At 54.6% G+C, this 275,320-nt stretch overlaps 12 protein-coding genes, 1 long non-coding RNA gene and 1 pseudogene across 48 annotated transcripts; 5 read left to right on the top strand and 9 right to left on the bottom strand.

The window, feature by feature from the left end:
* Nucleotides 1–26,667: 26,667 nt before the first annotated feature.
* Nucleotides 26,668–40,823, bottom strand: SLC4A3 (solute carrier family 4 member 3). 3 transcript variants are annotated; one of them, XM_058703632.1, is made up of 23 exons: nt 40,495–40,823; nt 40,198–40,330; nt 39,678–39,843; nt 38,812–39,092; nt 38,534–38,649; nt 37,927–38,153; nt 36,215–36,363; nt 35,895–36,075; nt 35,290–35,425; nt 34,343–34,526; nt 33,810–33,909; nt 33,164–33,348; nt 32,269–32,494; nt 31,873–32,091; nt 31,436–31,584; nt 31,059–31,253; nt 30,399–30,617; nt 29,961–30,050; nt 29,285–29,451; nt 28,540–28,793; nt 28,043–28,212; nt 27,654–27,827; nt 26,668–26,989 (listed from the first exon to the last, which is right to left on the bottom strand). In XM_058703632.1, the coding sequence occupies exons 2-23, from the start codon at nt 40,246–40,248 to the stop codon at nt 26,912–26,914; spliced, it is 3,717 nt and encodes a 1,238-aa protein (XP_058559615.1). In that variant the 5' UTR covers nt 40,249–40,330; nt 40,495–40,823; the 3' UTR covers nt 26,668–26,911. The 3 variants fall into 3 exon arrangements, with proteins under 3 accessions (XP_058559615.1, XP_058559621.1, XP_058559626.1); XM_058703638.1 differs by having other exon boundaries at nt 37,927–38,126; nt 40,495–40,822; XM_058703643.1 differs by lacking the exons at nt 37,927–38,153; nt 38,534–38,649; nt 38,812–39,092; ... (1 more) ...; nt 40,198–40,330; nt 40,495–40,823 and adding an exon at nt 36,844–37,185.
* A 13,545-nt stretch (nt 40,824–54,368) lies between these two features.
* Nucleotides 54,369–71,218, bottom strand: STK11IP (serine/threonine kinase 11 interacting protein). 4 transcript variants are annotated; one of them, XM_058703655.1, is made up of 27 exons: nt 71,066–71,218; nt 70,594–70,939; nt 69,996–70,081; nt 69,723–69,799; nt 67,065–67,270; nt 66,792–66,866; nt 66,400–66,495; nt 65,910–66,017; nt 65,721–65,792; nt 64,513–64,639; nt 64,176–64,279; nt 63,946–64,041; nt 63,669–63,710; nt 63,353–63,493; nt 63,070–63,154; nt 62,159–62,497; nt 61,548–61,753; nt 60,756–60,872; nt 60,477–60,654; nt 58,469–58,699; nt 58,252–58,355; nt 57,194–57,291; nt 56,922–57,100; nt 56,619–56,700; nt 56,334–56,404; nt 55,543–55,790; nt 54,369–54,777 (listed from the first exon to the last, which is right to left on the bottom strand). In XM_058703655.1, exons 2-27 carry the CDS (start codon nt 70,717–70,719, stop codon nt 54,628–54,630), a joined length of 3,444 nt encoding a protein of 1,147 aa, XP_058559638.1. In that variant the 5' UTR covers nt 70,720–70,939; nt 71,066–71,218; the 3' UTR covers nt 54,369–54,627. The 4 variants fall into 4 exon arrangements, with proteins under 4 accessions (XP_058559638.1, XP_058559647.1, XP_058559662.1 ...); XM_058703664.1 differs by lacking the exon at nt 63,946–64,041; XM_058703679.1 differs by lacking the exons at nt 69,723–69,799; nt 71,066–71,218 and having other exon boundaries at nt 70,594–70,692.
* Nucleotides 71,219–77,125: 5,907 nt separating this feature from the next.
* On the top strand, nt 77,126–78,586 carry LOC131490241 (UBX domain-containing protein 2B-like; annotated as a pseudogene).
* Nucleotides 78,587–87,808: 9,222 nt separating this feature from the next.
* INHA (inhibin subunit alpha) lies at nt 87,809–91,630 on the bottom strand. The gene is made up of 2 exons (XM_058703745.1): nt 91,268–91,630; nt 87,809–88,817 (listed from the first exon to the last, which is right to left on the bottom strand). The coding sequence occupies exons 1-2, from the start codon at nt 91,539–91,541 to the stop codon at nt 87,985–87,987; spliced, it is 1,107 nt and encodes a 368-aa protein (XP_058559728.1). The 5' UTR covers nt 91,542–91,630; the 3' UTR covers nt 87,809–87,984.
* Nucleotides 91,631–92,334: 704 nt separating this feature from the next.
* On the top strand, nt 92,335–119,709 carry OBSL1 (obscurin like cytoskeletal adaptor 1). 5 transcript variants are annotated; one of them, XM_058703686.1, is made up of 21 exons: nt 92,335–93,679; nt 96,074–96,343; nt 96,428–96,679; nt 96,849–97,151; nt 97,329–97,625; nt 98,632–98,904; nt 100,082–100,354; nt 101,076–101,348; nt 104,235–104,507; nt 105,270–105,545; nt 105,619–105,906; nt 106,080–106,355; nt 106,952–107,221; nt 107,385–107,657; nt 108,656–108,922; nt 109,790–109,902; nt 110,452–110,608; nt 110,779–110,940; nt 111,255–111,359; nt 111,663–111,932; nt 119,586–119,709. In XM_058703686.1, exons 1-21 carry the CDS (start codon nt 92,668–92,670, stop codon nt 119,627–119,629), a joined length of 5,727 nt encoding a protein of 1,908 aa, XP_058559669.1. In that variant the 5' UTR covers nt 92,335–92,667; the 3' UTR covers nt 119,630–119,709. The 5 variants fall into 5 exon arrangements, with proteins under 5 accessions (XP_058559669.1, XP_058559677.1, XP_058559705.1 ...); XM_058703694.1 differs by lacking the exon at nt 119,586–119,709 and adding an exon at nt 112,611–112,743; XM_058703722.1 differs by lacking the exon at nt 119,586–119,709 and adding an exon at nt 112,615–112,743.
* On the bottom strand, nt 112,879–119,434 carry TMEM198 (transmembrane protein 198). Of its 2 annotated transcripts, none has more exons than XM_058703766.1 (5): nt 119,055–119,434; nt 118,544–118,713; nt 115,448–116,023; nt 114,170–114,372; nt 112,879–113,785 (listed from the first exon to the last, which is right to left on the bottom strand). In XM_058703766.1, the coding sequence occupies exons 2-5, from the start codon at nt 118,707–118,709 to the stop codon at nt 113,648–113,650; spliced, it is 1,083 nt and encodes a 360-aa protein (XP_058559749.1). In that variant the 5' UTR covers nt 118,710–118,713; nt 119,055–119,434; the 3' UTR covers nt 112,879–113,647. The 2 variants fall into 2 exon arrangements, with proteins under 2 accessions (XP_058559749.1, XP_058559740.1); XM_058703757.1 differs by having other exon boundaries at nt 118,544–118,748; nt 119,055–119,431.
* Nucleotides 119,710–119,873: 164 nt separating the features above from the next.
* On the top strand, nt 119,874–124,799 carry CHPF (chondroitin polymerizing factor). Its single transcript, XM_058703732.1, has 4 exons — nt 119,874–120,187; nt 121,481–122,054; nt 122,569–122,748; nt 123,067–124,799. Exons 1-4 carry the CDS (start codon nt 119,874–119,876, stop codon nt 124,324–124,326), a joined length of 2,328 nt encoding a protein of 775 aa, XP_058559715.1. The 3' UTR covers nt 124,327–124,799.
* A 168-nt stretch (nt 124,800–124,967) lies between these two features.
* Nucleotides 124,968–148,642, bottom strand: ASIC4 (acid sensing ion channel subunit family member 4). Its single transcript, XM_058703774.1, has 11 exons — nt 147,606–148,642; nt 147,356–147,574; nt 131,405–131,549; nt 131,182–131,309; nt 130,829–130,991; nt 130,240–130,296; nt 128,064–128,217; nt 126,607–126,698; nt 126,446–126,525; nt 126,015–126,119; nt 124,968–125,797 (listed from the first exon to the last, which is right to left on the bottom strand). The coding sequence occupies exons 1-11, from the start codon at nt 147,966–147,968 to the stop codon at nt 125,684–125,686; spliced, it is 1,620 nt and encodes a 539-aa protein (XP_058559757.1). The 5' UTR covers nt 147,969–148,642; the 3' UTR covers nt 124,968–125,683.
* A 7,129-nt stretch (nt 148,643–155,771) lies between these two features.
* GMPPA (GDP-mannose pyrophosphorylase A) lies at nt 155,772–163,149 on the bottom strand. Of its 7 annotated transcripts, none has more exons than XM_058703786.1 (13): nt 163,065–163,149; nt 162,131–162,191; nt 161,923–162,020; nt 160,897–161,000; nt 160,455–160,641; nt 160,044–160,103; nt 158,613–158,743; nt 157,401–157,535; nt 157,197–157,294; nt 156,983–157,029; nt 156,696–156,788; nt 156,406–156,574; nt 155,772–156,071 (listed from the first exon to the last, which is right to left on the bottom strand). In XM_058703786.1, the coding sequence occupies exons 2-13, from the start codon at nt 162,168–162,170 to the stop codon at nt 155,971–155,973; spliced, it is 1,263 nt and encodes a 420-aa protein (XP_058559769.1). In that variant the 5' UTR covers nt 162,171–162,191; nt 163,065–163,149; the 3' UTR covers nt 155,772–155,970. The 7 variants fall into 7 exon arrangements, with proteins under 7 accessions (XP_058559769.1, XP_058559802.1, XP_058559795.1 ...); XM_058703819.1 differs by having other exon boundaries at nt 162,131–162,185; nt 163,065–163,083; XM_058703812.1 differs by lacking the exon at nt 163,065–163,149 and adding an exon at nt 162,771–163,052.
* On the top strand, nt 158,743–160,787 carry LOC131497508 (uncharacterized). The gene is made up of 2 exons (XR_009254992.1): nt 158,743–158,817; nt 158,926–160,787. It is a non-coding gene; the product is annotated as an uncharacterized LOC131497508 (long non-coding RNA).
* Nucleotides 163,150–163,743: 594 nt separating the features above from the next.
* Nucleotides 163,744–165,626, bottom strand: SPEGNB (SPEG neighbor). Its single transcript, XM_058703853.1, has 4 exons — nt 165,491–165,626; nt 164,859–165,166; nt 164,148–164,289; nt 163,744–163,978 (listed from the first exon to the last, which is right to left on the bottom strand). Exons 1-4 carry the CDS (start codon nt 165,616–165,618, stop codon nt 163,840–163,842), a joined length of 717 nt encoding a protein of 238 aa, XP_058559836.1. The 5' UTR covers nt 165,619–165,626; the 3' UTR covers nt 163,744–163,839.
* A 2,450-nt stretch (nt 165,627–168,076) lies between these two features.
* On the bottom strand, nt 168,077–224,881 carry SPEG (striated muscle enriched protein kinase). Of its 16 annotated transcripts, none has more exons than XM_058703910.1 (43): nt 217,493–218,236; nt 216,403–216,445; nt 215,460–215,489; nt 214,784–214,873; nt 214,364–214,700; nt 210,212–211,515; nt 208,224–208,367; nt 207,734–207,916; nt 198,103–198,278; nt 197,780–197,868; nt 196,709–196,884; nt 193,928–194,188; nt 192,742–192,900; nt 192,446–192,635; nt 192,119–192,342; nt 189,507–189,626; nt 189,183–189,287; nt 188,372–188,578; nt 187,846–187,969; nt 187,553–187,728; nt 185,089–185,201; nt 184,476–184,644; nt 184,129–184,225; nt 183,803–184,003; nt 182,448–182,505; nt 181,787–181,864; nt 181,502–181,680; nt 180,964–180,990; nt 180,121–180,273; nt 179,893–179,935; nt 178,877–178,945; nt 176,635–178,609; nt 176,219–176,350; nt 173,540–173,656; nt 173,232–173,399; nt 172,997–173,119; nt 172,674–172,841; nt 171,971–172,586; nt 171,274–171,513; nt 170,968–171,191; nt 169,827–169,902; nt 169,475–169,624; nt 168,077–169,150 (listed from the first exon to the last, which is right to left on the bottom strand). In XM_058703910.1, exons 1-43 carry the CDS (start codon nt 217,523–217,525, stop codon nt 168,958–168,960), a joined length of 9,540 nt encoding a protein of 3,179 aa, XP_058559893.1. In that variant the 5' UTR covers nt 217,526–218,236; the 3' UTR covers nt 168,077–168,957. The 16 variants fall into 16 exon arrangements, with proteins under 16 accessions (XP_058559893.1, XP_058559917.1, XP_058559907.1 ...); XM_058703934.1 differs by having other exon boundaries at nt 215,460–215,494; nt 217,493–217,780; XM_058703924.1 differs by lacking the exon at nt 217,493–218,236 and adding an exon at nt 216,937–217,128 and having other exon boundaries at nt 215,460–215,494.
* Nucleotides 224,882–230,978: 6,097 nt separating this feature from the next.
* DES (desmin) lies at nt 230,979–238,352 on the bottom strand. Its single transcript, XM_058703980.1, has 9 exons — nt 237,669–238,352; nt 236,581–236,641; nt 236,366–236,461; nt 236,053–236,214; nt 235,749–235,874; nt 235,112–235,332; nt 233,521–233,564; nt 231,998–232,080; nt 230,979–231,782 (listed from the first exon to the last, which is right to left on the bottom strand). The coding sequence occupies exons 1-9, from the start codon at nt 238,250–238,252 to the stop codon at nt 231,741–231,743; spliced, it is 1,419 nt and encodes a 472-aa protein (XP_058559963.1). The 5' UTR covers nt 238,253–238,352; the 3' UTR covers nt 230,979–231,740.
* Nucleotides 238,353–254,609: 16,257 nt separating this feature from the next.
* Nucleotides 254,610–274,215, top strand: DNPEP (aspartyl aminopeptidase). Of its 5 annotated transcripts, none has more exons than XM_058703991.1 (16): nt 254,610–254,742; nt 263,121–263,168; nt 264,076–264,169; nt 264,256–264,344; nt 264,469–264,582; nt 264,809–264,934; nt 265,139–265,269; nt 265,531–265,606; nt 265,714–265,821; nt 266,557–266,634; nt 267,850–267,933; nt 268,951–269,111; nt 269,490–269,529; nt 269,634–269,735; nt 273,609–273,776; nt 274,083–274,215. In XM_058703991.1, the coding sequence occupies exons 1-16, from the start codon at nt 254,683–254,685 to the stop codon at nt 274,131–274,133; spliced, it is 1,530 nt and encodes a 509-aa protein (XP_058559974.1). In that variant the 5' UTR covers nt 254,610–254,682; the 3' UTR covers nt 274,134–274,215. The 5 variants fall into 5 exon arrangements, with proteins under 5 accessions (XP_058559974.1, XP_058560013.1, XP_058559982.1 ...); XM_058704030.1 differs by having other exon boundaries at nt 254,653–254,668; XM_058703999.1 differs by lacking the exons at nt 254,610–254,742; nt 263,121–263,168 and adding an exon at nt 263,338–263,458.
* The last annotated feature ends 1,105 nt before the right edge of the window (nt 274,216–275,320 follow it).

Consider the following 275,320-nt stretch of genomic DNA (forward strand, 5'->3'; position numbering starts at 1 on the left):
CTGTGTCTCCCTCTCTCTCTACCCCTCCTCCACTCATGCTCTGTCTCTCTCTATCTCTCAAAAATGAATATTTTTAAAAATTGGTAATAAAAAGTAAATAAAATCTTAATTTAAAAAATAATCAATTTTTAAAATAGTTTGTTATACTTACAGATCCCAAGAGAAGAGAGGCATGCCAATTCATGGAGGGCCACACGGGGAAGTCCTGAGGCCCAGCAGGAGGCAGAGTGAGTGAGGAGAAAACTGAGACAAGAGCCTTTCTTGTGGTTCATGCATGAAAAGACAGGTGAAGCAAGGTAAGCAGGCTAGTTTGAATAATTTCAGCAGTCTCTAAGACAGGGGCTGTCCCTAGTTGTCTGGAACATGGCTCTGGGGTGACTAGGACAGGAGAACAGTGGCCCAGGGCTAAGAGTTTGATAAAGGGGTTGGTTGAGGGTATGGGCGCTGGTTTGCAGGTAAGTTGTTTGCTATCTCTAGAAATTAGCTGACCCAGGCAGGGGCAGTGTCTCTAGGGTCAGTAAGGCCCCAAGATAGCAAAGGACTGAAAATACAGAATAAAAAGACATGATTAATACACCTTCTTATCACATCTTCCCAGTTCACAGCACATTTTCACTTTCATGAGCCTGTATCTTCTCTACGACTTCCCTGAGAGCAAAGAAACCCAGGGCAAATGCCCATGTGCAGTTTTCTAAAGCTCATAAACCAACTACTCAGGGTGACACATGGCTCTTCGATGGCAGATGGAAGACGAGAATTTGGATCTTCCAACTACCACCAAGGCAGTTAGTTTTTCCTCTACAACACTTAATGGACAACTTCATAAACACTTGTCTACTTGTTTGATATACAAGATGGGGGTGGGGGAGGGGTGACTCGGTTGCCTGAAAATCCCTGCTTCTGCAAGGAGCTAAGGGTTAAAAGTATTGAAAGTTCTCCTTGAAAATGCAAATATCCAGGTAAGTTGACACATAAGCCACCATCTTTCATTAAGCCTACAGGCCAGAGTGGTTTATCCGTCACTAACCATTCTCCATGCCACTCAGAGAGCACTAACTGGGGACATGTCTGGACTAGACACTGAATACGGTGGGGACCGGGTTTAGCAGGACACATTTGCTCTGGCCTCAGTGTTTTCATCTGTAAACCAAGGAGGGCTGGATTGGATTATCTATAAAATCCTGAAGTCAATACCCCCCTTCCATTGAGGGTAATCCTGGAATAGAGTCTTTCCTAGCCCCATCTCTGTTTGGCATTTGAATCCAAATCTCTTTGTTCTGGTAGGCAGCTGTTTAGGGCTTTTTACTCATTTAACAAGTGGATCTTTTTGAAGTTCTCATTTAAAATAATTTGATATTCAAGCAGTATGTGTGTGGTTCAAAGTCATAAAATTATTCATTTGAAAGACTTCTCCTTTTTTCTCAGATACCAATTGAAGTGTGTAACAGTTCCCCCGAGCAAAGCTCGCTGCCTGGAAAGTCCTCCTTCAGCAATGCTTTGCCACCGTCACTAAATTGAGTTATTCCAACAGCCTTTGATGCTCTGGTTTTTTTTTTTTTTCCTAAGTGTGCATATGAAAGCTGAACAGCAACATAATTTAATTCTTCAAGATTTACTTTTTAATCATCAAGGTGGCTCTTCTGGGGTACAGAGAGTTGACCCCATTTTCTCAAGTTGAAATTGATTTAGGTCAAATAATTCCTAGAATTTGAATTAGGTATTTTTCTCTTTATCAGGTTGAACTTCAGGCTTCATTTTCCAGCAGCTGGGAACATCTGTGCTACCTATGAATCAAAGATGATTTGAGGAAACCAAATGTGGGCAAAGAAGGTATTCACAACTCACTGAATTCTATCAGTAAAATTCTTCATGACAACCTGAACTGGTGTCAGGGTACAATTGTGTTAGGCGTCTGAATTCCTTTTACAAAAGGAAAATGAGACAATTACCAAGGACTAAGAATGTAATCAAAATAACACAACCGTTTTTCTGCTGAATAAGAAATCTTTCTGTACACACTGTGGCATATTATTCTGGAATAAAGAACATTTGCCACCAGGGAATTCTACTGAAAAAAAAAAAATGTGCAATGGAAAGTTAAGGGCTGTCTTTCTCTTAACTCCACTGTGCATCCCCTGCCTTAAAGTCTGATTATTTATTCAATGAGCAAGGGACAAATTTATCTATCTACAATAAAGCACCCTGCTTACATCAACAAGATGTTTCTCCACGCAGGGATTGAGTTTGAATATATAAATATTTCTGTATGGTTTGTCAGTTACTTTTTAGTAATAAAAATGCTAACTTAGGTTCCCTCAATGGAAAGTGTTCTCCGAAAATGATTAAAGAATGAAAACGGGGGGCGGGGGGGGGGGGTGTCAATGTAAAGATCAAGGACCTAAGGCAGTCTCTAGCGACATCCACCTGCAGCTTTACTCCCCTATCTGCCTGCAGATTCATACCTTCATTTATTTGACCATCTGGGCACCAGTGGAATTAAAGCTGTCCTTTCATACTCCCAGATTAGGATTTTTTTAGGAGGACAAAGAAGGGCTGGGGTGGATCCCCAGACCCGACTCCAAGAAGGGTGTAAGTTTCAGGGAAGTTCCTAGGGATTTAAACTGGACCAGGGTCTCATGAGAGCTTTTCTCTCCCCACCAAGCCACAGAAACTTCTCCAGCAGGAAAGAAAAGATTGAGAGACCCTCACATCAACTCAATAAATAACTCCTGAGTGACACCTGGGTGGTTCAGTTGGTTTAGGGTCCAACTTCAGCTCAGGTCATATCTTGAAGTTCATGCGTTCAAGCTCCACATCAGGCTCTGTTCTGACAGCTCAGAGCCTGGAGCCTGCTTCAGATTCTGTGTCTCCCTCCCTCTCTGCCCCTCCCCTGCTCTCTCTCTCTCTCTCTCTCTCTCTCAAAAATAAATAAACATTAAAAAAAAAGAAACAGAAATTCTCACAGTTGGGTTTCATAAAAGGCCTTTATGGGCACGTGGGTGGCTCAGTCAGTTGAGTGTCTCTGTCCTCAGCTCAGGTCATAATCTCTGAGCTCCACATCTCATGTGCAACTGTCAGCACAGAACCCGGCATTGGATCCTCTGTCACCCTCTCTCTCCACTCCCCTGCCCTCATATCTCTCTCTCTCTCTCTCTCTCTCTCTCAAAACTAAACACTTAAAAATATAATAATAAAAGGCCTTTATTTCAACCACCCCTATGATGTACTCATGTATTGTTTATGTTACCCAGATTTTCCTTAGATGGGCCCCAAATCTGCCTCTCTCTAATAACTCAGTTAAATCACAGAATGTCACATTTCCAACTTTTTTAATCTGTTTGTTCATGGTTATCTAAAAACATATATTCCTCATATCTTTCTCTATCCAGCTGTGCCCAGTCCTTCCTTTATGGACAAAGCTGATCTTAGTCTGTTTTGCTTCCCTAAGACTTGGAGCATCTGCTCTCTCTCATTTAGGAGGAGTGAGGAATCTGGTATCGGGAAAGGGAAGCTGTGGATTCAGGCTTAGCCAACCCCTATCAGTTATTCACAATTCATCAAAATTATCAGTTTTTCACAATCCCACTGTCTGGTGTAGCATGACCTCCCCCCTTCCCTGGCCCCCTGCACTGATGATCACAGTCTGCCTGATTTCTCTGGAAGCTTCCATCCCAGCTGTCAGAGCGGCAGGATCATGGAGAGGGTGTGGGCATAAGATGGGGCAGTTCCTCAACTGACCCAGTGACTCACTTCTCTGGCTGTTCACAAATGGAAAGGTGTCATGGACTCTAAGTCTATAGTTCTCTTTTGGCTAGCAAAAGAGCAGACACAGGATTAAAGTGAGAGATGGCTAATGTCCAGGATAAGACAAGAGCCCGAATAAGGGTCCTTGCCCCATATTTATTCAGATCAGAAGGCTTACAAACGTGATGGGTGTGCACAAAAGGACAAAGAAACTGTGAACATTAACTTGTGAGGGAAAGGGGGTCTTGAAGATTTGGGGGTTAGGGATTTGGGTTAATACAAAACAAAATCCGGGCACTGGGCAGTCGGGAAGAGGGTTGTTTACAGCGGACACGAGCCAGCACCTCTGTTTACCTTAGTTAGCCTGGGGGATGAGATAGATAGGGGGAATAACCTCAGGGTTGACAAGGCACCTTTTTCTTTTGTTAACCATCTCCACCCTGGGCTGCTTTGCCTGCAGTGCAGCAGTCCACAGTCCAATTCACTAGTTCACCTAACCTGGCCCTAATCTCCTATGAAAGCAGCTTTCTGCTATAGTACTAAATTGGGGGTGCTTCCACCCTGAATATTTAATCTTGTTTATTTCCTATTCCTATGTTTTGGGCACCTTTGCGCCATTCTTATTTTGGGCCTTTGCCCCTCCCTCTCTATTCTGGGAGCTCTGCACTCCCTATTTTGGGGGTGCCTTTGTGCCTCCCTATTCTCTAGGTGCCTTTGCACCCCCCTATTCTTGGGGTGCCAATCTGGTTTACCCAAACTCAGGTGTGAGCATTTTATGACTTTGTAATTCTTTATGCCTTGTTAACCCATTGCTGTAAGCCCAGGGGATTCCTAAGCTTACCCCCACAGAAAGGCATAAGGAAGCCAAGAGGAAGCCAGAGAAAGCTTTCTGCTGAAACACCTTCACATGAATATAAAAATGCCCAAAGTGGGGCACCTGGGTGGCTCAGTCAATTGAGTGGCCAACTTCAGCTCAGGTCATGATCTCACAGTCTGAGTTCGAGCCCCACGTCACACTCTGTGCTGACAGCTCAGAGAGTGGAGCCTGCTTCCAATTCTGTGTCTCCTTCTCTCTCTGCCCCTCTCCCACTCGCACTCTTTCTCTCTCTCAAGGATAAATAAACATTAAAAAAATTTTTTTTAATGCCCAAAGTGTCATCCTTCTTGAAACTTTTGTGCTGGAAGGTTTATTTATTTACTTATTTATTTATTTATTTGGAAGGTTCTTTTAGACAAAGATTGCCTGACCTACTATTCTGTCAGTCATGCCCCACCTTTATAATTTTGCCTGTTCATTTTCCACTTATATCTGCCATTTTCTTAATATTTTCTGTTTAAGTCAACTGACATTTTGTTCAAATAAAGTTAACTTTAAAATTTTTTATGTCATAGGGCGCCCTGACATCAATTCAATAAATAACTCCTGAGTGACGCCTGGGTGGTTCAGTCGATTAAGCGTCCAACTTCAGCTCAGGTCATGATCTCACAGTTGATGGGTTCGAACCCCACATCTGGCTCTGTGCTGACAGCTCAGAGCCTGGATCCTGCTTCAGATTCTGTGTCTCTCCCTCTTTCTGCCCCTCCTCCACTTGCTCTCTGTCTCTCAAAAATAAATAAAAATGTTTTAAAAAAAGAAAGATTTAAAACATTTTTATGTCAGTGTTAAAAAGAGAAAACCAGGGGCACCTTGGTGGCTCAGTCGGTTAAGCGGCCGACTTCAGCTCAGGTCATGATCTCATGGTCCGTGAGTTCGAGCCCCGCATCGGGCTCTGTGCTGACAACTCAGAGCCTGGAGCCTGTTTCAGATTCTGTGTCTCCCTCTCTCTCTGCCCCTCCCCTGTTCATGCTCTGTCTCTCCCTGTCTCAAAAATAAATAAAACGTTAAAAAAAATGTTTAAAAAAAAAGAGAAAACCAGTTTCACTTGCCATGTAAATACGAGGTAACCATAAAAATAAATATAATGGAAAACAGTATGATTACATTCTAGCTAGCTCTGTAACTAAGGCGTGCTCTCCCTTAAAGGGAGATTAGCAAGAACAGAGAGCTGGTTAGAGACAATCAGCACCAAATTGAGACCTTCTCTTTAATCAGAATTATCAAAAGCAAATTCATCATCATAACATTAAACATGTATATAGCCCTATGTGCCAGGCATAGTTCTCAAAACAACCCCAAAAAGGCAGGTATCAACTCTATGCCCTCAAGAAATGTGGAAACTGAGGCATGGAGAGATTAAGTAGCTTGCCCAAGGTCATTTATCCAGTAAGTGGTGAAGCCAGGATTCCAGCCCAGCTAGTGTGACTCTCAACAGAACCCAGTTCTCATGATGTTACTTAATGTTATGCATTCATCAGCTAAGATCCCCACCCCTTAGCGACCAGTGATCAAAAGCAGCCTGAATCAGAACAGAGACATGCCAGCCCCGGTTCACTCATTTAGAGTCAAGACTTGTATTCGCTGCACAGTGACCTTGATAAAAACAGATCCTGTTCTCAAGGTCAGTGTGCTGCCTTCAACGAGTGTTTCTTTTACAACTCACTGGTCATTTCAGTTTCTGGGCGGATTCTGCCTGTTGTTTGGTTTCCTGTTCAAGTAACATAATCCTTCTTAAAAGGAATAGGCACATACCAAGACATTTTAACATTTTGCACTTAATTTTAGCTTTACCATCTTCAGGCTTTGAACTTTATCACACGTTTTCTGGAGGGATGAGGGGGAAATAAAGAAAAAAAAAAAAGACCCTTCAGCAAGGCCCCTGCAATTCTTTCATGGAAAACATGGAGGAGGCAGAAAAATAGGAGGCTCTCAGCCTCCCCGAGCTTGAGACCTGATTAAAGAGGCAGTGGCAATTCCAACCATTTTAGAATTACAGAGGATGAGGTGTCTTGGTAATTGCTGGAGGCCAGGGTTGGTGACTTAATATACTAGTGTTTGGATTAGTTAATAGTTCAATTCCAAGAGGTTATGATTGTAAATCCCAGGACTGCTGGCTTGGCTCTAATGTGCAGCTCAGGACCATCTATGAAGTTGCCATTTACAGTCAATTTCCTCAGAGAGAGGGGGAGAGAGAGAGAAGAAAATGAAAAGAGGGAATATTTGAATATCAAGTGAGCGCTTTCGATAGCCTGCGTGAGTCCCGGGAGAACCACAGTGAAGTTGACAGCACACTCTGAGAGCACACGTCACCTGCTCTGGAGTGGCACATCAGTTCATTAGAATTAATGGGTTGTGATGGAGGAAAATGTATGAACTTGACCTCCATCCCCACTCAACTCCCCTGCTTCAGTGCTCACCCCTCCTGTCTCTCGCCCACCCCTGGCTCCTCTCTGCCTCTTTGGCCAGAATCCTGCCCACACCTCTCAGTTATGCCTCTAAAGCCACCCTTGATCATGTTCCTGTTTTAAGGACAGACCAGAACCAGTTTCTAACATAGCTGTCAGCCCAAATGGGTGCCAGGAAGAGACTTTTCTACAGAAGCTGCTTTTCTTGCTTTGCTACCTGCTAAATTACTTCTATATACAGCCAGACCATACCCTGGCCTGACCATATTTACAAAACGTGTGCAGAACCAGGCTGAAATAAACACAAAGCCAGCAAAGGGGAAGGTTTGGGGGTCATTTACTGCAATAGATGACAGGCTGTGCCTAGGAGCCCAGCCAAGAGAAAGCCAGCTCCTTTTTTGGAGGTGAGGAGTTTATGTGTCCCAGCTCACAGTGGGGTCCTCTGTGTACCGCCTTACCCTTTAATACACCTCTATCCTCCTAAATGAGGCAGGGTGGACTTTTCTTGCGCTCTCCCAAGCTAGAAGGATACCAGGGTCACCCCCAAGGATTTGCTGAGGTGAGAAAAAGAGATTCCAGAAGCATAATGCACTTACTCTAAGAGGAGATCACTATTAACTAGATGCTTGTCTTGTAGACCTTCCACTCTGGCATAGCTGAAGAAAACAAGCCCAGAGGCACCAGGCTGGCTCAGTTGGTAGAGCATGTGACTCTTGATCTCCGGGGTCGTGAGTCCAAGACCCATGCTGGGTATAGAGATTACTAAAAATTAATAAATTCAAAAAGAAAAGAAAATGGGCCCAAACCCAGAGGCAGTTTTTTTCTCAAAAGCTAATGGGGCCCCTTCCAAGCCCCAGATGTGGGGAGGGTATTTGCAGAACTCACAAGGTCAATGGTTCTATAAAATTTGCAAAAGCCAGAGGCGCCTGGGTGGTTCAGTCAGTTAGGTGTCTGACTTCGACTCAGGTCATGACCTCAAGGTTTGTGGGTTTGAGCCCCACATCAAGTTCTGTGCTAACAGCTCAGAACCTGGGACTGTTATGCCCAGAATTCGTGATCCCCAAAGACCACCAGGGAGCCAAGTCTGATGCAAAAGCAAAGAGCCTGTATTCGAGCTAGCTCGAGCTCAATCCCCTACCTGCACCGACGCAGGGGTGAGATAGAGAGGGTTTCAAAAGCACAAAGGTTTTATAGGGATCATGGTCTTAGCCGATTGGCTGGGGAAGGATAGAACAATGGCTGCCAAGGTGTGGTCCCAGATCAGCAATTATCAGCGTCACCTGGAACTTGTTAAAAATGCAAATGTTGGGCCTGGTGGTCACAGACCTACTGAATCAGAAACTCTGGGGGTGGGGCTCAGCAATCTGTGTTTGAACAAGTCTTCGAGGAGATTCTGATGCACCTGAAGTTTAAGAACTACTGTGTCCGAGGATCTCTAACATGTTTGGCCTCAGTGTATACAGAGCATTTCTCACTGGTCACCTATTAACCATTGGCTGTCAGCCTTGCTGTGCTATATAAATACCTAGCACCAAACACCATCCCCAGAGACTCTGATTAATTGGTTTGGGGAGAGGTAAAATGCTCCCAGGTCATTCTAAGCCTGGACAGGGTTGAGGGCTCCTGCCTCTGGCCCCTACCTGAGAGAAGCCCTCCCTCTTCTACTCACACTTTCCACACCTCTCATACTCCCCTTCCTCCCACCTTAGACTTTGGAAGAATGCATCAATCAGTAGCCTGCTTTCTTAGAAAACATAAATTACTCAAGGGGAGGAGGCGTGGTCTGAGGTTTGAGCGGGAACCTCTTTCTGTAGCCATGTCAGGGATATAGTCACTAGTCGGCCGGCCTAGGTCTGCTCTTTTAGGACCTGCTTCGGATTCTCTCTCTCTCTCTGTGCACCGCCCCCCCCCCCTCCAATCTCTGTCTCTCAAAAATAAACATTACAAAAAAATTTTTTTAACTTGCAAAAGCCAGGCATTTTTGTATTCCTTTTCTTAAAGAAGCTTCCCACCATAATGTAAACTTCCCACCCCATAAAATCCTATTCCCAGGGCACCTGGATGGCTCAGTCGATTAAGTGTCCAATTCTTGGTTTCGGCTCAGGTCATGATCTCACGGTTTGTGGGTTTGAGTCCTGCATCGGGCTCCGTGCTGACAATGCAGAGCCTGCTTGGTATTCTCTCTCTCCCTCTCTCTTTCTGCCCCTCCCCAGCTTATGCTCTCTCTCACTCTCTCTAAATAAATAAATAAACATTTTGTAAAAATCCCACTCCCCCCTATGCAGAAGGACAAGGTCCACAGCCCCCTCCTTCTACATGCACAGTCCCATCCACCCATGCAAATTGGCCGACACATTGACCACAAACACCAGAGGATAGAGGACAGAGTCAGAGGAGAGGAAGAAGGATCCAGAAAAGAGGGGAATTCTGAAGCACCCACTACCACCACACCCAAGAGGGCCTCCAAAGGGACTGGTGAGCAGAAGGGAGCAAAATACTTCCCAAGGTCCTTTGGGCACAGAGTGTAGTAGAGGCAGCAGAGTATAGTGGAACCAGACTGGGCTCAAAATGTCTCCACCACTTAGCAGCTGGGTGATTTTAGGCAAGTTCCTTGACCTTTCTGTGCCACAGTCCCTCATTGGTCCAACAAAAGAGTAGTTGCCTCATTGGATTGTGAGGATTGAATGACCATATGCATGTAAAACGCTTATAACGGTGTGTGGCATATAGAAAATGCTAGAAGGTGATGGTACCATACTGCTGTTTTAAATACTAAACTCATAGCTAAGGTATTCTGTAAGTAATGCCAAGACCACTGTACAATGTCACTCCGATCAGCTCGCAAAGGCAACATTACCTTCCTAAAATTGCCCGCAGACCAGCTCCCTGTACCTACTGCGGTCCAATTTCTACAGCAGCAATACAGACCTGTCCATTTTCCAGCACACTCCCCTCCTCACATACACAGTGCCCTTTCCAGCTGGTGGCCCCCTGCTCTCTCCCAGGACCAACGCATGCTCCCCTCAGCCTCAAGCCATTGATTTCTGCATCAGGAATGCCTTCCACCTTCCCCTCCAAATCCATACCCCTGAATCCTGTGATGCTTGGGTCTTCCCTTCTCTTTTATTCTTCCACTTAATGATTGCCATCTGACTCGATAAGCAAAGCAAACAACGCTTTGTATTCTGGGCCGCCTTATTTTCTGAGCTTTTGCCAAAGAATGAGAGCATAAAAAGGGAACAAGCACTGTTCACACAAGCACTGCACATATCCTCTCATTCACTCATTCTTTCATTCGAAGGTCATCAGGTGCCCGACTGTGCTTGGGTTCTCCAGGGGAGGCAGTGTTTTAGCACGGAGAGTGTCAGGATCACCTGGCACGCTTGTTAAAATACAGATTCCCAAGTCTGGGATAGGCCCTAGAAGTCTGCATTTCTTTTTTTTTTTTTTAAGTTTACTTATTTATTTTGAGAGAGAGCAAGAGAGAGAGAGAGAGATGGAGCACAAGCAGGGGAGAGCTAGAGAGAGAGAGAATCCCAAGCAGGCTCCACACCATCAGCACAGAGCCTGACGTGGGGCTCGATCCCACGAACTGCGAGATCATAATCTATGCCAAAATCAAGAGTCAGATGCTAAACCGACTGAGCCACCCAGAAGCATCAGAATTTGCTGTTCTAACAAGACCCCAGATAATGTGGATGTTTCTGGTTCAAGACCACACATTGAGTAGCACTACCAGGAAAGGCTGTCCCCCTTGGTGCCCAAATTCTGATGACTAATAGTCAACTCCCCTGCTATTGACCCGCCCTTCCGTGCATGCCTGTCTGCATCAGGGCCTCTTTCCTCTGGAATAGTCTTCAGCACCTCCCTACAAGCACTCCCTTCCACCCTTCTTTACAAAGCTGGCTTGTCTTCACCAAAAAGTCTCCCTACCCTGACACACACACACACACATGCACGCACGCACACACACACACACACACGTTATCTTCTATTTCTGCTATTTGTCTCTTTCATAGAACCATTCAGAATTTGTATCAAGTATTTGTTTACTTGTCTGTCCCACTAGAATAGAAACTATGACAGCAGGAACAGTGTCTATTTTATTCCTCTATGTATCCCCAGTGCCTACCACAGAGCCTGGAACACAGCAGGTGCTCAGTAAATATGTTGGTCCATTAACTAATTCCTTCAACAAATATTTAACGAGCATCTACTCTGTACTAGGCACCATTCTAGATGCTGGGGAGACAGCAGTAGCAAAAACCCCAATTCATTTTCATGGCGGGAGGCTGACAATAATCAATGAGAATAATAAATAACTGAGTTGTATAATATGCAATAAGGCATTAGGTGCTATAGAAAAAACAGAGTGAGGGGAGCAGGAATGGTTGGTGGGGGAACCGGGCTGTGGATTGAGATTTTAAGCTGGGTGGTCAGGCTGGGCCTCTTAGAGGTGACATTTGAGCAAAGGCTCAGGGGTTGAGGCAGTGTGCCACATGGACATCTTTGGAAAGAGCTTTCCGGCCGCTGTAAAGCCCCTAAAGCCGCACTGTCCAGCAGAATTTTCTGTGCCGATGGAAATGCTCTATCCGTGCACTGTCCAGTGTGGGACATGTGGCTAGTGGGAAGGGCCGTGTGCAGTGTGAAAACGTGCAGGACATCGAGTGCAGGTGCAGGGGAGGGACCGGGGGAAAGTGGGAACAGATGAGCTCAGAAAGGTAAGACAAGATCAGATACCTGGCTGGTCATCTCAAGGACTCCGCTTTCATTCCGAGTGAGGTGGGAGCCATTAGAGAGTTCTGAGAAGGGCAGCGATATGATTTATGTTTCAAAAGATTCCTCTGGCTGCTGTGTTGAGAATTAACTTTAGAGGCTGAGGGTAGACGCTGGGAGACGAGTGGGGAGGCTGGGCGAGGCGGGCAGGTCAAAGATGATGGCAGATCAGAGCGGGATTGTGGCCGTTAAGAATGTGCTAAGCGGCAGGATCTAGATATATTTTGAAGATTGAGCCCAAAGGATTTCCTGACAGGTGCTGATTAAAACATACATTAAGCTTTGAATATACGCCAGGCGCTAGCTATGAACTTCTTCTGAGCCAGATTTGCCAAAGAAATGTCACCCACGTTTTGACTGGGACCAGCTTTTCCTGAGACAGATTGCACTTCGGGGCATTCCTCACTTTCAGTGTCCTACAATTTGGTCTTCCAACATTGCCTCTTCATATCAGAGCCATAGAGCCTGCTGGCACCATGCAATTTGTTGTTATTATTCACCCAGCATCACTCCATGGTATGTACATTAAGGAAATAGATGACTCAAGTCCTGCATAAATCCTTCACTCTGCTGTTTTATTCCCCTGTCCATCACCTCCTCATTTATTCTTAATATTCAGGTTTGCATTCAAGGCCGGGTCAGTCCTCTAGAGGACGTCCATCTTCCTCCTCTCGCATCTGCTCGGTCCTCTCCTGGGACTCGCGCAGCCTGAGGACGGGCAATCGAGTCGTCAGTCTTCTGTAACCATATGGCTAAGATGTAGTCATTACCGTTGTCGGCATTGTTGTGCTCTGGAAGCTCATTAAGACAATTAGCTATTAAATACCAAAAACAATTAAGCTAATTGAAACAAACCATATGCGGTCTACACCCTTGCGTAGACAAAAACTGAACATGTGGCTAGATGGAGGCACTACAGACGTTCTCGTGCCAGAATAAATCAGGGAATACGGGGGCTGACGACGGAGGTGTCTCAGCACCCAATCAGTTTACCACCATGAAAGGCTTCTCAAAAACATTTGGCTTGATTTTTGGAGGTTTCTTCTATATTGGAAAAAAAAAAAAAAAAGTGGATTCCGGCCCAAATGTTTCTTGCAGGCGGCAGCATCGTGCTGTTACCCTGCCTCTGACCCGACTCCGCGGCTGGCTGCGGTATCCAGACACTCAGAGGAGCAAAGCAGCCTGCTAAGGGGATCTCTGGAGATTGTGAGTTCACAGACATCTGGGGGAAAGGGGTTTCCCATGGTTTCAGGTTCAGGCTGGCCCCTTTGGACAGCATATATAAATTCCAAACGGCGGGGGAGAGGAGAGATCCAGAACCAGAGGAAGGGAGAGAAGCCACGGAGACCGGGAGAGGCTCTAAAAGGAGCGTGTGTTTATCTGGAATTTTTCTGGCTCCACGTGCCAAAAAAAAAAACAAACCTCAACTAGAATTTGCTTCAGCCAAGAATGGACTTCAGCCAGGAAGAACAAGCTTCTGGGGACGGGGCCTCAGGAACTCGCAGGGACTCAGCCCAAATCGGACTCCATCTGTCTGTCTCTTATCTCTGCCTCGTTCTGTATTGGCCATTCTCTGGCTTCAGAGAGGCTGTCTCTGGGTGGCAAGGAGCATAGATTCTGTCAGTGCCAATTTAGCAACCCCAGTGGATGAAGAGAACTTCTTATACCCCGTGTCCATGTCACCCCTTGTCTGTGCATGCCCCCCTTTTGGACCGGTCACCACAGCCGTCCCACCACATGGGATAGGGTGGCTCATCAGATCCCTATCACAGGCCCATCGCCCCCCACTCCCGTCACCACCGGTGGCCAAACGGAGAAGCATGAAAAGGAAAATTTTACTGGCAGAGCAAAACAATAGCTACGCGGTCCGTAGGTCAGGGTGCTAAAGAAAGGACCAGAATTTGATGGAGAGAGAGAGGAAAGAGGACTGCCTGGAGAAAAGTACAAAGATATCTGAGCATTCATAAGGCTCCTTTTTTTTTTTTTTTTTGTAGTTCTACCATCCTGCCATTTCTCTGCTGAATATTCAAAAAACAAGATTATCAACACCCAGGATTCCATTCCCCCCCACCCCCCCCCCAGCATCTGCATCACCCTCAGTCCACAACTGCCTCATATAAAATGAGGTAGCAATAAAGTGGAGGGAAAATAACCTTAAGAAGCCCAGCTTCTTCCTCTCATAACTGATCTGAGTCATTATCCGTTGTTGGATGGACATACGTTATGGGATGGGGGGGGGGGGGGGTCGGAAATCCATGACCTTATAAGCAGTGGTGTCCGGGTATAAGTTTAACAACCTGTTATGAAGAGAGCAGAGACCTAATCCGCAGTGTCTGCTCACTGCCACTGTGAGATACTCCCACTGTGGCTGATGAAGCTATCAGGGTGATGACACTGAAGGCAGAATTGGGGAGAAAGATACAGCTGCACATTGTTACAAATCTTTCCTCCCATGCAGATACCGTAGGCATAAATAACTTCAAGAACACAGATAATAGTAAAAGTAATAAAATAATTAGAGAGTGACAAATTTCAAGTATTTGATACCTTTGCTCTTAATAATGTATTTAATTAGGCTTACATAATTTACTTTTTTCAAATTAAGCTTTTTATTCTGAGGTCATATCACAATTCAGATACTGACATTGACACAGCCAAGAATACAGGACATTGCCATCGCAGTAATGACCACTCAGGCTGTGCTTTTATAGCCACCCACTTCCTTCTTAGCCACATCCCCTCCTTAACCCCAAAAGGCACTAACCTGTTCACTATTTCTATGATGGTGTCGCTTTAAGAATATTATAGGGGCGCCTGGGTGGCTCAGTCGGTTAAGCGGCCGACTTCGGCTCAGGCCACGATCTCGCGGTCCGTGAGTTCGAGCCCCGCGACGGGCTCTGTGCTGACAGCTCAGAGCCCGGAGCCTGTTTCAGATTCTGTCTCCCTCTCTCTCTGCCCCTCCCCTGTTCATGCTCTGTCTCTCTCTGTCTCAAAAATAAATAAATGTTAAAAAAAATAATAAAGCACTTTAAAAAAAAAAAAAAGAATATTATATAAATAGAATCATTCCGTGTATAACCTTTGGGGATTGGCTTTTTTCACTCAACATTATTCTCCGGAGATATAGACAGTTTGTTGTGTGTACCAAAAGTTCATTTTTTTCATTGCTGACTAGTATTCCAGCTTGTTTTCACTCGCTGAAGTACATCTGGGTTGGCTATTACAAGTAAAGCTGCCATAAATATGTGTGTAAAAGTTTCGGTATGAACATAAGGTTTCATTTCCCTGAGACAAATGCCCAGGAGTGCACATGTTACGCTATGTGGTACTTGCATGTTTAGGTTTTTAAGAAACTGCCAAACTGTTTTTCCAGAGTGACTATATACATTTTCCCTTCCACCTGCAATGTGTGAATGATGCAGTTTCTCCACATCTTCATTGAAATTAGGTGTTGTCATTTTTTCTCTTTTTCAAATTTTTATTTAAATTCTAGTTAGTTAACATATAGTGCCACATTGGTTTCAGGAGTAGAATTCAGTGATTCATCCCTTACATACAATACCCAGGGTTCATCACAGCAAGTGCCCTCCTTAGTACCCATCACCCATCTAGCCCATCCCCCACCCACCTCCCTCCATCAATCTTCAGTTTGTTCTCTATATTTAAGAATTGTCACTATTTTGGGGCCCCTGGGTGGCTCAGTTGGTTGGGCATCCGACTTCAGCTCAGGTCATGATCTCGGTTCATGGGTTCGAGCCCCGCATCGGGCTCTGTGCTGACAGCTCAGGGCCTGGAGCCTGCTTCAGATTATATGTCTCCCTTTCTCTCTGCTCCTCCCCTGCTCACACTCTGTCTCTCTCTCTCTCTCTCTCTCTCTGTCTCTCTCTCTCAAAAATAAACATTAATTTAAAAAAAAAAAAGAATTGTCACTATTTTTTATTTTAGCCACTCTGATAAGTGTGTAGTGATATCTCATTGCAAGTTTAACTTGCATTTCCCTGATAAGGCTAATAAGTTTGAGCATCTTATTTTTTTTAATATTTTTTTAATGCTTATTTATTTCTGAGACAGAGAGAGACAGAGCATGAGGGGGGGGTGCGGGGCGGAGAGAGAGGGAGACACAGAATCTGAAGCAGGCTCCAGTCTCTGAGCTGTCAACACAAAGCCCCATGCAGGGCTCGAACCCACCAACCGTGAGATCATAACCTGAGCTGAAGTCGGACGCTTATCCACCTGAGCCACCCAGCAGCCCCAGATTGAGCATCTTTCATGTGCTTATTTGCCACCTATATATCCTCTTCGGTGAAGTGTTTCCTCATGTGCTTTGCCTATGTTTCAAATTTGCAGTTGTTTTAGAAATTCTTAATCTATTCTAGATGCTAGTCCTTTGTCAGACATGTGGTTTGTAAATATTCTATCCTACCCTGTAACTTATCTCTTCATCCTCTTGGGGTCTTTTGCAGAGTAAAATTGAAAGTTTTTGATGAAGTCCAGTTTATCAATTATTCCTATTATGGGTCATGCTTTTATTGCCAAGTCTAAGAACTCTGATTAGCCTTATATCCTAAAGATTTTCTCCTGGTTTTTTTTTTTTTTCCTAAAAATTTTATAGTTCTGACTTTTACATTTAAGTCTGTGGCTTATTTTGAGTTAAGTTTTATCAAAGGTGTGCAGTTAAGGTCAGAGTTCATATTTTCACCTCTGGATGTCCAAATCCTCCATCACCATTTATTAGAAGGGCTATTTTTCCTCTGTTGAATTGCTTTTGCATTTTTTGTCAAAAATCACTTGTACATATTTGTGTGGATCTAGAACTAACGTCTCCATTCTGCTCCATTAATCTGTGTGTCTATCCCTCCACCAATACCACACAGTCTTGATTACTGTAGCAATATAATAAGTCTTGAAATCAGAGAGACTGATTCATCCCATTTTATTCCACTTTTTCAACATTGTTTTAGCTATTAGTTCATACACTTTTCTATGCAAATTTTAGCATAATCTTGTATATATCTACAAAAAAACATATTGCTTCGATTTTAATAAAAATTTCATTAAAGGGGCACCTGGGCAGCTCATTCGGTTAGGCATCCAACTTTGGTTCAGGTCATGCATGATCTCACAGTTCATGGGTTCAAGCCTCATGCCAGGCTCTGTGCTGACAGCTCAGAGCCTGGAGCCTGCTTCTCCCTCTCTCTCTCTCTGTCCCTCCCTCACTCACACTCGGTCTCTCTCTCTCTCTCTCTCTCAAAATAAATAAACATTTAAAATTTTTAATAAATAGAAATTACATTAAAACTGTATATCAGTTTAAGGGCAGTTGACATCTTTGCAATGCTGAGTCTTCCAGTCCATGAACATAGTATGTCCCTCCATGTATTTGGGTTATTTTTTACTTCTTTCTTAAGTGTATTGTTTAGTTTCCAGGCATTTGTAAATTTTCCTGTTATCGATTTTCTAGTTCAATTCCACCATGGTCAGAGAACAAACACTGATGATTTCAATTTCAAATACAGGGGCACCTAGGTGGCTCAGTCCATTAAGCATCTGACTCAGGTCAGATTCCAGCTTAGGTCATGATCTCGCAGTTCATGGGTTCAAGCCCCACTTGAGATTCTCTCTCTCTGCCCCTCCCCCACGTGCCTGCTTTCTCTCTCAAAATTAACTTTTTAAAAAAAGAAAAGAGTATATATATTCTAATGTTGTTGGGTTACCATTCTATAAATGTCAGTCTGGTCCTGTTGGCCAATGGTGTTGTTGAATTCTATATCCTTGCTAGTTTTCTATCAATTGTTCTATCAACTGTTGAGAGGATTGTTAACATCTCCAGCTATAACTGTGATTTGTCTGTTTCTCCTTTCAGTTCAATAAGCTTTTACTTTGCATATGTCATAGCTTGGTTGTTGAAGTTTTCTTAATGGATCGACTTTTTATCATCATTACATAATAATCTCTGTCTCCTACTGCTGGGCAATGATTCTGACTCTCCACCGGGCCTTCCTCTGCCTCCACCTCAGAGGATGTGGGAGAATGTGCCTCCTTACTGGTAGATAGAGATGGAAGTATAGGTCCCCTAGTTGGCCTTCTATGACACTACCCCAGCAAGGTGTGGAGGTCTCTCAAGGTTGGAAATGTAGGCTCCCCACTTAACCCACTTAAGCTTTGTTGGCATGAGTGGGTATGGGGCTGCAGTTTTCTCTGGTGTTTGGCAGTTATTGTTTAGACGTTTTCTATCTCGCTGTGTTGCTCCTTTCCTGACCATTGGTTAGAGAGCAGACTTTTGTTAGAGCTTTTTTGTCTGTACCTGCGGGCAATTTCTGGGTTGCCGGCTCTTTTACAGCTCCATATTTGGGAAAGATGAGGCAAAAAGAAATCCCAAGGAAATCACTGATGTGTTTGGTCTCTAGGTCCCTAGCTGGTCTGCCTTCTGGTCTCCCTAGGGTGTTTCTTTCCTATACAATGACCAGGGGCTTTAGTTGTAATTTGCAGGAAAAATAGGGGAAACTACAGCTACTGTAATTTGTTTTTTAATAGTGGCTGTGTTTAACAACCAGCTCACAAGTCCCTGAAATTCTAACAATTGATTCCTGTAAACTGGCTTCCAGACACCACTGCCATGAATCTCAGAGGAAGTCAGAGCCCATCTTCCACCCCAGAAGCTAGAAATGTCACAGATTCTCATTCCCAGCCTTCCCTGCAGTATGGACACAAGCATATGATATACGCTTGGAGAACCAGATGCATCCACCTGAGACCTTGGGTCAGGCTCTGGCCATGCCAAGAGGCAGGACGGCAGGATATCATTCTAGGACCACCTGTGGCAGCAATACCAGGTAAGGCACCCACCACCAGGGGCTCAAGCTGTGTCATGGTAGGCTCAGTGGTGGCTGCAGCATTCTCATGCAACTGGATTTTTTTGTGTGTTGCTTTTTTTTTTTTTAAGTAGTCTCTACACTCACCTTGGGACTGGAACTCACAACCCTGAGATCAAGAATCACATGCTCTTCTGACTGAGCCAGCCAAGCGCCTCTCACCCAACTTTTTCTATGGCGTGTCTTTGACTGTGGTTCTGGCCAACATCACTTCTGAGTTGAATTCTCCTACCTTCCCAGTGGTTCTATATGTGGTTCTTTAAGCTCTGTTTCTGCTTAAATTAGCTACAGCTGGCTTCTATGAGGTCCAAATAAGCATTCTGACTGATGCACATTCCACTGGCCCTCAGCAGCAAACCCTTCTGGAAAACAAAATCTTGGTCTTTCCTGCAAACGTCCTTATTCTTGCTCAGGGGAAATGGTTTGAGGAATAACTGACAGGTAGAAGAGCAGGGCACCTGCATCTAGAAGGGCTTGCTGAGAGGGACAGCGGAGGAACCCAAAGCCACCAGGACTTCACTTAGTTGCCAAACACCCTCGTCAGCTATTCTGACCCCGCACACAGTGAGCATACACTTAATTACAGTCTCTCCCTGTGAGATGAGCAATTTGGCATTGGGTGGAATAAACCAACTAGACTGACCCTAGGAACGAGACAATCCCAACGACACTGAAATTTTATTTCCCTTTCTCCCCTTCCACTCACTGTGCTCCCTCCGGCATCACTGAACACCCATTCACTGCTTAGAGGAACATTTTTTTTTTTTTAATTCCTTGAGGGTGGCTTTGGGGCACAGAAGAGACCACGCATAGCTCTACTTGGGTCTGCTCAAATACTCAAATGAATATTTGATTTATTTAAAATAGAGATTCAGAAATGTATTGCTCTTCCTTCAGCTTTTAAAATTGGCTTACAAAGCTTATTGTCCTATTTATAAGTCTAGCAAATATTAACAATCACTTCAAGAGGGCTTTTGATTAATGTTTGGTCCCATTTATACACTTAGTTAATTAAACTTCTTTAACATTTTAAGCAGCATTTATAAATTTAATACATTCCATTCTTCTTTAAGTACTTCATCTGACTGACACACCTTCCCAAGTACTAAAGTGACTCTCAGAAAAGTTAATAAATTCGGCATGCAAAAAGCAGTCAAGCTTATGTTCTCATAAATTTCCAAACTATATGTAAATTTAGAGAGATTTCAACTTCAAATCTCAATCAATTATTCAAGTACAAACATAAAAGTGGAATGTTAGTGATCTATTATTGTCATAGCCAAATTCTCCTTAAAACCACACGTACATGAAATATCCTCACTATGGAATGAATGTTAGTGTCCCCCCCAAATTCCTATGTTGAAATCCTAACCCTCAGTGTGAAGGCATTTAGGAGGGGCCTTTGAGACATGGTCAGGTCATGATGATGGAGTCCTCATAAGTGAGATTAGTACCCTTATAAGTAACCCCAGAGAACTCTCTTGCCCTTTCTGCCATGTGAGGACACAGTGAGAAGACCGGCAGATATCTAGGAACCAGGAACTAGGCTCTCACACACCCCAACTCTGTAGCAACTTGATCTTGGACTTCCCCACCTCCAGAACTGTGAGTCATAAATTTCTGTTGTTTATAAGCCACCTACTCTATGGTATTCTGTTATAGCAGCCCAAACAGCTAAGACAATAATATACACACAAATTCCTTTAACTTGAAAATATTAAAACTTACAGTTTTGATTCCCTTAAACATTCGTGTGCTGAATTTCATGTTTTCCCTGGACTACTAAAATGTCTATCCATGATAGAGATGATTTCCTTCTTTTTAACTAAGGTTGTTCATCAATGAAAACTTTGGGGCAGATGCTGACTGGATCCTCATTGGTGGGAGACCACTCCCTTAAATACTGGTAATTGATTACTAGTGTTCAAACCAGAGTCCAGTCCACGGCCCCTATCCAGGGCCCACATTTGATTTTGCATTTATTTGGCCCTTAAGGTATGTAACTATATATATGTTTCCATCTAACTCTAAAGAATCCTACATTCTAGGGGTACCTGGCTGTCTCAGCTGGTGGAGCATGCAACTCTTGATCTCGGGGTCATGAGTTTGAGCCCCACATTCGGTGTAGGAATTACTTAAAAAAATAAATTTTTTTAATTTTTAAATTTTTTTTTAGTATTTATTTTTTGAGACAGAGAGAGACAGAGTGTAGGCAGAGGAGGGGCAGAGAGAGAGGGAGACACAAAATCCGAAGCAGGCTCCAGGCTCTGAGCTGTCAGCACAGAGCCCGATGCGGGGCTCAAGCCCACCAACCGTGAGATCATGACCTGAGCCTAAGTCAGACGCTCAACCCACTGAGCCACCCAGGCACCCCTTAAAAAAATAAAATCCTTAAAAAAAATAAAGAATCCCCCATTCTTTTCATGTGCTTCTCATGCCTTAGGACTACACAATTCTCATGGATATTAAACTTTCCTCTAATTGAATTCCAGTTATCTCTTAGAGCTTTGTCTGATTATTCAGTCATGACTCCCAAAGTCATCCTCCAAGATCAACGCTCAGCCCCACTCCTCACCCCACCTCACCCCCTGGAGATCCCTGAGTTTCTAATTCCCCTGGGAATAGAAAAGTGAGCTCTCCCAAGATCTATTTTCCTGGCAAGGCTAAGGAAAATGTTCTTAAGCTTAGCAACTTTGCCCATAGATTGTTTGGGGGTTACCATGGCATTGCAGCCTCTTGTTCCCCACCCTTCCTGGGGCAGGCACTGCAGCAGTCCAGGTCCGTTGGAAGAACAGGTCCACAGAAGAGGCACTGAAGCAAATCCCTAATACCCCGGAAAGATGAGGGGACATAACCAAAGTCATCACCTAATCCCCTGAGCCAAGCTAGAACCCAGGACTCCTGACTCCCAGCCTCATGCTCTGGCCACTGAAACACAACGCCCTCAACAACAGCAAAGCCAGCAGAGCCAGAAAGGACCTCACAGATCACAGCCCCCAACCAATCAGCCCAAACGTTAGAATATGCTACATACAGCCCTTCAGGTTGCATGGGAAACAGAAGAGAAATAGGCATGGTCCTGCCCTTTCTAAAGTAAATAAATGCACCATGTATTTGTATGTCCACACTAAGGAGAAGCAATGATAAGAAATGACTTTCAGCTATAGTGGGAATGGAGGTGAGGGCTGGGCCTCAGAGAGCAAACAGGGTATGAGGATGGCCTCCAGAGATCCTGGCATTAGGGAGAGCTCTTACAAAGAAGCACTATATTCGACGGGACCTCCAAAACCGGAACGAAGGAGAGGCTGTGGTCCCTCCATCATTAACATTTTGAAGAACCACCCATAAAGCAGGAATGGGACAGCTAAGATGGAACTTAAAGCTTTCTGCTGACTGGAGCCCCAGGGCCATCTCTCGGGCTTCCCATCCATCCCCCATCTTGGCTCCTACAGCTCCTGGGGCCCTTGATGGCACTTTCTCTTTCCCACCTGCCACCGTCTGCTCATCAGCCTAGTATGCAGCATCACAACATCTCTCCTTCCGGCCAATTCAGAAAGAAACCCACAATGCCTGTTTGGGTCTTCAGGGTAGTACCACTACCAGACACCAAGAAAGTGACAGCTGTGAATGAAACTAACAAACACAAGAACCAAAACATCTTTTGGAATTTTTTAACGGTTCTACTGGTGTCACCCTTGGCTTTCAGGGGATCCTAAATAGGGCAGCGTCCTTGACCTCTTGACCCTTCCTTCTCTGCCACCTGCTCACCTCTCTGCCCTCCATGCCCCCCTGTGACCAGGCCTTGTTTTGTTGTGGCTGCTGTTGTCGCTGCTGTTGTTGTTGTTAGGGGCACAAAAAAAGGCTCAGGCTGGGTCTCTGCCCATCTTATGGCCCAGAGCGGAGACAGATGAATATGAGCCATGGAGGTGCCATGGGAGTCATGCCGTGGCCAGCATGCTAAGGGAGCCTCAAACGAAGGTCTCATTGTGTACATTCCTCAGTGCCCCCTTCTCCTCTGTCATCCAGCAGCCCCCAGGCCTGCTCTCTCTCCAGTTGGACCCATCTCCTCTCTGTCTGTCACCTCCATGACCATGGCAGCCCTGACCCAAGAGCCCTCTGCTGCTCCTCCAGGCCCCCCAGATCTAAGTGGGGCTCACCCACCCCCACAGAACATCCCAACAGCTGCCTGCTTGGTCAGCACTTGACAAAGACTTGTTCAATAAAAAGAAACATTTCCAGGGTGCCTGGGTGGCTCAGTCGGTTGAGCGTCCGACTTCGGCTCAGGTCATGATCTCCCGGTTTGTGAGTTCGGGCCCGGCGTCGGGCTCTGTGCTGACAGATCAGAGCCTGGAGCCTGCTTGGGATCCTGTGTCTCCTTCTCTCTCTGCCCCTTCCCCACTTGTGCTCTGTCTCTCTCTGCCTATCAAAAATAAATACATGTAAAAAAAAAAAAAGCAAAAGAAACATTTTCAACTAGATTAAAAATAATCTCAGCAGAGGTCTCAAATAAATCTTCCTTCCAGAACATAAACCCTACAAATCCTGGAGTTTGCTCTTTGCACAAGTGGGCAGTCACACAACTAATCGAGTTGTCTCTCGGAGAGTTATATCATTTATTTATCTGGAAACCAAACCCCTCGCTCTGGGTTTCCTATTTGCCACACTAGATTCAATCCACAGTTGGATCCACAGAACCTGTTTTATTGCTATTTTCAGCAATGGCTTCATGACCAGCTATACGGGCGGTGTTGGCACAAGTGTCCTTGACTTCTGCTTCGCCTTTCCATCGCTACTCAGAATTCCCTTCGGAAGCTCTAAGTGTCAACAGGCATGATCATTATTTGAGTCACCTAACACAATAAGAGATGTCACACAGGCTGCCAAACGGGACACATTATTGCCAGGTTCTGTGCCCTGAAGGAGGGGTTCAGGGCAATCCAAGCAGATGGTCTATGAGCGCTGACAGCCAGAAGCTTTCACGAGGGCATCAGACATCTTGAGTGAGCTGAATCCTCAGCACGGAACAAGGCGCCAGCCGCCCACTTTGCTCAAAGTAAAAGAATGAGGTAGCACTTCCCTGGGCCTGAAGTGGGCTTGGACTTGTCTGAGAATGAAAGTGTTGGGCAGCCACCCAGGATGTGGCCATGACTCCACTCAGAAAGCTGCAAGGGGAGGGTAAAATGGCAGTGGGTCCACTATTCTCCTTATCAGAAGGGTCCTGTCCCACCTTGCTTGTGCCCACTTGCCAAGCTGCTTCTAGTCTCAAGCAGATAGCAGTGGGGCCTGTCATTCAAAAATACCAAAGGGGTACCTGGGTGGCTCAGTTGGTTAAGCATCCGACTTCAGGCCAGGTCGTGATCTCACAGTTCTTGAGTTCAAGCCTGCATCGGGGTCTGTGCTGACAGCTCGGAGCCTAGAACCTGCTTTGGATTCCGTGTCTCCCTTTCTCTCTGTCCACTGCTCCCCCGCCCCGCTCGTGCTTTGTCTCTGTCTCTCAAAAATAAATAAACATTAGCAAAAAAAAAATTTTTAAGTACCATGACCTCAGGGTACCTGGGTCGCTCAGTCGATTGAGCATCCAACTTTTGACCCTGGGTCATGATCTAACCCCCTTGTTGGGCTCTGCGCTGAGTGTGAAGTCTGGTTGGGATTATCTCTCTCTCCCTCTGCCCCTCTCCCCCATGTGCTCTCACTCTCTAAAATAAAAAAATTATAATAAAAAAATAAATACGTGGCCTCTAACCCCATCATAGTCCCCCAGAGCTGGGCCACCAGATGGTACCAGATGGGGCTCCTCTCTGTTGGTTCCCTCTCCTTCCCCCAGAAGAAGACATCCTCAATCAAGCTGCCCAATGCCCCAGGAGGATGAGGTGAGAGGGTCAGTGAAGAGAAAGTCAGAGAAAACCCAAATGAAATGAAATGAGCTCTAACTGTCCAGGCCCCAAACCAAGCCAGCTGCCATTCTATGGGTTTGCCACTGCTTCATCATCCCTTGTCTTTCTTCCATGCCTAACCTGGCCCCCACTGTGCCTCCTTCCTCTGCCACCCTCAAAATACCCATCCCTGGCAAACTTTCGGGGTGCTGCAACCTCCTCGGGCCTCTTGGAGCCTCTACAGGCCCCCACCCTGGGTGAGGAAGAATCCCTCTGACCAGGCAGTTCAGCGTATGGGTTGGCCAACTCTGCCCTCCAAAACCTGATTCAACTGCACCTGCCTTCCCTCGGTGGGGGCCGGGAAAAGGTGGGTGGCGCTTGTCTTCAGGGTCCCAGGCTCTTAGGTCTTATTCAAATCCTTCCACACTGAGCGACATGTTCACTAGCCAGAAGTTGTATCTGGTTCTACCTTTTCACCTACTGCTCTGAGGCCCTGGCTCCTAATTTTACTGAAGGCCACCAGCCAGGACCCAGACGCATTCCTTTTGAAGAGCCCCCGCCATCTTGTTTCTCATTTTCCGGTTGAGGAACACCCCCACCTCTCAGCTATTTGCCAAGTAGAGATGACTGACACAGCCCGTGTCCAATGAAGAGCCAAGCTTTCGTGGCTCAAGTTAGCACTTGCCCTCAGGGGCTTAGAAAGTAGTAGGTTCTTTCCTGTGGGGTCCCCGCATCCCCCAGACCAAATGGGGAAACCCACCCGCACCCTGACGGACCCCCCACCCCCACCCCTGCATACAACGCCTCTCAGCCACGCCCATCTGTTGCCTCTGCCATCTCGTTCGCAATCTGCTCTGCTCTCATCTACTTTCCGGGTTTTTGTGTTTGACCTTCATTCACTTTGCTCCTGGCACAGTTCCTCTGAAATTCCACCGGGACTTGGCCAATCTCAGGGAAAAGGGGTTTTGTCTTCATTAGGCCAAGCGAGCCAGTCAAAGGCCAAATGAACTTAGAGGCCATGGTGTCGCCGGGGACCAAAGGGGCCGGCTGGACTGAAATGCTTAAACCCAAATGACAATCTGGGACGTCTGGAAGGGCGCATCTCTTCCCGATGAACACGACAAACGGCCTCACAGCGGTCTGTCCCCTCTGTGCTGACCAGCTTCAGGGCTCTAGCTGTTGGCCTGAACACGAGGGACAAAACTAGGAAAAGGCTAAGGAAGAAGCAAGGCCAGCTAGGGTGGAGCTGAGGGAGCCTGGATCGGGATGCGCAGAGCCACCCAGGGGGCTGTGGAACTCCACGTAACATTCCCGGCCCCTCTCCGTGTCTCTCAAGGAGGCACAGAATGTGCTTCCCTGGGATCTCTGACCACGAGATCCAGCGGGTCCACCAGGTGGCAGCGCTACTCCTGCCCGGTGGGGACGGAGCCTGCAGTGTGAGAGAATGGCCACCAGGGGGCAACACAGGGCCAACCTGCTTCACAACGCTACCGGTTGCCTAGTAACTGTGACGCAATGGGCTCCCAGTTTGCACCCTCTTCAAGGCCTCACAGGTTATTTCTGGCATAACAGACTGTTGCACAAGGAGTGGCCTCAGGAATCCCCAACTGCCACTCTTTTAAGCCCTGAGAATCTAAAACGGTCCAGGGACCCAAATCCAGCACCACCCTGGCGTCTAGGGGATTGGGCTACTGTCCCTGCTCCTCGGAATGCCAGGGATCAGGAAAAGAAGATAAACATTTTCCATTTCCCTCTACAGTCCCAAAGCCACTGGGGACACTCTGATTTCTCTAGTGGCTAAAGCGGAGCAACCTCCTCCCCTTCCCCTTTCTCACCCTCCCCCTTCTAAGCAGGGGCCAGATTAGCAGTATGTGACCTTGAGCCAGACCTTGAGCCTCCTGCTCCTTCCTCAGCTATACTCGAGAGGGCCCAAGGGGGTGACGATAAGGTCCAGCTCTGACCTTCTGTGGCCTTGATTCTCTCCCGTTCCCCCAAGAATTCTGTCCTTGCCTCCAAACTCTCCCTGGCTTTGATGACCCTGAAAATAGAATTCTTCCAATTCCAGTTGGATAAGTATGACCTGAGAGACCAGAGATGGAACCAAGAAAGTGAGGCAGACACAAGACAAGGAGTGTGGTTATAATGAGCTCAAAGCCTGTGCCGGTCTGGTCCGTGAAAGGGCCTGGGTGAGCCAAGGTCAGTGCCCTGGACAGAGTCATCGGGCTGCTCTGGCCGTGGCGGTGGTGGTTCCAGGCACATCTCTGGGTTGTGAGGAACCCGCTGGCCCTGGGGCTGGGCTCCGACTGGGGCCCAGGTGTCGACCACTAAGGTATCGGGGTCTCTGAGGGGCACCACGTTGGAGGATCACACGGGCATGTGCAGCTCGTTGTATTCATCCTGGCCGTCCTCGTCAAAGTTTGGTTCAGCATCTTCAGAGTCCAGCTGCAGAAGGGAGAGGGTTGGGAGAGGCAGGGAGGCGGCTCTCGCCCTCCCAGTCCCCGGCAACGCCTCCGGCCAGCAGCCCACACCCTCCCGGGCCTCGCTGACTGCGGGGACCATGACCCCAGCCTGAAACACTTCCCTCTGGCCAAAACCCTCAGGTCGCCGGCCCAGTGACACCTCCCGATAACAGTAACGGTGACAGCCGCTACCGCCACTCAAGTACTTCCAAGGGGCCAATCCTCGCTCCTGTGTTACCCTGTACAGCGCGTTCGGGTGGGTGACTTCAAAACCACGTCCCTTCCTCCAGCTGACCAAACCAGAGCTCGGGGTGGGTTTCGGTGCCACTCCACCCCCGCTTGTCCCTGAGCTGTGTGCTTTTGTCCAGGACACGACCTGCACAGCTATCTGCAGTAGTCCTGTGCGGATTTCACACCAAACCGTCATACTTGGTGCTTTACCTGGATTAGCGCTTAACCCTCACGACACTCCTATAAGGAAGACTCCATTATCAGCCCTTTCCTACAGCTGGAAGTAAGATTCCAGGAGGTTAGGTAACTTGCCTCTGGCCACACAACTAGCAGGTGGCACAGCAGAGGCTGGGACCCAGGAGCCCCCGATTCCAGGGCCCATCTGCCCTCACACCGCCCCGCGCGGCATCCCTTACCGCCTGCAGCTCCCTTTCCTGGAAGAGCCGGGGCAGAAGGCAACGCCTCAGAGGCACCGTGAGCAGCAGCAGGAAGGGAAAGGCGAGTGAGGCCGCTGTGGACTTGACGACCCAGAGCAGCGCGATGCAGCCCAGCTGGATGCAGGTGAACAGGTGCATCCGCCACGTCTTCACCTGGGGAACCGGCCTCAAGTCTCACGGCGGCGCAGCCCTCGGCCTGCTCCCCCCACCCCCACCCCCCCCCCCACCCCCCCGCCAAGTCTCTGGGGACTCAGCTCCCCAGGCCCCAACTTACCCTCCACCGTCATCCTGTCCATCTCCAGCCCGGGAATCCCTCACGGCCCCTCCCCATCACCCCTCCTCCCCACCTCCATGCTTCCTGGCCCTACCTTGGTCACATAGGGTTGCTCAGGATGGTGTTTCGCCGGCATGAGGATAAGCAACAGACGCTGGGACAGCTGGATGCCGGACAGTGACGTGACCCCCATGTACAGGAAAATCCCAAAGAGCACAGCCAACGGGATCCGGCGCAGCACAGCCCCCATGACGATAGACAGGCCTGGAGGAGGTGACACAGACCTACCTGACCCCTCGGACGGCCCCCGTGAAGATGGACGGGCCCCGTGGAGAGGGGATCTGGGCCTCGTCGCTACAAACAAGAGAAGATGGAGCAGGACAGAGAACCAGGAAAAGGCTCGGGGTAAAAAGGTTCACAGAGTGTTAAGAGGCAGGTTGGGGTCACAGCGGGTGCTAGACGTGATGCCTTCGGAGACTCAGGAGTTGCCTGGGTCAAGTCCGGGATAGACAATGGATTTAAGGCCACAGGGTCCGAGAAGGCAAGTCTGTGGGGTGGGGGCAGGGGGCCTTGCAAGGTGGGTGCTCTCACCCACGAGGCTGGCGATGAGCACTCCAGTGACCCGCTGCTCCCGCACCTCCTGGATCTGGGGCTTGTCGCCAGGAGCGATGGCAGTGCGCATAACAGTCAGTGCATTCACATGAGTGACTGAGCGGACGGTGGCAGCCGTGAGCCAGGGCAACCCAAACAGCCCACAGAGCCCCCCCAGCGAGCCGATCAGGAGCAGGTCCAGGTGGAAGCCAGAGCCCTTGAGCAGCCTCCGTGCCTTCTGGCTGACGATGAGCCTGCAGGGACGGGACGGGAAGCGAGGGCTGAGGGGCTAGGAGGGCAGGCCAGCCGCGAGGCCAGGCACGCGCAGCAGGGACAGCGTCGTCGTGGGGGGAACGACATGCAGGGAAGAGCTCTCCCCAGGGCCTGCCAGTTTCCTCTTTCAAGTTCCCAAAGCGATGTTCTCACGGCTAAGCAAATCAGAGCTAAAATCTCATCCTGTGGGTATTTAAAGCACCACAAAAGCCAGATGCCAGATCTCACCACGTTGTGGTTTAAAACCAAAATGAGACACATGCGAGCATCACTGGGCGAGAGAACGTACTGCCAGAGTGTGGTGAGGACTGCCAAGTGCCACCTCGCAAATGGTGATGCAGACAGATGGGTATCGTGTCACAGCACCGCAGGGAAACTGTGCCCAGGCCCACGTGCCCCCCCCTTGCCACCACTCCCACCGCTTCCCGCTCCTCCCCAACCTCCTCCACCCAGGGTCCTCCAGCCCCCTCACGCAGTGATCTGTGTCTCCATGAAGATCAAGATGAGGACCAGGAGGGCAGGGACAGCCGCCGCCACCATCATCCAGGGCGGGAAGGGACGGGCACTGCCCAGGGGTGGGATGAACCACGTGCGCTTATGGGGGGATGTCACTGAGAGCCCTGTGGGCACCGTCAGCTTCTGCATGGCAGGAAGGAAGACAGGGTTCAGGCACACGGCCTCCCCATGCTAAGAACCCCACAGGGTGGCACTGCCCCCACCACCAAGTTCTGTGTTCCCTGTCCCAGGACTCCAGGAAACCTGGATGTGAACAGGTTTGGGGGAAATTAGTTTTCCATCTTCCAAAGTCACTGTCCCTGCAAGGGTCTGGTAAAAGAGAATGACATCTTTTCTCCCTGAGGCCCAGGGACACCTGTCGTTTGGCCCCCAGCCCATTACTTGCTCCAGGAGTCTAGGCACAGGGTCACACAGCCTCACACACACCCCCCCCCCCCCGCTGGCCTTCTCAGCGGCCCCCAGCCCACCCACCCACCCCAGCGCAGCCCCAGCAGGTCACCATGTCACTAGGAAAGCTGAGGCCCACCCTTGATCGTGGCCACTGCAGCAATGGGAACGAGTCGTGGCCTCCCTCTCAGGACTCTGGGGTGAGAATCCCCTGCCGGGGCTGGGGGGCGGGGGAGCTCGCTCACCTGCGTGTAGGTGTCTGTAATAGAGTAATCCACTAGGACCATCACCAGAATGGAAATGGGGATGCCAAAATCCCCAATGATGCGGCGAGCCTGGAAAGAGGAGCCAATGGGGTAAAGGAGCAGAAGGTGAACGTGAGGGTCAGGGGCACTGACATGAGGGCTCATTACTCCCGATTCCCTTGGGTCTGAGCTGGAGTCAGAAATCCCCTGACCCGTCCCTCTAAGTCCCATGGGTGCTGCGCAGCTCAAGAGGACATTCCTCCCCTGATTCAATTTCTCTGACGCTTCCGGTGGGGAAGGGACTGCACAGATTTGGTTTAGGTCCATGGGTTGACCGGGACAAGGGGGAAGCCCCTCTCTGGAGTGGAGACTGGCAGTGACGGCAGGAACTGGGGGTGGGGGGGACCCACGGGGGCCCCCCACTCCCCAGCCACGCACCTTGCCACCCAAGAAGCGGCTGTTCCTGAACTTTCGTAGGAAGAAGGCAATGAGGAAGGTCCCAAGCATGAGAATGAGGGACAGCAGAGCCGTGTTGGGCTGGTTCCTCGGGCCCGGCGGCCCCTCAGTGGGGGGCAGGGCGCTCCCATTCAGGTCTAGCCCAGCCTCCAATGCCCCCTCAGGAGGGTAGAATGGCAGCAGCGGGTGCTCCATGAATACCTGTGTGGGTTACAAGGTTGTGACACTCAACCTGGGCAGGTGACCCTAATTTCATCACCCTGATTTCATACAGCTGTGAGGGCGAAGCCTGGGTCCTCACATACCTGACCAGGCAACAGCGTCACAGGACACCCAGCTACACCACACACACACACACAGTCCTCTAGAAAAGGAGCCCCATAGCACCGACAGCGCCCCACTCCATCACATACTGGTTGGACCCCACTGGAGTTCTAACCTGTACCCTCTGGCTGTGGCTCCCTGCCCTTCAGCGCTGACCTAGCCCAGGGTGTCCCAACCCCCCACGCCCACACCCAACGGAGCCCTCCTCCCTGTCCCCTCTGCTCCCAGGGCTCCATGCGCCACCCCCATGCTCTCCTCCCCAGGGTGCTTCCCAGCCCCCACCTACGCCCACCCCCCAAGACCTCTCTGGACCTCCACCTTGTAGAGCTTGTGGAAGGTCTCATAGATGAAAATAAGCGAGATGAGAAAGGCGAAGATCTCCTGGGTGAAAGGTGAGATATAGCGGACCAGGAAGCTGCCTTCGGCGGCCACCAGGGCAAGGACAAAAACCACCAGCCAGAGGCCAACCCACACCCGGCCGGTGAGGTACTCCAGGTCCTGGGCTCGGCAGAACTGGAGGACAGGAGGGAGGTGTGGTTACCCACAGAGGTCAGAGACCCTGGGGGGGGGGGGGTGGGGAGAGGTCACGGGATCCAAAGGGGGAGGAGGGGAGACACTGCAGGGACCCATGGCCTGGGCCAAGGGACAGGGCGTGAGAAGCTAATCTCTGGGGAGGGGCAGGGTAGCGCCGTCACCTTGAAGAAGGCTTCTTCGAACACCAGCAATGGCCCGGAGAAGCCGACCACAAGAAGCGGCTGGGCCCCCAGCAGGGAGAAGAGGACGCCAAGCACAGCGGTGGACACAATCAGCTCGGACACGCCCATCAGGCCCTCCGTCTTCTCCCCTGGCGAGGGCGAGGGTCAGCAGGAGGGCCCTGGCCTGGCCCCTTGGACCCGGGCCCTCCTCTTCATCTAGCTTACCCTGACCTGGGAACCCAACTAGGACAGAGCAGCCCCCCAGAGCCCAGCCCCATCCCTCCCAGACCCCTCACCACCAGCACCCCTGGGGCGGCCACAGCCTCCCTCGCCCCTTGCACCCCTCCCACCCCCTGCAAGAGTGATCCCTGGGGTCCCCCGACCACAGACCTTGAGGGTGACGCTGGGCGCCTCGCCCTGCCTCCCCTCCCTCTCACCTAGCAGGCCCCCGAAGGTGATGGCAGGGCTGAGGGCAGCGAAGTAGATGAACAGCACGGCCGCCACGCACTGGGAGTGCAAGGCGTCTCGCAGATCACTGGGGTAGTGTGGGTACCGACGCTTCACATCCCGCACGAGCCCCCCAAACACTGAGCCAGTCCGCAGCAGGGGGTCATCTTCGGGGGTCACCTCAGAGCCCCCCAACTCCACAGCCAGCTCTGGGGGAACAAGGGGCTGTTGGAGCACAGACCACCCCTCCCGCGGCAGGGCCCTGGGCTCAGTCCTCCCCGACAGGGGCTGGGAGCGGGCATGCAGGAGCTAGGGAGTCAGGGCAGGCTGGGTCATGACCTTAGGAGCTCCAGGGCGGGTAGGGGATGGGCCCCAAAGGGGCTGACCTTTCCCAGGTGCCACATAGCTTCCCTGGGTAGTCATCTCCACTTTGGTCTGTTCACGCTCCCTCCGCTTCCTCAGCAGCTCGCGCTGGAAGGCGGCCACAGAGCGCAGCAGGTCACGGCCCTCTACCTCCGATGGGGGGATCACGATGCTGCCATCCAGGAACTCGCTGATGGCACTCAGGAGGTCCTGCCGGTCATCTGCCTGGTAGGCAGCCTCATGAAACAGCTGGGGGCAGGAGAGGCAAGGGCTGAGCCTCCCAGAGCGCCCCTGGGAGGGCTTCTGAGAGGAGGCGTTGGGCCCTCACAGAGCCAGAGGCAGGGTGGATGTCTGGCCACGTATACACGTCCAGTCCGATTGTCAAAATACGGAGTCATGTCCCTGCTGGCCAGGAATCGGCCGGCCACAACCCTGAACCTCCGAATGCTTTCTGTTCCCCTAGGAGCTTTGAGATTTTTCCACAACACCACAACTAAAGGGGCAACGCTTGGCATAGCAGGGGCCCCGAAATCATTCTGACTAGAGTACCCACACCCTACAGGTTGGTCAGTACGGATTTCCAACATCACCCCTGGCCAGAGGACCTTCCTATCCAAGCCGAGGAGAAGCCACAGCAAAGACCGACATACCCAGCCCTCCCCTTCAAGTCTCATGACTCATCCAGAACTCTTTCTCCCTCTTCAACCACCTCCCCTTCCAACGGCCCCAGCCTAGGGCTCCCTCTTCTCCCCTTGGCCAACAGCTCCTTCACAACCACTCCAGAGCACTGCCTCCACCCAGAAGGGCCCCCAGCACCCCTGCATCCACAGGTGCCAAGGTAGGCAGGGAGAGACTGGGGAAAAGTAGGGCTCAGGGGAACAGGCCTAGAGCACCCAGCCCGGGGCCTGCAGGACCCACCTTGTCAGACATGAGGGTGGCAATGGAGCGCCCAAGCTCGTGGTAGTCAGTGCTGGTGTGGCTGGGACCCAGCATCACAAAGAGAAAGCGAACGGGCACCGGGACCTCGAGCACAGACTCCAAGAGCACAGCCTCATTCAGTCGCACAAAAGCTGCCGCCGGCTGCTCCAAGAAAGGCACACAGCCTGTGGGGGAGAGTAAGGCACCGGGCACTGGGCAAAGAGGATCAGTCCAGGCTGGCCCTAAAGAAAACATCTGGGGCTGTCATGTACAGTTGAGCAGGTTGCGTGCTGCACGAAGAAACCCCAATCTAAAGAAACCCTATTCATTCATACGTTTACATATTTATTATGATTCATCAATAGATGAAACGTTCACAGTCTTCAAGAAAGAGTGCTTCTTTTTAACTCCCACAAAAGTGCCGTACAGACTAGCAGCAGTCCCAAACAGAAAACTGGACTGGAGGCAGGCAGAGGACTGAGAAAGAAAGAGCTGGGGGCAAGACAGGCTGTCAGGAAAAGCAGGTACAAGTTGGGGGGCTGGCCAGGGATGGAAGAGGTGGCCTGCAGGCCAGAGCATAAGACCAGCAGACCACAGTGGAAGGAAACCCACACACCCAGTAACCCCAGCCCCCCGCCCTCCTTACCCACAAGCACAACAGTAGCCTCGGCATCTTCAGGGATCTTCTCCAGTAGCTTCAGGCTTTTTCCCCGGTGACTGTCTCCCCCAGGCATGTGGAGGGGCTTCTAAGGACGCAGAACTGGAATAGGGCTGGGACCCTGACCGGAGGCCGTGGCAGGCCCTCCCCTCCCTTGCTTCAGCCCCCCTGGACTCTGCCCTCCAACCCCTGGACCTGGGCCCTGTTTTGTCCCTCCCCGGGGTGACGTGCCCCACATCGGGAGGAGACCACTTGGGCTGTGGACCCCTCCTCCGAGCAGCTCACGACCGCCTCAGCCTTATCTCGTTTAAACAGCTCCCATGGGTCTGCCGCATCATCTCATCTAAACCTCCTATTTCTGTAGGGCAGAGGCCCTCATGCATATCTGGATCCCCCATATGCCTTGTGTGGTACCAGGCATCCAAACTTCCTGACCCGTTCAACGAAGCCATCAGTGGCCTCCAGTGTGAAATCAGAAGCCCTCTCAGTCCCCCAGCCCAGGTCAGAGCAAGGCGACTGACCTCCTTGGCATCTGGGTCATGAGGCCAGAGAGGGGCTGGTTCCCCCACGTCCTCGGCCATGGTAGGCACTGCACCGTCAGGGCCATGGCTGGGGGTTGGGTGATGATTCCCCATGACCGAGTTCACGCTGGAGCTGGACGGGTTTCGGGGAAAGAAGCCAGTGTCCTTGTCATCATTGGGATGGCTGTGAAGAGGGCAGAGGGAGCAAGGCAGGTTAAGAGGAGATGCCCTTAGTGGGCTGAGGTCATGAAGAAATGAGAAATAAAGGGTCGGGGAGGGGGGGTGCGCCTGGGTGGCTCAGTCGGTTGAGCATCCGACTTTGGCTCAGGTCATGATCTCACAGTTCGTGAGTTTGAGCCCTGCGTTGGGCTCTGTGCTGACAGTTCAGAGCCTGATTCGGATTCTGTGTGTCCCTCTCTGCCCCTCCCCTGCTCATCCTCTTTCTCTCTCTTTCTCTCTCAAAAATAAATAAAAAAATTTAAAAAACATGAAAGAAAAAAGCAAAACAAAGGAAAAAAGAGAAAAGAGAAAAGAGAAAAGGAAAGGAAAAAGAAAAGAGAAAAGGAAAGGAAAAAGAAAAGAAAGAAAAGAGAAGAAAAAAGAGAAAAGGAAAGAAAAAAGAGAAAAGAAAAGAAAAAAAAGAGAAAAGGAAAGAGAAAAGAAAAGAGAAAAGAAAAGAAAGAAAAGAAAAGAAAAGAAAGAAAAGAGAAAAGGAAAGAAAAAAAAGAAAAGAAGACAAAAGAAAAAAAAGAAAAGGGTCTGCATCCCTTGTACCTCAGTGTAAGAAAGAACCTTCTAACGGCTGGTGCTGTCCAAAGATGAACGAGGAATAAACTCCTTGTCGCCTGGGTTATGCAAGCAGAGGCTAGAAAGCCACACAGGTGAGTCTGTGCTCCTGGAAGAGCAGCTGACCTAGAAGGCCCGTCCCAGGCACCCCACCCTGGCACCTGTGTTTCAGCAGGAGGGTGCGAAGGACACTGGCCCTGTCCTCCGGACGGATCTGGTCAGACACGATCATGGTCTCCACCACGAGATGTGCGATACCCGGCAGAGTGGTCTGCTCCAGGTCCAGGAGGGCAGCTCCTGGGGGCACAGTCGAGGAAGGGGTCAGGGCCCCGTCAGATAGGAACAACCACCCCGGCCGCCTCGCTCCCCTGGGGCAGGCAGACATGCGGCGCGAGCCAAGCGCCCGGGGCTCACCGTTCCACGTGGCCTCGCCGAGCCAGAGACGGGGGTGTGCAAAGGGAACGCAAGAGCAAGGGACGGCCCCTCCAAACCCGGGAAGGGGAGCCATGGGCGAGCTTCCCGCACGTGGACTGCGGCCTACTACGGCCCAGGTCCTGCGCCGGGCACCAGAGGCACAGCGCAGGCCCTCAGAGCTTACGGCTACGCAAGCAGTCAGACCCCACATCTCCAGAGTGGCAGCCGGACCTCGCCTGGGCCCAGGACTCCAGGGAGCAGTCCCCAAGAGCTGGACGGCCTGCTGCGGGCCAACCTCCGGGGTCTCTGAAGAGGGCACTGCACCCCAGGGCCAGGCCCGCGGGGCGCCTACCGTGGGCGATGGTCCTCCGGAGCTCCAGAAGGCTGCGGAAGGAGAGCGAGGCCACGTGGGGCTTGCCCCAGCGCTCTGTCTCTTCCTCCACATCCTCCTCAAACTTGATCCAGCGCGCCGTCTCCCGCCAGTGGGGCTCCTGGCTGCGGTCCAGCGTCAGCTCATTGAGCTCCACAAACACCTGAGGCGGACACCAAGGTGAGGGTCTGGGGGCCGCCAGGTGGGACCGGCGGTCTCGGAGACACAGCGCCCAGGCGAGGCAGGGAGGAGGGAAGAGGAGGCTCTGAGGAGGAGGGGAGAGGAAGCCGCAGGCCCGGTACCTCATGAGGCCTCCGATCCAACGTCTTCTTCTTCTTCTTCCTGCGCAGGATGGGGGCCAAGCCACCGGGGCTGCCCCTCCCACCCTGCGTGCGCGATGGCTTCTTCACTAGGTGACGCCGCATGCCAGGGTTGTCCTCCAGCCGGTGACCTGCAGACGAGGCAGGCTTCGTGGTCCCAGGGGTCCAACTCAGGGCCTCACGGCCACAGTTAACCCCTCCGGCCCCCTGCTCTGCCCAGCCAGTCTACCTGGCGGGTGCCACGGTCGCCCAGGGGCCATGTCCACACCTCCACACCACAGACAAGGACAGTGAAGCCCGGACAGGGAGATGAACTAGCCCAAAGTAACACAGGGGACCACCGGCCAAAGCACAGTAAAAAGGCAGACCCCAGCTCAGTCCACGGCCCCAGCTCCCTTCCCTCGCCCATGGCCGCTGCCTCTCATGCTGGAGCTCTATGACCTGTATCAATTCACCAGGCCCTCAACACTTTCCCTGTGCCCTCTCTCAGCACCCAGGTCTCCCCCATTGATACAAACATCTGGCAGACTCAAGGAGGGCTCTGTCCCTTCCTCCCCGCCTGCCCCTTCCAGGCCAGCAGCTGCGGAAAGGCCAGCTGCCCAGTTACTCACAAGCTGGTCCCCCTGCCATGGGGCTCAGCTGGCCCTGGGTGGGTTCCCATGGGTCACAGTCATCAAGGTCCAGCACCAACATCTCTAAGTCCTCTGAGGTCAGCGAGTCTCGAGTGCTGGGGGCTGGGGCCATTCCAGGGCCCCAGCTCTCAGCGTCCTCAGGCCTAGGGCTTGGTGCCCCGATGGGCTCTGTGACCTCCTCCAGCAGGCTCATCATTCCCCCGGGGGCAGAGCCCTCGGCCCCTGCTCCCTCCCAGAGCCCTGGCTTTCCTAAAAGGTGGGAGCCTGGGCCAGTGGTCTTCACCCAACCAGAGCCTCCTGACTCCTGGCAGCCCCAGGCCTGCTCCCTGCTGCTTCCAGCCCCCTCCCTGAGTCTGTAAACACGCCCTCCCCCTGACCCCCACCCCCACACCACTGCTGCCATCGGATTGTTCCTGTCCCTGTCCTCAGGCCCTGGCAACTTTCCATGACGTACTGAGCTCAAAGCCCTCCCTCCCACCCGCGCCCACACACTGTGGTTCCAAGGGGGAGGGAGGTGGGGTCAGTGATGCCCCTGGCCCGGGCGCAGAGCCCCGTGGGTGATGACAGGTGGCACAGAAACCAGGGCACTGATAAGACGGAAGGAATGTGCCGAGATCACGGCCAGGCCCTGCCAACGGTGGTGTGACAAGTATGGGGCCCCTGATGTAGGGAGAAGCAGGACCCAGAAGAGTGGCTCACACTCGGGGGGCCAGTGTGAAGGGGCCAAAAAGAAGATGAGAAGATGAGCCTTAGGGGAAGAGGAGATATAAAATCTCCAAATGCCATGGGGAAGAGAGGTTGCCTTATTCAGGGGGTGACTCAGAGGACAGAATCAAGACAGAAGGACAGAGGTGTCACAAAGGGAAATCTCAGCTCTGGCAACCAGAGAAGTGGCTTGGTGAGGTAGTGAGCTCCCCGCCCCTGGCCACATTCCAGCAGACAGGGATACTGCAGAGGGGACCCAGCGCTAGTCTGGGGAGAGCACAGAGCTTCCCCAAGGTTCCTCACAGGCGGGGCGCCCATGGGGGTGGGCCACGAGGGCTGCCACAGGGTGTCACTCACTCTTCATGTCGTCCAGGTCCGCGGAGCCCAGCATCTGGGCCTCCGCCTCGTCAGTGGGCACCTGCTGCTCCGGGCCACCTGGGCTACCCAGGGCACTGCCTGGGCACAGCCGTTCCCGAAGGTCATAGCTGGCCGACGGGCTCCAGGGCCGGCTCTTCTCCCCAGCGACTCGGGAGGCCCGGGCCCGGGGGCTCGGGGAGCTGAGGAGGCACCATGGCAGCCTTGGACTTGACAGGGAACCATGGTGGAGATGGGCCAGGTTAGGGGGTTCCTTTGCCCTCCTCCAGTTTGGGGTGGGGCCTGGAATAGCCCCCTGGGCACTAGACACAGACTCCTTCTGGGCAGAGAAGGAAGCTCACGTCCAGCTCCCTGCCCCCACCACACCAGTCCCCCCCCTTCCTCTCTGTCCTTCCCCCTCTAGCCCTGTCCTCTCTGGTGACACCTTCTCTCTCCTCTTTGTCAGTCATGTGGATAGAGAGGGAGGCGTGCCCCTCCCCGCTTCCTCCGCCCCCTCTCCTCTCCTCCCCTCTTCCCCGGGGTCAGAGCTGGGGACAATCCCCAGGGTCAGGAAGGAGCCTGGGACCTGCTCTGGGCTGGGTGCCAGTACCTGACTGACTGCTGGGGGCTCTTGTCAGAGCAAGGGCCCACCGAGGGCAGGGGCTTGGTGAAGGCAGCCTTCCCGGAGAGGCCAGGACTGTCATCCTCGTCACTTCCAATGGAGAACTGTGGACAAAGCAGAGTGCCTGGGTCCCTGCCCAGACTCAGCCCCCAACCCCCGACTCTGCTTCCCCCAGGCAGCCCCAGCCCCCTCTGCTTCGTCTTCCTTCCTCTCCTCTCTGCACCCCTCCCTGAGGAGTCGGTGCTCCTTCGGGGGCAGACCCATACCTTTGCTTTCTGTGGGGACCCTGAGGGCGGGGGCTCCACAGGTTCTGCCTCAGATTCCCCTTCCTCTTCCTCCTCCTCCTCCTCCTCCTCTTCCTCCACTCCGGCTGCCCCTTCCTCCTGGATGGGAGGGGTCCCCTCAGAGGGGGGAGCAGAGGTCTTCTCCTTCTTCCTCTTCCTCCTGGTCTGCCGGGCAGAGGTGGGGGGCAGTCGCCGCAGCTTGTGGGGTGGAGGCAGGCGCGCCGAGAGCGGGTGGTGGGTGTGGTGGGATGTGTGCCGGTGAACTGGGGGTGCAGGAGAGCCGGTTGGGGTTCCCACAGCAGAAGGGGGCCCCTCACCACCCTAGGGGCACACACCTTATTCTAGCTCAGGGCCTCAAACAAGGGCACCCTAGTCCTTCCTCGAGAGCCAGGCTCCCCCCGACACCTGTATCCACGTCCTGCCATTGGTAAGGCCTGGCAGAGCGGGGGAATGGGCCTAAGGGAGAAGGTCGTGAAAGGGGGGCTCGGGGAAATAGGACACGATACAGCAAGGGGGGAAGGCAGAGTCAGAGCTGAGGGAGGAGGCAGAGAGAAGAGAGCAGGGCCAGAGGTATGGCAGAGACTTGGGGAAGACGAAGGTCACGGAGGGAAGCCTCAGGCCCATCTCCCTGTGTCTCCCCTGCGTCTGGGGCCCGGTCCCCTGGAAGGTGGACAGGCGATGGGTGAGGCAGGATGACTTAACATGGCATGGTGGCCCAGCACAGCGTCCAGCACAGCGTCCAGCACAAGATGGCACTGGGTGACCAAGCCAGTGGTGAGCACGGTGATGGTGGCAATGAAGGTGATGGTGGTGAGGGCGGCCACACTAGGGGTCCCCAGGCTACCCACACTCAAAGTCCCGCTCGCTGTAGCTGCGGCTGGGCTTCTCAGGGTCCCAGGCCGGGGGCTTGCTGATGAGGTCCCCAAACCTGCTCACAGCCAAGGTCTTGCCCAAGTCATCGTCCTCCTCCTCCAGGTCTGGACTCAGAGGGGGCTCCTCCAAGGGCACCCGGACCTGCAGGCTCAGACAGCCTCTCCTAAGGACCCTTGACCCAAGAACGCCCCACATCCCCCCCCCACCCCCCGCAACTCCCAGCCCTGGCTGTGGGCGGGGGAGACCAGCGGGCTCCACCTTCAACAACCCCCTCTCCCTGTGCCCCAGGCTTGGGTCAGCATCCCAGGCTCCCCGGGCTTGGGAGGGGAGGAGGCAACAGAACTGAAAAATACCAAAGCGCCCCCCCCCCCCCGCCCCATACCCTCCAACCCAGCTCCATCCCTGGATCTGGGGGTCCCAAGGTCGGCCAGAGGACTCCCCTCTCCTCTTTGGGGGTCCCTCCCGTCTTCTTCCACCCCCGCGCGCGTCAGTCACCTGGGGTAGGGGGGAGGCGCCCCCGGGCGGCGGGATCACTCCGTTGGCCATGGCCGTGGAGGCGACTTGCTCACTGAGGGACCCGTGACCCGGTTGAGAAGAAGGGGGCGCTGCAGGGGCCTAGTGAGGAGCCCTGGGGGAGGAGGGCGGGGTCAGGAGCCTCGCGCGGCCGCCCTCTCCCCCTCGCCGAGCCCGATCCCCCCGCCCGCCCGCGCGCCCATCCGAGGCCCCGCCACGCCCGGGACACTCCGGGGCCCCGGCCCTGGTCCTGGCCCGCCGCGCCCCGCCCTGCGGTACCTCGGGGCTCCGGAGCGTGCGGGGCCAACGCCGGCCACCGCGCCCCATCTCCCGCGCGCGCTCCGGGGCCTGGCGCCGCGCAGGGCCGGACGGCCGGGGGACGCCCGCGGCGGCGGCGAGCCGGGCCGGCCGGGCGGACGCAGGCGACGGAGCCCGCAGCCCGGGGCTCCACCTCCTCGCGCTCGGCTCCGCAGCTCCGCCGCCGCCACCGCCGCCGCCGCCGGGCCGCACAATGGGAGCGGGCGGGCCGTGACTCACTCCGCCCCGGCCGGCCCGGCCCCCACGCGCGAGCCCCCGCAGGACCCACCCTGCCCGCCAGCCCCTACTCCCAGCGCCCCACGCATGGCCGGGGGCGGGTGCACGGCCCTACATTCCCACAATCCCCAGATCGCTCCCCCACTTTGCTTTTAGCCTCCCCTCCCTCCCCTCAGGAGCCCTGGAGGCGACCCCTGCACCGACACAAGCCCCTCCAACCTTGGGAACTGGGCTCACAGACACCGGAAGGCAGCCCCCACGTCCCCCTTTGGTCCCAATATAGCCTCAGATGCCTGGCTTCTGCCACCGGGCACCACCCAACATTTGACCTTGGCACATCACCTCCCCTCCCGGGTTTGCCCCTCTGTGGCCTGGAGTAGGAGTGTTCCAGGGTTCCATCCAGCTCTAAGATTCTGTAGCCCAGTTGCCACAGCCCCCCTCCCCACCTACACTCCCTGAGGTCACTTCTCCTTTTCCAAGGTCATATCTCCTTTTCCAAGGTCAAAGGTCTTTGGAAGGAACTGCTGGATCCCAATTTGATCCTCCGGTGTCTGGCTGAAATTGGGCACCCAGCCCCGGGCTACATCCATAACAGCCCCTCAATAAAATGTGTTGAAGACATAGTGCAGCCACTTCCCCAATCTTTGGGAAGACAGAAGACGATGTGGGGGCAGAACCGGGAGGGAGCTAAAGGGCAGGGGAAGGTGAGCCAGCCCAGGAGAGGGGAAAAAAACGCCTGCAGAGAAGGAGTATGGGGGACAGGGTGCTGGACAGGATGGTGCTCTGCGTGGGAAAGAGGTTTAACCTTGTGACCTTGGGCATGTTATATACGCTCTCCTACCCCTGCCCTCATCTGGCTCTCGGCTCAATTCAAGAGATTTTCGACACCGAGAGCCACACAAGGGGAGAGGGGAGGGCAGCGAGGGCCTGTGAACACCCACTTGGCTTTGCACTGCACCAGACCCTCTCCAAACTCGTTTCAGCCTTCCCATAACAGAGATGCAGGGAGGCTGATTACCCTGCCATGGTCACAGCTGGGAAAGCAGGCTGCCGAGCAGGTCTCGGGGGTGTGTACAGGGTGACTGTCCGAACCACAGCCATTTAACTGCCCCCAGCCTCTTACATCGAAAGAAATGTGCTCGGCCTCCCCATCTTGCAGGGTGGGCGGTCATCGCGAGGATGAAACAAGACGCCAGTGTGAGTCAGCTGTGTGCCAATGGAGCATGTGGAACTGTGCCCCAGAACTCCGGGAGTGACACCCATCTGTTATGGATTGAATTGTGTCCCCGCCAAATTTATAGGTCGAAGTTCTAACCCTGGGCACCTCTGAAGGTGGCCTTATATGGAAACAGCCTAGTCAGACTGGGGTAGGGTGGGCTCCTTTTCCAAAAGGACTGGTGTTGTCATAAAAGGGGGAGATTTGGACACAGACGCACACTCAGGGAGGACACCGTGTGAAGACAGAGTTGGATGCCACAAGCCAAGGAGCTACTAGAAGCTGGGAGAGAGGCCTGGAACAGATCCTTCTCTAGCACTTTCAAGAGGGAACATAGCTGTGCTGACATCTTGATCTCAGGCTTCCAGTCACCAGAACTCTGAGCTAAATCTCTGTTGTTTAAGCCTCTCAGTCTACGGCGCTTTCTTACGGCAGCCCTAACACACTGACATGCCATCCCAAACCTTTATACTCTGAGCCAGGTGACTCGGTCCCAAGACTCTATCTTGAGGGATGTTTGCACAGGGCCCTCACCTCCTTAGAGATACTCAAGAGCCTTGGTGCCTTTTCCAGTGGGGAACATTGCAAAGGGCTCTGTTCAGTCTACCTCCGACCCGTTGGTCGTCCTCATGGCCCCGTCCCTGGCTTCTAGGCTACAAACTTGGTATCCAAGTTTGGGGGAAATGCTGATGGCCATTGGCTGTTTCATGCCAACTCATCCCATTAGACATCAGGGAATGCTCCATTTCTCCCACTTCAGATGTCCTGGCCTCCTGGGGGCTTTTCCAGTTGTGTTCCCCTGCACCTGTAATTGTCAATCCCCAACACAACGTTCCCAGTGGAGTCTTCAATCCTGCGACAAGCGTGCTTCTTGCATACTCAAAGAATGGCCACTGTGTGTGCGAGACAAAGGAAACAGGAAAGGTGACCAACGCAGAAACTCAGATAGAAGGCACCCTTCTCCTCAGCCCAGACTGACTTGAATGCCCGTACCCTGCATGTTGAGGCCCAGAACACTTATCTGACACATGTACCACCACCAAGGCCTGTCCCGTATGTCCAAGAGCTCAGAAGCCACGCCACCACGCCGCCCGGATGCAGACACACGAGCACATCGTCCTCTAGGGTTCCTCACAAATGGACCAGGAGCCCTCGGGGTGGGTCCTCCCCTAGCCATTCCCTGCAATCACAGTCTTGTGACCAAGCACGTTGGGAACCAGCCTGACGTAGTGGATATTTGTCCTCTGCGGCCACCCAAACCTTTGCAGACCCTCTACAGTTTTGGTCGTTGCCCATGAGTACTGTCCCTCCAAGGTCAAAGCCGAGTGCCCCTCGCCGGACTCCCTTGCAGCTAGGGTACAGACGCAACCTGGGTTCCACCAAGCAGACTTGCCTGTGCAAGGCCTGAAATCAGAAGTGAGCACAGGGGTGGAGGCGGGTGGGTCCTCTGAGAGCAGCGGTGCTGCTTTTGCTGGAGAAGCTGTACTGATGGGGCCGGTTCCTCTCTATTCCTCCCCCAAATACCACCTAACGTTCATTATTTCCTTTAACAAATTCCAGCTTGAAGTAGCTCAGCATTCTGACTGATAGAATCAGGGAAATGGCTCTGAGTCCAGGGCATAGGCTAAGCAGGCACCAGGCGTTAGCAGTACCAATACCAGGGAGCTGGGGGCAGGCACATGAGAGAATGACAATCCTTTTTTTTTTTTTTTTTTTTTTTGAGAGAGGGAGAGTGTCTTTTTTTTAAGTTTGTTTGAGGTGGGGGATGGGCAGAGAGGGAGAGAGAGAATCCCAAGCACACTCCACACTGTCAGCACAGACCCAACGCGGGGCTTGAATTCATGAACCATGAGATCATGACCTGAACCGAAATCAAGAGTTGGACACTTAACCAGCTGAGCCACCCAGGCGCCCCGAGAGAGAGAATCTTAAGCAGGCTCCATGCCTAGCGCAGAGGTCAACATGGGGTTCAATCTCATGACTGTGAGATTGTGACCTGAGCAGAAATCAAGAGCCAGGCATTCAACTGACTGAGCCACCCAGGTGCCCCGAGATGACCATCTTATTAGCAGACCTGGGCAGTCTCTGTCCTCTTATTACTATGTCACTCCTCACCAACTCTACTCCTTAATCTGTTGTGTTGTGTTTTTTTTTTAAGTTTATTCATTTGGGGTGCCTGGCTGGCTCAGTTGGAAAAACATGAAATTCTTGATTTGGGGGATGATGAGTTTGAGCCCCACGTTAGAGGATTAAATAACCTCTAGAGGATTACTTAAATAAACTTTTTAAAAATAAAAAATAAAGACTGGTGCAGCTGCTCTGGAAAAGTGTGGAGGTGCCTCAAAAAATTAAAAATAGTTCTCCCCTATAACTCAGCAATAGCACTGCTAGGAATCTACCCAAGGGATACAGGAGTGCTGATGCATAGGGGCACTTGTACCCCAACGTTTATAGCAGCACTTTCAACAATAGCCAAATTATGGAAAGAGCTTAAATGTCCATCAACTGACGAATGGATACAGAACTTGTGGTTTATATACATAATGGAATACTACTTGGCAATGAGAGAGAATGAAATCATGCCATTTGCAGCAACGTGAATGGAACTGGAAGGTATCATGCTGAGTGAAATCAGTCAGAGGAAGACAGATATCATATGTTTTCACTCCTATGTGGATCTTGAGAAACTTAACAGAAGACCATGAGGGAAGGGAAGGGGAAAAAAATAGTTACAAACAGAAAGGAAGGGAGGCAAATCATAAGAGACTCTTAGAACAAAGAACAAACTGAGGGTTGATGGGGGGTGGGGGACAGGGGAAAATGGGTGATGGGCACTGAGGAGGGCACCTGTTGGGATGAGCACTGGGTGTTGTATGGAAACGATGAACCATGGGAATCTACCCCCAAAACCAAGGGCACACTTTATACACTGTATGTTAGCCGATTTGACAATTAATAAATAAATCAATAATAAAATGAGTTTTAAAAAAATAAATAAATAACAAATTTAAAATAAAATAAAGTTGATTTTTCTTTAGTAATCTCTACACCCAACGTGAGGTTCAAACTCATGACCCCCCAAATCAAGAGCCACACGCTCTTCTGACTGAGTCAGCCAGGCGGCACTCCATTCCCTAACCTTCATGATACACAATAATAACCTCATTACCTTAAATGTTGGTTGTGCTATCCTGGTTATAAACCACTTTAATATTCATAATCTCATTAGTCCACAACAACCTTCTGAGGTAGAGTGTCTTAATCCCATTTGACATGAGAGAGAGAGAAAGGGCTCAGAAAGTTGAAGTGATTTGCCCATGGTCCAGGGCTCTGGAGACAGCATGGCCAAGAATTGAACCCAGGGGTGGGGAGCCTGGCTGGTTCAGTCGGTAGTGCATACGACTCTTAATCTTGGGGTTGTTTGAGCCCCATGTTGGGTGTAGAAATTACTTTTTAAAAAATCTTTAAAAAAAAAAAAAGAATTCAACCCAAGGGCTTCTGGTTTCATGTGCAATATTCATCCCCATACATTACAGTGGCCCCAGCCCCACCCCCATGTCCTGACGTCCTCCTGCAACTGTTGAACTTTCCGCGTCACGAGCACAAACTGTGCCATCCATGAGAACGGAAATTCCAGATGAATTTTTTAAGGAGATTGCACCTTTGCTACCAGAGGCTGCAGAGGGGAGTGGTTAAGCATGAGATGGCTAGAGCCAAGCAGCCTGAGTTCACAGCCCAGCTCTGCCACCTGACAATCACATGACCTTGAGCAGGTTATTTACCCTCACCGGACCTCAGATTCCCCATCTGTAAAATGGCAATAATAATGGGGTTGTTGAAAGAATGAAATGAGTTCATCCATGTAAAGCACTTAAAACAGTGCCAGGCATATAGTAAATGCTCTGTAAATGTTAGCTAGCTTCAATCCCATTACAAATCTCAGAGACACGGTATTGAAAAGACCTCGGGTAACTTAAACTACGAAAAGTGACGAAATGTACACAAAGTAAGCGGGAATGGTCTTACACTTAAAAGGACCGTTAAGTCAGTCTTCCAGCCAAACTGGGTACTAGTCATGTGAATTCAAAGACAGAGAGCTCCAGAACAGCTTTCATCCCCACCAGGATAGATTCTGACACTCCTTGGCCAGTGGACCAAACTTTGCTCTGGTGATCGTCCGTCAGCAGACTGGAGAGCTTCTGGAAGATAGGAGGGTGTGGGTTCCTATGTGCTACCGACGGAGCCAGTTGCCGTCTCAACTGGCCTAGAATCCCCTCTGGCCAAGCAAGAGTCCCTCACCCCTGTTCCCCCGAGCTGAACACCCAGTGCCATTTGTGGTTGACTGGCCAGCCTCGTGATGAGTAAGACCTTATTTTTACAAGAGAGATACCATGGCTCGAGAAAGAGCCCCAACTCTGGAGTTGGGCTAAAACAAAAATAAAACAAAATACCAGTTCAATGCTCGGCACAGAACAGGTGCTCGACAAATGTCACTCTTATTTACTATTGTTATTTGCAGTGGTTCTGCCATAACCCGTGTCCCTCAGCAAACCTGGACTCAGATCTGAAACAAATCCAATCTGAGGGCACTGCCTCTCCCGGAAGGTTTTTCCACCCCTGCAGAGCCCACCTTTCAGCTTTGGATATACGGATTCTTTGTGGCTAGACTGACATTTTGACATAGAAGCTTAGGTCCTTTTGCTCTCCTCCCCCAACCCGCCTGAGCAGACAGCTTGCTTTGAATTTTGGCTTTTGAGAATGGGTAGGACAGAAGCCTACAAGCCTTTCCGTCTTCTGCACTCAGAGTCAAAGTCTCAGGAAACCGAGGGAGGTTTGCAGAGGGGGAAAAAGAAGGGGTTAGCGAGACATGCGGTGTCTTGACCAGAAAGGGGTGGAGGGTCCAGAGGTTGTCACAGACCCTTCACCTCCCCCAGTCAGCAAAGCAGGAGGAGGTTCCCCCAAGATGTGGGGAATGGGGAGGGTGAGGTCAGTGAGCCCCGCCAACCTGATGGGATGGGGAATTGAAATAAAAGTTTGAAAATGTTTTTGTGGGGACGTCTTCTTGGTGGCTCAGTCGGTTAAGCATCTGACGTCGGCTCAGGTCATGATCTCACAGTTCTTGAGTTCGAGCCCTGAGTCAGGCTCTGTGCTGACAGCTCAGAGCCTGGAGCCTGCTTCAGATTCTGTCTCTCCCTCTCTCTCTCTGCTCCTCCCCTGCTCATGCTCATGCTCTGTCTCTCTCTCAAAAATAAACATTTACAATTTTTTAATGGAAAAAAAAAAAAAAGAAAATGTTTTTGTAAAGCAGGGTTTCAGGCATACCCAAGTGTGTAAACCAAAACCCACACACTCACTCTATACATCAGGTGTTGGATGTACCTCTGTGAAAAAATCAGCCATGCTCCCTGCCTTTGGGCTGTTTATAGTCAACAGACAAGCAACACATAAGTGTATTACAAAACATGGCAAGTGCCAGTTACAGAGACCACTGAGGTGGCACAGCTAAGGATACGCTCTGGAGAGAGGGGACAATTGAGCAAAGGCCATGAAGGGTATGGGGGGAAGCAGGGCAAACGAGAGCATTCCAGGCAGAAGGAAGAGCTTGGGGAAGGCCGGGTGGCAGGAAAGAAAAGGCCTGGATATTTGGGTGTGGAGGGTCTGGATGGTGTTCTTCTGGCAGGACGTGGTATCCCTGGAGCCTGGAGCCACCAGGAGACGGATTTAAAATGACTGAGGGTGGGGGCACCTGGCTGGCTGAGTCGGTAAAGCATACAATTCTCGATCTCAGGGTTGTGGGTTCGAGCCTCACCTTGGATGCAGAGATTACTTTAAAAAAATAAGATCTGGGGCGCCTGGGTGGCTCAGTTGGTTGAGCATCTGACTTCAGCTCAGGTCATGATCTCACAGTCCGTGGGTTCGAGGCCCGCGTTGGGCTCTGTGCTGACAGCTCAGAGCCTGGAGCCTGTTTCAGATTCTGTGTCTCCCTCTTTCTCTGACCCTCCCCTGTTCATGCTCTCTCTCTCTCTGTCTCAAAAATAAATAAATGTTAAAAAAATTAAAAAAAAAGTAAGATCTTTTTCAAAAATAATAATACAGTGACTGAGGGTGAGCCAGGGTGGACAGTCTAGAAGTCTAGAAGACAGCCTAGTCTAGAAGTCTAGAAGGTCTAAGAGGCAAGAAATACCACTTAGGAAAAAGAGGGGTCCTGACTGGGATCTGGCATCCCCTTGGTGAGAATCTTAACCTTCCTTGCCCTGAGCCTCCGTTTCCTCACCTGTAAAACAGAGATCATGCTTTTCCCTCAGGGCTGTACTGAGAGCAACGGCGTCACTGAGACGATCAGTGCAAAGACCAGCGCAAAGCAGGTGCTCCAAAATGGAGGTTATACTTCCCCGTTGTAGTCTTACCCACCCTTCGTGTGCCGGCTCCGAGGCGCTGTGTCCCACTCGCTCGCCGGACTGGAAGCTCCTTGAGAGCAGGAGCACATCTGATTCGTCTTTATTCTCCACCCTCCCATCTTCTCTCCAGAGAGCCTGGCCCATTTTAAGAGCTCAATAAATGTCGTGGAATTGAAGACAAGCGCGCGAGTAATTATAGTAACTAATAAACTGAGGAATGTTTTTGCGGAGGACAGAGAAGTCCCCGCGTCCAAGACGATCAAATGACAGAGGACGGGCCAAGAAAAAAACATGCCATGGCCTGCTCGCATCCCCAGCAGTGTCCGAGCTCCCCTCCGAAGCACCCTGGGGAAACAGCCACTCGTGAACAAGCGGGCGGTCAAGATGTAGGTTTCTTCTGATTACAAAGGGCATTTCTAGGCAACAAAGCGGGCTGTGATAACTCGCAGGCAGTTTGTTTAAACCAGCATTTATTTACTGCTTTCTGGCTCACACAGCACTTCCACATGCATTACTGCACTCCACGATTTGGTGAACTGGCAAGTTATGGATGAGTCTCATCCTCGCTGTAGATCGAGGTGCCACGGATCGGTAAGGACAAGTGACCTGACCGTGATGGAATAGTCAGCCACAAAACTAAGGCATAAGCCTGGACCTTCTGGATCGAATCCACCGTGCCTTTCCCTGGATGACCATCACCCCACACGCACTCGTGAGTACACAGATGCAAAATACTGCACGCACCTGCAGACAGGCAACGCGCAGCCCAGCACTGTGGCTGAACTTCCAACCACACCTAAGCAATCCGGGGAGGGTCTTCTCAGAAGCCAACGTGGCATCCTGGCAAAGGGGGAGGGATGTGACTCTTCATTCCACGTGAAGTGACCCATCAGCAAGGGTGGACCCTGTCTCATTGAGAAAGAAAGAGTCTTCGAGGTGACCTACTCCCCACCTTCCAAAGTCTCAGGAGTCATCTATACCACTCAGTTTAGGGGGCACCTGGCTGGCTCAGTCAGTGGAACGTGAGACTCTTGATCTCAGGGTCGTGAGTTCAAGCCCCATGTTGGGAATGGAGTTTACTTAAAAAGTAAATAAAATTTTAAAAATAATAAAAAAATAAAAATAAATGAAAACTTTTAAGTTTTGGCCACTGACCGCCTAGGGCCTCATCTAAGTTTTTAAATATTACTTTTGAGGGCGCTTGGGAGGCTCAGTGGGTTGAGCATCCAATTTTGGCTCAAGTCATGATCTCGCAGTTTGTGGGTTCGAGCCCCATGTCGGGCTCTGTGCTGACAGCTCAGAGCCTGAAGTCTGCTTCAGACTCTGTGTCTCCCTCTCTCTCTGCCCCTTCCCCGCTCATGCTCTGTCTCTCTCTCTAAAAAATAAACATTTTTTAAAAATCAATAAATAAAATAAATATTACTTTTGAATCATACCTTTAGGGGAGTTAAAAATATTTTTAAAGTAAAAAGAGCCTCAATACCATCCCTGACCCCCTCTGCCTTGTTCTCATCTTCATCCCCGTCACAACTTGTCCCTCTGGAATTCACTTACACAAACAGAAGTAAATATGAATATATACATTTCATCTCATCCTACCTTATTTCTACAGAAAATGTGGCATAGTGCTGTTAGTGACATTTTTAGGGAGTGACTCCTTTCTCTCCACTGCTTCAGGCCTGCACTGCCAGCAAGCCCAAGGCCAGACAGATGATCAATGAGCACTTGTTAGAGGGGAAAGGCCAGACTGGATGGACAGGTCGATCCCTGGGGCCAGTCCAGGGCGTGAGAGGCCAGTGCTTGCTGACGGCCATCTGTGCACAAGCATCAGTAGCAAAGCAGGTCCCATCCGCTCAGAGGGCAGCAGAGTGTCAGAAGCAGGTGCATCCTGGCACCTGGTGAGGCGTGGCGCTAAAGGCCAGATGCTTCCGAGAGTGGTAATGGTAATGGCCTCACCATCGTCCACTTCTTCGGTGGCTGATACCAGCACCTGTCTTCTGGGTCACCAAAGAAAGAGCAACCACAGGACAAAGGGCGCAGAGGACTCCACGGACTTGTTAAAGAAGACAAAGAAGCCCGCAGAGATTTTAGGCACAAAGAAACGGAAGAAGTTCCTCGTGAACTACACCAGCCTCACACCGCTTTGCAAATCACACTACGATGACTAGACATTAGTCTGCCCCATAGGGACCATCTGACGGGACTTCTGGAGAAGTCCTTATAAACGGGCCCGACCTTTCTGAACCGTAGCTCTGGGCCAGCGGCTGGGGAAGGTCTCTCTTGGGGCCAATACCGGCTTGTTCACAGATGGTGCAAAAGTGCTGATGGGGAAGGGGGTGTGCACACCACCAAGAAAGTGGACTAATCTTTTTGGGAAGTTTTAATTTGCTTCAATTAAAAATTCAGGCCAGCTCTGAGCCAACAGAAGTAGGTGAACTTATTTTCTGAACCTCTGCACAGTCCTTTTCGCAGGCCTGTCACCGAGGGACCTCCACCCTAGCCAGCATTTCCCGACTGGTCAGTTCCAAGATTCACACCGCTTCCTCTCCACTCTCCAGCTAGACCAGACCAGGATCCGGCTGGGGAAGCAGGAGACAGAAGCCATCTGGCTCTGAGGTGCAGAAGAAACCCCCTCTCTGGGGCCTCGGCTCAGGTCTGGGTCATTTCTATTATACTGATGGCTCTTTTCTTAGGCGAATTGGCTCTACATCTCATGATCAAAGGGTGTAGGAAACACCTGGGAAAATGAGCTGCTTTAAACGACGTACGGACCGTAGTAAGGGCTCACTAAGCCATAGCTGTTAGGTTATTACCTCCCTCATTATTTTGAGGTGTGCCTCTATAAATCCTCAAGGGAGCGTTACATACTGGCACCACCAGCCCCTCTCAGCAGTCCTGACCCAGAGAAGGTAGGTGATTTCCTGGAGGTAGTTTATGGGCTGCTGGAGAAGCCCGCCTGCCCTGACGTGTGCTCTAATGGGCTCTGCGGTAGGACCTGTGTCCTATTAACCAATCAAGTGAAGGAATAAATAAACTCATCCTTTCAGTGTACTTAGGAAGAAATATGCTTCAGGACAGGAACAATGCTGACCCACATGAGGGTCAGAAAAGGCAGAATTAAGGAGGGGGTCTTAACCAGGATCAAAGGCTTCTCCCTCCCAGGGCCCCACAGTTCCTTCACCTCCTCAGAACTCAGGGGCTTCTCGGGGTGCCTGGGTGGCTCGGTTGAGCGTCCAACTCTTGATTTGAGCTCAGGTCATGGTCCCGGGGTCACAGGATAGAGCCCTGCGTCAGACTCCAGGGCTGACCATGGAGCCTGCTTGAGATTCTCGCCCTCAATCTCTCTCTCTCTTTCTCTCCCTGTGCCCTTTCCCCCCACTCATGCTCTTGCTGTCTTTAAAATAAATTAGACGGAAAAAAAATTAAAAAAAAAAAAAGAATCTAGGGGCTTCTCTCTTGTACTTTTGCTCTCTCATGAGCAGGGTTTGAGGCTGAGTGACAGGCCTCCAGTGGCATTGATTATTTCCCATACGACTCCACCCTCTGGAGCCCCAGGGTTCGCAGAGGCTGGCTGGGTCAAGGGTAGAACTGGGGCACAGTCTTCTCTAGCCTACAGCACACCCCAACCCCAGGCCCCACCTTGGACTCCCCCAAAGCAGCTTTACAGTGATGCCTGACCCAGTTTCCAGAGCACATCCCTCCCCCATGAACCCTAAGTCGAAGGCCTTCTAGTGGAGAGGAGTAACCCCCAGACCACTAACAAAGAAACCATACGCCCCTGCTCTCTAGGTCCACACCTTCCACACCCTTCTATGTTGACTTTTCCAATTATAACAGATGAAAATTCCAGAAAACATGGCAGTCTTCCAAATTCAGGTATGCAAAAATGTGGTTTTCTTGACAACTCAACCCTATCCTTGTAACGAGCCCCCATTTCCAACCAACAGAGAAGTTAATCTGTTAACATTCAAGTCAAGTCAGCCTCATCAGTGATTTAAATTCAAGCGACTCAAATTTAACTTGGTCATATCCCCATCTGGGGGCTGGACCTACACCACCCTCCGGCTGTGCTGCTGCCAAGGACCCGGCCAAGCTCTCTAGCACGCTTTCCGTGCACTTTCCCGCACTTCCGGGAATCCACAGGATCCTCTGGGCCCCTTCCCCTTTCCATTCGAGAGAAATCTGGGCAACTGTCGCCAGCCCTATCCTGCCATGTCCTTCCAAAAGGCCAGCTCTGTGTGTCCTCGTGGCACAGGGAACATCTGACTGGTCACTGTCTTCCCTAGTTCCAAACACGGAGCTAGGCACAGGGCCCCTCCACCCTGTGAGCCCCCAGCGGTACGGGGCATCGTTCCTTCACTGCTCCTAATGCCCTTCTGTAAACACTCTCCCCTCTCTCCCCTGCAGAGCTCTTCGTCCCTTTATGGTTGCTCTCAAATCTCTTCTTACTGTTTAGCCCTTTGACTTAAAACCTAAGGATCGTCATCTCTGTTCTCTACAGTTCTGCTAGAAGGGGTGAAAATCACCCATGAATTAATACTTCACCTAACATCTCGCTACACCCTGGAGGAAAGAGAAACTTCAGATACACTCCATCTGGCTCACCTGTCCTGCACGAATCTAGGATTATGCAGGGCAGGGTGGGCAGTGGTCCCTCTCTGTGAACTGTGAGTGGGACCGGGCACAGAGGCCCATCCATGGCAGGGAATGGGAGGCAGTGAGGCTCTGTGGTTTGCTGACTGCCCAGGCTTTGAAGTCCCACGAGTCCGGACCTCATCAGGTCTCCGCCCTTTACTGATAGGACGTTGAAGAAGTCATTTAGCTCCTGTAAGCCTATTTCCTTCAACAAGATGCCACCCACTTCAGGACTCCTGTGAGGAGGTACCATCCCTAAGCACTTGGCTCAGGGCCTGGCATATAAATGCTCCATAGATGAGAGCCACCCCAAAACCACACAACAGACTCAGCTGGAGCCCACCTTCCGGGTTTAAGGGAAGCTTGACTTAAGCCCTCAACACTCCTTCCCCAAGCTCTCCTCCCAGGGCTTCTGTGCACAAACATGTGGGTGCCACTCCTCCCGCTGTGCGCATTCCTGGGTGCAAAAATCAGGTCCCAAGTCAGGCTGGTTCAAGTCAGGGTGCGGATTTACACAATTAAGACCCTTTCTATGGCTTGCTACTTGCTTCAAACTAGCTTAAGCCAAAAGAGAGACAAAGAGAAGAAAAAAGGAGGGGATTTCCTTTAGTTCACATAACCCAAAGTTCCAGGGGCACCTGCTTCCAGGCATGACTGGACCCGGGAACTCCAAAGACACCACCAGGACTTGGTCCTGCCCACCCCGTCTCTCGGCCCTGTCCTGTCTCTGCGCAGTTCCACTCTCAGGAAAGCTCTCCCCTCACAGCGAGCAGCTCCAGGCTTCCTCTCAGCACCCCTCACGGGGGAAACGTACCTCTTTCCTGGGCGTTCCGGCAACCAGACCAAGTCACATGAGCATCCCTGAACTGATCGCTGTGGCTACAGAGACAGAGGTGAAGGAGCGGGGTCAACCCAGCCAGGCCACCAGGCTGAGCGAGGAAGTGCTCAGAGAAGAGGTAGGAGCGGCAACCCACAGAATGCCAACCACTCCCTCCGCAGCCCAACTCCACACACCCTCTCCCCAGACACCGTCTCATATCGGGCACCTCCTGCCAATGACCTGAGAGCTTCATTAGTTCCCAACGGTAATCCGAGACAGTGAGAATCGAACTGGCCCGACTGTTCGTTAGGCAGTGATTTCCACATCAGGCCCCGTAACAGGCACTACTGGCTGAGGACTGGGGCCCATGAGTCAGGGGTCCTACTTGCTCCCATCAGCCAGGGCAGAGTGGGGTTGGAGATGGGGTCTCACAGAAAAAGCAAGGCTGCTTGCGCTGTCCACTGAGGGAGAGCTATGGGTGGGGTAGTTTCTGTTAGAAGAGAGAAAGGAGCGACAGGCTGCATGAATGACACATGTCAATACCTCCACGGCCTCTGGAATGGAAACAATTTATTGATACCTGAGACACTGTGCAGGAGACACGTTCCTACTGACCACTTAGCTTGACCCCTTGGGCCAGACCAGGCCAGGCAACTTCTCTCACCCTTCCCTTGGGTGAGATGACCCTTTCCTGGGTCATTCTGGGGCCTCACTGAGCATCCAAAGGCTGGAGAAGTCCACAGCCAGAGTCTGGAGAGACAGTCTGCAGCCGTGGCTCCTAAGGCCAAAGCGGGGTCGGCAAGGAAGCCTCACCGGTCAAGATCTAGAGCCTCCTGGGTCACAGTCCGGAGTCCGATGGAAAACAACTCCTCCCAGGGCTCCCGGATCCAGGCCAACAGGGCCGTCAGCTGCTCAGGACACACAACCCGAAGTGCCCAAAAACTCTCCAGCCGGGACACCTGGCAGACAAAGTAGCGGTGAGGTGAGGCTCACAGAGGACCCACCGCCCCTCGACTCAAAGGCGTCTTTCCTTCCCCAAGCCTGTGTCACTCCCTGTAGGAGACCCTGACTTTGAGCTTTTTAAACAAAACACAATCAACACTTACTGGAGGCCCCCCAGAAGGCTTTCACATTTACTATCTTGTTCTTTTAATCCACCGTTTTTCAGAATATAAGTTCTGGAGTCAATTCCAAGGAATTGGCTGGAGTTCAATTTCTGCATCTACCACTTGTGACCCAGGCAAGTAAGTTAATGTCCCCAAGCCTCAGTTTCTCCATCTGTAATAGGCCTAATGAGAGTACTCCTCCCACAGAGGCTGTGAAAACCAGATGGCTGGCACTGGGGCCCAAATGAACACGAACTCCAAGCAGCAGCCGGTGCGTCATGAAAGGCTTCCCAGGCAACACAAAGCCAGGCTCCAGGTCCATGGGGTTCCCATGGCTGTCTCCCCCGCCTCTACCTGCTGCTAATCCAGACACCCAGCGAGCCTCCCAGTTCCTTGCACCCCACTTCTCCATGCTCCCTCCAGCATGACTGCCCATCACATCCACACTGCCTCCAATGCCCAGCCCTCCTAGACTCATTTCCCCTCCTAGACTCATTTCCCACACTGCCTACCACCCCTGTCCTCATCTCTCTCTCTCTCTCTCTCTCTCTCTCTCTCTCTCTCTCTCACACACACACACACACACACACACACACACACACACACACACACACACACCTCGTCATAGAAGACCAGTCGCAGGTCCCCCGGGGCCGTGCGATACAGCAGCACCGAGCTCAGGCTGCTGAGTGGCCACTGCTCCCTGACATGCACAGAAGGGCCCAGCCCCAAGGGCAGGGACTTCTCAGAAGGTTCACCAGATGGTGCTGGAAGAGGAGGCTCTGCCTGGGACCCTGCAACGTCCTCCTCTAACAGGTACAGGGTGGACAGAGTCATCAACAGGGACACAGGGCAGGTTGCAGGGCCTAGAGGGAAAGAGATAGGGCGAGACCCAGGGTGGAAAGCCGCAGAGGAGCCCAGATCCCTGGGGCAGCATCCCAGTGCGCTTGAGAGGAGTGAACCACACCCTGCTGAGGTGGTCAGAGGGCAGCCTGTGCCCCTGGAGGCCAGGGCCCTCCCTTCTCCAAACTCCAGGCATCTCTAGCTTCCAAAACCTGAGGCCCAAGACAAAGGGAACCTGCCCCACCACCCACCCCACTCAGAAAGAAAGATCCACTCGCCTCCTCTGACAGGATGAGGTGGAGCAGACCCAGCCAATCGGCTCCACTTCATAGAAAGCCCATACCCGGAAGCAAAGGTCTCTGAGCAACTGAGGACCCAGGAAACCTCCTGGCCCCCCTCAGAGAGGCCGGGAAGACTGAGGCTGTCATTTGGGTGTGCCTGTGAGTGAGAGGAAGTCCGGATTCCAGGAGCTGAAAATTGCTACCACGGCATGAGAGGCATGGGGGGGGGGAGGGGGGGTGGTGCGTAGCCAGCGGCCTGGACAAGATGAGGTACCGAAGCCTTACCTTCGACCAGGAACACCCGAAGGTAGAAGAACAGGGGAGGCTCCGAGGAAGAGCCCCTCTCCAGCAAAGGCCTGGGGAGAAGGTGTGGTCAGCGAGGGGGGCAGAAAATACTGAGACGGGCAGGGAGGAGGGACCAGAGCTGGGTCAGGGGGGTGCAGGCGTGAGGGCAGGTGTCAGGCCCAGGTGCTCAGGGCCTAACCGCAGCCGGAGCTGGTGGAGAGGGCCTGTGCTCCAAGAGCGGCCGCATGGGCCACCGAGCCCGGCCTCAGCCTCCTATCCACTCACCAGAGGCGGTGCTCCGGGGTTACCTCCTCCTCTGTGGTGCTGACACTGCTCCTCCAGGCAGGAGGCAGAGCCTGCAAGACATCTGGACCGAGCCGGCCAGGGACAGGGAACCTCAGCGACCCCACCTCTTCCACCCCACCCTCTCCGCCTCTCAACACCTTCCGTTCTCACGATCTCTAGATTTCAGAAACCTCTACAAGGGACGAGTCCCAGTACCCGTCTGTCTCCACTGCGGCTGCCAGACACGGGCAGCCCCCACCTGCCCTCCCTGCACCTCCCTTCTCCCTCTCCCCCCTCTCTCACCGGTGAGCTCGTCTAGGAAGGCCCGGCAATGTCTGGCATCTCGGGGCAGCAGGACACAGCTGCCTGTCCCAGCAGCCCACTCCAGCCGCAGACTCTGTCCTGCCAGCCCCAGTTCGAGGCCACTCAGGTCGTGCAGGGGGACGGCCAGGGTTGGCTGTAGCCAGCTAGCCGGAGGCCCGCTGAGGAGAGGCAGGGCCAAAGCGGTGGCGAAGAGTGAGTGGCGTGAGACCCAAGGGGGCCCCGCCCTGACCCTGGCGGCCCCGCTCGCTCACCTTATCTCCCCTGTCACTTTTAATACGTAAAGCCTGTGGTCAGACACCACCACAAGACACACAAACTCCCCAGGGTGGTCTGCCAACACGACGGGCACCTGAGGAGCAGGGAAAATTAATGAGAAGCAAGGGAGGACCAGGGAGGAGGCTGCCAGGCTGAGAACAGGTTCGCTGTGCTCAACCCTCCCCCCGGTGCTCACGCACCCTGGCCCCACCCCCCTGCACCCTGACCCTCAGCTGGGCTCAGCGGGTTTCCCTGCCTGGCACCGTGCCCGCTCTGGCCCACCTTCCACACTCCACCGGACTGTCCTAAAGCAAACTAGACTGCCACTCCCCTGCCTCAGGGCTCCTGCGGCCCTTGGGATCGGGTCCAATCCCCTTGGCGGGCACTTGAGGCTGCCCCTCAACTGACCCCTGCCTCCCTCTTCAGACTCTTCTCAAGACACCCGCCCCCTCCCGCCCCCTCCTCCTGCTGCCCCAACAGCAGTCTTCCCCACGCACTAGCTCCTCTCTCAGGCCCCCACCTACGTGCTGCTTCCTCCCCCCAGATCCTCACCTCCTACTCTGTAACTCCTTTTTCAAGACCCGGATTACACCTTAGATCGGCTCCCCAAAGAGAGGCTCCCTCACTCAGCCCGATCCCAGCCCTTTCCAGACCATCGGGTCTCTCACACAACGTAAGACGGCTGGCGACACCGATTTACCCTAGACCCTTAGTGTCCTGCACATGCTAGATGCTCACAGAACCAGTGACATCGTAGATCTACAACAGCAACAGGAGGTCCCCCTCAGGCGCCAGGTGCTGTGCTAGGCAGCTGTGACGCGGGCCCTCACTGACGCCACCACGCTCTGTAAGGCAGGCCCTGCTACCCCCGTTGCAGAGCGGTGACAACTGAGACTCCGATATCACAGCCACGCTGCACGTGACCGCTGGAGTTGAAACCGGGAACCGGACCCGGTGCTTCCAGAACCACTGCCCTGACACGATCTGCTGCGCTGGCAGCGAGTGGGCACTCTGGTCAGTGAGAGGCGCGGGGCAGTGCCGGGCTGGCGCAGACCTTGGTGCAGCACTGGAACTCCTCCTGGGCATCGGTGAACACCTCGACATCCAGGAAGAGCCGGAGTCGGTGGTCCACGGAGCGGAGGCCGTGGCGCTCAGGGGCTGGGGGCAGCAGTGGGCCGTCAGCCTTGGCTGCCACAGCGCCATCCCGCCTCCCCGGCAGGACCTCCTGCCTCCCGCAAACACCACCCCTGTCTCGTTTCACCTCTACTCACGGGGACTGAGGCTCCAACTGTGGTGATCTCGGGAGCCTGGTGCCTGAGACGGGACCGGGTCGGCCCTGTCGCTGTGGTCACTGTGGTCAGAAGGGTCACAGACAGTGCTGGTGGACTGCAAGGGAGCTGGCGATTGCTCTCCCTCCCTGTGCTCCCTGTTGGTGGTTCCCAGGGACAGAGCCAGGAGAACCACATGATCGCTACCACAGTTTGGACATACAGCAGGAGATTCTGGAAGGAAGGATGGGCACAGTCCCTGTGAACCCCCCCCCCCCCCCGCCCCACAGTGTCACAATCCCCTACCATGCTCATAATGTTCCCCACCCCCTCTTGGACTCCCCCTGGCCGACATCTCCAGCTTCATACACTCCTACCATTCCCAACGCCCCTCTCCCCACTCCCTCTGCAGGCCTGTTAACCACCCTCCATCCCGGTGAGGGAGCAGCAAACCCAGACCCATGGCCTGCAACCTCCTCAAAATGGACCCCACCTTCTGATTTGAGGCCTTCTCAGAGAGGACCAAACTCAGCCAGGCCCTGCTCTGGTCCCCTCCCCCAGCCTCAGGCTGGTCATGTGCTCTGATGCTCCACCAGCCACGTCTGAAAGCTCCAAATCAACAGATCAGGAAGGCAGGGTGCCAGGTATGGGTCCAATTCCAGACTCTGTCACTTAACGGCTGTCATCTAGGCAATTATGACAAGTCACCTAAGCTCCCTGAGCCCGGTTCCTCTTCAGTAACAGAGGGTGATGACAGTGCCTATCTCACAGAGTTGTCAGGATGGGTGAACGGACCAGGTAAAGAACCCAGGTCAGGTATCGGCAGCAAGAGAAAAAACATTCCTTGAGCAGCTATAGCATGCTAGGCATACGCTAGAACTTTTGACGACAGAATCAAAACTCTCCCGACCCCATTTTGCAAATGAGGAAAGCAACGATCTAATAGCTGAACGTACCTGGACTGAGACCATGGAGCTGAGGCTAGCGGTGGTAGCTACCATTTACGGGGACCTATGCTTTGTGCAAGACACTGTGCCTGGCGTCTTTCTGTCACATTTAAATCCCCTAACAGTACAGAGGACAAGTTCACTCCCTTCTTTGTTCAGATGAGGTAACCAAGGCTCAAATAAAAAGAAGACGTAACACACAGGAACGTTCAATAATAATGATCCACTGAAGGGACCCCAGGGGCCACGTGACCCTGTGGAGCACAGAAAGGTCTTAGAGGGGATGGGGCTCTTTCCACTGTATGTATACATTGTACTTCTGGGCCTCTGGGGAGGGAGGTTTAGAGAGGAGCGTGGAAAGGGGTCTATTTTCTCAATAAACTTTAAACCTCTGCTCTAGCCGCTGCCAAGAAGAAAAAAGTGGCTACTAAAAGTCATACGTTTCAACACAGACGTTATCAAGAATATTTCTTTCTTCTTTAATGTCTTCAAAGACATAGCTTTTTGACTGATCTACAGTGGAAAAAATCTCTCCCTTTAAAGAACACAGTGTGAAAAGATGCCATGAGGCACCACTCAATATGAAGTAGCTTCCAAGGTCAGTCCTTCCAAGGAAGGACAATCTCAGCCAACTCCCACAGCATCTTACTCAACAGCCAAACACACTCAGAGGACAGCACTACACCCAATACTGCAGTGAGAACTCAGGAGCTTTTATGCAGTTTCTAAATATTAGCCAGAAAAAGTGGAAAGAGCCTTCAAGTTATGAAAAAATAATGAGTACGTTTAAATAGTTTCAGAGATTGTATTTCCTGACTTTCAAAAAGAAAGAATATAATTTCTTTTTGCTCCTTTTCTTTCTTCCTTTTTCTTTTTTTTTTTTTTTTTTTTTTTTTTTTTGATAAATGTATCAGACAGATGAGTCTATTTTCCTCCAGGCAGAAAAGCTGGTCCCAATTCCTTCCCTTCCCTGGGGTTCCCCCTCCACACTCCCTCCCTCAAAGCCACTGTCTCTGAAATGGTGGGAGAGGTGTGGGCAGGAAGGCCAAGGGCAGGGCCCGTACCTGTCTCTTGGAACAGAGGCCTCCAGCCTTCCTCACTGTCTAATCCCAACCTGGGCTCCTCTGGCTTGAGCTCATGGCCACAACGTAGACACTGGAGTCTGCCCCTCAGCGGGTCTCTTGCTTCCCCAAGCTGACACTGAGCCGTGGTGGCTGCTTGGGTCAACACGGCAAGCAGCTCCTGATACAGGGTTGGCCAGAAACAGCTGTGAGCAATGGACCCTGGCCCTTGACCTCCCAATCCTTCCCCAGCCTCCTGGGCCTCGCTCCGGGCCCCATTACCTGGATAGCTGCATGGGCATCGGGCTCCAGCACCACATATCGACGCAGCTGCCGGTCAGGGCAAATATAGGAGAAACGCAGAACAAGGACAGGGGCCCTGGGGAGCGGATCTGAGCCCTGCACACAAAGAGGGGGACTGGGTAGAAAAGAGTAGAGAAGGGGCGCCTGGGTGGCTCAGTCGGTTAAGCGTCCGACTTTGGCTTAGGTCATGATTTCATGGTTTGTGGGTTCGAGCCCTACAGCAGGTTCTGTGCTGACAGCTCAGAGCCTGGAGCCTGCTTCAGGTTCCATGTCTCCCTCTCTCTGCCCCTCCCCCAGTCACACTCTGTCTCTGTCTCTTTCAAAAACAAATAATAAAAACGTTAAAAAAGAAAGAAAGAAAAGAAAGAAGAAAAGGAAAAGAAAAGAGAAAAGAAAAAGAAAAGAGAAAAGAGAAAAGAGAAAAGAAAAAAGAAAAGAGAAAAGAAAAGAAAAGAAAAAAGAAAAAGGAAGAGAGAGTAGAGAGTGGACCAGAGGGATTCCGGTTATACTGACAGCATGGCAGACAACAGTAGCTCTGGATGTCATGAAAATGCTCCTGCTGCCATCCACGCTCCAGCTCAGCAGCCCAGCCTCCCAGGCTGCCTGGGGCCATGCCTTTGCCCCCGCAGCTTCCCTCTTCTGCTCCAAGAGCCAACAAGAGACTGTGGGAAACTCACAGTCCGGTGCTTGGCACCCAACAGCCATGCTGTCCGAGTCGGCTCCTGCAAAAAGCCCAGCCCCTCTTCCAGGACCCCTAACACCACCGCTCACCTCGAGCACCGCTTCTCTCCTGGTCCGAGGCTCGGGCTCCACCTCAGCCGCCTCTAGACTCTGAAGCTCCAGCCGTGCCAGGGTCCGGGCCGCTTGGAGTTCCACCTCAAACAGGTGGCCAGAAGTGACCCGGAGAAAGCATTCCCTGCCCCGCACGCCCTCAGGCCCCTCCAGGGGACACACCAACATGGGGCGACACAGTTCCGCTGAGGAGAGATCAGGGGAGCAGCCCCATAAGAAGAGAGAGGTATCCCTGACTCTGCCCTCCCAAGGGGTGGCCTTCCATCCAAGAGGGGAAAGCCAGGGGCGCCTGGATGGCTCAGTCGGTTGAGCGTCCGACTTCGGCTCAGGTCATGGTCTCACAGTCCGTGGGTTCGAGCCCCACATTGGGCTCTGTGCTGACAGCTTGGAGCCTGGAGCCTGCTTCCGATTCTGGGTCTCCTTCTCTCTCTGCCCTGCTCCCATTCGCCCTCTGTTTCTCTCTCAAAAATAAACATGAAGAAAGACTGCAGGGGTGAGCTATCCCCAGTCTGGGTTTTCCTAACTCTCCCAGATACGCCACCAGCACCGGGCCCCGTCTCCCTGACGGGCACTGAGCGCCCACAACTCACCCTCCACTTCATTCTGCTCCTGCTCCTCCTCGTCTTCCTCCTTTCCTTCTTCCTCCTTCACCAGCTCCTCCACCACCTCTTCTTCCCGGGGCTCCGGCCGTAGCCTGACCTCCTCTGCCATTTCCTGCGGTGATTCCTTCTCTGGGCAGGGAGGCCCAGGCACGGACCCTGGGCTCAGGGTGTCTGGGCACAGAGTGCTGAGGGCAGGGGTCTGGGAGGCAGCCAGAACCGGGGTCCCAGAGGTCTCCAGGTGATTCCTATACTGTAGCCAGTCACAGCCAAACCGTTCCCGGAAGCTGTTCATGAGTTCAAGTTCCCGATGCTGCTGCACAAACTGCCCTGGGCCGGTGGGGAGAGCACCACTGAGCGAGCCCACGCCCCCACCACAACCTGCGCCGAGCCCGAACTCTTCTGCAACTCTTCCTCACAGTGAAGTAAACGGGTGTGTAATGTTAATAGGGGCTGGGCATCAGGGGGAAACTAAAGGCTTCCCCTCAGCAGCGTGTCCTGAAGCGTGTTCTGTAGAACACCTGTGGTCGTGTGCAATTCGGAACCACACAACATCCACTGTTTGGGAGATTCGAGATACAAGGGGGCACCCTGGAGGTCCTGAGACGTCCTAGAAGGAGGACGTCTATTTGACTTTGGTTAGCCCAGAAGTTCCCACGGAATCTAGTCATCAAGTGACCTTTCGACAGCCTACAAAATTCACATTCCTTGAAAAACACCTTGGAAAATGCTGCCCAGGAGTGTCTCTTCTCCTTTCCCTAAATTAGAAAGAAGGAGGAAAGCCTACGAGGCCCTCTATAATGCTGTGCTCCACCACAGACAGAATCCTTCTACAGAGAAGACTGGGACAGGACACTGAAGACAGGACTGGGCAAGGGCAGCTGGGAGCATGGCGGACTTACCAGCCGGGGAGGGGTCCAGAGTACGGGGCTCTGGGTCTGTATCACTGGGTTCTGAGATACTTGCTCGCCTCACACGGACTCGGCTCTGAAGGTGGACAGAGGGCCCATGCTCTATGAAAGCCAGGGCCTCCCACCCTGCCATCCATGGCCACCCACCCAACCTACCCAGAAAGCCCCACTCACAACCAAGGACGAGGCCTTACTATTTTCAGCCCATCGATAAACCAGAGCACCCATTAAAGGGACTCAACCCCAGCACAAGGCAGCCTAGGACACCGTTTACCTTAACCTTACGATGTGGGGGCTGGGCCACAACGCCCCCAGAGGAGATGCTGTCGCTCAAGTCAGGGCCACCTGAGGTTTCAACAGTACTCCCTGCTGGCCAGAGCACAGGTGGAGCCATGGAGCTGGAGGATGTGGAGAGCTGGGGTGTGACAACAGGAAGGACAGAAAGGTTGGAGCCAGAGGTACACCTCTGCCCTGCCAGGCTAGCCAGAGGACAGGCCCTACTTTGCAGCTTCCCAGAAAGACCCCTACCCTGGGACCCCTTTCATGTCCTCCCAAACCAATCCTATTCCCAGAGCTCCCAGCATACTAACCTGAAAGTCAGTCAGTGACAAGACTTTCCCATCGAGAAGGAACTGAGCAAAGACAAAAGAGGAGGGGGTCGTGTTGGTGGTAGAGTTCCTGCCTGCCCACGCAGGGAAACCCTTCAGCCCAGGGACCACTAGGCTCAGCGAGGGGCAACAGCGTAACAAGCAGGGAGTCCGGGGCTATGGCCCCTCACCCAGGGATGGGGTGGAAAGAGGCACAAGGGGGCGAGGGCAGGACCAGGCAAGAAAGGGACAGCAGAGAGGATGTGAGAAGATTACTCACGCCGGCTGCAGCATCCCTGACACGGGGTGACAAGTACTGGGCAGTGACCGCCCGATGCGCAGGGTGGAACCACAAAGGGTTCCCCTCCAGGTAGAGCTGAAGAGCAGGAAGGGGAGACTGAGATGGGCCTCAGGCCTCCCTGAGTGAGGAAGGGCACTCACCAAATCAGCCCAGGAGGGAGGGAGAGGCGCACAGCTGGCTCCCAAGTCCCGGAAACGCTCAAGACTCACCTTGCGGAGCTCAGCCAGTAGCCACAACGGGGACAGCTCCCTGTGTCCTTCTAGCAGGTTGTACGCCACATCCAGGTGCCGCAGGTTCCTCAGCCGCTCCAGGCCTGGGTAGAGATGAGAAGGGAGGAAGGACAGGTGGGTGAGTTCAGGGGGCAGGGTGCTGGGGGACATGCAGCGGAAAGACCAGCCTGGGCATCTCAGACCTACCCGTAGACCCACATGAGGCCCTGGAGGCATGCGGTTCCCGGACCACTCTCAGTCTCACATTGCCCCTAAAACCCTGTGTGCCCCCGCCTACTCTCTGGCCCCCCACTTCCCTCCCCAAACTCCCACTCACCCTGCAGGCTCCGGAGCTCATTGCCTCGCAGTATCAGGGTCCCCAGAGCGGCCCCTGAGGGTCCTATTCTTGGCACCATATGCAGGTGGTTATAGGAGATGTCCAGATGGCAGAGCTCAGACAAGTCCTGAGAGGGGTTGGTGACAAAGATTCTCTCCTTGACCAGACTCTAGCCGGGCTCCTCTGAGCCTTCAAGCAGGCCTCAACCTTGGCCTATAAAGACTGCGTACTCTCAGCACAAATGATTCATCCAGTCCTCCACCCTCCCTCCCCGCACCACGTTAACAGACTTGGACAAACACTGGCATAGTTCCTAATAGCTCAAGGTCACATCGTTGGGAAGACAACTCCAACCCCCTTCCATTCCGTCCTAGAGAAACTCCAGGCTGCCAGGAGAATTTAGTTTGTTGCAGCCAATGCCTGAAGATACAGCCCCTGTGTCCCAGCCTCTGTGGGAAGGTAGGAAGTTAACTCTGGCAAGCACTGGTTAGCAAACCCAGACCCAGATGGGTTTCATATGGACCAATGCCCCCTTCCTGCTTTCTGTACATTTCTACTTTCTTGATCTGAGTAAACTAACTGGAGACAATCTGCTCAAGCCCCTGTCTTCCCCGGCCCCATTCCCTCACTCTCCCTTTAAAGGTCCCAGTAATCTCTGCACAAACTGAATTGGAATTCAGTTCACGCTGAAGTTTACTACCAATTAAAATAGTTTTACTGCTGATTACATTCCACGATAGCTTATTACTACTCCAATGGTGCGTTACGGATTACAGTCTGTTCTCACCACATTAACTAGTGTCTGACTTTGGCTACCCCTGACTATGAGATGCGGGAGAAGGCTCTTCACCATCTTCCCGAAGCCATCTTTTCTGAACTAGGCATAGGCTGACCAACATCCCACAACCTTCGCACCCACGGTAATACTACACAAGCAGGTACTCCTATGACTTCTGCTTGATGGGTGAAGAAACTCAGAGGTTAGTTTGTCCCAAATCACACAAGGATTAGGAGCTGAGATTTGAGTGCTGGCCTGTCTTATGCTAGAGCCTGAGTTCTCAAACAGTACTGCCTCCAGGATGCAGCCCCACCTGGGGGAAGGCGGGGGACAAGACGAAGGTGGGAGCAAAAGCAGGTCCAGGAGAGAGGGTCAGAGCAGAATCAGAGACCCATGTGGTGCCAGCCCCAACCAGCCTGCCCATACTCACCATCAGGAAGCCCTCACAGTCCTGCACTTGATTGTGGCTCAGATTCAGGAAGCGCAGAGCTGACAAGAGACGCTGGGGGGCATGGGAAAAGCAGCAGAGAATCAGACACCTCCATGCAACCAGCTGGCCCTCCTCCCTAAGGGCCTGTCCCTGTCCTTCCCCGAATTCCCTTCCCTCTCAGGCACTCACCAGGGAGCTGTCTAAAGAAGTCAGTGCGTTGTAGCTGAAGTTGGCAGAGAGTAGAGCCAGCCAAGGCAGGGCAGAGCAGAGGTCACCACCGCAGGCTGAGAGGAGCTCCTGAGACAGGGTGCTCCATTACCACCACTGTCCCCTCCTCCCCAATGCAAGGCCACGCTGTCTCCCAGCCATTCATTCGTTCTTTATATACTAAAGTCGGTCTGCAGAGGCAGACTGAAAGAAAGCCCAGGGCCCTGCCCCCAGGAGTTCATTGTGGGGAGAATGGGGAGACAAACATGGGAATATTGAATACAAGAGGGTAGGTGTGGCCATAAACATATAAACAGATACATAGTGCTCTGGGAGCAGAGCAAAAGGGGCAAGGACACTGTCCAGAGGGAAGCAGGAGGCAGGGAAGGCTGCAAAAAAGAGGGAATGTCAGAGCTTGGTCCTCTATGTCCCTCAGAACAGGGCATCTGGGCCCAGCCTTCATTCTCCTTACCTCTAATGCCTGGATGCTCCTGCTGCAAATCAGGGTCTCTAGCTGGGAGTAGATGCCACAGAGGCCACGAAGGCAATGGATGGGGACACCTCGGAGCTGCGGTGGAGAAAAGGAGGGCGGGAAGGAGGGAGACAAAACTTCACAAAAGGCAGATGCTTCACCTCACTTTCCCTCCTTTTACAGGGAGGGAAAAGTCGACAAGGCCAACTATGACTCAGGGAACCGTTACACGAGACAGATGTCACACTGCCACAGAGCAATGGGCACACTCAGGCCTGCCCCCCTGTCCCCACCCCCCCCCCACCCCCGGCAAAAGAGGCCGTCTCTCTTTCTCCATTCCCAAAAGGTTGTCCCAAGCTGGGTTTTGTGTGCCAGCATCCAACACTCCATACCTCCAGATGCCGAAGGGACTTGAAGGGAAAAATCTTGATGGGCCCTGGGAGGCCAGAACCAGGGACATGTACCAGCTAAAACAAAACAAAACGAAAAAACCACTCATGTCACTGAGGCCAGCACATCTCCCTTTCCTTAACCTCTCCTCCTCAGCACAGCCACCCACAGCTCTCACATCTCCTCGATCTGGGCCCTGCAGACTTCTTGCACCCATGTACCCACCCCCAGCTCTTGGGCCCTGTGTACATCCTACCCAATTCCCACCCCAGGACCTTGAGTGAAAGAGTTTTCTGCAGCACATCGAAGAGGAACTGAAGCTGGAGGATGACAGGGGAGTCGGCGGGATGAGAGGGCAGAGCCACAAAGCCTGTCTGGCCAGGGCCCCATGGTCCCAGGTGCAGCTCAAATACGTGGCTCAGCTGCTGCAGGGTGCCAGTCAACAGGCTCAGAGTGCTACGGCCAGACAAGACCACATCACCTGCAGGGAAAGGGGCGGACAGGAAGGAGAACATAACAAAAGGGTCTTTCCCTTTATCCTAAGACTCTGCGACCCCAGGATACACCCAGTCCAATCCACACTGTAATCTTCCACTGCCAGGATCATACTATCTCCTCCCCCGCCCAAAAGTCTTCAATGGCTCCCCTCTATCTTCCCCAAAAGTCCTAACTCTTCAGCCTGAAATATGAAATCGTGTCACTACATCCAACCGACTTTTCCAAATTTTCTTTCACCATCTGCTCAAGAGAGTCTGGCCTACTCACGATGCTGGGAATACAGTCAGCGTGGTTCACAGCTTCCTCGTTTTCTGATATTCCCTTCCACTCTGCTCAGCTTGAGACCTACCTCCTCCAGGCAGGCTTCTTTCTCACTGTGTCACACTGCTGTACTTTTAGACCATAATCATTCATTTTACATAAAAGCTGGTAATGTGTCTCATCTTTTTTTTTTTTTTTAAGTAAACTCTACATCCAACATGGGGCTCAAGCCCATGACCCCAAGATCAAGAGTCACATGCTCCACCGCTGAACCAGCCGGGTGCCCCAGGTGTTGGTTTCATCTTTACTTCTTTTTCTGATTGAAAGATAGGCACACTTGCAGAAACTTTCAAACAATCCTAAAATGCACGTCATAAAAAGAATAACCGCTCATTATAGCATTGGTACTATTCTTGATCTCTATGCTAAAACTGCTCTAACGAGACTGTCATCCTTGAGGGCATCTTTTGATCACCTTGGTACCCGTCACTGCACCTAAAAAAGTATAGCTATGAGGTAGGCACAGAGAAATATTTTTTTTACTTTTTTTTTTTAAAACCAAGATATAGGGGTGCCTAGGTGGCTCAGTCGGTTAAGTGTCCAACTCTTAATTTCGCCTCAGGTCATGATCTCACAGTTCGTGAGTTCAAGCCCTGGGTCAGGCTCTGCCCTGGCAGCACGAAGCCTGCTTGGGATTCTGTCTCTCTCTCTCTCTCTCTCTCTCTCTCTCTGTTCCTCCCCTATTTGCACACAAATGCTCTCCCTCTTTCTCTCTCAAAAATAAACAAATATTTGGGGCGCCTGGGTGGCGCAGTCGGTTAAGTGTCCGACTTCAGCCAGGTCACGATCTCGCGGTCCGTGAGTTCGAGCCCCGCGTCAGGCTCTGGGCTGATGGCTCGGAGCCTGGAGCCTGTTTCCGATTCTGTGTCTCCCTCTGTCCCAAAAATAAATTAAAAAAAAACGTTGAAAAAAATAAAAAATAAAAATAAACAAATATTTTAAATAAAAACAAGGATAGAGTCAAAGGATGTTGCAAAAATCTTACAGACAGGTACTCTATACCCTTCACCCAGTTTCCACCAATGGTTACATTCTATGTAAATGTGGTAAGAGATCAAAGACAGGAAACTGACGATGTATATATGTACATCCTATAGTTCTATGCCACTGTCATTGGTGTGGATTCCTATAGCCAACATCACCATGAAAATACAAAACTATTCCATCACCATAAATATCTCTCTCTAGCTACCGCTTTATAGCAATACATACCTACATACACATACACACACACACACACACACACACACACACACACACACACACCATCATGCCTAACCCCTGGAGCACCAGGTCAGATTTGTCTGAACAAACCAATAAATCCTGTAACCTTACTTGAAATATGGTCTATGTACTTGACACTAAGGATAGATGCAGACAGGGTTCAAAGACTCTTCCCACCCTCAAAGAGCCCCCCAGTCTACAAGAGATAAAATACATACACAGTTAATAAAACAAGCCAGAAACTGAAACTGCTACAAACAGAGATTCCACAGATACCATCAATGGGAGTACAGAGTGCTAGAAGGCAGCTAACATGAATTGGGTAGTATGTAACAGACAACTTTGTTACCTCATTTAAACTTCTTTAAAATCTCCTAAAGAGAAGCACTACTGACCACCTCTTTCAGATATGAAAATGAGAGCTTAGAAAAGAATATCAACTGAGATATATAGGTGGTAGGAAGTTGGTACTTCTGTCTGATCTCAAAGCCAAGGCTTGTTGTACCACAACTAATGTCAACCACATACTGAACAACCAGTGTGGCTCCACCATGCCCAAGTCCTGAAAGAAGAAACTCTAGTAAAAACAGCTACCAGTTTTGAGCCCTTACATATTATGCAAACACTGTCCTAAGTGCTTTACATGAATTAAAATTAATCCCGTCGACAACTTTTTGAGTTAAGTACAATCATTATGCCATTTTGCTGGTGAGGAAAACTGAAGCTCAGAAAACTTAACTTCGCCACGTTTGAAAGAGGGTTGGGATTCCAACCCAAGTGAATCTGACTCCAACAAACCTCGTGCTTTTAACTATACTAAGGGTCTTGCCACACAGCAATGATTATACTAGTCCCTGGTCTCCAGAGCCTTACAGCCAAGTAATGATCACCTTCCTCTGAGAGTATCAGAGAACGCATGGAGGAAGTGGTACTGGAGTTGGACCTCGAAGGATGGCTAAGGTTTGAACTGTCAAACACAAAGGACATTGTAAGCAATGGCACCAGAGAAAAAACCCCAGAGAAGTAAAAAAAAATGAACTGACGCTCGAACCCTCGTGACCTTAAACAGCTGTAATTCTATGACTCCTAGGGGGAGTGTCTCTGTAAGGCAGGGTGCACCCCCACCCTGCCCCAGCCCCCAGATCAACCAAGTATCCACTCACCAGACTCCCGCAACAGCCCGGCGAGCTTCCACACCAGGGCGTCCCGCTGGGCGGTCGTCATGGCCACGGGACGCTGGGGGCGGAGCCTGAGAAAGAGGAAGCGGAAGAGCCTCAGGTGGGTGGTAGTACAAAAAGCCTAGGACGTCCGAGCAAGCCGAGACCTCGCAGGGAAAAAAAGTAAGAGAGAGAGCGAGGAAGAGCATCCTGCCGGGTACTCTTTCGAGGGGCATAAGACCTAGCCACCCAAACTGACCTCCTGTGTGCTCCTTCCACCAACTCTGCAGCCCGGCGCCTATCAATAATGGACGGGAAGTCCCGCCCCGGAAGGAAGGCGGGGAAGCGGGACAACCGGAAAGCTTGCCTGCGCTGCCGGAAACCACGCCCTAAGTCGTGCAGACGTGTCGGCTGGAGGCGGTGGGGTCTGGGTGCGGACGGGGCGGTCCCTCGGCCTCCGACTTGCTGGGCCCGGCACCCCCCCCCCCCCCCCCCCGCCCGAAGGGAAGCCGCCACCGCCACCGCCACCCCCGCCTCACTCGTGGGCTCCGCTCGGCAAGGGACTTCCACTCGGCTTGCCGCGGCCCCTGTGAGGAAAGCAAACCTGACTCGTTGTTTGCAGACTGGGCGAGGAATCAAAGTTTTGAGAAACAGAATTTTCTCTTAGTGAGGAAAGGACTCGGCCAAAGCGAACACTTGTTTTCCAATTAAAGGAGAGCGAGTCCGCCATAGGAGTTTTTTTGGTATCTGCCGAAAGCGGGAGCTGGCAAATTTGCCACTTCTGGAGTGCCCCTTGACGGTTTTTCCTTAACGTGCCTCCAAACTCTGTCCTTTTTTCCTTCAGCAATGTCAGACTCTTATACTGAGATTGGTAATGCTCCACGTGTATCAGGTCTCTTGTTTTTACCGCGTTCCGTCTCGTAACACGTGAATAAAAATTGTTAGGCCAGCTTTGAAGAAAAAAAAAAAAACAGGTTCACAGAGGCTCCGTTACCTGCAAAGGTCTTTCAATTAGTAACCAATTTTGTCAAGACTGCCGAATTTTCCTGGTTCCAAGTTTCCATTAGAGCTTTCACCTTGCTCCTGGTCAAAAGAGGACCTCCCGTTGCCTGGGCGACTCAGTTGGTTAAGCCGGGGACTGGATCTCTGCTCAAGTCACGATCTCAAGGTTCGTGAGATGGAGCCCTGCGTGGGGCTCTGCGCTGACGCCACGGAAGAGCCTGCTTGGGATTTTCTCCCTCTCTCTGGCCTCTCTCCCGCTTGTGTTTTCTCTCTTTCTCAAAATAAACATTAAAAAAAAAAAAAAAAAGACATCAACTACTGAGCTAGATTAAAGAAAAATGTAACGATTTGTTTTTCAGGGAGAGTTGTGCCTTAATTAAGTGCCTTTCTTAAGTTCCTTTTCTACAGAGGAAAATCAAATGAATCCTTTACCAGTTGAGGGTGAGACTATAGTTACCTTTATCTCAAGTTGCAAAATTTGAAGGATCTATTTTTCTAAAGACATAATATTTGAAATGGCAATTTTTGCCTCTAAACCAGACAATTTAGCGTTTATCACATACTTGTGTGATCTGAGCCAAAAGCCTAAAAGGCAGTCAAATGAAGTAAGTGGAAGCACGTAGTGAACGGTAAAGCAGTATACAAAGGAAGAGTAGGGTCTCAATATATTTTTGTCGAATTGTTAATCCCAGAGCCATGATGGTTGTCAGTCTCTGTTCATCCATCACCTGGAACTAGGAAGGGAGGGTTCTCCCATAGCTGTCACTGCCAACGGTAACCCTCTTAGGCAAGAAGAGAGATTGTTTTGGGGCGCCTGGGTGGCTCAGTCGGTTAAGCGGCCGACTTCAGCTCAGGTCATGATCTCTCGGTCCATGAGTTCAAGCCCCGCGTCCGGCTCTGTGCTGACAGCTCAGAGCCTGGAGCCTGTTTTAGATTCTGTGTCTCCCTCTCTCTGACCCTCCCTTGTTCATGCTCTGTCTCTCCCTGTCTCAAAAATAAATAAAACGTTAAAAAAAATTAAAAAAAAGAGATTGTTTTGAAATTCCTGACTTGACAGTGCTTTGAAATCTTTCAGGAGTGTCTTGCCAGCCCACAGATTCTGAGAATTGCTCTATTAATACGGAGAGACCCCTGTAGCCAGATTTGCTCTCCATCCCTTGGCCCCCCACAAATGTGAAAGTGGAACAGAGAGCAGCAAAGAAAACTGAACTATGGAGGGAAAGGAAAACATCCCCAGAGAGAAGCAACAAGGGAAGACTAAGCAGTTCTTGTTTCCAGGCCCCTTGTGAGGCCCACTCCCCTTTCTGCCCTCAGGCTGCTGGAGAGGCCTTGGCCACCTTCCAAAGAGTTCCTACCCAATTTTTTTTTTTTTTTTTTTTTTTTTTTTTTTTTTTTTTTTTGCCTAAATTAGTCTGAGTGTGTCTCTGTAAATTGCTACCATTAAGAACCTTGAGGAAGACAAAAGCTTTTTTATTTTATTCTTCAAGTTTATTTTAAGAGATAGACAGCGCGAGTGGGGGAGGGGCGGAGAGAGAAAGAATCCCTAGCAGGCTCTGCATTCAGTGCAGAGCCCCAGGCCGGCTTGAACTCCACAACTGTGAGATCCTGACCTGGACCGAAATCAAGGTTCAGATGCTTTAACTGACTAAGCCACCTAGATGCCCCAAGGCAAAACCTTTTTTAAAAAACTGAAGTCTGGGTGGCTCAGTAGATTAAGCATCCGACTTCGGCTCAGGTCACCGTCTCACAGTTCGTGGGTTCAAGCCTTGTGTCGGGCTCTGTGCTGACAGCTCAGACCCTGGAGCCTGCTTCAGATTCTGTGTCTCCCTCTCTGCCCTTCCCTTGCTCACCCTCTGTCTCTGTCTCTCTCTCAAATATAAACATTTAAAAAAATTTTTTTTTAAGAAAAGAAGAAAATGATGACAAAGTTAGTTACCAGAGAATATAGACGTCAGAGTCCTAGTCCAAAGCCTGACTGTATCTGGTACCTTGGAGCATGCAGGCCCCTAGACTATAGCCCACAGGGCAACAGAGTAATGATTCCTGGTTAGGACATGAACCATTGTCCTAGATATAGACCTCACTGCTGTGGTGCTACAACCTCCCACAGCAGATGAGATGACTGAGACCTAAGGTTTCCTCCAAAATGAAAATTTCACACTTGAAACTGGGTTGTGGGTAGGGAGAGTGAAATTGGATGATCTGTTTCTTTCACCAACCTCTTCATGGAGTGGGAAAGGGGGGCAAATGGAAGAGAATGAAGAGGTGTGAATATCACCTGCAAAAAAAGAGAGCTGTGGTAAAGGAGTTTGTGCTAGAGAGGCCCTGTGCCTGGCACCGATGGCCCCAGGATTGAGTGGTCAGAGGCAGCTCTTTCTACATAAGTTACCACACATTGTTTCTCTTGGCTCTGATACCAGACCTAGCCACAAAAGACTGCCCAGGAATTGGCCCGGTTACCAGAATCAGACATATGGGACAAATCAGCAGCATTACAGGAGGTCTGGCATGAGAACACTGCTTTAGACGGTGACCAAGCGAGCCCATCAGAGCCTGGTTCCAGGAGAGACAACACAAGGCTCATGAAGGGAAAGCCAGAGAAGCAGAAGCCAAGCACAGCGTGAGATTAGAGAAGCCAGGGCCTGAGAATGGCTGACTGAAAGGGAAGTAACAAAATAACAATATCGCAGTGACCCAACAGCAGCTAGAAGAGCCCCGCCTGAGCAGATTTTGCAGTGCTGCATAAAATAAACTGAGGGAGTCCCTGAGTGGCTTTATAAACCTGAGGTCCTTGAGAGTGCCTTAATTCTTTACATTGTCTCTGCCGGAAACCCCTAGAATCATATGGGGAGGGGTTAAGAAGCACTGGAAGAAAGATGGGAACCTTGAGGTTAATCCAGAAAACAGAAAGGAAGAGATGAAATGAAAGCTCTATTCCTCATCAGAAGCTGGATAGGAAACCTGATTGGAGGCAGCTACGGAGAAGACAGGAAAGCAAGCAGAGTCTTGGAAAAGAAGAAAACGTCGGTTTCAGGCATAAGCCTGATGGCAGAGTCAGGTGCGTATGTGACACGTGCCTTCCATCTCAATTCTTCCTGCACACAAAGCTGGAGAGAAGAGTCCACAACAAGGGAGGAATCTGGAAGTGGAGTAGTGCAACGGGAAACTTGTATCAATGGGGCAAGGAAACTAGAGAAAAGTGAGATCAAAGGGCTTAGGGTCTCCAAGGGCCTGGGGAAAGGGAAAGGCAGTGGCCGCTTTGGAATCTCAGAGCCCGAGTAGAACCTCAAAAAGTTAAAGCAGGTCTTCATTCTTTCACCGGTTCCACAAATATTTACTGAGTCCTGACTATATGCCAGATCCTGTGCTGGATTCCGTGTAAGTAAAGGAGACAACAGTATGGCTCTTGTCCTCAAGAGGCTGGCAGTGAGGGCCGCAGGGGTGGCTCAGCCAGTTGGGCGTCCAACTTCAGCTCAGGTTATGATCTTTCAGTCTGTGAGTTCAAGCCCCACGTCAAGCTCTGTGCTGACGGCTCAGAGCCTGGAGCCTGCTTCAGATTCTGTCTCCATCTCTCTCTGCCCCTCCCCGGCTCTCACTCTGTCTCTCTCTCTCAAAAATAAAATAAAAACATAATTTTTTTTTTTTTAAGAAGCTGGCAGTGAGGTGGAAGGACAGACACCAACAATCACATTTCAACATTGTGTTCACTTCCTATTGCTGTAACAAATTACACCAAACTTAGTTGCTTCAAACAGCACCCGTTTGTTACCTTACTGTTCTGAAGGTCAGAAGTCCAAAACGTATCTCACTGGGCTAAAATAAAGGTGGCAGTGGGGCTGCGTTTTTTTCTGGAGCCTCCAGGGGCGAATATGCGTTCTTGTCTTTTCCAGTTTACAGAGGCTGCCCACTTCCCTGGCCCCCTCCTGTCTTCACAGCCAGCAATGGCTAATTGGGCTTTTCTCACATCCATCCTTCTGGTGCTAACTCTTCTGGCTCCCTCTTCCACATTTAAGGACCCTGGTGATTACATTGAGCCCGCCCAGATAACCCAGGATACTCTCCATATTGTAAAGTTAGCTAATTGGCAACCTTAATTCCATCTGAAATCTTAATTCTCCCCTGTTATCTAGCGTGCTATTTGCACAGGTTCCAGGGATTAAGACACAGACATCTTGAGGGAAGGGAGGAGGCCATTATCCTGCCTACCATATTCATGATGTGTGTTATGGTAGAGATAGTGCTTTGGGGAGATGGTTCCAGTCCCAGACTGCAAGCTGAATACAGGCTGCAGCCTCTTGCTCTCATCCCTAATGGTTAAAAATAAAAATATACGAAGGATATAAAAATTAATGTAGGAGCGCCTGGCTAGCCCAGTCAGTAGAGTATACGACTCTTGATCTCAGGGTGTAAGTTCAAGCTTCACATTGGGTGTAGAGATTAGTTAAAAATAAAATATTAAAAAAAAAAAAAAGTGCCTGGTGGCTCAGTCAGTTAAGCGTCTGACTCTTGGTTTCAGTTCAGGTTATAATCTCACGGTTCGTGAGTTTGAGCCCCATGTCAGGCTCCATGCTCACGGCACAAAGCCTGCTTGGGATTCTCTCTCTCCCTCTCTGCTGCTTTCCTCCTCACACTGTCTCTGTCTCTCTCGAAATAAATAAATTAACTTTAAAAAAAAAAAAAGAGGATAGATCAGCACTAAGAAAAACATGAATTCAAGAGGAAGAAGTGAGGGAGCAAACAGCAATGGTAAGCAAAGACTTTAGTAAATTCATTCAAACTAAAATGTAGGACAAAATAGGCCCACATATACAAAGGAGGGAGGGAGGAAGAAAAAACAATAAAGGATAAGAGCAGGGGGGGCTGGCTGGAGAGGGCAAGGGCAGTGCCTAGCCCACAGGGTAGATAGGAGAGGAAGTCACAGGGCCAAGGCCCCCAAGCACACAGGATTTGCAAATTTTTTTTTTTTTAAGTAGGCTCCATACCCAATGTAGGGCTTGAACTCACAACCTTGAGATCCAGAGTCATATGCTCTACTGATGGAGCCAGCCAGGCACCCCAGGATTTGCAGAATTTAATAAGAATGTGAAGACCTTACAAAAAAGCCTGAAAACAGGGGTGCCTGGCTGGCTCAGTCAGTTGTGTGTTCAACTCGACTTCCGCTCAGGTCATTCATTATTCCAGGGTCATGAGATTGAGCCCTGTGTCACATTTTGTGCCAAGCATGGAGCCTGCGTAAGATTCTCTCTCCCTCCGCCCCTCTCCCCCCGCTCATGCTTTCTTTCTCTAAAATAAAAATAAATAAATAAAAAATTTTAAAATAAAATAAAGAAACCTGAAAACAACCTAAGTGATGATGTATCAAGATATAAATTGGACTCAGGACCCCCTGGGTGGCTCAGTCGGTTAAGTGACCACCAGCTCAGGTCATGATCTCATGGCTTTGTGATTGCATGGCTGTGCTGACAGCTCGGAGTCTGGAGTCAGCTTCTGATTCTGTGTCTCCCAATCTTTCTCTGCCCCTCTCCTGCTTGTACTCTCTCTTTCTCAAAACAAATAAATAAACATAAGAAAGAAAGAAAGAAAGAAAGAAAGAAAGAAAGAAAGAAAGAAAGAAAGAAAGAAAGAAAGAAAGAAAGAGAAAGGGAAAGGAAGAAAAGAGAGAGAGAGGGAAGGAGGGAGGGAGGAAGGAAGGAAGGAAGGAAAGAAGGAAGGAAGGAAGGAAGGAAGGAAGGAAGGAAGGAAGGAAGGAAGGAAGGAAGGAAGGAAGGAAGAAAGAAAGGAAGAAAGAAATTGGCCTGGGCAGAAATACAAATCTTCCAAATTTGATAGGCCTAAAGTTACAGTCTTTAAAAGACCATGAAGGGGCGCCTGGGTGGCTCAGTCGGTTAAGCGGCCGACTTCAGCTCAGGTCATGATCTCGCGGTCTGTGGGTTTGAGCCCTGCATCGGGCCCTGTGCTGACAGCTCAGAGCCTTGAGCCTGTTTCAGATTCTGTGTCTCCCTCTCTCTGACCCTCCTCCATTCATGTTCTGTCTCTCTCTGTCTCAAAAATAAATAAACATTAAAAAAAATTTTTTAAATAAATAAATAAAAGACCATGAAGACTACATCAAAGGTTTTCCTGCTATTGAAGATATGTTCCCTTGGTTAAGGTGCCGACCACATCACTTCTCTGTAAGGTGCTGTGCAAACGAACATGAGTACAGAAGATCACATGTAATTCAACTTTCAGCTGGAAAAGTTGTGAATGAACTTTTCAAAGAGGCGAGGGAACATTGGATGTCCCTCTGAAAGAAGCCACGTGAGCCTTGAGTGATGACAAACAAAAGTCATTTGCATGTAGAAGCAAATGGTTCTTCAGGTTGAGGCATTCCTTTTGTAAGGAATGAATACATCTATAGACCAAATCAGCCACAAGATGTTCAGATTTTGCTTAAAACAGTTTCAATAACAGTTTCAGTTTAGATGATGGTGAGTTGAAACCGTACAATGATCCAACAAGTGTTCAATTTCTGGAATCTGTTAAGGGTGACTCTGCATGTATGCTTGAAATTCAGCAACTTCTACTAGAAATCCTTTAAAGTGACATTACTGTTGGCAGAAGGTTTCAAAAGAGACTCCCCTGGAACTTCAGTGACTGGTTCATGGTGACCAAGTGAATTTGGATATGGAGAATGGTCAAGATCAAGAATACCTAAAGCCTAGAATAAGGTTCAAGGCTTTCCGTGGAGAAAGGCAAACCTTTGGAAGCCTTACACCTGAGATAGTCAGTACACCTTCTTCCCCAGAAGAGGAGGAGAAGTCAATACTTAACGCAGTTGTTCTTATTGATGATTCAGGGCCAACAAAACCCAATTCAAATCCAGGGGCGCCATGCTGGTTCCATCAGTAGACAATGTGACTCTTGATCTCAGGATCGTGAGTTTGAGACCCACATTGAGCATACAGATTATTTTTATTTTTTTATGAATTATTATAAAAAAATTATAAAGTTTATCTATTTATTTTGAGAGAGACAGGGAAAGAGAGTGGGGAAAGGGCAGAGAGACAGAGAGACAGAGAGAGACAGAGAATCCCAAGCAGACTCCAAGCTGCCGGCACCACTCGGGGCTCCATCTCACAAGCCATGAGATCATGACGTGAGCCAAGATCAAGTGTTGGACGCTTCACCCACTAGCCACCCAGGCACCCCTAGAGATTACTTCAAAAAAAAAAAAAATTCAGGGGCCCCTGGGTGGCTCAGTCGGTTAAGCGACCGGCTCCGGCTCAGGTCACGATCTCACGGTTTGTGAGTTCGAGCCCCGCATCGGGCTCTGTGCTGACAGCTCGGAGCCTGGAGCCTGCTTCGGATTCTATGTCTCCCCCCTCTCTACCCCTCCCCTGCTCACGCTCTGTGTCTTTCTGTCTCTCAATAATAAACATTAAAAAAAAAAAAAAAAAAGAATTCAATCTGGGTTAGCAGATGACAGTCATGTGATATGAAGATGCAACAATGTACCAGACACTTTCCTGGATGTTGGGGACTTTATTGCACAGTCTCATCCTGAATTTCCAAGTCTTCACTTTATTCTCGTGACTTCATTTCCAAATAGCTGATTAAAGGCTAGGAAAGAGTATGTGCCATATCAGTAAGGAAAATACTTTCAACATTAAAACAAATGATTTTTATTACTTTTATTTATTTTTTTAAAGTTTATTTTCAGAGAGAGAGAGAGAGAGAGAGAGCATGAGTGGGATAGGGGCAGAGAGAGAGGGAGAGAGAGAATCCCAGGCAGGCTCCTCACTGTCTGCGCAGAGCTGGACACAGGGCTCGAACTCACAAATCAAGAGATCATGACCCGAACCGAAATCAAGAGTTGGATGCTTCACCGACTGAACCACCCAGGTGCCTCTTTAGTGCTTTTATAAATACATTTTGGTTTTATTCTTATTATTAAGGTCTTCCAGCCTTGGTATAGATAATATTGGACTAAGGATGGATCTTGAGATTAATATGTTTGAGTTTTTAGTTGCAGGGCTGGCTTATGGGGATAGCTTTTTTGTTTTTTAAGTAAACTCTACACCCAGCAGAGGCTCAAACTCAGGACCCCCTCCCCCCCAGATCAAGTCGCATGTTCTACCTCTTGAGCCAGCCACACACCCCATGGTGATAGCTTTTAAACATCCAGGCAACCCCAATCTGTTACATGTTCACTGTTAATGTAAGGACATTTATTTGCAGAGAAATGAACAAACCCCCTTTGTGATAAATGTATTTGGTAGAATTTGCACTACAGTTTCTTAATGCTGCATTGACCAACAGCCATTAAGAAATTTTTTTAGGAAACTGGGGCGCCTGGGTGGCGCAGTCGGTTAAGCGTCCGACTTCAGCCAGGTCACGATCTCGCGGTCCGTGAGTTCGAGCCCCGCGTCAGGCTCTGGGCTGACGGCTCGGAGCCTGGAGCCTGTTTCCGATTCTGTGTCTCCCTCTCTCTCTGCCCCTCCCCCGTTCGTGCTCTGTCTCTCTCTGTCCCAAAAATAAAAATAAAAAACATTAAAAAAAAAAAATTTTTTTTTAAAAAAAAAGAAATTTTTTAGGAAATTAAGTTGAAAGTTTTTCTGTGATATATACCAAAAAGTATCTGTATTCTTATTTTGAAATAGTTTGATCAGATAATAATTACTTCTCCTGTTTAGATTTTATGCCTCTTTTTTTCAAAACTTTTTTATTGTTTTTTTATTTATTTTGTTGAGAGACGGAGAGCAAGCTGGGCAGGGGCAGAGAGACAGAGGGAGACACGGAATCTGAAGCAGGCTCCAGGCTCCAAGCTGTTAACACAGAGCCTGATGCGGGGCTGGAACTCACAACTTGAGATCATGACCTGAGCTGAAGTTGGATGCTTAACCGACTGAGCCACCCAGGTGTCCCAAGATTTTATGGTTCCTTTTTACTTATTGATTTAACTACATTAATAGTATCAAAAAATACAGTTTGGTTCTATTTTGTAGAGCTGTGACCATCATAAACCAGAAATAAAAGGAAATAAAGGTCAACAGTTCTTGAAAAGATGTGATAAATTTTAATTATTTTTTTTAAGGTTTTATTTTTTATTTATTTATTTTTTAATATTTTTTTTAGAGCACTGGCTGGCTCAGTCGGTTAAGCATCTGACTTGGGCTCAGGTCATGATCTCACGATTCATAAGTTCAAGCCCCACATCGGGCTCTGTGCTGACAGCTCTGTGTCTCCTTCCCTCTCTCTGCCCCTCCCCCTGCTCATGCTCTGTCTCTCTCTCAAAAATAAATAAACATCCAAAATAATTTTTAATTTTAATAATTTAATTTTAATTTAATAATTCAATGTTAATAATTTTATTAATAATTTTTAATGTTTATTTTTGAGAGAGAGACAGAGAAAGCACAAGCAGGGAAGGGGCAGAGAGAGAGAGAGAGAGAGAGAGAGAGAGAGAGAGAGAGAGAGAATCCCAAGCAAGCTCCGTGCCATCAGCACAGAGCCCAACATGGGGCTCCATCTCAAGAACATCAATAACATGACCTGAGCCGAAATCAAGAGTCAGACGCTTAACTGACTGAGCCACCCAGGCGCCCCAAGGTTTTATTTTTAAGTAATCTCTACACCCAACACGGGGCTTGAACTCACAACCCTGAGATCAAGAGTCACATGCTCCACTGACTGACCCAGCCAGGAGCCCCAAGAGCACTTGAAAATGGAGTCATTACAGTCCCTCCCAGAGACTGTCCTGATCACATTCACTCAACACAGTCTTCTAGGAGACCCACTGTATATCCTGAAAACTGTTCGAACTGCTCAACTCAAAATATATTCTACTCCAGGACAAAACCAGTCTAGAGACTCAGCAATGTGTCTTCTGTCAGACACACTGGATCTAAGGAATGACCTCCATAAGTGTTTGCATTTCTGCTGAACCCAAGCATTTCCTGAATGAGGTGGGCTACATCAGGAATGATAGAAAAGCTTTCTCTTCTTCCCAGATACCATGTCCTCTTTGGTCACTACTCCTGATTAGTTTCCTATTACTGCCACAACAGATTTCTACGAATTTAGTGGCTTAAAATAACACAGACTTTCCATCTTACAATTCCATAGGTTAGAAGTCCACCATGGGTCTCGCTGGGCTAAAATCCAGGTGAGAGCCGGCCTACATTTTTTTCAGGAGGCTCTAGAGGAGGATCATCTCCTTACTCTTCCACCTTCTAGAGCCTTCCCGCATCTCCTAGATTGTAGCCCCCTTTTTGTACCTTTCTGACCCTTCTTCCACAATCCCATCTCTCTGCAACAGCCAGGGAGTTTCCCTGTGTTTATGGACTCCTGTGATTAGATTGGCCCACTGGATAATCCAGGATTATCTCCCCATCTTAAAGTCTGTAGGAACCTCAATCACACCTGCAAAGTGGCCTTTGCCACGTTAATTAACACTTTACAGTTTCCTTCCGGTAGGAAGGAAAGTTTCTCTCCAGGGGAAAACCTGTCCTTTGCCTTTTCCAATTTATAGAAGCTGCTGGCATCCTTGGATCATGGCCATATCACTGCAATCTCTGTTTCTGGCCTTACAATTTTGATTCTCCTGCCTCCCCCTTACACAGATCCTTGAGATTACATTTAGGCTACCTAGATGACCCAGAATAATCTCCCCATCTCAAAACTCTTGACTTAATCACATTGGTAAATCCCTTTTATCATACACGGTAACCTATTCACAGATTTGGGGGTTAGGACGTGAACATTTTTGGAGGGCCGTTATTCTGCCTGCCACAGTCTACCTTTGCCCCCCAGATTCACATCCATCCCAAGTAAAATCACCCCATCCAAAGGTTCTCAAAAGTCTCAACCCATTACAGCATCAACTCAAAGCCCAAAATTTTATCTGAATCTCACCAACTTGAAAGTCCCAAATCTCATTATTTAAATTATCTAAAGTATGGGTGAGGATGTGGGTATGATTCCTGGGGCATAATTGCTCTCCATCTGTGCACCTGTGAACCAAGAAGACCAGTTCTTTGCTCCCAAATATAATGGTAAGACAGTCATAGAGTAATAGTAACAGATGTTCCCATTCATAAAACAGAAAATGGAATGAACGAAGGAGCTAGCAGTCCCAAGCAATGTAGCAATCCAGCCAGGAAGACTGCATTCATTAGGTTTGAAGGCCTGGGAGTAATCTGTGGCTTCCGGCTTCACCCTTTGAGCCTGTGACTCCTTATCAGAATCATTGCTTTTTCATGAGAGGTGGCACGTGTTTATAGCTGAGGAGTTTCATCAGCTTGTTTCCTGCCTGTAGACAAACAATACTTTCACATTGTGAAAGTGCACAGCATGCTGCTTCATTGAGTCATTTTCCTGAATTCCTTTTACTGAATCCCTGCAGTCATTGTAGCTTTTATTTATTTGTTTTTTAATTTCTTTAATGTTTATTTTTGAGAGAGAGCAATACGAGTGCAAACAGAGACGGGCAAAGAGAAACGCAACACAGAATCTGAAACAGGCCCCAGGCTCTGAGCTGTCAGCACAGAGCCCAACGTGGGGCTCGAACCCACAAACCGCGAGATCATGACCTGAGCCGAAGTGGGACGCCCAATTGACTGAGCCACCCAGGCGCCCCAAATCGTTGTAGCTTTTAAAAATGTATAATGGTCTCAAGAAAGATGGTGTCACAGTGAGCAGTTAGACAGCCCCGTGTGAGGTCAGTTGTTTTGCATGATATAGGTAACGAAAATGAAGGATGTTTTCAGTGGAAAAGAAAAAAAAAGGACAAGACATTTGTGAGATCAAAAGTGATTGTGGAGGAGGAGGAGGAGGAGGAAAGGAAAAGGAGGAAGAGGAAGAAGAAGAAGGAGAAGAGGAAGAAAGGAAAGGAAAGGAAAGGAAAGGAAAGGAAAGGAAAGGAAAGGAAAGGAAAGAAGAGAGGAAAAAAGGAAGAAAAGTAGGAAGGAAGGAAGAGAGGAAGAAAGAAAGGAAGGAAGGGAGGAAGAAAGAAATTGCCATCTTCACAAGTGTCCTGGCACTAGGATGTCTTCCTTACCAATGAGCACAGTTTCATATCCTCAGCAGGCACATTTGGACAACAGTGGAGAGGAGAGGCCATGTGGTAATGCAGCATAGTGGTGGGTGCACAGATTCTGGAACCAGACTTCTGGAGTCCAAATCCTGGCTCCACCACTTAGACATGTGACTCGGGATAAATTAATTAATCTCTCATACCTCCATTTTCTCATCTGTGCAATGGGTGTGATATCAGTGCACACCTCATAGGATGGTTATGAGGATTGGATGAGCTCTTACTTGTAACGTGCCTGGCACACAGTAAGCTCTATATAGCTCTTTGTTGTATAAATAGTAAAATTAATAAAACAAGATTATTTGGTGGATGGAGTGTGATTTCTAAGGAAAAAAAAGGTAATGGCAGGACTGGAAATAAAGTCAATGAAAGTCCTCAGAATATAACGTTTCAGAATGTAAAGTTTCTTTTTTTTTTTAAATTTTTTTTTTAACATTTATTTATTTTTGAGACAGACAGAGACAGAGCATGAACAGGGGAGGGGCAGAGAGAGAGGGAGACACAGAATCTGAAACAGGCTCCAGGCTCTGAGCTGTCAGCACAGAGCCCGACGCGGGGCTCGAACTCACGGACTGCGAGATCATGACCCGGGCCGAAGTCGGACGCTTAACCGACCGAGCCACCCAGGCGCCCCCAGAATGTAAAGTTTCAACATAAGGCATGATATCATTTGTGGAGGAAAAAGCTATTTCTACAAGGTATATGTCTGTATGTAAATTCATAGAAATGTGTCTGGCAGGATACTTACCTCTACGGAGGGGACGACCAAGGAGAACCTCAGCATTATTTTCCATATTTGCAACCTGACCGAGAGAACATATCTGTGTGTTCTTTGTGAAATAACAAGCAAGCAACTTTTACTGAAAATCAACGTGAAAGAACAAAGTGCCCAGGAAACAGCAAGGAAGAGTAGTGGCTCTGCCATCTGGGGGTCAAGGGAAGTCACAGAAGAGATGACATGAGAATTGGATCTTCAAGGAGGCGTTGCCTGAGGAAAAGAGATTGGCTGAAGACAGGGCTGCCTGAGAATGAAATGATGGATTCGAGGAAGATGGGAATTTATATTTCTGGCGTGTGTGGTTGGGTGGGGAGAGGAAGGGAGGGACGGGTCTGAGATCAGGCTGTGTGGACGGGTTATAAAGGCCTGCTGTACACACTGAGGAGGTTGAACTTTGTGGACACAACTTTTTAAGCCACCCAAGGGACATGATCACAAAAGAAGTATCCTTCGGCATCCAGGTGGAAAGTGGCTGGGGAGGTGGGGATGATTGCTTAGGAACTGGTTCAGGAGGCTGTTGCACTGCCCTTCGAGAATTCTCCCGGAAGTGACAGAATAGCGTCTATGCAGGGAGAGAAAAGGGGCTTGATTTTAGAGATAGTTAGGAGGAGGCAGCAACAGTACCTGCCTCTAGGCGTCGACTCCACATTTTTGTGTTAACTGTACCCTGCTTTGGGGAATCACCTTTTTTCACTTTTAGCCCTTGTGCTTTAGGCTTGGGACTCCGGGGATAGGACACAGGATATATAAGTTATTAACTCATTCTGTTCCCTTGGCCACCTTTCCCGGAGGAGCACATGACCCCAATCAGGACAGTCAGGCCACCGAGACACGTTCTGGGATGTCTGGAAGCAAACTCCCTCGTGACACCAGGTGTGAGATGCCAAGAACCTGGAACTGCTCAGGCTGCCGTGTGCCTGGGATGAAGTCGGCCCAAGGGAAGTCGAGCCTAGAGCTGGATCCTGGAGGCATCTTTGGAGCCCCAAAACAAGCCAAAACTTAGCCAGACATGGTCACAAAAGTCTCACGAACCAGTAATTTTTTTAATGCTTATTCATTTTTGAGAAAGAGGGAGAAAGACAGATAGACAGGCAGACAGAGTGTGAGCAGGGGAGGGACAGAGAAAGAGCAGGGCACAGAATCCCAAGCAGGCTCCAGGTTCTGAGCTGTCAGCACAGAGTCCGACATGGGGCTCGAACCCATGAACTGTGAGATCGTGATCTGAGCCAAAGTCAGACACTTAACCAACTGAGCCACCCAGGCACCCCATGAGCCAGTGGCTTTTAAACTAAATTAAACTAAATTTAGCTTGGTTTAAGTCAGTTTGAGTTGTGTTTTCTGTTCAAACTGACTCTGAATTAAAAGTCTTCAGAGTGTTTCTAATGATTAGCACTGGAAGGAGGAGCATCTCTGAAATCTACCGCTCTTAGTCTCTTGCAAGAAGTGAGGACAAAAATATGTTCTTAGCTACTGTCAGCCCCTCTTAGGGAGGATAGATGTGTCATTTCAATTTGCTAAGTTAGAAGAATCTAAGGCTTTAGAGATTCTGGAAGGGGTGGCCCAGACCAATGTGTGACTCCCTGACTTTGGGATTTTGCAGATCTCAGCTAGCAAAATTATAACGACAAATCTTAGGGTCCAAATTAGAATTGCTAAGTTTTAATTTGTTAAGTAACCATAAAAGAATATTATATCAGAAAAATAATACTTTTACACACACTTCTCTGTCTCTCTTCACACACACACACACACACACACACACACACACACAGAGTAACTTTCAAGCAAAGGATACCTCTTAATTTTTTTTTTAATTTTTTTTTAACGTTTATTTATTTTTGAGACAGAGAGAGACAGAGCATGAACGGGGGAGGGTCAGAGAGAGGGAGACACAGAATCTGAAACAGTCTCCAGGCTCTGAGCTGTCAGCACAGAGCCCGACGCAGGTCTCAAACTCACGGGCCGCGAGATCATGACCTGAGCCGAAGTCGGCCGCTTAACTGACTGAGCCACCCAGGCGCCCCAAAGGATATCTCTTTAAAACGAATACCTTGGGGGGCACCTGGCTGGCTCAATCCGTTGAGCATCCGACTCTTGATTTCGACTCAGGTAACGATCCCAGGGTCCTGGGATCAAGCCCACACTGGGCTCCATGCTGAGCACGGAGCCTGCTTGGGATTCTCTCTCTCCCTCTGCCCCTCTCCCCGGCTCATGCTGTCTCTCTCTCTCTCCCTCTCTTGCTCTCTCTCTCTCTCAAAAAAAATGTGAAATGAATATCTTTGGCTTTGTGAAAGACACTACACTGTACTCACTTTTCTCACTCTGTCTCAGGTATGTGAAAACCTTTTACCAGCAACCCGCTAACTGACCTAGTAGAGAACCCGTGCCCTTTGGTAGAGTTTCCACCCATCAGATGTCATCCACATCCCTGGGACAGGGAAAGTCTGAACAACACAGGGTCCCAGGCCTATAGGAGGATTGCAGATCCCAGGGAAGGCCTCACTCAAAGCAGGGAGGATCTGGCAAGGAAAGCCAGACAATGAGAGCGTGGAGCTCATAGAGACTTGAGGAACATCTCCCATTCCCAGCATTGACCTAGCCCAACCAGCCCTCTCCCCAAGTCCACCGCCTGAGTAGGGACCCCCAGGAGCCCTGAGCACAGACTAGTTGCAATGCTGGGTCTAGATGAAGGTGCTGGGAGAGACAGGAGACTGAATAGGCAGGTCCCCCCGCTCGGGAGCAGGAGCAAACCAGCTGGGGATTCAGCATCAACAGAGACAGGTTAGCTCAGGAGTGTGGATGTGGGCTATTCCCTTGTGTCATGAGGAACAGCAGCTCATTCAGCTGAGCTCAGAGTGGGGGAAGGTGTTAGCCCACGGGGGAAGGGATGGGAGTCTCGCCCCTCCACACTCCCTTCCTAGAGCAAGCAGTCACCACCCTGTGGAGCTGGGTTCGCAGGAACAAGTCTTTAATGAGTCACAATCCAAGCTGTGGTTGTGCGGTCAATATCAGAAAGTGCTCCAGCTTTCAGTCTAAGGGACCTGAACATCCCCCTTAAAGGGAGACTGGATGGAAGCTACTGGCTTCGAGCCAGGACCCCGGGGCAGGGCAGGAAGATAATAAGACAGAGAGAGAAAGGGGAGAGTGGACAAAGCAGGAAGGAAGGCCAGGGAAGCAGGGCCCAGTCAAGGCAGGCAGGAATGGACTGACAGGAGACACAACGGGAAGAGAAAAGGACTTTTTGCATCCTGCTCTGGGCTCTGATCACATACGCAAAGGGTGCACACGGAAGCACACAAGAGCGTGTTTCTCCGACGGTAGGCTCTGCCTTTCCACACCTCCAACGTTAAGGACTGAGTTAGGGGTTTATGTAAAGATATACCGGGCACATTAAGGGAAGGAAAGGCTTCTAGAACCTGAATCCCATGAGGCCAGGCCTCATGGAGTCTACATCAAGAGCCAGTGACAGATTCAAAGGAGTCCTGGGACCCTCAGCAAATTGAAATTCTTGGGTCTTCGTTCTTCCACATCTCTGCCCCTGTCTACTTTCAGACTCTGCCAATTCATCCGTCTTTCCCTGACTTTCCCACCCAAGTTCCTGAGGAACCCAAGATCTGAGCTGCTCTGAACATCTATCTATCTCAGTGGGGCCCTGAAAGCCGTGATCTCTGGCCAGTCTGCAAATCAGCTGATCTTGAACTAGGGGTCCATCAGCTAAGGTAGAGAATAGCAAGGGAGAGGCATGAGGGTCAGCTGTCTCCAGAGCGGCCGTCGAGGGCTCAGAACACTTTTATGTTTTCTCCACACCAGCTCCCCACCAGATGCATGTCCAATTACAGCTCTTGAACTCCAGATCTTTAGGTCAAGTGAGGCTGTGTGACCTGAGAGCCTACAATCCTATGCTCCTGGGGCCCAGACCTGCTCCCCACCATATCAGAGAAGCCAGAGAATGCATGACAAGTCATATGCACTATGTTGTTTATTGTCACATGTTGCCCATGGGACAGGGTCATATGGGGGAGGGGGGCCCTCAGGCAGAGAGAGATGGAAGGAGGCGGAAGTAAGAACCATCTATTTTCTGAACTCGGCTCTTCCTTCCAGCTGTTGATGGTGGGGGCTTGGCCACCAGCGGGACTCCCTCAGATGCAAGCACAGTGTTGCGTGAGAAGGTTGGGCACGGTCTCATACTTAAAAGAGTAACCACCATCTGAAGTGGTGCGGACACGTAGGGGCCTCATGGTCCCAGGGAGGGCAGCACAGCAGGGCCGGGCCCCTGGCACTAAAGAAAGGGGCTGGGCAGGGGTCGGAGGAGCCCCAGGGACCAGCAGGGGCAGGTCTGGTGGGGCAGTCAGCCCACAGCCACCGTGACAATAGTGGAAGATGAAGTTGGGAGGGTGCACGATCCACCGGTCCCAGCCCAGCTCCTGGAAGGAGATATTGAGGGCCGCTCGGTGACAGTCCGCATGGGCAGCGGGTTCCTCTGGAGACCTCTGGAGCAGGCGCAGCGCGGCGGGAGACCAAGGCCAGGGCAGTGGGGGAGTGGAGCGGCGGGCTCTCTCCCCTCCGCTGGGCGGCCTGGCCCGAGTGTGGGCCACCAGGAAGGGTGTGGCCTCGGGCCGGGCTGAGCAGGAGCAGAGAGGGCAACGCAGCTGTAGCACCAGGACGGGGTGGGTCAGCAGAGGGAGGGCAGAGGTGGCCAGGTGCAGCACGGCCCAGCGAGAGGGGGCCTGGCCCAACGACATGGGCACAGCCATGGGGACCCCTGATGACAGCGCCAGCAGGCTCAGCAGGGGTCCAGAGCTGTTGGAGGCTGCTCTGTCCTGCCTGTCCAGTCCCGTGTGGAACCACAGGTGGGCTGATGTCACCTGGCGGCTGCGTGTGTGCTTGGATGGCTGGAACACATACGTGAAGAGGCTCTCCTTGGCCTCCTGGGTCAGCTCTCTGGCAGCCGGCTCATCCCCACAGCTGGCACCTGCAGGAGATAGCGGGAAGGGAGAGGGCAGCCCGGACTGGCAGAGCCTGGGACCCCTCCTCCTCAGCCACTCTCCTGAGTGCTCTGTCAGACTTGGGGCCCCTCTCCGGTCTTGAGAGAACTGACAGAGGCTCTCCATTTGTTATTTCATCTCTATAGGACGCAGAAAATATAAGACGTTGCCAACTTCCCTCTGAAGTGGTTTTACCTATTAACATTCCTATCAGCAACGTATATACGAGGCCCTGCCCACCCTCTACTTTCACTTGGAGCTGTTAGGCCTGAATCTCTGCTCACTGATAGTGTGAAATGGATGATAGTACTTTAGATACACAGGCAATTGTTTTAGTACCTCATATATCTTTTTACAAATCAGAAATGTTGCACGATAAACTCTTTAAAACAATTCCGCTTGGGGCACCTGGGTGGCTCAGTGGGTTAAGCGTCCGACTTCAGCTCAGGTCATGATCTCACGGTCTGTGAGTTCAAGCCCCGCGTCGGGCTCTGTGCTGAGGCTCAGAGCCTGTGCACAGAGCCTGGAGCCTGCTTTGGATTCTGTGTCTTCCTCTCTCTCTGACCCTCCCCCGTTCATGCTCTGTCTCTCTCTGTCTCAAAAATAAATAAACATTAAAAAAAAAAACAAACAAACAATTCCGCTTAAGGGGCGGCTCAGTCATTTGAACTTCCCACTCTTGGTCATGATCTTAAGGTTCGTGGGATTGGACCCCGTGTCAGGGTCAGTGCTGACAGCAAGAAGTCTGCTTGGGATTCTCTCTCCCCCTCTCTCTCTGCCCCTCCCCACTCATGCACACGCTCTTTCTCTCTCTCTCTCTCTCTCTCAAAATATATAAATAAACGTTTAAAACACACACACACAATTCCACTTAAAAAAAAAAAAAAGGTTAATACCAGAGAGAAAAAGGAGGGACAGGAGGGGAAGGTAAACAGCCCAGGATAGAGGGCAGGGCTTTCTAAGAAAGGTGATTGGCCAGAGGGTTACTGGAGGGGTTGTGGGAGGGGGCATGGGCTAAATGGGTAAGGGGTATTAAGGAATCTACTCCTGAAATCATTGTTGCACTATATGCTAACTAATTTGGATGTAAATTTAAAAAACAAAATTAAGGGGCGCCTGGGTGGCTCAGTCGGTTAAGCGTCCGACTTCAGTTCAGGTCACGATCTCACGGTCTGTGAGTTCGAGCCCCGCGTCGGGCTCTGGGCTGATGGCTCAGAGCCTGGAGCCTGCTTCCGATTCTGTGTCTCCCTCTCTCTCTGCCCCTCCCCTGTTCATGCTCTGTCTCTCTCTGTCTCAAAAATAAATAAACGTTAAAAAAATTTTTTTTAATTAAAAAAAAAACAAAAAAAAAAAACAAAATTAAAGTTAAAAAAAGAGAGAGAGAGAGAGAAGGAAGGTGGTTGGCATCCTTCCCCAACAGGTATGCAGGCTATACTAAACAATCTGGACTAGTTGACAGACTGGGGTAGGACTATAGTGTGACACAGATTCTGTTATAAATCTCACAAGTGATCTATTTTGCAGATAAGGAGAAAGGGTTACAAAAATGAACTACTAAGTGGCCAGGCTGGGATTCTGCCCCATCCCAGAGCCACACCAACTCACAGTGCTGCACGAGGACTAAAGCACAGGGAGGCAGGGGGTCCCCTCTGAGGGAAAGATGGGCCAGATTACGAGAAAGTCCACCCGGAAGAGGACTTTATTGGTTCAGTCAGTGGAACATGGGAACGTGCATAAGGAGATGAGAAGTCAAGAGAAAGTAGACTAATTTCCTGGAAAAGTGTCTCAACTAATCTCACTCCTGCATCTCTGATACCTTCTCAAGCCTCAGCTAATTGGGGCTAAAGAAACAAGATTCCGAGCAGGGAGTGGAGGCAGAGAAAGAAGGAAACGTGGAAGGAAGGGGCCGATACCCAAATATCTCTGTTGCTAGAGACTCTAGGTCTCCCCAATGAGTATCTCCCAAATGCCTCCTCTCAGCCTTACATCATTTCACTTAATCCTAAGAGGTAGGCATTACTGCCCGTTTTAAATTTTTTTTTTCAACGTTTTTTATTTATTTTTGGGACAGAGAGAGACAGAGCATGAACGGGGGAGGGGCAGAGAGAGAGGGAGACACAGAATCGGAAACAGGCTCCAGGCTCCGAGCCATCAGCCCAGAGCCCAACGCGGGGCTCGAACTCACGGAGTGCGAGATCATGACCTGGCTGAAGTCGGACGCTTAACCGACTGCGCCACCCAGGCGCCCCTGCTGCCCGTTTTAAAGTGAGGAAACGGAAGCTCAGGAAGGTTTAGTAACTGGTCCCCTGTTGCAAAGCCAGTTAAGCGGCGTGTATGGGACTCAAACCCAGAACTGTCTGGCTCCCAAGCCCACACCTTATGTACCACACTGCTTCTCAAAGTCAAAGTCACCCTGCCAGTTCCCTGCCCTCATTACCTGTAGTTGGGAAAAGGATGGCCTGGGAGACATCCTCCTCCTCCCTGGGCTGAGAGCCCCTGTGCACGAAGCCCCCCTGGGCATGTCTTCGAGGCAGACGCCTGACTCCAGGATCCCCACTTTCCTCGGTCACTGCCGGAGGCCCCAAAGCATCCAAGAACAGGGCCCTCACCTTGGCCAGGACAAGTTCCCGGTCCAGCTCTGGCCCGGGGCAGCCATGCCCACTCTTCAGAGACAGCAGTAAGAGGAGCAGGAGTGGAGGCTGGGGCAACATGGCTCACCCAGCGGAGGGCCAGCGGTGTCCGGTGCCCTTTCTGTCAGGGTCTGCCCCCACCCCCCGCCTCCCCACTCTGCCCTCCCATCCCAGTACTGGCCCTCTTCTACCCCTCTCATCCCAGTCTCCCCAGTCCTTCCCACGCCCTGCAGTCCAAGTTGCCCCTGCCCATGGCATTGAGACCTCCTATCTCTGACGCAGATGTCTGTGGCCCTGAGCCTTATCTCCCACTCCTGCCAGGCATGAGGGGGAGGGGGCTGGTGAGAGTTCTCACCCAGAGTGACCTGACCTACACATACAACCCTTTCCCCCTATTCTCTCTCTCAAACACACACACACACACACACACACACACACACACACAGTCACATCCCAGCACCCAGCACAGAGGTGACATCAGGTACAACAGGAGCCTGGGAGCTGGGGTCAGCCAGCTCCTAACAGTGTTACTCGTAGTCGGGGAGACAGAATGCGCCAGCCCCTCAGACCTTGGGCGGAGTGGGGGGGGGGGGGTGGCTTTCAACCAAGCAGCTGCTGGGCGGGTCATGGGGGGGAAGGGCTGAGGTCGGGGCTAGAACTGGGGCTAGGGCCGGGGGCAGGTGGTCCCGCCTGCTCTAAACTTAGCCTGGAGGAGCCAGTCTGGGCTCTTGTCCTCCAGCTGTGTCATCAGAGAATATTTTTGGGATTGGCAGCTGCAGGCGCCTCTGCCACTCAGGCCCAAGCCTGGCGGGCGGTTGGGGACCTGGCGGCTGGAGGTGGGAGGGAGGAGGGGAAAGAGGCCCAGGCTGTGGGAGGGGGCTGGGAAGAGAGGCTCTCCGGAGCAGGAAGCCAGGCCGCGGGCAGGGGAGGCTGCGGGGCCCCTCGCTGCAAAGGCAAACAGGAAGGACTGCCCCTCGAGCTCTCGATTCGGGGCCCGGGAATCTCCGCCGCCGCAGAGCCGCAGCTCCGGGCCGAGGGTAAGGAGGCGAGCCGGGAGCGGGCGGCCGGGGGAGAGCCCCGCGGGTCCCCGCCGCCCCCGGCCCCAGACGCGCCGCGCCTCGCCTCGCGGGCTCCCGCCGCCGCCCCCGGCCTCCGCGCGCCCGCCGCCCGCCCTTCCCCCCCGCGCCGCTGCGGGCCGGCCGCCACGATGAAGGCGGGCTCGGGGGATCAGGGGAGCCCCCCGTGCTTCCTGCGCTTCCCGCGGCCCGTGCGGGTGGTAAGTGGCGCCGAGGCCGAGCTCAAGTGCGTGGTCCTGGGGGAGCCGCCGCCCATTGTCGTGTGGGAGAAGGGCGGCCAGCAGCTGGCGGCCTCCGAGCGCCTCAGCTTCCCTGTGGACGGCGCCGAGCACGGCCTGCTGCTGAGTGGCGCCCTGCCCACCGACGCGGGGGTCTACGTGTGCCGCGCCCGCAACGCGGCCGGAGAGGCCTACGCGGCGGCCGCCGTCACCGTGCTGGAGCCACTGGCCCCTGAGCCCGAGCCCCAGCCCGCCGAGCGCCCGCTGCCTCCTCCCGGGGCGGGGGAGGGCGCCCCGGTGTTCCTGGCGGGGCCCCGGTCCCAGTGGGTGCTGCGGGGGGAGCAGGTGGTGCTGACGTGCCAGGTGGGGGGCCTCCCCGCGCCCGCGCTCTACTGGGAGAAGGACGGGATGGCCCTGGACGAAGTGTGGGACAGCGGCCACTTCGTGCTCGAGCCCGGCCGTGCCGAGGGCGGCCCCGGCGTGAGCCTAGCGCTGCGCATCCTGGCGGCGCGGCTGCCGGACTCGGGCGTCTACGTGTGCCACGCCCGCAACGCGCACGGCCACGCGCAGGCCGGCGCGCTGCTGCAGGTGCATCAGCCCCCCGAGAGCCCCCCCGAGGACCCCGATGAGGCTCCCAAGCCCGTGGTGGAGCCGCTCAAGTGCGCGCCCAAGACCTTCTGGGTGAACGAAGGCAAGCACGCCAAGTTCCGCTGCTACGTGATGGGCAAGCCCGAGCCCGAGATCGAATGGCACTGGGAGGGCCGCCCGCTGCTCTCCGACCGCCGCCGCCTCATGTACCGCGACCGTGACGGCGGCTTCGTGCTCAAGGTGCTCTACTGCCAGGCCAAGGACCGCGGGCTCTACGTGTGCGCAGCGCGCAACTCGGCGGGCCAGACTCTCAGCGCGGTGCAGCTGCATGTCAAAGGTACTGCGGCACCCCTGGGGCTGCCCGGGCCCTGGGGAGGGGCCTCCAGCGCTGCCCGGGAGCCGGTAGGGGGAGGGGAGACGGACTAATAGCATACCGTTTCCTGCCCGCCTCCCACCCCCCAGGGATTCGTATTTAGTAGGTCTCCAGGGTACCCAGGAACTTCTTAGCAAACTTCGTGATTCTGAGGCCGAGGGTGGAAAACCAGCCTTTGATAAACCGCTTTAAGGAGTGATTGATGTACAAACCAAGAGGGAGCACTTCTAGTCCAGGGGATTTCAGCCTTTTTGTTTCACTCCCCTTCCCTCAATGGAAATCCCTTGTGGAGACTGATATAAGGAACATTTTATGGGTGTACATTTCCAGGTCCAGATTCATAACTATCCATGAGAACAAGGGTAAGAGGAGGCTGCATTCACAACTGGGTCTAGTCTGTGGGTCCTGGGGGGAAAGTCTGGCTGCAAGCGACACATTGAGAAACTCCTGATTCACACCAAAGGTAGACTAGAGGGCGGAAAAAAAAAATGCACTTTTATGAAACTGCTCTCCAGGTTTGAAAGAAGAAGAAGGTGAAGGAGAAGAGATTTCCATTTCAAAGTTGAGTCACCAGCAATATCTAATAACATTAGATACATTGCTCATAAACAGAAAACTCAGAAGAAGGGGCGCCTGGGTGGCGCAGTCGGTTAAGCGTCCGACTTCAGCCAGGTCACGATCTCGCGGTCCGTGAGTTCGAGCCCCGCGTCAGGCTCTGGGCTGATGGCTCAGAGCCTGGAGCCTGCTTCCGATTCTGTGTCTCCCTCTCTCTCTGCCCCTCCCCCGTTCATGCTCTGTCTCTCTCTGCCAAAAATAAATAAAAAACGTTGAAAAAAAAATTAAAAAAAAAAAAAAAAAAAAAAGAAAACTCAGAGGAAAAAAACATCCCAAACTCCCACTGGAAGGTGAAGCTCTCCAGAATAGGACTTCCCTGCAACTCCAGGGATTATACTTTCACTGGCTATTCCTCAACTTGTCCCCTCAGAGGAAGAAAAGTGGGCACATTTCCTGAGCCCTGCCTGGCGCGAGGGCAGCATGTGGCACCTGTGCTTCTGTGGTGAGGTCTGATGTGCACAAACTCGCAAAACTGCACTAACACCATCAGGAAAGAAAAGCCCAGTGCGAAGGCAGAACTTCCCAGAGGCACAGGACACACACGCTTCTCCAGCGGCCTGATAACCCGCTGGCCATTTCCATCCTCATGCTTTCTTTTCGTAAAATGCGGTTTTGACAACGACAATTTATTTTATTTTATTTTTTAGTGTTTATTTTTGAGAGAGACAGACAGAGTGGGGAGGGGCAGAGAGGAGGGAGACACAATCTGAAGCAGGCTCCAGGCTCTGAGCTGTCAGCACAGAGCCCGATGTGGACCTTGAACTCAAGAACCGCGAGGTCATGACCTGAGCCGAAGTCGGCTGCTTAACACACTGAGCCACCTGCCCCCCCCCGAAAATGACTACTTTAAAATTTTTTTTTAAGTTTTATTTATTTCTTTATTTTGAGAGAGAGCGCATGCACTCATGTGCCAGGAGGGGAGGAGGAAGAGAGACAATCCCAAGCAGGCTCCACACTGTCAGCACAGAGCCTGATCCAGGGCTCAAACTCACGAACCGTGAGACCATGACCCGAGCCAAAGTCAAGAATCAGACGCTCAACCTGCCGAGCCACCCAGCCGCCCCTGTTTCTTTAAATTTTAATTGCACTTTTTAAAAATCATTTTATTTTTTTCATCATGATTATTGTGCCCCTTCAATCCCCATCCCCTATTCCCGCCCCACCTCCCCTCTGCTAACCATCAGTTTGTTCCCTATAGTTAAGAGTCTGTTTCTTGATTTGTCTCCCTCTTTTTTTATTTTTTCTTTCACGCATTTGCTTTGTCTCTTAAATTTCACATATGAGTGAGGTCATATAGTATTTTTCTTTGACTGACTTATTTCAGTCAGCATTATATGCTCCAGCTCTAGCCGGGTGAAAACGACTAAAGTTCTTTAAAAATGAAATTCAGCTCAGCCCCTTGCAGAATTTGTGTAGTGCCTCTGAGGGACCCCGGGGAACAGCTGGAAAATCACCGTTGTGGTCCAAACCCTTCCATCCCTTTCCCTGCTTGACGGTCAGGAAACTGAGGCCCAGGATCACTGAAATGGCCTTGCTCAGGGTGATGTGGCCGGAGTGTCAGGGTCAGATGAGAATCCAGGCCACCTGACGTCTCTCCTGTTGGGTTTTCTGTGATCCCGGAATACCTGCTGGCCTGGGAGGAAAATGGCAGGAGCTAACGCGGGTATAGGCAGTTGGTAATGCACGGAGCCATTCCCCTGGTCTGGCCCTCTCCAGAGCCTTCTATCTCTCCCCTCCCCACAGAGCCCCGTCTGCGCTTCACCAGGCCCCTGCAGGATGTGGAGGGCCGGGAGCATGGCATTGCCGTGCTGGAGTGTAAAGTGCCCAACTCCCGCATTCCCACGGCCTGGTTCCGTGAGGACCAGCGGCTGCTGCCCTGCCGCAAGTACGAGCAGATCGAGGAGGGCGCCGTCCGTCGCCTCATCATCCACAGGCTGAAGGCAGACGACGACGGTGTCTACCTGTGCGAGATGCGGGGCCGGGTGCGCACGGTGGCCAATGTGACAGTCAAAGGTGGGCTGGCCAGTGGGAGGAGGCCAAGGCTGAGGCAGGCGGATGCCCAGGCCCCAGGCTGGGGGATTCCCGTCCTTTTCTCAGGGCCCATCCTGAAGCGGCTGCCCCGGAAGCTCGACGTCCTGGAGGGAGAGAATGCGGTGCTGCTGGTGGAGACACAGGAAGCTGGGGTCCAGGGGCGCTGGAGCCGCGATGGGGAGGACCTGCCGACCATCTGCCAGAGCAGCTCCGGCCACATGCATGCCCTGGTCCTTCCAGGGGTCACCCGAGAAGATGCCGGCGAGGTCACCTTTAGCCTGGGCAACTCCCGTACCACCACTCTGCTCAGAGTCAAATGTGAGGGCAGGAAAGCCCGTGGGCAGACTGACTCTTCGAGGGCCGGACAGGAGGGCCAGGGCAGGAGGGTGACCAGATGCCAGAGCCTGGGTTGGCAAAGCGGACTCAAGTTGGGAGGGCTGTGGGAGGCTGGAGCAGGGCTGGAATGCAAACCCTGCCTCTGTCTCAGGCGTCAAGCACAGCCCCCCGGGACCCCCGGTATTGGCAGAGATGTTCAAGGGCCATAAGAACACAGTCCTGCTGACCTGGAAGCCCCCCGAGCCGGCTCCTGAGACCCCCTTCATCTACCGGCTGGAGCGGCAGGAGGTGGGCTCGGAAGACTGGATCCAGTGCTTCAGCATCGAGAAAGCCGGAGCCGTGGAGGTCCCAGGGGACTGCGTGCCCTCCGAGGGCGACTACCGCTTCCGCGTCTGCACAGTCAGCGAGCACGGCCGCAGTCCCCACGTTGTGTTCCATGGGTCTGCTCACCTCGGTGAGTCGGTCCTTCCGGACCCAGCCTGTCCGCGGCCATACCCCAGTCACACCTCCCCATCCTCTCTCCTCCCTTCCCCAGCCTTCGGTCCCCGTCGTGTTATATGCCTTCTGCCTGCCAACTCTTGTCCTCTGCCAGCCCTCTGGTTCTGATGGCGGCACTCTGTCCCCATCTCAGTGCCCACAGCCCGCCTGGTGGCAGGTCTGGAGGACGTACAGGTATACGACGGGGAAGATGCGGTCTTCTCCCTGGATCTTTCCACCATCATCCAGGGCACCTGGTTCCTTAACGGGGAAGAGCTTGAGAGTAATGAGCCAGAGGGCCAGGTGGAGCCTGGGGCCTTGCGATACCGGATAGAGCAGAAAGGCCCACAGCACAGACTCCTCCTGCAGGCTGTCAGGCACCAGCACAGCGGGGCACTCGTTGGCTTCAGCTGCCCCGGTGTGCAGGACTCAGCCGCCCTCACCATCCAAGGTTGGTGCTGGTGGGGACCTGGGTGGACACAGAAGTCCTTGGTGGGTTCAGACGGAGGGCTCAGCGGTCCAGAAGGCCAATTTCCACCTACGTACGACGCACATTATCTTCAGCATCGTAGCCAAATTCTCTTTGTGGCTTATAGAATTCCATCACGTTTGCTATCTTAGAGGCATGGCCCCTGGGCCCTAGTCCCTGACTGCTTCCTGCCTTATCATGTAACCGATAACATTATCAGAGCAACTTCTTGTGGTGTTAGGCACAATCCTAATCATTTTACGTGCGTTAATTAACATGGTTCTCTCAACAGCCCTACAAGATAGATTCTTTGGTGAGTCCATTTTACACATGGAGACACTGAGTCACAGAGGGGTTAAGTGATTTGCCCAGAGTCACCGAGCTAATGAGTGGTAGTGCTGGGTTATGAAGCCAGGCAGTCTGGTGCCAGAATCCCACTGTGCCACCTGTGGAAACCAGGAAGGAAGGGGATGAGGGGTCCCTGAGGAGGACGGTTCTTGGTGGGCATCTGAAAGTGCAGGGGACATATGGCATTTGCCATCTCACCATTGCTGGAGTTTGTCCGGCCAGTCAAGGAATTCCTCAATGACCGAGCACAGGGCCAGGCAGGTGGTCAGCTGCTGGCATCCTAGGAGGAGGGCAGAGTAAGAACCAACAACCAGAGTGGCATTTTCAAAATGCAGCCTGGGACCCCTGACATCAGAACTGCCTGGAGGGCTGGTTGATAATGCAGATCCCCTGGCCCTTGCATGCCTGTGTGGGGCCTAAGAGGTTGCATTTTCAGTAGACTCCCTAGGAATTCTGTACGCTCAAACATTGCCCTTGAGAATTGGCGTGTGAGCCCAGCGATTTTCTTTTTAATTCCAACAAACGCGTTGAGCCAGCGGTTGTCTGGCCTGATGTACTCTGGCCTGCACCAGCGACGGGTGTTTATCCCAGGTGGAGCATGACAAGGGTGCTGCCTGTGCCCACGCTTCTCCCCACACAGAGAGCCCGGTGCACATCCTGAGCCCCCAGGACAAGGAGTCGTTGACCTTCACGACCTCGGAGCGGGTGGTGCTGACCTGTGAGCTCTCCCGGGTGGACTTCCCAGCGCGCTGGTACAAGGACGGGCAGGAGGTAGAGGAGGGCGAGTCGCTGGTGGTGAAGATAGATGGGCGCAAACACCGCCTGATCCTGCCAGCCGCCGAAGTCCGAGACAGCGGCGAGTTTGAGTGCAGAACAGAAGGCGTCTCAGCCTTCTTCAGTGTCACCGTCCGAGGTCAGCAACGATAGTGGTCTGGGCTCCTGCAGCTGAGGCTGATTCCCAGGGGCCATGCAGGCCCTGCCCCCTGGTCTGCCTGCTTGGGGGTCCCTTCCAGGGGGAGCCAAGGGGGCCAGCGGACACGTTTTCAAATTACTCTGTACTTGCTTCCTAATCCTCCCATGCACCAACACCCTCCAGCATACTTGCCCTCCACATACCCCTGGCTAGGTAATAAGGGTGGGGAAATGAAATTCAATTAAGGGAAGGAGAGGCACGTGCTAACATTTACTGGGTCCCTGCTGTGAACCCAACATAATACCAAATGTTTCAAATACATAGGGTTTCACGTAATCTTCACATCTGGATGAGAAGCAGTAGATCTCTACAACACAGATGAAGAAACAGGCTCAGAGAGGTTATGTGATTTGCCCATTATCACACAGCCAGCAAACACCATAGCTGGGTTCACACCCAGGTCTGTGCTTATCCTACTATCTCAGGTAGCCACGGTCAAAGGGAAGCTTTAAGTGCAGGGGTCCAGTGGTTCTCAAGCCATGTTCTGGCTGCTTCAGAACCACCTGGGAAGCTTGTTATAAATGCATACGCCCAGGCCCCCCAGCTCTCCAGCTCCAGACTATCCAGGGTAGAGCCTGGGGATCACTCCGGGAAGGCAGCTTGGGAACCACTGATTCACCTCATCTTCTCGCTTCGAGTGGACATCCTGTCTCAACCCCACTGCAAGGAGGCCCTCTAACTGCTGTACACGCACCCAGTGACAGGGAACTCACTACCTGTAGCGAGCAGCTGTCTCACTGTGGCACCTAAGTCATTCCCCCTTCCTGCCCATCCTAGGGCCGGTGCTCCAGGGGATCCCTTGTAAAAACAGCAGCAAGCGTGGCCCAGTGTGGCCCATGATAATGACCTCCTCTCAGCCTAGGCAAAGGCTGTCATCTGTGCCTCCCCCTCCCCCATGTCCCCGGCCAGCCACCCCCACGTCCCGTGGGGACGCCCAGAACACAAAGGTGCCACATGGTTTGCGTTGCCTCACCTGCCATGCCCTCAGTACCCCCACGTCATTGCTCCAGACCACCCTGCACAGCACGGCCTTAACCCTCCTAGTGTCCCCTGGGGAGGAAACTGTCTCCTGTGAGTCTCCTGTCTGCGTGACCTCGTTTTGTCTGCTTCCCACCAGACCCCCCGGTGCATATCCTGGACCCCCAGGAGCACGTGTTTGTGCATGCCATAACCTCTGAGTGTGTCATGCTGGCCTGTGAGGTGGACCGAGAGGATGCACCCGTGCGCTGGTACAAGGATGGGCAGGAGGTGGAGGAGAGTGACTTTGTGGTGCTGGAGAAGGAGGGGCCCCACCACCGGCTGGTGCTGCCTGCCGCCCAGCCCCCCGACGGGGGCGAGTTTCAGTGCGTCGCTGGAGATGAGCGTGCCTACTTCACCGTCACCATCACAGGTGGGGGGACAGGCAGGTCCGTGTGGCACCGCCTAGCAGCTGTCACACGATCCCCTCCGGGCCACTCTTCCCCAGGCCCTCTTCCCTCCCCGCAAGCTGATTGCGTGCCCCTCCTCGGTCTGCATCCTACGATTCAGTCACCCACCAAAACTACGTTGTCCTAAACGCTGGCCAGGGCTCCACAAGTCACAGGGCACCTCTGCCCCTTTCCGTTCTCTGGTGAAGGAGAACCTTCAGGAATGGCAGAGCTTTCCTGCGGGGCAGGGTGTAGGGCAGGTAAGCCCCCACCCTAGAGGGGTCAGAAGACCTCAAAAGTCTATGGGAGACCCTGGCTCCATCTGGGCACCTAACCCACCTCTCCCCAGCCCCATCTTACATACGGTCCCTGCCCCAACCCAGAGAGCATAGACCATTTCTACAGCAAAGGCTGACACCGTGGTCCCGATGGGGCCACTGTGCCTGTGACGTGCTTTGGTGACTATGGTTGTGTCTCCAGATGGGGGTGGCTGTCCCAGCAGCTAGGAGACCTAATCCAAAGGAAGATTCTCTTCTTTTTTTTCTTTTTTTTGTTGTGATGAGCACTGGGCATTCTGTGTAAGTGGGAAGGTGGGAAGGCTCTCTTCGTCAACACGTGGCCCACTTGCAGGAGGAGGGAACAGGCGTGGCTCAGGGAGGGCAGCCGGGCGCCTCGGTCCCAGCTATGACTGTCCCTGTCCCGCAGATGTCTCCTCGTGGATCGTGTACCCCAGTGGCAAGGTGTATGTAGCGGCCGTGCGCTTGGAGCGTGTGGTGCTGACCTGTGAGCTGTGCCGGCCATGGGCCGAGGTGCGCTGGACCAAGGACGGTGAAGAGGTGGTGGAGAGCCCCGCATTGCTCTTGCAGAAGGAGGACACCGTCCGCCGCCTCGTGTTGCCTGCCGTCCAGCTGGAGGACTCCGGCGAGTACTTGTGTGAAATCGATGACGAGTCGGCCTCCTTCACCGTCACTGTCACAGGTGTGGGTTCACCCCAGCCGCCCGGGGTCACCAGAGAACAGTCCTGAGCCCTCGGGGGAGCTGGCCACCTACTCCCTAGTCGGCACACTGGGGAGGAGGGAGGTGGGGCTGCGGGTGCATGTACCGAGGCTCCCTGCCCGGAAGACCCCAGGGCCCCTATTCAAGGAAGCAGGCTCCTCCCCAGCACCAGGGCCAGGAAGAGCTGTGCTCCCCTGGCTCATTTACTGGGTGCCTCCCACGTGCCACCAGACCCCGGGCCGGGTGCTGCAGGTAACTGGTGTGTGATATACATGCACCGTCTCTGCTCTCAGAGCTGCAGTCTAGCTGGGGAGGCAGCTGTTAACCAGGGGTCGCAAACGGGCAGTCCGTAGGGCCCCATGCAGCCCACAGATGTGTTTTGTTTGGCCTGCAGAGTCTTACCAAAGTCAGGACAGTTCAAATAACAATCCGGAGTTATGCGTCCTCTTGAAAAAGCCGAAGACCCGGCGGCTCTGGTCCCGATTCCCCCCATGGCGACGAACAGCTGGTGCTGAGTAGCAGCTGCCCCCATAATATGGGGCCCACATTCCTCTGCCCTTCCCCCTCTGCCATTCCTCTTTGCCTCTCCCCAGACCCCTTCCGCCACTCACCTGACCACCTACCTGGCCCCTGTGGGCATTTGAGTTTGCGACCCCTGTGTTAAACCAATAAATGCAAAAATAAATGCACAGTTGACACGTCGTGACAAGTGATGTGAAGGAGCAGAGGGCTGGAGAGCGAACAGGAGAGTCAGAGAGGGCTGCGGAGAAAGCCGCCACGCCCCTGGGCTGGACTCTGGACACCCGGTGGCAAGCAGACAGACCCGCTCACTTCCCTCCGGGAGCACGCAGCCTGGGAGGAAAGCCAGACACTTTAGAGGGTCTCAGAAGGTGGACTGTCCAGTGTTGTGACAGGGGTACAGAGGGAGCTCAAGGCTGGGGGGCTGCTAACCTTGTCGGCAGGCAGGAAGTGCCTTCAAGGCAGATACTTGGGGGCAGGGGCCGAGGTAGCTGAGTGGGGTCAGGTTTGGGCCGAAGGTAGATGGGAGAATGTTCAAAGCTGGAAAAGCACAAGACGACTGTGAAAGTCACGGTGGTTCGGTGCTGGAAAGCGTGGGGCCGCAGGCCTCAGCGCCAGACCTGGTGTGGATGTGCAGCTCGGGTGGTGGTGGGGGGTGGGGGGGCGCTCGCAGGGCCTGACAGCTCGGTGGCACAGAAGAAACGTGCTGGCTGCACTGGCACTGTCTTGTCGCCCTGCCCTCCGCTCTGCCCCAGCAGTGATGCCTCAATCCAGGCTGAGCTGCCTGGGTGCCCCCACCCCCAACCCGCGAGAGTGCAGCCTGGAACACCCAAGCCACAAAGCCAAAGGCCTCTCTGTGCATGTTTTGTCCTGTAGTGACCCCTTCAAGCTTTTCAGCCCCACGCCCTGGCCAGACACAATGGCAGACACACATTTCAGCTCACACCTGGCCTCCCCACAAAACACCAGATTGCTCACTGGGAAGTTCACACAAGCGGCCGGGAAGTTCACACAGAGCCAGCCCGGCTTTGGGCCAGGGATAAACAAGTCTGATGCCAAGCTGAGGTCCCGCAGCTGTGCGGACACTCCAACCCTGTCATGGCACCTTGTCCTCACCCCACTGCTCCCTTCACCTCCTTGGCTCCCCAGGCAGCCGCACCTTGCAATCTACCAGCCTTGCTGGACCCCCGAGAACCAGCCTGCGTCCTTTGGACTCTTAGAACAAGCCCTGTTAGGGAGGTGGGTTGTGGAGGCAGGGGACTTGTGTGCTGGTGAGCACGTCTGCCCATGCGCACCTCTGCAAAAAAGTGTTTCCGGGAAGCGAGCAGTTCCTGAGCTTAGCCACAAGGGGGCCGCATGGTAAAGGGGCTCTAAAATGTCTTGGAAACTAGAAGATTCTGGGAGATGTTCAGGGCGCATGGGAGCATGGGCAGGCTCGGACTCAGTGCCTGAGCACCAGTCACCTCCAGTGTTGACATAGGAGGTCCTTTCCTGTGGAGGAATGACCCCTTTGGAGCAGTTGGAGATGAACTCCCAGAATCAGCGTTTAGCATCCCTGGGGAACTCAGACAGGTGCTGGCAACTCGTAGACACAGATGCAAAAATCATTACTGAGTTCTGCAAGCTTTGGCTTTCGATCCCTACCACTGCTCACAGAGTCTGAGCCTCCCTTTAACACATGGTGGTTCTTCCTCCAGCCCTAGAGTACGTGGACCCAGCTGTGACCTTAAAGAGATTGGTTAATCACTCTTTGCCTCGATTTCTTCATCTGGAAAACAGGGATAAAATGATACCTACCTCTTAGGATTGCTGTGAGAGTTCAATGTGTAAAGTGCTTAGGACTGTTCCTGGAACCTTAGGAAATCATACAGAAGTATTCGCTGTTTTGGATCTACAATCTCTTGTTCACAATTCTGAAATCCAAAAAACCTCTCCAAACCAAAAGTCTTTTCTAAGTTTCGTCTTCAGAGTCATTTCAGTAAAACCTGTGAAACTATTTCTGCTCTTTAAGTATCTTGTTTAGAGTGAGTATATGTATATGTCACACTGCCGAAATGTTAGTGTGGTTGGTTGCGGCGGGGGATGGGGCGCGGGGGGGGGGGGTGCTCCAGTGGGGGCTAAGAGAGGCAGGTATGTGATATATAATAAATGCACCTTTTTTTCCTGGGATCTGAAGCATTCTGGATTCACATCTCTGGCCCCAGGGTTTTCGGAGGGTAGATCGTGGACCTGTTATTCCTTGTTATCATTATCCTTATCACTCTTGTTGTTGCGAGCGACAGGAACTCCGTGTTGCCAGGGCGGCTGGCGATTGAGTTTGTGACAGCCTGTGATTGCCCCACTCTGCAGAGCCCCCGGTGCGCATCATATACCCCCGAGATGAGGTGACCTTGATCGCCGTGAGCTTGGAGTGTGTGGTGCTGATGTGTGAGCTGTCTCGGGAGGACGCCCCTGTGCGCTGGTACAAGGATGGGCTGGAGGTGGAGGAGAGCGAGGCCCTGGTGCTGGAGAGCGACGGGCCACGCCGCCGCCTGGTTCTGCCTGCGGCCCAGCCCGAGCAGGGGGGCGAGTTCGTGTGTGACGCCGGAGATGACTCAGCCTTCTTCACTGTCACCATCACAGGTGGGCATTCTCTGGGCACCGTGGGGAGCTAGAGAGGCAGGAGGCCGAGGGACAGACACCCAACCTTCTCACTTCCTGCTTCTTAGGGGCCCCCCACCTGCCCCACACAGCCTGCTCCTCCCCCAGACTCCTCATTCTCAGCCATCAGAGAGCCCTGGCTTGCCCGGATCAGGCCATGACAGTGACTAGAGAGAGCCCAGCAGTTAGGAGCATTCATTCATTCATCCATTCGTTCATCAAATATTTATTGAGCAACTACTATGTGCTCGGCACTGTTCTGGATGCTGAGGGATAGAGTAGCAAGCCAATAAGAGAACACCTCCAGTCTTTGTGGAGCTCGAGTTCTAGTGAGGATACACAGACAACCAGTAGGCGATGATAAGTACATCAGAAGCAAAGTGGGGAAGGGGGATATGGAGTGGGGGCGTGGTAGGGTGGGGCGTGCATTGGGGTCACATCGGTCTGGGTCTACTTCTGTCTATCCGTGGGCCCTCAGACAAATCACTTTCCTCTAAAGAGGCTTCGAGTCCTCATCTGTAAAGTGAAACCAACATCGGTGCCGCCCTCGGGAGTGTCAGGAGCAGCTGTGAAAAGAGCTGCCGTGTGCTTAGCACAGCACCGGGCACACAGTAGGTGCCCCCAGATGGTAGCCACACAAGTCCCGAGAACTGCTCTGGAAAGAGAGAGTGCTGAGAAGCCAGTGTGAGTGGGTGGGAGCCTGCTGGCTGAGCCTGAGCACCTTTCCCTCTGTCTGTCCACCAGCCCCACCAGAGAGGATCGTGCACCCAGCAGCTCGCTCCCTGGACCTGCAGTTCAGGGCTCCAGGGCGTGTGGAGCTGCGCTGTGAGGTGGCCCCTGCCGGGTCCCAGGTGCGCTGGTACAAAGATGGGCTGGAGGTGGAAGCATCGGACACACTGCAGCTGGGAGCCGAGGGGCCTGCTCGCACCCTGACCCTGCCCCACGCCCAGCCCGAGGACGCCGGGGAGTATGTGTGCGAGACTCGGGATGAAGCTGTCACCTTCAACGTCAGCCTGGCCGGTGGGTGCTTCCTGCCAGCCCGGGTGCGGAGGGGGCAGTCAGCCGGAGCTGACATGTTCCTCTCTCTGTCCAGAGCCCCCAGTCCAGTTCCTTGCTCCAGAGGCAGCCCCTGCCCCACTCTGTGTGGCCCCTGGGGAGCCGGTAATGCTGAGCTGCGAACTGTCCCGGGCTAGTGCCCTGGTCTTCTGGACTCACAATGGGAGGCCGGTGCAGGAGGGCGAGGGCCTGGAGCTCCATGCTGAGGGCCCCCGCCGCATCCTCTGTATCCGGGCCACAGACCTGGCCCACGCAGGCCTCTACACCTGCCAGTCCGGGACAGCCCCGGGGGCCCCCAGCCTCAGCTTCACCGTCCAAGTGGCTGGTGAGTATGGCCTGGGCAGAAAGCCTGAGAGCGTTGCACCCCCAAGCCCATATGAGTTTCCCCGCCTCTCTAGCATGCTTTGTCCATCCCTCACCCACCTCTCTCAGTATCTTGCCCTCCCCAAAGCCCTCGGGCCTCTCCCCATCCAGTGACCCCCAGCTCTGACCCCACAGAGCCCCCCGTGCGGGTGGTGGCCCCCGAGGCAGCCCAGACAAGGGTTCGCAGCACCCCAGGCGGGGACCTAGAGCTGGTGGTGCGCCTCTCCGGGCCCGGGGGCCCTGTGCGCTGGTACAAGGACGGGGAGCGACTGTCGAGCCAGGGGCGGGTGCAGCTGGAGCAGGCCGGGGCAAGGCAGGTGCTGCGGGTGCGGGGGGCACGGAGCTGGGACGCTGGGGAGTACCTGTGCGACACGCCCCAGGACAGCCGCATCTTCCTCGTCCGCGTGGAAGGTAACAGTGCACCCCTCACTCCCTGTGGGCCCTGTCACCCCAAAGACCACACCCCTGCACCCTTCTGGGACTCCTTCATCCCCCGACCCCCTCCTTGCTGCCTCGGGCTCTAACCGGTGCATGCACAACCGGTACTTGGATGAGGCTTCAGGAACCCTCTGTATAGGAGGAGCCATAACCCAGTGGTTAAAAGCAGGGGCTTTGGGGTCAACCCACCCAGGTTCCAATCTGGGTTCCACTTGTCAGTAGTGTGAGACTCTGGCAAGTGGCTCCACCTCTCTGGGCCCCGGCTCTGAAGGGCGGGGCGGGGGGTGGTGCTTGTCTGGTAGGGCTGTTGTGACCCTTAAATGAGATAAATAGGGTCCATGGTAAATTACCTAATAGGGAGTCAGAGAAGTAGGGAGCCAGGCTGGGATTGAAAGGAGGTAGCTAGGAGCGGCAGGGAGCTGGCATCTTGTCCTCTGAGATACCCGCCATGGTCCTCAGCAAAGATCTTTCGGATAACTGAGAGACGAGGACCTGCACCCAGGAGAGGATGGAAAGGAGGGAGAGGGAAAGACACAGCCCCACCTCACTGCCTGACCCCATGCCCCCAGAACCACCACTGGCAAAGCTGGTCTCAGAGCTGACGCCACTCACCGTCCATGAGGGTGACGATGCCACATTCCGGTGTGAAGTCTCGCCGCCAGATGCCGATGTCACCTGGCTCCGCAACGGGGCCGTTGTCACTCCGGGGCCCCAGTTAGAGATGGCCCAGAATGGTTCCAGCCGCACGCTGACGGTGCGACGCTGTCAGCTGGAGGATGCGGGGACCGTGACTGCCCGAGCAGGGGGCACAGCCACAAGTGCCCGGCTCCACGTTCGAGGTTTGGTCCTGATGGGGATGCAGTGGTCTTGTCTCCTGTGCCTGTTCTCTCAGCCCTGGCCCTGGCAGCCTTGCGCCTCTGCCCAGGGACCGGCCGGTGAGCAGGGGGTCATCAGCCTCCAGGCCCCACCAGGCTCCATGACCCCCTCCCCCTTCCTCCCCAGAAACGGAGCTGCTGTTCCTGCGGCGGCTGCAGGATGTGCGGGCAGAGGAAGGCCAGGACGTGTGCCTCGAAGTAGAGACAGGTCGAGTGGGCGCAGCAGGTGCCGTGCGCTGGGTGCGAGGTGGGGAGCCCTTGCCCCGTGACTCGCGCGTGTCCACGGCCCAGGACGGCCACGTCTACCGCCTCTTCATCCACGGCGTCGTCCTGGCTGACCAGGGCACCTACGGCTGTGAGAGCCACCACGATCGCACCCTGGCCAGGCTCAGCGTGAGGCGTGAGTGCCCTGTCTTCTCCTAACCCATCACACTGACCCGTGGCGCAGCCTTTCCTGGCTGCCCCAGGGCCCCTCAGACCCCCCACCAAAGTGCCCCTCGCCACTGAGGCAAGTCAGCCCTGGCTGGCCTCCAGAAGTGTGACCTGAAGCAGCCTGCCCAAAGCAAAACTTTTCATTTTCTAGTGTTTTCTATTTACCCTAGAAGTCCGTGTGGATTTTGCATTCCATTTCACGTGTCCCAGTTGGCTTTGCTGTAAACGTAAATATTATACTCCAGAAACACGTGCCGTGTTTATCCCTCAGTCACCTGCCCCAGGGTCCACGGGCCCATTTGGCAAATAGCAACTCCCCCATCTGCCCCAAGCCAGAGCTTTCTATTAACTGCGAGACCTCATGCAAGTTACTTACTCTCTCTGAGCCAAGTCTTCTCAAGAATGGGGCTGATCCGTACTTCAAGGGTCTTCAGGAACAATAGCTGAGATGACATGAAAAATGCCCACACAGAGCTTGGTAAATGGTTGCTGTTGCTGATATGTAGTCTCTTCTAATTTATTTCATTCATTTAATCGCAATAAACCCATGTCTCAATGCTGTTCACCTTGTACGGTTGGAGAAACTAAAGCCCAGAGAGGTCGAGCAGTTTGCCAAAGGTCACACAGCACACAAACCATGTGGCAGAGCTAGGGCCTAATCCCAGCTTGTCTGACTCCGATTCCTGTGCTCCTCCCAGTGTCACAGTACCCCTCACCCAGACTCCTCGACCCTCTAGCCACAACTCATCTCCTTCACGTGTGCCCTCTCCTAAGCCCCTCCCCACCCCGCCCAGTTGGCCTCCTGTGCTCCTTTCTCCCTGACCCTGGTTCCGGGCTTCCTTCCACAGGGGCTCAGATTGGGTGTTAGGGGTGGTACAGGCGGGGCCAAGAGCTGTGTGAACCCTCAAAACCCCTGCCCAGAGCTGGAGCCCTCATCCTCCCTCTCTCCCCATCTCCCCCCACCAGCGAGGCAGCTAAGGGTGCTGCGGCCTCTGGAGGATGTGACCGTCACTGAGGGGGGCAGTGCCACCTTCCAGCTGGAGCTGTCCCAGGAGGGTGTGACCGGGGAGTGGGCCCGAGGTGGAGTCCGGCTGCAGCTGGGGCCCAAGTGCCACATGCATGCAGAGAGCCACAGTCACCGTCTGGTACTCAGCGGCCTGGGCCTGGCTGACTCGGGCTGCATCACCTTCACGGCGGATTCCCTGCGCTGCGCAGCCAGACTCACTGTGAGAGGTGTGGATTCTGGGCCCGCTGCTTGCCTGCTGACTGCCCTGAGTGTGATTCCACCGATCCCCCTCCCTGTGTGGCCCCCTGCACTGACCCTGCCTGTCGGAGTGTGCCTCCCCTGACTCTTTGGCCTTGGGTGGCCCCCGAGACCGCCCTGCTTGAGTGTGGCTCCTCTGACCGATCTGATCCAGCGTGACTCCACTGACCTTCTGGTCCCTGTGAACCACTGACCATGCCACTGTGAGTGTGCCTGTGCCGGTGTGGTCCCTCTTGTCTGCTGCCTGACCAGGGCCCCACTGACCACTCTGAGTGTGGCCCCACTGACCACACCTGCCTGCCGTGGCCCCTGCTGCCTGCCTGCGTGTGCCCTTCTGACCACTCAAGTCCCAGTGACCCACTAACTGCCTAAGGATGACTCTGCTAGCAACTCTGGTTCAGGGACGCCCATTTTTCTATGCCCCGTATTCCCCGCTGACAACACGTGCTCTGGAGTTCCCCCCATTGCTCCTCTGAACACATCATGTCTCCCACTGGCCAGTGTCACCTGTCCATTCCAGTAAAGTGTGGTCCCCACTGACCATGCCTGCCTATAGGTGACTCCACTGGTGTCCCTGCTTTGGTCCCCGCCCCCATGCCCCGCTAATTCCAGCATGTCCCCCACTGGCCAACTTAAAGTGTGATACCCCCAGCTGGCCACTCCTGTCCCATTGACCCCTGTGGCCCTGTTGTGTCCTCCACTGACTAGCATCCCACTTGGACCACTTGTGTCCCGGCACATCCCCCTCTGACGAGCAGCCTCCACCCACCACCTTCCCTAAATGTGTCCACCACTGACACCTGTGCCCAAGTGTGTCTTCCTTCTCCCCCTCCCAGAGGCCCCAGTGACCATTGTGAGGGGGCCGCAGGACCTAGAGGTGACCGAGGGAGACACAGCTACATTGGAGTGCGAGCTTTCCCAGGCCTTGGCTGATGTCACTTGGGAGAAGGTCAGAACCCATCCCACCTTGACGTCATAAGGACATAATGATAATGGCCCAAATGGAAACAACTAATACTCCCTGAACACATGTGTCTGGCACTGTGCTCAGATTTACTTTACATTAAACCTTCTAATCCTTACAACAGCCCTATAGAGTAGGTTTTGCTATCTCTGTGTTATCTCTAAGGAGCCTGAAGCTCAGTGGGGTGCTATCGCCCAGCGGCAGACAAAAGGGGTAGAGCCATATTTGAGTCCAGATTTGCCTTATTCTAGAATCCATGCTCATGTCCAGAGTGATCGGTACACGACTTTTGGCTTCCAGTGCCCACGGCGCCCCTTTTCAGTCCTAACATCCCCAAGGATGACACCTTCCCAGTGAGGCTCCTGGGGAGGCCCCAAAGGCTCAGGACAGCCAGATCCCAGCCTGGGGGGACAGAGAGGCATAAATGCTCCTCGAAACCTCTGGAGTTCAACAGACGGCGCCGCCCTCTCCCAAGGCCGAGGCTGCCTGTGTCCAACCGAATTCTCCCCGACCCTCTGCAAATCTCGCCCCTAGGACGGGCGCCCGCTCACCCCCAGCCCTCGGCTCAGGCTCCAGGCCCTCGGCACGCGACGCCTTCTCCAGCTGCGGCGCTGCGGCCCCTTGGACGCCGGGACCTACAGCTGTGCAGTGGGGACGGCTCGCGCCGGGCCCGTTCGCCTGGCAGTGCGCGGTGGGTACCGGGCGCTGCCCGGAGTGGGCAGTGCTGCGGGCGCGGGGGCTGCGGACCCGACTAGCCCCGGACAGACTCCGGTGCCTCCCGGGAGTAGGGCGGAGTGTGGGCGTGAGCGGGCACCGCCCCCTCAGCCCCGCCCCCGCCTCACGCCCCCGGCTCCGCCCCAGAGCGCACGGTGTCAGTGCTCTCCGAGCTCCGGGCGGTGCGCGCCCGCGAAGGCGACGGCGCCACGTTCGAGTGCACCGTGTCGGAGGTGGAGACCACCGGGAGCTGGGAGCTCGGAGGCCGGCCGCTGAGACCCGGAGGCCGCGTCCGCATCCGACAGGAAGGTCTGGCGGACTTTCTTCCTATTCTGGCCCCCTGCTGCCCCGCCCCCGGCTCAGGCAAACCCCGCCCTACTAGGATAAGCCCCGCCTCTGGCTCGAGTGAGCCCCGCCCCACAGCCCAAGGAACCTTCTCCCGGTATTTCCCCGGTCCCCAGCTCTGAGCCACCGGTCCTGGACCACTCCTCTTTCCCCTCAGTCCCGCCCCCGGCGCACATTGGCCGCGTCCAAACCGACCCGGGGACCTACTCCGGCCCACCTTCATCCCCGAACCCTCCCCTTGGCTGCTCCGGCCTCGCTAGCGCCTCTCCCACCCCCAGGGAGGAAACATGTTCTGGTGCTGAGCGAGCTGCGTCCGGAGGACGCCGGTGAGGTCCGCTTCCAGGCGGGACCCGCCCAGTCCGTGGCTCAGCTGGAGGTGGAGGGTAAGCAACTGGGGAGGGACGGTTGGGAGAGGGCATCATCTCCCCTCGGGACTGGCAGGCTGGCGGCTGGTCCTGGGAACACTGCCTCCCCACCTCCCTTCCTCGAGGGACTCTTCTGGGGCGGGTCACAGAGGGCAGTGCGTTTCCTGGGGAGGAGGAGACTTTGGGTTAAGGGTACAGAGGATCGGGCTGGTGCCTTAGATATCTAAGAGAAGTGGAGGCTGCGGGGAGGGGGAAGATGCGTCTCTCCTCCTGGGGGCCCTGCGTGTCCCTATTAACTTAAGCCCTCGTCCTCACCCCCAGCACTGCCTCTCCAGATGTGCCGCCGCCCGCCTCGAGAGAAGACGGTTCTGGTCGGCCGCAGGGCGGTGCTGGAGGTGACTGTGTCCCGCTCGGGGGGCCACGTGTGCTGGTTGCGGGAGGGGGTCGAGCTGTGCCCGGGAGACAAGTATGAGCTGCGCAGCCACGGCCCCACCCACAGCCTGGTCATCCATGACGTGAGACCTGAGGACCAGGGCACCTACTGCTGCCAGGCCGGCCAGGACAGCGCCCACACACGGTTGCTGGTAGAGGGTGAGTGGAGCTGACTGGGCAGAGGTCAGAGGGGCAGGCTGGCTGGCCAGACAGGAGGGGTCGCCTGGGAGCTGGTGGGCTGAGACACGCCTACCAGAGGTTTTCCGGGACTTGGGATGGCCAACTGGTTCTGGGGTGTGTGGAGGTGGGGAGTGGGGGAGGGGCTGAGGGCTGAGCAGAGGAGGGAGCCCTGTGTTCTCTACTGGAACCGTCTGGTTCAGGTCAGCCGTTTCCACCTTTCTATGCCCTTTCCTGTCCAGGCTTCTCACTTTCTCCTGCCTCTGGACTGTGTCTGTCTCTCTTGAATGCCCCATTTGGACCCTAATTCCTCTCCTTCCTACCTACTAGCCCCTGATCTGTGCCTACCTGTCCCTCACCCCCCTCCTGCTCTCTGCCCAGCTGGCTTCTGCCCATCTCAGCCAGCTCCACATCGGGCTGAGAAGAGGGCTCCTCTAGTCCCATTTCCTTCCTCTTCCACAGAGATGCCCCCTCCACTTGAATTCCCGCATTTCCTACCCCTAACTGGGGGCTGACTCCCATTTTCCTGCCCTCATAGACATCCCTGACAGAGGTCCAGAAAGGGTGGGGCAGAGGGTGAGGAGCCAGCTCTTCCTGCCAGGGGAGAGGACGGTGGTACCCACTCTCTCCCCAGCCCCACGCCGAGTCATTCCTCTGCAGGTAGCTAGGAGGACCGAACCAGGCCAGGCAGGTGCCCTCGGACAGCTTGGAAGGCGTGTGCCCGTACCCTGGGCAGGGGTGGGGAGGCAAGGGAACCACAGGTGTTGGGGACAATAAAGTGGTGCAGTCCTTTTCCCTGGCTCTCTGTGTGATGTAGGAGGGCAGAACTTGCCTGGAGCCTCTGTGTAGTAGGTGACACAGGACACCAAGGGCTGCGGGGCTTCCCATTTGGCCCGTGAAAGTGCCAGCCACTGAAGACCACCACCACTCCTGGCAGAAGCCACACAGTTTGGCACATTTATAAAATATGTAAAACAGGGTGGGGTGAGGGGAGACAGAAGCATGAGGTGTCCAGGGTGGCATGACAGACACCAGACATGCACCGTGCATTTAAGCCCCCTCCCCCAGCCCCTTTCCCTAACCCAGCCCAGAGCAGCACCCCCCACCCCCCTCCCCTGCCACTGCCCTCAGGCTGGTGGCTTTGTAGGAGACAGGGGACCAGGGCTAGGGGTGCTGCCATTTGCCCCAGGGACAAGGACAAGAAGCCTTAGATGAGTCTGGTTGGGAGGTGGAGCAGTGGGGGAGGAAGGCAGACATCCTCCACTTAGACATGCAGGAGAGTGGCCTGTGGGACCCCAGCAGTGGGGGTGGAGGCAGGGCCAACCTTGGAGAAGCCCCACCAATCAGAAATCTAAGGCAAGGGTCCCAGTGTCCCCTCAAGCCCACGCCTCCATACACACATACACACACACACACACACAGGCGGCACACTCACAACCCTGAGCACACCCCAATGGGGCTCACACCCCGCATCCCTCAAGAGCCCCTCTGGAGCTCGGGAGGAGGCTTTCCCCTTAGGCCAGGCCCAGCCTGAGACAGGTTCTCTCTTCCAGTAGCCGGGCCAGCCCTCTTCAGGGTGGGGAGGGGGACAGCCAGAGGCCACAGGGCCAGGCAGGCTGGGTAGCGGCCCAGCAGACCTCCCCAAGCTGGCAGAGCTGGTGACCGCAGAGTCTAGGTGGGCAGGAGCAGCAGTACTGCTATACCCGCACGGGGGGCCCTGAGCAGGCCGTCAGTGGCCCCCGAGACCCATACTCATAGTCCGCGTCTGTGGGCGAGGCCATGAAGGAGCTCAGTGAGCTCCCCGTCTGCCGGTCCCGGAAGCTCTGGATGTAGCTCTGTGGGAAAGTAAACACGGGTGTAAGCGTGGAAATCCTGCCCCGGAAGCCACCTCCAGGGACATCCTCTCTTTGCACGCCACAGCCTCAGACTCACCCCAGAGTGCCACAGGCCCAGGGCCTCACCACAGCCCACTCGGGCTATAGTCCATAGCCCGAGACCCTACCCATACTATACCTCATTAAAATTCCTGCTCAGGACACCTTTCCCCCAGTCCTAGAGCTGGAACCTGTCAGGCTCCTTGTGCAGGGGTTACAATAGGCAGACAAATGCTAGCCCTTCTAGATTGAGATCGGCCTCTGGGGAAGGCCCAGTTCCGTTGGACAGAGTCTACAGTACTCCCTTCTCCCCCCATTCAGGCTGGAGGGGCCCAGGTTGCTCACCGGGGAGAGGACATCTCCATTGAAGCGTTTGATGGGCACGGGCCTGCGCCGATAGGCGGGGTCAGGAGGCCCGGGCCTTGGAGGAGCCCGGGGGCCTCTGGGGGGCGCTCGAGGGGGTCTCTTCTTCCTCCGCTTCTCCTTGCGCTCTTCCTGCTGCCGAATCCGCATCAGCTGGACGCGTCGTCGCTGCCGGCTGATGACCACTGTGCAGGGGTGGGCAGAGAAGGGACTCACAGGCTCACACGCCTCATGTCCTCCAAGCCTCCCTGATCCTTCCTACCTCAGGGCTCCAGGCGTCCAGATTCCCTTTGTCCATAACCTCCTGCTCCCCCTTCCTTTCCCCATCTCCCATGCCCCAGATGGGACTTCCTGCAGTTGTTCTTTTCTTCCAAAGGTCATATGAAAGATTCCTGGACTTCTAAGTACTCCCTCTCCAGCTATTATCCCTTTCCCAATCCTGAGCCCCAGGTGACTCACCTAAACCAGCCGTCATCATCTCTCAATTGGACAACTACAGCCTCCTTCTCACTGGTTGGGCCTTCCATGCTTGCCCCCCATTTCCACAATGTTTCTTACACTCAGCAATCAGAACGAGCATCCCAAACGCTAAATGAGATTCTATCCACCCCCTGCTTTAAACCTGCAATAGCATCACATTGCCCTCCTGGTAAAATCCAGAGTCCTAATCACGGCCCACAGGGCCCTCACAGTCGGTATGCCTCACCTACCACACTGCAGCCCACTTCCTCAACAAGCCAAGATCTTTCTTTCTGGGGACCTGCCCTTGCTGTTCCCTCTTTTTCTAGCTCTTTGCACGTGGCCTCTTATCCTTGAGCACTCTACTCAAATGTCACCTCTTCCTAGCGGCCTTCCTTGACCCCTGTATCTGTAACAGCCTCTGTAGGTCACTTGTTTACATTGCCCTGCATATTTCTTTCGTATCACTCTGGAGCTGGAATTATCTAGTTTGTATGCATTCTGTTGTCTGTCTCCCTCCACCTGAATGCAACCCCATGAGCGCAGGGTCCTTTTCTGTTGGATCCCCTGTGCCTGAAACGGGCTTGCCACAGAGCCACTGCCCCATACCTTGTTGCAGAATGACTAGTGGGGCTGCGGTCCTGTCTTCCCAGACCCTGAGCCAGTCAGCTCTCTAACCCTATTGAGGCCTTTGGTTACTAGTATGTACTACTCCTTCCCCTGTGCCCCATTTGCTCAGTCCTCCCACCCGTCCTTGGCCACTCATTTCTCTCTCACCCACCCTGGCCTGGACCCTCTCACCTTCCGTGTGGGAGTCCCCCTCGGCCGTCACCCGCCACTGCACCAGAACGCCCATCAGGCTGAGCAGGGGCCAGAGTGCCAGCAGGGCCCAGCTCCGCCAGCAGAGGGGGGGTACTGGGGCAGCACGCAGTCGCTCCACCGCGTAGCGCCCCAGCAGCAGCAGCTCAGCAAAGTAGTCAGCGGCAGTGGCGATGAGCGCAGCACCTGTCACGGCGGTGGCCAGGGTGGTGAGTGGTCGCGGCCAACGCAGTGTGAGCAGGGCGCAGAGTAGGCCGCCCCCCAGCAGCAGCCCCAGTGGGCCCCACACAGAGCCTGGCTGGTAGTAGGGAGCGGAGCCCAGCAGGGCGGCAGCAGCGAGCAGCAGACCCAACAGCAGCCCCACCAGGAAGAGGCCCACACTGCGCACCAGCATGGCCACCAGCCCGCAGAGCAGCCCGATGCCCAGTGCGATGCCCGCACTTGCCCCGGCACTCAGCTGTGTCTCCAGCACCCGCTCTCGGTAGCACAGCAGGAAGATGACCACCGAGCCAAACAGCAACCCAGTGAGGAAGAGTACTGCCTTGAAGCAGCGGTAACCTGGAGGGGAACAAGGGCTAGTGAGGGGCCAAAATGAGGTCACCAGGCTCCAGAAAGGGGATCAGAGGGGTTTTGGACATGAGAATCACAGAGGAACCAGGAGCAGGACACTAAGGTCAGAATCTTGGGGGCCACTGGAGTTCTGAGGGCATCAGTGATGGGACCTTTGGGGTCCAAGGAGGTCAGAGAGATAGGTCATTGGGACTCACTGGGAAAGCAGAGAGATAAGAGTTACTGAGATGAGTGTTGGGTCTTTGAGGGTCAGATAAACCATTGGAGTCAAGAGTGAATCAGTGATAGGGTCATTAGGGTCTTTGGAATCATAGGGGTCAGAGAGAGAGGTCATTTGGGGTCACAGGCGATCAGCAATAGAATCACTGGGGCCTTAGGAGGGATTGTTCAGAGATACGAGGTATTTAGAAGTCAGAAAGAACTTGAGAGATGAGGGTCACACAGGTTCAGAAAGATAATGTCTTTAAGGGGTAACAGGGCTTCAGAGATACAACATTAGTAGAAAATTACAAAGAGAATGGAAAAGCAGGGTTATTGGGGAGGGGTTCCAGAAGATGAGGTCATTGCAAGCAGGGGAATTAACAGACATGGAATCGTTGAGAGTGTTAAAGGGTTTCTGAGAGGGTAATACTGAAGCCAGAGAAATGGGAGATCATGAGGGTAGGCAGACAATGGCATCATAGGGATCAAAGTGTCAGGAGTAACAGAGGGAGACAGAGGGATGGAAGGTAATGAGATAACTGGAGGCGGCTGGGGGTCACTAGGGTCATAGAGTGTTCAAGAGGATTATAAGGGGAACCGGTGGTCATGGAGTTTCAGAAAAATGGAAGTTATACCCATTAAGGGTAACTGGAAGAGTGAGGGACTTGTAGATACTGAACAGTTGGGAAGATGGAAGTCAGAGATGGAGGTCAAGGGGTCAGGGTACGCCAAAGAGAAAGTTCATAAAGAGATTCAGGAGGTGCCTGGGTGGCTCAGTCAGTTAAGCATCTGACTCTTGATTTTGGCTCAGGCTGTGATCTCGAGATTGTGAGATTGAGCCCCATGTTGGGCTCTGTGCTGAGCATGGAGCCTGCGTGGGATCCTCTCTCTCCCTTTGCACCTCTTCCCTGCTCTTGTGCATATTTTCTCTCTCTCTCTCTCTCTCTCTCTCTCTCTCTCTCTCTCTCTCTCTCAAAAATAAATTTAAAAAAGAGGAGATTCAGTTTTAGGAATGAGGGAAGCATCAGAGTCCAAGAGGTTCTGGGGTCAGATAGAGGAGTAGGGCATACACAGGGCTCAGAGTCCAAGAGCCTGGGAATGAGGGCATCCAAGGTGGGTAAAGTGGCAGAGAAGCCCAGGGGAGAGAATGTCAGGCTGCTTGAGCAACTGCAGAGAGAGTGGGTATGGGTAGTGGAGAGCATGAGGTGACAGACTCCTTAGAGACCCAGAATGTGTCCGAAACCCTTAGAAGGGCACTTCCTCTTGCTCGTTCTGCAGTTGTTCAGCTTGGAGTTTGGGGGTGGAAGAGGAGGGACCATCTGGCTCCCATCCTTACCTACTACACAGCCATTCTAGGGGGAGGTATAAATGCTGCAGAACACTAGTCTCATGGCACCTCTGCCCAGCCTGGAATCCAGATCTCCATGCTTCCTTTGTACTTCTTCCAACTGCCTATAATGATCCTCCTAGAGGCTTCCCTTGGGCCCCCAGCCCATGGAGCTCACTCCCCTCTCTGAAATTCTGTAACTCTTGCAGTAGTCACCAGGCACTTATTCCACTAGCCCATCTGGTACCTTTGTGCAAATTAGAAAAAGTCATGTCTTCCTCTAGGTAAAGCAGCCTTGTGCCAAGGCCTAGAGTTTGGCAAATGGACCATGGGCTGGATTTCAGCTCCCGGTTGCCTATTCAATTGAACTCCCTTGTGCAGTACCCATCCTAAACAACTGTTTATAGCAGGCCTGGTTACTATAGCTATCTCCATGTATGTGACTACCATCTAGCCCGCTCTAACATGTATTACAGGTGTGAATGTTCCAGAAGTCTCTCCCCTATCAGACAATATGCCATGTGGTAAGGGACCATGTTCAGCCACCCTGCTAAATGCTTTTCTGTGCCTACCTAGCACAGTGACCCAAACCCATCTTCACCATAATAGCTATTATTTATTGAGCATCTACTATTTTCCCAACAACCCTCTATGAGACAATTATCATCGTTCGCACAGTTTAGATGGGAAAACTGAGGCTCAGACAGGTTAATGTGCCGAGGTATCACAATTAGTAATGTGCAGAGCCAGTTTCAAATTCAAGCATGCTGAATTTAAAAGCCTGTGTTTTTTAGGACCTAGAGTCTAGATGATCCATGAACATGTGTGGGATGAAAGAAAGAGAAAAGAAAGATAGTTATTCATGGTGGTGGTGGTGATGGTGGTAGTGGTGATGATGTTCTAGAGAAGATTTGAGGCGCCTAAAAAATAATTTGGGAAACAGTGGGGAGCCCAGGTGAAGGATGAGGTAGGGGTCTCACCGAAGAAGCAGTAGACGACTCCGAACAGACAGCACATGATGCAGACGAGGGCCGGCAGTGCCTGGTACCTGCGCTCCAGGGGCTGCTCACAGGGTGCACCCCAGAAGGCATCATCTGGCTCGGGGGGCAGCAGCTGGAACCGCAGTGTCGCCACAGTGCCTGGCATAGTGCTGGGAATGGAAGGGAGTCAACCTCCCAGGTCAGCCTGACAAAGAGTAAGTTGGGGTCAAGGAGGAGTGCTGGGTCTCCACCAGGATGGGGGCAAGAATGGGAATGGGAGAACTAGGCAAGGACACCAGTGGACAAAGGAGTGATGCCCAGCTCTGGAAGCATCTCTGAAGTGGAGCAAAAGACAAAGGGAAACAAAAGTGCCTGGCTAAAGGAGGCTGAGATGTAGAAGTTAAAAGGGACCCTGGTTGGGGGAAGAGGAGGACAGTGTGCTGCCCATAAGAAAGAGGCAGCCAGGAGACTCCTCTGTGGGCGGCCAAATCTGGGATTGTCCAAGATCTACCTGGGCAGGAGGCGACCTGAGCTTCTGAGCGAAAGAGGCTGTGCAGGGGCCGGAGGGTCCGGAGTTGCAGAGCGCCAGAGGCCCCAGCTGACTGGGGTCCGGGAAAAGTCCGCCGAGCCGGGAAGGGGGCTGCTGGGCCGGAGGGACCGTTCTCTGTGCGGCGGCGTCGCTGCTCCGCCTCCAACACCGGCTGGCACTCCAGTGCCGCGGAGTCTGGGGACTCAGGCTGGGTCTGGGGAAGGGAAAGGAGCAGGAGCAGGGGCTTGGGCTGCCCCAGAGCCGCGGCCCCATGCCCTGAGCCCGCCCGCGGCCTTTGGTGCTGATGGACAGCTCCGGCCTCTGCTCCTGACGTCACTCAGGGCGCACCATCCAGGCAGGGGCGGGCTGCTTCTGACGTCACCAGGGACGCACCAACCACGCCGGGGGAGGCAGGGGACTCCGCCTCCGGCGTTTCCCTCACCGGCACTGAGGAGGGGGCACTTCCGGGGGTCCTTCCCCTTTAACCTCCCCCTTCTCCTCCGTCTCCGGTAGCTGGAGCCCGAGACCCCACCCCGGGGGCGGGGACCTCGCAGTGACACGTCGGACAGCGGCGGCCGTGGTCGAGGCTCCTGCGCGGAGCGCTGGGACCCTGCGCCGGACGGAGGAGGATCGGAGCGCCGCGCAGGGGATTCGACTAGGACCGCGTCGGCGGGGAGGGAGCGGGCCCGCCCGCTTGGCCCGGGCCCTTCGGATCCGCCCCCTCCCCGGTCCCGCCCCCTCGGAGCCTCTTCTGGCTGCTGTGGGGCTGCTCCGGGCCCCGGGGCCCGTGGTCCCGGCGCCATGCGGGCATCGCTGCTGCTGTCGGTGCTGCGGCCCGCAGGGCCTGTGGCCGTGGGCATCTCCCTGGGCTTCACTCTGAGCTTGCTCAGCGTCACCTGGGTGGAGGAACCGTGTGGCCCAGGGCCGCCCCAACCAGGAGAGTCTGAGCTGCCGCCGCGCGGCAACACGAACGCGGCGCGCCGGCCCAACTCGGTGCAGCCGGGAGCGGAGCGCGAGAGGCCTGGGGTCGGCGCAGGCGCCGGGGAGAATTGGGAGCCGCGTGTCTTGCCCTACCACCCTGCACAGCCTGGCCAGGCCGCCAAAAAGGCCGTCAGGTAGGGATCAGCCCCGCCAGCCCCACCCCCTGGGCACCGGTCGGGTCGGGCGCGCCGGGGAGGCCGCCGGAGGCTGGGTTAGGCTCCGGAAGGAAGGGGCTGGCCAGCCAGGAAGTCTTTGGCCCCAATAACTTCCGATTGCCCTGCTTCCCCGGGAGCTGTGGAACCCATCTGAGGCCCTTTCTGGGCCCCGTCCAGGCCTGGGCGGAACTTGCCCTCCTCTGTCCTAAACTGGCTCGACCCCATGGTCTCTCATAGATCCTATTAGCTCCCTGATGGGGCTGTTGGGTTTCGAGAAATGACTGGTACATAGAGTGGGTGCATAGAGAGAGGGAAAGAAAAAAGAGAAACCAGAATTTACCTGTATCTCTTGTTCCTGGGTGGGGCACCTCGGGATGAGGTTTGTGGGGGAGGGGTGAGGTACCCATCCCATTAATGCCTTTGCGCATGAGTTGAAATACTTTTCTTCTAAGCAACACTGAGTTCAAATTTCACCTTTGCGACTTACCTTCTGCATTATGGAAGCTAAGTTACCGGAACTGCTGAGCCCCGGTTTTCCCTTGTCCCAAACACACTCAGTACATCCCTCTGCCCTATATTCCTTTACATCATTTATGTGATGTATTTGTGCTATGATGGCATATTTATATAGAAATAAGTATATACATGGTGTGTGGAGTATCTATGTGCTGAGCAGTTGCCTAAGTGCTTTGAATAGATACTATCAGCTCCTTTATGCAGAGCAGACTACTGAATGAGGCTCAGGTAGGTTAAATAACTTGCTCAAGGACACAACTACTAAGTCGTGAAACAGAGAATCAAATCCACAATGTACCTCTCATATCTCCACACACATTGCCATCCCCCCCTCCTCAAGGCACTATATAGGTAAGGCAAATATTTCATGTAAATCCCCATGACCCCCGGGGAGTTGGTTATTCTTTTTTTTTTTTTTTTAATTTTTTTTTTTTAATGTTTTTTATTTTTTATTTTTGGGACAGACAGAGACAGAGCATGAACGGGGGAGGGGCAGAGAGAGAGGGAGACACAGAATCGGAAACAGGCTCCAGGCTCCGAGCCATCAGCCCAGAGCCCGACGCGGGGCTCGAACTCACGGACCGCGAGATCGTGACCTGGCTGAAGTCGGACGCTTAACCGACTGCGCCACCCAGGCGCCCCGGGGAGTTGGTTATTCTTATCCTATTCGTAGGTGAAGAAACAGGCCCAGAGAGGATGTGACCTGCCAGAGCCTATGTTGTCTTCTTGATAACCTTGTGCCCTCTTCTCCCCCAGAACCCGATACATCAGCACGGAGCTGGGCATCAGGCAGAGGCTGCTTGTGGCGGTGCTGACCTCACAAGCCACGTTGCCCACGCTGGGTGTGGCCGTGAACCGCACGCTGGGGCACCGGCTAGAGCGTGTGGTGTTCCTGACGGGCTCTCGCGGCCGCAGGGCACCACCAGGCATGGCAGTGGTGACACTGGGTGAGGAGCGGCCCATAGGGCACCTGCACCTGGCACTGCGCCACCTACTGGAGCAACACGGTGACGACTTTGACTGGTTCTTCATAGTGCCCGATGCCACCTACACCGAGGCACATGGACTGGCTCGCCTAGCCGGCCGTCTGAGCCTGGCGGCCGCTGCCCACCTGTACCTGGGCCGGCCACAGGACTTCATCGGTGGAGAGCCCGCCCCAGGCCGCTACTGCCATGGCGGCTTTGGGGTGCTGCTGTCCCGCACACTGCTGCAGCAGCTGCGCCCCCACCTGGAAGGCTGCCGCAACGACATCGTCAGTGCGCGACCGGATGAGTGGCTGGGACGCTGCATCCTCGATGCCACAGGGGTGGGCTGCACTGGCGACCACGAGGTGGGAAGATAAGCCTCCCCGTTGGCACCTCCTGCCTGAGCTTGTGCCCTTCGCCCTCGGAGGCAAAGGGGTAGTTGGAAATAATAGGCCTGGGTTTCCATGCCAGTTCTGTCACTTTCTATCCCTGTAACCTTGGGTAAATGACTGCATCTCCTGAACTTTGGTATCCTCATCCATACCAATGAAAATAACTATGGTTCGGGTGTGTTCTAAGGATTAGAAAAAATAAGGGAACCTTGCACATAGCAGGCGTTCAGTGTTGGCTACTATGATTTTTATTTGAGCCCCTGCACAGCTCTGAGATAGGATGCATATGCCCATTTCACACATGAGCTAGCAGAGGCTCGCCCAAAGTCACACAAGCTAACAACTGGTCAAGGTGTACTTAAACCCAGTAATTCCGACTCCAGGTCCACATAGGTCATGGGAGGGGAAGATGAAATCCACACTGGGAGGTGAATGGGGAGCTGTCCCATCTCTTCCCATCATAGACCCCTTCCCTTCCTCTCCCCAGGGGGTACACTATAGCTACCTGGAGCTGAGCCCTGGGGAGCATGTGCAGGAAGGAGACCCCCGTTTCCGCAGTGCCCTGACAGCCCACCCTGTGCATGACCCCGTACACATGTACCAGCTGCACAAAGCTTTTGCCCGAGCTGAGCTGGAACGAACATACCAGGAGATCCAGGAGTTGCAGGTATGGTCGGGGCCCTGGGGGACAGAGGGGACAGGTCCTAAGACATCTGAGATCCCAGGGAAGTCAAAACTAGAATCGGAACAAACTGGCTTCCCAGTCCCTGTTTGTTCCTGCCTTTTCTGAGAAGCTCTTCCAGAAGCCTCCCTTTTAATTCTTAGGTTGCCTCAATCTGGGGAAAGGATAGGTGGAGGCCCTGGGATAGTAGAAATTGGGGACTAGGGACCCATCCCAAGTAGCACCTGCTGTCTGCTTAGTCCTCCAGCTCTGCGCTGGCCCCCACGGTGTATACCTTGCTCCTGGTCTATTTTTCCCATCTAGTGGGAGATCCAGAACACCAGCCATCTGGCAGCCGATGGGGAGCGCGCAGCCGCCTGGCCTGTGGGCATTCCGGCACCATCCCGCCCGGCCTCCCGTTTTGAGGTGTTACGCTGGGACTATTTCACGGAGCAGCATGCTTTCTCCTGCGCTGATGGTTCGCCCCGCTGCCCGCTGCGAGGGGCTGACCGGGCCGATGTGGCTGACGTTCTGGGGGCGGCCCTGGAAGAGCTCAACCGTCGCTATCATCCAGCCCTGCGGCTCCAGAAGCAGCAGCTAGTTAATGGCTACCGACGCTTTGATCCTGCCCGGGGTATGGAGTACACACTGGACTTGCAGCTGGAGGCGCTCACCCCCCAGGGTGGCCGCCGGCCCCTCACCCGCCGGGTGCAGCTGCTGCGGCCACTGAGCCGTGTGGAGATCTTGCCTGTGCCCTACGTCACCGAAGCCTCGCGTCTCACCGTGTTACTGCCTCTGGCTGCGGCCGAGCGGGACCTGGCCCCTGGCTTCCTGGAAGCCTTCGCCACTGCGGCGCTGGAACCTGGCGATGCCGCAGCAGCCTTGACCCTGCTGCTCCTGTACGAGCCACGACAGGCCCAACGGGCGGCCCACGCGGATGTCTTTGCGCCCGTCAAGGCCCACGTGGCGGAACTGGAGCGGCGTTTCCCCGGGGCCCGGGTGCCCTGGCTCAGCGTGCAGACGGCCGCACCCTCCCCGCTGCGCCTCATGGATCTGCTCTCCAAGAAGCACCCGCTGGACACACTGTTCCTGCTGGCCGGGCCAGACACGGTGCTCACGCCTGACTTCCTGAACCGCTGCCGCATGCACGCCATCTCTGGCTGGCAGGCCTTCTTTCCCATGCACTTCCAGGCCTTCCACCCTGCCGTGGCCCCGCCCCAGGGCCCTGGGCCCCCAGAGCTGGGCCGAGACACGGGCCGCTTCGATCGCCAGGCAGCCAGCGAGGCCTGCTTCTACAACTCCGACTACGTGGCGGCCCGAGGGCGGCTGGCGGCGGCCTCAGAGCAGGAGGAGGAGCTGCTGGAGAGCATGGACGTGTACGAGCTGTTCCTGCGCTTCTCCGGCCTCCACGTTCTGCGGGCCGTGGAGCCGGCGCTGCTGCAGCGCTACCGGGCCCAGACGTGCAGTGCCCGGCTCAGCGAGGACCTGTACCACCGCTGCCGCCAGGGGGAGCTGGAGGGCCTGGGCTCCCGCACCCAGCTGGCCATGCTGCTCTTCGAGCAGGAGCAGGGCAACAGCACCTGAGCCCGCCCTGCGCCCCAGCGCCCTGGCACGGCAGCACCCCTCTCCTCCCCAACAACCCAGAGTCACCTGCCAGCCTCGCCGGACAGGGCCGGCCGTGGTCTCAGACCCCAGGGCAGAGCCCGCTGGCCCCCTCTCTCTAGCTTTGTGGGTCCTCGGGCTCAGGACAAGCCCTGGGAGGTGCCTTTGGAGCCACCCCTTCTTGCCCCAAACCTGGTCTCCCTGGCTCCCCTCCCCCCACCCCCCCCCCCCACCCCCCCCAGCCGCCCTTGACGCTGCTGATTCAGGCTGTGGCCTCTGAGTATTTATGCAGTGCAGTCTGCCTGACGCCAGCCCCATCTCCCTCCTGGGGGCTGGGCTGTAGATGAGTGGTTGGGGAAGCGGGGAGCTGAGAGAAGAAGGGGGGGTGTCCCCCGGCTTCTCCCTTCTGGACCTGGATGAAGCTCCCTGCCTTTAATAAACTGGCTGAGTGTGGACTAGTGATTCTGAGTTTTCACAAGGTGGCACAGGGACTGGGAGGGCTGGTGGTAAGGATGGAGGCTCCCTTGTCCTGGCTGGGGCCCCGGTCTCCTTTCCCAGGGACTAAGCCATGAGATGCCCAGCCCTGCCCCAGCTCACAGCTTGGTCATATGTGCACACAGAAAGTTCTTTAGGCCTCTTTATTCTCAGTTTCGTCAGCACTTATAAAACCAGACTGGAGGCAGAGAGGCCATTCAGGAAGGCTCCTTTCCCCACCCCCAAACTCAGCCAAGGTCTGATAGGTTGGCCTGCTCCCTGTGGAGGGGACTCTGAAGGTGGGGTGGGGGCAGGGGAAATTGGGAGCTAGGCCAGGCCTGCTGGGCCACCCAGTCCCCCTGCAAAAAGGGGAGCTGGGCCTGGAGAGGGACAGGAAGTAGGACCAGCCCAGCCCTCCTGAGTCCTGGGGGTTCTCCCTCTCCTGCTGACATTCTAGGGCTGGGACCCTGGCTGTCCCTGAATCACCCACCCCCATAGCCCCACCCTGCTTCTACTTCTGTATCCCCACCCCCACCCTGTCCTCCCTAAATATATACAAATGTACAGGGGGTTCCATCCCTGCTGGGTGGGCCCCTTCTTCCATCTCCCTCTCTCCTTTCCTTCCCTCCCCTCCAGCCCTCCCTGGGCACCAGCCTGGGGGTGGGAGGTGTGGACAAGAAGGACCCTTGTGCAAAGTAGCTGGCACCAGAGCTGGTGAACTGAGTCCCCACCCTCCCAGTGAGCACCGCCCTCTCCCCCTCCCCTTGGGTCACGCCCTGGCCTTGTGTCCCAGGATCAGGAGGAGACTGTTGGGGATCCTGGGAGGGGTCCCAGACTCCTGGGTCTTTTTAGACACAGCACCATCCTAGCAAGCAAAGTCTTCAAAGAGGCCTCCTCGGGGACCAGGAGGGTGGTGGTGGTTGGGGAGCAGGCCGCTGGCTCCCCCACCCTCAGCACAGCCCCGGCTTGGGCATGGACTCTGCAAGGTAAAGAGGGAGCGGGACGTGGAGAATGCAAGCCCTGCCCCCATGCCCCGCCGCCCCCCCCCCACCCCGCAGCAGCCAGCGTTTCCTTGCCCCCTAGGGTAGGGGCTTCCAGGGAACCCAGGAAGAGCTTGGCCGGGCTAGTTCAGAAGTTGCCGAGGCCTTCAGTCCCAGGAGAGGGCACCGGCTGCACTCCGCAGAGCTCGCCCTCACCTGCTCCTTCAGCTCCTGCAGCCCCAGGGTGGAGATGCCCCCAGTGGAGGTCCGCAGGGGGGTCTTGGGACGACGCCACACCCGCTTCAGTCGGTCCCAGGACACCTTGGGGTTCAGAGTGAGGGGACAGCAGCGGGCTCAGGAAACTTGGTAGAGGAGAAGGGCAGGCCTCACCAGGTCCACCTTGTAGGACTTGCTTCCCCAGCAAACCCCCATTAGGACTCCCCAATCCTCCCCACCCATCCCCTTCTCCTGACTCCTCAGCACCCCCTAGCCTTCCAGCCAGTCAGGAGACCCTGGCCAAGAACCCCAGCTTTGCAGCCAAGCCAGCTGCACCAGGAAGACTGTACTGCCCCCTGCTTTTCCCACAGCCCTTCCTCCCACCCTCCATGCCCCCTCTGGGTGGCCCCCACCAGGCCCCCATCCCTTGCCTCATAGATATAGTCCAGGATCTCCAGCAGGGTGAGGATGCTGGCCCCGATGAATAGGCCCATCTGTCCCCCGAGGTCTCCTGGGGCGCACAAGAGCAGGGTCAGAGGCACAGGCTGGGCTCATCTGCCCCCATGGAATCTGGGTCAGGGCCTCGTCTCACCCAGTAGGGCTGACAGGCCGTAGGCCGCTCGCTGCTCCATGGCCTCGGAGGTCAGGGCTTCAAAAAAGACATCAAGGACCAAGAAGTTCTCCCTGTGGAGACAGGAAGCAGGGTGTCCCTGTGGGGCCATCCTGATCTGAGTCCCCTGCACCAAGAAGCTGGTGACCACCCTCAGACTCCCAAAGGCTGTGAGGGAAGACAGTCCCAGATGCATGTCTGTTTCATATTTTGAGGGTTAGCCAAGGGCCTGGGAGAGCAAAACGAAACTCCTGGGCCTGGGGGCACCTGGGTGGCTCAGTCGGTTGAGTGTCTGGCTTCAGCTCAGGTCATGATCTCACAGTTCATGAGTTTGAGCCCCACATCGGGCTGTCTGCTATCAGTGTGGAGACCGCTTTGGATCTGCCGCCCCCACCCCCTCTCTGCACCTCCCCCTCTCGTGCACTCTCTCTCAAAAATAAACATTAAAACAACGAACACAAAAATAAAAACAAACAAACAGAAACCTCCTGGGCCTGAAGGAGCCCCTCCTGCCTTCTGTAAGGCAGCAAATGGCATTCACTCTGTATCATCCCAATACCTCTCTAGAACTTTCAGTGGCTCCCCTTTGCCTAACAGTACACCCCAAAATTCTTTTTCCAGACTTCCAAGACTGCCTGTGATCTGCACCTTCTTATCTAGACTTCTTTCTTATCTGCTTCTCTCCACACAGCCTCCCCACTGCTCAGGCTGGTCTGTATATGATCCCACAGTTCTCTAGTTGGGATGCCTCTCCCCCACCCTGTCTCCTCCTGTCACACACCCAGGGTCCTCAGAGGCCCCACACATGCCTTCCCTGCTTCACCTGCCCCGCCCATTAATCTCAGCGGAGGCCTGACGATCAGTACCTCACTATCAAACGTGGCCTCACCCACAAATTGTGGCAGGAGCTTTGTGGTGTAATCACCTCTGTCCCCACAGGACCCACACCCTGGTACCCTGGCGCCCACAGGATGTTCAGCCTTTGTAGATTGACTGCAGGGGACCAGACCCAAGACTCAATGAGGCCTCTCCTGAAGGCCACCTTGTCCCTCTCCCTTGGCACAGCATTCTCTCAATGTGCATTTAATGGCTCCCAGGTTGCTTGGGGGGTGGGGTGGGGGGTTGGGGAGACACAAGCAGAGGGCTGTAAAACAACCATTAAGTGCAATGACCGAGAGAGGTACAGAGTGCTGTGGGGGCTCAGAAGAAAGGCGTTTGGATCAAGAAGGGCATCCCTGGAGGTGGGGACACAGGATGTGATTTGGGGGATGGGTAGGGATTAATTAGAAGAAAGGGATCGTGAAAGGCATTCCTGGCAGAAGACTCATTAGTAAGAAAGATACGCCCAATCCCAGTCTCCATCATGGACCAGGCCTGTTGCAGGTGGCCTCTACTAAAGACACACACACACACACACACACACACACACACACACATACCGTATGTAGGTTTCGTTGCGGTTGTACTTCCTTGCCAGGTACCGGGCTGAGCCCCTGTTGGGGATCCTGACCATGGAGATTTCTTTCCCGTAGCGGGTCAGGTTGCAGGGAGTAGGGCAGAAACACGGGCCCTCGGTGCCCCCACCCAAGGAGTCTGCAACACAGAGGTACCAACTGCAGTGGCGGGGGGGGGGGGGGGGGGGCAGGTGGCCCAGTGGCCCACTGGCTGCAGGGAGAAGGCATAGGGGCTGTCCTGAGGCAGGCAGGTCCTCACTGAGGGCCTCTACTGGCCACCCTGGCACTGCCTAAGGGGGACTGGCTGGGAGTTCCTTCCTGGACCAGCTTCAGACCACCTAAGAAAGTGGGTGAGGGCAGAACCCCCCAGCACCCTCCTACAGGCTTATCTTTCTGTGTCCTAGCCCTTTGGGGCTGAGGAGTCCTCATGGTGCAGACGGAGGACACAGCCCATCTGTCAGAGCCATTCACACGAGATCTCAGACACACACGGGGCTTGGAGAGGATGCCGGATGAATGGGATTATATGCATGTTTTCACATATGCAGATGGATGAGTGGGTGGATGGGTGGACAGATGGGCAGAAGGACAGATGCTATGTTTCATATGCTGGATTTTCTTTGTTCCCCCCTTCAGATCCACTCTCCACTCTCCTCCACTTTTCTCTGTGTCCAGGAGGCAGGTCTCTCTGCCAAATGCATTACCTAGACTCCCTTGTCTTCTGGCTTTGGGTTGGGTTTGGCCAGCGGGAGACCCCAGCAGGGTCAGAGAGCAAGGAGGGGAGAGATGCCAGGATATTTCTTTCCCCAGCTTCCTCACCACCAGGCCATTGGTTGGCTGAGACTGCTTCCCCCTCTTGTGGCCGGAGTTCCCGTCCTCTGGGACAGCCACACGTCTCTGCCTGGGCCCCAGAGGCGCTCCCTTCCTTTACCCTGTAAAGCAGCAAATGGCATTCACTCCTTATCATCCCAGTACCTCTCTAGAACTTTCAGTGGCTCCCCATTGCCTAACAGTACACCCCAAAATTCTGGACAACTAAAGTCCCTGCTCACACATCTGCCCCTTCATTAAACACTCTCCCACTGCCCCTTTGGCCGACGCAGTTGGAATGCGGGACAGAGAAGGTCTCAGTTCCACTTCCTGTCATGTCTCTCCTTCCCTGGGGGCCCCATCATCTGGATTACTGCAGTGTTCACCTGACTGGTTGCTCTGCTTCTGGTCTTAACTTCCACCATCCCTTCTCCACAGCTAATCAGAGTCACCTTGATAACATCAGATGGCATTCTTGCCTTGCCTTAAGCCATTGTTGGCTTCCCAGAGCCTCTTCCAGTCTTGCCTCCCCCCTCCCCACCTCCTGTGTTCTCTGCCCTCGAGCCACACTGACCTTTCCGTGATTCCCCTCCCAACTCTCTTTCCGGCTACAGATGTTTAGCACTGAACTGTTCCCACTGCGTAGAACATGCCCCCCCCCTTTTCACCAGGCTGACTCTTCCACACCCTTCAAATCTCAGCTAATCAATCTATCACCTCCTCCAAGGATCGTCCTGCCTTCCCAGGTGGAGCTGCACGCCCATCCCTGGGGCCTTGTAGCACCCCTGTGTTTCCCCTATCCAAGGACCAAGGCTGTGCCTGTGCCAGCACGGTGCCTGCTCACAGCCCTGTTCCATGAGGGTGGCCTCTCGTTCCCACTCTCACCTCCAGCACCAGCCCAGGCTGCCACCATCTGCAGAGGAATGAATGGATGGATGGATGGATGGATGGAGGAAAGAGTGAGTGAATCGCAACCCAGGTGAGACCTATGGCCAGATGGGGTTTGCCTTACCCACACTGATAGCAGCGCATGTTTCCTCAGACCAAGAGAGAAGTCATTTCGCTTCCCCAGAGAGGGTGAGCTCCTTGGTGGAGCCACAACAGAAACCCAACCCTTCACTCCCAGTCCTGGTTTTTCTGCAACCCCTACCCTGCTGCCTCCACTTACCCAAGTGTCCACACCTGCAAAGTCCTCAGACCCCCTGGAGGTATGGGATAAGGCTCAACCCTGGAGGGAGCGTCCAGGGAGAGAATAGGAGGAAGGGGGCCAAGGCAATGAGGAGAACAGCAGACAGGGGGGGTGAAGAGGGAGGCGATGGAGAGGCAGGGGAGGGGAGAAGGCAGCACGGACCCAGTGTGTGGTCGGCACACTCGATGTAGATATTTGGCGGGCAGATGGTCTCATTGCCTGAAAGGAGAGAAGATTATTCCTGGAGTCTATGGTTCCACCCCCTCTCCCCCACCACGCTCCCAAATGAGGGCACGCACATGCGCGCGCACAGACGTACATGTTTGCACATCCCTGTACATGCATGAGCGTACACATGCTCGTGCATGTACGCCCGAAAATGTACACATGCATATGTGCATCAAACGAATGCACATTGCCTGCATGCACACATGCACACACATCTGTACGCATGTGTACCAGCACATGCACACAACCGCCTCAAATACACAAGCCCCAATGTACGTAAGCCCACGTATGCAGCAGTGCGCATCAACAGGCCCACAAACATGCATGCGTGCATTGCCATACGCACACGTGAAAACATGTATAAAGTCCCAAACACGTACGCATACACTCACGTGAGTGTAGACACGCACACATGTTGTTGTACACATGCACTTGCTCGTGCACATGAGCAGTGTTCTGTCCCTGGAGGTTCTGGAGCCTGGCAGGGTGGCACGGAGGGCTGGCGGGAGGGGAGGGTGCCCACCTGGCATGTGCACCATCCGGCAGTGGCAGCGCTGAAGCACGGCCTCCTTTTCACAGCGCAGCCGGCAGGCAGACACGCTGTAGGCTGAGTAGCCCTGAAGCTCAGGCTCCCTGAGCCCGCTCTCTGCCCGGCAGTTGCCCCAGGGCTGGGGCAGATAGGTCAGCTGCAGAGGGGGTGCATAATGGGGTCATGCCCAAAAGGCCCACCTGGCCCTCCATTGCCCACAACCTCAGCAAAGTCCATGGGTGGCCTGGTGGCCTGTGAGCTTCTGGAGGGTAGGTCTGGTCAGCATCCCCTCTGGGCCCAAAGACCCTGCCCAGTGTCCAATCCAGGGCCCAGCTGGAGGTGCTCACCCGCTGTTCCTGGCAGGACACGAAGGTTTGGAAGCCTGGGGACACGCCAAAGCCCAACTGGTGGATGTAGGGTGGCTCCTCTTGGCTATGGATCTGCACTCGGATGCCGGCCTCAAACGATGTCTCATCTGCACAGTGGAGATGCGGACCTTTGGAAACCCCTCCCAGGCAGAGGGCCCAGGCTGGAGCCCCCAAATCGGTCCCTGTCCCTTTCCCTGCATACTTGTCTCTCTCCAGATGGGCAGGTATTCCTCCTGCTGGATGTCCAACATGATCTCCAGGCCACTGCCCATGCCCCCAGCCCGACTGGGCAGTGAACTCTGTGGATCCGCGTTAAAGGTATAACACTTCCCATAGCGAGTATACACCTGGGGCAGGGGGGGTGAGAGAGAGGAAGAGAGGAGGTGAAGCTAAGACAATTCCTGCAGCTCAAGGCTCCCTGTCCTGTGAGAGGGCCCACCTGCCTGGACATCGCTGTCCAACAGCAACCACTCTACAGCCCAGCCTCTTCCCTAAGCTCTATATTTTCTACTGACATCCTCTCTTAGCTGATTAAAAGACATCTCCAGCTTAGAGTATCAATAGCAGAACTCTTGCGATCTTCTGTGCTCTGTCCCTCTGATTTAAGGGCCCCACCATCTACCCCATTTCTCAAGTCAGAATCTCTGACTTTTCCCCCTCTCCTTCACTCCTACATTCAATCCAGAATCTGAGCTGGGCAACTCTACTCCTGAAATCTATTTGGAATCCAAACACTTTCATTCCATCTTGTGTCCCCTCTTTCACCAGCATCTCCCACCTCACTCCGGGCTCCTAACTGGTCTGCCTTCAGCCATCCTTGCCTCTCGCTCCTGGCACCCCCCCCACACAGCAGCCAGAGTGCCCATTGTAAAGTACAGGGATCCAATTGAGTCCCTTGCTGGCTTGGAGCCCAACGTTCCCCAGAGGATAAAGCCAAATTCCTTCCCTAGCCTGAAAAATCGCCATGTGTCATGACCTCTCCTGCCACTCTACCCCCAGATCTCAGTGACAAATTCAAACCTATGGGGCACCTTTCCTTCCTCTGGTCTTTGTTCATTTATTTCTCCCTCCTGGAATGCCACCTCCCCCCACCTTTGGCATGGTTAGCTGTCTTTTAAGTCTCAGCTTAAGTGCCCCCCTCTTCATTTTTTAAAAAATGTTTATTTACTTTTGAGACAGAGACAGAGCGTGAACAGGGGAGGGGCAGGGAGAGAGAGGGAGACATAGAATCTGAAACAGGCTCCAGGCTCTGAGCTTTCAGCACGGAGCGGACGCGGGGCTTGAACCCACGAACTGTGAGAGCATGACCTGAGACGAGATCGGACGCTTAACCGACTGAGCCACCCAGGCGCCCCAAGTGTCCCCTCTTCAGACACACGCACATATACCACATACACACTTAGGGTGATCCTCCACAGGTGTTCATCGGTTTGCTCAGTGTATACCAAGACCTGATATTATCTCGTTTATCTGGTTGTCTCCTTGTTCAGTGTCAACATCTCCCCCACTGAGGTTTATGCTGCACAGCCGTGGGTTTGTCTGGTGTCCCCAGCACTGGCCCAGCGGGCGGCACGAGGAAGGCTTATAAGCAGTTACTGCCACACCGAACGAAGCTCTTTTCCACTACGGAGGGTTCCCAAGAATGGACACCAGATGGCGCTGGCGTCCCGGAGATGGATACCGAAGCCCCGCCGGCCAGGAGCTGCGATGGGGTCGTTGCGCAGCAGCGGGGGAGCGGGGGTCAAGAGAGAGGCGGAGGCAGGTGCCCCGCTGCCAGGCTCACCCCACAGAGACGAGCCCCCGGGTCAAACCCATCACAGGCAGCACCTTCCCTGGGGGCAAGGGGTCAGTGCCCTCAATCACTCTCGTGCTCCCTCTCCCCTCTCCTTGGAAACATTTCCAGCTGGTAAAAGCTGGGAGAAAAGGCTTGGGCGGTGTTGGGGAAAAGATATCCTAAATGCCTAGCTTCAGAGAAAGGGTGTAGAAGGGAGAGGGGCTGGGTTGTGGGCAGTGAGAAGGATGATTTCTAAGAACTGGGGGCCTGGGGCACCGTTGTCTGGGGAGCAGGGTTAAGTCTTCTGTCACCCAAATATCCTCCCTGCAGATCCTCAAACACGTGTCTAACAAGCACCTTGCAATTTACAAATCATGGCTACATCCACCCCCACCCCCCCACCCCCATTTCATGCACTCAGCAACTCTGATATGGATAGATTTAAATTACTTGGCTTTTATAGACCAGGAAACTGCAGCTCAGAGAGGTGATGTGACTTGCTCAAGGCCACACAACCAGTCAACTAGTCGGTAGGAGAGGCAGAATTCATCTGGATGCAAGACTTGAGCTGTTCCCACAACCCACAGCTGCCTCCTGCCAACCCAAGCCCCAGCTCCCTCTCAGTCCCACCAGCTGAAATGAGACAGGTGAGAAATGAGAGAGGTGAGTGATTTAACACCCGTCTGTCCCCTCCCCCACCACTTCCTCCTTCCCTTCCATTCCACTTCCGTACATCTTCCTCACTTTTTTTTTTTTTTTTTTTTTTTTTTGGAAAGCTAACCCTCTCTTTTGGGATAAGGGGTCAGGGATTACCTGTTTCTAAGCCTTTCATTTTTTTTTTTTAATTTTTTTTTAAACGTTTATTTATTTTTGAGACAGAGACAGAGCATGAACGGGGGAGGGTCAGAGAGAGGGAGACACAGAATCTGAAACAGGCTCCAGGCTCCGAGCTGTCAGCACAGAGCCCGACGCGGGGCTCGAACTCACGGACCGTGAGATCGTGACCTGAGCCGAAGTTGGCCGCTTAACCGACTGAGCCACCCAGGCGCCCCTAAGCCTTTCATTTTTTTTTTAACGTTTATTTATTTTGAGTGAGTGAAGGGTGGGGCATGAGCAGGGGCAGAGACAGAGGGAGACAGAGAATCCCAAGCAGTCTCTGCACTGTAAGTGCAGAGCCCAAGGTGGGGCTCGAACTCACGAACCATGAAATCATGACCTGAGCTGAAATCAAGAGGCTGAGCCACCCAGGCGCCCCACACCTTCCTCATTCTTTGTTCTCCAGATCTGCTGCCCCTCAGTTCATTGTCCCTCCCTCCTGCTTCTCCCCCTGACCAATTTCTGGGTTCCAGTCCTTGACCCTGTCTGTATCAGCCTTGCCCACTCCATGCTGCACGTCTATCTGTGGGGCAAGAGTAGGCATGGCTGACAGTCCCAGAGCATTCGCTGTGCCCAGGCACTGACTAAATGCTTAACGTGCTCTTTCCAATGGAATCCTCACATCCCCCTCTATCAGATGAGGAAATTGAGGCTCAGAGAGATGGGTTGATTTACCAAGGTCTCCAAGATCATTGCTTCTCAAACTGTATTGTACACAAAGCACCTGGGGACCTTGTTAAAATGCAGTTTCTGGTTCAGTCGTGTGTGTTGGCAAGGGGAGGCGGACAAGACGGAGATTCTGCATTTCTAACAACCGCTGGCACGTGGACCGTACTTCAAGTAGAAAGGCCCAAAATGAACGGGTGAGAGTCCCGTAGGTCAGCTCCACTTTAGGTCTGCGCTCTGACAACGTGTTACTGGAAGGAGGGGAACCCGGAGAGGGGCTTGGTGCAAGATTCCTGGGTCCCCAGGGCGGGTGGGAAGGGTAGATGGGCAGAATACGTAAGTATTTGACTCAAATCTCAAGGCAGCCACCCTCTTCCTACTTCGGGCCAAGAAGATGCTGGAATCAGCTCTTACTGATGCAGCTGGTTTGAGTGTATGCTCCAGCTGAGAGGCCAAACAAGGCGCGGACTGTATGGGGGACCCGTTTAGGTTTAGCGAGCTACCCCCCACCCCCGTTGTGCAGCACCGCCCCGGCGGCTCCCCCTGATCACCAGCAACCGTCACGGCCTCTCCACAGCTCAGCCTGACCCAACCCGAAGGACTGTGGACTCCCCGCAGCTGAGAGGCTCAGAGCCCATTTCGGCATGCGCAGACCCCAGTACAACTCGTAGAAGGTGTGAGGTGGAGGGAAGGAGCGCCAGGTGAACCCTACCAAAGGTCTTGCACTATGGTGCTTTTGACTTATTTTCTCCTTTGAGAAGGGCTCTCCTTTGCCTTCCGGACGGCCACACGAGGAAAGTATCGTTGCCCCCATTTAATGGTGAGGAAGCCCAGGGAGGGAAAGTGAGTTGACTAAAGGCACACAGCCAGTAAACGACAAGAGATCCAAACGGAACTGAGCCCGGTGCCGAAGCAGAATTAGCGCTATAAAACACCTGGCGGGTGCGTATCCGGTGACTAAATGACTCTGGTAGGCTCCTGACCCTGGGCGGGCCTTGGGCAGCCTCCCTTTCAATACCTCCAGTAAGTACACACAGACCATTCTGCATGACACTGAGCCCGGCCCTGTGTGGGGCAGGGGTAACCAGGAAGACTTTGACTACAATGGCTTTGGAGGGGGGGTGGTTACCTGGCACCCCTGCCCTCGAGGGGGTTGTGCAGAGTGGGGGTGACGGTGGGTGGACGCGCTCCGGGTCTGATGGAGATACTCTGCAGGGAAGGGACAGGCCAGACTGGCAGGGCCGGGCCACTTGCACAGCCCAGGTCAGGCCCGACCGCTGGGCAGAGCAGAGCGTTGCCCCGGAGACGGTCCCCGGGCCAGGCAGGCAGCGGCGGGTGGAACTGCCAGCTCCTAAGTGGCAGAACCCTGGTGGCGGCACAGCCCACAGCCTCTTCCATGGAGACGGCACGGCCGCTCTGCCTCAAGGCCCCCCAGGCTGGTCACTGCTTTCTTCCCCATGGACTGGCCCAGAAGGAGGGAATGCATACAGGAGAGTCCAGGGCCCCGCAGCGGAAAGGGGCAGGTGCTAGGCTAGGATGTGCCGGAGTGGGCCGAGGGTCTGTCTCCAAATGACCCACTACCAGCCCTCAGCCTTAGGGGCTCAGACCCCTACCTCTGTATCTACCATCTCAGACCCCTCCCATCTCAGACCCCTACCTCTGCCTTTGGTCTGCACACCCCCCCCCACGCCCCCCCCCCCCCCCCCCCCCCCCGCCGCCTCGCTTTCTGCCTTAGCTCCTGGGTCCGCCCTCCTGACCCTAGGCTGAGCACATGGCCTCCCAGAATCCCTCTGGGCCCGGGCTGAATAAGCTCCTAGATGGGAATCTGTCTGTGCTGCGTGTGGACCCTTGGACCCTTCCAAGGGTCCTTTCTTTTCCTTTTGGCCAGCCCTCCGCCTGTCCCTCTCAGACCAGCCCACCCTTTCTTGGCCTGGACCCTGGCTTGAGTCTGACTCCCTGGTCTCTGTCCCTCTGATCTCTGTGTCTCACGGCCCTTCTCTATTCTCCTGGCCTGCCTGTCTTCAGCATCTGATAAATTATCCCATCTGGCCTCTGTTTCTCGGTCCCTTGCCCTCTGTCAGCCAGCCCATCCCCCTGGCCTCTGTCTTCCTCTCCCATTGGCCTGGCTGCGCCCTGTCCTTTCCTTTCCTTTGCCCTCTGCATCTGCAGCCTGTTTATCCTAGCCGAGGTGTCCAGTCCCCATCTCTTATCTTCCTACTAGACTCTCCCCTGGGCCTGAGACTGCTGCTGCCAAGCCAGGAACCCTTCTCCGGGCATGCCCCCCTCTCCTTCTCCCTGCCCCCTCCTCCAGGTCTGCCCCGGACAACATCAGAGGTTGGGAGGGATCTGTCCTCTCTGAGCTCCCTACTCTGAGCCGTGGCTCCTCACAGCCTCTTGGGTTCCATCTACCCACAGCTGCCATTTCCCCCAGGAAAGCTCTCCTTGGCTGGCTTGCATGCACCCCCAGCCCTCCCCACCCCTCATCCTCCCTGCAGTCACGGAGCCCACGGGGTTAACAGGCAATTAGCGGGGCCAGGGCTCAGAGCTGTGGGGGAGAGGGCCAGGGGCCTCCAGGAGATAAGAAGCCAAGCAGCCAAGGCTGGGCTAATCCCAGAGCTAATCTGCAGCCTAGGCTTTTATCTCCACTGCCTTCTGGGCACCCTGCCTCTGCTCAGGCCCTGGCGCCCTCCCCCCAACTTTTCCATAAGAGCTTCCTCCTGCCCCACATTCCGTCAGCCCTCCCCTGATGTGGTCCAGGCCTGGGCCTCTCACTCAGGCCTCTGGAATGAATTCCCTTTAACCCTGTGGTGCCCTGGAGTCCGTGGGGGTGGCCAGTGGAAGGGGGTGCGTCTTCACCCGTTCTGGACTGTGAGTAACACCCCAGGCCGAACAGCTCTTGAAACAACACTCAGGGGTGGCCCAAGTGTCCAAGTTCAAAGGCTCCTGCCTCTCTACCCTCCTCGATGGGGAAGGAAGAGGGCATCATCGTGCAAAGGCCACAACAGAGGGGTGGCAAGGTATGTATCCAAGGGCACATAGGAAGACGGGGCAAATTCAGAGTCCAGTCCCTCTCCTCCACTGGCCCCAACACTGTCCTCTAACCCCCCCTGAGGGGTCAGCAGACCCTGGTGCCAGCTTCAGCTCTACCACTGACAGCCTTGTGTAACCTTGGCTAGTACAGTGATTTATTGACTTCTCTGGACCTCAGTTTCCTCATCGGTCAAGTGGAAATAGAAATTCTTGCCTGACTTATTTCATAGGGCGGTTGTAAGTGTATGAAAGAGGCATCTGCAGAGGGAAATAATATACATGAGTCCTCAATATTAGTAACAAGAGTGTCATAGAGACCAATAAAACCTGGGGCAGAGATCGACCACTGGAGGGGGTGCTGGAAATGGATACACATATCATAGCTTCATAACATGGGGAAAGGGGCACGTGTTTTGGAATCCTACAGAACAGGGTTCAAATCCTGGCTATGCCACCAACCGTTGACAAGTAACCTTGGGTAAGGATGCATGATTTAATCTCTCTGAGCCTAGGATTGCGCATCTGTGAAAGGGAAGTGGTAACTTCTCCTGAAGTTAGTTACGAGGATTAGAGATAAATTCAGAGTGGGGTGTGGTAGGGTGTTCCAGAAAGATAAGGGAAGGGGTATGGTATGGGGTATAGATTTGTGAATGGGACTTCTTGCCAAATGGTGCAGCTCTTTCTTTTTCTCTTTCTTTCTTTCTTTCTTTCTTTCTTTCTTTCTTTCTTTCTTTCTTTCTTTCTTTCTTTCTTTCTTTCTTTCTTCCTTCCTCATTGAAGTATACTTGACATTGGTGTAGCATTTTGATCTTGGATTCCCACTGGTCCCATTTTCAGGGCACCGTGCACCTTGGTAAAGGCTCTCCCAGCAATTTGGGAGAGACTGTGTTTCTTAGGGGATGGGGCTCTGTCAGAGTGAACCACCCGCCCCGGCACAGGGATACGGCTCTCCTACCGGATGAGAAGCAGCACTGAATGAACAGGCCTGCAGCCCAGCCTGGTTCACATCTGAGGCCTGCCTATATTGTCTGTGGGATTCGGATTCAGTCATTGAACCTCTCGGATCTGTGTTATGAGGTAAGAGATGATATACATAAATCATAGCAACATCTAACATTTATTTAGTGCTTACTCTGTGTCGGGCATGGCCCTGGGCACTTTATATAAATTCACTCCTTAATTCCCACAAAAACCCTGCATTAGAGGTCTCTTAACCCCATTGTAGAGACAAAATACTAGAAGCCCAAAGAGGGTAGGGAACCTGCCAGGGTCGCATATCATGGCACAGCAGGGTACCAGGCAGTCTGATGCCCAAGCCTGTGCTCATATCCACTGTGTGATGATACACACCTGTCACAGCACTGGCAAATAGTAGGTGCTCAAGAAACGGCAGGTGTTAAAACAGCATTTATGTGCCCGTCACTATTCTTTGAGGCTGTGCACTGTGTCAGGCACTGTGCTCGGTGCCGGGGATGGTTCAGAGAACAAAACAGACAGTCTCTGCCCTGAAGGCGTTTGCTGTCTGGCTGCAAAGGGATTCATTCATTCAAAACGTGTTTATCGAGCCACCTACACTATGAGGCAGGTGCACAGCAGCCAGGAACAAAATAGAACAATCACACGTATAGGCAGATCATTACTGCCTGGGACTATTGCTGTGACGGGAATCCCACAAGTCCTCCGGCAGGGGGACTGGGGTTGGAGGGTAGAGCTTCCCGGAGCAAGCTCACTCACCCGCACCGGAAGGGCTTGGGTTCCCGTCACACGGTCCAGACCGGAGAATGCCTACCCCCCACCCCCCCACCCCCAAGCAGGCCTGGCCTCCTCCCCTACCACACCCCCACAGCCAGCCAGGTGCTTTTCAGAGCAACCTCCTCCCCAAGGTCGAAGCGCGCCCGCTCCCAGGTCCGGGAGGAAATGGGAGCAGTGTTTGTTCAAATGTAAATGTGTGAGCTGCGGTGGAAGAGAAGTAGGGGGCGGTCAAGGCCGCGTGACTCCAGGCCGAGGTCGCTCTGGGAGCCAGGAGAGCTTGGGGCCGTAGAAGAATGCGGTGACTCCAGGAGTGCGCCGCGTTTCCACGGGAGAGGAGCGCGCAGGGTGTCCAGCACGCAGGTAAACCCGTAAACCTGCTCCCAGGTAGCTACCACTTAGGCCTTAAACCCTAGAAAGGCAGTTTTCCAGGCGAGAATATTTTTAATTTGTAACGAAGCCCTTGCCTGACATTGCCGCCCCTGGACGCAAAGTTATTCGTTAGAGAGTTTTGTTGACACAGTGCGGCACACACCCACGGCCGGGCGGGAGTTCCCGGGCCAAGACTGAGCAGGTGGCGGTGGGTGTATGGGTGTGCGCCCCCCACCCCAGCACACGCACCCGGGCATCCGGGCCGGGCCCACCCGCACCCCGAGGGCCGCACCCACCGCCGCGCGCTCCCCGCCGCCCCCTCCTCCCTCCCGCGGGGCAAGCATCCATCACCGCGCCCGAGCGCCCTCCCTCCCGTCTCCTCCGGGCGCCTCGGCTCTCCTCCCTGGGTTTGCCTCATTTGCATTCCCCCGGCTCCCGGCTCCTCGGCAAAGTGACCTCCGCACACAGCAGAAGCCAGAGGCTTCCACCGCGGAGGGAGACACCGCCTCCCGCCGCCCGCCGCGGCCGGGGAGGGCCTAGGGGGCGCAAGCCCGGACGGCAGGGCGGGGGCCCGGGGGAACAGTTCTCTGGGGGCAGCTGGAGGGCCCGGGAGCGGCGGGAAAGGCCTGGGGCCGAGGGGCGCAGACGGACTCCGATGGGATTTGAACCTCAGGTCCTCTGTGTTGCGGGAGTGGAACGTGGAGGTCAGCACCGGGCCCGCGAAGCTGCGCCCCGACAACCCGCTTGGAACCTGGGGAGCCCCAACCCCGTTTCCCTCCCCTGCACCCCCACTGGAGAGGGGCCAGCCCTACCGGGCAGTCTCCCAGGAGTCCCCAGTTCCCCCCGTGGGGCCTGACCAGTCCCTGTCCCCGCTCCCCTGGCCTGCCGAGCCGCCTCCCCTCCCCCCATTTGGTATTTACACCTTTCACACATTTGTAAGCTATTATCCTGTCCACGCTTAGTCACCGCTGAGCCAAGCGCCACGGATTTAGTTCCTTTAATCTTTCCTCCTAAATCAGTCCTCCATTTCCCCTTAATCATCCCGTGGCTCCTCTCTGAACTCTCGCTGCCGCCTCGGCTGCTGCAGCCCATGCCTGTCTCTCTGGAACTGCTCCCCCTCCAAACCCAAACGGGTGTCCCAAGGGCATGGTGAACGTTAGAGGGGGCCCGGGGTTGGATTTCCAACGCTGCGGGTCCCCAGCTTGGGAGCCAGGGGAAGAAGTGCAAACACTCCCCCCACCAACCCCTTTCTGGAAACACACAGCACTCTGAACCTTCTCCTCTCCACCCTCCTTGTCTCTGTCCTCCTCCCACCTTCCCACCCCCATTCATCTGGATTCATCTGGATGGCTCCAAGACCCTAACCCTCAGGTCTCCTGACCAAGGTTCTGGCTGTCCACCCCCACCACCCCACCTCCCGCCACGAGAGAGGTGGCATTGCCGAGAGCATGGAAGGACAGAGCAACGCTGATAACCCACCAGCCTGAGGCTGCCCTCCTCCCCTCTCCAGGGTGACTGTCCATCTCTCCTTGACCACCCTGTCTCCACCCTGCACTCACTCCCGCCCAGTGGAACCCACTGACTCAGGGGCCTCAACCTGAGCAGCGCTGAAACTCAGCCCTCCTAGTGCTCCCTGGGATGCCCCTGCCTCCCTGCCACCCATTCCTGTTCCTTTCTGCCCCCCAGCCTGGGACTGGCAGGGGCAGCCCTGCCGCCAGCCACAAGAGGGAGAAGATTCCTCCCTGGAATCCAAAGGGCAAGGGTGGGAATCCTGCAAGGAGCATGGGTAGGGGAGACAGAGGGAGGACAGGAGGGGGATACTGGGGCCATTTCTTCAAATGCTAATCAGCATCTTCCGGCAGTGCCACAAGAAGCTGAGCTGATAATGAGCCCAGCTCGGGGCTGATTCCTGATTAATGAAGAGGCCACAGGGCTGCTGAGTGGGGCCGGGTGGGGCAGGTCCCTCCTGGCCCTCCCCGCTGCCCTGGAAGACCAGTCCTCTGCAACAATAACAGCCCCCGCCCTTGGGTGCTTGGCCACACCACTTGAATCCCCCACCACCAATTCCACTTGTGGCCAATGGGAAGCAGCCAGACTGAGGGCACCGCCACCAGGAGGGCCCGAGGGACAGCAGCCAGCTCTGGGGCAGGTGGTGGGGAGAGCAAACACTGGGTTCTGCAAGCTGTGACTTGTAGGTAGCCCTCAAAATATTTCTTAAAGTCAGGAAAATTTTTATTCAAATCATCAAGACTTGGGCTTCCCTGGACAAATTGGAAGACCCTGCCCCCACCCCCAAACACTGGGCATCCCCGACCCGGTTGTGAGTTAGCTGGGGCTGAGGGACAGCAGCTCCCCTCGGGGATAAGTGATCTTCCCTTCTGCTCAGACCCCACCCTTCCCTAAGGTGTGCCCTCCCCTACCTGACCTGCCTGGCTCCTGAAGGCAGGACAACCCTGAACTAGATGTTGAACTAAATGTTCTCAAGATTCATGCCTTAAGAGAGGACAGGGCAGAGGGGCTGGACAGAGGGTGAGGGTAAGAGGTAAGCTTGTCTGGTAGGTAAGAGGCCTGCGCCAACCTCAGAGGGAAGCCCGTCCGTTCCTGAGTAGAGGGGGCAGGGGGCAACCCTCAGGCCCTCAGGAGCCAGCAGCCAAGGTATGGAGTTGTCACGCTCATGGGGTAGCCTTCCCACAACCGAGGAGGCATGGCAGAGCTGATCAGTACCGCCCTGACCACACCAGGGAAGGGAACGGGCTTAGGAGGAAGCCGTGAGCTTCGGAGGAAGCTGGGATCGAAGGCAGGGGATTGCCAGGATCTGGCATGGGGGAGCCAGGGAGGGCTAGAGGGCCGAATGCATGCTGCCCCCCTGCCTCTAAGCTGTCCTGGCTGGCAGCCGGGGTGGGGCTGGGAGAGGAGGGAGGAGGGCAGGGAGGGGGACTGCCCAGCTGGAAGAGGCCTTGTCTAATTGTGCCTGATTAGTAGAGAGGAAGAGAACAGGGCGAGTGATTAATAGTCACGGCAGTCACCAGCGAGTGGGGAAGGAGGGTTGGGAGGGGGAGGGAAGTCTGAGAGCCAAGAGGGAATGGGGACAGTGAAGTGCCCACACGTCCCTGGTCACCTGCCCCTCCAGGGAGTGGCTGGACCCCTGACGACCCACAGAGAGGGGCTGCATCCTACCCCTGCCTCCTCCAGGATTTTCCACCTCCCCCACGCCTCAATTTTCCAGACAATAGAATGGAAGAGAAAAGACTGAGGTCATGTCCTGCACCTGGGAAGAAAGGTTCATCGGTTCATGTGATGTCAACAGACACCTCCGTGTCTCCAGACCCAGGCCCTATCCTCAGCTCAACCTGGGACCTCAGCCCAGATCGTAGACGCCAGAGCTTCCAACCAGAGCCCACACCTGCCACCCATATCCTCTGGCCCCGGCTGGAATTCCTAGCCCTGCCCAGTCCTGCAGTCTGAACCTAGTTCCTGGGTCCACTGAGAACTGTGCTGTCCACCACGGTTGCCACTACCCGCGTGCGGCTATCTGAATTGAACAATTCATTTTCTCTGTCACACGAATCACATGTCAGATGCTCAATGGCCAGTGTGGCTGGTGACTCCCATGTTGGACAGCACGGATACATTTCTATCATCCCAGAGATGTTCTGTGGGAGAGCACCGATCTGGAGAGAGTCTGTGCACACGCATGCACGCACGCACACATGCGTGAATATTTGGAAGGGGTGGGTAACACGGGAATGCTGTGACAGGGGAGGGGAGGGGCTGGGCCTGAGGATCAAGACCGGGGGAAAGACAGGAGACGGCAAATAGCAAAGATGCCTGCATGTGGGTCGGCAACCGCGGGTGGTGCTGGGAATCGACAGGTAAGAGAGCAGGAAGTTGGGGCAGTGGCACTTGCAATTGTGGACTCTTCCAGAGGACACACTATGTGCACGCCAGGCAGTGTGCTGAGTTCTTCTCGGCCATCTTTTTAATCCTCTCAACTGCCCGCCTTGTTTAAGTTCTAATATTGCATTTACTGGATGTAGAAACAAACGAAAGCTCACGGAAGCTTTTTGACTTCTCCAAGGCCACACAGCTTAGAGGGGAGAGCCGAGGTTCAGATCCAGACGGTCCGGCTCCAGAAACCACACACTTGACTGCTCCGCCATACACTCCCCAGCTGAGAGGAGAAGCTGAATTTTAGAGCCACCCTTGCATTTTACAGCTAAAGAGATGAAGCCCAGGGAGAGAGAGTGATTTCTGCCTTCGAGTAAGTGGGCAGGCTGAGAGCAAGCCCCAATGGGGAAAGTATGGATGGGGCTCGGAGCACCAGGGTGGGGGGAGCAGATGGTGGTGGGAATCGGAGGAAGGGAGAGAACATATAGGTGGTGAGAGCAGGAGGCGAGGTGGGAGTGGGTGGGTGGGTACGAGACTGAGTAAGGAGCGGGAAGGGAAGAGGAGAAGGGACGGGGTAAGCTAGGTGGAAGGAAGCATGGGTGGAGCGGTGAGTGTCCCCCACTGCCCAGGAGCTCTTTCCTCTCTCTCTCTCTCTCCCCTCCTCTCCAAACCTCCCAGGTCTGCCTCACCCCGTGAACCTTCCCAGCCCTCTTCCGCCCAGAGTGGCCTCTCTGTCTGGGCTTTTACTACCCATGGACCTCTTTTGGCAATTGATCCTGGCAGCTCAGGACACCCACCTGCATGGCTGGTTAACTCTTGCATGGTTCGTTAAGCTTCTGAGTGTCCCTGTCTCTGCTCCACCAGGAGAGTGTAGGCTGCCTGAGGACAGGGACCGGGGACTGGGGCTTCCCTTCTTTGTTCTCCCCCCGCACCACCGAGCAGGTACACAGTAGGCACTCAGAGCTCCTGTTGATTGGGCGAGTGACTGGGAGTCGGTGAGGGGGTATTAGGGAGCGTGGGGGTGAAAGCGACTGCAGTGGTAACAGAAGCAAGAGCAGCAGCTTAGGGGACTGGGGGAGGGCACATTACCCAGAGTAAAAATAGGCTGGAAAATGTGACATTTATTAACTTGGATTCTGGAGGAAAGGTCACAGCAGAGTGGGGAGTGGGAAGGAGGAAACAGGGAAAGCCACAGAACACACGTCCCAGCCCCTTCCCCAAAGCCTGTCTTTGTCACTGACCATCTCACCACTCACACCCTGGCAGGTCCCCTGCCAGCGGATCCCCGTACCCGTCTCCCCACCATCGATCCCACCAGGAGCTCCGTGTTCTTACCGCAGGGTCTGTTGTGGACCTCGTGTCCTCCTGAGAGACCCCTTGTGTTCATCTCCTGCCCCTTCTCTGATCTCACCCTGCGGTACACCCTCATCTTCCCCACGGCCGTGCGGCATGAACCGCCATCCCAGCCCGCACTCCCAGACCCTGGTGAATCTGCAGCAGACTCAGCCCTCGAAGGCCACGTCCAAGGGAGAGTTACGCTCAGCAGACGGGGGATGGGCAGAAGGATATGGGGTCTAGACTGGGTGGGAGACAGGGAACGCAGGCTCTAAAGGGGAATTCCTGTCCCCCAGTGCTTGCTTTGCCCCTCCGCCCTTCTTGGGCCTGCCGCATCCCCAAAGCTGAGACCCACAAACTTCTGTCGCCCTCCTGTCTGCAGCCCCAGGGTATGAAAGGGCCCGCTGGACACCCATCCTCCCCTTTAGCCATCCTCAGGATTCCCAGAGACTCCCTGTTCACAGATCCTCCGGGCACCTCCTTTTCCTAGAGCGAGGCAGGAAACCCTGCTTCCCTCACCTTACTCTCCCCTTCCCCATCTCTCCCTCCCCGCCACCCTCCTTCCCACTGAGGTTTCAACACACTTCCCCTTTCCTTTCTACCCACACCCACCTCCCCCCCCCCCCCATTCCCTGCACAGGGACACAAAGCTCCCATTGATTTCTGCCCCAACAACACCTGCTGGGACTGGGCTGTGTCTCCCTCCCCCCAACTCTGAGGGGTGAGGATGTCAGACAGAGGGGCTCCATGGACCCAGAAGTCCACATGCACACTCTCTACACCTCACCTCCTTCTTGAGGACTCTCGCAGTCCCGGATTTGGGAGCAGTGATTTTTCCTAGAAGAGGGGTGTGTGGCCACACAAAAGCCCAGTGCCCCCCCACCCAGGACGACCCCTCCTTCCTGCCCCTTCCTCCATTTCTACACAACTGCCCCCACACCCAGTGGCAGGAGGACCCAGAGGCTGCAGGCATGGGTAGCGGTGAGAGGAACCTAGTAGGGGCACGTTTCCTGCTGTACTGAGGCAGTGAGTGAGCGAATGGGAACCTGGGCCAGAGGAAGGAAAGCGCCCTCCCCATCCCTGGGGCAGGCCACTGGAGGCTGGCTGGAGTGGGCACCATGTTGGCGCCACGTATTTGCATATGCACTGGGCAGTGGTAACAAGGATGTAAACACACATGTACACAATGCTGGGAGTCAACCGTGCACCGGGGATCTCTAGCACCAGGGATAATAGATACCCTGTGAGTGTGGGTGAATGGAGCACTGACTGACAGACAGACAGACAGCACACAAGACACGCCCCCTGAGCTCACACCTGACTGTGGGAGGTGTGCATGGGAGGGCAGCCCAAGCCGACACTCCAGATCTCAATGAGAGAGAGTGTGTGTGTGTGTGTGTGTGTGTGTCTGTGTCCACACACATGTGAGAGATGGCACCAGCAGTCCCCGCATGGGGCGCAGGGATCAAGATAGATGGGTGGGGGGCATGACAAAGGGGATGGCATCCACAGTGTGACCCTGTCCTCGTCCTCAGCAGCTAAGTAAGAGCTGGGATCTGGGCATAGAAATGGGTAGCTCTCGGTGTGTGGGTGTGCAGGTGTGCATGTGAGTGTGGTGACAGGGACACTGAGTATGAGAGAGGGAGCGCAGAAAACTGTCCCTGAGCAGTAGGTGTGTGTGTGTGTGTGTGTGTGTGTGTGTGTGTTGCTGGGTTGCAGTGAGGGTGAGCCATGCACATAGGAGTGAATAAGTGATTCTCAGTGTAAGAGCCAGAGCCGGGCAAGGGAACAGCAAGAACCAGGAAACGGAGGGAGGGAAAGGGAGAGAGGCTGGAGGGGCAGCATGAAAGAGGGATGTGTGAGGGAGTCTGTGAAAGGGGGTGTGTATGAGAGACACAGAGACAGAGAAGAGACACTGGCACCCAGTGTACACGAAGATCAAGATCGTCTCTATCCAGCCTGCCGGTCGGGCCAGCTCCCCAGGAGGCAGCCCTGAGTCCCTCTCTTGCTGGAGCCCCCCAGACACCCCATCCCCAACACCCTCATTCAGTGGGGAGAAGAATCCAGAGGAAAAAGGGAACAAGAGATGAGTGGGGGTCAGTCGGCCCGGCCTTGGCACGGTGCATCCCTTCCTTCCCTGCAAGCTGCCCGGCTTCGGGGACCCCGGGCCCACTCCGGGCCCCCCCGGGCCCAGACCTGGGCCCTGCAGCAGCAGCAGAGCCGAGAAGAGGAGCGGCCGCAGCAGCGCCAGGGTGAGCCCCTAGGAGTGTCCCCTGCTCCACGGCTGGGGAGCTAGAGGGAAACACCGGGCTTGGGGGAGACACGAGGCCAGCCTCTGGTGGCGGAAGGAAGGGAAGCCCTGTAGAGCCCTGTTGAGGATGCCCCTGCGCGCCACTTCCCCCCCCCACCCCCCCACCGGCCTCCGGCCACCCCAGGCCGGGCGGGCCAGCTGGCAGGACTCACCACAGAGAAGTTGCTGGCGGAACAGTGGTGCCCACTGAAGTTGCAGCTCTTGAGCATGTCGGCAAGCTGGTGGCCAGTGCGGTTGAGGATGTCTACCATGTCGGGCTCGGGGTAGCGCAGGCCGGCGGCTCGGTGCCCGTCCCGGTCTTTGGGGGGCAGCCCCGTCAGATTGGCCAGGTGGAAGATGTCGGCGTCGCTGAGCGCCGAGTGCCGGAAGCGCGGCGTCGCTGAGCGCCGAGTGCCGGAAGCGGTTGATGTTGCAGAGGGTGACGGCCGGGAAGCCAGCCACCGGGGCTGGGGCAGCAGGGTCCATTGCCACCAGGTGAGGCCGGGTCAGGTAGCCCCGGGCCAGGCCAGCCGCCTGGTACAGGAAGGCAGCCAGCGAGGTGAGTAGGGCCAGTGCCCACAGGGTTCTGCGCAGTCCATGGGGGCCTGGGCCACAGGCCCGGCCCAGCCCGTGCAGAGTGCTGGTGCTCGCAAAGGTGGCCAGGTCCCGGGGGGCTGCTGCCCCCCGTGCAGCCCCCAGGAGGCTTTGCTCATCCCCTGCCTCCTTCTCCTTGGGTTTCGCATCCTCCTCTGCAAATTTGATTTTGCACACAATCTCGATCGGCATCTGTCCCCGGCTGCTGGGACTGGCCAGAGCCTCCCTGCCCCTGTCCCTCCCTGGCCGGCAGCCCCCCGGTGCCCTCCGGAGTGGCGGTGGTGGCAGCGGCCGCTCTCCTCAACTCAGGGCAAGCGGGAGGAGGACAGGGACAGGGTGGGGGCCCGAGGTGGGGGAGTCACTCCCACTCCCAGCAGCTCCGCAGCCCTCGTGCTGCCTCTGCTGCTGCTGCCTCTGCTGCTGCTTGTCTCTCTCCTCGATCGTCTCCTTGTGGCTTCCCTTATCAGCACCAGCACAGCTGTCAGCCCCTGCGTGTGTCCCTGCGAGCGAGCGAGCGAGGGAGTGAGCGCTGCTCCGCCACGCCGCGCAGCCCCAGCCGCTCCGCTCAGCATGTGCTCCGGAGCCCACCCCGTGCTTAATAATTCAGGACATGTCAACAGCGCTTCACCGGCGGCACTGGCGGCAGGAGCCAGGCCAGGGGCGGGGGCAGCCCCCAGCCCAGGACTGGGATCCCCGGCCCCCGCCTTCAACAACCTTGTCGGGCTGCCCCCCCGCCCAAACTCTTGTCACGCCCCAGGCACTCACGGGGTCCCCAGATGGCCCCACTCCCAGGCCACCCAGGGAAGAGATCTGCACCCAGAGTCCTCAGCTCATTCTGCCACTTTTGGGGGACCACACCCAGGCTCAGCCGACTTCACCACCCCCCCCCCCGCACCTCCCTGACTCTTGACTCCTGACCCCAGCACCTGGCCACCACCTGTCCCCAACTACCCCACTCACAGCGGCTTCCAGAAACTCCTTGGGAGAGCCACTTGTTTGAATGAGGGAGGGGAGGGCAGAGGAGGGCAGGCAAGGCAGACAGGGGACATAGGTGACTCCACCAAGATTCGTGACTGGCCTGGACCTTTGCTCCTGAGCTCAACATCCACCTTCCCCCCCACCCCCTCCTGGGATGCTGGCCGCCCCCTCCCCCGCCCCCAAACTCAGTCATTCCTGTGTCTGGGACAGAGGGCACCCTGGCTGACTTGAACATCTGTGGCCACATTTTTCTTTCCCAAACGCTTCCCAAATCCCTTGCCACACCTGTCTCGTGGGTGGGGGAGGGTGTTGGGTGAACGGGCCAAGGAGCAGGGAGGAGGTGTGATGGGTGGAGGAGAGGGTATGGAATGGAGGGAGAGGAAGAGCCCAAATGGGGATTTGGGAGGGAGGAGAAATGTGCGGGCTTGGATGGGGAGTACTATCTCAGAGGCGGAAGCAGGGGGTGGCCGGCAGAATAGGGCAGGGGCACCCTGGTGAGGCTGCTGTCTTGCCGAGGGGAACAGGCATGTGGGTTGGTATGGCAGGCAGGGGTGGGGCCCCAGTGGGAAGCCCAGGAGGAAATGCCTTGGTGCTCCCAGGCTGGGGTGGTCACAGGGAGCAGCTTGTGTTCTGGGGGGGGCCGCATGAGAACGTGAGCCCTCATGGGGGAGGAAGCACTTGTCCCCCAGAGGAAAGGGGGGGCTGATTAATCGGGGCACTAATGAGCAGCAGGGAGAGGAAGCTCAGAGGGGCGGGGGAGGCGGCTCCATCGATCCGAGCCGCGGAACCAGCAGCTGAAAAAAAAGTGAGAAGGGAATCGATCTGAGGGAAACGGCAGCTGCTGGGGATTAGAGCCCGAGGTCCACCCGCTGCCCTGAGGCCACCCCTCCCCTGCGTCAGGCCTGCCCTGCCAGTCGCAGCCCCCGCCTGGGCCCAGAGGAGGGGCCCACGGGGCGGCTACCCCGGGGGTGGGGGTAGGGAACCACGGGGGCCACCCTGGCTGTGAGACCAAGTCAGGCCCCATCAGTCACCGTCGCCCCAGCACAGAGCCCACCAGCCCCCTGCCCTGGCCACCCTTGGCACCCTGCGGTGTTGTCCCCAGCCTCTCATCAAAGTAGCTTCCTGGGGGCGGGGTGGGGGACTGCGGCTGGGCTTCCCCACAAGCCAGCTCCCCCAAGCTGGGAAGACGAGACCCCTGGGGTCAGGGCTGCGTCTGGCGGCCTCCCAGAGGGGAAAGTGGGGATGGCACTGGAAGCAGCTGCCGAGTTAGCACTCCGAGTCTCCAAGTGACCACAGACAGTCCCCCTTTCTCTACCCCCTACCCAGGCAGCCCCCTGCCATGCTCTGCCCTCCCGGCTAGACTCCTAGGCTCCTAGACTCCTAGACCCTTCTAGTGCTTCCACCCCACCTCCTCCTCCCCCAGCCTCTCTTCCCCTTTCTCCTAGTATTGATTTTTCTTTACCGGTTTTTTTTTTTTTAAGGTGATTTAATTGCTTTTTTAAGGTTACTTCAGTCTGGGGCTCTGCCAAGAAATCAGGGAGCTACTCCCCAAGCTCTCCCCAGCACTCGTTGCTACCCTGTACTCAATGCCTAAATTGCCCTGCCATCCACTGAGATCATGGGGTCATACTCTTTTAACATACTGGCCTCCGTCATCATCAGCCCAAATCACACTCCTCTGGAGGGCACAAAGTTGGGGGGTGGGTGGAGAGGAGAGTTCAGGCCACGGGGAAGTAGAACTGCATTCACTCCCCGCCAGTGCCCCACAGCCAGCTGTCTCCAATTGTCCCCAGGTCCCCATCACCCCGTCTCCCAGACCCCTAGGAATCTGGTTACGCTTGGCGAGAGTCCCCCTTCCACATCCCTGCAGCCCATCCTGTGCCTCCCCTCCAGTCTCTTCCGTCTCTCCTGCCCCCCCTACACCCCCTTCCCCTCTGGCCCCCGTCCTCCCCCCCCCCCCCACTTCCCTCTCCCCGCTTCCCTGCTTGCCTCCCTCTCTGCCCGGCTGCAGTTGGGTGATAATCTCCCTCATTTAGCCTCCCGGCTGCTTCCCCGGCTCATTGCCCAGCTGGTCCCTGGGGCCTGGCCCAGCTTCTTCCCCACCCCCACCCCCAGCCCTGCGCCCAAGCTCCCCCATCCCCTCCTGACTTCCCCTACCCACTCCCCAGGGACCACCTGCCCCCTGCAGTGAGCATCAGGGCCAAAGTGTGGTTGGCCAGGACCTGAGCTGGGTGTGAGCAGAGGGAGAGGGTCTGTCAGGGACCTGGTTCCCAAGTAGGTGTGGGGCACAGGGGTAAGGGGGCTTCAGAGCCAGATTTCCTCTGATCTCCAGTTGTCCCCATTTCCCAGATTTGTTCCTAGTCCAATCTCCACCCATCTCCATCCCCCAGAGGGTGAACTAGGTTTCCTGATGGCAGTGGTTAGACTGAGAGGCAGAGATTAGAGTGGCATCTGTACAGCCAGATAAGGCAGGGCATGGGAATGGGGGACAGAGGGTGAGGGAGATGACAGGGAGGGCAGAAGTTTCTTACAGAGCACCTGAGAAGGTGCAGGTTTTATTTGGGCAAAATGCCTCAAAGGCAGATCCAGACACCTCTCATGATCCAGCTTGGGGGGCTCCTAAGGGATCCTCCAAGGTCCTTCCTATACCCAGGCTTTTAGGGCTTCACCTCTTTTCCCAGCAGAGGGACCCCCCCCCCATGCTGAGTTGCATCTGCCCCTTCTCACCTTTGTGTCAGCCTCAGACTCCCTTCCTGGGTGGCCCACACATAAATGACATGACCCCCAAACTCTCTCCTAGAGAGAGTCCTCAGCCTCCCCCTCCTCCCAGTGGACACCTTGCCATCCTTCCGAGCCCAGACACCTGTCCCAGGCCTGGCTCTGGTGCGGACCAAGGGATGAGCTAGTGTGGGACAGACGTGGGCGGGAAGGGACAAGGATGGGGGGGTGGAGGCCGGGACTGGGCCAGGCCTGGCTGGTGAGCGAGCAGCGGTGACAAACGGGCTGTGCGGGGGCCGAGGGGCGGGGGGGCGGACGGCGGCTGATTTATCTGGGTTATTTATGCCGCGGACGAGGCAGGAGAAGCGGTTAATGAGAGTTCCAGTGAAGGGGGGTGGGGAGGCCCGGACGTGATCTGAGGCGACTGAAGAGGGTTAGCGTCCCACCGCCAGGCCCTGCCCCCACTGCCCGCCAGCATTCTGCACCCCCTTCCCTGTCCTAGGGCCAACCCAGCCTGATCCCTCTCCTGTGGCTCACACCAACACCCCCCCCCCCCCCGTCCCCTTTTGAGGATGGCCAAGCCAAGGCAATGGATCACCGGGGCCGAAGGACACCAGGTCCAAGATCGAGGGGCAGGCAACCGGAGGAACTGAAGAGAGGACCAGGAAAGGGAGAGTAGGGAAGAAGAAAGATGAAAAATCTTGGCTAGTCAGAAACTGACCAAGTCTGCGGGGCCTGAGGGGGTGGGGCAGGGTAGGAAGAGACCAGTGTGGGAGTGGGTGGGCATCAGGCAACCTCTGAACTGAGGCTGGAGAGAGGGCAAGGGGCACTGGAGGGCAAATTTGGGGTCAGCCAGGAGCTGTCATGGAGGCCTGAGAGACAGACCGGCTGGGAGTGGGGGTGCTGGTCAGAGAGAAGAGGGAGCCAGGGAAGGAGGGGGAGAAGATCCAGAGAAGGAGGGGGAGAGGGCTTTGCAGCAGCGAAAGCTGCTGGGAGCAGATAAGGCGGCACAGCAGCAGGAGGGATTAAAGCTCTGAGGGGCAGGGGCGGGGGCGCAACGCAGGACGGGGGTGGGGGGGGCGTGGGGTGAGGGGTAGGAAGGAAAGGGCTGAGGGCAGGACATCAGGGCCAAGGAGATGAGCAGGAGAAACAAGGGCTGTGAAGGGGGCAAGATTAAATCAGGGGCCAGGAGATGACTACTGCCTGGCAGAGAGGAAAGAAGGAGTTCCTGATCATCTCTTCTGGGCATGGGGACTCTGCCACTATTGGCTAGGCCCCATACCCCGCGAGTACCAAGGGTGGCAGAGCTAAGCAGGGGTGAGCAGGGTAGATTGGGTGGGAATGGCAGATGCCGGCCCTGGGAGCCTCTGAGCTCCTGGCTGGAGAACCCAGGGCAACGCAGCGCCTCCTTGAGGTGACCAATGGAACTCTGCCACGGGGAGCAACAGTCAAGGGTGCTCAGCCCACCCGCCCCGGGATGGAGCGCCAGCCCCATCACGCCCAGGGTGGCAAGAACTAATGTCTCAAGGGGCACTTCTTTGTAGGGAGGAGTATGGGCCCGGAGGGTGGGCTGTGGCTTGCCCAGGCTCCTGCTCAGACCGGGCGGCCCCTTACCACCTCCTGCCCTCCGGTTCTCCGTGCCTCCCAGAAAGGTGTGCTCAGGCAGGGTGAGGCCCCTGCTCCCTCCAGAGGAGGCGAGGTGGCCGAGGCGGCGGAAAGGGGAGCCTGGAGGGAAGGAAGGGGAGGAGGAAGAAGGGGCGGGGGGGAGGGGAGCGGGGGTGGCAGGCGGGGCAGAGTAATTGCGTGTTTGTCAGTTCTCCTGTCTGCACAGGAGGGAGCGTGTGTGGTGGTGGGTGTAGCTTCGCCTCGAGGAGTGTGTGTCTGTTGGCAGAAGTGTCAGTGTGTCTGTCTCAGGGGTCTGGGCTCTCCTTGGCCCCCGCCCTCCCCTTTGTGTTTTGGGGAGCGCAGCTCTGGGCACACCCAGCTGTGCTCCGTGCTGATGCGGCAGATGTGGCGGGGCCCCAGCTGTGCCTGCTTCCCGGAGAGGGGGAGGGGGCTGCAATCTGCTCCCCCGATAATGGCTGCTCAGCGCCAGGGGGAGGGGATGGAGATGGTGGTGGGACTGGGGCCCTGGTCAGCCCCGCCAAAGGGACAGGAGGGAGATGAGGGCCCTGCCCCCACCCCACCCCAGCCAACCTCCCCCCAGTCAGTGTTCTTGGCTCGGCCTCTCCCCCTCGCTGGCTCCTGAAGCCCATCCAAATTTCCGTCCAAGCTCGGTCCCGGTCGGTCCCCAGCTCTCCTCCCATTGCCCCATCCAGCTCGGTGCCAGGGACCTGCCCCCCTCCCAGCCCCCAGCTTGCTCCCCCTCGTGGATTTTACAGAATCATCTTTTTATGGAAACCTAAAAAAGCACTAATGGCAGGAGCGCACCCCTCCCCCGCATCCCTTCCCTCCGCTCACCCCCACTTCCCACCCCAGCTCCCTCCGTTCTCCCTTCTCAAACCCTTTGGGGGCCAGCACCCTCCTACTCCTACAGGGCCAATGAAGACTTAGAGGTGGTGGAGAAGGGGGCTCCCACATCCTGGGCCCTGAGCTGTGCCCTCAGAGGCAGACTGGGTGCTGAGTCCCTCCTGGGGCGGACAAGGGCTGGAGGGGAGTGGAGGGCATCACAGCTCCTTCCTAGACCCCCACCTCTGCCTGAGCACACACGCAGCAGTGACTAGGGCAGCCTGGTGGGAGGGGGCATGTTACAAGGATCTCTGCTACACTGGCCACCCCCCACTTCAAACACTGACCCTTTCCCCTTCCAGTGCCTCTCCCCACCCCCACTGGGCCTAGGAGGGGGGTCCCGGGGGCCAGGGCCTGACACAGACTTATTGGATTTCACGGTGTTTTGCTGAGAAAATAATTAAATTATCATATTTATGATGGAGCTGCCATGGCCTCTGCCAACCACTTGGAACAGAAGGGTCAGGACTGGGGGGAGGGCAGGGAAGGGACCCAGTCTCTGGCCCCATAGCCCATCTCTCTCCCAGCTCCCTCCTCAGGGAGTTGACCCCAGGCCCAGAGTAAGCATCTGCTGTTCCCTCCAACCCCATGCTGATAATGGAAGGTCTGGGCTGGAGGCAGGGACAGGAAATGGGAAAGAGGCTGAGTCAAGGCAGGTCGTAGGTCGGGACTGCTAAAACCCGGCTCCTTTCACACACGCTCCCATACAGCCTGCAGGGCCTGAGGGGGCTGGGAGGTCACATCTAGCCCAATTCCCACATTACCCTCAGCCCAGCTCCAGAGAAAGCACATCTTCCTAACTGCTCAGCTCTGAAGCTCTGAAATCCTGGGCTCTGTCCCAGACCCTGGTGCCGATAACAAGGCCCCGGCACCCTGCCGCCTGCCACCCCTGCTTGCTGCCAGGACCCCCTCCTCCCTCCCACCCACACCCTGCCCCCCCATTCTCTTTGGGTAATTAGATTCCTCTCAATTAGCAGATTACGATCATTACCAGCTCATCTGGCAACTAAGCTCCGCACCCACAGCTGGGGAAAGGCGGGGGGGGGGGGGCACCAAGGGGGGCACACGGGGGTCACGGGCAAACATGATAGATGGTTGGGTTTCTCTGGGGCTTCAGGAATGTGGAGAGGACTAAGACCTCCCAAAGGGCAGAGTTGGTGGCGGGAGGTGGCCAGGGCCCCTCCCCTCCCAGCACCAGGGGACCCCACTGTGCTGCAGGTACCAGCTTAGTTAGGTCTGTCCTGCCTGCCAGGGGAGTAGAAGACAGACACCAACCAGGCCTCGGGAGGGGAGAAACCCCCACCCCGCCAAAAGCCAGGCAAGGAACAGATGGAGCTGGCAAAGTGGAAAACAGGCTGGGGCCGGGCCGGGCAGAAACTGAGGAAAGCAACCACCGGCTGATCCAATCTCAGGCCTGTGGTCCTCAGTCCGTGAGCCCACGGCCAGCACCCCACGGCCCAACCGAAATCCTTCACCCTTCCCTTCAGAATCCTTACACTCAGAGCCGGAGCCAGGACCAACGAAGAGGAACAGGAAGGCTGGCAAGCTGGCCATGCTGGGGTGGGGGTGAAGGCAGGGGCCAGGCAGGCTGGGAGCCTTGGGGGCCTTCCTCCCTAGCAGCGAGAGAGGCTAAAGGCACTGGGAGGGGGAGATTTACCAGGGCTCCAGATTCATTATTCATGAGCCGGCAGCGATGACTCCAATTTAAATGCTAATGTGGGGGGGCCTGACTCAGCTGCCCCCCTTCCACCCCCACCCCCAGCCCAGGCACAAACGGGAGTCCGTGCTGGCTCCAAGGTTCACGGGGGTTTATTAGGGAGCGGAGAGGGAGGCTGGAGTCTCCCCAGCCACCCGGCCACCCACGTTGCTCCCCGACATGTGAAGATCCTGCCTGGCTTCCTCCGGTCTTTTTGGACAGAGGCTGGCCATGCAGGCAGCAGCCTTGAGGGGGGTGGGCAGGAGTTGGAGGGGTGACTTCTGGCAGTCCCCCTCAGAGGATGATCTGGTTGGTAAAGCTGCGGCTCAGCTCCTTGTGTGGCAGAACAATCGAGTTCAGGATGAGCACCTCAGCAGGGATCCGGACGCGGCAGCCTGCAGGGGGGACGAGGGCACCAGGAGGAAGCCATGGGGAGGGGAGACCAGAGGCCAGGAGCTGGGGCCACTGCCATCCGGGAGGGATCCCTCCCTGCCCATCTGTGCTCTGGCCTCTTGCCCCCAGTGACTCAAATCAGGGCCTGGCACACAGCAAGCACTTGGTAAATGTTTGCTAAGGGAGTAAACATGCACGTGTATGTGTGCACGCAAACACACACACACACACACACACACACACACACACACAAACACGTGCACGCATGCTCCCCACAGGGCAAAGCCATCACCTGTGGAGGTTTTCCACAGCCGTCTGTCCCCTAGGAAGCCATACCTAGGATGGTGATGGCAGGCAGCAGCTTCCCATCCTTGAAGAGGCTCTCACTGTCCATGTGCGCTCGCGGGTCGTTGGGATTGGGGTCATTGGGGGTACCCTCCACACGGGCCCAGCGCCCCACAGTGCTCCCCCAGCCCACAATGGTGTGCAGAACACACGTGTGCTCCTGCCAAACACGACAGTGTGAAGTGAGGGAGTAGAAGGTGCCAGATGCAGAGCCCGCGGGGTTCAACCCTCCCCTGCAGCCTCGGGGTCCCATGCCCTGCCGCATGTGCCTGGGCACCTACCTGCAGCGTGGCTCCATGGAGGACAATGCTCTCTCGGAGCCGCACACCCTCGCCCACGGTCACCCCCTCCCCAATGGAGACATTGGGGCCCAGCTGTGGAGAGGAACACATACTATGACCCCTGGAGGGCCTTGGAGAAACCCAAATCCAAACCCTTCATAGAACAGATAAAGGGAAGGGACCTGCTTGTGGCCACACAATGGGCTGACAACGCAGAGCCCAGCACTCTGAGCTCAGGAGTTATCTGCACCGCCCCACCCATCCGGACAGCCTGGCCCACCGCTTACCACAGCTGACGGGGCCACCTTGGCCGTTGGGTGGATGTAAACGTTTCCTAGAAGCAGAAGAGAAGACCTGGGAGCAAATACCCTAAACCATATCTGGTTCAGGGAGGGCAGGGATTGAGTCTTCACCTCTGAATCTGAGGTTGGGAGTCATGGCTCAGAGGGTACAGGAGGCTGGGGTGGGGGGCAAAAATTAGGAAGGGGGCAGGGCGGGTACCTCGGATTCGTGGACCCCCTGGGGTGTGCTTGGCCAGGCGTTCTGGGTGAGTGAGCTGGTACTGGCCCAGGTAGAGGCGGGAGGCATAGAGGGCTGAGCTGGAGGGGCCACAAAGTGGAACAGGGGTTCAGGGGCCAGCAGGTGCCTAGTACCTGAAAGTCTCAACCCCCAGGTGCCCCGCTCACCTCCCAGAGGCATACGTACCCTGCAGACTTGATCTGGCTCCAGATACCATCAGTGAGGTGCACATAGATCTGGCCCTGTCCAGCCAGGGCTGAGAACACATCCTGTTCCAAGCGGATGGTGCCTGCCCCTGGCCATAGGCCTGAAGAGTCCTCCCTGGCAGAGAGGAGAAGACGTGGGCATCAGTGCCCCGGCTGAGCTGGCCTGGGAGACCCACACAGCCTCTCAGAGGATAGGAATCTGAGGGAATCCCACCCCCTCTCCAGGTCCGGTCAGATCCTCTCCAAGGGGAGGCTTATGTCCCCGGAGACTCTCCCACTGCCCTTACCCACATCACCCTCCACCCCTAGCTAGGGTGCTATCCTGGGGGACCCCCAGGCATGGACCCACACCCCATCTCGGCCCCCTGTCCAAGGAGCTGACCCAGACATAGCTTCCCCCCATTTTCCTATTCTCCTCCCCGTCCACTCCTCCCAATCCCACCTCCGGCTACCCTCCCTCTCACAGGATGGAAGGAAACACAGACACTCACCCCAGAGGAAGACAGCTGGTGAGGGCAGAGACAGTCACAGAAAGAGAGGGGGAGAGAGAGATGGTAGAGGTGCCAGCTCAGCAGAAACAGACAGAGGCCGGGAGAGATGGAGAGAGAAGCAGAGATGGATGAGAGTGAGAGAGTGAGGCACGAGATGGGGAGCCAGCGGGGAGGAGGGGGTGAAGGGCAGGACCCACGGGGGTGGGGGAAACACATCCGGGGCCTCCAAGGATGACCTGGGGAGGGGACTGTGCTCAGCAGGACTCTGGGCACTATGCTCTGAGGGGAGCGTCAGCCTGAGTGTGTGTGTGTGTGTGTGTGTGTGTGTGTGTCTCTCTCTCTCTCTCTCTCTCTCTCTGCATGTCTCTACACCCAAGCGTGTGTGCGCCCAAGTGTGTGTGTTGCCTTCTGTTCTGAAAGACATCTCTGGGACACTTAGGGCTTGAGAGAAATGGACCAGAAGGGGAGTGGGCAGGCAGTGACAGAGGAGGAACCGGGATGGATAAGGAAGAGGGACAGAATGAGGTTAGAAGGGGAGGGACTGGGAAGGCTCAGCTGGGGATGACAAGAGGAAAGGAAAAGGAAGGAGGAAGGTGAGCGGGTAGAGATGGAGCCTGCAGAGACTGGGGTGGGGGGGGGGGGTTACGGGTGGTCTGGGACGGAGTGGTACTTGGGTTACAGGGCCATGGGGCCCGCCTCACAGTTGCCCATCCTGCTGGTTACGCTGGAAGACGTCCCGAAGGGGCTTCAGGGCTTCGGGGGAAAAGAGGTAGATGCCGCAGTTGATGATGTCACTAACAAAAGTGCTGGGTTTCTCCACGTAGTGCAGGACCTGGGGACACAGCAGGCTGAGTCTGGTAGAGGAGGGGCCGCTGCCACCATCCCCTAAGACCTTCTGATCTCCAGGTACTCCCCGCCGCCAGGGTGGTCTTCCTAACTGCAGTCACTGCCCTTCACCTTCAAGAGAAGTCCCAACTCCGCGCCTTTTCCCTCCCAATCCTCCCCACCTCCCAGCAACCCTGGAGCACAATTCAATGCGGTCGCGCCTGCCTGTGCCTGGAATGCCCTTTCTCCGCTCTTCATCTGGAAAACCCAGCTTTCAAAACCCGGTCGACTCTGCCACTGCCTCTGTGAGTGCCTCTGTTCTGCCCCACAGGTGGCTTCTCAGGTCTGGGCACCCGTGGCCTCTGGCCACACCCCACTGTGGCACCTGTGTCATCTGCAAAGTTTGATTTTTGCCTGTCTTTCCCACGGACAGGGGGTTCCTGAGAGGCAGGGATTGTATTTCTTTGGCTCTGTCTCTCTAACACCTAGCTAGTGCCTCGCATAAAACTTAAAAACACCCGAAATCACACATATTTATGTGTATGTGTGTATGTCTACTTGCGTGTGCCTGTTTAGATGTATTTTTAATACGAAAGCTTGAGCAAATAAAAGGTCGGTGTGAAAGTCAATTAGGCTCAAGGGCCGGGAGTTTCACAAACAAGGACAGAGAACCTCTGCTTTGCCCTGCAGGCCCCCTACCTGCAATGCCTTCCAGTCTCCTTCCTCTATGTGAATTTAACTGGGCTCAGAACTTGCTTCTTCCAGGGAGCTCTCCCAGCCCCCACCCAGGCAAGGCTGGGGTGGGCCTCCTTTTGTGTTCCCATAGCACCCTGTGCATACATCTATTGGGGCGCTGAACCCATGGAAATTAACTGTTACCCCTTTGCTTTTTGCCAATCTCTCTAGAACGGATAGAAGATGAACAACCAAGGGTATGCCCCACCAGTCTGACAGCACTGGGGCCCCCCCAGTAGCATTCCAGCATTCTCAGGGCGCCTGGGCGGCTCAGTCGGTTGAACATCCGACTCTTATTTCAGCTCAGGTCATGATCTCACGGTTTGAGGGATGGAGCCCCATATCTGGCTCTGCACTGACAGCATGGAACCTGCTTGGGATTCTTTCTCTCTCTCCCTCTCTCTCTGCCCCTCCTCCACACACGTGTGTGCATGCATGCACTCTCTCTGTCTCTCTCAAAATAACTAAAGTGCTTTAAAAAAAAACCAGCATTCTAGCATTCTCTAGAAGCAGAGGGGTGGGGGAATCATGACACAGAGTAAGAACCCAGCCAGCCCCCTCTCTGCTCTCACCTCGTGTGTCTGTGGATTCTCTACAATGCAGCCGTAGTTGAGGGATTGTGTCCTGTTAGCCTGAAAGACAGACACACCAAAACAATGACCCGCCTGCTCCAGGGCAGCAAGGTCTGTTTTCTTGCTTTCTTTCTCTCCTCTGCAGCACCTGACACGTATTTCTGCCACTGACAGGCCTTCAGCAGGGGGAGAACTGACAGCTGCCCTCCCCCTCCCTTCTTTCCAAGCAGCCACAGGGCTCGGGGTCTCCACCGCCACCTCAGCTACTGCTGGGATTTCTGGCACATTTCCCTCTTGATGTCGGTTCCCACTCCAGCTCCCTGGGCTGCCCCTGCCTCCCCGACACGCTGCATTCCAGGAACTTCTCTGGATCACCCCCTTTACACCCTCCCGCCTTCCCAGCCCCCTCACCGTGGTGCCAAGGAGCAAGAAAGGGTGAGGCTGGTGTCTGTAGGCATCCAACATAGCACTCAAGGGGAAGTCGGAACAGACGTCAGCGTTGAGCACGAAGAAGGCTTCAGGGCCCCCAGCCAGGATCTGGTCCCGGAAATGGTAGAGACCACCCCCTGTGCCCAGGGGCGCAAATTCCTGCAGGTACCTGTCCCCAGGGACCCCAGAGCCAGCTCAGTGAGATCAAAGGAGGCAGATATCCTGAGCCTGGCATCTGACCCCTCCTGCTCCCAGGAGTACATTTGCCTAAGGCCAATATACTCAGGGATTCAGAGAGGCCCAAACAAGAATCCTCCCAGTATAGAAGGGTAAAGTCTGGCAAACACCAACTCGACCCACTCACGAGAACCCTGAGGCCTAGGTCACCGTCCCACACCCCTATACTGCACGTGTGCACAAACACCTGACTGGAAGGTTAAACTCCTGCTGGGCAGCCTCTAGAAACCGGGTAAGGGGCTCGTCAGGTTGGTAGAAGCCAATGAGCAGAATCTCCTGCATCCCAGGGACCTGAGAACAAGGGAAGAGGTTGGGAGGAAAAAGAAAATATCTGATAGGAGGGAATGTTCGGGGAACCCCTGGAACAGTCCCAGGAGTCCAGAGACCACAGTTTTGGTCTCAGCTGTGGGGCCCCTGGGCACTTACTTTACCACTCTGGCCTGATTTCTCCTCCAGACAAAAAGGAAGTTAGAGGAAGTCTGTCCCTGGTCTTTCAATCTTTTATTATTTTACTACCCCCCCCCCATCCCCCACATCTGAAGATCACCCTAGGAAAGATTCTGCCCACCAAGCTGCATGAAAAGATAATCCTTTCATTTCCCCCCATATTTATTATCTGTCAATCTGAGCTTGAGATCAGCACGAGATATGGGTACCATTTATCAAGTGCCTACTTTGTACTAGGCACTTTACCAACCTCATCTCTAAGCTCTGTCAGCCCACAAAGTAGGTGTAATCACCCCACTTGACAAATAAGGAAACTAAGGCTCACAAAGCAGGGAGAAATGTACTCAAGTCCTTATAGCAGGCAGAGACTGGATTCAGATAAAACTCTACCTGTCCCAATGATAAAAGCAAGACAGAAATTAGCTCCATAGTGAGCAACGGTTTGAGTTCTGTGCTTTGCTATCATTAAGGTTCCTCATGCTACAGGTTTAAATGGTCTCTAAGATTCCTGCCTGCTCGCACATTCCGTGCTTTAAAAATAGGAGTGAAATCTAACCAAGAAGAGGCCAGATGAGAGACCAGATTAGTAAGGACAGCAGGGCAGTTGCACTGCATAACTCTAAGGGACACCATTCACACTGTCATTTGTAAATGGGAGTCCTTGGAGTTATGCCTGGTGGGAACAAGACACGGTTGGAAAGGCGGACGTACAGCATGAAGAAGATAAGCAGGAAGTGAGGTGGGAGTGGGGAGCCTACGGGGTTACCTGGGCACAAGCCTCAATGTGGTGCTGGATCATAGGGACCCCTGCCACTGGAAACAGGGGTTTGGGCACCTCAAAAGACAAAGGCCTGAAGCGAGTCCCTGAGACAGGAGAGAGAAGCCCATTACAGCTTCTTGCCTCCCTCCCTCTGCCTCCGCTCCACCAACCGCTCCAGCCCAACCTCCCTGCTCCTTTCCCCGGGGCTCCTCACCCTTTTGAGGGCCTCCAATCAGGATCACAGCTTTCAGCATGATGGCAATTGCTACCTAAACCTCAAATCCCAACAGAGAAATCAGGCTCAGATTTCACACCCCAATCCAAGAACCCCCCTCACATCCCAAGCAAACCCCAAACCCCAAATAGAAACACTTAGCCCTCTCACAGGATGTAAATCCAAAATTCAGTGTAGTCCCTCCCTGGACACAGCACCTCACAAATCCCACACATCTGAAATCCCATCCCAGATTCCAACTGACCTTAAACCCCACAGTGGTTTCTCCTAAATCCTGAAATTCACACCTTGCAATTTGATCCAACAGACTTCCCTGTGGCCATAAACAAATCTAGCTAACTCAAAAACTCAGTAATAGACCTCTTAGACCCCAAACCTCAAAACCAAAACCCCAAACCCAATGATTTCCAACTGTTACATTCTTATGCTGTAGATGTTAAGCCCCGAATCCCAAGAGTGAACCCTGAATACTGAATCTCAAATCCTGAGTATGCCCTAGATATTTAACCACCATCCTAAGAGTGAATCCCTAGAAATAAGGTAACACTGATCCGCATCTCATGAATCCCAAGTCCGAGCAAAAACCCTCTATATGCCGAACTTGAATCCTAAAACTAACCTCTAAGTGATGAACCGTGAATCAAAAGACAGATTCCCTTGGCATCTCAAACACGGAATCTACTAGCCCCTGAGTCCCAATACTGGCGACGAGTGCTAAAACTCTGCATTCGGAGGATGGATTGCTGACCCTCTGAACCCTACAACTGACTCCGTCTAACAAACCCTAGCCTTGCTTAGACAGCGGTTGCGGGGCTAACACAAGAGCAGACCTCCGAAGGGCCAGCCGGGACCTCCGAGCAGCCACCGGTCTAGGGGCGGTCCCCTCCCTCCTACCCCTTTGGGCTCCGTTTACCACTAGGTCCCTTTATTCCAGCTCTGCGACCAGCTACCGCTTGCTCCTTCCGCGCACGTGTCTTCTCGCGACTCGCGAGAACTCCTTCGCGGAGTATGCCGGGAATAGTAGTTCTTAAGCTCTTGTTTTCCGTAGCCCTCCTCGCTACCCCTCCTTCCAACTACAAAAGAGGAGGGAGGTGGGACTAAACGGAGAAGAATGGGGCGCGGCCTAGGGATCGAGGGGAGTGGCTAAAGAGAAGGGTGGGGCCTAAGAGGCGAGGCTGGAAGCTAAAATTAGGACCCCGAACTGTCCAGGAACGGGCCTAGGAGTAGCAGTCAAAGTAAAGAACAGGGACACGGAGAGGCGGGGCTAGAGACGAAAGGGGGTGTGGCCAGTCTTGAGATGGGCGTGGCGAGAGCCTCCTACCGCGAGTGGGTGGGGCTTGAGGGACTCAGAAAAAGAGAAGGCGGAGTCATAAGATCCTCCGACCGTCCGGCTGGCGAGGGAAGGAGCTTCGGTCGGTGAGAGAAACCTTGTCTCAGATTTACAGTCTGTAAAATAAAGCACCGGACCAGTCACTCTCCAAACATTCTGATCCCAACATTCTGTGACCGTGGTGTGTGGGTCTGGAGTAAGCGTGGGATTGGAGTGCAGGGGAAAAGAAACGTCGTCTCCAAAGAACAGAACAGGCGGAGGGTCAGAGAGAGCAGCTTTATTAAGCAAGATGGAGGAGGGTTGTCGGTCCCACCCACCCCGGGGCTTGGAGCCAGGGTGAAAGGTCCGAGCGTTCCTTTCAGGCCACGTCCACTCGAGCGAAGCTCTGGTCCATGCCCAGGCTGTTCTCCACGTACACCTCGTACTTGCCGCTGTCCTCGGGCGTGGCCCGGCGGATGGTCAGCGTCGTGGTGGTACTGCCGATCTCGAAGAACACCCTGGCGGGGAGAGCGGGAGAGGGGAGGGCGGGCCGCGGTCAGGTTACAGGCGCCCGGGGCCCGGCTGGTTAGCCAGCTCTGGTGCTCGCCTCCCGTTCCCCGCCCCCCGGCCCACTCCCGCCAGTTTTCTGGGCCCCGTTCCGCCCCAGCGGCAGGTCCCCGCCCTCGCCTGTCATCCTCCTCGATGTCCTCCCCGTCCTTGGTCCAGCCCACGTCGGGTGCAGGCTCGCCCATGATCTCCGCAGTCAGCGTCACCGTGGCGCCTTTGCGCGCCTTAGTGTTATCCGGTCCCTTTTGAATCTTCGCAGGGACTAGAAGAGAAAGGGCATGCGACCTAGTGAGGGTCCTAGGGGTGAGGCGGGGCAGGGGCATCACCTCCCCAGATAATACCCAGCGCTAAATACGAGATGGATTTAAACTCGCAGTGTGACGCTGGGCAAGCCTGTAGCCTCTCTGTGGCTTCATCTCCTCAGCTGTTAAGCCGGGCTAGCAGCTGCCGTTCCAGCTTCCCACGGGGGAGAGGGGGGGGGAGGGACGGAGGATCAAAAGAGGTACTACGAGTGCAAGCCCGGGAATGTTTACACACCTCGGTGCCCTGGAGACAGCTCCACGTAGTGGAAATTGCCCCGGGTTGGAGTCCGAAGACCTGGGCCCTAACGCTGGTAATGTCTCTGGTTCAATGTGACCTTTGGGGCCCTGGTGTGGAGTGATAGAAGCCCACTGCGGACTTCTCAGTCTGGGTGGGAAGGGCTCCTGAGGCAGGCGGTGCCCCCAGCCCCATCGGGACTCGGCTAGGCCCAGCGGATCGCGCGCGGCTGGACTCAGTTGCGGCACCCGGAGGTGGTGCCGCTCTGCGTGGTGGCACCCGGGGCGCGCGTACCTTCCACCAGGATGCGCGCCGAGTCAGAGCACTGGCCGAAGGGGTTGGTTACGTTGATGCTGTACTGGCCCAGGTCTGCCAGCTCGCCGTCGCGCACCACCAGGGCGACCACGTCAGGGTCCTCGAAGACGTAACGATACTTGGGCCCGTCACGCAGCTCCTTGCCGTCCTTGCTCCAGCGGATGAATGGGTCCGGGAAAGCCGAAATGCGGCAAGTCAGCTTGGCCGCGCTGCCCTCAATCAGCACCACGTCCTTCAGGGGCTCCAGCACTCGCGGTGGCCCCTTCTCGCGAAGCTCCTTCCGGGACCTATCAGAGAGCCGGCTCAGGGCCCGGAGGTCCTACGACACGGCTCTGGACCGCCGGCACCAAATTCCTCGCCCCCTCCCCCATTCGGTCCATTAGAACTTTAAATGTGGGGATGGGTTCGGAGGGAGCCTGCTCTTGAATTGTTACCCTGATGAAATGATTTATTCTTGTCGGCCACTGTGCCACACCTCACTAACAGCTTTCCCCTAAGTGCAGGGACCCCAGCGGTCCATAACACTGTGCTCAGCTTCCACCCCCCACGCAGCAGGGCGCTTTCTGCAGCTCCAGCTCCCCTCCTCCTGAGGGCTCCGGGCTCCCCCTCACCTGTGGCCCCGGTAAGAGGCCTGGATGCGAATGGCTGCTTTCTGGACCTGGGGGTCGTTGATATCCAGGGTACATCCCGGAGGCGGGGCCGCAGCCGCTGGTTTTTTGGCGGGAGCTGCTTTGGACATCTGGGGAGCGCAAAAACAAACATGGGGTCTAGGCTCACACAAAGACTTTGACTTTCAGCCTTTTCCCTGTCAATTCAGAACATCTTGGGGGATGGGAGTGTCTGGGGCTGGTCTGAGGATGGGGACTCACCGCGGGCGGGTCGACTTCGGGACTTGGGTCGACTAGCTGGGTGGGAGGTGGGACAGAGCCCTCCTGGAAGGCACAGTAGGGGCACGAGCAGGTGCTCAGCCCAGGGCCCGGTTTTATACATCACTCCCCTCCTTGCCTTGTTTGGCGTGGTTGCCCCAAGCCCCCCGGGGACCCCAGCCCCGCCCACTGACCCAAGCGGGCTCCTTATTTAGCCTGAGGATGTGTTGGGATGCTGGCTCAGCCTCTGGGGCAGGCCCGGGGGAGGAAACCCGAGCAGCTCTGGGGTGCACTTCATGTCAGCACCTGGACAGCTGGGCAGCTGGATGCGGCCCCACCCCCTCCCAGGGCAGGGGGTAACCATCCCACTCCTGGGAGGACCAGACAAGGGCCCAGGCTGACAAGAGATTCAGCTCCCAGCTGGGGCAGCTTTACCCTCTGGTCAGTCCCCAGACCGTCAGACAACATGCGCTTCCCAGGACACTGTCCGTTAAGGGGCACAAGTGTTTGTGGGGGCGTCCCTGAATGACGCTAGAGTAGCGGGGTACTTCGCTGTCCATCCAGCCAATTATGAGAGGGCAGTGTGGCTGTCAGGACCAATCTGGAAGCACTTACTCCCCTGGCCCTGGAAGCCTAGGGTTGTCATTTCCGCACTGTGCCCCCTGGCGGTCAACTGAGATAAACCTAGAGGGGACGGTAAAGATTTTTGAGAACAGCACCCCCTTCTACCATCCCAGTCCCACTCTCTTCCCTCCATGTGACATGGTAGGGTCTGGCTGGGCTGCACTGTCCCAGGAGATTTGGGGATTTGGGGATTTACCAATTCCCCAATTCTAGGTCTGCCCAAGCCCCTTTGGGGTCGTAAACTAGTGCATAGGGGCACCAGACAGCTTGGATGAAGGGGTTCCGTTAACCCTGCTGGGACTTGCCTGGAGTCCAGCCTACCCAGTCCAGGGCACCAGGAAGAGCATGCTTCCACTCTTTGTAACTGCCCGCCCAGGTGTGGAGCACTGTCACCTTTTGATCAGAGCAATTTTGACACAGCTCTGCTGACATAAATTACCTTTGCTCCTCCGGGTTTGGAACAAGCAGTTCACATGCCATTTTCAATGGAGATGGGAAGGGAGCTCAAGATCAGAGTGGGGACGGGAGAGGAATTTTACCATTTATCAAGATATGAGTTCAGGCACCTCATTTTTATATGAAAACACTTGCAGTGAGTAGGGGATTAAAGATTCTCACAGGCAAACTGTATATCTTCATCGCTAAAATGACAGGTGGGCAAGACGTCTCTGTAGTTCCTTCCAGCTGGCTTGAACATCCTGTTATTTTATGATGGTGGGGCTTGCCTCTTCCCTGGGGTTCCTGAGAAGCCAGGGAGGCTGGGCTGGGTGAGGCTGGGCGAAGGTTGTTTGGGGGCACAGCCAAGGGGCCCTCAACCACGATCGGCAACACACCAGTGCTACCTCTCTCTGCTCATGGTGGGAGGAGACTTTAATTCCTCTCACTTTGCCAAGAACAGAGTTTGCAAGGTGAGGAGGAGGTAGGAAACAGCCCCCACTGGACACAAGGAGAACTGGCTCCCTCCTCCCCTTCACCTCTGGGCAGGGCAGCTCAGTTCTAGGACCCCAGCGACCATTCTGTGGTGCTGCAGGGAGCATCTAGAGTCAAGGAGCCTCGGCACCCATCAGACTCCCTAGCGTGCCATGGGGACAAGAAGATCCAGCTTGGCGTGCCCCTTAGCTCTAGGAAGATGCTCGTCGGTGGCCCTATCTCAGCCGACACGCCGGCCACAGCCTTGTGCAGCTGGCGCCCCAGGTGCCTGATTGGTGCTCTAACACAAAAGCATGGAGCGAGAACGTGTCCTGGTTTCCTCTGCGGCCCTTTCGTGACATCATCACCATCTTGCCAATTATCATGATGAAAGCCCTTCTGTTCCAGGGGTCGGGACCAGAGCTGGCCTGTCTCCTGGGCAGACACGCTGGCCGCTCCAGCCTTGGGGTGTGGACTGGTACGTTCCAGAGCCCAGTATCCTCCAAGTTGCAATGAGGTAATATGTGAGACAAGATGGGGGCCACCAGAGTCTGGTTACATGGTAGTGGTGAGGAGTCAGTGGTCCTGCCAGGATTCCAGAAAACTTCAGAAGGAGGAGCAGAGTAAGGGAAAGGTGAGGGGCCAGGAGGGTCAGGGTCAGGAGCCATGGTCCTAAGATGCTAGCTGTTACACCTCAGCTCTCACTGGCCAAGAGCAGGCCGAAATGCCCCTGTCCCAGCACCCCCAGCACCCTGTTCTCCTCCCCCCCATCATCCCTCCCCATTGACCACACACAGGTCCTGCTGCTTGCCGTTTTTATTTTCCTTGTGACAGACAGACAGACAGCTGCACAGACAGCTGGATGGCTGGGGGGATGGTCAGGACAACACGGGCAATAGGAACTGGATGGAAGGGAAATTTCATAAAAGTCAATAAATAAATAAACATGAATGGGAAGAGGGGTGAAGGCCACAGAGGGGCAGCGGGGACATCCTTGGGCCAGCAGAGTGCTCACAGCTGCATCCACTGGGACAGGAGAGCACTGGCTCCCGTAATCACTGCTTCCAGGCCCCAGTGCTCCAGGTTCTCCTTCTGGGATGCTGGCAGCTGGCCCACCTCACCCCACCCCACCTGAGTCCTCTCCTCTCCCTCCCCCACTTTGCTGCCCTCCCTCACGTGCTGGCTCTGGCTCCCTAGCGCTGTCTCCACGTCCTGTCCCCGCTCCACCAACACTCACTTCCAGCCCATGGCCCTGACACGCTGGACTCCTTCCTCTTCCTCCTCTCCAGCTATTCATACCCTGCTAAGTTGGTTTCCCCCCAGATACGTTGTCTCTCCCCCCCAGAACCTTCCTAGAGTCTCCTCTCCCTATCCCGTGGCTTCTTTTCCTTGTCTCTTACCCATTCCCTTCTTGCCCCTCTTCCTGCTTCCCTGCTCCCGTGCCCCCACCCCCACCCAGCCTGGCCCATGGGTCTCCCCCTCTGGCTCTGGCCGGGGTGGCATCGGCAAAGCCCAGGGCCTCTGTCCCTGCAGGTCCATGAGGTAACAGCCCGGCTGGATGTTGCTGCTGGTGGTGTCCGAAGCCCTGGGCCCACCCGGCTCAGTAGGGGCCCTGGAATGTCCCGTGGCCTCAGTGGAGCCCCGAGTTGAAGCCCGAGGCCAGGCTGTGGTCCAAGCCGCTAGGGGCTGCCTGGGTAGGAGCGGAGCAGCACCTTGTGACGGGTGGCAGCCTCAGCCCGGCGGCGCCGCTGCTCGCCCAGAAACTCCTTGAGCCGGTTGGTGGTGAAGGTGAGCGTCTGGCGACGCAGCTTCATCAGGTAGGCATCCTGCAGCCAGGGGTGGGCCAGGCAGTCCTGCAGGGAGGGCCGGCTCCTGCCAGGCCGGCCAGGGACAGTGAGCCTGGAAGGCTCCGCCCTCCCACGGATCCAAGTCCCGGGCCTGGATTCACATCCCTCAGCGAGCCAACTCTGGGGCTCGGTTTCCCCATCTCTGGAGCAGGGGTGGTGACTCTGCCCGCCTCACGGGGCTTAAAGGCATCAGTGGTGGAGAGCACAACCATTTAAAAGTAGTGGTGTATTAGTGGTGGCCGGGGAGGAATTGGGGTCGGGGGGGGGCTTCGGCTCAGGCTTGGCCAGGGTGGTCTGAGGCCGCGGGCAGGCAATGCCAGATGGGTTGGCAAGTGTGGGGCCTACTCACCAGGGGTGTACCGAGAGGACCTTCCGCAAGAAGAGTGTGGCGCTTTGGGAGGTGTTAGGGTACAGCTGGAAGGCATCAAAGCGGCCCCCCACAATCCGAGCCTCTGTTTCCTGGGGGTCTGGCTCATAGAACGGGGAGCGTCCACTGAGCCTGTTGTGGAGACGGTTCAGTTGATGCATGCGGACCGAGGGTCAGCTCACAGCCCCAGGGGGACATTAGTGTGGGGGTTCAGAAGGGCACAGTGCTCAGAAATAAGTCTACTGAGCCTGAGCTGGGCGTGTGCATTGTGTGCTGGGGAGGCTGTGAGCGGGGAGAGGGATGTAAGCGGAAGGTGGGTCCTAGGGGCACTCACATGATGTAAGTGAGCACACCCGCTCCCCAGATGTCCGTGGCGGAACCGATGGGCTCTCCCTTCACCATCTCAGGAGCTGACGGGAGACAGAGGCCAAGTTGAACCAGCTTCCTGATGGCAGGGAAGCGGGAGAGACAAGGGAGGCCCCTGGGGGCTGGGGGAGCAGGACAGTGCCCAGGTCACAAGACCATGGGCACAACCAGAGCAACAGGCCCTGGATCCAGCAGGTCGACTGGGAGTTGGGTGGCCCCCAGCGGAGATGTGGGCTGCCTGAGGAATTGGCCCAGGTACTGAATGGTGGGGTCCCCAGAACTGCAGAGGTACTGGGAACCAGGGCCATTAGCTCCCTCGGATCAGCCCTGAGGTAGGGCACCCATTCACAAAAAGCGTGGCCAACACCAAGGTTAAGAGCCTTTGAAATCAGCCTGGCTGGCTCTAATCCCAGGCCTGTCCTTCTAGCCGTGGGATGTTGGCAATGTACTAAACTTGTCTGGCTCTCCATTTCCTCATCTGTAAAGTGTGGCTTGTAGAATAACTCCAAGGAATAGAGATGATGAGCATAAAGTATTCAGTAGGTAGCTAAACGGTAGCTGGTTTACCTTATGTATATAGATTAATGATTGATCTCCTCTCTGTCCAATTTTATCAAATCCTGGCTCTACCATTTATAAACTGTCTGATATTGGACAAATACTTAACCTCACTGCACCTCTGTTTCGTCTGTAAAATGGGGGTAATGTTATGCCAATCTCTAGGGCTACTGAAAATATAATCCATGGCGGGTGTCTGGGTGGCTCAGTCAGTTAAGCGGCTGACTGTTGATTTCACTCAGGTCATGATCTCATGATTCGTGAGTTCAAACCCCGCATCAGGCTCTGTGCTGACAGTGTGGGGCTTGCTTGGGATTCTCTCTCTCCCCCTCTCTCTGCCCCTCCCCAACCCATGCTCTCGTGCTCTCTCTCTCTCTCAGAAAAAATAAACTTAAAAAAAGAAAAGAGAGAAAATGCATGGAAAGAACCAAATTCGTTGCTTACATATAATAAGCACTCATTAAATGGCACATACGTGAGTGAAGCAGAGTGAGCCCCGGCTTCCACCCCTCTGGTAGCACCCCAACCCCCGGCTGGCATGACGCCCTCACCCATGAACTCCAGCGTGCCTGTGCGGTGGCCAAGGGGCCGCAGGGCCTGGGGGTTGTAGGGCTGGGCACTGCCGAAGTCCACAATCTTGAGGGCGTTGTCAGGGGCCAGCAGCAGGTTGTCAGGCTTGATGTCCAGGTGCAGCACGTGGCGGCCGTGGAGGTAGTCCAGGCCTTGTAGCAGCTGCACCACATAGGTGGCCACATCGTCCTCTGAATACCGGAACCTGGGGGGGCCCGGGCGGAGCAGGTGACATCCCAGCTCAGCTGCCCCCACTCGCTCCCTGCTCCCCCAGGTCACCGGGTTACCTGTCGCTGAGCCCACAGAGGAGCTCCCGGTTCCCGCAGCTCTCAGCGATGAGCACAAGGTAACGCGGGGTGATGTAGGCCTCGTGCAGGGACATGAGCCGTTCGTGGTGCAATGTCCGCAGCACTTCGTACTCCTGCAGGACGCGCCGCTTGCCCTCAGCCGCGTAGGGCACGATCTTGGCCACGAATGTCCGCCCAGTGGCGTTCTCCCGGCATGCACGCACTACACCGAAGCGGCCCCTATGTGTGTGTGTGGGGGGACACCACATGATCAGAGAAGAGGAGGTCGGGGAAGCAGGGACCCCCAGCAGCAAGTATGCAATGGTTCTGAGCGTGGCCTCTGAAGTTCAATCCTGGGAGCCTGGATGGGAGTCTCAGCTCTGCCACTTACTGGCTCTGTGCCTCAGGCAAATCCCATAACCTGTCCAACCTCAGTTTTCCTATCTGTGAAACGGCTGATGATAATAATGCAGTCTCTGTCTGTCTCTCAGGGTTGTGAAGATTAAATGGTATCATATGATTAAAGAGCTTGGCACAGTGCCTGGCAGAGAAAATCTGAATTTAATATGCCAGGCACCCAGATCTCAGTCCCTCCCCAACCCTGCCCAGGGCAACCTGATCTTCTCTCTGAATTGCTGTTCCCTACATCCCATCCACTCCCCCCTCCGTCCTCCGTCCCTTCCCCAGACCCACTTGCCTGGCCTTCTCCTCTAGGAAGGTGTAGGGTTTCTGAGGGGGCCCCTGTCGAAGAGCGGTGCCCTCTGGCCCAGGAGAGCTGGGGGGACCACCCACAGGGGAGGTGACCACCTCCTTGGCCGGGCTGAGGCTTCGCACAGTCACCTTGGTGGGCTCGGGAGGGGGCTCGGGGGCTGGGGGCTCAGGGGCTGGGGGTGCAGACACAAAGGAGGTTACCATATACAGGGGAGTAGAGGAGGACGCTGGTTTAACCCCTTGAGGGGTGGAGGCTGGGGTTGGGGTCCCAGTGTCAGGGATGGAAGACCTGGGCTCACTTGGGGTGGCCTGGGCACTGGGTGGGGCGGGCTCTGCTTGCTGGGCAGCCTGCAGGCCTCTGTGCTTTCGTGGGGGGGTTTGGGGTGGTGGACCCACGGCCTTGAGGGAGGACAAGGCCTGACTGGGGGGTGTTGGGGGACATGAGGGGCTGAGAGCGGCTGACTGAGGGGCTGGGGGAGCAGGAGCTGGGGTGGGAGTCTGGGACGGGGCCAGTGAGGTAGGAGAGTGAGGAGGCGGGGCCCTGGCTGGCCCTGAGGTAACAGGGGCGTCTTGGTGAGCAGCAGATGGCAGAACTGGGGAATCTAAGTGGAGAGAAAGAAAATCGTCACCATGGTACCCCCGGGGCAAAACCATAGTTCTCTGGCCACCCCCCGTCCTGTCCCACTGACCTTGTGTGCCCCTGACGATGACCTTCTCGGAAGGGTTGCTGAAAGGCCCTTGCCCAGCACGGTTGGCACAGGCCACACGGAATCTCACGGTCACACCGACTGGCAGGTGGGTCACGTTGTAGTAACAGTCAGGGATGCCTGAGCTCACAGGGTGCCAGGTAGACTCCCCTGTAGGGCAGCATGGGGGAGGGGCTGAGGCCACAGAAGGGGTGGCCCAAGCTCCCAGGGCTATCTGTGAGGAGCCAGGGAGGGCAACTGTCTCCCGGGACCCGTGCACCTCCCAGCTCCCACCCCCTCTTCCGCCAGCCTGCCCCGTCCCTCACCATCCACCCGCCGCTCCAGCGTGTATGTGCAAGGTGCCCGGCTATCTCCCGGCTTCCAGAGCACCAATGCCGTGTCCTGGTAGGTCTGGGGCACCTCAGGAGGAGCTAACTTTCCTGGGATGCCTGGCAAGAGGAAGGGAGCCCCAGTGAGCCCCTGTGCCCCAGCTTAGGGACCCTCAAACCCTAGCCCACCACGTGCCATCGCTGCCCCCCTCAGTCCCTGCCCCTAGCTCACGGGCCACAGCCACGGTACAGGAGCTGGTGATGCTGCCCAGGACATTGGTGGCCGAGCACTCATAGAGCCCAGCATGTCGCTTGCCCACCCGGGGGATGCTTAGCAGCTGCCGTCCATCTTTGCAGGACACGATGATCACTGAGGGCTCTGATCGCAGGGACTGTTTGTCTGCGGGCCGGGAAGAGCAGAGGGGGCTGCTGAGTGAGACGGCTCCAGGCCCCCCTCCCCAGTTACCACCTCCCCTGAGCATCCCCTGGCTGTGGGACCACTTGCCTGCCCGCTGTCTGTGACAGGAGTGTTCTCCTTACCTTTCATCCAGGAGATGTGGGGTGCAGGGCAGGCCGCTGGCAGACAGAGCAGGGTGGCTGCCTCTCCCTCCAGCAGCACCTGGTCCTTGAGTTTGATGTGGAAGACTGGAGGGAAATCTGCAGGGAGGACAAAGACAGCCACGGGTCTGCAGGAACCCCAGCTCACTTACCAAGGAGGGAAGGGAAGATGTGTGCGAGAGCGGGGGCTGCCAGCAGGAAGCAGAGTGAAAAGTTGTCCCTTCCCAGTCAGATGTGGGAAGGAGAACCCCAACGCCATGCCTTTGAGAATTTTCTTTAGGGTATCACCTCCTCTGGGTGTAGGACTAGCTTTTTCTTTCGTTGACTATTGAAGATGCTTGGGAGCTACCTCATAATGTTTGTAAAGCGCTTGGAGTGGGGCCTGGAACTAAGTAAGTGTTCTGTAAGCATCTGTTAAATAAAGGAAAAACAAATATTGGAACACTATGCTGATTAAGATTTTGAAATACCCACTCTTGTGGGGCACCACAGGGCAAGTGAGAGGAGCCAGTGACTTGGGCACAGACTCCTGAGATTGAACATTACATTCAATCAAAACGCATCATCTCGAAAGATCCAAAGTCAAGGGAAACGGGGCAAACCCCGGAAGTGTGTCAGCCTCCCCGGCCCCTTACCCCACCTGGGGTCTGGGCACACGGTCCCAGACCTCGTATATATTCCTTTGGGTCAGCTAAGTAGCGAGAGCTTCTTCAGGGACAAGAGACAGTATCTGTATGACCTTGGACCATGTTTTGTCTGTAAATCGAGGAAAATCCTAACACAAAGCTCCTAGGCTGTGAGAATTAAAAGAGGTATGGAAAGTGCTTAGCATGTATCTAACATGTAATAAGTGCTCACAAATGTTAGTTTTTATTGTTGTCAGGATTACTATCCCGTTGACATGCCCAGTAGAGGAGCTAAGGCCAGACCCCCAGAGAAATAGGCTGTTTCAGCAAAGCTGGCTTCATAGCTGGCTGGTGAGTGTGTCCAAGCCTGGGCTGTGGATGGGTCAAGGTCTTTGCCGCTGTACAGCCTGCCTGTGGCTCCTTGGTGTCCTGAGGATTTGCATTCCTGCTCCCTGGAAAGTCTCTTTAGAAAAATCCCAATCTGGTCGAGACCAATGCGGGGTGGGGTATGGGGCACATTTTTCATGTGGGAAGAGAGCTGAGGGGTCGATACCCCTGGGAGCCCTAGCTGCTGCCTGTCTAAAGAACCAGGAGGGAGCAGAGGTGGGGATGAGCTGCGTAGGGGAGGGATGATCAGCCAGAGTGGATATCGGGAAGCCAGCATGACCCCTCCTTTCACACCATACCCCAGTATTCCCTAGGAGGGGTCCCACACCGAGGCGCCAACAATGCAAAGTAAATATAGTTTCATCAGTGGCCACCTCCAGGCCAAGTGAGGGTACTGGGGAGAGGGGAGAGGGAGGGGGGCCAGGAGGAGACGTGAAAGGTGACCCCAGCTCAGCCCTGCCAGCCCCACCTCCATTCCCGCAGAGGCCAGCCCTAGTTGGTAAAGTGGACGGGGGATAGCCTTCTTCCTGCAGGGAGGGGGCAGAGGATGAGGTAAGGGGACACTGCCTCGGCAGAAAATCAGCTGCACAAGCAAAATGCAGCTGGGAGAGAAGCCCCAGTGGGAAGGAATCAGCTGTCCCTGGGCCTCAGTGCTGGCTTATCTCTCTTTCCCTGCCTCTTCCACCCCTGCCCCCACCGGCTGGCCTCCTTCCCTCCCCTTTGCTCACTATAGGCCCTGCTGCCTTAAGAAAGACACCCCAGCTCCCCTGGCCAAAGATGGACACAGTCACCCTGCGCCCAGCGGAGGCACGGCTGGAACGGTGCTGAGGAGTTTTATCAGGAAACTGGGGAAGATTGGAGCGGTGACTGATACAGATCCCGCACACAGCAGGGCTTGGTGGGCCTGCTCTTTTCTGCGTGCTGGTCTGGAAAAGCTGCCCTCCCCCCAAAAGCCTTTGTCTGGGGTCCTTGAGGAACGAGCCCTTTTCTGGTGGGGAACTGGGGTGACCCCAGGTGGAAAATACCTCTCTCCCTGCAGCCCCAGGATACTTGGGCAGAGAAACAGACCAGGGCATATGCCAAGTCCCCCACCCCTCAGCAAAGAGCCCTGAAGACTGCTTGTCCCCACACAAGTGCCTTCTGTGGGGGCAGGGAGGACAGGAAGGGGCAGTGAGGGTGTTCAGGGCTCTGGAGGAGTAGAGAATTGGGGGCACAGTCCAGATTGTGGGCCGCTGGGCTGGGAGAAAAAGAATGTCTTTGTACATACACACATTTGGAGGGGGAGGCTAGCCAAAGAGAGGCATAAGTACGGTGTCCCAAAGCCACCTCTGGGTTCTGGCTACAGAGGACCGTGCAGTCCAACTCTCGGCTAGCATGGCTAAACCTGTTTCCTCACCCATAAAATAGGGATGATGATAAGAACAGTTCCTAAACAACGTGGGAAGGTTAGATGAGGCAGCGCTTGTAAAGCACTTACTAGGACACTCAGCATTACTAGTCAACAGGATCAGTTAATGCTATTATTATTGTTGTTCTCCCGACTCTGGGTCCCTTCCACTACTGCCCAGCGTCCTCAAGGTGGGCTCCACCCAGCTATGACCGCTCCTGAGGCAGGGAGGGGGCTACTCACCCAGCAGTCCTCTATTACCTGACTCACTGCGCACATACTGGTGACCCAAATCCTCCTGGGCACTGGCAGAGAGGTTTGGCTGTGATAACCCCTTGTCCTTTCGCAGCCGAGAGAAGCCCCAGCGAAGCCGCCTCCGGCTTTCCCCAGGAGCTGTGAAGACCCAGGCCACCATAAGCCCTGGCCCAGCCAGTGCCAGAAAGCCCCCACCTCCCTGAGGCCCTCAGCCCAGGGAAGTAGAGAACTTCTAGCCCCCACCGCAGCCTGCTCCCAAACCAGCCTCAGCCCCATCTCCAGGACCTCCAGCTCCTCCTCCCAGAGCCTCCCTCCAGCCCTCCCACCCTCTTCCGGGCTCTGCACCTGTCATCACAGCTCCACCCCACCCCCCACCCGCACGTGTTCACACATTTAACGGCCACTCTGCCCCTGTCCCTCACCCGAGGAGCCGGACGTAGCGCTGGCCTCAGAGCCCAGGGACTCTGCGGAAGGCGTGCTGGCGCCTGCCTGGGCCGCCAGCTGGTTGTGTGCGAGGCCGAGGCGCCGCAGACTCTCGCCCTCCGACGTGGCCCTGCGCAGCCGTCCAAACAGCGGCGTGCTGCGACCCGATGCGCCCCCTGAGTCCTCGCTGCTGCCGCTGCGCTGCAACCGGCTGGACAGCCGCTCGAGCGTGGAGCTGAGCCTCCTGCGCACGGCCAGCACCGGGGAGCCCCGCGCCGAGCTGCCGCCCTCCGAGCTCTCCCCGTCCCCACCGCGGGCCTCCCAGGCTGGGTGGCGCTGCGCGGGCGGGGTCCGCCGCAGACGCTGGGACAGCGACAGCGAGAGGCGGCGGACGAGGCCCGGCTCCCCGACCGCCCTGAGGTCTTGCACGGAGCGGGAACGCTCCGGCCGTCGCACCAGCTCCAGGGGCGTTCCTGCCGGGCTGGGCCGGTACATGCCGTCCTCCTCCTGGGCCCCGCGAAAGGGGCCGCGTTCCTCTGAGCGCGAGCGGCTCAGCAATCGCAGCCCCCGCGACAGGGGCGACTCACGGCTGCGCTTGAACTTGGCCTCGAATACAGCCTCTGACTCTAGGTTCTCGATGCTGCTACTGAGACTGCTACCTGGCCTGCGGGGCACTGTGGGCACCCGGGCTTTCTCGGCTAGCACTGGGGGCGCCCCGGCTGAAGGCACGCGCTTCTCGGAGGCTCCCGGAGGTGGGGAGGCCACCCGGGCAAACACAGCAGGGTGGGGTCTGGGCTCTGATGGAGATGCCCCAGGGCTCTGCAGGGGGCCCGTCGTGTGACCTGACAGCTGGAGCGACTGCATGATCTGGGCATAAGGTGTGAGGGGGGCCACTGGGGTTTGCGGAGTCACAGAGGGCTGTGTGGGCTTGGGGGCTGGGACCGGCTCCGGCGTGGACTCTGGGGCCTTCTCTTGGGCAGGCTGGGGTGCCAAGGGCTGCGGGGCATCACTGGGTGTGGTGGTAGGAGGTTTCAAAGACTTGGGGACACTGGATTTGGGGGCGCTGGGCCTCGCAGGGCTGGGTGGTTGGGCCTCACTGAGGGCAGACAAGGAGGGAGACTCCTGTAGCCTGCGGGCCCCAAGCCTGGCCACGGGGATCTCGAGGGGCGCCCCAGCACGGCGGTGCCTGCCCCGGGGCTCCGCCTCTCCCTGTGAGAAGCTGCTACTCTTCTGCAGGCCCCGGGTCTCAGGTGGGGGCTGGTGTCGAGGGGCTGCCTCGCTGGAGGCAGCCCGTGCCAGCCGGGGATCCCGGGCACGGTCCCCCAGGCTCTCTAGCAGGGGGCCCCTGAGGCCACTGACCTTGCCATCCTCAGGGCCTCCCCGCAACAGCCGCTGGCGCAGGGCCTGCAGCCTCTGGGCATACTCACCCTCACCCAGGCCTCCCCGGGTCAGGCGGGTGGCGCCCGGGCTGGGGCTTCGGCGCTGTGGCAGCTCCACAGAGGCTGCCTTGTGCAGGCCCCGGCCCGGCTCCCTCGGCCCGGCCCGGGGCAGGGCACTCTCGGCAGAGGTGCCCCTCCGGAGCTCTCTCCGCTGGGGGCTGGACCCAGCTTGGGGCTCCTGGCCTGGGGAGGGGAGGGCCTGAGGGCTGGGGGCCTCCTGGTCCTGAGAGGGGGCCCTTCCCTCCTCCTGCCAGTCCATGGGGGTGGCCGTGCCAGCCTCTGGGGCGCCCAGGGCCTCATCCTCAGTGGGAATGTCGGTGAGGGACACCCGGGAACCCGAGAACTCAGGCTGCAGTGGCCGGGGCACTGAGGGCAGCTCCTCCAGCTCTTCCTCCTCAGAGTCAGAGGAAGACGAGAGCCCCCCACTGGGGGGTGGTCTTCTGGGTATGGCTACCCACACCCGCTCTGGGGGTGCCCGCAGCAGCTCAGGGATGGGGCGCAGCACCAGGTGGCACTTGTAGCTGATCTGGGAGCGCTGGAGACAAGGTACTAGAGTCAGACCTGAGAGGGACCCCTGAGGCCAGACTGACCCACTCAAGCCCACGTCAGCCCCGGGGGAGAAGACCCCAGGCAGGCGGAGGGTTGGGGAACGGGAGTGAAACTGGGGGTTGAGAGAATAAAAAGTAGATGAAGACAGACGAGTGGGGAGCGAGGGCACGTGATAGAAACAAGGCAGGGATCAGGAGAAAAACTGCGGAGCGAAAAGGTGGAAGGCACAGAGGCAGGGCCCAGGCAAACTCACCTGCCACCTCCGCCTGGAGAGGAACAGCTTTAAGTGATCCGTGCTCACCTCTGCGCCCTTGGCCTGTGTCTGCAAACCCAGGAAAGAGGGCCTGAGGAAAAGTCCTCTGTCAACCTAGACCCTCAAGGTTTGGCAACAGAGAGGCAAAGTCCACAGCAGGGGACAGTGGACTGGGCAGCATTGAGTCTGGGTTCCTAGGGGTCCCTTCCCCTTAGATCTGTCACGGCTCCCACAGCCAAGGTGCCTACGTATGACAAAATCCCTGAACCTAAGTGGAAGGGCAGAAAGTCAGTGGCTCTTCGTGTGGGTTTGGGGCTTACGCCAGGGCTCTTACACCGTCTTGGCACATTGGCTGCCCTCAGGAGCCTGCACTTGGGCCCCTGGCCTGGGCTCCACTCCCCAGCTCACCACCTGTCTCGCGCAGAGCCGGCGTCCCAGACATCTGGAGCTTTGGTGGGCCAGGCGGAGACAGATATTTCCCTCAGTCTCCCACCCAGGTGTCTGAAAAGAGCTCATTTATGATCTGAGAGACAAGGCTCATAATCCAAGGACGGATACCAGAATGACCTCAACCTTCAGTTGACCCAGCATAACACTCAATGGATGGTTTATTCAGTCACTCTTTCTGGGTCATATGCCGAACTCCACCCCTCTGCCCTGTGGTGCTGGGGTTTGAAGATCAATGAGTGAGGGTTCTGGCCACACAGAGCTCAAAACCAAGAGACCGGTCTAGCCGGGCCACCCACCAACCGCAGTGTGGGACAGAGGCAGACACACAGGAGTGAGGAGGACCAGGGCTGGTCTTGAGAGCCAGGGAAAACCCTGATGACTTTGCTTATTAGCAAAACAGGAGTAATAATGTCTTTCCATGCAGAGCTATTGTGAGGCTAACAGACCATATGGTTATAAATTGCCTCTCGCAGACTATACTGCACACAGTAGGTACTCAGTAAATGGAGCTGTTAATAATGTTCTCTCCCCCCACCTCTTCTACCACAACTTTGCAAGAGACTCACTTTGAACCAAGGATGTTCTAGGGTCTCCTCTGCGGTAGGCCTCCTGTAAAGGAATGAAGGTTAAGAAGGGCTCCATCACTCATTCAGAGAGCCAGTCAACACATGGGCAAACAGGGCCTGTAAGGAGTTGAGAGACTGAACATCTAAGGGCAGAGGCTGGGTCAGGAGTGGGGGACAGGCATGAGGGGACTCTGAGGGGTGGGGGGCTCCTCAGGACCCTGTACTCACAGCCGGTCCCGCACCAGCACTTTGATGAGGAAGCCCCGGGCCTCCCTGCTCAGGCTCAGAAATGTGGTCTCCTCGAAGGCCACGTTGTAGTTTCGAATGTTCATCAATGTCGTCCGATCGTTTTCCCCAACAAATGGGGAGATTCCTGTCAGACTGCAGAGGCAGAGAGGGCCAGCATGAGAGGTGGGTGGGGCCCTGGGCTGAGGCAGAGACTATGAGGGATGCCAGTGGGGACATGGGGCTGGGGACAGGTGGAGGCCCTGGGGCTCTGGGGAAGGCAGAGGCAGGGTGAATCCGAACAGAGGGCAGTCTTTCAGACTCTTGCCTGTCCTGCCGCCACCCCCCACTGCCAAATAGGTGAGGAGGCAGTACTGCTTTGAGACCTGAGCACCCAGATGGGCCCTGCACCCATACTTTAGAGGACCTGTTTTGTCCCTCCTCCAGCCACGGCCTGTTCCTGAGGTGAAGAGTCTGTGCCCAGGGGATATGCGCCCTGAGCCTGAGCCTCTTTCTTCTACTGCCTGTTCTGAACACTCAGGGCCTTATAATACCCTGCCTAGATGGCACTGAGCCTGCACGGGCCTCTCTCTGTCCAGCCTCCCAAGCATGCTGCTAGCATGACCGCCCCTCACGGAGGAGCGTGGTGGCAGACAGAGCTTAGACTCGCAGCCCGAGGCATCCACGTTCATGCACGTGAGGCCCCTGACAGTGCAGGGGTGAGAAAGAGAAGGGGTGGGCTGCAGGCCCTAAACTGCTCTCCTGCCCCAGGCTCTGCAAATGTTAGGGGTGGGCCTGCTAGGAGACCATTGGAAACTGGTGTCCGTAGTGTAGAGGGGTCCTTACCAGAGGAAGGCAACAACGCCCACAGGCCTGTGGGGAAAAGAGAGTAATCGAGGGGTAAGTGGACAGCCCGCCTCCCAATAGCAGTGAGCGGTTTTCTGCAACCGCTAGTCTAGTGAGGAGTGTCCTCACTGGGACAAATGGGCACAGGGATGCCTCCTTCCAGGAGGCCTCTCAACCCAGAGGTCTCAAGGTCCCTGGAGGAGTCAAGGGTCACGGCAGGGCCAGCCCAGGAAGCACAGGGGAGTCTGGGAGCCAAAGAGCTGGCCTCCCTCAATGCGGGGAGGCAAGATGGCCACAAAGGGGGAAGTCCCCGCACCTAGGGGAGATCAGGAGCCAAGGACGGACAGGGAGGGCTAAGGCCTTGAGTGACTGGGTCAACTCTGACTGATGAGGGGCAGGTAGAAACATGGTCAATAGACCTACTGTCAGAGGAGGAATCTGGGCTTAGTGAGGCTCCTCTCTGCCAGCGAGCAAGGCCCCAGCACGGCACTGAGGGAAGAGGCCCTGGCCCACCCGCGACCCAGTATGCCAGCATTACCAGATGTCAGTGACTCCAGACACGGGGGTCTGATTGACAATCTCAGGTGCCACGAACTCAGGTGTGCCGTATTGGCAGTACTGGGGCTCTCCCGGAGTCAGCTCCTGGGCATTCCCAAAGTCACAGATCCTCACCTGCTCCTCACCCTCTGCGCCATCCCACACCATCAGGTTCTCAGGCTGCAGAACACAAGGGAAGGCATGGGAGCTGAGTGAAGAGGGGGGGATGCCCCATTGCCTGCCTCCCACGGGGGCTGCCTGCTCCCCACCCCCGCCTGCACCTCACCTTGACATCCAAGTGCAGCACGTGGTTCTGGTGCAGGTAGCATATTCCCTCGAGCACCTGTTGCATGTAGGCCCGGATCTGTGGAAACAGGAGGCCCAAAGTCCGCGGGGGCAAGGGTGGGGTATTAGGTTTGCTCACCACCAGAGCTGTGGCAAGAGACCAGGCCATGCCTGAGAAGTGGCCTTCAGATGGCCGGCTGGTGGAGGTAGCTGAAACATAGGTTTGGGGTTCCTGAGATCTGGGGCCTCCAAGTACAACTGTATAGGTTGGGCACAGCACAAATACAGGAGGAAGCCATTTACATTATAATAAGTAGAACTGTGCAGTGTACAATTTGTACAGCCCTCCATGGCGGGACAGCAGTGAGACTAAATGGAGTCGAGGTGGGGCGCCTCCCGAGGGAAATATCTGAGGAATGTTTATGGGGGGAAGACTGGGAAACAACACAGGTAGGGGCCAGTGGGCCTACTGAGATTTACAGAGGACTGTGCAAGTCCCAGCGTGGGAAGTCTGGTCCTGCCTGCCTAACAGTCCTCTCCACCACCACCCCTGGCCTATTCATGGGCATGGATGGCATGCCCAGGACCCACCCCTCAATTCTCAGAGCTCAGGTGGGTAACCACGGGTGCCCAACCTGACCCCGACCACCCACTGCCCTCACCTCAGACTCACACACGGTGGGTTTCCTGGCCATTCGCTCCAGCAGCTCCTCTGTGCATCTATGTCCCAGATCAAGGAGAACAGTGACAGCAGGGCCAACTCCTGGGCCCTCCCCGGGCAGTGCCCTCTACCCCTAGAGCTCAAGTCAGATCCCGGCTCCGCACAGAGTTCTCTTTCCCCTTAAAGCATATGTAATACCAGTTCTGTGTTTCCACCCTTTCCCTATCATCTGGCTGCATAGATGGGACCACCCTGCTTGAACTCTCATTTGCTGTGGGGTCTCAGGCAAGTCACCCAACCTCTCTGAGCCTAGGTTCCCTCAGGTGGAGAATGGGGATGACATCTTCACTCATACCCCTCTGTTAGCTATTTAAAAAGGCCAAGTTAGAGCAGAATTTTGTGGACCACGGATAGAACTTCTTGCCTCTTTTTGAGAATGACCCGTGACATTTAACAAATGGTCATTTTTCTGAGGTTTGGGCTCTTATAGTGCAGACTGGAAGGCTGGTGTGAAGGATATGGTCACCCTGCTAGTGGGAGAGACAAGCTGACCACCTTATCACAGTGTGCCTCTGTTTAAACAGAGCTCTCATGGAAGGGCAAAATCTATTCTTCATGAAAACAACCTTTCAAATAAAACCAGTCCTGATGCTCATCTGAAATGGGGTCACTTCGAAAGTTTGAATATATTGTACTGTATTTCGTGTACACGCCTTTCGTTAGCCATGTGACCTTGGATGAGTTACTTAATCTCTCTGTACTTCAGCATTATCATCTGTAAAATGGGGATAAAAAAATTCCATGACATAGGTATATACGAGGATTAAATAGGTTAATATTGGCAAAACTTAGGAGCACTGCCAGGCACCCACTAAATGCTATGTAAGTTTAAGCTAAAAGGGGTGCCTGGGTGGCTTGGATGGTTGAGAGTCTGACTTCAGCACAGGTCATGATCTCGCAGTTCAAGAGTTCAAGCCCCGCATCAGGCTGTGTGCTGATAGCTCAGAGCCTGGAGCCTGCTTCAGATTCTGTGCCCCCCTCTCTCTCTCTCTGCCCCTCCCCCGCTCATCCTCTGTCTCTGTCTCTCTCTCTCTCTCTCAAGAATAAACATTAAAAAAAAAAAATTTAAAAGACAGGGGTGGGGGGGAGCTAAAAAGTGTTGTTTTTTGCAGAAGTCTCCAGACTCTACTCTGTAAAGTTCTGACAAGATGTCTTCAGAACTCCCAATCATCGATGGGAACATTTCCTAATAGGTGGTCAGCACCTCCTAAAGGTCAATGGGACCACTTTGTGAAGTATAAAACATGTTGCTAATTGGCCACGTGTCCCCTACCCGCCCAACCTATCCCAGGATACAGCTCGGTGACAATGACCAGCCCCCGACGCCTCTCAAAGGCCTCATGGAAGTAGAGGACGCAGTCGTGCTGGAGCCGGGCCAGCAGCCGGGCTTCCCGCCATGCTGATGCCTTTGGCTTGGCCTGGCTGGGGATGAACTTGGCTGCAAACTCCAGGCCGGAGCTTCGCTCCACCACGCGCCGCAGGTAGGAGAAGGCACCCCTGGGTGACGACACAGGGAGGTGAGGGGCTCCATCATCGATGTAGCCCTGGCTCTCCAAGGCCTCCTAGCCTCAGACCCAGGCGCCCTTGGCTCCCAGGCTCGGCACTCTCTCCCGGCCCCACACCTGCCGATCTCTTGATGGATGTCATAGAAGTCGCCGAGTCTCCTTCCTCGCTGTTCCTCGGCCTCCCCGGCCCCCTCTACTTCCATGGCTGTCTGGGCTGGGGAAGAGATGCCTGGTATTAGGTGGGGGAAGGCAAGAGAGTAACGAGGGCAGAGACCGGGACAGGCAAGGCAGATGAAGGAGACAAAGGAGGACCAGGAATGTTGGGGGCCCGACGTGGGGTGCCGGGGCTGGAAGACAGTGGTGGTTTAAGAGGGAAGGGCCTGGTGAGTGGTTCCTGGCTGGGGGCTCACATGGCATTCCCGAGAATAAGCATTCTGCCTTTCTCCCTTCGCACTCCAGCCCACCTGAACGCACAGCCAACTCTGCTTTGCAGGAGACTTCGCCAGCCAGGTTCCGTGCAGTGCAGGTATAGACGCCTCCATCCTGGGTCCCTGTGCTGAGCACCACCAGGGAGCACTCGCTCTCTTCATACACGAAGCTCACATGGCTACTCTCGGTCAGCAGCACCTCGTCCTGCAGAGTTGGCCGTCACCTCCAGCCCAGGCCTGGCTTGACCTCTACCTGGGACCCACCTTTATCTCCATGACTGAGACCCAGTCTCAGCCCTACCTCAAGGGCCAGGAACACTCCTACCCCACGGCTCGATATTATCGCTGCCCCAGGGGTCTTGCTCCCTTCAGCACCCGAAACTGGCTCCACTTTATTTCCCAGTAATAGCCCTGCACCATCCAGTTAGTCCCCTGGTTCCTGAAACACCCACGAGTGTCACACGGCACCTTGGGTCCCGTTTTCTTCTCCTAGCCACACCTCTGGCAGCACCTTTGTTCTTCTCTGTCTAGGCTCCCCTCCTCCTAAGGTTGCCAAGACCCCTCCTGTCCAGAAATCCCTCCTCCCTTACCCTCAGGCTCCCAGCCAGCCCCATGCTAGGACTCCCTGAGGCCTTTGTCACCCTCTGACCTTGTACCACATGATGTCTGGCAGTGGTTTCCCCTCCACCACTACAGCAAAGCGTGCGGTTTCCCCAGCCCCGACCTCCACGTCCTCCATGATGGACTCAAATCGAGGGGCCTCTGAAATACACAGGGGTGGGGTGAGGAAGGGAAGGTGACAACACTGAGGTCACGAGGGCGTGCCTTTTCAGTCCCTCTCCAAGCCCTCCCTCCCTCAGCGACAGGCTCAGGCAGAACACCAGAAGCCCCTACACCCCAGCACCCCACCCACCGTGGTCTCAAACTCGGCCCCTCGGAACACCAGAGTTCCTTGCCTGTAAATCCATATGTGATGTTCTCCAAATCCCAGAAAACCTAAGCCAGAGGGTGCAGCCTTGCTTTGCTGGACCCTCAGTGTTCATTTGCCAGCTCTGAAACTAGGAGATTTTCACACACAAAAGAAATCTGGATTTCCTGCCTCTCTTGAAAAAATCAGGATTGGCCATGCTGAGTGAGCCTCTTCCCTCACTGCATTAATGGGCTGGTGCAGAGTGGCTCAATGCTGCCCCCTGTGGGTGACCGCCCTTCTGCACAGCCCTACCTCGGGCTTTACTGTCCTGGGCCCCGGAAGGCAGCTCAGGCTGTGACCCTGAATTAAATTCGCGGATGGCATTGCCTGTATCTTGACGTTTTCTCTCTGAATCTTGTTTAAATGTTTAAAGGCGCCTTTTGCCATCTGGAAGATGACAAGATGAACAAACAGATACCAATCCTCAGCTTTGCTCTCCCACATGTGACAGTGATTTCATTCTCTATGCATATCATGCGGTCATGTTATTTCCTGGCAGAGTGGCTTCTAATTCTCAGAATGGAATTAAATACCTATTCTAGCGTGCTTCACAGAGGAACCTGTGACTTCCCAGTGCCCCACCTCCTGAGCATGTTTGAGGGTCTCAGCTTTAAGAGGAGTGGGAGTGAGCAGACCCTGAGGGAAGAACAGGGGCACAGGGCAGGGACCACCACCCACCATAGGCACCCAGTCTGACTTTGTAGAGATAAAAGGGGGGCACCCTGGGAGTGAAGAAGACCCTACCGTGGGGCAGATATGGAGGAAGGAGGCAATTCCACTTGCCCTGCCTGGGGGCTGGGGGGTGGTGGGCACAGTGGGAGGGGCATGAAGATCCAAGCCCCAGGCCTGTTCTAGTCCCGGCTAACTGGAACACAGTGTCTCTCTCTCTCTCTCAGTCACTGTCCCAGCCTGGCTGGGCTGCAGGGCTCTCAGTGGCCAGGGCTTCCCAAACCCTAAGGCTCTTCCTCTATCTGGGAAGAAAAATGAGTCCTATAGATGGTACGCTCAAGGAGCAAAGTGGCAGCTGAGTAGGAAGTGTCGGCGGGGGGGGGGGGGGGCGGGTGGAGAAGCTGGGCAAGGGAGGAAACACACAAAAGGGAGACAGGGACCCAGATGATCGGTGCCCACCCCCCATCCATATCAGGGCCAGCAGGGCTCCCTCACCTCTTCCTCACACACCCTACGGCCACTTCTCTTCCACGCTAAAGATCCCTTCCCACCCCTCGGGGAATCTGGTTTCTCGTCCAGAGGTGGTGGGGGGTTACTCTGTGAAGGTCAAAGGACTGGAAGGTTTCAAGTGAACTTGAACAATTTTTTAAAAGCACCAGCAAATGTACATTTATCCAGATATGATTGCCTGTGCTAACTAAAATGTCACTTTCTTTGCCTTTGGTTGGAATTGTATCTACTCAGCAGGTAACACTGTTTAGCTCACGCTGATCTGAAGTTCTGAGTGGCGGGTACATATGCCTAGAGTTAATTAACAAACCGGAAAACAAGACAATTACTACTTAACGCATGCCACCGGTTGAGAGCCTACATCTTTAAAGGAGAAATTATAAAAAGGGTCCTCACTGCAAAGGCTGGCAGGGTCTGTCAAATAGACCAGTGCAAAAGGGCAGCCAGGGTCCCCAGAGCTGAGAGTCTGCTAATCAAATGTGCTCGCTTGGGCTTTTTTCTTTTTGAAATTAAACTTGGTCCCCTTACACTTGTTACATTTGAGGTGCTATTTCCTGTTGTGTTTAACACGGGAGCGAGGAGTTGGCCCTGGCGTTGGGCATCCAGGCTTGAATCCCAGCTCCTGTCCTTATCAAGTTGTGTGACCTTGGGCCTGTTACTTAGCATACTCTCCAAGCCTCAGTTTTCCCATCTGTCAAATGAGGATAATAACCAGTCCCATATCGCAGGGCTAACGTAAATATTCCATGAGGTGATACAGGAAGGTATCTGGCACTGAGCCTGGCACATACTAGGTGTTCAATAAATATCTTATTCGCACTATCACTGTTATTTCTGCTAGCATTCGTATTATTACAGCCATTAGATGGCCAGGCCTGACAGGAGGGTGTATGCACCCGGGGGGATAAGGCAAGGACCGTGGGCCTGACAGGGAGGAGAGGGAAGGAAGCGTCCTGCCACCCACCTGCCAGCTCCAGGGTGACTGAGCAGGCCTGTGTGCCGTGGCGGTTGCGGGCAGTGCAGGTGAGGGGCCCCACGTCTCGGCGGCTCACCCGGCAGATGCGAAGACAGTACTGGTCATCATCCGGCTGGCTCAGCTCGTACACACCTGCCCGTGCCTCTAGGAGAGCCCCTCGGCAGCTAAGAGACACGACAGGGAGGTCACCCAGCATCCGGGCACAGGGTGGGGGTCAGGCCAGGCCGGCCAGAGCTGGACGGCCACAGGTGGGGTATGAGGCATGCAAGGCAGGGCCCCACCTTCTCCAGACGACCTGGGCCTCTACGTGGTTGAAGGTGACCGTGACACTGGTGGGCTGTCCCTCCACCACATACACGATGTCCGGCTTGTCCAACACAGCGGGCGCCTCCTCGAGTGGTGGGCCTGGACGGAGAAGAGCACGAGCTGGTGCTGGGCTTAATACCAGGTCCTTAGTGTCCTGTATGCTCTTAACCACCCGCCCACCACCATGGGAGCTCCGTGTTTACAGATGAGGAAGCTGAGGTTCAGAGAGGTTCAGCTATCTGTCTAGGGCACATAGCCAGGAAGTAGCAGAGCGAGGACTTTGCCCCGAGCTTGTCTGACTCCAGAGCCTCAGCCTTGCCCACTGTGCATGCAGCTTTCAGGAGGAAAACGTGCTCGGACTGGTCAAGGTTGCCCCCAGCCGTGCTACTCCCCCCATAGCTAGAATGTCTAGATCAGCCCTTGAGCCTCCACCACGAAGACCCAGTTCCCTGGCCCAGCAGCCCCAACCACCCCTACCCCCATAGAAGAACCCAGGCTCACCGTGCTCCAGCAGCTGCACAGGCTCAGAGGGGGGTGAGGGCTTGCTGCTGCTCTTGATGGTGGTGCTGAGGACCCGGAAGATGTGCTGGACCCCCTTACGCAGCCCCATGGCTGCCCACCCGGGCTCCCGCAGGCCCGTGGCCAGCACTGTCCACTGGTCTGAGCCCAGAACCTGGTGCTGCACGGTGTAGGTCAGGGCGTCTGGGTCTAGTGGGGAAGTAGCTGCTAGAGGTGGGCATTGCTGGGACACCCCCTGTCCCCCCCCCCCCATTCAGCTGGCTCAGGACCCAGAAACTCATCATTAGTCTGCTCTAAGGACCTGCCTCAGTTTCTCCTGTTGCTTCTGCCTACCTCCCATCTGCTCTTTCCAACCCGGCCAGCCATGCTCAGGGCCAACCAGGTGCCAGGCATGGGGTCCAGTTGTAGGCATGGAGGGAGTTTAACTCATATCCCAATTTCTTGCTACAACCTGAGATGGAGAAACTGAGGTACAGAGCAGGGAGAAGTCATATGCACAGGGAAGGGGAGGGTATTCCCAGGATCATGACCCAAACACCCAGTCCCTCTGAGAAAGGGAACGTGGAGGCCCCTTTGTGGCCTCCCCTGATGTGGACCCAGGGCTTTATCCACCTTGGAGAGGAGACAGGCATAGCAGCTCCTGGCCATGTTCCGAGTCCCCTGCTCTGTCCTACCCTCCACTGGTACACCTCTCTGGGTCCTGCCTCCCCATCCTGGCTCCCTGGGTGCCCCTGCCTGGGTGTCCCTGCCCACATTCCATCCCCACCCCACAGCCCTGTGCAGCCTGACCCACCAATAGCCATGTCCAGACTCCTGGGGGGGTTCCATGTGAGTGTGATCATCTTCCCAGTCACAGCCACCACCTGCGGGGCGCCATCTGGGGGGCCTGGAACCACATCTGAAAGCCAGAGGTCAGAGGTCTGCTGGGTCTTTTAGGGCCCAATGGCTCCGCAGGATCACCAAACCTCAGGACAGTGGGATGGAGACCAGAGGCACAGCCACAGGGCCAAGGGCAAGGCCAAGTGGCTCCAAAGGGCATAAGGGGAAGGGAGGCCTCTCCCTCACCTAGGCCTCTGTGTAGGCAGAAGCCAGCTGACCGAGAAAGTGCCTGCCTTACCTGTGACATAGAGGTGGGCATAGCACGCAGCTTTGCCCAGCTTGTTGGCGATGACACTCTTGTAGACGCCGGCATGTTGAGATCCCACAGCAGGGAACACCAAGCGGTGGACATCCCTGTCTGGGGGGTGGGCAGGGAGACAATGACACCGAGCCTGAGTGAGGAGGTTTGGAGGGCTGGACCCATGCCACCACAGGCCTGGCCCTTTACCCTCACCCGCTGAGGGAGCAGCGAGGGGGCAAGAGGGGGGCGGACAGCAAGAAGCACGTCCACCCTGCAGCAAACCCGAAGTCCAGGCTGCAAAGCCTACACCTGCAGCCCTAGCCCCTCTTGGCTGTCCCTCCAGTGACTTCTCATCTTTCTCCCACACTGATTCACCCTCTGTGAGTTCCTACCCCGCTAACTACCCCTCATTTCTGCACCTCTGGCGGTCACACCTGGGCATCAAAGTGCTGACAGGTTTCATTCCTAAGGCCCCTCCCTCAGTCCCCTCTTCATCCCGCATGGCCACTGCTGGTCCCGTCTGCAGCACGGCACCCAAAAAAAGCCCTCCACTGGCACAGTCCACACTCTGCCAATGGCATTGCATGCTACCTCCCGACCTGGAAACCTTGACGGCACCTACCGCACTCGACGTACCTACTAGCATCCAAAGCCCTCAGCCCAAACACCCACCCGGCCATGTCTCCTTCTCTTCCTCCAACCCTGACAAGCCATCAGGTCCCTGAACAAGCCCCAGGAGTTCCATCTCCAGGTTTTTGCTCTAGAAATTCCTCCCTTCTGGAATACTCTTCCCTTACTTAACGCCTTCTCCTTCAAGACACAGATCAAGTGAATGCCAGCCTGGGAAACCTTCTCTGTACCCCCACCCCTGACTCTCTCCCCAGGGTGCCCGGCACCAGGCCCGCACTGCTGTGGGTAATTCTTCCTCTTTACTTACATGTGTCGTGGCTCCTTAAAGACAGGGCTAACTTGTCCTGTCAGGCCCAGTACCCGACGCCTTACACATAGTAAGTGCCAAAGATGTTAGATTATAAATTATAATAAGAGTTGTCTGTTCTGTGCCCAGTCTATGCCAGCTACTTGACATGTACTTTTTTCCATAATTCTTTCAACAACCCTGCAAGATGATCCTCATTTTACCAATGAGATCAGAGACATTAATGGACTTGTCCAAGGTGACCCAGCTAATGAGTGATGGAACCATGGCTTGAAGTTGCTTCCCTCTGATCCTGATCCTCCTTTTCTACACTGTGATCCCTGAATGATGATAGGGAGGCCATCTCAGGCGGGGGTGTGAAGGGGAAGAGGCCTGCACTGTCCTCCTTCACGTCAAGTCCATCCCCAAACACCCCTCCCCTCTCTTAGTGGTTATCGCCACGTGAAACACTCACCCATTCATTTATCTCTGCTGACACTATTTATAAAGGAAGAGAGACCAAGGGCTGCCGCTGACCCCAGATACAGACAGAGGCTGAGATGCCAGCTCAGATCCCAAGAGACACCCACCGGGGGCCTCAAGCAGAATGAGAGACAGGAAGCCTGTGGGCTGAACAGACAGCCCGAGGAGGGGGCTGTGAGGACAAGAGTCACAGCCACAGTGATGGCACTGGACAGTGGGGTAGGGGAGTGGGACACAGGTGACAGGGGGCATCCTGGTTAGGAGGTGGGTGCCAGGGTCAGATGGTGTTTTTCTGCCTTTGGGCAAGTCCCTATCCTTCTGTAAGCCTCAGTTTCCCTGCATGCAGACCGGGATAATAGTACCTGCCTTATAGGCCCTTGATGATGTCAGGCCTTCAGCACTCAGGGTCTGGGACTCACAGAGTGCTCAAGAAAGATAAGTTCTGTCATGTCGCAGCGGTAAGAGGCACCCATCACGGTCGCAGCATGGGCTGTCTGATGGGGTTAGATAAATCTTTTCCCATGAGACTCAGATCCCTTCCAGGATGGAAATGAGATACCACCGAGAGAAATATCTGAGGTGGAAAGGACACAGTCCCAGATACGTTCCTCTGTGTTTCTCCCCTGGCTCCTTTTCTTTATTTGGTATTGTTAACAACCCTGGCCAAGCATCCTTTTGGAGCCAGACGCTGCCCACACTGGCCTTTTCACTGAAATTTCTCCAGGAAGGTGTGAGCAACACTGCTTTATGAACAAGGATAATAATGGCAACGACAAAAACAATAGCAATGATAATATTTTTAACATTTACTGACCACTGGCTATTTGCCAGGCCCCGCTCTGAGTGCTTTATATGTATTAATTTATTTAAGGCTCATAACAAGCTTTTATAGATAAGGAAACTGAGGCACAGAGAGGTTCCGTAACCTTGCCCACAGTCCTGCAGCTGGTCAGCAGCAAGTTGTAGGGCCTGTCCAGCAACTGTTAAGGGGGCCACCCCAGGCGCAGAGCGGTGATCCAGCAGGTGGCGCCGTGCAACTCAAGGAAGGAGGCCATGACCTCCTAGCGCCTGCGCACTCCCCTCCCCGGCAGCGCCCCATCCCTGGGCAGGCTAGAAAGGGAAGGCTCAAGGGCAGGGAGAAGGTGAAGGTACTGTGTGTGCAGAGGGTGCCAGAGGGGACACTCCCCAGGGTCCCTCCCTAGACACATACACTGTGTCATGCGCCGGTCATCACTGCTCTGGATGCGGTGGCCATTGTGGAACCAGCTGATGGTGGGGTAGGGCAGGCCGGTCACCTGGCACTCCAGCATGGCCTCCTTGGCCAGTCCCACCTCCAGATCCTGCAGTGGCCGCAGGAAGTCAGGCATAGACAGCCGCTCCAGCTCGCCCTGCTCTGGCTCCTCGGGGATAGAGGGCATCTTCTCCAGCTTTGAGCTGTAAGAACAACATAGCTGCCCAGATGCCCAGAGCAGCCCCTCCCACCACCGGCCGAGGCCACACAGAGGCAGCCCTGGGAGCCCCGGGCGCACCGCGGTACCTGGGGCCGGTGGCAGCCGTCCGAGGCTCCTCCACGTAGAGCTGGGCCGAGCACTGGGCCTGGCCGTGGGCGTTGGTAGCGCTGACTGCGTACAGCCCCTCGTCCTCACTGCCCACATGAGCGATGTGCAGAGAGTGCAGACCTCCCTCCTGCCGCAGCCGCAAGTTCTCGCTCTCCTCCACCTGGTGGCCTGGGGGAGGGAGGGGCGGGCATGCAGAGCAGGCTCAGTGGGGGCCCCCCAGCTGGCCCTCTGGCCCTCAGGAGGCGCCCAACATCTGCAGGGTGGAGGGCCATACCAAAATGAGTCCAGGTAACGGCAGGGGGCGGAGTGCCGCTGATCTTGCAGTCGAAGCGGGCCGCCCGGCCCTCCAGCACCTCCACGTCCTCCAGCAGCCGAGTGAACAGGGGCGCCAATGAGGGCCGCACCGTCAGCCGGGCACTGCAGGTCAGCTCATCTAGTGGTGGGGGGGAGGTCAGCACTGGGGCAGGGAAGGCCACGGAGTCCCAGGAACCCCAACCCACAGGTCCTGCCCTCATATGCCAGGCAGGAGAGGGGAGCTGGGCCAGGAGCTGGAGCCTGGGCAGAGCCCAGGAAGGTCCCCATACACCAGAATGAGGTAGTAGGCAAGACCCAAAGACCTGGCCTTCTCAGGAGGGTGGAGGTTGGCGACGGTGGGCGGCAGGCTGCCACGGTGGTTGGGGAAGCAGCAGGAGCCCCTCGTCACTGCCCCTGCCCACTCAGGACGAAGCTCCGCTCAGCTCCAGGAGAGGGGCCTGGAAGCCAAACCCCGATCCTCCCCCACACCTTTCACCTCCCCTCGGAGCTGTCCTCTGGGCCTGGGCTGTGCCTCCACTCCTCCCACCCACCCCAGACCCCGTGAAGCTAGCCCACAAGGAATCTTCTGGGGGAAAGAACAGCCCCTTATGCCAACCGGATCCTTTCCTGCTTACAAAGACTTCCAGTGTCACCTAAGGGGCTCATTACCACAAGCTGGTGAGGCGTCATCTCTGCCCTTCCAGTGAGGACAGAGACCAGGTCAGAGATGTCATTAATAATAATAATGGGTGACATTTATCAGGTGCCACCCTTTGCCAGCCTTATGCTGTACTTTGTTCTTTACACATGTTATCTCATCAATCTGACCAATTCCCCTACAAGATAGCGAGTCTCGTGATCTCGTTTTACAGATAGTCTAAAGCTCAGAGAGATGTAGTAACTTGTCTGAAGTCACGTGGCAGTGCGTGGCAGGGCCAGAATTGGAACCCAAGTCCGGGTGGGTTCTGCTACACCTCAGCAGACTGGTTCTCTACGGGAACAGCAGCTGACACTGACACAGAAGGCCCTCCGTGCCAGGCGCTACTCCGCGTGTTGAGGCAGGTGTACCGCATTATCTTACTTTGCGCCCAGCTCCAACACTTCCGGTCCCCTCCCCCCAGCTCTGGGGTGCCCATGGCAGCCCTCGGGTCTGAGCGGGCAGTTACCTTTGGCCGTGCTGAGCTTGCAGGTGTAGACACCACTGTCGTCCTCGTGCACAGACGTGAGCAGCAGCTTGCATTTCCGGCCATCGAAATGCATCTTGCATTTGAGCAGTGCGGGCTGCAGCAGGCGGCCTCGGCAGAGCCAGTCTACCTCCACGTCAGCAGGACCTGCCACCAGGCACTCAAACAGCGCCATCTCCCCGGCCCCCACGTCCACGTCCTGCAGGGGGGCCAGCACGGCCAAGGACCGGCTTTCAGGATGTGCTGGGGGGAAAGCGGCCACAGGGGGGCACGCGAGGAATAGAGACACACGGGGTGAGGGAGACACACACACACACACACACACACACATGCACACACAAAGAGACAGACAGATACAGAGAGAGAGATGCATTTTGTTCCTTTGGAGACAGGGAAAGCCCGCCCACCCGGCCAGGACAGCAAGGAACTCCAGGGCCTGCCTTCAGGATGGCAAGCTGGGCCAGGGAAGGTGGACTCAGGGGAAGCGGGAAGGAATCAAGGGCAGGGAAACTGAGAGGGCCACGTAGGGGCAGAGACGGCGGCGGAAAAAAAAAAAAAAACACAGCACACCAGCTGGGTACAAACTGGACTTTATTTGAGCTAAGAAACAACTTTTTCCAAATACCTCCACACCCATTACAGCAGGCCCTCACTCTTTGGCCAAGCCTGGCTAACACCCTCATTTCCAGACAGAGCGTCCCAGGCCCTGACAGTGAAAAGGGGAGCCCCAAATGAGCCCTAAACCTGCCCAGAGCAGGACTTGGTCAGGCCTCCTCATCAGCATAGGGCCTGAGGCCTCTGGCTTTTAGTCTCTTGTGAAATAGAAAGTGTTGTGCCATTTGAAACCCACTTCTGGAATGGTCAGTGCACTGCCCCCCACTTCATGAGCCTCTTGTCAACAGCCTCCTGCCCTCCTAGGCCCCTCCATCCTGCAGAGGCTATGCCCTGGCCTGTCCCGCTCTGCCTCACCCCACACCAGCTCAGAGGCATCCTTCCCTGACTGTCACAGACACACAGACAGACAAACAGAGAGACAGACAGGGCCTGTAGCAGCGGTAGCACATGCGCTCGCTGGGTGCTCCCCTGCAGGGAGAAGTTGGGGGGGGGTGTCTTGATACCCCTCATGGCTGCCCCTTCCTGGCACTCAGTCCATGTGGGGGCTGCCCAGCCATATGTCCACTTGGGGAAGAAGGGTCCCTAGGGGCCCATGGGCTATCCCAGGATGCTGCATAAGGTGGAGAGGGGAGGGAATGGGAAGCTGGGACAGGGTCCAGGCCGGCGGGCCGGCAGGGTCTGTGGGCAGGAGGCAGTGAAACACAGCGAGGTCCGAGAGGTGCCTGAGACAGGGGCGCGGCTCGGAGGGTAGCGGGGGGAGCGCAGTCGGCCCCCTGAGCTCACTCGCCTGTGTACAGACAAAAACCTCAGTCAGCAAGCGGCAGGTTAGTGCAGCATACGCACACACGCACGCACGCACGGGCACGCACACCACGCAGACCTGGCTAGGGCCCCTCTACGTGGAGACCTGCCTCTAAAACTGCCAGGGCACACTGCCACTTTCAGTTCCCTCCAAGATCAGCCTTGGGATGGGGGGATTGGCAGCCAGCCAGAGGCCGGGCAGAGACCGCAGGGGTCTCTGGGGTTCCTGGGTGGGCAGAAGCTGTGGGCAACTAGGGAAAAGGCATCAGGGGTACCCAAAGCCCAGGGGATGTCAGGAGGAATCCCAAAGAGAGAGAAGCACTGAGACATGGGTTAAGACAGAGAAGCAAGGCAGAGCCAGACCCTGGACGGGAAGGAACAGGCCAGGGAATGGGAGCAGGGAGAGCTGAAGAATTCAGAGACCAAGGAGTGGCAGCTCCAAGAACAAGAGGCATAGGGCAGGTAACTGAGATAGGGAGGGCCCCGCGAAGGTGACCGTGACTGTTAGGGTCTAAGCTCCAGCAGGGGCTGGTGGTATCCAGAAGCTCGCCCCTACCAGGAAGGGAGGGATGATGGCTGAGTGCAGAACTAAGGAAGGGTTCCCAGTCAAGAGCTGCCCACAGAGAAAGGTGAGTAGAAGGCAAGGTTGACAGCCAGCCCTCGGGAGGAACACCACCAGCCCCCCACGGGCAGCCTGGCTAAGGGCTGCCTGCTATCCCCATTGCCTGAAAGGCCCCCTGCCCTCATGCCCCAACTCCGGGGGCCCAGGCCTCTCCACATTCCATGGCCCTGCTCACCCTCACAGCCCTGGGGTCCCTGGCAATGCTTCAAGCCCCAGTCACCCCAAGGGCCCCTCGGAACGGGTCCAGCTATCAGACTCTCCCCACTGCAACCTCCAGCCACAATAGCTTCTGCACAGCAATGGGATGGGTAGGAAGGCAAAGGGGCAGGGAGGGGGTTTGTGAGGGAGAGGCCTGGAAAGGGCAAGGTGACCAAAGCTTGGAAGAGTGTGTGGAGAGGACAGCTGGTGGCAGGAAGTAGGGTCTCTCTCTGGCTAATATCAGGGAGCAGGTGCGACTAAGCATAGGGAAGGCAGTACTGCGTAGTAGACTAAGCACTGAACAACTTGCCAGGTGGCCTTGAGCAAGTCACTTCCCCTCTCTGGGCCTCAGTTTACTCAACTGCAATACAAGCAACAAATTACAGGATTTTATAAGGCCCTTTCTGTTCTGGCGTCCTCTAACTGAGGTTGTGTGAAAGTTGGCATCTAAGCAGGGAAGAGGCTGGGGATGGGGGGGCCAGGGCCGGCGGGCAGGGTGGGTTTTATGGAGAGCGTGAGGCACTCACCTCTGACCTCCAGGCGGGCCTCACACTGCCGGGCTCCATACTCATTAACCGCTTTGCAAGTGTAGAAGCCAGCATCGGCCCGCTCAGCCGCCAGGATCCGCAGCCGGCACAGCCCGCCCTCTGCCTCCTCCGCGAAGCGCCGCTGGTCTGGGCGCACCGGCTGCCGGTTTCTCAGCCTGTCAGAAGGACAGGAACTCAGTCTAGGGGCCCAGGTCCTGACTTGCCTGCACCAGGAAGTGGGGCCGCAGAGCCAAGCAGGCTCCTCCACCCCCCACCCCGTCTTTGGTCCACTTGTCAGATCTGTCTCACTGACCATGAGCACCCTTGGGTTAACAGGGCCAAGTTTTCACCCTGACTCTGAGATCCTCCCCCACCCCCAGGAACTTCCAGAACTCCTCTGCCCACCTGAATCTTAACCTTCCTTGGAACTTAACTACACTCTTCAGTTCTTGGTAGCTCTGAAATGTCTTCGTGTCTTATTTTTTTTATTATTTATAACCAACGGATAGCTTTCTCACTTCCCAAAAGGGCTAAGAAATAACTTACGATGTTAAAAAATCACAGGGGACCAGACAATCAATTACAGATGAAAACTAGAATCCAAATAATAAGAATCTAAGCGACCTGAGTAATCAAAGTTCTATGCACCCAGGAGGAAGCAGTGCAGCTGAGGCCCACATTTAACCCTGGGCTCTGCCAGCTCAGATACAAATTGTTATGCCCAGGCCTAGCACAGGTCTGGGAGCAGAGCAGGCCTTGAAAATCACCCCGCTGTCACCTGATGGGGGTGGGCATGGGCAGCCTTCTCCAAGAGATGACTCCTGCCCATTCATCCCCAACTGGACAGACAGGAGACCTTTTGTTACCCAAACCCTACCCCAGAAGAAGCCCTGAATGAGCCTGAACAAAGGCATGTTAAGGGAGTGGCACCACTGGACCCGGGATAGACCCCTGGGCAGATCACAGGGAAGTCCACAAAGGGTCCACTCCCCTCAACCCAAAGCCAGGCCTCCCAGGGCCAAGGCTGGAATGGGGGAAGCTGGCCCATGGTGGCCAGTGGCTGCTACTCACCAGGAAACCACCGGCTTGGGCTCCCCCTGGACACGGATGCTCATGGTGACATCTTGGCCTTCTCTTACTGACTGGTCCATAAGTGAGACCTGAAGGGGGGACCCCAAAGTGTCAGGGGAGACATTCAGGACCCAGATGTGGCCTGGGGGCCAGAGGATTCTGGGACAGAAACCTCTTCCACACTAGGCTGACAGAGGCTGGCTCCAGGTAAGAAGGGTTAATGGGGCCAAGCTCTAGGCCTTGCTAAAACCTGGTGTGGCCCCAAGAACAAAGGCACACATGAAGGAATGAGGTTGCCCGGGGGCTGGCCTCAGCGGTCTGACCTTGAAAGTGGGGGGTGCCTTGGAGCCAGTGTCAGAGGAACGGCGGTTCTGGCTGGGACTGAGCTTCATAGTGGGGGTTCGGGGCCAAGTCTCCCCAGGCTCTGGAAACTCCTCTGGGGGACTCAGGTATTCCTCATCAGAGGTGATGGGGCTGCTGAAAGGTGATGTGGACCCTCCTGGAAAAGAGACAGAAGAGAGACAGTGGCACAGAAAGAGACACCAGCGGGGGAAGAAGGGCCAGAGAGAATGACAGAGCTGGCTAGATCAGCCCCAGATCAAGGGCCTGATAAGGTCTGGAATGTCCCGCAAAGCCCAGGACATAGGCCAGCCCTGCCTTGATTTCACTTCATGGGGTTCCTACTTGCTTGCTGCATGACCTTGCTCAGGCGTTTCCTGTCCCTGAGCCCATGAATCCTGCTCTGCCACAGACTCTCCTAACACTGACGCTGCTGACCCTCCCGGGGGGGGAGAACCATAGGCAATGGCCTGGGACAAGGCATTCAAGCACCAGAGGGGCTGCCGTCTGGGCCCGAAAGGAGGCTTAGAATTCCACTGGAGCAGGGAACCCACATTCCTGGCATGGAACTGCACGTTCCTAATGCAGATGGTCCCCAGAGTGGTACAGCCAGGGACCCGTTTCTTCGGTGAGCTGGGCCTGGTGCAGAGGAACACACACCTCAGACAAGCCCCATCGGGACAGTGCCAGGGCCAATGAGGCGGCACTGTCCAGCCTGCCCTTCCCCCTCTCCCTTCTCAGCTTCCTGCCCCAAATACCCCAGGGGCACCTGTTGGCCCCAGCCCTAGAGCATGGACCCCAAAACTCTCAGGGGATGGAAAAGCAGTTTGAGTGATCCACAGAGAAGGGCAGCTGAGACTGGGAGAGGAGGGGGGCACGAGTGTCTGCTTTGGGGGAGGGGTGTCCCCAGGGCCCTGACGCCCTCTCCTGCAACTGGCCAGGGGCCCAGCCTCACTGAGCTGGCTCCTATCCGACTACCAAATACAGACATGAATCCACCACAGCCCCCTGGCCCCTCCTCCTGGTTCCCCCACCCCAAGCCCCTGTGGCCCAGCCCCCCCACAGGGCCGCACCCCAACTCACCCGAGACTCTGCACACAGACCCCAGGCTGTGCCTGTCCTGAAGGCTCTGCCCTGGCACCAGGCCCTCCTGCTGCCTGCCCACTGCCCACCCCACCCAGCTCCCCAGGGAGCAAGATCCCAGCCTGCCCAGCCCCACTCACTCGGAGGCTCTACACCCGAGGGCCTGGGGGAGGGGAAGGAGCCCGAGGAGGGGAAGGAGGAGGTGGGGGCTGGCAGGGCAGGGACAGGCTCGGTGGCAGGCAGGCAGCTGGCTGGGAAGGTGGTGCCTGCTAAGACCACAAGCAGTGCAGGCCCTGGAGTAGAGGGGGAGGAGAGGGGAGGGGCAGAGCGCAGCCAGGCTGGATTTAGCCACCCCGCTCATTCCCAAGCAGCAGGACCTGCCTTTTCTCTCTTTACAGTTTCTAGACCCTGACAAGAGCAAAGCCCCCTCGGTGGTACCTTGACTCAAAGTGCGGGGGCCTCAGTCCCCAGGGAAAGATGGGGGTGCTATCTTCACTGCAGCACCTAAGATGCTTGCCCTGACCCGTTCACTTTGACATACCCACCAGATGAGGGGCCAATGGCAAATGGCCCCTATGACGCCCCTTGTTCCCCACGTGGGAATGTGCTGACAAGCTTCAAATCCTGGAGCCAGGCCATACCCTGTTTTTTCTGGTGCTGAGAATCATGGAACTGTCAGGACCTTCAGCCTCTTCCCAGAAATACCCTCCTCAATCTGAGGGGGCCCAGAATACCACCTCTGCCTCCCCACTATTGCCATGGCAGGTTTGGCCCTGTACCACCCAGGGGCACCGGGCCTGCACTCACCCCTCCTCCTTCAGGCTCTATCAGGGGCACCTGTTGGCAACTGTCCCTCACCCTGTCAGCTCTACCAGGACCAACAGTCACGAGGCAGGGGCTGCTTCCCCGTAATGCCCCACAACTAGCATCCTTCTGTACCAGGGCTGGGGAAAGGGCTTGGAGATCAGCAGCAGAACAGGGGAGCTGTTGAGGAGAAGTCACATGTCCTTTTCCTTCCTCCTATCACCACCCGCCCCCCCACAACCCAGGGCCACATTCCCAAGCCATGACCTGTGTTTCCCAGCACTGCCAGTGAAGAAGGAGGAGGGGACTGGCAGAGGAGGGGGGCCCACCATTCAGGTTGGCTGCCTTGAGGTGGGGGTGGGGAGGCAAGTCGGAATGGCATTTGGAGAACATCTGCCCGGGCCCTGGCCACCAGCTGATGCTGAGACCACAGGCATGGGCCCTGAAAGCGGGAGCCCCCTCCTCTCTGTGGTGCCTGGTGACCTCCAAGGTCACCTCGAGATTGGATGGCGCTGCAGGCGCTCAGGGGCCCAGGAAGGGAGAGCAGAGACTTAAAGCAGATTGGCAAGGTTTGCAGGGAGCCTCAGAGACCCCTGGTGGTGGCTTCAGGGAACTGCACCCTGAGGGCATCCAGCGACCAGGTAAATCAAGGTCCTGAGGCTGCCCGGAGACACTGAGCAAGGATCTGTCTCCAGCTCCCAGAACCTCTGGGGTTCCACACCAGGCTCTGGTGCCACCCCACTTCTTACTGATCCCACCACCCAGACCATCTTTGTAGCCAGTCCTGCTCCACCCACAAGCCTGGCTGTCACGGTGGGAAACATTCTTATACCAGCCAGGAAGTGGGTATAACCTAATATGCATATATTGGTTAGGTGCTGCCACATGAGTGCTGCCCCTACACACCCCACCACCCCAAAACATGCCGACTCTGTGCACACGTGTGGCCTTTCAACACTGCTCCCAGGTCAGACTCACTTGATGAAAATGCCACTGTGAGGGAGCCTCCCCAGACCCGTGCATCCAGCTCAATACTGGTCCCAACATCCCTTGAGATGTTCTAAGGATAAATATAGTCACAGTCACCTACATGAAAGGCCTTCTACACCAGGGCTTTTCAGCCACCCACATAGGACCACCTGGGAGCCTGTTTAATCTATAAATTCCTGGGTCTTACTCTGAAGAATTAGGTGTCCTAAAATGGGGGTCAGGAAAATACATTTTAAAAAAAGCACGCCAGGTGATTCTTATGCACATGAAAGTTTAGGGACCCCTGTGATCTTCATGGAAGAACAGCCCTGAGAGGTGAGCTCACCTTACTTGGCCACTTATCAGGGCAGGGATCTGAATAGCCCAAGTGCTTCCCACAGGACCACCTGGCCTCCCACCTTGAGCAAGGTTCCTGACTCTACAGCAGTGGTTCTCAAAGTTCACGGTGCATCAGGATGGAGCTTAAACCACAGATAGCTGAGCCCCACCTCCAGAGTTTCTTTCCTTTTTTTTTTTTAAGTTTATTTATTTATTTATTTGGAGAGAGAGAGCATGCATGGCATGTGCATGCCAGCCGGGGAAAGCAGAGAGAGAGAGAGAGAAAATCCCAAGCAGGCTCTTTGCTGTCAGCACACAGCTCGATGCGGGGCTCAAACTCACACACTGTGAGATCGTGACCTGAGCTGAAATCAAGAGTCTGACGATTAACTGACTGAGCCAGCCAGGTGCCCCACCCCCAGAGTTTCTGAGGGAGGGGGTAAGTTAATGTGCATCTCTACCATATTCCCAGGGTGATGCAGATGCTGCTGGTCTGGGGACCACACTGTAAAGACCACTGCTCCATGGTTTCTTCTGCCATCCCAACCTCCATGCTTAGGCAGATCTTCGTTAGAACCCTTTGCAGATGCATGTCCCGCCCAGCCTCTGCGTGTCACCCAGGCTGTTCCAGGGACTGAGACAGTCACATGGATTTTGATTCCCCCCACACTGCTACCTCACATGCAATCCCTGCGGTCCACATAGCCCCAGACTAGCCAGGAGGGCCTCCAGGTGTGGCTACGATAGCTGAGAAGTGGACAAAGCATGGTCATGATTTTAGGACCCTTCTGCCTGATAAGGGTGACAACTGAGACACATACACAACTAGTCTAGTGAGCACGAATAAGGTGGCAAGAAAAGGGCAGATCAGAGCCACGGGAGTGCAGAGAGCAGATTACTCTGGACTCAGGGAAGACAGGGTAACTGAGGGAAGGGGTATTATTGGAATTATGAATTTGGTTGAGGGGTGCCGGGGTGGCTCAGTCAGTTAAGCATCTGACTTCGGCTCAGATCACGATCTCACGGTTCACGAGTTCTAGCCCTGCATTGGACTCTGCTGTTGGCACAGAGCCTGTTTCGGATCCTCTGTCCTTCTCTCTCTGCCCCTTCCTCAGTTGCTTTCTCAAAAATAAATAAACATTAAAAAAAATTTTTTGGTTGAAGAAGGAAAAGGGGGGAAAGTCTTTCCTGAGGAGGAAACTGTGTGAGCAAATATTCGGAGAAAAAAAGGACATGCAGACCACTGCAGCTCAACCTGCTTATAAAACTGGGTAAAAGTGAAAGGAGTGAGACCTGACCACGTTAGAATAGGTGCCTCTCTCAGCCTCTCAGCGGCCTCCAGCCACCTTGGGGTCATCCTCGGGGCCAGATGGCGGAGGCCAGCTTCCGGGGAGTGGCCTTCACTCTCAAGGCAAAGGGCAGCTCCCTCGAGGTTTCCGAGGGAGGGCATGACATGTGGGACTTAACAAACACTCAAACATGGCCCAGCCATTATTCGTAGTCCGTTCTCCATGGGCACTGTCTCAGTGGGCTCCTCCAGAGGTGATGCCTTTAAATGTCTGCTGTGGTCAGGCCACCATGGAAGACAGAGAGGCTGAGGGAAAAGGAGGATACAGGCCAGCCTGTGGCTGGGAAGGCACAGGTGCTGTCATGGGTACTGCCCCTTCCAAAGCAGAAGAGCAGCGCTGAGGTTTCTGTTTTGGTTTCCAAGGGACAAGGAGCGGAGAGAACTGGGGCGCCTGGGTGGCTCAGTTGGCTAAGCATCTGACTTCGGCTCACGTCATGATATTGTAGTTTGTGAGTTCGAGCTCCGTGTCAGGCTCTGTGCTGACAGCCCTGAGCCTGGAGCCTGCTTCGGATTCTGTGTCTCCCTTTCTCTCTACCCCTTCCCCGCTCATGCTCTTCTCTCTCTCAAAAATAAATAAACGTTAAAATTTTTTTTTTAAAAAAAAGGGGGCAGAGAGAATTTCACACGGTCGGCCTGACCTCACCATAGAAACAGTTAATTCCCTACATGTGACTATTTGGGGTTGCTCTGTGTTAGACAGAGGGTTGGCACTCATGTTAGACTAAGTCCCCATTCTTCTCATGGGCTGAGTGTGACAGCCCCCACTCTGAGGAAGCAGCCTTGGGCAGACACCCATCATGGCCAACCTGCTCCTGGTAGACAGGAGTGGGGAGGAAGGGCTGAGTCTGGCCAAGGGACCACACTGCTTTTTTAGATGCTATCCAACCCCCCTTCAAAGATGGACAATGGGGTCACATGGCATTCCAAGATCCCCTCCTTCGGCAGCCTCTGCCTTCACAGGGGAGACGCCATAACTCTGCAGCAGCCCTGGCCAGGAGAAGGGGCAGGAGCAGACACTCTTGCCTTTCCTTTTGTCCTCATGACCCGCTATAGCCAAACTCTATTCTGTTGCGACAGTGTCAATCATATAGTAGGACCAGAATGAGCCCTGAAAAGCCATATCCTCTGGCCCAAATGTCCTTGTCTGCATTCTCATCCCCACAGAGCCTCATAAATCTTACCAAGTAAATAGCCCAGTAGATATAAGGACCCTCACCTTACAGATGAGGAAGCTGTGGGCAGACAAGGAAACATGAAGAGGCCAAGGCCTCAGCTGGAAAATGCTAGAACCTTGGGCTCAAATACACAAGACCTGTGCTTGAGGGAGGACGGAAGGAAGCAGAATGGAGCCCCCATGTCCCCTTTTGTCCTGACTAGCACCCAAAGGGCCTCCTGTCAGAGCCTGAGGTGCTGGACCACAGCCACAGCAGAGATGGGGAGTCAAGAGAGGAAGGAGAGAACCCCCCCATCTGACCCACCCACAGAGGGCATCAGCAGTCTCTGACCCCCCCCCGCCCCAACCCGGTGTGAGCTCACAAGCACAATTCTACCTTCACCTTGAACCTGTTCAGAGTAGCAGGGAAGGGGATGGTAAGGAGTGTAGGCTTGGGAGATCCAGGGACAGGGCTTCAAAGCATGACCAGCCCCCAACTGACCATCTGCTCCTAGAGCTGAGCACCCCAACAGGGAGGGCACTAGCCACCTGAGACTACTTATACGTATATTAATTTAAATGAAAAGAAAAATCACTTCCTTGGTCACACTAGACACATTTCAAGGGCTCAACAGCCACATGTGGCTAGTGGCCACCATACTGGACGGTGCACATATAAAACATTTCCATCACCACAGAAAGTTCTATTGATCACCATTTCTCCAGAGCAATTTGCTCAAGTTTTCCAAGTCTCAGCTTCCTCATGTGTAATGTGGGCATAATAATAGAACCTACCTCCCGGGACAAGAGTAAATGTGATAAGCCAATCAACACAGGCCCTGGTACATATGAAGCACCGACTAGAAGCTAACTCCTTGTTCTTTTCATTTGCTATCCACCTAAGCTTATTTCCATCACCCCAGATCACCTGTTGCTTACAACATTCCTAGGTAGATTGCAGGTACTCAGTAAAGGCTGCTGGCCTAGCGCTGGCTCTACGTCACTTCGTTCTCCTTGTTTCTGTCTTCCTATCTGTCAAATGGGAACATCGCCACCTATCCTGTACCTCTCCAAGGGGTATATACGGTGCAGTGTAGCTCAAGTAAGAGAGGAGATGTGAAAGGACACTCTCCAAACACACAAAAAACTGTTCAGAGAGATGTAGAACTTGGCACCCAGCTGGTACTCAATAGATGCTTGTGTGACAGATGCAGGCAGCTGAGAATGCTTCACTTCAGGTAAGCATACTTCTCACACTCCCCAACCACCCGCTGCAATACACACACGCCCTCCGGGAGAACGACTGTGGTCTCAGCAGTACCCAGTGGGCTGGGGCAGGCTGGAAGGGACATGGGGCCGGGGTGGGGCTGCCGGAGTGGAAGAGAACCAGACCCTGCTCCTCAAACCACAGCACTCGAGCAACTACATTGCCCAGTTACCCATTCCCTAATTCCCATGGTTCCCAACCAGGAACTGAGATCTGTGGGCTCTCCAGAACAGGCCCTTTTGGGGTGGGCATGCCAAGAGGGCACTGCACAGTCAGCCCTGGTTGCCAGGGTCCTGGGGTGGGTGGTTAAGGAACGAGAAAGGGAGATGGTTCCAGGAGGCCGCTTCCTACCAGACACTATGCACCCCCTCCCTGGGCGGGCTCCCACCACCCTGCAGGCAGCCACACTGCCAGGCTGCCTGACACTCTTCCGTAGCCCCACCCCCTCACTGCACACAGTCCAGGCCCGGGACCCCGCCCTGGCCAAACGTCGTGCCACCCCATCATTCCAGCCACTCTGTTGCTCTCCAGGTCCACTGGCCCTTGTCCAACCACTCTGGACCAAACAGTGCCTTGTAGGGAGAGAAAGTCTGCTTCTGCCAAGGGAGTCCTGGGGCCGAGTCAGCATGACTTACGGGGGCTGCTCTCTGGGGACAAAGACACTGACTAGTGGCTGACTAATGAGATGAAGCTTTTCTGACTCCCCATGGTGGGAGGTGGGCAGACAGGTGCCACCATAGGCTGAGGACCCAAACACTGGGAAATATAGAGGGGCTGGGGCTGCGGGCCTGGCAAGAGCAGGGGAGGAGGCCCCAGGGCACAGATAGTCTGGAGAATGGTCAGAAGAGGAAAAGGCAGCTTTCTGGAGGCTCGTGGAGACCTGAGCTCCTGTGCACAACGGCACCCCTTAATAACGCTAACAGTTAATGTTTGTCTACAGCTTTACAGTTCATAAAGCTCATTCACACATTTACTTTTGTTCGTGAAGATGGTATAATTATCTCTGGTTTACAAATGAGGAAACCAAAGCACAGGGAGGTTCAGTGCAACAAACACAGAGCTCCCAGTCAAGTGCTGACAGCTGCCTTGCCCCAAGCCTCTTTCCCAACCTTAAAAGGCTCCCAAATGGCCACAAGCCAGTAGCGGGGCACCCCCCCACCCCCTTACCAGATCTCAGCCCAAGCCAGGTATTTTTTTTTAATTTTTTTTTCAACGTTTTTTATTTATTTTTGGGACAGAGAGAGACAGAGCATGAACGGGGGAGGGGCAGAGAGAGAGGGAGACACAGAATCGGAAACAGGCTCCAGGCTCCGGGCCATCAGCCCAGAGCCCGACGCGGGGCTCGAACCCACGGACCGCGAGATCGTGACCTGGCTGAAGTCGGACGCTTAACCGACTGCGCCACCCAGGCGCCCCTCAAGCCAGGTATTGACCAGAGTCCTGGAGCCAGCCCCAGGCCCCCTGAGGAGAGTTGGGAGCTGAGTCAGAAGCCAGATCCCAGAGGTGATGGAAGGCCGGAAACGTGCCATGGAGGGCCGGGCATGATTCAGCGTGGTGGGAGGGGTGAGGAGAGAGATTAAACATGGGCTCCTGGGAGGGGTGTGTATGCTAAGGCAGACGAAGACCTGCTGGTCTGCAAAGCCAGACAGGTGCAAACAAAAGGATCTAATGCAGGGCTGGGGTTCAGGGCAGATCCCACCAAAATCACCGTTATGGTGAAAAGTGCGGGAGCCCCGGGACCACAGCAAGACAGGCTCTGTAATCCTGTCTCCTGTTGAGCTGAGTGAAAGAAAGGGACAGAACAGCGTGTGCTGTTCCCCCTCCAGGCATGCCCAGCCCCTCCCGCTGCCGCTGTAAATCTGCCTCTCAATCCAGCACCCCATAACAGTGACTGACTGCTCTGCTCCGTGTTCTAGGACCTGGGTTCCTCTGCCCTGCAGTGTCCTCCAACCTAGGTCCTCTGATCAAGCTTGGTGACCCAATGGTAACATCCTTGAGGATGGAGTCTGTGTCTTTCCTTTCTACCCAGCCTCACCTACCCCTCCCCCACTGCCCAGGATCAGCACACTGTTGGGCCCATCAACCTGAATGAGTAGAACTAACCACACACACTGACGCCAGGCTGGCCCTGCCCCGAACCTGAAAGAAACCGGGCTTACACCCAAAGGAAGCAGTCCAACACCAAGTGAGAAAACAAAGCAGCCAGAGCCACAGCCAGAGCAGTGCTCTCAGCTGCCCCCTCTTTAGGGCTTTGGGTTCAACAGGAGCGAGGGAGTGGGGAAGGGTCTCTTTTTACTTCAGACCTCAGAAGGCTCCTGATGGCTTTTAAGCCCTCTGACCTGGGAGGTTCTTCTTCTCTGAGACTCAAGGATAAGTTGCTTTCCCCACAGGACCATTTTCAGGGAAATGCCACCGGAGGATGGCTTTTAGAGGATACGTAAAGACAAATTTCAGTGACTTCATGAATTGGCCGGCCTGGTGTGTGCCTTTGGGAATGCGGCCCCCGCTCTGAGGCTGGGCCACTTAGAATGCTTCTACCAGAGCAGGTGACATCTAAGAACAGACTGTGCACGCTGGTCGAGAACCTGCGCTCTGGGCTGGGAGTGGGAAGGGTCACGGCTCATCCCGCCCGGGGCCCCACAGGCTCCCTACCAGGTCTCACGGCCAGCGCGGCAGCACAGCGGGCCTGACCCAGCTCGTTGGTAGCGGTGGCTGTGTAACTCCCGGCATCGGCCGCCCGGGCCTCCCGGAGCAGCAAGGTATGCCGCTCTCCTTCAGCCCGGATGAGAAGGCGGCCATCGCTGCGCAACGCAGACCCATCCTTCTGCCAGGACACTGTGAGGAAGGAGCGGAGTGACTGGATGCCATGGCCCACAGTAGTCCACTGGAGCAAATCTCCCCTCACCCCACACAGAGCCCAAACCCTAGGGAATCCTGAGGACTGCCCCCTCACTCACAGAAGCCCAGGCCTGCCCTCTCTCCTCCCAGGGGGTTCTGGGAAAACTCCCCTAACACACACACAGGAGTCCAGCCAGCCCCATGGGGCAGATGTGCCTCCTCCCCTTCCCCTCCCTCCGAGGACTGACGGGGGACCTCCCGCCCCCTGTCTCAACCTTAGCCTGGCCCCAGCCCTGGAGCTCACCTTGGGGCGGGGGGTTGGCAGTGATGATACACTTGAGCAGTACATCTGCCCCTGGAGCCGCTACCACATTCTGCAGAGGGATCTCAAACACAGGGGCCTCCAGGGGCTCTTCTCCAGCGGACACATATGAGTCATCTGAAGACTCTGCCGGAGACATGGGGGACGAGGTAAGGGGACACGGTCCCTGTGGGGGTGACTCAGGGGGACAGGGGATCGTGACAGCCTTGTATCTTAGAAAGCCAAACCCAGAGAGAAGGGCTTCCGGAAGGTGGGGTTTGGGGAACAAGGGTTCTCACTCCTGAATGTCCTGAAACAGGGAGGAAAAGACAGAAGAGAGGTTCTCAAACAGGACAGGGCAGCCAGGACTCCACGTTAGCTTGACTTCTCAACTTCAGCCACAGCGACTGTGGTTTCTGGAAGAAGTCTTGCACGTCTTTCCACAAATCAGTCATCAAGGGTGGTAGATCAGGCCCTGTTTTAGGAAGTGCTCTGAGTGCACAAGGTGTGCCCAGCTGCCAAGGAGACCGAGTACAAGCTAACAGCAACCCAAGCCTTAAGCAGTAATACCGCTGTCACAGGACAACATGTGGTAAGTTGCCAAATTAGTGATGCCACCGGATTCAAGAGGGAGCAGCACGTGGGTCCAGCAGCCGTCTAAGACGCCTCTCAAATCAGCTTTGATTCTGACCATCCACCAAACAGTAATACTGTACCTACAGTGCACTAGGCTCTGTATGAGTACCAGGAATACAACAAGAAAGAAGAAGCACTCCCTGCTTCCAGGAAGCTTGGACGCACGAATATATCCTCCAACCCCACTGCAGTGGATCCCTCTACCAGAATGGCCCAACTCTGACATTCTTTAAGCAAACAAAGCACAGCGTAGGTAGCCAAGAGAGCAGCGAGACTCCCAATCACACTGTTTTCCAGCTCCATAACCTTGGACAAATGATATAACCTCTCTGCGCCTCAGCTCTGTTATCTGCAAGGTGGAGCTGATTAGTAACACTCAACATCTTACACAGCTGACATACAAATTAAAATAAACCAACATCCCTAAGCTCCCAGTTAATACGACACCTGTATTGCGGTACGCAATAATGTGGCCAATAGGGCAACGGACAGGTACCTAATTATTTTTTAAAACTTTGAGATGGTAATACTTAGATTAAAAATAAATTAACTGTGATGAAGAAAAACACAAGGTGGTAAGTGAAACGGAAGCAACTCTGACGAGGGTCCTGGGAGCAGTGAACACAGGCACCTGGCCTGGGGAAGCAGCAGGGGGTGCGAGTGAGTCAAGGATGGCTTCCTAGGCCTCCATCCAGGAGTGGACCCCGAGTTGATGTTCAGGGTGAGCAGAATTAGGAGCAGGGACATTCTGGCTGTTGGCCACCATCCACAGGACGACTGGGAGACAACACACAGGCTGGCATGTATCTACGGTCAGCACAGCCACACAAGGACTCAAGGATGGGAGAGAGGCAGCGAGGTGATCGACTGGGTCAGATCTCAGTGGCCACAGGTGGGTCAGGGGATGGCGCTGGGATGAAAGGGCCCAGATGAGAGGTGGCTGGCCCAAAGCTCGCCTGGAACAGGGGCCTGACACATTATTTATTGAGACGGCTTTCCATCTCTTCCCCCACAGAGGAGTGGGGTTTGGAGGGGCTCCTTAGATTCCCAGCAATGCCTCCCACCATGGTTAGGTCCTTGACCCAGCTGGCCATTGGACCCAGGGCACCTGTGGCAGGCATCTGGGCACCCTTCTTTCTTCGGCTTCCCCCAGCCTCCACCAAAACACACTCGCACTCCGCCTCACCAGCAGGCAGGTTCCAGCACAAGGACCTTCACAGACCTTCACTCAAACTCGAACCTGGTGCTTTCCCTGTGAAGCCCGCCCTCTCAACTGCCCAGCAGCGTCGCTCTCCCCAAACGTCCTCCCACCCAGGTCTCACTCAGCACCTTCTCAGCCCTCGCCGAGGCCTTACCGAGCTCAGGTGAGGTGGGCCGGGCACGGCGACCTCTGCCCTGGCTGCGGGCCCCTCGGCGGTCCCAGGGCCCCCAAGGACCGTCCTCCTCCGGTCCTCTGCGGAGCCTCTTCTCGGCCTCAGGCCCCGCCCTGTTCTTCTCCAAGGTCTGGGGCACAGCAGTGCCCTCCTGGCCCGGCGTGGCCCAGGGCAGGAAGCGCACGGCTTGCGTTGGGGGCTCCCGCTTCCGACCCGGGGGCGCTCTCGTCCTGGCTTCGGGGGGATCGGTGGCGGCGGGGGGCGGCACGGGACTTCGGCACTCCTGGATGGCTCTGCTCCGGGTCAGCGGGAACTGGTCCCGGCGCCTGACTTCCTGCTGCGGGCCTTCCCCCGGCTCTGTCCTGCCCGCCGGCCCGCGGCTCCTGGGCCTCCCCTGTTCGTCCCCGAGCTTCCCCGTGACGCTCGGAGGGGGTGGCTGGGCGGCGGCGGGACTCTCGGCCCGAGGGGTCTTGGGAGTGGAGGGCCGGGAGAAGAGCGGGGGCTCGCCAGGCTCTCGGGGGGACGGGGCCCGCTGCAGCGTGGCGCGCAGGGACTCGTGAGAGCGCACCAGCTCCTCCCGCGACGTGGAGCGGCGGATGCGGCCCAGCTCCTGGGCAAAGCGCAGCTCAAGGTCACAGGCCGGGCTGCGCTGCCGCGTGCGCTCGTCCAGCGAGGCCGCCTTCTGCTGGAACAGGCGGCGGCGCTCGGCCACGCTGCCCCCCGGCGCCCGAAGCTCCTCCTGCGAGGTCCCGGGTGTGCCCCAGGGCGCTCCGCCGTCGGATTTGGGCTGCTCCAGTGAGCGGGCCTTGCGCAGGGGTACCCATGGCCGCAGGGGCGCCGGCGGCGAGTCGCTGCGCTCCAGGCTGCGCCGTCGCTCCTCGAAGAACTGCAGCTTGTCCAGGATGCGGGAGCCGGCACGTACCAGCCTGGGCGAGCGGCCCAGCGCCGACAGGCGGCCAGAGGCCTCGCTCAGTGGTGTCTGGGGCCGGGACTCTGCCGCGCCTGCCAGCGAGGGCCCCGACGACTTGGACTTTTTCCCTCGCTTCTCTTCTGCGGTGGCGTCCTCCGGCAGCACAGGCTCCTGCGTGCGCCGGTGGGGCGATGTGGGGGTGGCGGGGGGCTGGGCGCTGGGTCCCGGCGGGGGCCGCTTACCCACCCGAGGGGACGGTGGGGGCAGCAGCGCGGATTTGGAGGGAGGCGGTAGGGCGGGGCGACGCGGGGCCTCACTGGCCGGCTGAGGCTGAAGATCAGGCTCCTCCCTGTGCAATCCGCTCTGAGGGACGCTGCTGCAGAACCAAGAGGAAGAGGGGTGGAAGATTTAGGGATCTCCCCTCCTAGACCTTCAGCTCGTCATAGGAATTGGACGGTGGGGCATGCTGGGAAGGCTTGGGGGTGACATGGGTCAGACCCTCTGCCCCCTCCCCCCAAGAGGAAGGCACAGCCATAGCAGGTGCTGGGGAGAGGCTGGCTGCCCTGGCACCAGAAGACTGGTCTGGTGGCTGGGCCCAAGTACAGACTCAGCATCCCGGGCTCTGGCCAGTCCCCTCCCCCCAGCCCCGGAAGCTGGGAAACAGCAAAAACAGAACGGAGCGGTGGGAGAGAAAAGAATGAGCTTAGGACCCAAAGGATGGTGAAGAAAGGCAGGAGGGTTGGATGGGGAGGGGCCCTCTCAGGAATGCAGCCTCCCACTCATTCCTGCCCCCAGCTGGCCCCCGCAGCCCTGCCCATCCTTAGCAGGACATACCCCTTTCACAGTGGCCTCTAGAAGAATAGGCACTAGCCTTCGGGGGGTAACACCCCTATCCCAGGGACTACCTAGCACCTACTCAGACCTAAGCCCCTTGCCAGTGCTGACACAACGCAGCAGGTGGCAGCTGAAGTCCCTGGGGTGGGAGACTAGAATACCCAGGTTCCCATTCTCTTTGATCAATCTGCCCCCATTACAGGCCTTTGACTTCCTCCTGCCTCTGGGAAAATTACCTTGAATCCTTTGAACCCCCTCACCCACCTCCGCCACCTTCCTCCCACCCAGCACAGAAGCTCCCCAAAGGGGTATGCTCTGAAATAACTCAGCTCAGAAATAACTACTGCGTGGGCCTGAAGAGGGGAGTGTGGGAGAAGAGAAAGAGGGAATACGCTGGTCAGCTCAGAGTACCCCTCTCACCCACAGAGCTTTTGATGCCCAAGAGCTGGGCCTCAGTTTCCCCTACCTGGATTCTTGGGGAACACATCAAACAGAAGGATTGGCAAGGAAAGGAATCGGAGATATTAACATCATACCTGACTCACTGGAGAGAGCTTACTAAAAACTTAGAAAATGGCTCATTGAGTACTCAGTGTGTGCCAAAGCGTGGACTAAATATGCTTAAGGTGCACTGAGCTGCTTAATCCTTACAACAATCCTCCGAGATAGGAAGCGTTACTGCTTCCATTTACAGATGAACAAATTGAGGCTTAAAGAGGAAAAGTGCCTTACCAAGGTCACACAGCTAGGAAATGGCTGGTATCAGGACTGAAACCCAGGTGGTCTGACTCCTGAGCCCTTATTCCCTGCAAATGTCTAGGATTCTGAGGGCACAGAAGGGAGGAAAAATAGGGTACCAGCCACAAGCAGAAGTTCTAGCAGGTGCCTGAGTGTACGGATGTTTCAGCCTACCTGGGTCAGCCACCCACACTGCAGACCCCACCTCTGACTGCAAGGTGGGGGGGGGGGGGAGGGGAGGATGATGGGTGGAAGAGCAATCCACAGTGTCCTGAGGGAACAGAATCTCAGCCAGCCACCTGCAGGGAGGCAGAGTTTACTATGGGGAAGGGACAGCAGAGAGCAGAGTCCCTGATGAATGGCCTCTGGGAACTGGGTAAGGCGTTGGAAAGAAAACGGGGACAGCAGAGGAGGCCTCTTGCTGGCAGTTCTGAGCTCCAGGCCAGCCTCTGTACCACAGACACCGCTAAGGAAATGGGTTCCTCTGAAGTTGCCATAGCAACTCCAGGCTTAGGCTGAGGCCTGGCAAAGGAAGGCAGGGAAGGAAAAAGCGAGTCCAGGGCCCAGGAGTGCCTGGTTAATGCCAACCAGATAAAGCAAGGGAGCCTCCCCTACCCCAGACCTCTCCCCTGCCTACTGCTAGCCATTCCAACCACCTTCAAAACAGCCTCCCTCCACCAGCCTCCTTCATCCTCCTCCATGATGGTCCCTCCCCCACACACTCATACCCATCACAAGTTAGGCCCCTCTCAGCTCCCCAAATGTCCCCCAATACCTCTACCATCAGCCACTCCCCTCTTCTACTATAGCACTCCCTCCTCTATCTGCCAGCCCCCAAATCTCTAAAAATGGTTCCAATGCCTCACTCCAAACACCTCCGCTCCTTGCCACCCCCTGCCACGACAACCTTCATCCCTCCCACGCCCCCCCCCCCCACAGGCATTTCCCACCAGGTCATCACATGCTCCTAGCCTCCATCACTCAGCCCTCTACCTCCACCCCAGCCCCCTGACTCCATCCCTCCCTGCCCACCCCTGCCTCCCACACACCCCACATCCTCCTGCCTTCCCAGGCCCCTGGCCCCATCGACTCCCTGACCACCTCACTCTCTTCTCTCTCCCGGCTGCGCTCTTGCTCCCTGGCTCTCCTGCTCTCTCGGGAGCTGCCTTGCGGAAAGGTTCCGTTCCTCCCAGAAAAAGGCCCACATGGGAACAGGAATGTGCAGAGAGAAGAAAAGGCAGCAGCTGCTGAGACAGCAGGCACGGAGGGGGCCCTGGGGTGGGGGGGGGGGAATCTGGGGGACAACTGGAGCCTGAATGGGCGAGGTGAGAGAGGGCCCCTGGGAAAGTGGAGATCTTGGAGGGGACGAGGAAGGGACAGAGGGGTCCACGAGACCATGGCGATGGCAGGGGGAAGCCAGGGCTGGTGGGAACAGGAGGCTGTGGGTGGTGACGGCACAGGAGGGAGACGGAAAGTGTGGGAGGACAGAGTAGGTAGCTGGGGCCAGGGTGGAAGCAGGGGCGGTGGAGAAGTGCACAGAGGGATGGATGGTGCAGGGGAGGTGGGGATGAAGGCTGACGGGGTGGTGAGGGGCAGTGCAGGACAGCATGGTGAGGTGGAACAGTGCAGGCCTGGGTGAGGCCATTACTTACACGTGAATCGAGAGCGCCCGTCCTCTGTATAGACTGAATGCGCTGCCATACAGGTCACTGGCCACCGAAAGGCTATCCTCTGACCCCCAGCTTGCGCCCACCAGATTAGCTCGAGACGCCCGTACCAGCGGCTCCACCCCCAGGTGCCGTGGCCCGGCCCCGGTTGCCTGTGCTTGCCTTGGGCTGCCCGGGAGGCGGCGGGTGCCACCCCTGCTGCCCGCTTCCTGCTCCAAGACCGTCTGCCCGCTGCCCCACCAGCTCACTTGCTCCTCTGAGGTGCCTGTCACGGAGGTCGGGGGTGTGTCCAGGGAGGTGCCCACCAGGGTGTCGGAGCCCCCTACAGAAAGGAGCACGGTGAAGCCCGGGCACCTCTTGTAGGAAGCCCGCCTGCCTGCTCTTAGAGCAGCCCAGATAGCTCACCCGTGGGGGTGCTGAAGTCCCCGTCATCCCGAAGCTCCAGGCGCTGGGTCCCCTGCACATCGCTGATGTCATCCTCGCCCGTCTCCGAGTCTGGAGAAGAAGGGGTCTGTGTGGGCAGGGCCCTCCTCCCTCTGACTCCAACTCTTCCCTGTGTCTCCTCCCGCCTCCCCCCCACCCAGCAGGCTCCATCTTACCACCAGCACGGCTTCCACACCTATCTTCTCCCCTCTTTTGCTCCCCCACGTCCCCCTGCCCTTCCTGGGCTGCTCAGGCCAGTCCCGTGGCTTCACCTCTGCGCCCCTAGCTACTCACCCCTGCCTCCCGGGTAGTGCTCTCAAAGCCACCTACCATCCCCCCTCCCAGCCACTTAATGGATTACCAGGGTCTCAGCCCTCCCCCTCCTCCCTGGTCAGTGATAGTTTCGGTTCCTGTGCAGCCCCCAAATAACAAGATCCTAGGTTCCAAGGCTCTAAAGTGTGGGTTCCAATACTCCAGGAACAAAGGGGAGTCACCTCAGAGTCGTACTGTCAAGGCACTTGACCAACCGCAGGGCCAGCCTGTCCTCCACCCCAAGCCAGCCGGAACACATCAGGGTGCAGCTGAGGCAGGGTGAGGAGAGGCCAGGACCGGGCAGGGAGAGGGGAGTGGAGGGCTAGGGCAGGAGCCAGTTTCCTACCGTAACTTTGCTTTCTGCAGGAGCGGAAAACTTCGCTTCCATAGGAGCAGCAGGAGAGAGACATGGACAGACTGTTATCAGAGCGTTTGTGGTGCAGGGCGTGGTGGGTAGGCAGGACAGAGGGGGCATGAGGGTACCCAGTGCCCAGAAATGCCCTGTGGGGATGGGGGAGGGGGAGGGAGGCACCTGGAATGGGCAAAGCATCTCTCATCCTGACTGCCTACAGGCTCCCACTGTGCCCAGCTGGGGAGCACACCTGTTTAGACTGGTTATTCCAACTACCCCAGCAAGTCTGTACCCTTGGCACTCTCACTGGTGCTGCCACTGGCCACGCACACACATGTACACACATACATCTGCTTGTGTTGAGCCCAGTCACAGACCCAGGCCCCCCATTAGGGGTTAGGCCCACTCTCCTTAAAATACTTGCACTGTGCTTTGACCCTTCCTTGCAAACCAATCTCCCCACCTGTCCTGCATCATGATGTGACAGCTACCCTCTTCCTGATCCCTCTCTTCTACTTCTGAGTGGTCCTCAACAATGCCCAGTGGTTAGGTGAGAAGCAAAGTTTCCTGGGCATATTTTTAACTTTCCCAGGTTCTATCAGGTTCTGTGCCTCAGTTTCTCTATGAGTGCTATGACAAGCAGCAGCCACGTGCTGGTTGTCAAAGCATGGCAGTGAGCTCATCACCACTTGGCCCCACAGATGGAGAACCCTGAGCCCAGGCCCATGTTGGGGTGTGCTAGTGAGTCCCCCCCTCCCCCGCCATTGTTAGGTTCTCTCTCAGAGGGTACGGGGCACCTCCTTGAGTGGGTATGGATGTGTACTGGGGGATCCCACATCTCATGGGCTGTCTTCCGGGCCTGGGTGCCTCATGAAGGGACGTGGACCAAGAAAAGGAGTGGGCATGGGCTAGAGCAAGGAGCCCATGGTCCACGCACCATGGGTGAGTCGGCCAAAGGCCCGGCGGGAGTGGCCGGTTTTCTGAAAGAGAAAAGCCAGAATGAATTGTTGAGGGGAAGGCTCACTCCTGATGTCCCTTACTTCCCAACGAAACCTCTATATTAAACAGAAACTCGTTCCAGGGGCTGGGGTGGGGCGGGGGGTTAATGCACAGAGACATAGGGCAGCCAGCTTCCCCAGTAGGGAATGTTTCCACTCTTCCCTGCCTTTCAGCCCTCCCAGCAGGAGCTCCAGGCTGGCTACCCAGCTTGGCTCTGGGGAGGAGCAGAGGAGGAAGGAGAGAGAGGACAGCAAAGCTGTGGGTCAAATGCTGGGACTCTGACAGAGGCTCACAGGACTGGAGACCTGAGCGACACCCCCCGAGATAGAAACTAGGGGATAAAATAGGAAGCTGACTGACGTGAAGGAATAGAGGGGGGGTGGGGGGTGGGGTGCTTGGATGACTGGGAGATGGAGGGACGAGGGCACAGATTCCTGCTTGGGGGGGGGGGTAGGTGGGTGAGGACAGATACTTGAAATAGGTGTCAAGCGGGCGGGGAGGGTGATGGGGGAGCAGAAGGCAAGGTCCCCCAAGGGCCGGAGCCTCACGAATGCAGGAAGGAGGCCCGGGTACGCGGAGAACAGGGCAGGGCTTAGGGAATTTATTGCGCTCGGCGCGGATCCCTGTGCGTTGCTTCCAGGAGCTCGGGAAGATGGAAGGCTCCAGAGTGGGGGGGCTGGGGAAAGCCGGGGCGGGGGGCCGGGGTTGGACCGAGGCGAGAGGGGACGGGGTGGCAAAGAAGCCAGTGGGTGCTCCACGCCGAACTGCGGCGGGGGCCTTCCCGGGGGGTCGCGGGGATTGCGGGCAACTGGGGGTCTGCCCTTCGGCACGGGGAGGGGCCGGCGCGCGCGGCACGCAGTCTGGGGAGCCCCCCACAGCGCGCCCGGCCGCGGCCCTGGGCCGCTGGGTGGGGCGGGCGCGGCCCCGGCGCCCCCTCCCCCGGGACCCGGCCGCGGTGACCCGCCCTCCCTTGGGGCGCCCAGCCCTGCCCGCCCCCTCCCGGCGCCGCCCGCCCCCGGAGCCCTCACCTGGAAACGCTTCTTCACCCACAGCTTCTTCATGGCGGGGGAGGGGGCCGCGCCGGCGGCCGGGCGAGGAGGGGACGGGCGGGGGCGGGGCGGAGTCGGAGGCGGGGCCGGGGGCGAGCGGGGGAGCGGGCGGGAGCCGGCGCCGGTGGCGGAAGGAGCCGCGGGGCCGCTGGAGCCCGGGCGGGGGGAAGGCGGCGGCGGCAGCCGCGGCGGCGGCGGCGGCGGCGTCCAGAGCCCGCCCCTCCCCCGCCAGCCTGCACCCCACCTGGCGCCCCTTCCCAGGCCTGCTCCCCTGCGACCTCCGGGGCGGCGCTCACCTGCCTCCGGTCACCCCCGCCCCGCACCTGCCTCCCGGGCCCTGGGCACATGGGGAAACTGAGGCACAGAATGGGGTGCAGTGGCCCCTATGAGAGTTCGGGCCACCCTCTCATTGGCAGCCCAACGCGGTCTCCACGCCACCCCCACTCGCGTCCCGCGGGGCCGCTCTGGAAGGTCAGCCGCATCTCGACTCGCTCACTCCACAAACATGCGCACACTCCACTGTGCCAGGCAGTACCGAACTCGTCACCGCGGGAACACGCCGCAGGGCCACAGCGCCGGGCGGGGGCGTCTAGGTCACACACGGGGTAAAAGTCCTGGTGGGTGGGGGCTCCGTGCTGCCATGGACCGAGACTAAAAACCCTCTGGCTCCTCAGGAGAGCCAGAGAGGGCCCTAGAGTTTCTTGATGGTAGGTACTCTGTCCCTACCCCAGTGGTGCATACACACACACACACACACACACACACACACACACACACACCAGCTAAGGTGCCCAGAGATACTATTATTCACAAATAGGACCCATTTTCTCATTCATAGGTGAGTGTACTCCCAGACTTCCTTTGTCCCTCTCCCATTCAGAACCACACACACTCTGCCTACACAAAACTCAACCCTTCCTTCCCCCCACCCAGCAATCATTATAACTAAGTTTCTTAAGCATTCACTAAGTGCCAGGCACTTTATAAATGTTACCTCATTGACAACAACCCCTTATGGACATTAACAGGCTCCATTTAACTGACAAGTGACTAAGGCTCAGAGAAGTCCTATCACTTAGCCAAAGCCATACAGGTTCTGTGTCACCCTGTCCTCTAGATCCAAATCCCCACCCCAGCATACACAAGTAGTGCCATTCCTGGTTTCTGAGCTGTGACTACAAAGTCATCTTCATTAACAATTACTGCATGCTTAGTATGTACTGAGCATTGTGCTAAGCACTTTTACATGAATCAATTCATTTAAGCTTTACAATGAGAGGCAGGACTGAGGCAGAGAGAGGTTATTTGCCCAAGGTCACACAGCCAATCACTGGGGGAGTCAGGATTCTAACCCAAGCACTGTGACCGAGTTATTGACCACTATGCAATAAAGCCTCACATGCTAATAAGTCAGTATGTTCCCTAACTTTGTTTCTTTAAAACAGGGGTCCAAAATAAATACGCAGCCAACTGATGAGTTTTGTTTAGCCTGCACTCTATTTTAGGTGGGGCATGGACCTTCAAGTTCAGCCCCTGACGACAATACCTCTCTGTTATCAATTTCTACTGGGCTTCTGAAGTTATTTGAATTTATGGACCTTTTTCTTTTTAAGTTTAAAGTCATGTCTTGTACATTCTGGGTGCACACAGGTGGTCCTGTTTCCCAGAACCCCAAAGGCAAATGTCGCATGTACAGGTATGTGCATGGGGATGTATACTCAGAGCATACACGTGTGCGTCCATATCGGTTCCAGTCAGAGGACCCTGGACACCCACAGGCGCTTTCCCTGCCCACCCCCAAACACACCCACTCACAGATGGGGAAGCTGAGTGAGGAGAGGGGGTAACTTGAGCCCCTGTTCGCCAGGAGAATCCGAGGGGCTGGCACATTCCATAGCAAAAATAACCAATGGGCAGCGGGCGTGAGTGACGGGACAGCTGGGCCGAGGACAGGCCTGTGGGATTCTGTGTTCCTGTTCTGGGTCTGCACTGCTCACCCCCACAGGGCTGGCCTGCGATAGGCTTGCAGGGTGGGCCACCCCCAGCTGGCCCTAGATTGCCCCATTTTTCCCTCCATGGCTGGACAGGTGTGCCCCTTTGTCATTTCCCCAAACCCAGACTTCCAGTTCCCACACTGCTAGCATTTCCCCTTCCAAAGAAAGCCCAACTCATCATGCCATGCCCGATCTCTCACACGGACCCTCCTCAGAGCCAGATGCACCCACTCCCCTCCTCCTTGCCTCTTCTCTTTCCTTCCTGGAAGGTCCAGTTTCCCCCTTCCCTCCTTTTGCTTACCCTGCTCTGCATTTCGGACATACCATAATATTTTTACTTATTTATTGTGTTGATTGCATATTGTCTGTCTCCCCTCACTAGATTGTAATCTCTAGGACAGGAACTTGGGGGTTTCCCCTCCTCTCATGTAGCCCAAGCACCTGAAACAGTGCCTGGCCCACAGTAGACACTCGGTAAAATGAGAGGGGAGGGCAGAGCTGGGGATGGTGGGGATAGGGATGGTAAATCTTCCTGGAACAGCTCATTCACTGAGCCCTCCTCCCTCCTCTGTCCAGACCCAGACCCTTTCCTAAGAAATAGCTGGAGGAATGGCCATTTCAAGTTCCACTCAGGATCTTCCCAGGAGAGCCTTCCCTGGCTTCAGGAAAGTTCTCCTGCATGGGCTTTGGCTCCTTTGGGGCTTCTCTGCTCCTGTCTCTCTTTTATCCCAGGGCTCCTTACTGCTGCCACTCTGGCTCCTCCTCCCCTACCTGATGAGGCCTGGGCATGAATGGATGGCGACACTCTCCCCACCCATTCTCAACTCCATACTAGTCTCCTCCTGGCTTTTCATCCAGACACTCCGAATTCCTGGTGAAAAAGAGAACTGCAGAATATTCCTCAACACAGGTTCTGGTGTATTCCCACCTTTTCCTTGCTGAACAAGCCCTCTCTCCCCGTCTCTAACCTCTCCTCTCCATGCTCTCAAGTCTCCAGCATGGCCCACTCCTCTCTGTTGACCTTTGGCCCTTCTGATTGAAACCAGAGTCTTCCAGACTCCAGCTACACAACACGCAACTAACAGGGTAAGCACTGTCAGCTTGCCCCTTCTCTCGGCTGTGCCTTGTCCTCCTTACCCCTTGCCCTTTAAGCCTCCACCTCCAACCACACATGTCCCAAGCTTTGAGGGTGATGCTTGTTCTGGTCACTTGATTTGCACATCGCTCCACAACCCAGTCATGAAAGAGAATGCCCCCACCTATCTTGGACCAGCTACGGGCCAGAAGTTGGCTTTGGGGATATGGTTGGGAGAAGGATGGTTAATGATGATAGATCCTTGCCTTTAGTCTTCCCATGCTTCTCTTCCTGAGGACAGGCAACGTGGACCTGAACCCAAAGACCTGGCTTTCAGATCTGGCTCTGACACCTCTTTTAGGCATGTGACCTTGAGTCAATTCCCTCTTGGAACACCAGTTTTCTTGTATGTGTAACCATCACAACAGTAATCTAGGCTTAGAAGATTAAATAATGGAATGATAGAGGGTTCTGTACACATGCTAAGGATTCTACAGGTAGCCTACATGTCTGCCATGTTCACTATTCCTAGTCTTTCCTCATTTCTACACCCCAAACCCCACTCTCTTGTGTCCCATCCTGCAAACTCTCCAGCCTGTGGCCCACTTGTCTTCTTAAGGCCTCAGTCTCCCCAAGCCATGCCAATATGCCTCCATCCTTGAGCTAACATCTCAGGAGGAGTGCCAGGAGCCTTAGCATCACCCTGTCTTCCGGAGCCAGACAGCAATCCCAGCCAGGAAACTGCCTCCCTCTTCTGCAGCCAGGTCCTGGCTTGGCTTCCTCGAGAACCCTGAAGTCCTCCTGCTGTCGATCCCCACCAAGAAAAGTTTTCCATGAGTAAGTCTGAGCAATGCTGAGCTGCTGGCCCAGCTGCCTCTGACCAAGACCTGTAACTGCAGGGACTGGCAGTGGGGGCGAGGGGCGGGTGTGGGGTGGAGGGGACTGGGCAATAGGAGGAGGAGGAAGCCAGACTCATGCAGTCAGTCCCCCACCACCACCAAGCAAAGCCCTGCCCTCCCCCAAATCATGTGAAAGGGGCGTAGTAGTTAAGCACCTAGTTCTTTGCGGCGAATCAGATCCCCCCCACCAAAATCCAGCTGAGCCACCTTCTATCTGTATAAGACATGACATTTAATCCTCTCCACCAGCTCCCCCAGGATTGCTATGGGACTTCAATTATATATCAACAGATATGATAATGTGTCATCTGCCACGCAGTACTGTGGAGCTCGTCATAACATTACAGATTACTACCAAGAATTATTACCTACTGATAATAATTATAAGACTGGTCTTGGGGTAGGGGCGCCTGGGTGGCTCAGTAGGTTGAGGATCTGACTCTTGATTTCGGCTCAGGTCACGATCTCAGGGTTGTGAGGTCGAGCCCTGCATGGAGCTCCGTGCTGAGCAGGGAGCTGGCTTAAGATTCTCTCTCTCTCCCTCTGCCTCTCTCTCACAAACAAACAAATAAATAAATAATAAGACTGGTCTTGGGGTAGAGATTTTGCCCGTAGGAAAAAGCTCTCAAATGCGACTTATGACTTGCTGCAGCCCACTCCTCTTTCTGTTTTAACATAACTGTCAAAAGGCCCCAAGTCCAGTCCCCGGGGCACCTAGGGTCCTTTCCTACCCCACGCCTCTCAAACGTGCTGTTCCACCAGCGCAGCCTGGAGACCATCCTCTTGGCCTCTATCTAGATACGCCCCGCCAGCATTCAGCCCTGACAACCATGCTACCCAGTTTACAGAGGGACTGAGGAAACACATCTTGCAGGAGGGCTCTAGCACCCTGTCATTCTCCCCACTTTGAGGAACCAGAGCAGGCTAGAAGGCTCTCCTCTGAAAGAGAAGGTCTGGGCTACTCCCCATACAATGGACAGCTGCCCTCCCTTTCTCTTTCTCTCTCCTACCTCCAGAACTCCTTGAGTGGTAAAAAGCCCCCAAGGTGGAAACCAGGAGGAATGGGCTCTTAATTCTGGGGTGGCCATAACTAGCAATATTTTTCTGGCAGATCTTTCTCCACTCTGGACTACAGTGTCCTCGCCTACAAAAGGAAGTATTTGGAGCTACTGTTCTCTGTGGTCATTTCAACTTGAAACAAATATGGCACTCCTCAGTGCTTCCTTTCCCCTCCCTAAAATCTCTCTCCCCCAGACTGTATTCTCACCAACCTATCTATCATGCACTTCGGTTTATGTTCTGTTTTCGGTCCCCTTTGCCCCAAGGGGACCAGATCCCCAAGGACTCCGATCCTCCCCCAGTTCAGAGCACTACCAGGATGGGTCTTCTTCCCTGACTCCTGCGCCTGGCCAAGTACAAGGCTAATCAAGAGAAGACAGCCTTGACCCTCTCCGTCCCAGGCTTGGCCACAGGAAGTCCGAGGAACCAGTTGTTGAAGACTGTGGGGGTGAGCAGGGTGGCACGCAGGAGAGAGGGGGGATGCTGACAGAGGGAGGTTGAGCCCCTGCTCCATCTTCCGACACGCTGTAACTCAGAGTCAGCTACCGAGGTCCCCCATCCTTGTGCCTCCTCCTTGTGTCTACCCAAGGGTGCACCCCTACACAACACCACCCAGCTGGAATGAGAATTCCCTGTTGAAGATGCCTGGGACACACTCAGTGATCAGTGATCCCCACGCTCTTTGCCATCTCCCCAACTCCAGCCTACTTCCCCAGGATTCTGGTTCTGTCTGCAGAGAAGAACTGGCTGGCTTAGGGGCTGAGAAAGTTAAGGAAACCCAGACACTGACCCTGGGAGAGTCCGCCCTGGCCTGGCCCCCACACCAGCCCCAGCAGGACCCTGAGGACCAGGCCCAATCTCGGTCCCCTCCCTTCTGCCTCAGATCGACATCTGTCCCTTCACACATGAGCCTGGCACTCTACCCCCACATGGGCAGGGGCCCAAGCACAGGCCTGAGCATCCTCTTTCCATGCCCTCTGAACCTCAGGTAGACATACATGGCCGATTGTCTTTCCATCCCAATTCCACAAACCCCCATCCCTCAACTGCTTGTGCCACCAGACCCCTCCACGGCCCGCATAGGTACACACGCACATGCACGTGCACACCCTTGCACGTGGATTCTCAAGCACCCTCCTCCCTGCACACCAGGGAGCCCCCAGACCTAGCTTCACTCTCTGATGCTCTGCACTCTGTTCATAATTGTCTACCCACTGGCTTCTTCTAACTAGCCTGGTGCCCATGACACCAACCCTCCCCAGCAACGGACTGTGAGGAGCTCTGACCTATCCCTTCACATCGCAGTGGGACCTGGGGAGCCCGCCCCTCTTTCAGACATGTGCACACCTGTCAGGGGTCCCAAGTCTAAGTTATCTGAGCTGATGAAGAGGATTTTTCCCCAGGAGGACTCTCTTTACTGGCAACTAGGAGGGCTTTCACTATGGAAGTCCCAGAGAGGCCTGAGTGGGGCTCAGGTTTTGCTTACCAAATGCTGACCCTTGACCTCTGACCTTCCTGTGGGGGAAGCCTCTCTACTCTGACACCCGTTTTCCCCCAGCACACACTTTCCTCTTATGGGCACTTCTGGGTCAGCGCAGCTAAGAAGCCCGAGCACCTGGGAAGAGACCTGGATGCACCGGGACCTCCCCACGTGGCCTGGCAGTCCTTGTCCAGCTCCGAGCACCCCTCCCCACCAGGCACCCCCGCCTCCCCATTACCTCCGACCTCCAGCACCGTGAGGACAGCCTCACAGGAGGCCTGGCCCCGCTCGTTCTGGGCCCTGCAGCTGTACACGCCGGCGTCCTGCGCCCCGCAGCTCCGCAGCCACAGGCAGCTGGGCTCAGGGGCCTGTGGGGGCAGGGGCTGCCCGTCCCGGAACCAGCTGAGGCTGGGCTGGGGCGTCCCGCTCACCGCCACCCGCAGCCGCACGTCGCTGCCCGCCAACACCGCCGCGTCCTTCAGGGGCCGCAGGAAGACCGGCGCCCCGGCCGCCGCCCCTCCGCCGGCCCCCACCTTGGCTCGCTTCGGGGGCACCCCGGGGCTGGGGGGTGCCCTCATGCCCGCGTCCCCGCCTCGCGTGCCCCGGGCTTTCTGCATGGCCTCTGCGAGCTGGGCTTGGGGGAACGCTGGAACCGGACGGCCACGGGGGGCACCCGGGGGATGGTGCCCTGGGAGACGAGTCCTGGGGGGCCGGCGCCCTGCCTTCCTGCCGCCCGCCCGCCTTCGGCCTGTGTTACCCAGAAGGTCACCAGGGCGGCCGGCCGGTTGCGCCTCGGGGGCTATTTTTAGGCCCCCCGGCTCGGGTTGCGAGGGAGCAGTGGAGGGAGGGGGCAGCAGAGGAGGGGACTTGGACTCCAGACTGCCCCTTCCCTCTCTCCAGGAGCCCCTATCTCCAACACCGGCTTAAATGGGGGCCCTGAGGACTGGTTCCAGGCCCCATCCCTCATGGTGCACCGCCCCCGGCCCACTCAGGAGTCTGGAGTCGGATTACCCCTGGGCTCATCACATTGCCCTTCCTTCCACCCTCCCCTGGTGCTGCTGATTCCCAGCTGGGGGAGAGGGAGAGGAGGTCCTGAATGACATGTCTAAGAGGCAGATGGGGAAGCAGGCCGCAGCGGAGGTGAGTAGACAGCCAGGAAGAAGGACCAGTGGCCACCCCCAGCCTCCATGCCAGCCTGGTGAATAGTAAGCCCAGGAACAGGGAGTCAGTGGATTCAGGCTCCCAGCTGGTCCTGCCCTAACTTGCGGGGTGGTACTGAAGCTCTCTCAACCCCTAAATCCTCATCTGTTAAAAATGGGTAGTTGAATAGGGGTTGCAACAGGCAGAGAAGGGTGGAAGGACGTTCCAGGCAGAGGGAACAGCATGACCTAAATTAGAGCAAGCTGAAAGTAGATGACATGTTCTAAGAGTCAGAGGAGTTTGGAGACATTGAACTGCAGTGGGGTGGGGTGAGTGGAGGTTTTGCTTGCAAGGTCTGTATCCTGATGGCAGCGGGGCGCTGCTACAGGGAGTTACACAGCAGGATAACATGGTCAGAGCTGTGTTTTAGAAGGATCCCTCTTGGCAGCCATGGTGCTCAGGGTGAGTCGGAGTTGATGGGAGAGCTGGAGGTCAGTTACAGCGTGGTTCTCAAAGTATGGCACCTGTTGAAAGTACAGACTCTCAGTCCCCACCCCCAGAGACCAAGGTGCATCGGGGGTGCTGGGAGGGTCCAGGAATCTGCACATTTAACAAGTGGCCCAGGTGACTCAGATGCATCTAAGGGTTGCACTTTGACAAACATCAAGATGGGACATTACTGGTCTTAAAAGTTCAAGTGAGACTTATGCAACAGAACAGTTCATACGCTGACTGGTGGTAGCCACATGAATCTACATATGTGATAAAATTGCGTGCGCACACACACACACACACACACACACTAATGAGTGCATGGAACACTGGTAAAATGTCAAGAAAGTGGGTGGCAATTTCCTGGTTGTGACATTGTACTATAGTTATGCAACACGGAGCCATTGGGGATCGCCAAGTGAAGTATCTTTCTGTATTGTTTCTTAGAATCTCATGTGAATCTACAGTTATCTCGAAATAAAAAGTTAAACAAAAGTTCAGGTGACAGACCCAGGCCTGAACTTGAGCCTCGAGGAGTGAAGCCTGGGAGGGCAGAGAGGAACCCGAGGAGGAGCCCTGAGTCATTCTGAGATGCAGAAAGTTACTCTCAATGTCACCTCACCCCCCACCCTCACTCGGGAAGACCAAAGTCGAAGTGTGCTTGTGCATGTGAATGCAGAGGGTACAGAAGAGACAATTTAAGCACTGAATTATGTCCACAGGGATTAAGAGCCTTGAGGAATGAAATTTCTTTGTTGTTTGCATGCATTAGAGCTTACTCTTTGTGCTGTTCAGTTCTTTGGGTTTTGACGAAAGCACAGAATTGTGCATTCTCTACCTCAGGACCATACAGAACATCACCTTAAATATTTGCCTGAATATCCCTTTTGTGCGCAACCACATCCCCTCCGCCGATCCCTGGAAGCCATTGATAATGAAGTATTAAACATGAATGTAATTCTAAAAAGATAAAAGTGGCGGCGGGCGGGGCAGGAGGCTTCACAAGCAGACAGAACATCAAGAACAAAGAACTAGAGGGGCGCCTGGCTGGCTCAGTCGGTTAAGCATCCCACTTCGGCTCAGGTCATGATCTCACGGTTCGTAGTTCGAGCCCTGCGTTGGGCTCTGTGCTGCCGGCTCAGAGCCTGGAGCCTCCCTCTCTCTCTCTGCTGCTCCCCATCTGGAGTGCTCTCTCCCTCTCTCTCTCTCAAAAATAAACATTAAAAAAAAAAAAAAGAACAAAACCCAGTAATCCAAAGCCACCTAGCACTAGACCTCAACAACTCGCTCAGAAAGCATGCAGTTAGGTGGTCTGTAAATGTTGACTGGGTGGTTGGTTGGTTGGTCAGTTGGTTGAATAAATGAACTGTGTGGTCTTGAGTAAGTCGCTTAATGTCATAGAGGTTCAGTTTCTTCATCTATAAAATGGGGTAGCCCAACTGAGGATTTATTCGTTCATTCAACAAACATTCTTGAGTTCCTATTCTGTGCTTGGCACTGTCGTAGGCAGTAGGGATATAGCAGTGGACAAAAAAGGCAAGGATTCCTGCCCTGCGGGGGAAATGGAGCAGGGCAAGGGAGATGGGAGCGTGGTGGGGCTTGAACTTTCGAATAGGGTGGTTGGAGGCTCACTGGGAATAATTGAGCCAATCTTAAAGGAGTGAGGGAACAAAAGGTGTGGATATCTGGAGAGGACTGCTTCTGGCAGAGGGGGGAGCGTGCCTGGTAGGCTCCAAGCAGAGCCAGGGGCCAGTGGGGCTGGAGGGAGTGGTAGGGAGGGTAGAGGGACATGAGGTCAGTTGGGTAGCAGGGGCCAGACAGCAAGCATCTCATAGGCCATGGCACTTTTATTCTTAGTGAAAACGGGAAGTCATTTCGGAGGATTTTGAGCTGAGGAATTACATGATCTGACTTAGGTTGTTGTGATGGCTTTAAATTATTATATTAAATATTAAAATGAATATTAACTATTTAACAGGGCCTGGCGCAGGGCCTGGAACATGGCTTGTGTATCTCCTGGCAGAAGGTCCATAAGGGGGGCCATTCACTGATGTGTGCTCAGGGGTGTGTGGGCCCCGTAGGGAGGGCACAGGCCCATGTGAGTCACTGGTGCCCTCTCCTGGAGGAGCCCGTACTAGCCGTGCCGGTCAGAAGCCAGCAGGTTCTGGCCAGGCCCACCACCCGGCGCAGCTGGCTACAAGGCGCTCATCTGTCCCTCAGAATGGGCCCCATAGTGCTCTGCGGCCTGGCGCCGGGCTGGGTGTGTGCTGCCAGTCTGCCTGCCTTGCGATCACAAGCCTATGGTGTCATGGAAAGAGATCTGGACTCCGGAGGCCAAGGAGCCTGGAGCCTGGTCCTCCTGTGCCGTGGAGATGCTGTGTGACCTTGCCAGTTCACCCCACCTCTCTGGGCCGTGGGGGGTTTCCTCTGGAACATAAGGATGCACCGTGTGCCTGGCACACAGCAAAAGGTCAATAAATGTTGGTTGGATCACTGAACGAAGTGGGGGCCATCAGCCTTCCCAGTAAATATTTAATTTAGAGAAACGTAAATAAAAGTGCTCGGTGGGTATTCATTCAACAAGTACTTAAATATTTAACGAACACCTTCTATGGAGCAAGCAAGCACTCTCCCAGGCACCAGGGGAACAGTGGTGAGTAAAATGATGAACCACCCCCCCCCCCAACCTTGGTTAGCTGACATTCAGGTGCTGGACCAGAGGCCATTGATGTATTTGCGTAAGTGTCCTGGGCCACCAGGTGAGAGGAGGGAGAGGGAGGCGTAATTGGGTAGAAGGTGCTGTCTCAGGGGCAGGGGGAGGAGGAGGGTAGTCAGAATGGACAGAGAGGGCAGGACAGTGTCCGCTGAGCCCTCAGTTCCTGGCCCAGGGACATATTTGTCTTTATAGTCCTTCCTACCTCACCCCTCAGGTGGCGTCTGAGTTGGTCTAGAACAGGTCCCCTGGGTCTAATGTGAAGCTAGTCAGCCCTCCATGGGCTCTCTTATTTCATGATGTTCAGAGTCTTACAGGAGAAGATACCAGAGTGTCCCAAGGAAAAGGGAGAGTTTTTGCCATGGAGGTGTTGGGGTGCATATATATGACCACATGGAACCCAGATCTTTTTTTTTGGCTCATTTTGTCCATTCTTTGGGAGCACCACATCTGTGTCCCCTGCCCTAGAGTCCCTGTATCACTGTCCACCTCCCAAAGAGATAGGCAAAGCAGAGGACTTAGAACCAGAGGATTTCTATTTAGGTTTTTTGCTGTTTTTAAAGATTTTATTTTTAAGTAATCTCTACACCCAACGTGAGACTCGAACTCACAACCCCAAGATCAAGAGTCAGACGATCTCCCGACTGAGCCAGGCAGGCGCCCTGAACCAGAGGACTTCTAGGCCCAGGAAGGCTCTGATCAGAGAATGCTTCCCTGCTGGGGACACAGGGTGGGTCTGGACTTCTCTCTTCTCTGAGGACAAGTGGGTAGTAGTTACCGGAGACAGAAGTGTGCCAAGGAGGAGGACTTTCTGACTTGCAGAGCTATCCCAGCTAGAAGGGGTCACCATGCAGGTAGTATGTTCTCTGACACCAGAGATATTCAAGCAGAGCTTGACGACCGCTCACCAAGGTGTTGGGGCGAGGCTGGGGAGGGGACTCCTGTATTGTGGGGGTCACTGCCTCAGGGACTTGGGGTCTGACTATGAGAGTCGAAGATGCCTAGACTCTCTCCACTTTAGTGGCTAGTCTACACCTACCCTTTTTTTGGAGGGTAGGGATGCCTCTAAGACCTCCCCTGACCTACGTGTCCCTTTAGCCTTTGTGGGGTAGATGAGTGAACATACTCATTTAGGGGAAAGAAGAAATTGCTGAGAGGCTCCTGAAATCACTCACAGATACACACACTACCTCTTATCCACCTGAGCCTAGCCTCACCCAAGCATGTCTCTCACAGAGAAACTAATTCAGACTCCAGGGCCCCCACCAGGCTCAGGGATGAGAAGCCCCTCACCTGTCCCTCCTCCTGTATCCCAGGAAGGGGACACTGTAAACGCTACTCCTGATTTCATTTGGAATTTCACTACGGGTTGATTGGGGTAGTTCTGGGGCCCGCAGGGTTCATCCCACTAGATCACTGGGGGGAAAGAAATGACCATGAGTTGCCAGTGACAGAGGGTGGGGACCTGGGTGTGCCCACGGTGCTCCCAGGGCAAAGACAGAGAATGGAGCCTTCTTATAGGGAGGGGCTACACAACCCAGAGGGAAGGGGCAACTCATGAGGGAGGGTGGCATCCAAGGAGAAGAAGAATGATAGAGACACCAGAAAGGCTCTGGAAGTTTCTAGCAAAAGCCAGTTAGGAGCGTCAGCCTAGAGACCTTAAGACTAAAACCCTATTAGTTTTTTTTTTTTTTTCCTTACAGACTGTGCCTGAGTTGACCACATTTGTGATCTCTACTCTCTTCTCCTCTCTTATAAAGAATAATCTCTTAAATCTGTGAGGACTAACTTGAAGGTTGAGGCCTATACGGATCCATCAGGCTTCCTAAATCTTAGGTCCATCTGGAATTTTTTGGAAGGAGTAAAAAGAGACAGGCTTCACTCCTGCCCCAATGGCTGCCCAATGACCCCTAAGCCTATATAGTCTCCCACAGAAACCTTTAACACATCTGTGTTAATATTTTATTCTAGGACTTCCTAATGCTTTTTCATATGTCCTACATGCCCCTCTCCTATGCTTACCAAATTGTCCCCAAATTTCCCTTTGGTATTTTCACTGAGATCGCATTGCATTGAAATTATAGATTAATGTAGGATGAATTGACATCTTTAGAATGTTGAGACTTCTTCTCCAAGAACAAGATAAAGCTTTCCATTTTTCTTAACATTGTTTTTGTTCCTGAATCAGCCCTTGTTCATCGAAGGTGCTCAGGCAGGTTTAATGGGAGGAGGCTGTGAACTTCTTTGGGGAAGGGAATAGGGGAGTTCTACTTCAGGGCCAATCTGTGTCCTTCAGAAAGAGCAGCAGGTGGTGTCCCTGGGGCCCTGATCATCTCGAAGTGGGGTAGGGGGCCCAAAGGCAGCAGCTCAGGAATTGGGGCCTAACAGGAGGTATTCAAGGGTCCCTTTAAAAAGTCTCCTGCCCAACCCCCCTCCACCACTCACTACATGCACACAGCAAGGCTGGGAAGTTCTGGGAACAGTAGGGGTGACAGGCCCTGGGGGACAGTCTGACTGGGCAGGAGGGCAGCGCACAATCCATCTCAAGGGGCGTGCGACAGGGCCCTGGGGGCCCCCAGAGGCAACCAGGCAGTCAACACAGCCAGGACATGCTAGGCTTGTGCTTCCTTTTTATTGTTTCTGTTCAGAGCCCCTGCTGCAGGGGAGGGGCAGGCATGGAGGGGGGCACCCCTCCCCCTGCCTGAGACCGCTCTCTGCCTCTCTCCTCTCCTCTCCTCTCCAGCATCTCGCCCACCCTCTCTCTTTCTGAATCTCCTGCTCCCACATCTGGCACCTTCGGGGGTTCCCTCTTGCAGCCCCTGCTTTCTAAGCCCACTGTGGGAAAGGAAGGGGCCATGGGGTCAGTTTCAAGCCCCCATTCCCACAGGGGCTAGTCTCCCAGTCACCTGCCCGGCGTGTTGAGGAGGCTGCCCTTTCTCTCTGACCCAGGCTAGGGAGTAGGGAGTAGGCACGTCCATAGGTTCCATCCTGATCACATGGGGTCTCAACACCCTGCTCTGGAGCCCTCTCCAAAGCCAGAGGCTAGAGCCTGAGGTCACAGAGGTAGGAGGGGCAGGGACACTGCTCTGCCTTGGCTCCATCCTGGCCCTGCCCAGCACACCCTGAGGGCAGCCAGGAACCAGGCTCACTCATCTCCAACATCCAGGACTCACACAGCTGGGGCTGCCTGTGCCTGGGCAGGGGTGAGCCATGTCCCCTGTAGGGGCCATGAGCAGTGGTCGGTGAGCAGGGGTCAGAGGCTGTGAGGGGAGCACTGTGGCTGGGTGTGGTGACCTGGGATGGAAGGAGGCTGGCTTCAGGAGGCAGTGAGGACAGGGGCGAGGATGGTCTCTGATGGCAGAGGGGTCTCTGGCTTTAGAGCACCTCATGTTGCTGCTGTGTGGCCTCACTGACGACCTGGGGAAGAAGAGAAGCCCAGTGCAAACCAGTGTTGGCAGGAGAATGGAGCCCCAATCCTGGGTTGCCCCCCAACTCCAGGGCAGCAGGACCCCCTCTCCTTCCAGGTAGAGGCTTGAACCAGCACAGTTGGTGGAAGGCACCTGGCTGACAGCCTCTCAGACACACCCCATAGCCCCCCCTCCAAGGGTAAGGGGACCAGGCAGATGGCTCACCTCCCCATCCCGGGTCTCGATGGTCTTGATCATCACTGTCTTCTTGGTATGGACCTCAGAACCCCTTTGCTCAGGGCTTGTTTCTGTAATAGATCCAACCACATAATCAGCCTGACCAAGTCCAGGCCTGGGCCACTCCAGGGACTAGAAGTTCATCCCTGGTTCCATGGGATGGAGCCCAGAAGTCTCCTCCCCCTTCAAGATGGGCCTGTTACTTCTTCAGCAAGACTTCATAACCTGTCCTTGAGCCCAGCATCCAGCAGCGGGCTCTGCAGACACTGGGGCCAATCCCATGGCCGGGAAGGGCTCAGAAGCCAACAGATGTGCTCCAGCTATGGGCTGATTTAGAAGGGTGGGGGACCCCTGAGGCCCCAGACCACCCAACATTCCCATTCTTCACACACCTCTTTGCTCCCTCTCTACCACTGGGCTCCAACACAGCCCTGCATGAATTTGTACCCGGAAAGAACCCCAACCCCAGCGTCAAGACACTCTTTTGGAGGACCTCATGGCACCCAGCCCCCTTTCAGACTCCAGATGAGTAAACTGTGTCTTAATGAAAGACAGACAGACAGAGAAGTCAGCTACTGATTCATCGTGCTGGTGGCCAGTCACTTGCCCCTCTACGCCCCAGTGTCTTCACTGTGAAACAGGAACAATGATACTTGCACTGTCATGGCCACAGAACCATTGGTTTGAAAAAGCATTAAGCAGTTTCAGTTGCAAGGCTTACACTCGGGTGTCTGCATAAACTACCAACTGAAAAAAGAGGTTCTGAGTTTTACAGGGCAGGTCAAATTTAGGTCCTGAGTATTCTGAGTTTGGTGTTCATGAATCTCCTTAGCGAGCAACCAGCCTGTGATGAACGTTGTAACTCGGTGGGGCACGGCATGTATTTTTCCCGATGGAAATGAACGTCGAAGATATAAAAGGTTTGATCTAGGAAAGGCGATCCTGCCAAGGACTCCGACTTGCTTTCCTAATGTATCATTATAGCGTGTTTTTCTGCTCTCTGGGGCTGGAAAGCCACTCGATCTGCATATTACTAATGTCAGAATGGCAGAATGCCCTAGGAGCTCGTTCTTTTAATTGTTTGGCTTTGCTAAGGTTTGGCTCCATTTTTTTAAAACATGCATCCAACATCTTGCTCCAGCAAACTGGAGGTGTTCAACAAGGAGCTGGGGGTGGGAGTGGGAGTGGTAGGGGATGCTTGGCAATTTGCCAAACAGACACTGGCTGGTGGGTGCCTTGTAGCCCAGGGTGTATGGTTCTAGATGCTTCTGCTGCCAGACCCCCAAGGACACCCCTGGTACCTTCAGAGTTTGGGTATATTGGGAACATCTTGCTGTCAGACGGTGCCTCTCCCTAACTTCCCTCACCCACCTGCAGCAGCCCCCTTTCTCTTTCCCAGACCCCAGCCCTGTCCCCATGGCTCCATCTTCCCTTCCTGGCTGGCCTCGGGCAGTGCCCATGCCGGACGCCTGCCCCTGCCACCCAGCATCCACTGACCAACAGGCACTCACCTCGGAAGTTGAGAGCAGAGAAGGTCTGGATGGGGATGTTGATCCTGAAAGGGGAGAGACCAAGCCCCCAAAGGGTTAGGGCCCTCCATCTCTCCCTGTGACCCGCCCCCCCACCAAAGCTTGCCCAGGCCCCCTCTAAACACCATTGTCAGCTGTCCCTGTCCCATTGACCTTAACACTCCCACCTTCACGCTACTAAGGGCATGGGGTCAAAGGTCAACTGCAGCTATCCCAGGAACTGTTCCTTCTGGAAGGATCACTCATTCCATCCCTGACTTGCTGGCCTCACATCAGTACTCCCAACCCCACTGCCCTTTCCAGTTCACCAGGATTTCCTTCTTCAGGTACTGCAGGGTGTATCGATAGCAGCTGTGGGCAACATCCATCATGTATGCCCACCCTCCAGCCAGGCTGGGAACCTCCAGCCCACCCATGGGAGGGCAAGTGCCAGCGTAAATGCCATCCCCATTTATGCCTAGTGCTGGGAGAATGCAACATTGAGAATGCAACTTGAGCCACCTTAAAAGGTCAATATATGTACATGTAATTCTATGAAATCTGAAATCTCTCTATGTGCAGTCTATCTAAACATGTCTGCTGATTTTTTAAAACCTTAGATATTATCATTCTTATGAGTATCAATAGGTGTCATTTTTTTTTTTTTTTGAGCAATTGACCTGTTTTAAATTGAGGTTAGGTTTACATGCAGGGAAATGCACAGTTGCTTAGTATACAAGTCAGCAAGTTTTGATCAATGTCTACATCCATGTAACTACCAGTCTAAATCAAGATATACAGCATTTCTAGGGCGCCTGGGTGGCTCAGTCGGTTAAGCACCCAACTCGTCATTTCAGCTCAGGTCACGATCTCATGGTTCATGACATCGAGCTCTGTGAGCCCACTCGGGGTTCTCTCTCTCCTGCCCTCTCTGCCCCTCTCCCACGTATGCCCTCTCTCCCCCTCTCTCTCTCTCTCTCAAAAATGAATAAATAAACAAACATTTAAGAAAGATGTATGGCATTTCCATCACCCCAGAAATTTCCCTCACATTGCCTTCTAGTCGCATGTCATTTTCGGTATCTAGAGGTTAAGTTGCTCTGAGCATGTCATGCTGTCTTATCCTCCGAGCATGTGTATGTGCATGTGTGCATGTGTGTGTGTGTGTGTTCACTTATACACCCTCAGTGCACGAGTCTTGCACTCTCCTTCTTAGCCTGTGTCCAAGGCTCTCTACTTGTCTCTATTGCCCCCTCCTTTACCTTCCTCATCATCCCCTACTCTGCTTTCAACTCCCCCTTGACTGGCAGTAATATTTTATTACTCGTTGCTGAACATGGTTTTATGCTGCTGGTTCTTAATTCTGAAGGTGGATGAGGGAATACTTATGTTTCTCTTTTTATAAAAGCTATTAATTAAATCACCTTTACCCAGGTGGCCTTAGTTAATTCTCCACAATTAGTGGTGTGGTGGCCTCGTGTACAAAATTATTTCCAGATCTTGCTAAGGTGATCCTGAGCCCCCCTCCCAGGGCAGGAATGGGCGCCTCAGCACTCCCCAGAACCCCACCACCAGCCCCGGCCTCGCCTCTCACCGGCTTTCCTCGCCCTCCAGCAGCTTCCGGTAGGTGGCGATCTCCACATCTAGGGCCATCTTGACATTGAGCAGGTCCTGGTACTCGCGCAGGTGGCGGGCCATCTCATCCTTGAGGTGCCTGATCTCTTCTTCCAGACGTGCAATGTTGTCCTGGTAGCCACTGGCCTCACTAGCAAAGCGGTCTTCCAGCTCCCGCATCTGCCTCATTAGGGAATCGTTCTGCAGGAGAGGGACACCCCGGTCAAGAACAGGCATGGAGGGGTGGGCACTAGTGACCCGGGATGGGGAGAGACACAGCCTCAGAGCTAGGAGGCAACCCCAGATGGTCAGGTCCAGGAGTTGGAAAACCTTCTGAGCTAGGGGACCCTGAACTCAAGTGAAGTCTTATGTAGAAACCCAGAGAACAGAAGTGATAAAAGGAAGCATCAATGTTCACCCTCTCCACCCCCACCTAGGAGCCCCATAATTCCTGAGAGTCCAACTGAGAATCCACCCATCTGTTTTCATCCCTGTGGTAGATATAAAGAGACAGAGGCCCAGAGAGGGTATGTGATGGGAAGGAACCAAGGTCACAGAGGGAGAGTGTGAGCTGTAGGCCTGAAGGATCAGGCTGGGCAAGGTGGGCAGGGACTCACAGTGCCCTTGAGGGCATCGATTTCGCAGGTGTAGGACTGGATCTGGTGTCGGTACTCCATCATCTCCTGCTTGGCCTGGCGCAGTGCATCGTTATTCTTGTTGGCTGCCTGGGTCAGGTCGGACACCTAAGGGTAGGGAGGGGCATGAGAAAAGGAGGATGCATGAGAAAAGGAGGGACGGCAAGGGACAAGGGAGCACGGAGACCTGGCTCACCCTCCTCCCCATGGATAGAGCAGAGGAAGCATCTCTAAACAGGGATGGAGGGGGACAGAGGAGCCAGGGCACCTGGGCCAGGTTACCCACCTTTGACTTGTACCATTCCTCAGCTTCTGAGATGTTCTTAGCTGCAATGGTCTCATACTGAGCCCGGATGTCCCTGAGGGCAGCAGTGAGGTCTGGCTTGGACATGTCCATCTCTACCTGTACTTGTTGTTCCTGAAGTTGGGCCTGTAGCTCTCGGATCTCCTGCAGGGTGCAGCTGGGTTTCAGTCATTACCAAGACCCACCCACACAGCACCCTCACAGCCCCGTTCCCAGAGCCTTGCACTGCCCCCCATCCCTTCCAGCTGCCCTCACCAGGGTCTAAAGACCCTGAAGATGAAGGCCGAGGGCATACCTCCTCATGCACTTTCTTAAGGAACGCAATTTCCTCGTTGAGAGATTCAATCCTGCGCTCCAGGTCAATTCGAGCTAGAGTAGCGGCATCCACGTCCTGGGAGTGATCAAGCAAGAGGGACAGGGTCACTGATAACCCAGGCAGGGCAGAGGGAGACCAGGGGTCACATGGGGTGAGAAGGGTAAGGCTCCACTGGGGGACCAAAGAGGGCTCACCGCTCGGAAGGCAGCCAAATTGTTCTCTGCTTCTTCTTTCAACTGAATCTCCTCTTGCAGCCTGGCCAGAACAGACAGACAGGAAGTGACAGTCGGTGGGGATAAAACTGGCAGTGGAGATGCCTGAGCGGGGGCTGCCCAGGGAGTGGGGCTCCCACAGTGTCAGGAGGCCTGGCTAGAGGGTAGAGACAAGAGGCCCCGCCCACCCAGGGAGGGGACAGGAAGTGGTCCAACTTCTTCCCCAGAGCCACACCCCGGAAGTCTATGTCCCCACCAGATTGTGACCTCCCTGGGATTAGGAACTGTGTCTATTTTATCCACTGCTATGTTCCTGGTTCCCAGCCCCAGCCTGGCCCATGTAGGCACTCAATTATTGTCTGTGTCCCAGTGGCAGGACAGTGATTCTGCTCACTTAAGCTGTCAGGAGCAGGACCTACCAACACTTGCTCTGTTCTTGTTCCCTGTTCAGATGGGAAGCCTGATGAAGCCCACCACCAAGTCCTCCAAGTTTTCTGGGGGCTGCAGCTAGCTCCTCCCCCCCTTTTCCTCTAGCTTATCCATTCCCTCTGTGAAATGGCACAGCCTCAGCTAGGGACAAGGACCAAGATCTGCTGTCTACCCACTTCCCCTGGGCCCCCTTACAGATGGGCTGAGAGCTACCACTTGTATTCCCCAGCCCCTGCCTGTCCCAGCCGGCCCCATCCTCCTTGTCTCCTATCAACCTCTCCTCTCCCTCTGACTGAACCCCGACCTCCTCCCTCCACTCCTCTGCCTGTCCCCCGTCAACACCACCCCAGCATCTTAAGATGCTCTTAAGGAGGCTGTCCTCAGGGCCCTGGTCTCCCACTTGCACCCCCAGGAGGTCCCCAAGAAAACTCCTCCTTTGCAGAGTGAGAGCACGAGGGAGAGACCTGCGGTCCATCTCTCCTCAGAGGACACCGTAGATGGCTCTCTCCCCGGAGTGGGGAGGAGAGGAGTCCCTAGCGCCCTGGGGGCAGGCAGGTGCTGACGGCTGCGCCCCAGCCCCCAGGCCTCGCCTCCCGCGCCCAGCCCATGGAGAAGGGGTTCCGGGAGCGCCGGGACCTCACTTGGCCTTGAGCCGCTGCAGGTCGTCCAGCAAATTGTCGCGCTCGACGTCGACGCGGGCGCGCTGGTTGGTGAGCACCTCCACCTGGCGCCGCAGCTCCCGCAGCTCCTCCTCGTAGATCTCGGCCACCCGGGTCGGCTCGCGGCCCTTGAGCCGGTTCACCTCGGCGGCGAGCGCCGCGTTCTGCTGCTCCAGGAAGCGCACCTTCTCGATGTAGTTGGCGAAGCGGTCGTTGAGTTCCTGCAGCTCCACCTTCTCGTTGGTGCGCGTGGTCAGGAACTCCTGGTTCACGGCGTCGGCCAGCGAGAAGTCCAGCAGCTCGCCCGCGCCGTAGGAGGAGGAGGAGGGCACGCGGGCCGTCCCCAGCCGGCTGGCCCGCAGCGACCCCAGGCCCCCGGCCCCGCCCGACGTGCGCGACACCTGGTACACGCGGGACGTCACCGAGCTCGAGGAGCCCTTGGTGCCGAAGCTCCCGCGCGGGAACACCGGCGAGCTCAGCGGGGAGCCGAGCGGGAAGCCCGAGGCCCCACCGAACCTGCGGTGGTAGGAGGACGTGAGCTGGCTGGACGAGTAGGCCTGGCTCATGGTGACGGCGCGGGCGAGGCTGGGCGGCACGGAGGAGGCGGCGGGCGGCGGCCGGCCGGAGAGTGGATGCGTCGAGGGGAGATAGGGCCCCTTAGCCGTCCGCACTATTTGTATCCCTCCTGACATCAGCCCCCGCCGCCCCTCCCCTGACAGCTGCAGGATCCCGCTGTCCTGCCAGGAAGGGCGGCCGCTGGCGTGGGGGCGGGGAGGCCGGCTCCCCCGCAGGAGGCCTGCGCACCCTCAGCTGGTGGGAAGGGGCCCGCAAGAGGTGTGGGGCAGGCTGGAGGACCTAGGAGGGCAGAAGATGGGCAGGCCTGCCAACCCCTTCACCGGGGGCAGCAAGCATGTCCAGAACCCCTTGACAGGCCTCTTTCAGCCCTTGGGTGCCTGGGGAGGGGGACGGGAGTCAGGGGAGAGAGTAGGAGAGAGGGTTCCATTTGGTTTGAGGGTGTCCCTTTTGCTCTAAGGAGAGACTTTGAGTCATTTCCTGAAGGGACAAGACCTATTCCCAAGAAAGGCTCAAAACCACATCCTCCCTCCCCCGCAAAGATTTTCTAGAAGGGACGGAGTTTCGGCAGGGCTCAGGCAACACAGTCCACCAGCCGGGCATAGAGGAAGAGGGTCTCCAGGCAGGCAGGGTGGGAGAGGATCCTGGGGGGCAAAGAACAGTCCTGGCCAGATCCCGCCTGCTCCTGAATCTACACTGGTACCAGGGTTCTAGTCCTGAGCCTCAGTTTCCCTCTGGGCTAGTCTAGGCCCTTCCCCCACTCCTCCTCGGGGTAGGGCGGAGCCTCAAGTTTATAAACAACAGGGTGATTTCCAGAAAGAGTCTAGTGCCCTCTCAGTTTCCAGTTGCTGTGTATTCTCACCCCCACACACCAACTTCGCCTGGCTTCTGCCCCCTTGTGCCCACCCCCACCCATACTCTGATTCATCCCCCTACTCACATCACCCACACCCACATACACCAGGGGTTTGTATTTTGTCAGGAGCCACATGTCAACCCAGCCATCTCTCTGGCAGCAACAGCTGCCAGCCCTGACATACCAGAGCTGGTATTTATAGAGGAGAATGCATCAATCCGGGAAGCAAGTGCACGGGAGAGGCGCTCTGGGGGATGGGGGCCCGTACCTGAGGAGGCATGGGTGTCAGATGGCGGAGGAAGGTTTGGGGAGAGAAGCCCCAGTCACTTCTCACCCCCATAAGGCTCCAAGCCCCCAGCAAGAATGGAGTCCCACAGAGGACCTGTCCAGTCCTTCATAGCTCCCCGTCCGCAGTGTACAAGGTACTGGCTGACCTCTGAGGACTTCTCCACGAGCACTGACTGTCTCCCTACATCTCCACCTGGCACTTTCCAGGCCTCTCTTAGATCTGACCCTCTCAGAATGCAAACTTTGGAATTAGGGTGCTGGTCCTGGCTTAGCTCTGCCGTCACCAGGGGGCCAAATTACTAGCAGGCAAGTCCTTCTTCTTTGTGTCTCCACTATAAAGTGGAAATAGTCACACAAGTCAAATAAAGTGGAAATGGTCAGCCTTGCCATATCTACCCCACAAGGGTTTGAAGAGGCTTGGGTAACAGCATGCAAATAATACCTTACACATACTAAGCACCTGCTGTGCTGAGCACTCCCCACCCATGACCCCCAATCCTCCAACAATCCTATAAAGTAGAAACTAGTATTATTCCCAGGGATACTGCAGGGAGCTGAGGCAGTCGAACTCCAGAGCTGTGCTTTGCCCCCAGAATGGATGTGAATGTGCCAGGTGAACTGTAAAGGGCTTTGTTACTGCTGTCTTTTCAAAGTCTTTCTACACCAAGTATCTAATTTTTATCCAGGAGACAGGCCTATGAGGTGGGTGGGGAGTTCCAGATATTCTTATCCAGGCCTGGAGTCAGTGCAAGCTGTTGAGTTCTGGTTATTTTTGTGTCTTGTCTCCCAAACTAGATTGTAGGCTCCTGGAGAATTTTAGAGACCATGTGGATCCTTAGCATATCCTAGGCAACAACCGTCCTTGTTGTAATTCAAACTAGCCTGCAAGCTTTATTTCTCATTCTCTTATTTTGGTAACAAATGCTACACTTACACACACTTATACACACACACACACACACACACACACACACACACACACACACACACACACTGCACATGATGGGTGGACAGGTGACTCAGTTCCCAGCCGGTATTATAAACTGTATCTCTCTGACTGCAATGATTGGCTCAACGGGTGACCTGGACCTGAGAAGGGCCAATCAGAGACCTTCCCTGGAATTTATAGCTGGAACATTGATTACTAAACTGGAGGCTGTGGCAACCATGTTTTTTGCCCATTGGGGTCTTTCTGCACTAGGAGGAAAGGGAGGTCAACATTCAAGGAGAAGCAGAGACACCTCGAGAGGAGAGTACCAGGCAAAAAGTCCTAAATTCCAACCCCTGGGGCCCTGGTTCTGCAGCTCTTCCCTCAATGTTGTGAGCTCCCCCAGTGTCCTTCCTGACTTTGGGGCCAGTAAACTTTTCCTTTTTTTTTCACTTAAGGCATTTGGTGCTGGCTCCTCTCACTTGTAGCCAAACATTCCTGACTAATCTATTGTAGGAGACTGTGCACCCATTTCCTAGGGAGGACAGAACATTTTTGGGAGTCCTCTCTGTGAACAGTCTCCAGACCACATAAGGAAATTGCCCTTCAGACCAGCCCGAGATCTCAGTTCCTTGGTGAAATGAAGTAGAAAACAAACAAATAAATTATGTCACCTATTCTCTACTCAAAATCAACATCTACCAGACTTGGCTCTGAACCACTTGGGGCTGTTTCCAAACTTCAGTTCCAACCCCAAGAATTTGCTACCATGGAGTGCAGCAAAACAACACTCCAAGTCTTGGACAGCAGGTGAAAGAGGAGTGCTCCAAAACACGTTCTGAACTGGGCAGCACCTCAGGAGTAAGAGTTTAGCCTCCCCAGGGAACTATCTAGACTGGGACACACTAAAAAGAATAATAATTTATCTGGATGTGTAATCTACTTGGCACAAAATTCAAGAGGTCCCATTCTGTGGGTTGGTTGCCTTTTCACTCTGTTGATCATACCCTTTGATGCACAAAAGGTTTTCATATTGATGAAATCCAATTTATCTATTTTTTCTTTTATTCCCTGTGCTTTTGGTGTCATAGTCAAGAAATCACTGCCAGATTTGATGTCATGAATTCTACCGCTCATGTTTTCTTCTAAGAGTTTTACAGTTTTATGTCCTTGATGCATTTTGAGCTCATGTTTGTGTGTGGTGTGAGGTAAGGGTCCAACTTTGTTCTTCTACATGTGAAAATCCAGCTTTCCCAGCACCATTTGTTGAAGACTGTCTTTTCTCCAATGAATGGTCTTGGCACCCTTGCTAAAAACCATTTCAACCTATGTGTGAGGATTTATTTCTGGGCTCTCTGTTCTACTCCACTGGCCGATCTCTCTGTCCTTTGACAATACCACACTGCTTTGATTACTGAGGCTTTGTGATAAGTTTTGAAATCAGGAGGAGCACCTGGGTGGCTCAGTCAGTTAAACTTCCAACTTCCCCTCAGATCTTGATCTCACAGTTTGTGAGTTTGAGCCCTGCTTCAGGCTCTGTGCAGACAGCTCAGAGCCTGGAGCCTGCTTCCGATTCTGTGTCTCCCTCTCTCTCTCTGCTTCGCCCCTGCTCATGTCCGCGCTCTCTCTCTCTCTCTCTCTCTCTCTCTCTCAAAAATAAATAAGCATTAAAAAAATTTTGTAATTAAAAAAAAGAAATCAGAAAATGTGAAGCCTTCAACTTTGTTCTTTTTCAATATGTTCTGGCTATTTGGGGTCCCTTGAGATTCCATACGAATTTTAGGATGGATTTTCCCATTTCTTCAAAACATATTTGTGGGATTTTGATAGGAATTGCATTGAATCTGTTGGTCACTTTGGGCAGTATTGACAGCTTAACAATATTAAGTCTTACAATCCATGAATATAGGATGCCTTTCCATTTATCTGTGTCTTCTTTATGTCAGTAATGTTTTATAGTTTTCAATGAACAAGTCTTATGCCTCCACCATTATGTTTATTCCTAAGTATCTTATTCTTTTGATGCTATTATAAATGAAATTGATCATGTGGGGTTTGCCCTTCATTCTGTAAATGTGGCATATTAAACTGATTGATTTTCATATGTTGAACATCCTTGCAACCCAGAAATAAATCCCACTTGGTCATGGTATATAATCCTTTTAATATGCTGCTGAATTAGTTTGCTAGTGTTTTGTTAAAATTTTTTTATGTTTATTTATTTTTGAGAGAGCTAGAAAGACAGAGCGCAAGCAGGGGAGGGGCAGAGAGAGAGGCAAACACAGAATCTGAAGCAGGCTCCAGGCTCTGAGCTGTCAGCACAGAGCCCAAGGGGGCCTCAAACTCACCAACTGTGAGATCATTACCTGAGCAGAAGTTGGTCACTTAACAACTGAGCCACCCAGGAGCCTCTAGTATTTATATCAATATTCATAAGGGATATAGGTCTGTAGTTTCATTTTTTTGGTGCCTTTGTCTGGCTTTGGTATCAGGGAAATGCTGGCCTCATACAATGAGTTAGGAAGTATGCCCTCCTCTTCAAATTTTTGGAAGACTTTGAGAAGTACTGGTGTTAATTCTGAAATGTTTGGTAGAACTCATCAGTGAAGCCATCTATCTGGGCCTGCTCTTTTCTTTATTGGGACATTTTGAGTCATTCTTCTTAATATCCTCATTTGTATTTCACTGTTTGAGCTTGCCATAATTTATTTAGCCAATTTTTTATTTATGGGCATTTATATTGTCTCCATTCTTTTGCTATGATAAACAATGCTGCTGTGAACATCCTGGGGACACACTTTTGAATTTATAAATTTTGATAAGATATTTAAAAAAAATAGATTATTTTATGGTCACAGTCTTACTTTGAGCTAATTGGTATTGGAAATGTGAAGGTCCCCTAAGACAGACCATTTCATTCAGTGTTTTTCAGGAAAAAAAGGGGACGATTTATAAACTTGTGTATGTGGTACAATGTCTTGTACACTGGTTGCTATCAATACATTTTGTCAACCCAATTAAAGAAAAAAGTCAGTCCTGCTTTTGCTTGAAATCCTCCCAGATTACCCTGACCTTGGAGAGTCTTGGGAGCTTGAGGTTGGAGGTGACTTCAAAAGTCACGAGGTCAGCCAGTCCAATGTCCTTACTTCTCAATTAAGGTTGAAATCTCTCTGGTGTCTCTAGCAGGCATGGGTCCTGCTTGAATCCCTTCACTGCCTGGGAACTTGGTGTCTTTAGGCAGCCCATTCCATTCCACTAAGAGTCATTGGGTACCACACATCTCCGTCATGGACAATGGACAGCTGTGCTGTTAGAAAACATTTCCTTAAGGGCACCTGGCTGACTCAGTCAGTACAACATGAGGTTCTTGATCTCAAGGTTGTGAGTTCAAGCCCTACATTGGACATGGAGCTTAACTTAAAAAATATATATATATTGAAAATACTGAAATTATATTGAAAATATATATACTGAAAAATATATAGAGAATGAATGAATGAACAGAATGAAATGGTCTGTCTTAGGGGACCTTCCCATTTCCAATACCAATACATATGTATATGTATATGTAATATGCACGCACACTCACACACATATACACACACATATATATGAAAACATTCCCTTATATTTGAACCTGCATGATGTGTCTCTGCTATGCTCTTACTCTGACCAGGGAGCCCAGCAGAGTGAAAAGAGCTCCACTTTCACAGATCAAATACTTGGGGGCAGTACACCTTCCTCTTGGAGACTCTGCCTGTTTCACCATTTTCAGTTTCTCTCCCTTCCCTGAGCTAACAAACCAGCAAAACCCAGAGTCATCATGGCCTCCAAGGCTCCATAGGACCGGCCCTGCTCACCTTGCCAACCTCAGCTCATTCACTTTTCCTTTGGGCACACCTTACTTCAACCACACCATCCTCTTTTCTGTTGGGTGACACTGGTTGGATGACACCAGTTGAACGACCCTGCCAGGCTCTTTCCAGCCGCCAGACCTCTGCATTTGCTGTCCCCTGCCTTCCTCTAAGCTCGGTGTCTGGAGGGCTTGTGGACGCCGACCTAGTGTCTGGAGGGCCTATAGATACCGAGGCAGATCTCTGAACCTCACAAAGGGTTCCCTGGAACTGCCCATAGAACCTCCCAGATCCCATAGATGGCACAGATGAGGGGTCAGGTGGCTGGCCTTGGTGGGTGGCTGGAGTGGGAGTGCTGACCTGACCAGCCTGGGGCATTTGGATTGAGGAAAAACTGAAAGAGGGCAGAAAAGGACCAGGAGCCACTCTTCCACCTTGCCCTGTCTGGGAGCACCTCATACCCCAAGTCTGGCCCAGGATCCCAGGTGGGAGACAGTGTTGATGTCTCCCCACATTGCACCCCTCCTCCACCCACTGACGTGCCCCCCCTTCAAGGCTTTCCCTTTGCCCCTTTCTCCAGGACCCATCCTCCCCCCCTTTCTGTTTTCCAGCTGAACACATGGGGCTTCTACCCAGAGCTGGGTTGGGCCAGGAGGCAGCCATTGCACGAGAGCCTTGGGGACAGTGTGGCAGGTGTGAACTCTGGAACCCTGGCTCTTGCCTCAGCTTTCCGCTTGGTAGGGAGGTAGTAAGCTCAAGCATGGGGGTGTGGGTGTGGGTGTGGGGTGGTCAGCCAGAGGCTAAGATACGGGTCTTCATCCTGGGGGTTCACCAAATAATCATTTGGGTGACCTGGACAAGTCCCATTTGCTCTCTGGCTCTGTCAGTCAGAAGTGTGAAAGGGGATCAGGCCAGGTCACCTCTGAGGTCCTCTCAGCCTCTGATATCCTGAATCCCTGGGCTGAGGGAGTGGGAACAGGGAGTGGTGAGTGGTCCCCGGCTGAGGGCTGAGCCCTTGCTCTCTGGTGCCTCCCTGCCTCAACGCTCCCAGAGCTCTCCCTAGGCAACAGCCCCCTTCCCTACGGCACCTCCCCACCCCCCCTGCCCATTCCTCTCAGCTCTAGTGGCTGCTTAACCTTCTACAGGCTGCTGAGGAGCCTGGAGTGACTGTAAAAGGGAAGGAATGTCCAGAGGCAATTGTTTCTTCCTGATATCACCAAGCGGAGGTTGAGTTGGGGGCCCAGCAGGACGGTGGCGTCAGGATTCTCCCTGCAACTCCTCTGTCTCATACTGCCCTTCCCCAGGCTGGGCCAGCCCCCCAGCCCTCATCTGCCTCCCTCTGCCTCTCACTGGCTTAAGACCTTCAGGCCAGTCTCCATGTGATCCCAGACTGTTTTCTGAGCCCCTGGCTTCATGATGGGGGGTGGGGGGCACTCCCACCTCCATTCTCATAAATCCCTCCTCCACCTCCTCCTCATCACCCCCACACCGCTGACCCAGCCCCTTCCCCGGGGAGGCCCCACAGCCCAGCTCCAACCCCCTGCCTGCCCCACGGCTCCTTTTACAGACATGGAACGCTGAGGGTTTTCTGCCAAAGTAGGAGAAGTCTGAGGCCAATCTCACCTCCTCCCAGCCCCCAACTTCTACCAAATAGGACACTTTGCAGGCTGGGGAGAGAATGGGGGGTGAGGCTGAGCTTCAAGGGGAGGGGCCACTGAGATGGCAGAGGTGAAACTGCCTTGTGGACCCGGAGCATCCTGTCCCCTCAGGTGTCACTTGCATGGGTAGGAGATGGAGAAGCAGAGGAAGGGGACCAAAGTCAAATCCAGGGAAGGAGAAGGGGCTTTAGTAGCATTAGAAGAAGGTCCCCCCCAGAAGGCTTTCTGATGTGCAGAGAGCAGCCTATGGCTGGGAGTTGGGAGGCCAGAGGCCTGCCAGATCCAGATAAGCTGTGTGACCAGACTGTTATGTCCTTTCTCTGGGTGTCAGTTTCTCCTTGCTTAAAGTGAAATATCCTGGACATCCCTCCCTACTCTGCCTCAAGGAGAGGAGTGAGAGAGGCCTTTTTCTTCTGAATCAAGGCTTGGGTGCCTCCCCGGGGCAGCCCTGTTGGGAGCCTCTCAGACTCACCATCAATCGGAACCCAGCTCCCTGGCACAGCCACAGAATGGCCCCAATCCCATGATGAGACGTGGCTACACCAGCCAGCAGAAATGGGATCAACATCCTCCTTAGACATACGTTCTCCCTACCCTCCTGTTCTTTGCAACCTGTAGGTGCTCCTGTCTTCCCTCTCCCTGGGGAGGGGGGGGGGTCCCGCCCAACAAAACAACACAACCCTGTGTCCTGCCGGCTCTCCCAGCTGTCCCCACACATATCTCTCCTCAGCACGATTACCAGCAGTTTGGAGGGGATGCCTCTAAACTTCTCCAAATGGCGCCGGGTCCTGAGCCATTTCCTGAAGAGACAGAGAACGGAGGCAGAGGAGCTGTCTGTCCCCACACAGCCATGCACGCCTCCCGCCCCCCGCGGAAACCCCCAAGCAGAAGAGGAGAAACGCTCTTTGACCACACTAGGGTGTATCTGGGTGGAAGAGGGTAAGGGGTCTGAGAAGTGGGGTGAAGGGTGTCAGAGGGAGGTCGAGAGCCCCTAAGATGGGGTCCGATGGCACTCCGCCCTGCTCCGACCTCCGTGCAAGATTTCACAGGCTCCTTCACCTGCCCAAGGATTCATACCCTGGATAGCCTCTCAAGGCCTGACTCTAATCCCTCTGCTGAAATGCAAGCCCCTTCTTTCTTAGAATTTGACCAGATAGAAAAGGCAGCTTCCTCTCTTCCCTGGATTTCTGGCAGGTTCTTAGTGCCATCACTCCGCCTCTCCTTCCTTGATTCGTCCCCATTCCTTTCATCTTTCCTCACAGGCTTTTTTGGTTTCAGCCCCTCCAGTTTGGTCATATCTCTGCTGTCCTGGGCCCTTTCCAGGTTTCCTACATCACTCTGAGGCTGTGGAGTGCTTTAAACAGGGCCTGAGCAGGCTGGCAATGACCTCACATGGCCACTATGCACAGTTGCTATCTATAGCCTTATAGGATCATCCTCCTCTTCCTCTAGCCAGCTGAGTCACAGTCATCTTGGGGTCCACTCAGACCCTAGGGCCTTCTCTGCCAGTCCAGACCACAGTCCACCACAGCACTCTGAGCTGTTCTAGCGGCTGAGTGGGGTGCTTTATTCTTCAAACCATCCAAGTACACAGTGGAAGTGAGTCGTGGGTTCCAGAAGATAGCCCTTCTCGAACCCTCAGTGTTTTTGTAGCCCTTGTCCTTCATCTTTCTATCTTCTCACACCTGTCCAGAGAGCCAGCCAGTGGCTTAAATTCCATCTGACCCTACAGAGGTATGGGTAAGGGGTGGGTCGGGGGGGGGTGGGATTTGGGAAGCAACTGTTGGACCGCTGCTTGGGGTCAAATTGGATCTATCGCTCTTGAGTGAGTTACTTCACCCTTCTGAGCCTCAGTTTACTCATCTGTAAAACGAGGATAATAGTTACTTCCCAGTGTTGTGAGGATTAGAGATAGATTTTTATATGGCAGGTGTCCAGAATACCATGCCCAACAAAACTACCAGTTATGGAGCACCTACTGTATACTAGGCATAGTATTCTGGACACCTGCCGTATAAAATCACCATATCTCTAATCCTTACAACATGGGGAAGTAACCATTATCCTCATTTTGCAGTTACGGACACTAGACTCAGAGAGCTTAGGGAAGTTCTCTAAGGTTGCATAGCAAGTAAAAACAAAGTCTGAGTCGAACCTTAAGTTGATAGCTCCTAGAAACCCAGCTCATTTCTCTGCGTCTCTAAGGCCTTGCCACAGACTGACTTGGTAGCCTCAGCTCTAGGTCCTTCCTTTTTTTAACTCAGCCCCATCCAGGGATCTCCACTGAAAAGTCCCTTGTCTAGTAGTGGGCAAGTCCTTCTCAACCTTCCACCCTGCTCCTCTCCCCAATCCCACTGCCCTCCAGGAAGGGGACTGGGCTTGGAGGGGGCAGGTTTTAGGGAGTCAAACCCCATCAGCATATGGGGTCTGGCCTCCATCCCATGGGACCTGGGAGCACTGAGGATATTCCATCCAGGGACTAAAGAGGCTGGTGGGGGTCACTCTGCCCAGTGCCACCCTCAGGCCAGCCAGGCACTGGGGCTCCCCTGCCAGCTGGAGAGGATCCCCTGAATGCACCCTGGCCCCAGACTGCCCCCAGCTGGCCTGGGAGCTGGCCTCAGGCAGAAGCATGCCCCATTCTGTCCTCGAGAGGCTGCCTGGAGGACTGGGACTGGGGGCTGGGCTGGATCCTAGGGTCCAAGGTCAGCTGCTGGGGACTCCCACTGCCACAGCTCTCAGGCCCCAGAGCCACCTAGAGATGTCTCAGATACACCCCCCTTCCCAACTTTAAATATCCCGAGAGACAATTTGTTGGAAACAGAGCACTGGAGTTTTTTCTCCGTACCCAGAGCAGTCAGAACCCTATCCCCTAACCGTCCCAAGAAGCCCCCCTTATGCCCCTTCCCCATCGAGCCTTGAAGACATGGGCCAGGCTCTCCCTCTGCCCTTCCCCAAGCTCCCCAGCCACCCTGGCACCAGAATAGACCACTGACCACCTGCCCTGGGAGCTGGGAGGGGCCACAGCTGGTGCTGCCAATCAGGCATGGGGTGGGGGGAGGTTAGGAGGAGAGGAGGGGGGCGCTGGGACTGTGGGAGGGTACTCCTCAGTTTTGTGCCAGGAGCTCTCCACCAACACCCTACAAGCAACAATGCCTCCCTCTTCCCAGCCACAAGGCTTGGAGTGCCGTATACCCTCTCAGGATGGGGCTCAGACTGTCTCCAAGCCCAGCTTCTTCCCCTTCTCTGGTCTCTGCCCCCTCTCCCGCCTCTCCAGGCCATTCCTCCTACCCCTCCTCAACCCTCAACCTTCAGGTCTGTCTCCGTCCCGCCATGGTCTCTCCACCCCACCCCTCTGGTCTCTGGGTCTCTGCCCCCACCTCCCCCAGCTCCATCTAAGGATGCCCTTGCTTGGTGACCCCACATTCCGGTTACTGGGGTCAGAAGGACTTCCTGCCTGGTGTGGGATCCCTGCCCCCACCCTTAGCTCCCAGCAGCCTCTTGGGGCCAGCCAGCTGCTGGCCCTTTGCAGTCCCCTTCTCAGACCCCTCCCCCAGCCCCAGGCCCAATTTAGCTCCTTTAATCTTCCCTGTAATCCAATCCAACCGTTTCCTGAGCACAGACTGCACTTCCCCAACGCTGGTCCCTGGAGAGGGGTGGGGGCAGGGTGGCCTCAGCTCTACCCCGCACTGGAGCACCCCCACTCCATCCAGGCACCCCTGCAGTGCCTCTCTTCTTCCCACCTCTAGGAGGCCCAGGGAAGCTCCGACTGCGCAGGCCTCTGCCATCTGGCCTCCACACAGGGCCACCGGCCTCAGACTAGCCTGACTCTTCACCTCACTTTCCCACCTCTAGGCCTTTGCTAATGCTCTCCCCTTTGCCTGGAATACCCTCACCTCCCTAGTGCATTCCTTCCCAAGGGACTCTTAGCCCTCCCCTCTCCAGGCCAGCTCCAGCCTAATTTCCCGAATTCCAGACTATAGATTCTGTACAGACTCCAGACTGCCAGCGTCCCTAATCCCAGCTCTGCCTCTTACCGCCCTTGGGCATATTGCTTCCCTCTCTGAGACTCCTATTTCCTCGTCTGTAAATGGGGATCATAACAGTGCATACCTCAGAGGGTGGCTCTGAGGATTAATTGAGTTACTTTATGTAAATAAAGTGCTTAAAGCAGTTCTGGGTAGGTTGTAAAGTGCTATTTAAGTATGAAATGAAAATTATCTTTTTCTGCCTTATATTACAATGACCGTTTCCTTCAAGACACCCATGAACTGTGAAACACTCCATTTATTTAATAACAGCATTTCAGGGGGAAAAAAAACATTACCATATGAAATGTACAAATTGTAAGCCATCTTCCAATTCTGTATATGTATAAATTGTTCAGTAACAATATTTGTGTTGAGAAGAACATATTCTTCTCTACGCTCCTATTCAGCCAGCCCCCTTTCCTGCTTCATGTGCATTCATTTCTGTTTAAAGTAACCTCTACACCCACAGTGGGGCTTGAGCTCCCAACCCAGGGATCAAGAGTCTGGGGACTCATGCACTACCGGCAGAGCCAGCTGGGCACCCCTGTACATTTGTTGATTATCGTTGGTGATAAGGGCTTGGATTCAAGTTCTTACTCCCAAATGATATTTATTTATTATTTTTTTAATCTTTACTTATTTTTGAGGGACAGACAGCGTGTGAGCAGGGGGGGAGCAGAGAGGGAGGGAGACACAGAATCCGAAGCAGGCTCCAGGCTCCGAGCTGTCAGCACAGAGCCGGACGCGGGGCTCGAACCCACGAACGGTGAGATCATGACCTGAGCCATCCAGGCGCCCCCCAAATGATATTTAGCTGATCCAACTTAAGTAAATTCTTTTGCTTCGTTAAGCCTCGGTTTTTCCTACACAGCCAAGATGACTCACAATTATAGTGAGTATTAAGTGAGATAATATATATATTTTAAGGTGTTGGCACTGTGTTGGATATTCAACACAGGAGAACGACCATTATTGGGATGATTTAAAAAACGGTTCTCTCCGAAGACAGGCGGTGAAGAGCTGGAATTTCAGGATCGAAGTGCCCTCCAGTGGCCATAAGGGAAAACTGCAGGCTCCCTGATGAGCTTGGGGCGCTCTTCCTTTGCTGTCCCAGGAATGAACTCAGCCCCCACCCCCACCCCCCAGCCAGGCTTATCCAACCCTTCTGGAATTCTTCACATTATCTTTCCTTTTACAGAAGCTTTAAGGGGCTTTAAAGAAGTACTTAATAGGATAAGACACCAGGGACAGAGCTTTAGCCCAGGAAAGGCTAGAGCCTGGACATACACTGTCTCTCAAAACTTGTGGGCCCAGAGCCCTGTGGCAGGGAGGTAGGATGGTGGGATGCTTTGTGCTGGGCATCAGTTCTCCTTTAACTGGGACACTGGTATCTTGCCCTTGAGAAAACCTTCCTGCTATCCACATCCAGAAATCTGGCATAGACCGAGTATAGCCCATTCCAAGTATCTGCTTCTGTGCGTTCACAGATTTGTCATTTATTCACTCATGCACGCTTCCTTCTTCCCTCCCTCCCTTCCTTCCTTTATATTTCAGTATTTACTGAACACTGGCTGTGTACCAAGCTTCACGTCCTAGGTGCTGGGGTTAAAAAGATCAATCTAACACAGACACAAACACAGCCCCCAAGAGTTGTTCACAATGTCCCAGACACCACATGCAGAGTTAATCCTTGCATTTGAGTGTTTACAGCTTCTCTATGTGGCTGAGTGGGAGGGAAGAGGCAGGAATATCCGATCCAGACTGCCTGATTTCCCCAGATGAAATAGGTCCATAATGGAAGCTTTGCCTGGCCAGGTTTGGGGGCTGACTTCCCCTTCCTGGGCCACACTGCTCCTCTGAGAAATCCTCCCCATCTCAAACATGGACCAAACCCCCAGCTCCACCTGCCTCCGTGTCCCTGGTCTTCTCTCCCTTCCCCCATCACTGCCCTCTGCCCAGGGCCCAGATTCCCTGTGCTGGGAATCAGGAAGGGGTAATGGGGGCCACTCTTGCAATGGACGGTGTGAATAGGGATTTTACTTACCTGATACTCAGCATCCAAACCCAGATCACTGGCCACGTGTGGCCAACTGTGTATTGCCCAGGATTGAGAGAAGAGAGCCTTATTCTAGAGTTAATGCATGGGAGGGTGACTGGAGGCACCCAAGGTTCGTCTTTTGGGAAGATGACAGGAGGGGGAGGAAGAGCCCGGGTGATGTGTGCATTGTTCCTAGGACTCTGTTGCCTCCCTGAGCTGTCATCCTCCCTCCTTCCTTTGTGATCAAGCTTCTCAAATGTCTTCCCATCCCTTCCCACCCTCTTGCTTGCTCCTAATTGTTCCTAATTGTTTCCTCAGAATTCTTCCCAGCTGTCTTAGCACAGGCTACTCGTCCACCACTGGGTCCCCTCCACTCCTAGACCAGCCTAATAGAAATGTAATGAGAGGGGCGCCTGGGTGGCGCAGTCGGTTAAGCGTCCGACTTCAGCCAGGTCACGATCTCGCGGTCCGTGAGTTTGAGCCCCGCGTCAGGCTCTGGGCTGACGGCTCCGAGCCTGGAGCCTGTTTCCGATTCTGTGTCTCCCTCTCTCTCTGCCCCTCCCCCGTTCATGCTCTGTCTCTCTCTGTCCCAAAAATAAATAAAAAACATTAAAAAAAAAATAAAAAAAGAAATGTAATGAGAGCCACACAGGTATCATTTTAAACGTTCTAGCAGTCACATTTTTATTTTTTTTTATATTTATGTATGTATTTTGAGCAAGCGAGCGAGAGAGAGTACAAGTAGGGGAAGGGGCAGAGAGAGAGACAGAGAGAGTCTCAAGCAAGCTCCATGCAGTCAGTGTGGAGCCAGATGTGGGGTTTGATCTCACGACTGTGAGATCATAACCTGAGCCAATACCAAGAGTTAGAAGCTCAACCAACTGAGCACTAACACCCTGTAGCAGCCACGTTTTTAAAATGTAAGAGGGGCGCCTGGATGGCTCAGTCAGTTGAGCACCCACTCGATATTGGTTCAGGTCATGATCTCACGGTCGTGAGATCAAGCCCCACGTCCGGCTCCACACTGACAGCACGGAGCTTGCTTGGGACTCTCTCTCTCCCTCTCTCTCTGCCCCTTCCCCTGCTTGCACTCTCTCCGTCACTTAAAATAAATAGACATTAAAAACATGTTTCTAATTTCTTTTCATTGTATTTATATTAGAGAGAGAGAGAGAAAGAGAATCCCAAGCAGGCTCGCGTTTAGCGCAGAGCCCCACGCGGGGCTTGATCCCACGACCCTGGGATCACGGCCTGAGCCGAAATCAAGAGTCAGATGCTCAACTGACTGAGCCACCCAGGGACCCCTTTTAAAAAAATGTTTTTAAATAAATAAAAGGTAAAAGAAACAGGTGAGATTAATTTTAATAATATAGTACTTTAACCCAGCTCTTCCAAAATGTTACCGTTTCAACATGTAATCAATATTTTAAAATTGAGATTATATATTTTTTCATAAGCTGATGTGTATATTGCTTTCTGTGTGTTGCATCTCTCAATTCAGACTAGCCCCACTTCAAGCGGTCAGCAGCCACACGTGGCCGGTGGCTACTCTACGGGGTCGTGCGTACACACTTTTATTACGTGTGGCTAATCACCCCTCCCCACATGTCCTGTCTCCCCAGGGAGATTAGAAGCCCCCTGGGTCAGAGCTTTCACTTCATTCATCCCTGTATCTCCTGTGGCACGTTAAAGCTGTGCGCCACCCCCCCCCCCCAGGAGGGGCCGTCCAAGCATGTTTGTTGATGGGAGTGAGCGTTGGGGATTGATTTTTGTGGTTTAGTTATGGCTGTAAATGGTGTTTTATAGATCGCTTCTATAGATGCACCCTGCTGCAATATTAGCAGAAACAAGCAGCCGTGGTTGTCAGCAGAGGCAGAGGCAGACGCCTCAGGGCAGTTAGGGCCCCCTGACTCAGGCTGGGGAAATCCTGCCAGACCATATACCATTTCTCTGGCTTAAGTGCCTGTCATTGCCACAGCGTGATCCTGCCTGCAACCCCATCTCCGCAGACCTTGGATATAGCCCTCGTCAGGGCGCGTTGCACAAAGGATGCGTCTCCAGCATCCCACCACCAGGCTGGGAGCTCCTTGGGGCAGAAAAGGAGTTATTTGGGTTGACAAGAGCCAGATCCGCGACAGATGTACAAAGCGTGCCTGTCGAGTGAATAAATGGACGGACGGCTGGAGCCAGCGAAGCCTCTCATTCATGCATTCGTGCACCCCCAAAGTGTTTGTTGAGCATTTGCTACGTATCAGGCACTGTGCTGAGCACCAGGGATTCAGCACTGAAAAGCAGATGTGGGCCAAGCCCTCCTGGAGCTGACTTTCTGGTCCGGAAATGGGATAAACAAGTAAACACGTGAAAATGAAATAATTAAGCACACTGACCTGGGAAGGGAAACAAAGGGGCCCAGAGAGAGAATGAGAGCGGAATCCCTCAAGCAGAGAAGAAAGTCTGTTTGTAGCTTCTTGGGACGCAGGACCCTCCCACGCCCAGGTCAGGAGTCATTGTTTAGACATCGGGCGCTCTTGGCTAGCCTGAGGCTTGGAGCTGTGAGGGCATTACTGTTTCAACTTGCATTGATGATGTCACAATGGGCCCTATGGGGACAGGGACTGAGGACCCAGTGAATTGCTGCAGAGGGGCAGAGGCGAGGGGAGGAGTTGGCAGAAGAGGCAGTAGGGACTCCCGCTGCCCCCCCCACCCCCACCCCAGGTCTCTATCCAGCCTCTGACAGACCTGGCCCGGCTCAGGAGGAGGTGAGCAGGTGACCATGGCGATCAGCCTCTCTGCCTCGTCCATTGCCAACAACTGGCTCCCAAGCTACCCTGAGGTAACCAGGCCTGCCTTCTAGGTCTGTCTTGGGTGGGAGAGTCCCAGCCAGAGCAGATCGCCAATCTGTAAGCCGAGCATTGTCCTAGGCATTGTGGGGGGTGATAAGATGCGGGAGATATGGCCCCTGCCCTCGAGTTGCTGACAAATTAGACCTTGAGCAAGAGGCTTATCAGAATAATACTCCTCGTCCTCTCCTGGCTAGCTTGGGAGGCGGAGGGTGCTAATTGTTGATGGGATCATTACAAACATCCCTGTCTGGTCCCCCAGTTTCTCTCTGTGTGGGCCCACAAGGCACTGAGCTTAAAGGGCAGCTCCCCCGTCGGCCGCAGTATTTTTGAGAATCTGAACTGTGTTTCTCAGGGTGATCTAAGGATAGAATTTGCAGCACGAGATAAAAACACACATTCCTGAGCCTCAGCCCAAACCTTCCAAAGCAGAGTTCTCGAGTATAGGGCTCATGAATCTGCATTTTCAAAAACACCCTAGGTAATTTTTACCCTAAGCACTGCCCTGGTGTTTAAATACCTACTATAGTTCCCCAGTCCAGCTGACCAGCCTGGGTCAGTTTCTCCGTCCAAGATGGGTGTTGGTTTTGATATTTTTATTACTGATGAAAAGCCATGATTCATAGGCTGCTAGTGGCTGGCTGGCTGTCAGCTTGGAAGGAATCAGAGGCCACTGAGAAAAGAATTCTCTATCTTTTCGATCCATCTATAAAATGCTTACCTGAGCAGACACTGTTTAAAAGCCATTAAAATACCAGACACAGAATAACCCAGTCCCTGGAACTTTATAGACATATTTACTCAAACCCAAGTGCTTGCAAAAAGTAAATAAAAGGGAAGCAAAATGAGCAAGCCACCCCTAGAAATACAAACAGAAAGTAAACAGCCCTGTTCACTAAAATAAACAGGACAAATCCAGCGAGGATTAAATGACCTCTAGTCAGACAGGCTCAGAGCCAGAAATGCCCCATCTTGGCTCCAGGAGGAAGGAGAGGTGAGAGCCTGTCCCTGTCACCTGGGGGTATATGCCAGGATCGCTGCCTTGGTGGCCAGAGCCGGGCCTGCAAAAGCAGACATCATCCTGGGGGGTATGGGTGCTCCCCAACCCTCCCTGCAAGCCCGCCGCGGGGCCTGAACATCTCCATGTTTCAAGATCAAGAAGTGTGCCCCAAAAAGCCTCTGATAAAATGCACATTTTCTGGAGGTATAGAACCTTGAGTCGCTATTATATGCCATTTACTCCTCAATTTAGCGAACATTTATTTAGCACTTGCTGTGTTTCAGGCCCTGAGCCCGTCGCTAAAGATATCAAGATAAGGAAGGCATAACCGTGCCCTCAAGTTGCTCACAGCTTAATATGAAAGAAACAAGAACAAATAGTAACATATAGTGTTCACTGCCGATTCGACACACTTAATGATAAGCACCCTACAGGCACTCTTTAGCCCTCATAACATGATGGGTCTCATTTAAGGATCTCATTTACTCTTCCTGACATCAGGCAGTCATTACGGATGTCTTTCCACATTTTACAGATGCGTAAACTGAGGCTCAAAGTCTATGGTATGATGGTAAATGGTTAATAAGCTCTTTGAAACTAAAAAAAAAAAAAAAAAAAAGCCCTGATTCATAGTGTTTGTCAATCTCGGTAGTGTAAATACTCCCGGGTTGGTTTCAAGCTACCAGCCCGATGTCACTGAATGTGGAGTTGGAAAGACATAGGGGTGTGAGCTGGTTCCAGCACTGCAGGCAAACAAGACTCACAGCTAATCAATGGAGGGGCCAGAACTTAAACCCAGGTATGTGTAATCCCAAGCCCCCGTGCACAACCACTTTGTTATACCGTCAATAACTACATGAGATCATTGACATTTGAAAGGGGATACATCTTAAGACCTTTGTGAAGTGCCAGTTTTACAATGCTCCATAAAACTTCTTGGCTGGTTAATAGCCTGTGCTTCCTCTAGCTCTGTTTTTATTACCCACAAGAGCCGTTGGTTTTCTTTCGAGGGCCATTTAAAAAACTTTTTAATTTTGAAATAATTATCATTCACAGGAGGTTGCTAAAATAGTACAGAGAGGGCTTGTGTACCTTTAACCCACTTCCCTCAATGGTCACATCTTACATAACGACAGGATAATATCACAATCAGGCAAGTGACATTGGCAAAAGGTGTGTGTATATTTCTATGCCCTATTACCTAGGAGTGCCAGATTTGACAAATAAAGATAAAGGATACTCGGTTATTTTTTTTTTTTTAGTGTAAGTATATCCCATGCAACATTTGGGACATACTTATACTAAGAAATTATTCTTTATCTGAAATGCAAATTTAATTGGATGTCCTGTATGTTAGCTGGCAACCCTCATTTTATCACATGTGTAGAGGCATGCAACCACTGCCCTAATCAAGATACAGGACCATTCTGCCACCACAAAGATGTTCCTTGTGCTACCCCTTTAGAATCACGCCTGTCCCATAGCAACCACTAATTCCCTCTCCATGCCTATAATTTTGTCATTTTTGCCCCGCTTAGCATAACATCCATGAGATCCAATCAAGTTGTTGCAATTTTCAATACTTTGTTCCTTTTAAATGCTGGGGAGTATTCTCTGGGGGCCAATTTTAATGAATAATTTTTTTTTTAACCTCATTCATTGGGTATTTATTGTATCTCTACAAGGTGCCAGATGCAGACATGGAGCAGGTGATCTCGGTGCAGTCAGGGCTGGGTGTTCGCCAGGCAAGTAAGCAAATGCAGTGGCAGGGCACAGGCATGATTAAGACAACTGAGTGAGGGGCGCCTGGGTGGCGCAGTCGGTTAAGCGTCCGACTTCAGCCAGGTCACGATCTCGCGGTCTGTGAGTTCGAGCCCCGCATCAGGCTCTGGGCTGATGGCTCGGAGCCCGGAGCCTGTTTCCGATTCTGTGTCTCCCTCTCTCTCTGCCCCTCCCCTGTTCATGCTCTGTCTCTCTCTGTCCCAAAAATAAATAAAAAACGTTGAAAAAAAAATTAAAAAAAAAAAAAAGACAACTGAGTGAATTATGCTGGAACCCGATGTGGGGCTCAAACTCAACATGATCACATGTGAGATCATGACCTGAGCCGAGATCAGGAGTCAGATGCTTAGGACACTTAAACCAACCGAGCCACCCAGTTGCCCCTATTTTTTGTTTAAATATCATCAACATCAAAAGAAACATTCTATCCACACCTCCTTCCAAATGTAGACACAATTTCTATATCAGAAGTAATACAGGGGCGCCTGGGTGGCTCAGTCAGTTGGGTGTCCGACCTCAGCTCAGGTCATGTTCTCACGGTTCGTGGTTCCAGCCCTGCGTCGGGCTCTGTGCTGACCTCAGAGCCTGGAACCTGCTTCAGATTCTGTGTCTCCCTCTCTCTGGCCCTTCCCCATTCACGCTCTGTCTCACTCTCTCTCAAAAATAAACATTAAAAAATTTTTAAAAATAAAAAGAAGTAATACAGTTTTACATGGTTTTTTTTTTAATTTTTTTTTTAACATTTATTTTTGAGACAGAGAGAGAGCATGAACAGGGGAGGGTCAGAGAGAGAGGGAGACACAGAATCTGAAGCAGGCTCCAGGCTCTGAGCCATCAGCACAGAGCCCGATGCGGGGCTCGAACTCACAGACTGTGAGATCATGACCTGAGCCAAAGTCAGCCGCTTAACCGACTGAGCCACCCAGGCGCCCCTACATGGGTATTTTTTAAAATTTTTAAATGTTTATTTTTGAGAGAGAGAGAGAGAGACAGAGTGTGAGTGGCAGAGGTGAGGAGAGAGAAGGAGACAGAATCTGAAGCAGGCTCCATGCTCTGAGCTGTCAGCACAGAGTCCGACACGGGGCTTGAACTCACAGACTGCAAGATCATGACCTGAGCCGAAGTCAGATGCTTAACCGACTGAGCCACAGAGGCGATTACATGGGCATTTTTAAACTGAAGATTTTAGGGTTAAGTGTTAACTAACAAATTGCTCACTAACTCAATCAGGGTACAGAAGAAAACAAGATGTTCACAAAAAGTACTTAAAGATCATCTTTCCATCTGTTTTTTAAATTTACTTATTTCGTTTTAAAAGTGGGTAATATGTGTATGTAGAAAAAAATTCAAAACATACAAAAGGATTTATAAGAAAAAAGAAACATTCCTCCTACCACAGACCCTTAGCCAAAATTTCTCTTTCCCAGAGTCACTATTTTCTTGTGACTGCTTTTAAACATATAAGAATGCGTGTATGTATGTGTGTGTGTTTATACACAAATAGAACATACCATAACTGCTATTCTGCACCTTGTTTTTTCCCTTAGTATATCTTGGAAATTGTTCCCTATCAGTACCTATAGAGGTGCTGCATTCTTTTTAACCATACAAACTACTTTTTAAAGCCTCCCTCCTAGAACGTAATTGGTTGAAAATTTCAATCTTACCGAAGATCACCTCAAGGCATCCTGGGATTTGTAGTTCTTAATCCGTTGAGTCTTGCATGGAAAACAGAACTTGAGCAGAAGACTTGTGCTGGAAACGAAAATGTCCTTCCAACAACACTGTGAAAGGACATATTGTACTGTGTCCTATGTATGCTCCTATCATTATGCCCAGAAGCAAATTATTCATACATTTAAACAACCAAGATATCAATGAGACACCCAGGTCTGTCTTAGAATCAGGAAATCAAGATCATTTTAGCAGACAGGGACAGTACACACACACACACACACACACACACACACACACACCCCACGCCTTTTCTCCCTTACATTGCTTTGGTCTTCTGTATCTCAAAGCAGTCTTAACAATCATGTGACAAATTACTACTTAGAAAGCTTCTCTCACAAACAGAGGGGTCAGAAAGGATACATATAACCAATGGACACACGCTGAAGTGTGTGTGACTAATTGCTATGATAACTTCCAGGTATTTGCTCTTTAAAAGTTGTTCAGCCAATGGGGCACCTGGGTGGCTTAGTCGGTTAAGCATCTGACTTGGGCTCAAGTCATGACCTCTTCATTCGTGGGACTCAGGTCATGACCTCTTCATTGGTGGGTTCAAGCCCCGGGTCAGGCTCTGAGCTGTCAGCTGTCTGTCAGCTGTCAGAGCCTGCTTCAGATTTTGTGTCTTCCATTCTCTCTGCTCCTCCCCTGCTCATGCTCTCTCTCTCTCTCTCTCTCTCTCTCTCTCAAAAATAAATAGACATTTAAAAAAATAATCAAGTAAGATAAAAGTTGTTCAGCCAAACAGAAATGAATGATGGTAGCATTGTAAACATCAGCTAAGGACTGGTCGGGAAGATTTTCTCAGCAGGCTGAGGGCAAGAACGATTCTCAGAAATTTTTTTGGATCGCTAAGGTCCCCCCCTTGACCCTCCCATTTCCTAACTAATGCCATTCCATTCTCCCTCCAAACCTGTTTCCACGCACTTACATGTATATGCATATAAAATCTAGACATTTAGCTCATTATGTGAATTTTACCTAAATGTTCTTGCCGTGTAAGTGTTGTTCTGGAAATCGCCTTTTTTCCATTCAGTATATTCAGAATTTTTTTCTATGATAATACATGAAAAGCATGACCTCATTGCTTTTTTTAATTTTTTATTTTTTTACATTTATTTATTTTTGAGAGACAGAGACAGACAGCATGAGCCGGGGAGGGGCAGAGAGAGAGGGAGACACAGAATCAGAAACAGGCTCCAGGCTCCAAGCTGTCAGCACAGAGCCCGATGCGGGGCTCGAACCCATGAATCGTGAGATCATGACCCCCATGAATCGTGAGATCATGACCTGAGCCAAAGTCGGGCACTTACCGACTGAGCCACCCAGGCACCCCTGACCTCATTGCTTTTTACTACCACACAGCGGTCTAAAACAACGTGTCTCAAACTTGAATTCGCATACAGATTAGCTAGGGATCTTGTTAACATGCAGATTATGATTTGATAGGTTTGGGGTGAGCCCTGTCATTCTGCATTTCTAGAAAGTTCCCTAGAATTGTAGATGCTGCTGGTCAAAAATCACACTGTGAGGAACAAAGACGTAGAGTCCGAGAGAAGTTGTGTGCTGGAGCTGACTTGGATCAGCTCATGAGAAATGATTATCAAATGTCCAGGAGTTTTGTGATCCTGCCGTTAAACATAGAAATCATTAAAAAATTCAGTTATGCACTCTTAATAAATTATATTGCAAACATATAATAAACACTCAAAAATCATCACCTTCTTAGCTATTTTATTATCAATCTATGCTCCTTTTTTAAAGTTTATTTATTTATTTATGTAAGCAATCTCTACACCCAACATGGGGCTTGAACTCATGACCCCAAGATCAAGAGTCACATGCTCCTCTGACGGACCCAGCCAGGCCCCCCTCAATCTCTGCTCTTGAGTTTATTTATGTCCATTATATCTGTATGGTACAAATCTATACAATGCCCTGCTTTCGTGCATCTCTTCCCAACTCCACATTCACTTCATGCTGGCAGCTTGGAACGAGTCACTGGGAGAGTTTACACCGCAGAAATTGGGTATAAAGGCATGCGTTACCCCAAGTCTTCTCCAACACTTGACTTTACCAGTTTTTTTCACTTTTGCTAATATGACAAATCAAAAATGGCACCTCACTTTTAGCTTGCATTTCCCAGATTACAGTGAGACTGAGTATCTCATACTCATTCTTAGGAATTTAATAGTATTTCTTGTTCTTGTAAATAGGACCCTTTTACTAGTATATTTTCTAGTTCATTATTGCACAGGAAAGCTGATGATTTTCAAAATCAGGCCACTCCTGCTACCCGCTCAAATAGCTTATCAGCTTATTTTCTTGGAGGTTCTAGGTAATCAAATAATCTATAAATAACGAGAAAATTTACTTTTCCACATTTATAGTTGTTTATTTTGCTTTGTGGCACTGGCTTTCACTGCAGATCCACGTTGACTACGAGCAGTAATAGCTCACCAGTGTCTTACTTCTGACTTGAACAGGAGCACTTCTGTATTTCCCCACTAATTTCTACTGTAGATTTCTGGTAGATAGTCTTTATCCTTCCTTTCTGGTTTCTTTCTTTCTTTTTTTTAAGCTTATTTATTTTTGAGAGAGAGAGACGGAGCACAAGCAGTGGAGGGGCAGAGAGAGAAGGAGACACAGAATACCAGAATCCAAACCAGGCTCCAGGCTCTGAGCTGTCAGCCTAGAGCCGGAGGCGGGGCTCGAACCCACGGACCGGACCTCGAGATCATGACCTGAGGGGAAGTCAGACGCCCAACGCCCCGCAGGCGCCCCCCTCTTTCTGGTTTCTTAAGAGGATTTCATTTAGGTTTTTTTTTTTTTTATCGAGAATAGATGTTCAATTTATCAAAATGTTTACTTTCACTTTCTAAGTTACCCATTTTGGTGTTATTTGAATTTCTCACATTAGCATGTACTTTTTTTTTTTTGTACTCAGAAGAGCATCAAAAATTTTTTGTTAAATCTCCTTCCCTTATACATTGCACCCGTTTCAGTCCTTGTCACTGTCCGCGAATGTGTCCCCCACTAACCAGCCTCTGGCTCTCAGAGGAAAAGAATGTTCTTTCCATGACACTCTCAGCACAAAAACTATACATTTCAATAAACAGGGAATGCCATGAATTTACCCCACCACCCGTATATTCTTGGAACACTCCCCCGCAATACCTACTTCTGTGAATTGAAGGCTGCGGGGCCTTTCTGACCACTCCCCTGGCCCATTCCTACCCCAGTATATAAAGGGCAGCTTGCTCACCTGTAATCCCTAGTGTGTTAACACCGCTGAGTGCTGGGCCCTGTTTTGTACCTAGGGGCCACCAACAGTCCTGATCAGAATCTATGACTAGGTGGGCACCTTGGTTTTTTAAATTGTGGCTTACCACTCTTGACATGTGAAAACTGGGATTGCCTCCAAGAACGTGTGGAGTTTATTTTGTCCTCTTAAGAAGTGGAAAGAGTGCAGGTATGAGTCATTCCAGATGCATCCAAACAGTTGTGTGATCTTAGGCAAGTCATTAACTTCCCTGGGCCTCGGGGACTTGCCGTGTAACGTTACACTCACCAAGGTGCATAGAAAAAGGCCGAGAAACGATCTGAGAGTAGCTTGCTCCAGGCCCCTGGAATCAAATTAATTGGGCTCAAACCCCACCTCTGCCATTTACTGCCCTGGATAGGGTACTTGCCTCCGTATTTCGTTTCGTTCATGTGTAAAATGGGGACAGTAAAAGTACAAAGTTGACGAAGCAATAGTGAAGATTAAACGAGGTAACACGTTAAGCCTTACTGGAAAGCTAAAGCTTATCGTGAACGCTCCATGAACACTAGCCATGTTGCTTTTATTACCACAAGGGTGCCTGCGGTGAGAGAGAGCACTTTGTACCGTACTCGTCGGACCAGGTAAGCCGGCAGGGGCGAGTTTTTTCTCAGATTCTCTGACCTGGGACAGGCGACGAGGCGCGTTACTCGGAGGCTGCTCTAGCACCTCCCGGGCAGCAGAGGGCCCCCGCCCCCACCGCGGACGGCGGGGCGGGGCTGGCGGCGCGGCCTATCTCGGGGCGGAGCAAACGGCGCGGCAGAGCAAACGGCGCGGCAGGGGCGGGCCCGGAGGCGGGGGCTAGCGAGGGGCGGGGCGGGCAGAGAGCCGGAGCCAGGCTAGCGGACACCGGCCCACGCGTCGGGTTATGCAGGTAGGTGTCTCCGGCCCGCCCAGCTGCAGCTCAGATCCCCTCCGATCCCGTTCGGGACTGAGGTCAGCAGGGCTCTGAGGTGAGGGCCGTGCCAGACCCAAAGCGAAACCGAAAGCCCGGCCTCCGTGACCTGGTCTTCCTGGGGTTGGAAAAGGGTGGCCTGCTATAGACTGTGGGGGTGGAGGGGAAGGGAGGGTGGTATTCCCCAGAGAATAGGGCTTTGGCTCCTTGGTGCAGGCCCGCCCGGAGTTTAGGGGCCCGTTTGGGAGCTGAGAGCTTGGAACCGACCGGGATTTCCCCGGTGGGCGGGCACGTGGGGGTAGGATTTAGGGGGCCGGGCTAAAGCTCGTATTGGGGGCGGGCCGTCTGGGAGGAGCTGGGCGGGGAGCACCCTTGGGGTTGTGATACTTTGGCTGGAGGGCTGGAGCTTTCTGCTGAGACAGGTTTGGCCCGGCATCTGCGTCTGTCCGTAGCGAAAGGGGCGGAAGCAGAGGTCTGAACCTCGCAGCGGTCACTTAGGGAGAATGGGGCTGGGGAAGGAGGTGGTTCCCGGGGCCTGGATGATATAACTCTAGGGTCCCAAACCTCTAGGAGTCTGAGCACCTCCCCTCCCCTAGGTGGTCATGACCGGCAGAGCCCGCAAAGAGGCGGTGCAGGCCGCGGCCCGGGAACTCCTCAAGTTCGTGAACCGGAGCCCTTCTCCTTTCCACGGTAAGTGACCAGGACAGGGGAGGAGGGTGGGGCCGGTGTGCCCCCTTACCCGCTTCCATCGCTCTGAAAGCCTTCTTTCGCTATAGCTGTGGCTGAGTGCCGCAGCCGCCTCCTCCAGGCTGGCTTCCATGAACTCAAAGAGACGGAGAGCTGGGATATCAAGCCAGAGAGCAAGGTACTTGGGGTGGGGTGGGGGCAGAGAAGCATGTTCCTAGGCTGGGGCTCAAAGTCCTTTGTGCCAGCTGGCTAGCTAATCCAACTCAATCTCCGCACCCCTTCACCCCCCCCCCCCCCCCCAGTACTTCTTGACCAGGAACTCCTCCACCATCATCGCTTTTGCTGTGGGAGGCCAGTATGTTCCTGGCAACGGTTTCAGCCTCATTGGGGCCCACACGGACAGCCCCTGCCTGCGGGTGAGGAACTGGGGCTGCGGGGGCGGGGGTGGGGGGGACAGGTCAAAAGGAAGTGGAGAGGTACAGGTTGGGGAGTCTATTCCTGAAACTTGTCGCCCCCTTCCTCCACACTTTGGGCCCTTCTCTGCAGCAGTATTCGCTCTGTGTTAACTAGCTCTCGATCAGTCTGTCTCCTCTCCACATCATGTCGTTCAGCCTTCTCTCACTTCCCCACCTTCACACGCAGGTGAAACGGCGGTCCCGCCGCAGCCAGGTGGGATTCCAGCAGGTTGGTGTGGAGACCTATGGTGGTGGGATCTGGAGCACCTGGTTTGACCGGGACCTGACCTTGGCCGGACGAGTCATTGTCAAGGTGGGAACTGGGGTGGGACCTTGGAGGTTCTCACCTTCAGCTGCCTGAAGATTGACTGTGACCTTCCCTTAGGGTACCTGTGGAGAGCCCCCCAGGGAAGGGGTGGCGGGGCAGTCTGGTCTGAGGACCATGTTGGTCAGTCTGGGGTTTTAACCAACGGTGATTGGGAGGTGCCCTGGGCTGACCTGGCCTGGTGGGCCACAGTGCCCTGCCTCAGGCCGCCTGGAGCAGCGCCTGGTGCACGTGGACCGGCCCATTCTCCGCATCCCACACCTGGCCATCCATCTGCAGCGAAATGTCAACGAGAACTTCGGGCCCAACATGGAGATGCACTTGTGAGTCTGGTGCGAGGGCTGTGGCACCAGGTGAGGGAAGGGGCCCGGTGGGATCTAGGACACCACTACCTACCTAATGGTGGCCACAGCCAGGTTCTACTGTTGGGACCCAGCTGATGCTATCCGAGGTCCCTCATTGCTCTGCCACTTGGAAAGCAAGCTGAGAATCAGGGCAAGGGCAGTTCCCACTGGGAGATGCTGGAGCTCAGGGATGCCATGCTTCCAGCCCTCCCCACACTTCCCTCTTGTGACTCCACACAGAGTCCCCATTCTTGCCACAGCCGTTCAGGAGGAGCTGGAGAAGGGGACTCCTGAGCCTGGACCTCTCAGTGCTGCGGTAAAAGAGTCCCCTGCTCATGGGGAGGAGTGGGGCAGGGACTGATTCTCTGAGAAGGGGGAGGAGGGGAAGAGCAGACCTTCTCCTAACATCCTTTTGCCCTGCAGGATGACCGGCACCACTCGGTCCTCATGTCCCTTCTCTGTGCCCATCTGGGACTGAGCCCTGAGGATATCTTGGAGATGGAGCTCTGCCTTGCTGACACCCAGCCTGCGGTGAGGAATGGTTGCCGGAACTCATGGGTGGGGATCGCCGGGATCCTAGCCTGCCTCTGTGCGCCCTGAAGCACTCACCGTGTCGGCCGGTCCCCCAGTTACTCCCATCTCATCCCTGTTCTTTCCAGTAGTCATCATGTCCCTCTGCCTCCAGCCCAGTGGTTCTCAAAAGGGCACTTTCCTGCTCCAGAACTGCCTACCTGGACATCTGCGATGGGGCCTGGAAATCATTCCTTCCACACACTCCTTAGGGTTTCTGCTGCAGGTGGTCACTTGTACTTTGACCCATACGGGCCCTACACCTCTGAGGGCAGAAGGCCTGGCTGTGCCCCCCGACCCCTTTCTCTGGAGCCTGCCCTCGTGCCCCTCTGAGTTACCCACAGTAGGAGACTGTGAAGTCTTTGGATGTTTGGGCCTGTTTGAATGTGCACTGTTTCCGGGCTGGTCTCTTGTTTATTTCCTTAGCTTGTCTTGTGACCATTCAGCGTCTCCCTTTTCTAGTCTCACAGGAACTGGTAGGAACTATAGACATCACCCCTCCCATCCCTCAGCTCCTGCCCGACCCTGTTCCTCATCGTCCACTCAGCAGGATCACAGTGCCCTAAGCCAGGGGGCAGGGAGGGGCCGCGCACAGAGCCAGGGAGGCTCGCTCACACTCAGGCGTTGGGGAGCAGGGAGAAGCAGGTGAGTTGGGGTGAGGGGTCGAAGGGCAGGCTGACTGTCCTGTATTTCTAGGTCCTGGGCGGTGCCTACGAGGAGTTCATCTTTGCCCCTCGGCTGGACAACCTGCACAGCTGCTTCTGTGCCCTGCAGGTGAGTGGCGGCGGCACCCCAGGCAGCACATCACCAGGAGGAGCAGCGGTGGGGGTGGGGAGGACTGCCTCAGGTCCTAGCAGGTCAGAAGAGGGCCGCTGGCCACCTCCCCGGTCTGCTGGTGCTGGCTGGGCCATGGGCAGGGGCTAAGGTGGGGGAAGGCTGAGAGGCCGGCCAGGGCACCATGGTGTCTCCTCCTCGCCCTGCTCCGTCTGCTTCTCCCCTGTGTTAGCCTCTGCTCCAAGGGAGAGGCCTTAGCATCTCATAAGGCAATGTCCTCCGCCTCCCTCTGCTCCCCCTGCCCTCCAGGCTCAGGCCCACCCAGCCTTCTGTCTGTGCCTTGGGGTCTCAGTGGGGCAGTCTGTCTTCCTCCCAGTCACCTTGATGTCCCCACCTTTCTACCCTAGTTAGTTCTATTTCCTTTTTTTTTTTTTTTTTTTTTTTTGAGAGAGAGAGAGAGAGGGAAAGAGGGCACAAGTGAGCAAGGGGCAGAGAGAGAGAAAGAGAATCCCACGAGGGGCAGAGAGAGACAGGGGGAGAGAGAGAGAAGCAGGGCTCACCCAAAGCAGGACTTGTGCTCACCCGATGTGGGACTCAAACTCACAAACTGTGAGATCACGACCTGAGCCAAAGTCAGATGGTTAACGACTGAGCCACTCAGGTGCCTGTCAGTTCTATTTCTTTCTTTCCTCTTGCCCTGTCCCTTGTCATACCTCTCCCTCCCTCCCCATCCTGTTCTTGGAGACAGGCTTTGGGCTGTAACTAGAGACCAGAGCCAGACCTGGGACCTGTATTAGCTTCTGCAGCCAGCCAGCTGCATCACCTCGATGGAGTCCGGGTCACCTGGTCACCTCTTTGGACCTTGATCTTTTCACTGAGGCCAATTAGTTTACACGCTCTGTGTGGTTCTTTTGACTTTCCAGGATTCTCAGCTCTTCCCCTCCAGCTTATTCATCCTCCTGCCTTTTGCATAGGAAGGTAGGGGAGGAGAACACCCAAAGGGTGGTTCTCCCAGCCCAGTTGAAAAGGTCTCCCGCATGCTGGGCAGCGCCCCAAGAGATGAAAGCCTGTGAAAGCCCCAGCCCACTTTCCTCCGGCCGTGATGACAGAAGGCAGGCGGGGAGTGTGAACCTCCGAGGTGTTGGTGGGGAGGGTTATGGAAGAAGGGGGGATGAGGAGGATGCTCTTGATACCCGCCCCCCGCCCCCCAAACAGGCTTTGATCGACTCCTGTGCATCTCCTGCCTCACTGGCCGCGGAGCCCCACGTGCGCATGATTGCTCTCTACGACAACGAAGAGGTACATAGAGGGTTCTGTGGAGGGTCCCCTCTGTGAAGCTTTCTGCAGCCAGCTCGTGTCAGGTACCCACCGTAAGCCAGGGCTATTCCGGAAGCCACAAAGGTAGGAAGATACTGCCTGTGCTCTCTTAGTGCCTGGTCCCCCTGGCTCAGCATATATCTGCTTTCAGTAGTGAGACCATACCTCCTCTGTCTCTGTGTGTGCCACATGGTGAGCGTCTCGAGGACAGGGACCCTGCCCTTTCATCTGTTAGTCCCAGGGCTCAGCACATGGCGGGTCCTTTACTCTGCGTGCCTGTGTCAGGTGAAGTCTTAGACAACGCAACAGAGCCTGAACAGATGGGTTGTTCTCTCGCACATAATTGCACGGGTCAGAGTGAGCAGTTCAGGACAGGTCTCTGCCATCCTGAGCACTCGGCTTCCATCTCAGGATCCAGGGTGGCTGTCCTAGCTCCTGCCATCGTGTCTGTACTGAGTTAGGAGGAGAGGAAAGGGCACGGGGAGAGTGTGCGCTCATTTAAGGCACCACCCAAAGGTGCTGTTCCTCACTGTCTGTGTTCATGGGACTTGGCATGGCCACGTTTAGCTGCAGGGGAAGCTGGGAATGTCCTCTCTACCTGAGTAGTTGTATGCTTAGCTGCAGTTTGGGTGTTCTGTTGTACAAGCTAGCACGGGTAGTTAGCCGCCTCTGTCACATGCATAAAAGAAGATTGGCCAGTGTGAGAGGGCATCTGCGAGGAGGCCCTGACATGAGAGTCAGGGGAAGGAAGAAGGGGGGGGAGGCAATGTAGGAAGCCCGCAGAAAGTGCTGTTGCTGCCCCAGAGACGACTCAGGGTTAGTTTGGCCCCAGCCCACCATCAGGTTTTCGGTGGCACGGTGTTGGGGACGTTGCTGACAACATCCCACAGTCCTCAGCCACTGAATCAGTTGGGTCCCGGGCCGGTCTGGGTGTTGGGCCTCTCTCCTTGGCCTCTGCCTCAGGCCCCTGATCCCAAAGCCAGTCTCTGCTCTCACCAGGTGGGGTCCGAGAGCGCCCAGGGGGCACAGTCGCTGCTGACAGAGCTGGTGCTGCGCCGGATCTCGGCCTCATCCCAGCACCTGACGGCCTTCGAGGAAGCCATCCCCAAGTCCTACATGATCAGCGCAGACATGGCCCACGCCGTGCACCCCAACTACCTGTGAGTCCGCCGGGCCAGGCTCGTAGTCCTCACAGCTGGCGGCCCGCGGGTAACCTAACGCTGGGCCCCAGCCCCTCCCCCTTCCCCTCCTTCCTCCTTCTGGGGGAAAGGTCAGTGACGGCTTCCTCTTGACTGCTCCAAGGCCCAAATTGGCCAAAGTCATGTGATGCCCCTCCCAGGTACGTTGAAGAGACTCTGTGAACTTCTTTCCCTCTGTTGCTAGAGGCCGCCTGGAACACTGACATGCCTCCTAGGTCCTGCCGGGCTGGGTGGGGAAGAATGCTGGGATGCATTAGTGATGTTTCCACGGGGTAGGTGGTGGTGATGCCAGGCCCACTTCCTGTTTGCCATCCCTGGCCCTTAATCCGCCTCTTGCAGGGACAAGCATGAGGAGAACCACCGGCCCTTATTCCACAAGGTGAGGTAGTCCTGTTTCTCCTTAGGGACTTGGGAGGCCTGGCTGGTTCTGGGCCCATCACTCATGTGTGGCTTGCCCTCATTTCCTGGTGTCCCTCTCTCCAGGGCCCGGTGATCAAGGTCAACAGCAAGCAGCGTTACGCCTCGAATGCGGTTTCAGAGGCCCTGATCCGAGAGGTGGCCAGTAATGTTGGGGTGCCCCTGCAGGTGAGGCCGGGCCCTGCCTGGGAAGATGTGATGGAGGGAGTGGGGTTGGGGGACATAAGCAGATGGGCCCCCCAGTGGAGGGGGGCCTGGTAGCCAACCTGTAGTGGATGGGCTTCCAGTCGAGTGAGAAGAGTGGGTTTTGGATGTAGGTGGAGCTGGGATGAGTGCTGGCTCTGCTGTGGGGCTGGTCCTGCCGCTGAGCGCCAGTCTCCTCATTTCTCTGAGCCTCAGTTTCCACACCTGTAAAATGGGGCTGATAAGGATGCCTCTCCTGGATTTCTGTCAGAACTGAAGGTACAGAGTGCTCGAGGCACATGGTGGGGCAGTCCTGCCTTTTTCCCATCCAGCCCCCAGTGTCTCTCTGACATACCCTGGGGGCTTCCATAAGGCAAGTTCAGGGCTGGGGAGACTGGAACTCTAACGGCCTCGGCATTCTTGCCTCAGCAGTGGCCCATCTCGACAGAAATAGGTAGAGGCAGAGATTTAAGGGCCTGGGGCCCAGGTGATCCAGTGACAAGCAGCGAGCAGGTCCTGGTGACTCAGGACCCTGGCATCCTGTCTCCCGGCTCAGGGCTCTCTCTGCCGCACAGCCCCACCCTGTCCCCTGTAGACCTGAGTAGTTCCACTCTTAGGGAAGCCTCTTTGAGGAGGTGACACTTTGAGCTGGGACTTAACTACCAGAAAGAGGCGTGGGTGAGTCTGCAGGAAGAGCATCCCAGCCAAAGGGAATGAGTGCAAAGGCCCTGGGGGGAGGCGGGGACAGGAGCGAGCTTGGTCTGTCAGGAAGAGACAGAGCGCCAGTGATAGAGCTGGGGTGAGAGCCAGAGTTGCAGGGAGAGAGGCCTGCCCAGGCCAGCTTTATAGGGCCTTCTAGGCCATGGAAGGGGGTTTGCATTTTCTTCTAAGGCAGTGAGACGACATTGGAGGAATTTTCTTTAATAACTTACGGCAGAAGCAGGACATGTGTCCTTCAGAAAATTAGGAAATACAAAAAGAAACAAAATGTTAATCCACAGACATTTGTGTATATTCTTCCAGATTTTTTTCTATGCATATACTTAAAACATTTTTTTTTTACAAAATGGAATCGTATTGGATATATTTCTTGTTTTCTCTTCACTCCGTATTCTTTACCTTTTCATTTCAGTAAATTTTTGTTTCAATAAATTTGTATCTAACGCACAGATCATTTTTTTAAAAGTAAGCCTTACACCCAGTGTGCTTAAATTCATGACCCCGAGGGGCCCCTGGTTGGCTCAATCGGTTAAACGTCTGACCTCAGCTCAGGTCATGATCTCACGGTTCGTGGGTTTGAGCCCCACTTCAAGATCTGTGCTAACAGTTCAGAGCCTGGAGCCTGCTTCAGATTCTGTGTCTTCCTCTCTCTCTGCCCCTCCCCTGCTCGTGTTCTGTCTCTCAAAAATAAATAAAAAAACACTAAAAAATTTTTAATTAAAAAAATAATAAATTCACGACCCCAAGATAAAGAGTCACATGCTCTACCAACTGAACCAGCCAGTCACCTCCAGATCATTTTCAGTTTTCCCTAGTTATCCCCAAAATATTCTTTGTTTTGAGAGAGGGAGAGGGAGCTCAAGTGAGGGAGGGGCAGAGAGAATCCCAAGCAGGCTCCACACTGTCAGTGCAGAGCCCAATGTAGGGCTCAGACTCACAAACTCATGAGATCATGACCTGAGCTGAAGTCGGAGACTTAACCAATTGAGCCACCCTGGCACCTTTCCCCCAAATATTCTTTATAGACATTTGTCCCACCTTAGTATCCAGTTCAGGACCGCATTATGTCCGGTTGATAGGTTGCTTAAATGTCTCATAACGTAGTGCAGCCCTCACCACCCCCCTTTTAAAATAACATTGATTTAAAAAAATAAAATATTGACTTGTTGAAGAAACAAGGGTCATCATCCCACAGGATTTCCCACTTGCTGAATTTGTCTGATTGCTTCCTCTTGGTGGTGTTTAGCTGGTGCCTGTAGGTCCTGCATTTCCTGTCGATTGGAATTCATACCTAAAGGCTTAGCAGATGAAACATTTTTAGCCAGAAGTCATGACTGGTGGGTCCCTCATGTTGCATCATACTTGTGTTATCTGGGCGTCCCCCCCTTAGTGATGCAATGCGTTGGGGTGCCCTCCTTCCCCTCTGTCATATGGGGTTTTCCTCCTTTGGCTGGACAGTACCCTATGCAAGTGATGAGATCCCTGACAACCAGACACATGATGGTTTTGACACCAGTCAATAATCCTTGCTGAAATCACTAAATTCATTCCCCCAATTCATCCCTTTTCTATGCATAATCTCTTCTGCATAGATTAGCTGCTGTTCTGGGAAGCAGAACTTTTCTCCCCGTCAGCCAGAGCTATTTGGTTATCATGCAGTAGGGTTTCTGGTGGAAAGATGGGATAAATGCTAATTCTTTCCCTTTACTAATCAGTTTTCAAGGTGAGCTGTGTTAATAGCCACCTTACATGGTGACAGATAAGGGGCTTTTTTCCTTTTCCGTTTGTGTCATTAAATCAAGGGTTTCATTGGTTCGTTGTGACCCAAAGCACTGTAGCCATTTACTTTCTTTTTTTTTTTTTTCAAAAATTTTTTAACGTTTATTTTTGAGACAGAGAGAGACAGAGCGTGAACAGGGGAGGAGCAGAGAGAGAGGGAGACACAGAATCTGAAACAGGCTCCAGGCTCTGAGCCGTCAGCACAGAGCCCGACGCGGGGCTCGAACTCACGGACCGTGAGATCATGACCTGAGCCGAAGTCAGACGCTTAACCGACCGAGCCACCCAGGCGCCCCTGTAGCCATTTACTTTCACCCTCGGATCATCATAACTTTGACCAGTGGGAACCCTGTTGACATGTGTCCTTTGACAGGACTCTCGAAAGTTGTCTTGCTTTTTGCATAACAAGAAATTGCAAGCTCATCGTGTTCATTTCTCTCCCCAGACATGGATGATGGTTTTAGAGACCATTGTCTGGCACCATGAGTGTCCATTGTTCTTGAGGAGTGGGGCGGGGGGGGTGCTTTGGGGTCATTTCTGTAGACATAGTTAGAAAGATATACATATTTTTTGCAAACCATGAATTAATACTATACTTGTGTAAGAAGTAATAGTTACTGCTTAATTTATCTGATTTTATAATCCTGTTTTCCCTTATACTAAAAATCTTAATTTTGAACATATTATGATTTTCTTATTTATTTTTTTAAATGTTTGTTTATTTTTGAGAGAGTGTGAGCAGGGAAGGGGCAGAGAGAAGAGGGGGGAACAGAGGATCAGAAACAGGCTCTGCTCCCAGCAGACAGCCCGATGCGGGGCTCGAACTCACAAACCATGAGATCATGCATGACCTGAGCCAAAGTCGGATGTTTAACCGACTGAACCGACCACGTGCCCCTTCTTATTTAATTTAATTTTATCAGAATGTAAAGAAATTCAGAATGCCAATAGCAATATTTCTAAAAACACTAAAACTACAGAGTGATTGTTCTTTGTGTGTGTATGGGTACAGGAAGTGAGTGTGTGCTAAGCAAGAGGTTGATATAAAGGGTACATTTTGTTTTTTTAATTCCCCTGCCTGCTATGTGGAGGAAGGAATCGTAATGGAAGGGAAGGTGGCTGGAATTAGGGCGGCAGTAGTTCAGATGGAGAGAGTAGGACCAATTCAGAATATACTGTCCTTTGGGCTTGCCATTTAATGTAGGCTATCTTTATTCTGGTCACATCTGCTCTCTGAGGGGGCAGAAGTGGGCCCTCTGCCAGGGCCCCTTTCAGTCCTGCAGTTCTAAGATGACTTCCTGTTTGGGCTTAATGAGCAGACACTACCTGTTGTTCCTGAACCTGTCCTCCTCTCCGTAGGATCTCATGGTGCGGAATGACTCTCCCTGTGGAACCACCATTGGACCTATCTTGGCTTCTCGGCTGGGGCTGCGAGTACTGGATTTAGGCAGCCCCCAGCTGGCCATGCACTCCATCCGGGAGACCGCCTGCACCTCAGGAGTGCTCCAGACCCTCACCCTCTTCAAGGTGACTCCCACCTCATCCATCATCATGGTGGCTGGGCTCCTCCTCTGGTGCCTGGATTGGTTGCTGGGGCTCCATGCTACCCTGTAGGAAAGGAAGGGTGCCCATTCTTCTTGAGACACAGGGGCCCCGATCAGCCCCCAGAGGATAATGAGAGGCTAGAGTGGGGACGAGAGATGGGAAGACGGGGGCAGTTGTCATGTGTGGGTCAAGGACCTGTGTCTCTCTGGCTGGGCCTGTGTTGGCGGGAGCAGGGCCCCCCCATCTGGTCTGCACTGATTCCAAATCCCTTGTTGCTCTCCATTTTAGGGCTTCTTTGAGCTGTTCCCTTCTCTGAGCCGTAACCTCTTAGTGGATTGAGGCCTCTTGGAAAGACTTCTCTTGCACTTGAGAAGTTGTCAGCTGAGCTGAAGCTGGATTATTAAAGTGGATTTTTCACTCAGATGCATTCTGTTGTGCTCATTTGAAGGTTGGAGGGGTGGGAGTTGAAACTGGCTTGAACCACTAGAACCAGAACAGAGGGGGAGGTAGGGGGCAGGTTGGGGTGGGGGCGCAGCTCCTGGGAGCTGGAGGCCTGATCTCGAATCTCTTTTCCTTAAGCCCGTGCCTGAAGTGGGTGACAGGTAGGTGGGTCCACAATTGGAAGGTTCTTCTCCCATCCCTACTCCTCCCTTCTGGGAAGCAGCCTCAATGATCTTCCATTACCGGAAGAGTCCAGGAGCCCATCTCCGTGCTGTGGGGACTCCACGCTCAGCATGGGACCCCAGAGCTGCCCTGGGCAGCCCAGGCTGTCCCCCTCCCCGCCCCTCTCAGCCTCTTATGAATTTTTATAATCAATCTGTTATTATTAAATGTTTTTCCTCTAGTTAGTAATTTCCCTCCATCATTTATCTCTCCTCTCTTTTCCTGTTTCCTTTTTTCCTCTTTTTCTTCCTCTTCTTCCTCTTCCTCCTCCTCCTCCTCCTGCTCCTTTCCTTGTATTTGTTCATTCCCCTTCTTTGTCTTAAGTTTGCCTATCTTGTGGCTTTTTTCCTAAGCGCCAGCAGTCGTATTTGTTAGCGCTAAGTGTGCTGGTGACAGACCCTGGCATGTGGCACGGTCACCAATACAAGCCTCTCGCTGGCTGAGCCCAGTCCTTTGGAGGCCGGGTTGACGGTAGAACGCTGCTTTGGAACTGAGTTCCCTGGTGTTGATGTGATCATAGGATCTCAGAATCGCTGAGACCAGGTGGCAGCCCTTTATCACCGAAGTCTCGTATTTTCTCAGTATGCTGTAACCGTGAAATACAAGTAGTTTGGTTGTTTTTTTTTTAAGTTTTTTTCAGAGAGACAGTGTGAGCAGTGGGGGGTCAGAGGGAATCCTAAGCAGGTTCTGTGCTGTCAGTGCGGAGCCCCACATGGAGCTCGTACTCAAGAAACTGAGATCATGACCTGAATCAAGAGTCGGACGCTTAACCTACTGGGCCACCCAGGCGCCCCGAGATACGAGTATTTTTATTTCCTTCTTTTGGATGAACTGGGTGATTTTTGGAGGACGTGTTCTGGACT

The sequence above is a fragment of the Neofelis nebulosa genome, chromosome 2 (assembly GCF_028018385.1).
Source record: "Neofelis nebulosa isolate mNeoNeb1 chromosome 2, mNeoNeb1.pri, whole genome shotgun sequence".
Classification (NCBI taxonomy): domain Eukaryota; kingdom Metazoa; phylum Chordata; class Mammalia; order Carnivora; family Felidae; genus Neofelis; species Neofelis nebulosa.

Coding starts and splice junctions, on each gene's coding strand:
- SPEGNB (XM_058703853.1), bottom strand. CDS start 165,618: ATGTCCAAAGCAGCTCCCGCCAAAAAACCAGCGGCTGCGGCCCCGCCT. Junction 164,290..164,858: donor GGCGCGCATCCTGGTGGAAG/GTACGCGCGCCC, acceptor TTTCTCTTCTAG/TCCCTGCGAAGATTCAAAAG. Junction 163,979..164,147: donor GACATCGAGGAGGATGACAG/GCGAGGGCGGGG, acceptor TCTCCCCGCCAG/GGTGTTCTTCGAGATCGGCA.
- ASIC4 (XM_058703774.1), bottom strand. CDS start 147,968: ATGCCGATCGAGATTGTGTGCAAAATCAAATTTGCAGAGGAGGATGCG. Junction 131,310..131,404: donor GCCCATCTGGAGAGAGACAA/GTATGCAGGGAA, acceptor TCCACTGTGCAG/ATGAGACATCGTTTGAGGCC. Junction 126,699..128,063: donor CGCAACGAAACCTACATACG/GTATGTGTGTGT, acceptor CTGTCTCCACAG/GGAGAACTTCTTGGTCCTTG.
- TMEM198 (XM_058703766.1), bottom strand. CDS start 118,709: ATGCCAGGCACTGTGGCGACACTGCGGTTCCAGCTGCTGCCCCCCGAG. Junction 114,373..115,447: donor GGGGGACTCCCACACGGAAG/GTGAGAGGGTCC, acceptor ACCCCTGCACAG/TGGTCATCAGCCGGCAGCGA. Junction 113,786..114,169: donor ATGGAGATGTCCTCTCCCCG/GTGAGCAACCTG, acceptor ACTTTCCCACAG/AGCTACATCCAGAGCTTCCG.
- INHA (XM_058703745.1), bottom strand. CDS start 91,541: ATGTTGCCCCAGCCTCCACTCCTGCTCCTCTTACTGCTGTCTCTGAAG. Junction 88,818..91,267: donor CATCCTTTTCCCAACTACAG/GTAATGAGGGCA, acceptor TATCTCCTGCAG/GTGCCAGCTGTGGGGATGAG.
- OBSL1 (XM_058703722.1), top strand. CDS start 92,668: ATGAAGGCGGGCTCGGGGGATCAGGGGAGCCCCCCGTGCTTCCTGCGC. Junction 110,609..110,778: donor CGTTCGCCTGGCAGTGCGCG/GTGGGTACCGGG, acceptor GCTCCGCCCCAG/AGCGCACGGTGTCAGTGCTC. Junction 111,360..111,662: donor GGCTCAGCTGGAGGTGGAGG/GTAAGCAACTGG, acceptor CCTCACCCCCAG/CACTGCCTCTCCAGATGTGC.
- DES (XM_058703980.1), bottom strand. CDS start 238,252: ATGAGCCAGGCCTACTCGTCCAGCCAGCTCACGTCCTCCTACCACCGC. Junction 235,333..235,748: donor TCGATGCCCTCAAGGGCACT/GTGAGTCCCTGC, acceptor CCTCTCCTGCAG/AACGATTCCCTAATGAGGCA. Junction 231,783..231,997: donor TCGAGACCCGGGATGGGGAG/GTGAGCCATCTG, acceptor CTTCTTCCCCAG/GTCGTCAGTGAGGCCACACA.
- CHPF (XM_058703732.1), top strand. CDS start 119,874: ATGCGGGCATCGCTGCTGCTGTCGGTGCTGCGGCCCGCAGGGCCTGTG. Junction 122,055..122,568: donor GCTGCACTGGCGACCACGAG/GTGGGAAGATAA, acceptor TCCTCTCCCCAG/GGGGTACACTATAGCTACCT. Junction 122,749..123,066: donor AGGAGATCCAGGAGTTGCAG/GTATGGTCGGGG, acceptor TTTCCCATCTAG/TGGGAGATCCAGAACACCAG.
- GMPPA (XM_058703786.1), bottom strand. CDS start 162,170: ATGCTGAAAGCTGTGATCCTGATTGGAGGCCCTCAAAAGG. Junction 162,021..162,130: donor GATTGGAGGCCCTCAAAAGG/GTGAGGAGCCCC, acceptor CTCCTGTCTCAG/GGACTCGCTTCAGGCCTTTG. Junction 161,001..161,922: donor ACATTGAGGCTTGTGCCCAG/GTAACCCCGTAG, acceptor CCTTGTTCTCAG/GTCCCTGGGATGCAGGAGAT.
- STK11IP (XM_058703655.1), bottom strand. CDS start 70,719: ATGGCGGACTCGCTCTCCTTTAATTGGAAAACAAGTGTTCGCTTTGGC. Junction 66,496..66,791: donor AGTCCCTTCGGCATCTGGAG/GTATGGAGTGTT, acceptor TCTCCACCGCAG/CTCCGAGGTGTCCCCATCCA. Junction 65,793..65,909: donor CTTCTTTAGACAGCTCCCTG/GTGAGTGCCTGA, acceptor CATGCCCCCCAG/CGTCTCTTGTCAGCTCTGCG.
- DNPEP (XM_058703991.1), top strand. CDS start 254,683: ATGGCGATCAGCCTCTCTGCCTCGTCCATTGCCAACAACTGGCTCCCA. Junction 254,743..263,120: donor GGCTCCCAAGCTACCCTGAG/GTAACCAGGCCT, acceptor TATTACCACAAG/GGTGCCTGCGGTGAGAGAGA. Junction 264,345..264,468: donor ATATCAAGCCAGAGAGCAAG/GTACTTGGGGTG, acceptor CCCCCCCCCCAG/TACTTCTTGACCAGGAACTC.
- SPEG (XM_058703870.1), bottom strand. CDS start 224,637: ATGCAGAAAGCCCGGGGCACGCGAGGCGGGGACGCGGGCATGAGGGCA. Junction 189,288..189,506: donor TGCCCACCTCTATGTCACAG/GTAAGGCAGGCA, acceptor TCTGGCTTTCAG/ATGTGGTTCCAGGCCCCCCA. Junction 171,192..171,273: donor CTCTGTGGGCTCAGCGACAG/GTAACCCGGTGA, acceptor GGGCCCCCCCAG/GTTCCGGTATTCAGAGGACG.
- SLC4A3 (XM_058703632.1), bottom strand. CDS start 40,248: ATGGCCAACGGAGTGATCCCGCCGCCCGGGGGCGCCTCCCCCCTACCC. Junction 38,154..38,533: donor AGCCCCCAGCAGTCAGTCAG/GTACTGGCACCC, acceptor TTCCCTGTCAAG/TCCAAGGCTGCCATGGTGCC. Junction 36,364..37,926: donor GGACCTGGACGACATGAAGA/GTGAGTGACACC, acceptor CCTCGTCTGCAG/GTCACCGGCTGGAGGACAAC.